This window comes from Atractosteus spatula, chromosome 18, assembly GCF_055471065.1.
Source record: "Atractosteus spatula isolate fAtrSpa1 chromosome 18, fAtrSpa1.hap1, whole genome shotgun sequence".
In the NCBI taxonomy this organism is placed as follows: domain Eukaryota; kingdom Metazoa; phylum Chordata; class Actinopteri; order Semionotiformes; family Lepisosteidae; genus Atractosteus; species Atractosteus spatula.
Genome location: NC_142723.1, coordinates 6472665 through 6739765, shown reverse-complemented (window position 1 = coordinate 6739765; position 267101 = coordinate 6472665). Strand labels below are relative to the sequence as shown.

The window sequence follows — 267101 nt, the reverse complement described above, 5'->3', positions numbered from 1 at the left end:
GGAGAAACCCACTGAAAAGTATAATACAACCTGAAATATTTTGATTAACTGAAAGCTTTTCTGACAACATTTTCTTGTCTGATGAAATCCTAATAAATTTTTTTTTTTCTCCATATGGGCCATTATGTGTTTGCAGCTAAGTATACCATAAAGTGTACAGCAACAAACTGGAAGAATACTAGGATCGAAAACGACCTGGTCTCGCTTTAGCACTGCAGGTTATGGGAACAAATATGTTGTTTTGGGGTTTGTAAATGTAACTGAATAGCAAGGACGATTTTATCTGCCCAGAGACTAATTGGTCAGAAATGCATATTCCAGTGTGACAGCGAGCTTCAAACGCACAGTAAAAACCACTGGCAAATGTTGTGAAGCAACATCCAAAAAAATATATCCCCGACTGGCCTTCTCTGTCGTTGGAATTGAATCCCATCTGAGATGTGGGGACGAGATGAAAACTCAGCGTGATCAGACGCAAGCTGGGAGACTCGGGGGAAGGAAATGACCAAGAGCTGTCAAGAGCTACAGAAAAACGAGCTGCAGTCGATTACCATAATACATCTAAATGGGTGACACATCTGTCCATCAACAGAAAGCTGCTGTCGCCTTAGGAAACCTACATAAACACAGGGAAGCCATACAAACTCCACACGGAAGGTGGCCCAAGACTTTAACCCATGGTTTCAAGAGTTGTGCAATCTGCACAAATATATTTATATATACACTGAATTATTTATTTCTTGCAAGAAAATTGTTTTATTACTAGAATGTATATTGCATAATTTATGGTAAGTTATATAACTACTGTTAGGGGCCCCGGCTAGCTCTGTTGGTAGAGCATGAGACTCATAATCTCAGGGTAGTGGGTTCGGGTCCCACGTTGGGCAGCAGGTCCTCCATGTTGGAGTTTGGGCACAAGGCTAACAACCCTGTCCTGTAAAAAACAAATGTTACGGAAACAGCAACAGGGTGTTTCTGCCCCTAAATGCCAGAAGGCAGAACGGGAAAACATCCCTATAATGCTAATAAAACCACATATATATTTTTCATTCAACACTGTATCAAGTCTCATAAGGAATACATCTGTAACTCAGCTGGTGAATTAAAGCATTGCAGTGTTTTGCAAGAATTACATATACTACATAAGTTCTACATATGATCATCTGTATTGAGTAAGAGGGCTGAGCAGCACTCTCATGTCTCCTGCAAATCAATACTGTGATTTTGGCTTTCCCTGAATTCCAGTGGGCCTGTGCAACACAGGTGGACACATTCACACGCTGACCCTTATGTGCTGGCTGGCTCAGAGTGGCACGATTCCAGGCCTAAATTAGAAGTTATCAATGCAGAGAGCAGACTTTCTAATGTGTAAGCAGGCAATTTGTGCAGGTCACATGAAATCTTGAGATCATGACCTCTGGCCCCTCCATTCCCTTGACCCCTGTGTTGTGCTGCATTAAGCTGCTGACCACAGCCTGGTCCAGATGAGCTGACTGACTGGCTGGCTTGCTTGCTTTGCACAGCCCTAACTCAGCCTGCAGGCCCTGGGCTGAGTGGAAATATGGTTTGATCAATATCTGCCTTTTTAGTTTATAGGTGCACCAATATGTACTTCATGCCTGTGTCAGTTTGATTTAGATGAGGTCAGAGGTATTACACATTTTTAAAATATTATTTAAGAATGATTCATGCATCGAGAACGATCAGAAGCTGAAATAGCCCAATTAAACCACCTACCTATACGGCAGATGACACCAGCACACTTTCCTCAGGTCCATAAACAACTCCTCACATACTGTAGCTGAGCGGTGCGGTAAAGTTCACAGGAATAGGGTCGTGTCCACTTTTAGTGTTTCATGCATTTCTTTAAATCACGTTCATTGCATTTTTTTATTGCATCCCAGATTAGTAAGCATCTAGGGGTGTCCTTGGATATCAGCTGCAAGCATTTCTTCCAATCTGTAATCAGTTTAGGACAGAACTTTTTCACCAGCTACTGGAGAGGAGAACTGCTGATTGGATTAGATTGGAGACGGTTGTTAAGTGAATAGAGATGAGGTAAGGGTCATGGTGCCAGCCCCTATTAGATTGCAAAAGCCCTCTTTCATCTCTGATGGTGGTGGTGTACAGAAGATACACCTCACTATAGTTCATATAATTATTATTCAAGGCCGTTCAAAACCCATTAATACTATTCTAGATCAGAGGTCTAGAAGCCAGGTCAAGAAGGGCCCCCGGTGCAGTTGTCCCTGTAGGTCACCACCTGTTTTTAAAGACACCTGTAAGGTTTTTATCAATCAAGCAAGTATTTTTGCAATTTGTTGAATTAGCAATTTGTTGAATTAATCTGGTCTTGATGGCCTCTGGTCTGACTGATGATGAATACTCAGATTTTAATTACCTCTAAATTATTAAATTTCACAGTTTGCCTTATTGATCACAATGGAATCAATCCATGTCTTTAGTAATTGGTGTTTTGGTGACCTTAAAAACTGTTGGTTTCGTTTGCGTTGGAGATCATGTAAGACCATGTAAACATTGCTCCTGAAATATAACGCATTTATAAATGCCATACTAATCAATCCTTAATCTAGAGGAAACACTACACATTACAAACCTGAAATTCATTTATGAGCGACAGATGTGATTATAACCAACCTCTTTTTGTAAATGTACTGCATGTTAGTAACAAAACCCTAATTATGACCTTAGTAAACCATACCTCTAACTCCATCCCTGGGGTTAGAGGCACAACATGCTATGTTTTCTAATTGTTTAGCATTAAGAATGTAAATTCGTTGTTTGTGCACAGTTATTCATGAAAACCCAATGTAAAACATAACAAGAAATGTTATGTGAAGATCAGCTGGGAATGATACAAGACTCAATGACCCAACACTGAGAAAATCAAAACTGTTAGTTTGTTATTGTTATTTTGGTCCTGTGAGCTTTCCTCATAATCAACACATGTGAAAAAATCTAGCCAACATTATTAAGGACCATTTAGCTGAAAAAATATCATGTGAAAGTTCTGAACAGGGAGTATCTCACCATAGGAGTCTCATACACAGATAATGGCCTCATACTTGGACTCTGTGATATGTTTACTATTTGAATACTTGTGTGATCTTTGGGTGGCATACTGGCCCAGGGGTTAAGTGGCGTTTTTTAAGATCCACACACGTAAAGTAAAATAAACTAGTGTGAAATAAAATTAACAATAGAAACCCACAAATGAAAAAGAAGAAAGCAGTCCTCATGTCCTGCATGATTTTAAGAAGATGACAAAATTGTCACAGTATTCTGGTGCAACAGCATGAAATAGCTGTGCCACTGGAGCCACTTTTCCACTATTTTTTTCAGCTCAGGAAATACATCAACAAATTTTATGTGCTTTTCACAGCAAGAGGTTTCTGTAAGCAGGAATATGGGAATTAAAATGCACCACACTACTTCCTCAATCGAGCTTTCAGGCAACACAGACCATGAGCAATTTGAACATATCCTCTCCAGGTATGGGTCATACTTATATAATTTGAGCTCAATAATGCAAACTTGCAATCAAACAACAGAATCTTAAGGCTAGAAAGGACTTGGCGAGGCTGCTGTTATGTATCCTACAGTATTTAAAGTTTTATGATATAGACCCCTGTTGCCCTTTAAATCCAGCAAGCGCATGGCTCATTTCATTGAGAACTATGGGATTTATTTTTTTAAGAATACAGAATAATACAATTTTATTGATTAGGGCAGCTGCACAAACTGAAAGTGCCTTACAATAGCAAAAAGCATAAATAAAATGATGGCAAAAGAAAAAAGTCCAGAACAAAGCAGAACTAAAACCTGAATAGCTTCAGTGAATAGTGAAAAAACGCAGCTCTGTAGAGTTTTTAGAAAAGCACAGTTGCACAGTCTGTGATGAGATTTAGACAATGAGTTCCACAGATGCTCTATGGGGCCTGGTTTCAGCAGAGTAAGGAGCCCTACATCATCAGTTCTCAGACTAGGACCTGGACTATGCTCATGCAATGACCATAGAGTGAGCTTGACCACTCAGTGCCATATATAGAAGAGTGCTATTGGGAGTTTGTGTAATTCACAGGGCTGGGAGATGCAAGTTGATGCTGAGCACATTGATTTAGTACACAGCATGCGGGATTCTGGATCCTCAAAGCCTGTTTAGTACCTTAGAAGATACCCCAGGAAGTAATGTCTTGCCGTAGCTGGATCTTGGTGAAATAAGCACAAAGCATTAATATTCCAGAACCAGACGGCCAGAGTAGGTGTCTCAGGTGAGCAATTTTGGCGCAGGAAGAAGAAAGATCTCGTTCTGATGTCCCCAACATGAGCTTCGGACGACAATATCAAGGTTTCGGATTGGCCTTGTTGAAGGTTTGCCTGCTGCACCATCAACAGCACTGAGGTCACAGACTTTGCAAAGCTCATCTAGGGAGCCTTTGAGAATCACCTCAGGAAACCCCTGCTCGCGGAGCCTAAGTACGTCCTGGTATGGGGTCTCTAAATCCTCATTCTGGGGTCTCCATGTGGAAATGTCCCGGGACAAAGAAGAAGGAAGGAAGGGAAGGGGGTTAAGGCTGGGAGGGTGAGGGGGGCTGAGGGGGGGGGGGGGGGGGGGTGGCTGTTTTTTTGTTGTTGTTGTTGTTCCTGTTGTTCTTCGGAACAGGAACATTCCATGAAATCCCTCTCAGCTGAAGTGGGCTTTCAGAGTGTTCCCAGTGAAGTGCCCTTTTGTGGAGCGGGACAAGAGGCCTGGAAGCCGAGATAGTGATCCTATTTAGCAGTTGAGTGGCTACATTCAGGCCCGGCCGTATTGATATGCAAAGAGGCATGCCCGGGGTCTGCAGACCGGCCTTTGTCACTGGCCATGGCTCTCACACACAATGCCATATAGACTGCGCCCATTTACACCAGCCGAATCGCGCCCGGCAGCCCTGAAAAGCCAGCTCCGCCGCCTCCCCTGCTTTGTCAAGGAGGGGCTGGCAGGCTGCGCTGAGAGGGAGCCGAGCCAGTGGATTAGACAGATCCATGTGCTACAGGAAACCCCCTCACCCCTCCTGCTAAAACCTAATTGTTGACCCCTGGAGCTCAGGTCAAGTATTGGTATTCATAGCGGCGGCTGAAGATCCTCTCCAGTGATTGTCCGACTGCAGTCAGCACTTCATCAGATCAGTGGCATTGAGGGGGATGGGGGGGCTGGGATTCAGTGGGGCTTGAGCAATGGATCAAAACAGGGAAATGAGTGAGTGTGTGTGGTGTGGGGAGGTGAGTCTCACAGATACAAAATTGACCTGATAGGAGCTCGCTGGATTAGATCACTGTGCCTCCTTGTGCTGTCCAGAAGCAAAACAGCACAAAAAGTCTTTCCTCTCTGCTGTGGTGTCAGTCCGGGTGAAGGGTTGTGCTGATAAGTCGGATGGAACTTTAAACTGCAGCTGAGACGTAAAGCACGACGCTGGAAATCCCTGCCTTTTCATTACGGTTCAGGGCGGGACGGGGACAGTATTTGTGAAAGAGCACCTTCACACGTGCTGGGCAGTTCCAGATCCGTCCCAGGGACTGACAGCTGTCCCTGCTGTTCCCAGAGAGCTGGACACCCACTCCCAGATCTGCCTCTTCTAATCTGGGAATCTCAGCTGTGGGACTGGAAGTGAAAATCAGCACTATTCCCACACCCTTTCACACCTCCGAAACACCTTTGACCCACCAAAATGTATTATATATTTGGAACAAGAAGACAGATTACTGACGAGCATCATCTCTTGCGAGTCCATAGCATGACAACAAAGTAGCTCCAGTCATTGGCTTCAGCTGCTGTAGAGCCATTATGTCAAAAATAAATGAGTCGTTCTCATTTACTCTTCATTCGCCTGCATTTCTATTTCTTGAAATCCAGCTCGTTAAAGAGTTCTCGCCGTTCTTTCAGTCGGCCCAGTTCACACGAAGATAAGGAAACATTCTGAGTTGGGGGGGAAAAAAAACAAAATCAATTTAAAATCCCGACTTTGTATGTTATGAAACTCGCTATCAGAATTCGGTCGTCACTCCCACAGACAACGTCGAGCGCAAAGCAGGGAGAAAAAGCATCTCCGCGTTATCACGGCTTCGTGTGAAATAATTAGAATGTGCTAGGAAATGCACACAAACCTGCAGCTTATTACAGAACGGATTTCTTTCTTGGCTTCAGCTTTGCGTTCTCACACCCCGCGGAGCTCGTGGTTAAAAAAGGGGGAGAGAAAAAACACACAACCCTGCAAGGAGTGGGTTTGACGAGGCTCTCCGTGCGTCTCCGCTGAGGCCAGCGGCGCGACAGACCGCACTCCTCCCTGCCCCGAGAGCCGGGGTCAACAGCTCGGCCATTCCTGCCCGTCACTCAGCCGCCACTCCACATTCGCGCGACTCTCGACGTGGGGCGTCAGAGTGAGATTAATGCTCATAGCCAGCAACGGACTCCTCACCCACGATGTCTGCGAACGTACAACACCAGGGTAAACAGGAACAATGTCATCCTCCCTGGCAACTGTTATTTTTTTTTAGTTTGCAGCTGAGGCAAATATAAGACAATTCTTCTTTGCGTCACTCAGCAGATAATCATAAGAATAATTAAAATATAAAGCATATGGCACAGATAGGCAGACAAAAAGATCCAATATGTATTGTATATGTGCTAAACTCTATGCAGAAGTGCAGGTCTGTTTTGCACATGGCGTTTAAATATGACAACAGAAGGAATGACAAATTACTACCTCTTCCGACATTTAAACAGGAAATCTAATGTGCTATATTAAAAAGGAGGGCTGGAGTGTATATAATTGAACAGGCAGGCACTGGCAACATGTGGGAAATCTGAAGCTTGTTCCTCTGCCTTCCCCATAATTACGGCGGAAGGCTGCTGGCTGCAATCTCAGCTCTGCCCAGACAGGATACATTTTCATCTGCCTCGCCGTCACGGAGCTGCGCTTACACAGCACAGGGAGCTCTTTTTGAAGGGGCCCGGGACTCTCCCGGTTCCTGTCCGCCCGTGAGGCGAGGGCAGATGTGGGAATCTTAAGCCCATGTGCTCGTGCTGGCGCAGATGTGGAGCAGCACTGTGGTCCCTGTTTTTCAAGCGCGAGGTTTCCATTCAGAGAACGAGCAGCCTGTAATTAGAAAACACGGAGGCCGACTTTTCAAAGCTTTTTCAAGGCATTCGAGCCCAATACAGCCAAAGTACAGTAAGTAAAAAAAAAAACATCTGTCATTGTTAAAAAATAAATCAGCATAATTAAAAAAAATGCATGGCATTCCTTTAAGGACTGTGTGCCAGGACCCAATAAAAAAGGATTTTGAAATGCTCTGGTCCTCACGTTGTGCTGATCTTTTAATAATCTTTGCAACACAAGAAGAAATAGTTTGAAGACAAGGCTCCATCTGAAACCACAGATATGTGTATAGCAACTCTCATTGTCTAAGGTGATTCTGTTTTGGTGACTCGCAAAGCACGTTATATAGGAGGGGCCCAATCTGTCCCCCATTGAAGTCCTTACCTGGGTGACATACCACAGCTGACCTGCACCAGCAGCCCCACAGCACGACAGATCGGGCAGGAAAATGCAAAATTGCACCATCAAAGGAATTCGAAAAGAAACGTACAGGGAAGGTTTTGCAAACTCAGAGTGCAGTTTAGACAAGACTCTGGATTCAGCACTTATGATCTTTCAAACAACATCACAGGGTCTCTAAGGATCAAGTAATCAGGGCCTTTCCAGCTGACTCCAGTATTAAATCTTCTCTGACAGAGGCGTCAGGCTTCCAGGCATAGTGACCTGAGCTGTGCAGACCCCTGTGTCTCGAATCTTGGGTTTGAATGCATTTCCACCCCCTCTGATCCAAATAGCCTTTTTAAAGTAAGTGCAGACAATGAGCCAAGCAACTTATTTTGGGGAATCTATCCTAGTTTCAATAGTGTGGCACAAATCCACACCCTGGGTGAGATGCCGGTCCAATGTAGGGCTACCTCACCACAGTCCTGGTAGTCATTTGTATAACCTGGGGAGGCCCAGAGCCAATTGAAGCACAGGTACACTGTGGCTAAGGATCTGTGCCTGTGGCTGGGAGGTTGCCGGTTCAAATCCTGCAGCTGGCAGAAGAATCCTACTCCGTTGGGCACCTGAGCAAGGCCCTTAACCCCAACTGCTCCAGGGGTGCTGTATAAATGGCTGACCCTGCACTCTGACCCCAAGCTTCTCTCTCCCTGTCTGTGTGTCTGTGTCTCATGGAGAGCAAGCTGGGGTATGCGAAAAGACGAATTCCTAGTGCAAGAAATTGTATAGGGCTAATAAAGTTACGTTATAAAAAAAAAGGTACAGAGACTCCACGGCAGAGTCCAGAGACTTAACTGTCCCAAACTATCCCGAACCCCCGCGGTGACAGAAGCAGGTACAGGCAGTCTGACTCTTTGAGGAGCCTATCCGGTCCCGATCCAGTGCCTGCCCCAGGTTCTGATTCATAAACAGGAGAAAGAGCTCTTCTGTCGGGCCCGCTGCCCTGGAATACGCAAACTGCTCATGCAAGTTTCCCCCTTGCTGGGCCTGAACAGGAGGAAGAGCAGAACCCCTCTGAGCTGAATGGAGCAGTTCGGGCTTGAGGAAGAACGTCTGTGGAGAGGAATCGGTCAAGACAGGTCAGGGGGGGGGAGGAAGACCGGGGGAGCAGACAGGAAACCCCGCAGTCCTGTTATTAGCAGCAAATGAGCCCGAACTGCGTATGGAGACGAATCCCTACACCACCGCCATCCCCAGTCGCGGCTCCCCTCCCCCCCCCTCTCCCAACCTCAGGCACAGACGAGGGGCTGGAGAACAGGCTCGAAGCAGGAGCCGTGACAGCCGAGCAGCCTTCACACTACGCTTGAGCGCTCTGCTTCCCCTCCAGCGGAGAGCGCGCTGCTACCCGCTCATTAAGCAGTCGGCCGGAGCGCGGGAGTAGGCGACGCGCGCTCGCCACCTGTACAGCACCCGGGCCGTGGACTTAATTACCTCGCTGCTGAGCTGCAGCCAGCCCGGAAGAGGGGCACCTGGATTGGGCCGGCAGAGAACAGATGTCCTTCAGGACCTCCTTGTCTCATCTTGCAGATTTCAATTGGTGATTTTCAAATTTGAAACGTTAATCCGACAAGATTGGAGTTGGGTTTTTCAGTATGGCAGACTGTGCATTGCAAGGACTGAACCAGTTATTCACAGTGCTTTGGAACAGCATCCTAAAACGACGATGATAATTCTAGGAATCTGTGACATTATACCATGGAAGCTGCCAGATGAGTGGGAGGACTTTCGTAGGATCAGAGAATTTGTTTTTCTGGGACTAGGATTGGACTGCAGAAGAGTCCATCCATTGACTTACTCTGAATCAGGGGGAGAGGGAGAGCTTCCGAGGTCTCCAGGAAGGGATTCTAGGAATTCTGGGAGATCCCAGGGCAGGAACGCCATCGTGGACAAAACCACTCTCTTCCTGCTCCCTCTCCTCTGCACGTCATCGAGTAGGATGAGAATAATTCAGCACTGTCTCTGCACTGTGGGGGTCTCATACCTTCTTCCTGGTCCTGCTGCACAGATTGCAGAAGACACAGTTCACAACAGCCAGCAAGCTGCATTTTGCACAGATATGGTTATAATTATTGCTCGAGCATGACAGAAAGAAACGTAGCGGATGTGTATATGTAAATGCAGCGCTGGAGGCCCTGGGTTCAATTGCTGAAGTGCTACAGTGCTTGTATGGTTTTCCTTATGTTTGTCTGGGTCTCTTCTGGGTGCTCCGATTTCCTCCCCCACGCCAGGGACATACTGGAAGGTTAATTGGCTTCTGGAAAACTGGCCCTGGAGTGAGTGTTTGTGTGTGTCCCTGTGTGTGCCCTGCGATGGACTGGCATCCCATCCAGGGCGTATCTTGCCGTGTACCTGTTGCTTGCCTGGGTAGGCTCCAGCTCGTTCAAGACCCTGTATCGGGTAAAGCAGTCAGATAAAGGATATATAAAGACACAATGTGACCTAAAATTCGATTTTATTTTGTCGCTTTTAAATAGAGAGAATAGGGATAGCTATCCAAGCACTGTTCTGTAGGAATAGAAACCTATGACATGCAATGTTCTGGTGCTGGTATTGATGCAGTCCAGCTCCATGTGCCTGCCAGTCCCACAGTGCCTGCTCTGCTCCTTCTGCTCGGCAGTGCTGTCAGTGGCAGCTTCCCCTCGGCCTGCGTAGCACATGCCAGGCCGGGCTAGTTTTATTGGTTTGGCCCGCCTCGGTACCAATTTTGTGGCTTGAACATGATTGAATGCTTCTACTGCCGAAACCGTGCCAGCTTCTATTTTCTTATATGGCTGCCTATGAATCGTGCCAGTCTGCAGCTTGGTTTCTCCATTTCCACTAGCTATTACTCTTCTCCATGCCACTCAGTGTTCTCCTGCTGGCAGCTGTGCCCAATCTATGCCAGATGAATAAAATTAGGACTGCCGCCCTTTGGTCTGTATTCTGTTTGTTTGTTTTTTCACTTACTGGCATTCTCCATTAACTTAAATCTTTAATCCCGATGTCTCTGTTGCTGCACCCATTACTGCTCTCTGCAAAGGCAAGACGTATGATGCAACCACACGATTAATTCGGCACAATGCCACTCGGCACTGACAAATATTTCTTTTGTTAAATAGGAGCTTTCAAACGGTTCTTTGCGGTTCCCCAAAAAACAGCCCTGAGAACTAACGAGGGCCTTCCAAAAGTCTTTTTATGAGCTAGTAAGCACATCAGCATGTTAAGCTCGATTTAATGGCTTTGTGATTGCAACCTAGCAGATCTGGTTTGTCTCTTTCCGAAACTGATTTTAGAGCCCTGTGATTCCAGCATGGACTTGGCTTATGTTGGAAGCCAGAAGGTGTTGACAGGTTATGCTAACAGCTAGTGAGAACCCTTCCTGTGACACAAGCAGCTTGTTCCTACAGGCCAGACACCTCTTCAGCAATTACTGCGTGGCTGAGATTAATGCAGCTTTAATTCTGTCACCATCTCCCTAGTATGGATTGACATTATGCCACTGCGAGTAATAGTATAGTTTGTAATCTGCACATGAGCAAGGAAAGGCAGAGCGGGGAAGCTGATCAATAGGGAACTGTAAGAACAGGTGATAAAATATTGATGTCTTGGGAGTAGGTCAGGAGGGGGTAGGGTGACTGGGAGCAGGAGATGTAAATATCTCCTGGGACATTGCTCTGAAATGACACTCACAGCAAGACACTTATTACACCAGCGTCCCCAATCAATTGGCCCCACTTGTCCGCATTTATTAAAATTTTCGCCTGTTCATAAAGTTCTGTCGCAGCAGTGCAAAGAGCAGACAGCTCGGGAGTTGGCTGTGGTCACAGGTGACCGTTTCAGTGTTTCAGAGCCCCCCCCCCCCACATATACAGTAAAAAGAGGCCTGATGAACTGCATGGCATTCTCTTCTAATAAGGTCACAGCACTACCGCATTCCCCGGTCACTGGCTGCAGCCTGCCCTGTGTCTTCATTTAATCTGAATGGCCCTGTCCACCACATCAGCCCGTATTGTGCTCGCATGACACCTGCGTCTTAGTGTTCTTTCACATGATGCGCTCAAGATCTTGAATGTCGTTCCCAGGTCTCGTGTGCTGATTGTAGATTAATCCGTCCTGGGGAACATTCCAAGTGACTTGTGTCATGGTTTAGTTTTTCAAATTGCCAACAGATTAGGGGGACACATGCTTCTAAAACCCTAGTCAGGCCTGTGTGTGTGTAGTTGCTCTGTGAAGTCCATCCTCTCCCCGGATGCCCACTGGCCCGGCAATGCCCTCTTTTAGACTGGCTGCTCATTTTATTTAGCCATGGCTGCCACGAGCCCTTTCATCCAGCCCTCCCCAACCCGCACAAAGTACACCAAAAGCGCAACTCGTATTTTTGGTTTTGTCTGCCTTCGGGGAAAGCTCAATCCCATTATCCTTTCTGAAAGGCCTCCACACTCGCGCCAACGTGTTTCCATTGGGGCCCATCAGGGTCAGCGTTGCCACATGCTGTAAGAGGGATTGTGCACGTTTCATTCCTGCAGAGCTCGGGGTTGACACAATAAAGCTGTAGAGTGGTGTCAGGCACTTGATTAAAAAATGCTCATCTTACATGAAATTGAAACTTTAACTGGAACCCTTTCACTGAAATATTGCTTACTGTTTTCAAAGGAAACAGCCTCACTATAGGCTTGAGGGCCTGTGTATGATTGTATTTCAAAGCATGGAATATCACACGTAAAACATGAGAATAAAAATAATACAACTTTGCATCTGCAGTATGTAGAGCTTTTCATCCTGAAAGCTACCAAAGCACTTTTGCAAATAAGAGAGAACCCCACTTCATCCATCGCTGAAGTGCTGTGCTCATCTGGGTGACGCGTGGTAGCTATGTTGCACCAAGATCAGGTGGAGAACTGAGGGGTTAATTCACCAGTTGAATTAAAAGGGAGATTTAGGGAGGCCAGACAGTATCTAGTCAGGACATTGGGCTACCATCCCTGCACGTTAAGGTTCATGCTGCTCGGTCAGTGGTACACTTAATGGTACAGACCGTGGTACACTTAATGACCGAGCAGCTTGAACCTTAACGTCTCATCTGTAGGACAGTACCTGCAGCACCACAATGTCCCTGATCACCATATTAGAGCATTGGTTTGGAATTTTTGATCCAGAGAGAAGATCACCACCTACTGGTGCTCCAATATCACTTACAGCAGCTGAATTGTTTTTCTTGAAGGTTTCCCATCCCAATACTGACCAAGCCCAGTCTTGCTTAGTTCCTGAGATCTGATGATATCAGGTTACAAAGAAGTGATACTGTGGGCAAGTTAAGGCCAAGGGTCCTTAAAACAGTCAGCCAGGAACCTGCACAGGTGACATTTGCCGCATTTTCAATTGAATAAACCCAGAGATACCGCAAAGCTGTGTTGTCTTTTTCAATTTCAAATGCACTTTATTGGTATCTTGTCACAAAAAAAAGACAACTGATGGTTTAAGATGCAAAATCTCACGGTTTTCTGTATCATCTTCAAGATAGGATCTTAATGTACCGACCGCAAACAGAAAGAAAAGACCCAGACAGACTTTATCGGTGAGCTTGCAGAAAAATTATCTGCGTGACCATCAGATAATGGTATTTTGTTCGGGGGCCTCTGCATTTTGAGCCACAATGTGTAATGGGAGAGAATGAAAGAGAAAAGCCTGAACTTCATGATTCCTTTAGTTTTTGTGGGTGTTTCCGTGTGTCTGCATGTATGTGTGCCCTGAACTGCAGTATATTAAATTCCTGTGCTGAAAGGAAGGCTCCTCCATTCGTTTTGCCCTCCTTGAATGATTCCCTGATCAAAGTGTCAGGACAGCAGGGGCGAGCCTGTGAACGAGGCGGCGGTCTCAGGCAGACTAAGGCCCATCTGGCGCAAGGGCCTGTCTCTCGCAGAGCAGTTCGAAGCTCGTGCCTCCACAGCCTGTCACCTCCGATGATATGGTCAGCACCAGACCTCTCCCCCCTCCAGATCCCCCCTTTCATCTCCATGGAAAATTGTAACACTGCACTGCAACAGGAGTCTGAAGAATAGCTGTAGGAACTGGGGCAATAGGAGGTGCGGGAGGAAGGGTGCTGGGAAACATGCATAGAGGGTGTGTTTGTTGAAGGAATGAGGAGGGCTGCACCTCCCCCTTTAGTGGGGGCAGAATTACACACTATTGGACCACCATCGCCAGGCTACAACGATACCAGCTGTGGTTGAATGGCTCTTCCATTTTCAACAAAGAAATCTTCGAACGAAGATTTGCTGTACAACACCGATCACTTGCTTTACCATGAATTGGAAAGGGTGTAACATTCGCTAGAAGAGATATCGGTCTGCAGTTCGGGAAGACATCACGGAAGAAAGCAGTACAGTGGAGGAGACCTGGTACTACTACAACCTGCAGAGAATCTTGGGTCCTGAATGAATGAGTTGGATAACCCAATTGGCTAGAAAAGTCAGTGCCCTGCTGGCACTGGCCCACTAAGAGAATCATCGGACGCCAGAGAATAATGCATTGTAAATTAGCTTTGTTTAGGATTATTTCTGTGTGGCGATGGAAATATACATGTAATGGTAAAAAGCTAAATAAGAAGTACACAACCAGCAATTTGCTCCTGCAACTTTAATTACATGTTTCTCTGTCCTGTATACAGTATATATTCATTTTGTTAACATGATGACAATTTGCATTGCTCGCTCTGGTACACACAGAGCTCCGTCCGCAATCTAAAACAGAAGCATGCCAGAAAATCCTACCATTGTGGCTTTTTTTTTTTCGCTTTGGTCAAATTTGCCCAAGATGTATTCAATTACAGTTCTGCGACTATCCAAGATTACCAACGATGAGAGAAAATATGCTTTTAAAGTGGGATCAGATTTTGACTTTCCCCTGGGCGTAAGGAAGGCTAATCGAAAACACACTGTTAAATCAAAAAAGGATGAGACAGTTTGAGAGGCTTGCATAAAAGAATGGCCAGATTCGTACAAAAGAGATAAAAGAGAAATTACGCTGTCAGATTCCCTGTCCAAGAAGCAATTTTGCAGGAGGAAAGACGATCCTTTCAATATACACTGAAGATTTTTTTTTTTAAAGAAAAGCTTAATTTGTGACTTACACTGTGTATGGAATGTGTTTATATCATGAATTATTTTGTTATATATATAGCAAATGCTGTAGATCAGAGGCATTTAAAATCTGATGCTAGAGGTCTGGATTCTGAGGGTTTCATAGCTAGTACTAATTCGGCTGATGCTTTTTTCTGAAGCGACACTTTTTTGCCCATTTATACAGCAAGGCGTTTTAGTGTAGAGTAAAGGGAGTGAAGTGACTTGCTCAAGACTACAAATGCAGCATTCCACCTGGGATTTGAACCAGCAGCCTTTCTGTTGTGGGTCCAGAATTCCTCTCCACGCTTCCAAACTGCTCCCCCACACGAAAAGGTAGCTGTAAGGGTGTTGTGGCAGGGCAAGGAGAAGGACAGGCTAATGGGTCATAAAAAGACAAGCAGTATGATTTGGGGATAATCTTGGGAAATTCTGATTTTGAAACCTTCCACATTACAGAGCACAGCCTCTTTAAGCGTGAAGCCAGCTTAGTGTGCATCCTTCCCAGGATCTGTCATATCCAGGCTGGTATGGCTACAAGCCATGCATAGTCATGTGAATCTCATCTCGTAATATGTTCCATGCTTTTTATTAAGCCCTAACCACCCTGCAATTAATTCCTCATGAAGGAGTGTTGACTTCAACTGCCATCTCTGCCATCTGTGCCACGACACTGGACGGAGGATGCCAACCAGGATTCACAGAGCGTGGGAGCGGGTTTAAACTGACTTCTGGTTCTGTACTGCAGGAATCAGCCGAGGGCTTGTCCTTATAAATATTTACCACATGGCTGGCCAAAGTATATCTTTGTACTGTACTCATACCTGTGGTACCACTTAAAATTGCCTTACATGGAATGCAATGGAAGACAGCTACAGAGAAGATTAGGTGTTAGTTACAGTGTATTATCATGTTAATCATAATGTGGAATACCACTTCATATGCCTCTCAGACCAGCGCTTCTTAGATGTGCCACAGAACACTACTATGCCTTCAGACCTTAACCGGTGTGTTCTCACATTTGAGAAAAATACAAAATGATCAAGGTGAATATTTTTCAGCTCTGAATTTTTTCGGTTTTGTAGAGTAACCAAAGTGTTTTGCTGCACGTTTGGTATGAACAGATATGAGGGAGAGGGCATGCTGTGAGTTTCGTCATGTGGGAGTCAACTGAGTTTTTCAAGTTTGTTGGATAAAAAGAACAAAAAACGGAGCAGGCGGTCATTAGTTCCTGCCAGGGTCGTCCAGACCGCAATTAAACATTGAAATCGTTTTGATTATAATATTTACAATAATGTGTTCAGGTCGGTGATATCTGAGTGTGTGTGGGGAGTTGGTGTGACAGACAAGTGTTACTGATGTAAGTGTTATGTAGGATGGGAAAGGTTGAGAACTACTGCCTTGGACAGAATAAAATGTCACAGTTATCACACTGAGACATTTGCATGCCTGCTTCTGTTCTTGCACCTGCTTTCTGTGTTACAGGGAGCAGGCTCAAAGGGCTCATAGCTCCCGGTATCATACACCGGCCAGTGGGAATGTCTTTCCATGCACAGTTTCTGGTTAGCTGGCCCATGCGCTGGGAGCTGTCAGTGAGAGACTGCTCTGCTGTCTGAGTGATGGGGTCAAGGGCTAGGGTGACACCTTTCTGCCAAGACATGGTGGGATTCTGACACATTTCTGTAGGGACTGGTAGCACCACTATAGGTTCATGTTCCAGGGAAACTCAAAGGATAAGCCATATTGTTGCAGCTGGGGAAAGGGTAGCTGGGTTAGAGGTTAGTTGCATGTTTGAATGCCCTATTGTGTAGGCTCTGTGCAAAGAGTATTGTTTCAGTTGTTCAAAATATACAGATGAGCAAAAGGAGAGGTACCAATAGTTAACTAAGTTAACTGTTGTATCATTAGGTCTACCATACCAGAATATGAATATTCGAGACTGGATCATTCCTAGTAAGGTCATTATTCCAGAGTTCTTGGGAATGGGTCAAAGAACAGAGCAGGGATCAAGGCAGGAGACATGCTGTACAGCTGGACAGGAAGCACAAGGGAGAGAAAAAGAAGGAAGAGGGAATGAAGAAAGACAGGAAGGAAAGAATCATCATCATCATCATCATAAGAAAACATGACTATGAGAGTTTTCCTCTTTATGCATTATATGAAATCGGGAAAGTTTTTTGGGGGTATAAAGGGTCAGAATTATTGGCTTTCTATGTCAATAGGAGACAGGACTCTGAAACTCACAGAACTGTAAATATATAATAGCAGTGGAACGTTGTGTGTTGTACGTGTTACGTATTGTAATAAATATTTGTCTGTGTTAAAAAAATCAATATCTGGTCTTTTTTCTATTATCAGCCGTGCCAGAGAATAAAGATATCACATGCCGCTTGGTTATTAAATATCCTTATTTTGTTATTTTTCAAGCAATCTGTATTATGTATGACGTGTCAAATGCTAAAACCCAAATTAAGTGGTTTCATTTCTGTTTCGGGAGAATCCGTTCAATAGGAATTATGTATAGGCTCAAAGAATGATTTCAAAATGATTTTGACCATCGGTGGCGAATTGCATCTTTCCAAACAGCATGCAAGGGAGGGCCTGGATCATCACGTTGTTAATACCAGCAGGTGTCATCTCAGCAAGCGGCCTTTCCTACCTGGGAGATGAGCCAGTTGTTTTTTCTGTGCAGTCCTGCACTTTTTGCAAAGCGGTATTTCACTATGCTGCCATTCTTATCCATGGGGAGGGGGGGGGGGGGGGAATCGGGGCGGCACTAGTGTTTCCCTTAATTGTTGACCTCTGACCTGTTTCAAATGCGCCGGGAGAGCACTGACAGCCTGCAGAGCAGCCAGCGAGCCCAGATGCTGACATGTCTGCAAGCCAGCCTGTCAAACAGAAGTGGTTCAGCCACCAAGGGCATGATCGCTTTCATCATGGGAGCCCCAGAGTTGGCAAGCCGGTAATATAAACAGAAGGAATGAGGAAGTGCTGGAGAGAAGCGCGCATTTAAAAGCCTGCACAGTACACAGTTAGGTCCTCCAGGGAAACCACAACGTACTTTATCATTTCATTGGCAGTTTGCCCTGTTTCCTACTCGGATATTTTTTGGATGGCCGATGTGTTATGACTCTGAGGGATGGAAAACATGAGCCCATTAAAATGGAGCATAATGAGCAGAGCAAAACCACAGCATAAACACTGAAGATATTTACAGAGGGACATGTTTGGTGTTTTTGTGTACTGGTTTTCTCTGGTTAAGACAGATCTGCAGATGGCTTTGTTAAGAAGGCGTTTTTTTAATCAGCGCGGAGCGTCGTTTCTGTTGGGGTTGGGCCCTCCCACTGTTGCATTTCTGAAATCCTTGGCTCCTATCTCCAAGTCAAAGAGACACCTCAACGTTGCAGGAAATACACTGAACCGTGACCACTCACATCATTAATTTGTTTGTTCTTGTCGATATCCTCGGCTCTGGGAGGTCATCTCCACATCATGAATAAATATGAAAATGCCTCCTGTCTTTTAGAGCTGATCAGTGAAATTAAGAAAAGTGCATGAAGAATTAATTCTGTCAAAACAGGTCATGAATCTTCATTTATCTCTCTGTCTATCTAGCATGCAAGAAACACACAGCTGAAAGATAAGGGTCCAACTAAATTACCTATACATGAATGATATTCATTCCCATAATTCAAAGTTTAATGTACCATGCTTATATTTCTTTCTAAACAGTTGAAGAAGGCCCTCAGCCTGGAAAGCTCTGAAACACGTGAGTTTTTGTGCTTATTTAAACCTCCCCAACATTAAAAAAATTCCTTTACTCTGTCTTTAGCAGTTCAAAGGGTAACCTATTTTCTCTCAGGTCGTGCACGCCTGTAAAAACTTGTTATTCTCCGGGAACCGATTCCACAGTAAATCCCCAAATCAAAAGTGTGAAACACAGGCACAAAAAGAACATTCCAACATCTGCGACTGGCGATTGGACACACCCAAGCTGGAGCAAAACCGCACTGAAGTCAACTGACACAATGTCCTTTGATGAAGCTCAGGATGAGCCAAAAATCCCAGGTGCTGTGTGCTTTTTAGGTGAGTGATAAAGACAGAACAGCAAAGGCAAACAGAGGTTCTGGCCAAACAGAGAGAAAGGCAGGGTGAGAACTGCATCCTGGACTCGCAGACACAAACTGCAAATTGACGCAGTTCTCTTTTCTCAAAGTCCCTTTGTGTAACGTGACACCTTGGCACATTTTCGGCACAACGTCTTTTTGTCTTCCTTCTTTGCTTTTCCTCATGGTTATCGAGCAGAGCCCACCAGGAGCGCAGTGCCGATCTGAGGAAGCCTGGGTGTCTCTCGCCCCCCCCCCCCCCCCCTCCCCCCAGACAAAACACTGTGACAGGCAGAGAGGATGGGACAAGGAGGAGAGGTGGAAGGGGGGGGGGTGAGATGAAATAAGACAGAAGAATAAGCCCTGCACAATTACCAGATTATATGAGGGCTAAATAAAGAACTTGAGAACAGTCTCAACCAGCAAAAACAAAATCATTTCCTCTCCAGCAGCAGATAGAATTCTTTACTCCTCTAGGAGTAAGACAATGATGAAAGCAGTATAAGGGAAAGAGATAAGGAATTAGGTTCATCTGATAAAGTTCATAGAGTATCCGTAACAGAGGTGCTTTGGTGATGACTGCAGATATACCTTTTTTCTGCCTCTCCTGTTGTTTGTCTTCCCTTGCTCATACAGTATTTTAGTTTTCAGGAGACGGCACACCTGGTGTCTGCCAGCCCTCATTGTGTGCTATATCAGTGCCCTTCTTGTTCATGATCTAAGAACTTCACAAAGGCTGGCCATCAGTTACTGTTTGTCTAGCTCTAATATCTCTCAATGATTCAAAATGCTCTGAATGAAGAGGTAGTTAGGGTAGCGGTACAGGCTGACAGGAGAGACAAAGCTCTGAAAGCACGTGAGGGAGGCAGGGAGAAGTCAGAGTCAGACAGAACTGCGTGGGAGCAGGCCGAGTCAGTCATGTTATCGTGTGTTTGCAGTCCCGCCACGGAGAGATCGGTGTTTGTCATTTCATAGGCAGTCTGTATACCAGCATGTTCTGTGGAGGTAAGGATCTGCCCTGACCTGATGTCTTCTAACTGATTATATCTTCTCTCCCTGTGTAAAACCGTCCCTTCAAAAGGAAAAAAATGCCTCTTAAGCCCCAGACTATCAGATTTGTACTAAGGTACCAAAACGCCTGGGGACAATGCTCAGGGAGAAGAGACAGAAATATGCTCTGGTATGCAAAGCAGGAAAAAAAGTCATAGAAGGACAAAGGCAATTGTGTAATTCCTTTTATCCGATGGGCTCTCCTGGATTAGCTCCGCTCGCCTGATGCAATTTACGGTGTCGTTAAAGATTTTATTTCCGCAACAATAGAATTTTAAAAGAATAAGACAAGGTTAATTCCACACTGAAAAGGGGACAGAAGGAACACAGTGTTTTAGCAGTTGACCCTTTTTCAGGTGTCACCTGTCGGCTGAAACATGCTTCTCTTTTTCTCCACTTTCTAGTGGGGGGAAATAACCCTTTCTCGTTTCTTTGCAGGTGAGGCACACTGACACAGCTCTCTGCTTGAACCAATAAAACTTCAATGCAGCTACTACAGTAACTAGGGTACCATCTTGGGCCGGGAAGTCCTGTCGTAACTGATGTCTGCTAAGCTAAAAATTGCACCCGCTCTCCCTCTGATCACCTCAGGAGCCAGCGTGAAAGTCAAGTCATTTAAACACAGATATACAGTAGAGTGGACCTGGTGATGTAGTCAGTAGATTGATGAAGGTATTGTCACTGGTCATATATCATGGGGTGCACCTGTACAATTTAATCACTTTCTTAAGCATATGGAGGTGGTTTGCCTCTTGAAAAAGAATTGGGTTCTGAGCTGGCCCATCCCATGGGCTATTTGTCCTTAGAAGCTTTTGACAAATGCGTCCCCTTTTCTCAAGGGCAAAAGGGGGCATTTCACAGGAAGGAATGAAGATTACTGGGAAAAAAGGGACTGATCAGCTGGGAGGCATCAAGTGAGTTTTTTTTAACGTTGCACGTAAACACATCCCCAGCTCAAGGGGGCATCTTCAGAGTGAGTAAGATTTTTTTTCTCTCAGGCCTGGTGTTCCTTTCAACCACTGACTGGCATCACTCCTTCCAGAGCTGTTGAAATACAGATGAGACTCGTGTGACATTGTTGCATCTGGTTGCTGTTACGACGACCATAAATCACATTTTAAATGGCAATACCATGGACATCCACTGCAAATATGTCGTTTCCGCAATTTTTATGATTTCCAACTAAAAAGACAATTGACCTCAATTATGTGCTTGCATTTCTTTTTTGAAGGTCGGTTCTTTGCTTTTGCGGTTTCCTCTCCCTCTTTAAGCCGGTTTTGGAAAATGAGTCTGTCTCCTCACTGCTGTGCTGGGGAGCCCACCCCATTGAGCTTCTCAGAGAAAATTAATGATTTAAAGAGGGGGTCTGGGCTAGGGAGTGTAAATAGCCGGCATTAAACAAAACCTTGTCCTGAAGTTTATCTTTGGACTTTGGAACTAAATTTAAAAAAAATAAACTCTTTCTACACTCAAGATATCAGAAGGTCTCCAAGCCCAAATCTTCCTTCTTCACTTGTGTGATTGAGTTCAATTTTTTTAAAGGCATTTCAGCCATATTTCACAGCAGAATGTTTGGCAGTACAGTACATAGCGGGCTGTGTCACTGACTCCAGTCCCCAGCCTCTAACTCTTGGAGGGCGTTTCTGTTCTTGCCAGTCCTGCCCTGCCAGTTTGTCCCTCACTGCCTGGGCCCGAACCTGGGTCTCCAGTGTCACGCAACAGGGAACTTGCCGGCTGAGTTCCCTGTTCCCCGTTCCATGAAGTCCATTGAGAAGTCTACTCACTGCATGAGTAACTTTGTAGTGTCCTCTGTAATACGCTGTTCATGCATCATCTTCTTAGCTCATCAGTGTGATGCTTCCTAAAAGCCAAGACCTGCATAACTGAACCTGACAGCTCTGAGGTGTGTGACAGGTCTCCAGGAGCCCACTGGGCAGCTCACCTAGCTTCTCAGGAAACAGGGAAACACCTGCATGTCTGCTAACTGACAGAGGATAGGTCTGGTCTTTAATCTCTATTAAGGCACTGCCCTTCCCAGGAGAGGCTGTTTTTATGAGGTGCCTGGCTTCTGGGAGTGAAGACCGTCGTGCTTTTTTAAAAAGGATTTTGTAAACCAGGCCAGGGCTATCCTTGTTTGGCAACAGAAAAAGTGCAAATATGTAACTCTCACATCTTCACAGCTGGATTGTTTTACATACAAGGACTGACAGGGGCCTATCAGATGTAGTCCTTTTGTGCCAGGGACAGGATAAAATGAGCAACTGCTTTTTTTTTCTTTTGAAAGAATATCTTTTATGGCATCAACTGTCAGACATCACATTTGGCCATGATGTTTGAATAGCATGGTTCTGGAAACCCTTAAAACAGTAACCCAATGCATTTTCTTGTGTAACAGAAATTTAAAAAATAGGCAAACATTTGCAATCCCGAGTTGTGTTTTTTTTCTTCATTTTGAACAGTGAAATGGTTTCATTGTTCTCTGAACTGGGAACATATGCTTCTGAAATGTGAAAGCTCCTGTTTCCTATATTTATGAGGTCTCAACAATAATTGAACAAGTGTGTGTGCCTTTTTTATTCAGTGCTTCAAAGGGAGAGTTTAACAAGAAAATGAGAAACTATTGTCCAGCAGACACAGAGGCACATAGTTTTAGTTCACCATTACTTTAAGTGAGACACTCAGAGTTTCCTTAAAATGTTCATTTTATACAAATGGCCAGTCAGCTCATGTAACCTGTTTATGAGTCCTTTTTTATTGCAGAATATGTTTAAAACAGAGAGCTTGTAATAGAACTGAGAGTTTCTAATAAACCAATAATGATTTTAAATAGGGCAGCACAGCCACACAGTAGCTGCATTGCAGCCTTGCAGCGCTGGAGCCCTGGGGTCAGTTCCAGATTTGTCTGTGTGGAGTTTGTGCGTTCTCCTGTGTTTCCTGCAGGTGCTCCAGTTTCCTCCCACAGTCCAAAAACATGCTGGTAAATTATTTGGCTTCTGGGAAAATTGGTCCTGGTGTGAGTGTGTGTGTCTGTGTTGTCCTGCGATGAACTGGTGTCCCATCCAGGGTGTATCCTGCCTTGCGCCCATTGCTTGTCAAAATAGGTCCCAGCTCCCCTTCTCTGAATTAGAAGAAGCGGTAAGATGAATGAATGGATGGTTTTAAATAGACAGCGTTAATTAACAAACTGCTTTCTCCAAAGTCAGGGCCAGCATGTCCGAGTGAAAGCGGTGGTGTGATGGTTCAGAAGACTCAGACAAGTGTTCTTGTCTTCTTCTCTGGACTAGAAAGCTGTGTGGAATGATCTACTGCCCTCATTCATCTGACCAGCTGCTGGAAGACAATTGGTCAGGTCACAGTGTTCAGCAGAGGGAAGAGAGCTGGAGGTGTCCCAGGCAAAGAAGTTGTGAGAGCCAGCAGCCATGTCACCCTGCAATACACATCTGGCAGCCCCACTGAAGCTCAACAGGTGGGAGCCTGGCCAGTACCTGGATGGGAGACCTCCTGGGAAAAACTAAGGTTGCTGCTGGAAAAGGTGTTAGTGGGGCCAGCAGGGGGCCCTCACCCTGCGGTCTGTGTGAGTCCTAATGCCCCAGTATATTGATGGAGACACTATACTGTAAAAAGGTGCTATCTGACATAAAACCGAGGTCCTGGCTCTCTCTGGTCATTAAAAATCCCAGGGTGTTTCTTCAAAAGAGTAGGGGTAATTTCCCTTCAGCCTTTACCAATCATGGCCTCCTAATAATCCCCATCTATGAATTGGCTCCATTACTATGTTCTCCTCCCCACTGATTGCTGGTGTGTAGTGAGTGTTCTAGTGAATGGTGGATGCTGAACACTAGTGGTGGTGGAGTCCCCATTACCTGTGAAGTGCTTTGAGTGGAGTGTCCATAAAAGCGCTATATAAGTGTAAGGAATTATTAATTATTAGTAGTAGTTCTGCAAAGAGTCTCAGAGAAAGAGACAGACTTAAGCGTGAGAAGAGTCCCAGTCTTGATTTGAAGCCAGTGAGCAGTTTAGGTGCTAAGTGTGAATAGTGATAGTCTTTGAAGATATCCAGGTTCTTTGCTTTGTTGTGTTTTGGTGGTTTTTAACTTCCCTGCACTGTAAATAAAGAGTACAGGTTCTGTATCTCCTGGCTGTGTTTGGGTGTCTTTTTTTGTCTTCCTATTTTTAAAGGACCTGCTACAGCATGCCCCGGCCAGGATGTCACAAGTTTAAGTGTCGTGCTCCTCTTTGATGTCTGTTCATTTGCTGTGCTAAATGTCTGGGAGTCTTTGTTGCTTCACCTGTAGTTTGCATGACAGCGACAATTAACATTTCATGCCTTTCATACTTGGTTTTAAACCATTTCATAGGTTTGTACCCAAGACTGCACACCCTTCAGCTTTTCTTCATAAGGGTAGATGGCAAATGTCCCTTTTTCTAAAAAACTCTTCACAGCGGTAGTCTTGACACTTCATTTTCAGTGCATTCCTTCCAACACTTGCTTTTCAATTTCAAACACAAACAGCTGTGTTTTGCTGATACATTTGCTGTGCAGTGTTTCGACCGCTGAATTATATGGGTATCCTTGCAGCTGCCTTTCAATCGGAACTATCTCTGCAGATAACATCAGTATGTCAAAAAGCAGAGCGAGCGCGTCGCAACAGAGCAGGCATTCCGACAGCCGAACAGAAGCTGTTTTTGTGTGCTGCGTTCAGGATTAATAGCTGTCTTTAAAGTGAAGGGGGAGACAGCGTGTTAATGTGGCAACATTAACCAATAATACATTTTTCACACTCTCCATCTGCTTAAATCCAATATATCAGTATCTTCGAAGGCCAAATTCTAAACTCCAGAGGTGCTCCCTACTGACGGACCTTCGGTGCACCTTGAAGAATAGCACATTCAACAAGCAGTGGTTGTCTTAACTCGTAAAGGAAGTGCGTATTCTTATTTTTTCACACACTCTTGGTTTATTTGCTTAACAATGCTTTAAGATCTGTGTCACCGGCCAAGTGACCAGGTTTGGCTCAAAAGAAAAGAAACTCCAACAAAGCAGTCTTCAAATGCAAACAAAACTGGATTTATTGCCATCAAAATAGGGATAACAGGGGAAAAAAACTTCACAGGAGTACTCTCCACACCTTTCCTTTCCTTTCCTTCCCTCCTCCATACTGAGCTCTCCCAGTCCCTTTTATAGCCCCTCCTCTTCTAATACCATCCTCTTAAAGGGACTCGCTCACATTTTCTTAACAGAGATGGGCAGTTTGCTCAAAATAAAGTTTTCAACCATCCAAAAAAAAAACGTATAAATTTTAACAGAGTCATGCAACCGTGATATATTCGCTTAAACAAAACACCTAACCTTACATCGGTTATTTATAGATGGCTCACCAGTCACCTTTCCCTTTAAGATCATTTGCGTGATACTACAAACAGGAAAGGTGGCTTGTGGCCATCTTGATCAACACAACACAATACAATACAATACTCCAAATGGGGAAAACACTGCAGTGCTTTTAGGGAAACAACAAAAAGGGTAAGTATCGTTCACACTTCATTCGTATCACATACACTCTCTCAAACATACCGGAAGGGTAGGGGGAAGTATTGGAGTATTTCACATTCAGAAAGAAAAAAATAACAAGCACAATCCATCACACACATCTTGAGAGAGAATGTGTTAAGGCACACAAGGCTTTCTGTGTTCAGTATGAACCAGTAGTTTTGATCAAGGGTTATTTGAATTTGAATATGATGGTATTTCCCGATGAAATCAAGTTACCTGTGTCCTGAATGGCTGGGACAGACATGTCAGCTGTCCCCGGGAATTATCATGTACTATTGGCATTCTATAGGCAGAGCAATTTTGAAGCTGAAGAATGAGGTGCTTTGTCCAGCTTTTTCTGCAGTGTATTAGGTAGTACAAGGGCCTCTTTCAAGCTCTTGATTAATAATTTCGTTAAAGATAAAGGTGCATTGCCAGGGTAGGGCCTTAAAACCAAAACTGAACTGAAAACAACATCTGCTGTTTAGCACGTTAATTGGGCCATCCTTAGACAACACCCCCTGGTAATGCTGCTGAGTACAGGGAAACATAATCTCAGAGAAAATGTTTAAAAACCCCATGAACCTCGACAGATCTGTACCTTAAAATGAATCTGGTCACTCGATAGAAATATTATACACTCTTGGAAGATGGAAAAACAGAACTGTTGGCTGCTGACATAATGCATTGTGTGTTAGGTTGCTCTCCATCTGACCTCTTTTTCATCAGGGTTTTATTAAAATGATTCAGGCCCATTACTCTGGGAATGCCAGCTTGTAGGGACTCAATTGGATACAGAAACCTGCTGAATTGCTTCAGTGTTCAACGTAGGCACCCAGAGGCAGGTTTCCCCCAGTGAGGGGGCATGCAGGTAAGGCGGATTGTTAACCATGCTCTGATTTAATTTAACTCCCCATCTCTGCAGAGAGTCACTGGCTTTCATTTATTCGTGCATTTGAATCGGCAGCACATATCCTGCTCCCCATCCGTCAATGAGCCCCCTGTCCCATTGACTTTTTCGCAGGGGTCAGGTATCAGCGAAGCCCATATCACAACGACCATCCCCCTCCCCCTACAATCAGCGTGCCATTCATGCAGTCAAAGTTATTACACAAGGGCATAGACACGGGCTATTCATCTTTATCTATCATTAAGGCCCCAATCATTTCTGTCCCATTAAATGATTGCTCAGAAAGATCCCAAAGATTTGCTTTCAAAGGAGACATTTCTTGACAGGATTGTGTTTGCATAATTGATGTGACTCTCCTGACCAGCTCCCTCCCTCTATATTATCTGTGGGATGTTTTTGGCTGTCAAGGTCTTGATCTGGGGTCTAAAACACTGTTCCTGCCGGGACTGGATTCTTCTAGTTTTTGTGCCACTCAAACTCTCAAATTATACAATTGATCTAATTATTTAATTAGTTGCTAAATTGCAATACTTCTAACCAGGGGGGTTTATAGACTTTTTAGACTGTGTAAACTTTTTTTATTGACTGTACCTTTAAGGAACATAATATTTTAAGCATTCAGACATGAAAGACTAAATACAATACAGATTTGATTGAAATACAGTCAGTGTTTCTACATGCTGAGTTAGGACAAAAGTATCAAGCCTGCTTCACCCATCAATGTTTATTACTCCTCATCAAGGAATCTCCCTCTCTCATGTCAATAGCTCATTGCATTTAATCTGAGAAATAATGGCTAAACACTGATATATTAAAAACAGCATTGCTACGAAATTCACATTATAAACAATATAAAACCATTGTGATAGTTGTTGAAGAACATTCACATACTAAAAATCTGAAATTACTGACTGGGACCTGACTTTAGGGAACAGTTAAAGAATTTTCTTTAAAGAGGTGACCCAAACCCCAATTTTCCAGAAATGCATTTTGAGAATGCTTCTGCAGCAGTGGTTTGAAGGTTATCAGCGAAGAAAGCATGCATTGTTAGCACAGGCCTGGTAGCCTTTGGATTACCTGTAATTCAGCCCGTGAGAATGTTAATTGCACCCTCCAAGTCTTCCTCTCATCATGTTGATTACTGTGTTCTCTGTATTCTGGCTCTTCATCATGAGCTCCTGTTTAATTTTCACGCTTTCTGACCTCCTGTAATATTCCAGCCCTTTAGGTTTCTATTCAGGTTAGATGCATCTGGGCACCACTTTGTGCAAACCGTTCTGCAGAAAATGCTGACTGTCCAGTGTGTGCCTTCCTGTGCAAGAATTATACCTTTTACTCTGTCTTTGGTCTTGAAGTACTGTCGTGATTTCTATTCACTTAGCTACAATGATGCCTGATCTAAGCTGCCTTCTTAATGCTCACTGGTTTTTATGAGAAAATAAGTCATTCCTGAAATTCTAAGGTGTACTGACCCCACTGACGGAGCAAGCAGGGGCCCTAGAGTCAGAATATGGGACAGGTGGGTCTACGAGTGTAAAAACCACAGATCTCCTGATCGGTCCAAAATGGGTAAAAACAGACAAGCTGGAGGAGTTTGGGGAGCTGTATTATGAAATAATTCCTTTTTTTTGTCTCTAACTGTTTCTTTTATTTAAAAAAAAAATGACCAATATAGACCTTTGCGCAGTATATGTATCTTGAAAATGAGATAAGCCCTCTAAAAAGCAAATCAGTGTCAAAGCAGAGCAATTTAAGAAGGAATTCCTGCTTGAATGTGATAGTAGAATTAGGAGGATTAATATGGTGAAAAAAAGAAGCTATACAGATTTGACAGACAACAACCCTCTTGTTCACCTGCCTTTCCAGTACCTGGATGGTGACACTCTGCCCTGGAGGTGTGGGTAGGCCTGTAAACAGACTCAGATTACACAGCAGAGAGCACTGCAGAGGTGATCAGATCTCAGAATCAGAGAGGCACAGAGGAGACAGGTAATTGGACCGGTAACAGATGTTAAACTGTTGGCTAAGCATGCAGTAATGTCAAGGCCAGCTTAACATCACAAGCTCTCTGATGTGGCCTTGAGGGAATCCAGTAACTACACACCCCCAAGCAGATATCTGTCACGATCGTAAACCCCTCCTCTTAAGGATGCTCCTGCCCTTCCTTGTTTAGTGTTTATCTCCTGCACCTGCCTCCGGTTCCTGCTCCCCGTGCTATAAGAGCCAGACGTTCCTGCCAATCCGGGCTCAGCTTTGGAAGATGGACGTCCTGAAGCCCGCCTACCCGCGAGTCCAGGAGCGACTCGGCGGCATCGGCTTCGATGGAGTCCTGACCTTCAGAGTCCGGGACTAAGGAGCGTCTGGTCCCGTGACCCCCCTTTTATTCCCCCGACCCTCCGCCGGATCCCACTCCGGCTTTTAACTCTGTTGGTCTTTGTCAGGATGGATCTCATGGTCTTGGACATTCCATCGTATTCGGATTTGCCTCAGACACCTTGGGATTGTTTGCCTCGGACACACCCCCCTGAACACCAGCGCACCTTGGACACGTCCCCTGTTTTCCTTCCAGCCCCTCTGCATGCCCTTTTCCTCGTGTTTTCCTCGCTCCTCCCCAGATTGTTCTGTCTGCATAGGGTCTTGAGAGAACCCTTCGTGACAATAACCTTCTCTGCACAATTACAGTGCCTTGCGAAAGTATTCGGCCCCCTTGAACTTTTCAACCTTTTGCCACATTTCAGGCTTCAAACATAAAGATATAAATTTTTTATTTTATGTGAAGAATCACCAACAAGTGGGACACAATTGTGAAGTGGAACGAAGTCTATTGGATTTTTGAAACTTTTTTAACTAATAAAAAAATGAAAAGTGGGGCGTGCAAAATTATTCGGCCCCCTTGCGTTAATACTTTGTAGAGCCACCTTTTGCTGCGATTACAGCTGCAAGTCGCTTGGGGTATGTCTCTATCAGTTTTGCACATCGAGAGACTGAAATTCTTGCCCATTCTTCCTTGCAAAACAGCTCGAGCTCAGTGAGGTTGGATGGAGAGCGTTTGTGAACAGCAGTTTTCAGCTCTTTCCACAGATTCTCGATTGGATTCAGGTCTGGACTTTGACTTGGCCATTCAAACACCTGGATACGTTTATTTGTGAACCATTCCTTTGTAGATTTTGCTGTATGTTTGGGATCATTGTCTTGTTGGAAGATAAATCTCCGTCCCAGTTTCAGGTCTTTTGCAGACTCCAACAGGTTTTCATCCAGAATGGTCCTGTATTTGGCTGCATCCATCTTCCCCTCAATTTTAACCATCTTCCCTGTCCCTGCTGAAGAAAAGCAGGCCCAAACCATGATGCTGCCACCACCATGTTTGACAGTGGGGATGGTGTGTTGAGGGTGATGAGCTGTGTTGCTTTTACGCCAAACATATCGTTTTGCATTGTGGCCAAAAAGTTCGATTTTGGTTTCATCTGACCAGAGCACCTTCTTCCACATGTTTGGGGTGTCTCCCAGGTGGCTTGTGGCAAACTTTAGACGAGACTTTTTATGGATATCTTTGAGAAATGGCTTTCTTCTTGCCACTCTTCCATAAAGGCCAGATTTGTGCAGTGTAAGACTGATTGTTGTCCTATGGACAGACTCTCCCACCTCAGCTGTAGTTCTCTGCAGTTCATCCAGAGTGATCATGGGCTTCTTGGCTGCATCTCTGATCAGTCTTCTCCTTGTCTGAGCTGAAAGTTTAGAGGGACGGCCAGGTCTTGGTAGATTTGCAGTGGTCTGATACTCCTTCCATTTCAAGATGATCGCTTGCACAGTGCTCCTTGGGATGTTTGAAGCTTGGGAAATCTTTTTGTATCCAAATCCGGCTTTAAACTTCTCCACAACAGTATTACGGACCTGCCTGGTGTGTTCCTTGGTCTTCATGATGCTCTCTGCGCTTTCAACAGAACCTTGAGACTATCACAGAGCAGGTGCATTTATACAGAGACTTGATTACACACAGGTGGATTCTATTTATCACCATCAGTCATTTAGGACAACATTGGATCATTCAGAGATCCCCGCTGAACTTCTGGAGTGAGTTTGCTGCACTGAAAGTAAAGGGGCCGAATAATTTTGCACGCCCCACTTTTCATTTTTTTATTAGTTAAAAAAGTTTCAAAAATCCAATAGATTTCGTTCCACTTCACAATTGTGTCCCACTTGTTGGTGATTCTTCACATAAAATAAAAAATTTATATCTTTATGTTTGAAGCCTGAAATGTGGCAAAAGGTTGAAAAGTTCAAGGGGGCCGAATACTTTCGCAAGGCACTGTAGGTGTGAAGGTGCGAAGAGGTGTGCTATTGAGAGCATTCCTTTTTTTAAAAGGCGGATCACATGCAGGCAGATTGCTAATTCATAGAATAACAGACTGCATCCTGGGGAGGCCATCGGGTGAAGGCTCTCACTTGCAGGTTTTGCTCTGTGTTCCAGATGTCACGGGGTCAAGCCTGGGTTGTGTCACCAGCCTACTGTGACTGGGCTTTCCCATTGGCTCAGTGTCTTCATACCCAGGGCTGGGATTGGACAGATGGGTTTCTCTCACCCCGCCCCTTGCTCCCCATTGCACAGCGACCTCTGTGACATCACAAGGTTTCTGCAGGCATTCTGTTGACATTAGTGAGAAACATGCATGTACCCTGGTTGGTGCCTAATGCCTTGAAAGCATATGCGTATCCAGTAATCTGTCGAAAGGTGACTAACTCAATGGGTGCTCACTTCAGAGGAACCTGCCTGTACTCCTTCATTCTCCTTCTATGTATGTTTTTGTTGCTAATTAGTAAATTGAGGTTTGGATACAACGAAAGCAAGCTCAAACCAATGTAAATAAGCATTGCATGCCTTTATTGTGATCTTCACAGAAGCATCATGAACTAATAATACAACGTCAAGTGTCAAAATATTTGTGCTTTGTAAATGCAAATATGTGCGTGAACAATATTGCAGCCATCAACTTTGTTCTCTACATAAGTTAAAAAAGCTCCTACAAAACACATTGCATTTACTCTCCCCTTTATTCAAAAACATTGTACTTGATTTTTTCATTGAAAAAGTCTTATTTTCAGAAACAGGGCTTTTGTCTCCCGAATTTCAATATCTTGTCTCAGCTGCGCTAGAGAAATGCACACAACAATATGCTGACTGCAAATGGACTGATACAGCAGTCGGCTCTCTGCATGCTGCCCAAGGTTAAGTTTTCACATGCGCCCATACAAAGAAAGGATTAGCAAAGCTGGGGGCCACCAAATATAGTAAGTCCCTGAGCAAAAGCAGAACCATCACAGCTCCATAAAGACTGAACAATGAGCGTAAAATAATCATTTTCACTGTCTTATACAAACTGTACTTTTCACAGGCAGAAATCCCCCAGAGGTTTCCTCATAATTAATTAGAGCTCAATAGAGGAAGCCTGCAGAGACAAATTAAATGGTCCTTACGTTTCACAAAAGCAACTTCTTATCACGCGGACCTCCCAGCAGGCTGCGCTGTTGTGTGGGGGTTTTTTTATTTCTTTTTGACATTTGCATATTTTTTGTCTGAGAGGGATGAAAAGAAGAATTGAACTTCACTCTCCTTTCAAGTTAAACCCTTCTCCACAGCTAGCAGCGAGCTGTGCAGCCGCCAATAAAGCCAATACAGGCGCCTGACCTAACACTTCATTTTTACATAACCCAATTTCCATGTGGAGAAAACAATGTTTTTGGTTTTTGGTTTTAAAAATCAGTCTCTTAAAGTGTGAACTCAGCGTCTCTGGTGATCCTGAGTGGTGTCTCTAGTATCCCAGCAAAAACCTAGAAGAATTTAGCTCGATGAGCAGTCTCTGTTTTAGACTCTGAGAGCACCAGTCCAGATGTGCTACCACAATGTCTGACTCTGCTTCTGTGCCATACAGCTTCTATCAATTGCTTTTAAATATTGGTACCTACCTAAGAAGCTTAATTTAGCTTGCCACCAGGCATATCACCCTGCAACTCACCACTGACAGCCCACTGAAGCTCAGCAGGTGTGAGGCTGGTCAGTACCTGGATGGGAGACCTCCTGGGAAAAACTAAGGTTGCTGCTGGAAGAGGTCTGTGAGGGTCCTAATGCCCCAGTATATTGATGGCGTCCTGACTCTCTGTGGTCATTATATATCCCAGGGTGTTTCTCAAAAAGAGTAGGGGTGTAACCCCGGCGTCCTGGCCAAATTTCCCATTGGCCTTTACCAATCACGGCCTCCTAATAATCTCCCTCTATGAATTGGCTTCATCAATCTGTTCTCCTCCCCACTTAGAGCTGGTGTGTGGGGAGCGTACTGGTGTATCATCCAGGTGAGGCTACATCCAGGTGAGACAGGTGAGGAGAGTCCCCATTACCTGTCAACCACTTTGACTGGAGTATCCAGAAATGTAGGAGTCCTACAGCTTGAACGGTGCATCCCAAAGTGGGTGCCCAAGCCTGGTGATGGTCTCTGATTGTGTCTGATGCCGTACCCCTGTCCTTGTTATGGGAATTTAGCAAGTGTTTTGTGCAGCGTGAAAGGAACCTCTGATTCAAGCCAAAGTCTGCTTCTCAAGGGGCAGTAAGGCAGCATGAGAGCTGGAATGTGTTTGATGTGAGACCCAGACTTGTCTTTCCCATTTCTCTTCATGGGGGCATTTAACAGAAGTCTGGGAGTAAGATGAGGTCCTGGTCTTGCCCACTTCCCCTCTCCTACCTATATCTCACCTCCTGGGCTTTCCTTTGTGCATCTCTCTTGCTCCCCTGCCACCACCCGCATAACACCCTTGCTGCAGCTCCCTGGCTCATTCCGTGAGAAAGTGAAGGAACGAGGGATTAGATCGGCCTCATCCTTATGGTCAGGCGGCTGTTCCCTCAGCTAGGAGAGCTACCCCTAATGCAAACAACCCCTAATGCACTTCGCAGGATGTGGCCGAGCTGCCGAATTACGAATTCGTGCTCCACCGGTGCCCACTCAAAATGTGTTACCATGGAGAAGTGGAGGCACATAAAAGTGAATGCTTCGAGGTGTCCAGGTGTCCTGAAATCACCTGGACACCTCGTCAAAAAATGCGATCAGTGTCCTGGGCTGTGCAGGAGACTTCTCAGATTTCACTGGCTAAGTGCAAAAACACACATTGTTACATAAGATAATATGTCTCTTTTAGACCTCAGAGTATAGCCCAGAGGATCAGCCAAGTGCCCAGCTGACTGACAGCACCTGGCTGAGGCCTGCACAGCATACCTTTTGATATCAGGTTAACCCGAGCAATTAGCTGTATCACGTTGCAGAGACAGTGCAGTTCTCTCAATGCACCTGGCCGTATCAGGTGGACGGGGAACTTGTCCCGACTGATTCATTAAATGAAAAAAAAAAAAGCTGATCAAAGAAAAGGCTGGGTCTCTTGGGGAACGCAATGCACAGGCCCAGGGCAGTGCTTCTCTCCTTTCTGAGTGGGGTAACACACGGAGCTGATTAGGGTACAGCAAACCGAGAAATAAAGCAAAGCAGGACACTCTGAGCAATTATAATCTTGTAGGTTTAGTGTATTGGAACAGTTGTGTGTCACTGCTGATTGTTTTGGGTTGTTTATGGGGGTGGGGTGGGGGGTCTTCCTTAATTCCTATCTAATAAAAGAAGACGAGTAATGGAAACAAAGCATTGTGCTCGTCACTCACACAGCTTCACAGAAAGGAGTAAATAACTGTGCGAATGAATAAAGAAAGTAAAACAAAGTCAGTGTGGAGGGCGTGATTTTATGGAGTCCTGACTTAAACAGTGTCTGATTGGGGAATCTGTCCTGATAGGTAATCTATACGGCTTTTCCCCATTCAATATTACTAAATACTGCACCAGCAACAGTGCTGCGGTGATCTGTAAAAATGACATTCTGCCTTCTGCCCTGCTCTCCAGGAGAGCACAAAATGAACTGACATTCAGCTTTGAGATGCTATATTATTAAAGGCTACTACTGCTACTATTACTGCTGCTACTACTAAGAATAAATAATCGTGGTATATTTTATTATATATGACTACACATGATTAAAGTAGTTCAAGAGGTAGCGGCGTCAGCATGCGTTGGCTGCAAAGGAACAAGTGAAGATTTATTCCACGCTGGAAAGAGAAGAAAAGAAACACAACGTTTTGACTGGGGAGCCTTCTTCGGGTGGGAAGAAGGCTCCACAGCCGAAACGTTGTGTTTCTTTTCAACGTGGAATAAACCTTTATTTGTTCCAATACATAATTATACGCAACTGATCCTTATTAAAATAATGATAAACGGATTATTATTACAAATCCAAGTATTAGTCCAAGTGATTCATTGCTTTCTTTTCAGGTTTTTTTCTTTGCATTCTGTAAAATAAAAAAATAATAAAAAGGGGACTTTTCTGGGGCGGTCATTTTAATAAATGGCTATCTGAAAGGCAGATTCATCCTCTGGTGTAGCACTGTGTACCTAGCAATTACATGTAAATGGCGATGCTCTAATCTGGGCTATTACTTGTCTCCGCGATCAATACCTGCAGTTATTACTGTCTGCTGGAGGGGAAGCTGTTCGGCTGTCAATGGGCTGTCTTTCGTCAACCTTTCGCTTTTTATTTAAAGTTTCATTTTTACCGCGGACAGCACAAATTATTGACCCCGGGAGCGACTCGAGAGAGGGTCCATATTTCATAGGCACGGTACAATTATAAGAGTTTTACCGACATAATAAATACGGGAGCCCAGGTGGCAGCCATTTCATCTGGTTTAAATGAGGTTATGAAGGAGGCCGGAGACGCCTCACTGGCACACAGAGCAGAGGGCTTCCATCACTCAGAGCCACAGGGCAGCAGCTCCACACTACAGGCATGTCCATGTAGGTCGCTGGTCGGCATTGATTTCTGCTTTAGGTGTGTAATGAGGGCAAATGGAGGAGAATAATGGTAAAGTAAACCAAGGAACTTGAAAGGTCCTTTTTCATCCTCTAAGAGCTATCGACAGCCCAGGCCATGAGCTGTACGTCTCTGGCTACGGTCATCAGTGAGCTGATCTTCTGTTCACGGGTCGTCCCAGCTGACTGAAAGCCACCAACATGGCACGGTGCTGAAGGGCAAACATGTGCAGAAACGAGTCTCGGCTACAAGAGGCTGTTCCGGGCGTATCGAACGCCAATCGTTAATCAGCAGACAATTTGTTGAGTCGGTTACCCTGAACGCAGTCGTGCTGAAAGATGCCGAGAGCACATTTTTACGAGAAATGTCCAACGTGTCTGGTGAATCAAAACTCGAAAATGAATACAGTAGTTTACATCGAGATTTGGCTGTTCAGCTGACAGCTAGGGAGGCAGAGGCCTTCTAACCAAGAGCTGAAAGCTCAGACTGTAGTGCCCCGTAAAAAAGGTTTAGTGCAGAGAAGGAATACTAGATTTAGAGTATCTTTCAGGCACGAACTTTGTCCTGCCATTATTTAACTCTTAAAAACAAGAAGAAGTATCTCAAATATTCATTCGTTCTGCCATAAGTCAGGGTCTCTGTTGATAGACTGATAACATGCTTTCAGCCTGTAATTCCACAGGCTGGCGATATTATACCGAATGACCACACGTATTTAGTGTGGTCAACCCAATACGCACTGACCTTGGCTCACTGACTGCAATCCAGCCATGGTAACTGAGATTTGCAATAAGATCATTTCAAAGAGCAAAAAGTCAGGAGAGAACAATAGAACTGTTACAAACAATAGAAGGTCACTCAGCCCTTCTGGACTGTTTGGTAGTTAGTAGCTAATTGACCAAAGGATCTCCTCCATTTTTCTCCCTGGCAGCTACCTCCCTGGTTCATTCCTCACAAGGAGGGTTATTTTATCAGCTCCTTTCAGGCGGGTTAATTCAAACATTAAAATATGATATCCTGTATCACTTCATACTGCACATCTCCAAAGACATCTCACCCAGACCTTTCATGATGTAAGCCAGTCAACTGCAGCTTTATTGAAATGTGTTATACTTAAGGTAAGGTAACATAAATCACTGGATGACACACCCGAAGAAGGCTCCACAGCCGAAACGTTGTGTTTCTTTTCTTCTCTTTTCAGCATGGAATAAACCTCTATTTACTTTATTTAGTGAGATTACTGTTTCAGATGAACAGTATGCATTACTTTTTTAGTCACTGAGTCAATTTCATTATATTGTTACTCTTAAAATTTACATGCAATTCCCTGTGCTTCATTCAGGAGAAATGCGATGTAGGAACGGTTTTCTTATTCACCGTCGCACTATTTAATAAAATTAGTGTAATCACCACGTTTAGTATATCTTTAACGGAAAACAAAATAACGAGCACTCACGCAAACAAGAGTAAAGTTGACCTATTACCAGATAGCAGATGCGATGGCTAAATATAGATATTTTTATTTTATTTTATTCTGAAATATATAATTCATCCTTCTCGAAGGGTCCAGACTGTGAGGCTGTCACGCGCATCAGTGCGCCTCGGCGCGTCAGGTCTGGACGCCATGTTGGTCAGCCCGTGTTCAATTCTTCTTGAACGACGCTTTTCTTTAATTCACTTATGAGATTTGATAAACCTAATTGGCTTTGACAGAAGTTAACGTTTTCGCCATTTCCGCGGTAAAACAGTTTCTTATATATTATTTTTATTTAAATGTTAAAATATTCCGTATCTTGTGTCTGTACATGTTGTTGTGATTATGCCAGATTTCCGAAGTCCGTCCAGCAGTAACTAGGAAAGGAAATCACACCTTCGTACCTTGAGCGCTATCATTCGGTTTAACCTATTTCCAGTAAACTAAAAGACAGAGAAAATAAACTCAAACTCTAAAGGGTTTGGAATGTCGTATTCAGCATCTAATATATACCTTAAAACAGTACTGAATTTGGTAGGCCATATAAAACCCAGTTACTGTTAAACAGTTATCTTTTTGACGGAACAGAACAGGTTATATCGGTGGTCAATTTACATAAGGGCCGGATAGCAGCTTTTGGAGAAGGTCCTGCTTATGTTAACCACCCAATGCATACCATTTTATTACCACTTACTGTACTTTATGTTCATTTATAGGTTGTGAAAAAATGTCATTTAATGCTCCACTTCAGAGCTGCATTTCCATATCAGACCTGCACCCAAGCACCACTCATCCTGTAAGTAAATTATTATTATTAGTAGTAGTAGCAGCAGGAATAGTAGTAAGAATTAGCCGTCACATTTGGTTAACTTGGTGTGTTTATTTACTGTAGCTCCTTGTTTTTTTCTCTCTCTGAAAACACATTACTTGTGCATTACAGTCCTTAATCAGGAAGCTCGGAGGTCTTAAATTCACTACCAATTTCACTGAAAAGTAGCCTAAAAGTTAAATTTCTTCTCGAATAATGAGTGTGTATTTATCAATTGAAATTGCTTGGTGCTTTGTTTTCTCAGGTTGCTTAGCTGGCCATGTTTTACCATAGTTTGTTTTTTCTTTGTTGTATAAACGTATGGTATTTATACAGTGTATCTGTCTATTAGCCCCTACTGTCTGTACAGCCATCTGAAGAAAATTAGAAGAGTGTTGTCTTGAATCCACAAGGGTGCAAATCGGATCTGCATCGTATCTGTATCTGTATTGTATTGAGTGGAGTGTCCAACGAATTGCTAGATTCTTGTTCTTGTTACATTTTGCAGTTAGTAATAACATTCCTTTTGCTGCAACTTTTTTTTAAATGTATTTGTTAACAATTTGTTTAAATGTCATTTGTAATGACATTTTTCTTGTTTTCATACAAGTCAATGATGTGAGGCACGCCAAAACATCAATATGTAATATCGTGCTGCAGATTGTTTTCTAAAATGGACTCTTAATAATAATAATAATAATAATAATAATAATAATAATAATAACATCACTTTATTAACCCTTTACAATTTCTTGCATTAGGAATTATCTTTTTGCATACCCCAGCTTGCTCTCCATGAGACACACAGATAGGGAGAGAGCCTGGAGTCAGAGTTCTTACTAAATAAATTCTATTCTTACTAAATTCTGAAGCGTTACTTAATTTTTCAGCATTAATAAAGAGCTGCTGTGGAACTACATTATAGTAGTACTCAAAAGCTAAACTTACTTTGAAACCGCAAAAGTGCAGTACTCAGCAATTGTGGCCATGTAGTATTAAATGTGGATTGTGTAAGTTTGTAAATGTTAGAAACATTATGTAAATATACTTGTGCATAAAGGTTTATGACTCACTGCAATTGTATATTTGTGTGTTTTGCAGAATGTAGAAGGAGTTGTTATTGGCAAGACCGATATCAAAGGCTTTCCAGACAGAAAAAGTTGAGTACAGTATATTTTTAGCGGTAATTAAATGAAGACTGACTCTTTAGGAATTTATTTTTTACATATAACTATTTTATTACTTGAAAAGTAAAACTTTTTAAAAACATTTTTTAAGATCCACCCATATTACAGAACAACCACATTTAATTTGAATTGACTGTTATTATGAAATTACCTCTATAAATTATATGACCAATTTTTTTATGCAACTCCACTTAAGGAGCACAAGTTTCTTTTCCTTAATGCATTTATTGGGCTGATTGTAAAGCTCTGAGTTCACACTGCCATCTAATGGTGACTTGAGATTTTTATTACTTATGCTGTGTTCCTAATATTTAAAATGATCTTAAAATAGTTTAAAATAGCATAGGTTATTTACTCTTTATGATATTTTTGTTTTATGCACTTTTGCTTCAAATACCCAGGAAGACATGAGACAGATTATGCATACTGTATGTGATAAATGGACTTAGGTTCTGTGAATATAAGCCTATATATAATCTATCTAATATATTAGATGTGTTGTAAATGATAAATGTCCAAAATACAAACATTTGTCATTTTATCACTGTGTGTTTACATCATGAAAGAAAAAATGATGGTTGTTCAGTTTCTGTTACTGTTATGTTTGTATTCAGATATTGGGTCAGAAAGACACACATTCAGGTTTACAATTAAGGATTCTCCTGACCATTTCATCAATGTTTTTTCCTGGGGAAGAGAGAATTTTATCCGTGCCTTGTCAGACAGTTTCAGAATTGGAGACTGTGGTAAGACAACGTCAGTGTATTTTAGTACTGCATGCTTTGCTTTTTTCTGTTTTGAAATGACCAATAATCACTTTAAGCCGAGTAGGCTGTCAACACTATTGAATAACCTTGAATATTTGTAGGCAGCTGGGCTGCATAATGAAAATATATTGTATTGATGTAGAAGACTTAGAGATTTTTTTTTGCTGGTGAAATTGTTTTAATTTACTTGCTATTGACAAGGTCTTCTGCCTTTATTACAGTTGTAATTGAAAACCCTTTAATAGTAACCAAAGATGTGGAGAAAGAGGAGCAATTCAACCCATCAACCCCAAGGCAAGATATAAAGTGCCCCCCGAAATATTTTTGGGACTATATTATATACAGTTTATCATTTGTAAATATATATTTTTTCTTGAAAATTAAGGCTATAAACAGTAACACAGTTTGTTGCTTGTTCCATTTTGAATTTGAACATTTACTCCTCAGTAACTAAAGATTTGAAAACTGATGGTTTAGGTAGCACGTTACCTAAAACAGTTAAGTCAGTAATTATCTCAATTAAGCTATTAAGAGCTCAGGTGAAAAAGAACATCTTACAGCTCTCCAGGAACAAGGGTGAGGAGCACTGCTTTGTAATTCCACTATATCTGACTGGGTCTTTTTCATCTATTTCACAAAAGAGATGTGAGAGCCAAGCAAACTTCAAATTTCAATACAACTTCACATGCTTCTATTTTCAGCTTCTACAAACTGTTAGTGAGTGAAAACCATTCAACTGTCAGGGTATGCTCTGACATAGAAAGAGAAACCAGGCTTCTTTCTTTATTCCATCTGCCTGTGAAGGATTCTCAAGATTTTTATCCACTGGGGGACATTATTGCCAATGGGCAGAGCCTTGATGGAAAAGTTATAAATATTCTGGCAGCAGTTCGATCGGTAAGCACCTCTGTCTAGTTTTATTAATTCACGATTCAAAGACATTAGATTTAGGGACCATTGACTGCCTTTGTCCATAAAAATGTCCAGTAGGAGTGCAGGGTGAGACCTTTCGTGAATGCTTGTAATATAGTTTATGACATTTATCCACTGCCAGGGATCTCCCAGAGGTGGTGCATATCTATCTGAGTTCAGCTGGTATTGAGAGTATTGTAGTTCATTGTAGTTCATCAGTGCATGTGATGGACAGGCAGTTATAAGGTCTGTGGCCCATTTTTCTTGTGTCAGAAGTACTCTGCTTAAAAAACTAAGAAAGGATAGCCTTCTTAAAATGTAGATGATTATGGCAATACGCATGTCTCTGATTCAGTTTCATTTTCCACAACAAGACAAAGGTCCAAGTCTTGCAGTATTACAGTTGGCTTTTCCAAATTGTAGTGTTCTGCTGGGGGAAATTAATGGAACATTCTAATTTTGCATACATTACATTAAAGTCATTACAGGAATTAACAGTGAGAATACAGATGTTTTACAGATTAAAATGAGTATGTTTTACAAAGGCCAGGAGCAATACAGAAAATAGTTTCATTCAGATTTGTTTTAGAATTAAGTGTATATGTGTTGTACATAGGTTGGAGGACCAAAGTATTTCACAACAGCAGACAGGCGCAAAGGACAGAGGTGTGAAGTAAAGCTATTTGATGAAACTGTACCTTCCTTTCCCTTGATCTGGTAAGCTGCAGGAGAAATGGTTAAAGATTCAGATCAAATAAGTTTTTAAATGCTGTTTTGAATATGTTCATGTTTTGTGATTAAATTATCTCTAATTTAGCTGGGACAATGAAGCCATTCATCTTGCTCAGACATGGATTCCGATAGAGACAGGTACAGAAATTTATAACATGAAAAAGAACGGGATGAACTCTTTTTTGAATTATTGACTTGATGTTTTTTTAATTGCAGTGCTCTTCATTGCTGATGCCCGAATTACATTTGATAGGTTTCGTCACAGTATGGCTGCAACAGTTACTTCGAAAACAATCATTACTGTCAACCCTGGTAAGAGCAGGATAAAACCAAGAAAAATATAACTAGATTCATAGGTTCAGTGTAACCACTAGTTAAATTACCTAAACTTGTCTCATTATTGCCAAAGCTATTTCAATTTACCTGGCTGTAGCCTCACTTCCAGGTGTTTCTTTTTAATTAAAACTTCATTATTTATTCTAGGAATAAAATGTTAGAGAATTGGCCCATATGTAACCTTATATAGCTAAAAACCTTCTGTTAAATGCATGAAACCTAAGCCACCCTTTTCTCTAATGCTCCTTTGAAACATACTGATAAATTGTTCTTACTTCAGGAGCCTAGAAGAAATTCTACACTGCACTGCAGGTGATATACAGTATGGGACACTTCAAAACAAGTTTCTTCACACGTATATATTCCATACTCAGTAACGCATGGAAAGAACCTTTAAGCATCGTAGAATAGTGTCAGTGACAAGCCACTGCTTAATTTACTTTGGACACACTTCCCATATGGTTCATTACTACTGTCTATCAATCTAAATAGTAATTGAAAACCAAATGGTAACCTTACAGTTCTGCTCCAGGTTTATAGAACTGCATGTTATGGAAGAGTAGATTTGAATTTCAGCTGCTAGAGCAGGATGTCAAAATTATTGGCTTGTAACTGATACATTTTTATATTTTACTTGAATGATGTATTTGAATTTTTTATGTTCATAAATGTTTTAGACACAAAAGAAGCCAATCTGCTGTTCAACTATGCCAGGGAGTTTGTTAAAACTGGAGGATTGGATGACCCAGATGACCTGGCAGCAGATGGAGTGAACTGTATGTAACATGGTATAGTAATTGCATACAGATGTTATAATTAGTTGTTATACAAAAATGTTATAAAGCTTTGCTTGACAGAAACTGATTTATTTATATTATTCATCTTAATTATTTGGCTGTTTAGTAATCTCTAAACAGCTTTCCTAAATACTGGCCTTCCTTTTTCCTTTCTTTCCATAACTCCAGTATTGCTTAGTTTACTGCTTGGGCTTAATGCATAACAATGCATCCATAATTTATCTATTTTTCAGTGGAATCTTGTTGATGTATTTACTGTGCCTCAGTCTTAATGCTTTGACATTATAGTGATCTGTAAACAGCTTTTTTATAAAGGTTTAGGGTCGGTGAATGAAATGCACTTATGATTTGTTTTATTTTCAGTGGACTCTATTGTTGATGTATTCACTGTACATCAGCTGAAACTCAGAGCCCATGAAAATCTTGATGGGCCTGACTCCATCTATGGAATCACGTATGCCTTCGTCACGACAATGAACCTTGACTCATCTTGTTCCAAATTAATACGAAACAGGTGGTGAGTTATGTTTGTAATGAATTTTCATTAAGTGCTTGCCTTTCAACAGCTATCTTCTTAAAATATAGCTGTTTAAATGTCAAAGCAAATACCTTTACAGTTATTTTTTAATTTTTCTTAGACACAATGACATGTGTGGTTTAACAAAGGATGGTGTGCTTTGTTCCAAATAGAAATCTAGTATCAGATGTCAGAAATAATGTGTTTCTAATTCAGACGTCTGATCTTTACACAAAGCCAGGGAGCAGTGCTTAATTTCAAAGCGACTATACTTTTAATAGAGTAACAGCTTCTGATCTCGCTTCTGTTAGCAAAGTAATAAAAATTCATAAGCACACAGTGTGTAATCTATTGGAACTAGGTGATGAAAATATTGTCTTCAAATTTTAGTGCAAGATGCATGTTTTTGATAAATGAAGAAACGCAGAGTTGCTCCAGCATCACATGCAGTGAGTCAGGAAATCCTCCAGAAGCCATTGCAAGCTTTGATTTGCTGGTGGATCTCACTGATCACACTGGCACTCTGAAGTCCTGCAACCTGTCTGGCACTGCAGCAGAAAAAACGCTGGGCTGCACTGTGAGTATCACGACCACTGCATATGTTTTGTTTCTAATACTTTATGTACTTTTTCACAATGCTGTTGAAAATGTACATAAATGCATTCTTGTTTTTCAACCTCCATGTGTGCCGTCACTTAATAGGCAGTATATTTTTCAAAATGTCCAGATACAAATACAGTTATTTTATCACTTTTCTTTGTATAATTGCAAGTTGTGAATAATTTTGTAAGTTTATAAGTTTCATTATGCTTGCTTGAAATGTAAATTCCATTTTATTTCAGCGATGTACATCTTTTTGAAAAATAAAAGTTAGTTTGCGTAATGCCAGCCTGGATGATTATTTAATTTGTTGACAGGCTGAAGAGTTTATTTGTCTGACAGAAGGGCAGAAGACAGCCCTGAAATGGAAATTCCTTCTGGAAAGGTGCAAAGTTTACCATAAGGTTTGAAAACATCTCTTTTATCAGATTGTTTTTACATGTATAATTCTTTCTTTCATTTCAAAAGTGTAATAGGTATTTTTCTACGTTCCAAGACAAAAATACATTTGGAAGGTTACTTTTATAGTGTTATCCCACCACATCCGTTTTGTATTTTCTAAGAACAAAGTGCTCCCTGATACATTAATTTCCGTCACTGAGTTAACCAGGTTTCAGACTACTCCAATAATGTCGATTACCTCTTAATGCCATTACTTCTAGAACCAAAGCTATGTATATATTTCTAGTATTTAGAGATTTACTTCTAAAGTTGTAAGTATATGACCTGTTGCTTTTGGTTTTCTAACTTGATTTTAATTCCCTCCTTTTACATTGAAATTTCTCTTAACTCTACTGTATGTTTCCTCCTTTCCTAAACTCCCAGCCTACCACAGTCATGGAGTTTAAGCTGTTTATTTCCAGGTGCTTCCAGCCCCCAATTCCAGAAGTGGTCTGAGGGTGAACGTGCTGTCCTGCACACTGGCTGACCCTGTGGAAACAGGACAAAGCTTTTCGAGATTAGCAATGTGAACCGAGAATACGAAACAGGCAGAACTCCAGGACGGTATTGTTAATTTTGCCTTTTTTCAAAAAAGAATACACTCTTCAAACATCCGGCCTCCATGAGCTAAATGATCAAATATTTTTATTGCTGAATTTAAACATCTGGCGTTTAAAGACTTGTTTAAGTCATTTACTGTTCATTTGAATAAAATTAGCAAAATGCGAGATAGAATATAATTTATCTTGTACATTTTCTGATCTCCTTTGGATCAGTTTTTTGGTGCACACATAATAATGTGATGCAATGTTCTTATTAATGAAATTCTTTTAAATTGTTTTTTTTTAAATGTCTTGATAGATTTTATTTTCTTTACATCACAATGTGATTATTGCAGGGTACAAAGTGAAGTAAATGTTCAAGAACTGAAAGGAAAGTAGAACCTCATAGACGCCTTTTTCAGAAAACCCGAGTAAGGTGTCTTGAATGAGTGCAGGTCCATTGTGAAATGACTGGAATTGTATTTTTTCAACTATACACACACAAATGTAATTGAAAGCATTGAGCCTGACTGATGGTTAATGGAAAATAAATGGAGAAATGTAGAGAATCTGATGTTATTTTTTGTGTAAAGAAGTAAGTCATTGCATTGTGTTTAGAATTGCTTCTCAAGTTTGTTTTCTAACAATAATCAGTTACTATAAAGCTCAGGTTGACGCTTAACCGGCTCACAACACCAAACTCAGCAGGCTGGGAAGGGGAGCTGGAGAGAAAAAAATAAATATCTGTGTTCTGTACGTTTTGTAAAACAACGAAGCTTGCATCTTTTTTGCCCTTCTGGAAACGTTCTTCTCAAAATTCCTGCAGCAGTTCCGATTCCCAGGTAATAGGAAATGATTACTACAGCGCAAGGAATATCGGAATCCATGGCTATGGTCCTCCATTCTTACGCTTCCATTTTTTTAAAATTTTGGGGAACATTTGAGCAGGCAAACAGATATTGCTGATCAATTTGGCGAGATTAAAATGTACTTTAATTTTTACAAAGGTGTTTTTAAAAATATATATCAGCTTTTTTATTCTTATTCTCCGACATCTGGCTGGAAAGTCTTTTGTGTCCTAACGGCGCGTCCCCAGCTGTCACAGCCTGTCGACTCTGAAAGTCATGCTGACGATGCCCTCGATGCCGGCCTGCACCTCGTCGTGCTCCTGCACGCTCGACACCCCCCTGGGCGTGCCGGTCAGGATCAGGTCGCCCTCCTCCAGCGTGATGACCTCGCTGATGTAGCTGATGAGGAAAGGGATGGAGAAGATCATCTGCGAGGTGCTGCCCTCCTGGCGCAGCTGGTCGTTCACCTTCAGCCACAGCCGGACGTTGCCGGGGTCCGGGAGCCTGTCCCTGGGGATGAACTCGCTGACGGGGCAGGACGTGTTGAAGGCCTTGGCCAGGGTCCAGGGCAGGCCTTTGGACTTGCACTCCTCCTGCACGTCCCGGGCCGTCATGTCCAGGCACAGCGCGTACCCAGCCACGTGTTCCATCGCGGCGTCCTGCGGGATCGCCGTGCCCCCCCTGCCGATGACCACCCCCAGCTCCACCTCATGGTGCAGGTTGGTGGAGTAGACCGGCAGCAGGATGGGGGACCCCTCCTTGACGTAGGCAGAGGGGGGCTTGAGGAACAGCACCGGCTCGGAGGGGATGGCGTTTTTCAGCTCCTTGGCGTGGTCCGCGTAATTCCTCCCGACGCAGATAATCTTCCTGCCCCATTCCCAGAATCTATTTAAATTTCTCGCGGAAGCCATGCCTTAAAAAAATGCCTTTTGAGTCCGCACCACTTGTTATAAGCGTGCGAATGTGGACGCAACTTATCCCGCTGTTCACCGATAACATACAAGCCGCACTAGACCTTTGGACAGTGCAGAAGCGCAAGGCTTGCTACGGCGTGCCAGGAGTGCCAAAACAACTCCGGACCCGGGCTACGGTCCCCCGAGTCTTTGCATTAATGACACGTTTACGGACGGGCATCATAAAACGCGTGCACTGCTGGACCTTCGACATCGGAGGGCACAGGTTAAATAATATTTATACTTGTTAATCCACGCTGGTAACCATATCATCACTTGGCTTCTACGGCATCACGCGAAGCTGCCAGCGACACACCCCCGTCTGGGATTGGCTGAGCCTGGGGGGGGTCAAAGTTGAAAAGTAATGACATGATATACTTCAAACCCCAACAGTGTTTAGTTCCTGTACGGACGCTAATATTAACACCTGCTATGTACAGGTCACTGGCGAGTGCCTGCGCTCTCGGTGTCTTAGGAGCTGCTGCGTGTAAACTTGGTACGTTTCTACACGACTCAAGCTTTTAGTATTGCCGCGACGCACCGTGAGTTCGTTTTGGCTCTGACCGAAACGTCCTGTCTGGTCGGATTTTAATGATTTAGTCTCTGTCAGCCATAGGAGGAGGTACTGCATATTACATCAGCTCCCTTGAGTTTAGATATCTCCGAATGCCGCAGAAAAAAAAGTAGTTCATGTTCAGTGTTTATTTCAGTGTACGTCAAGTTAAATGAAATACACACAGTATATAGCTTTTGTAGTTAATTTAAGCTGTGACAAGAACTACGGTTGTTTAGCAAAAATTACACACTTAACCCTCCCTATTTTTTTATAGAAATGCTGTTTCGTTTTTAAATCGTGACAAAAACTGGTACAGTTCGTTCTTATTGTGTTACATAATTTGATGCGTCATCCCCAGAAGTAAAGTTTCCTTGGAGAAGGATTTTAATCTTGTCACGCCTCGCTAAAACTAAAAACTGGACACAGTCCAGCGATAGGCATGGATGCAGTTTAAATTCATTACACCAAAGTAATGCAAACCATTTAGCAGTAAAGTCTGATTGCACGGAAGAATGAGCATAATTGAATATATGCACGAGTCGCTGGTCTTCATTTGATCCTCCCCTTTAAAATATATGGTTCTGTTTATTCTTACAGAAGCCCTAACAAAAGCGATGCCGTCATTCTTCGGCAGCATCGGCTGATAGGTTACCTACACAGCGGCCACTTGTTGCTGTCATAGTGAATAAACAGTATAAAATGTATAAATTATTTTTTTGCAACTTGGCAACGGTAAAGATGTGTTCCTATTCTTTACCTTGCAGCATGGAATGAACCTTTACAGTACAAAATGTTCTGTGCGCATGCAGTAATGCTGGTGTAAAACCTCATTCAACTTAATGTTGACGATGATGTTCTTGACAAGAAATAAGGAACAAGTAATAGGTTTATTCCATGATGAAAAGAGAAGGAAAGAAACACAACCTTCCAGCTGTGGAGCCTTCTTCGGGAGTGTCACAGCCGAAACGTTGTTTCTTTCCCCCCCCTCTTTTCAGCCTGGAAAAAACCTTTACTTGTTCATTGCAGCCTACGCATACTGACCCAGCTACCCATCTGAACTACTTCATTCTCCTTCTATGTATGCATTTGTTGCTAACTGCTCTGTCAAGAAATAGTCCTTCCCAGAATCTGGGGGGCACGCAGACTCCTTCCTTCCAAAACGAAGGGGATTTTGGGTGTAAATAAGAGGATATACTGTCCATAGATCTATGTTCATATCCAGTACAGCATAACAATAGGTATGAATCCAGGGTCAGTCCTCCTTACTTGCCCAGATAATTGGTGCAGCAGGAGGTGAAGCTCTTTCCCTCTCAGCCCTTGCCCAGGCCCGTGCAGCCTGCCTCCACTCCTCCAGACGGTCTTCGCTGGTCGTTCAAGCAGACATGAAGGTGGAGCTGCTTCCGGCACTGACCGACAATTACATGTATCTTCTCATTGACGAGGAGACCCGGGAGGCCGCCATCGTGGACCCAGTGGAGCCACAGAAGGTATCTCTGTGGGTTTCAGGGAGGAATTGGAAGAAGGCGAACCAAGAATACAAAATAGGTCCAGGGCCTTTTTTGAAAAAAAGAAAGAACACTATCCACACATCCTCCATTCGTGCACGAAATTATCGGAAACTCTTAGTGCTGAGTTGAAACCACTGGTGGGAATTTTTTGAAGACTTGTTTATCAAATATAGTTAGTAATATTTGAGAGGAAATACAAGTGAGTGAGAACCGTGCCTTAAGTCTTCAAAAAGACTGTTCATGTTCATCATGCGACTGTCTGATGTAATGTCTTCCCAAGCACTTGTTTTGTTTAGTGTGTAGTCAGATATAGAATTTCACTAGCCGCTGCATTTGGAAATCGTGCTTGCTTTCTGTGTCTTGTTTAGGTTGTGGACGCCATCAAAAAGCACAGAGTAAAGCTTACTACTGTCCTTACAACACATCATCACTGGTGAGTTTTACTTTGCTGGCAAGTGCTAGAAAGTGCTTCTGCTCAGAACGACCATGACTGAATTAAGGTCATACTGTACTTGAGGTTTCCATAGGGACCACATCCCTAGTGGTGTGTGTCCGACTGGTTTCCATAGGTATCACATCCCTAATGGTGTGTGTCTGACTGGTTTCCATAGGGACCACATCCCTAGTGATGTGTATCAGACTGGTTTCCCTAGGGACCACGCCCCAAATTGTGTGTGTATGACTGGTTTCCATAGGAACCACATCCCTAATGATGTGAATCAGACTGGTTTCCATAGGGACCACATCCCTAGTGGTGTGTGTCCGACTGGTTTCCATAGGAATCACATCCCTAATGGTGTGTGTCTGACTGGTTTCCACAGGGACAACATCCTTAGTGGTGTGTGTGTCTGACTGGTTTCCATAGGCACCACATCCCTAGTGATGTGTGTCTGACTGGTTTCCATAGGGACCACATCCCTAGTGATGTGTGTCTGACTGGTTTCCATAGGGATCATGCTGGGGGCAACGAGAAGTTGGTGAAGCTGGTTTCAGGACTGAAGGTTTATGGAGGGGATGACAGGGTGGGAGCCCTCAGCCAGAAAGTAACACACTACAACACCTTCAAGGTAAGGAGCCAGAGGAAATTTGAACTGTCTTGATGTGACACTATTTTAGTCAAAGATGGAACACATCACGTAGCAAATGGTTGGAACAAAGCCGCAGTTCAATTAGGACCTCGCTATTAGGAAACTTTCAACAATTTAAGCAAGTTGTCATTTAATGAACTGTGTTATTGTGTTCACCAAATAAGGTTTTAAAAATTATTTGACCATTTCTACTTGTCTAATTATATTTGTTCATAAATATGTCAATAATAATAATAATAATACATAAATAACAATTTTTTAAAAGTAGATCCCCACTATAGGCAAAGCTAAACTTTATTTTCCCCTTTGAATATAGGTGGGCTCTTTGAATGTGAAGTGTCTGTTCACACCTTGTCACACATCTGGGCACATCTGCTATTTTGTCACAAAAGACGGCAGCACTGAACCCCCAGCTGTTTTCACTGGTAAGGGCAGGTCATTTAGGAGACATTGGGTGCGTCTTTGTCTTTTTTTACAGAAACAGTGCAGCAAGTTCAAGTAACTCAAATGAAGCCCGTGCTATAACTATAGGATTGCTTAGCTTAATCCAGAAACTATGCTACATTGCACTCAATCTTGTTTTTGATGTGTTGATGTGTTTGTGTGTAACTTCGAAGTGCAGGGTTTTATTTTAGGGTTTAATTAATATCTTCTCAGCAATTTGGGAATAAAGTGCCACATTTTTGGGGGTCAGAATGTACTGCTTACTGTATCCTGTTGTTTTGCTTTATGAATTAAGAGGCAATTGTCTAATCTTTTTCTTCTGTACGTTCTAATCACAACTCACAATCAAGAATTACTAACTTATACAATATCTTGATGCGATTGGCATGTTAGTGCATCATGCCTTTCCCATGGAAGCAATTTGCTTCACTGCTGTGTAATAGCCACTATGTTTGATTTGATTCTATTGCTCATTTTCAGGAGACACCTTGTTTGTGGCGGGCTGTGGGAAGTTTTTTGAAGGCACTGCAGACGAAATGTACAAGGCTCTGATCGACGTGCTGGGCAGGCTGCCTCCTGAAACTGTAAGTAGAATATTTTACTGTACTGCAAAACTACAGTCACTACAGCAAAGAACTGCTCTGTTGCCTGAGCTTAAATGCATTTTGGGATTCTTACAAATCTTGGACTTCAAAACAGTTTTCAAACGAAGGTTGTTTTGTGAAGTGGGACATGTATATATCTCACTTATCCAGCATCACAGTATCACTACTTAAGCACATTATGAGAGCTGTTAATGGGGTCTGTTAATTTAGCCTCAAACAAAAGTTATACTAAGATGCCATAAAGCTGACTTGCTTTAGCAGCCCCAGTGGCTTAACGCTAAATACTGTAATAAACGACGGGAGCAACACCCACAAACAGGATAAACCAGACCAATGTCTGTTGCACATCAAAGGACGGAACCCAGCAGTTTGCATCTCCCAAATCCCTGATGGTGGCACACCAGGAATTCACTAAAATGATCAAGATGCCAAAAAGTCTTTGAAGTGGGACATGTATATATCTCACTTATCCAGCATCACAGTATCATCACAAGCACATTGTGAGAGGTGTTGCTGGGGTCTGTTAATTTAGCCTTGAACAAAAGTTACGCTAAGATGCCATAAAGTTGACTTCAGTGACTTAACGTGACTTCCCAGTGACTTAACGCTAAATACTGTAATAAACGACAGGAGCAACACCCACAAACAGGATAAAGCAGATCAATGTCTGCTGCATATCGAAGGACAGAACCTAGAGCAAGACAGAGTAGGACAAGAAGTAATTACATATCAAAGAACAGGACAAGCACTCAGATTGTGAAACAAACTTTCTTCTGACTGTACAGTATATAAGAGCTGGGAAACCCTTGCAGGTTGTCTGTTCTGCGGGGCAGACCCAGCCCGCGTTGATGTCATTATTGAGCTCAATAAAACTAAATCTGCACAAGACTGTGTCCTGCTCCTCCGATGGAGAATTTCCCACAACTTTTTGTATGAATCCATGCAAAGGAAATGAAGTCAGAAACTCTTCCCATTCTCTTTCCTACTTTCTGATTGAAGGTTCCCCCCTTGAGAGAATCTTTACTAGGCCACTGCCCTTCAGTAATACCAAACTAAAATGCTTCCTTCTTTTAAAAGCATGGCTGAAAGGGTGCCTTGTCAGTCTGAAATGAAAACGAGCATGTTTCTGCTGCTAGATTTTGTTCTCACTTGGTAAATGTGAGTTTCTGTTTCAGCGGGTTTATTGCGGACACGAATATACCATCAACAACCTTAAGTTTGCCCAACATGTGGAGCCAAAGAACGAGGCAATCAGGAAAAAACTTGCCTGGGCAAAGGTAAGTTTTTCTTTTTGCCAGTGACATTAAAGTGATTTGATGACTGATGGGGGGGAAAGATTGACTTAGTCTTAGCATGTCCTGTGAGCTCTTATCCTCAAAGCCGAGCGAGGACACACCTGCCTTTTTTCGATCTGGTTCTGAAAGTAGCCCCTTGTCCACATTTTTACAGGAGGTGTACAACAAAGGAGAACCAACCATCCCATCCACAATTGCCGAAGAATTCACGTACAATCCTTTCATGAGAGTCAGGTATGGAGAGCAGAGCTGGACTTCCAAAAAGATTCAAAATATTTTATCCTCAAGACTAAGAACATTCACTGTATGTTGTGTGTATGCTGTAGCTGCTGATGAGATATTATCATCCACTAAAACAATTTGGTGTGTTTCTCCTTGCTACTGTTATATTACTGTTTTTTCTTGATATTAATGGGGGCGGATTGGTGGTACAGTGGCTAAGGAGCTGTGCCTGTGGCTGGAAGGTTGCCAGTTCAAATCCCACAGCCAGCAGAGGAATCCTACTCTGTTGGGCCCCTGAGCAAGGCCCTTAACGCCAACTGCTCCAGGGGCGCCGTATAAATGGCTGACCCTGTGCTCTGACCCCAAGCTTCTCTCCCTGTCTGTGTGTCTCATGGAGAGCAAGCTGGGGTATGCGAAAAGACAAATTCCTAATGCAAGAAATTGTATATGGCCAGTAAAGTGAACTCTCTCTTAATAATATGTCACTGATGCACTGATCCAACTTGACTAATCCAGTGATTAAAGTGACCTGTTTTGATGCCCATTAATACAGATGGGTTTGAGGGAGTAATCTGGATACAGTGACTTGCTCCCAGGTACAGCTGTGTCCCCACCTGGGATCTCAGTTTAAACCCTCACGAATCCTCAGCCCTGATCTGTACACAACGCTGCCTCCTGCTACCACTGGCTCAGAGGCCCCTGCTGTTGCTGCCCATTTACATTTAGGACCCACATCCATCTTCTAACCACGTTATCCCATACAGGGTGGCGGGGGAGCTGGAGCCTATCCCAGCAGGTAACGTCAACAAGCCAGGATACACCTTGGACGCAGGGCGCACACAGATACAGACGCGCACACACTCACACCAAGGCCAGTTTTCCCAGAAGCCAGTTAACCTACCAGCATGTCTTTGGACTGTGGGAGATAACCAGGGCACCTGCAGGAAACCCACACAGACACATGGGGAACATACAAACTCCACACAGTTAGTTTTAGGATAACTGCCCTTCCTCGTTCACTCCCCGTGTGCGTGTTGTTTTGTTGTGCTTCAGCACCCCAGTTTTTGACCCGTTCCCCGTGCATGGTTTTAATCAACCAGGCTGCTTTTTGCATGTCTGCGGACTTTGTAAGGGCGGCATCGATCGAGCCAGATTTCTTCCTTCTTGTCCTCGCTGAGTGGCACCACCCCGAACTGATGGGGCGCCCTCGTTCGATCGCTTGTCTCTGCTGCAGGGAGAAGGCCGTGCAGGACCACGTAGGGAAATCTGATCCCATTCCCACGATGGCCAGCCTCCGGAAAGAGAAGGATGGCTTCCGCGTTCCCAAGGACTGAGTCCAGAAGAGCTGGCTCTGCTGCAGAAGCGACTTTTCCCACTACAACTCATCCTAGTGCACAGCGAGCTGTCACTAACAACCTCAGTGCTTAATACTTTCACACTGTTGAAGTACATATATATATAAATATAAATGTATCATTGCTCTGTAAATTGAATGTAAAAAAAAAAGTTCTATATTTTAATGATCTTTACAAACAAAAAGTAGCACCTTTCCTTTTCAAGGGACTCAAAACATTAAAAAGAAGAAAAAAACAGGGAAAGAGTTAAGGTCAAAATGTCCTTCTTAACGTTACGTGCAATAGTGTGGTTTTTAATTTAGCAGAAGGCTACTCGTAACAAGAGGTGTGGAGATTTTCTGATTGTATTGTTGTACCATGCAGGAGTTTTATTGATGATGACAGTAGTAAGTTTCTTTTTAAAGATAATTTAGAGGGAGCCTTTTTTTTTTGCTGTACGTTCTTGAAGTACCGCAGTGTTTCTTGCCCGCTGAAATGAAACGCAAAGTTCGCTATAAATCCAGCATGGTTTGTACTTCCAGTTCTGTAGTTTATAGGTCCCTGCTGCATGTTCGTCTTCCACCTGTTTAAGGGCACGACCAGTGCGATCAGTTTAAGTCAGCGAACATTGTGTGTCAGACATACCATACATTTCGTAACACGTTATTTGTCGTGGTGTTAAATCCAGAAGCAGTAAAAATACTTTCCATTGAATAGAAATACAAATCATGTAGAGTTAAGAGTTTAACAGTACATTAAAGTCTGTGCACGATGCTCATGTACCAGCAATAAAGCATATTGTTAAAGATAAACAGGAGCATCAGCAGTGACTGTTTCTTTTGGCAAGTTTGAAAAAAAGCTTGAACTAAATGCCGTGGTACTGAGTCCTGACTCTCTGAGGACCGGGGCATAAAATCTTGGGAGCTGCACGGGGTTCAGTGCCTCGTGATGTTCAATTCGTTGAGTTGCCACACTGTGTCACTATAGGGTGCAGCCATGGTGTGGAAAGCTTCAGTTTGGTACCAATAAACCCACTTTCAGGACACACCTTACATAAACACTGCTTCCTGTGCTGCATTCTTTTGAAAATAGCATCACATGCAGCTCCTTGTATTTTGCTATAACAAAATAAAATTAAAAAACTATTACATTGTGCACAGCAGGTACAGATACTTCCTCTTATGTACAGCTGCCAAATGTTTGCTGAATGTTTTTTTTTTTAGTTAAGAAGTCTATGATCTGAAGATCGCATGAAGTGGACTGGCATTTAAAAAAAAACAGTGGACAGAGTTGTGTGTCTTCAGTGGTGCTGCGTAGCTTTGTGCAGATGTCGATGTGCATTTGAATACTTATAGCATCTGGGTCCCGGATATGCAGTCCTGGAGCTAAAGGATGCTGTGTGTGGGTTTTCTAGATCTCTTGAAAGCAGAGCTGACAGAAGCTGTTCAACGGGTCTCATGTAGCCAGTGAACAATAATGAGCAGATTGAGTTTAAGACCTGAGTTTGAGTGAAACCCTGCAGACACACATGTCCCTGACGTGGATACACTGCTTGAGGAAGTATTCTTTTACACTAAAGTCAAAGAGCTTGTGGTAATTTTCTGAATTACTAAAGGATTTCCAGAATTTAAAGCTACAAATAAGATCTCGGAGGTCCATTTAGTAAGTCATTTATTCCAGATCACGAGCCATGAACGTTTCCAGTACATGTTCTCTCATACAGCATATTGTCAGTCGACCGTTTTCTTGACGTTAGAGTGCCAATGGATTGTGCGAAGTAGATTAATAATGCCTCGAGGGGGGGGATGGCTCTTCGGCTCGGTGGTTTGCTCTTTGGACTGGTAAGCGGATTTCAGCAGGAGGAAGTGCAGGGCGGATAGTGTTCTCGTCACGGTAAAATTCGTGTAATGTTATTTTCAAGTCGTGCTTTGAAATGTTGTCTACAGTTTCCACTGCTGCGGTGACGTGTCCTGTAAGGTTTATATTTCAAGGTCGCCTAAAGTAGCAAGGCTTATGACTTTCTGTCGAGTCATAATGACAAAGTATACCGAAGAAAACTAAAGGTGTTCGATGTTAGATTCTATTTGGGGCTCTGCTGTGCTCAAGACTGCAAATAAATGGTTATGGGGCAAAATTAGGTCATTTCACCCTCTGAAGCTTAACTGGTTGTTTATTCAGCTTTGATCATACGTTTAGAAACTGGCTTTAATAATTTTAAGTCGTTCATTAAACGCTCATTTCATTAAAAAAATATTGTTGGTACTGTTTTCTGCTCGTAAATCAACGTTTGTTCTTCGGTCACCCCACTTCATGTGAGACTGGTCAGTACAGCAGGCGAAAAACTGTACAGGACCCGGACAGGCTGAGTGCTTTTCTGCGTAAAACAAACGTAAAACATGTTTTTGAAATATCCCTTTCTTCCGTGGAACAGTTATCAGATATATATTTTTAAAGGGGTGATAATAAGATAATTGAAAAATCCTCTTTATTTGTTAATAATAAACCGTAATTCCGACTCTCAGAATTAAGAGGGGGTTGTTAGCATTGAATTGTTTGTGAGTAGAAAAAAAAACACGTATTGCGTTCGACAGTAGGACGGGCGCCAAAAGATTATTTTTCTAGACATGCGTTGTTAATTAGTAGCGGACGACGTTGCATAAGACATAAAAGAATCACACATTGCATAGTGAACTGTTGAGTCTTGCATCTGCATAGGGGTGTGTTGGCAGACAGCACTGCGGCCTTACAGCTGCTTGGCCCTGGGTTTGATTCTGGGCAGGGGGAACTCTCTGTGTAGAGTTTGTATGCAAGGCTGTCCATATGGGTTTTGTCTTAAATTATGTATCAGATCCACAGCACCACCATTGTTCAGGTCTTCATGCTCCCAGATCTAAGACAGGAGCCCTTCAGCCCTGTCAGTGATCAAGTAAGTTCCACACCTTGAAATAACAGGTACCCTCGGGTGACCTACAAGGAATAATGGATTGGAATCCGGGACCGGAGATGGAGCCTCCTGTTCTGGGATTGGATTATCCTGTTCCTTAACGTCCGCCGTGTTTTCCCTCACCAGCTGGGCTGTATGCTGGGAGAAGGATGAAGGTGAAGGTCATCTCCATCTTGGAGGACAACTACATGTACCTGGTTATTGAGGAAGAAACCAAGAGGGCAATCGCAGTGGACCCTGCTGTGCCACACCGGGTGAGCCCGAGGCCCTGTGCCACCTGGACTCAAACAGCGCTGCTTCTCCCCTTCGCTGCACAGAACCCCAAACTGTTGGGGGGGGGGGGGTGGAGCAGCCAAGGATGTCGGTACCCAGTGAGGCTTGTACCTGCAGGCCTTACAGGCCCTAGGCTTCCAGAAGCACGCTGTGTAACAGTTACAGCCACTAACAACTGATCATGAGCAGCCGGCTGTTTTAGAATATAAAACGTGTTGAAGAAAACGAAGAAGGGCTGGAGATCTGGAGGTCGGCGGGTACGGAGTCGGGACTGTGTAGTGTGGGGTGGAGAACTGCTCACTGTGATCGGGGTCCACGCGTGTTGTAGTATGTGTGTACTGATGCAGTCGTGGCGTTCGGCGGGGGCGTGTTCAGTGTGGATGAAGGGTGACGCCTTGCCTCGGCAGTCACACCTGTTCTGGTTGCCCGAGGAGGAGCCGCAGCTGTGAAGGCTCTTTAAAAGCACACTGGGCGGCCCCACGAAGGGACGAGCAGGGCCATCCCCGGAGGGGGAGGAATTGTCACCGGCAGTCCCGGAGGGGGATTGTACCTGAACGTTAGGCCGGCGTTTTTCTTCTTTTTCTTTTTGCCTGTCTCCCTACTGGGGTAGGCCGACCTTTTCCACACGTTAAGTTTTTGTTTTGTTGTGGCCTTGTGCTCCCTGCTCCCTGTTAAACAGGGTCAGTCCAGTCTGGTCTCCGCTGTGCTGGCGGTTCCTTTTTCCCAGGCTGGACCCCGATAAATAGGGTAAGTCCAGTCTGGATGTCGCGAGGCACAGCGGCACATTTCTTTTTGCCTTTGTTTTGGTTTTTTTTAACCTTTTGCTTTGTTATTTTGGGTCCCTGCTCCCTTCCGTCCCTCAGTTAGCGGCGTTGGCTTTTTACCGGTGCTCTCCGCGGCTCTGCCCACTCCCACACTACTGCACCGTGTTCCTGGGATCTCCTGAGCCCTGTGCGAAACCAGCGATAGCCTGGGAAAGGGAAGAGCTGCAGGGATCGATGAGCTCCTGTACTAGGAGCACAAGGGGAAGTAGTGGAGCCTGTGCAAGCGTAGTTTATGCCTTATTGTTCTTCCAGCTGCTGGAGATCCTGAGAAGGGAAGGTCTGTCCCTCACCGCTGTCCTCACCACACACCATCACTGGTAAGCCAGCTGGAGGGTCCATTCAGCAGGACTTTGGAGCCTTATGGGCTGGCATCCATATGCGGGACTTGTACAGAGCCAGGGCCTGAGGCCGTAGGGCAGGAGGGACAGTGGGCGTCGTTGTGCAGGAGGGGTTCTCGATCTGTGGTACACAGTCAAACACGGACGTGCCGTGTGAGAAGGGTAGATGAAGGGGGAATGCGTTGCATCCCAGTCCCACGTGTTAACTGGTGTTATTTGCTAAAGAACCACTCACACCATCCCCCATGGGCAGTTCTGTCAGAGTGTTGATGAGTGAACTGGAGATCGAGTGTCAGAGCAGTGAAAAGGGAAGCTTGAACCATTTCAGGATCTCACCTGATTGCCCACTGTGCAGGTGTAGCCGAGCCAAGAAAGTCTTGCTGATTTATGCTGTGATGAGATGTACCTATTTGGAGCGACATGGTTTGCTGTGTCCATCAGCACCAAAGGTTTTAATGTGAAATACGAGCAGGAGATCAGCTGAAAAAACGGATTAAGGTTTTGGTTCTGGGCCAGGAGAAGCCTCAGGTTCCAGAGTGCCTGTGTATTTTGCTTGGCACGAGACGCAGGGCAGCACTGTGGTCCAAGGGGAGCAGCTATTACCGAAGGGAGCCTTGCCAGAGCCTGTTGTTAACCTGCTGCTAATGCACAGTTAATGAGACAGTGCGGCCGGGAAACAGATGTTTCTATATACACAACCAGTCATTACCACCAAACATAATGATGGATGACCAAGGAGGATCAATGAGGTTTGAACCCTTAGGAATCATGTAAACAAGAGCAATACAGTAAATACTGCTGCTCTGCTTGTAATTCTTCAGTGCTTTGAAGATAGCTCTTCAAAGAGTGCAGCAAATTTGTGTTTTGGCAAAAATACATCAAGGCAATAACATACTGTTCCCCCTCTAAGCTTGAATTCTAATGATATTTAAAATGCACTGTGGAAGATGCAGTCTTTTATCTTGAAACGCAGCTTCTAACTATTCCCATGAGTCAGCACACTTAATCTGTTTCTTAACTGCATACTCCCTGTTCCTCTATGAGCCCCATGCATGCTCTTGGGTAAGTTCCACACTCATACTTTGCTCTTTGCAAAAAATATAATCTGGGTGTCAATCTGATTCTCGTAATGTCATAAATACAGGAAATACTGTAGTTATTAGGCTATTATTCATTTCCAGTGCAACTTACATTGGTGCATGGCGTGGACCTGAGCAAGGTACTTCACTATTTTACTTAGTGAAGTACCTTGCTCAAGTGTATAACAGCAGTGCTTCACCTGAAATTTGAACAGTCCCTTAATCGATAAATTAAGGGACAGTGGCCTAACCACCACTGCCCACTGCTGCCACTTCTCAGGCTAAGGCACTGCGTTGTCCGTTGTAGGTATTATAGAATTTCATGACGTTCTGTTTAATCCAGCAAGGGGAAGTTTAAGAAATTGTCTTTTGAACTGCTTTCAACACGGCTCGTGATCTGCTTGCATGAGGTCATGATCTCCGCTGTGCAGGCTCCAGCTGAGCATGAGCACGAGACGCTTAGTGTGTGCTGGAGGGCGGTCAGGGACCTGTGTGTGTGACCACGGGTGTCTGTGCTCCAGGGATCACGCCCGTGGGAATGAGGAGTTGGCAAAGGAGGTCCCGGGGCTGAAGGTGTATGGGGGTGATGATCGCATTGGGGCGCTTACTGACAAAGTCTTCCATGCACAGGACCTGAAGGTACCCACAGTACATGCATAACTGATTACGCATCTCGGCATGCAACACGCGCAGCCTGAAACCCTCTGCAGCTGTCACTAATCTTTCCAGTGGGTTTCAACAGTGACTTGAAACTTTTGTAGCTCTCAGAGTCAGGAGTCAAGACTTTTTCTCTTGGTTATTTTTTCCCACATCCCTTAGGAACACTGTTGCAGTGATAAAAAGAAGGCAAACAGGGAGATTCTGTTGTTCAGGTTCAGAGGTTCAGGGTGAAAATGATCCACTTGAATGAGTTCAGGTGCCAGTATGGTTTAAAATAACAAAAGTCTTCCCTCTCCCTGCCTCGGTTACAGTTTGGCTCCATCAACGTGAGGTGCCTTTTCACTCCCTGCCACACATCCGGACACATGTGCTACTTCGTGTGGGAGGATGACTGCGCAGATGCCCCAGCGGTTTTTACAGGTTAAAATCCTTACACTACATTCTGCTTTCTAATATTTCCTTCCAGGCGCGTTTTCATCGTTTAAAAAAAAAAAAGATGATACGGTTTCAGATAAACAGGAAAAACTACACTGGACATTTGCTAGTTTAAGATCGGGCAGTGAAAGTGTGAGGGACCATTGATGTTAAAACACTCTCTTCTGCTTCGGCTCGTTGCTCAGCAGAAACTGTTCCTCTCCGTGCGCAGCCCTTCCACGACATCTCGGAGTCCCTGGGTTTTTTTTTAACGGCCGTACTCAACTTCCATCTCCTGCTCCTGCCTCTGTACGTTGAATATCAAAGCGCGGCAGAGCTGTGTGCTCTTGTGGTTAACCCAGGTATGTCTCTTCCCTGCGTGGCAGGGGACACGCTGTTCGTGGCCGGCTGCGGCAAGTTCTTCGAGGGCACGGCCGAACAGATGCACAGGAATCTCACCGAAGTCCTGGGCTCCCTGCCGAAGGACACGGTCAGTCTCCGTCGCTGCGTCAACAGCCTCCGCCCCCTAAGCTGCATCAGTGTCGCACTCGCTGAAGGCAGCGTCACTTTGTAGGTGACCGCCCAGTCTCGGAAAAGGAATTATTCCGGCTGATGCACAGGTTTACAGGAAGTCAGCTAATATTACTGTAACCTATACCTTCAAGCCTGCAATTTTCTGTCTTCGGCTTTATAATCTGTTAATCTATAATCTGTCTATAATCGTCTGTTTATCCTGCCGTCATTTGTTTCAGTGTCGTTCAGCTTAATTAAGGTCACTCTCTGTTTTCTTGTGGCATGTGCAGAAGGTCTTCTGCGGGCATGAGTACACCATCAAGAACCTGAAGTTTGCTCTGAAGGTAGAGCCAAGGAATGAAAAGGTGAAGCAGATGCTGTCCTGGGCCAGGGTGAGGTATAGGAGACGCCGTTTGCCAACACTGACAGAATTTACAGTCTTATGTAATTGTCTTTTATTCAACCCTTTGTTTACTCAAATAAGTCAACACATTCTCATTTACACTGAGGGCCTGTAGCGCAGGGCTTGGACCTGCAGTGTAACACCTGCGATTTGAACCCACGGCCTTCCAGTTGGTTGTCGTGCACGACCTATATCAGCACAGCTTCGTGTTAGTCCCTGAGAAGATCTGAGACTGTAACCTGACTCCTTGTTCATTTAGTAGTACACTGTGTATTAATGGAATAGATATGGCTTTGTTGTAGCTTTAACCTTAATCTCAGATGTCTTCTCAGTGGTTGCTGTGTCCGAAAAGCGGATTTCACCTGCTGTTTGACGAAGGATCCCTTCTCTTGTCCTTCTTGTCTTTCCTTTCTCAGGCCCGAGATGAAGATGACAAGCCCACAGTGCCGTCCACCTTATCAGAGGAGTTTGAGTACAACCCCTTCCTGCGACTGTCGTGAGTGTCTCTTGCCAGGCAAGACCCTGGCTGCACATGGGAGGGGAGGAGATTGGCGCGCTAACTGTGACACCCACAGCTTGCACCCAGACAGCCAGAAAACCCCGCGAGGCACAGGTTGACGTCGTAAACCTTTGCTATTCAATCAGGGTCACATACAGGTAAATCGTTTTGCCTGTTTTCAGTCCTTGTGAGAACAACAGACCTGACGCACCGTCAAGCTGGAGTCGAGGTTGCTTCTTATCTGCGTCTTTGCTTTCCCAAGCGGGATTTGTGGGGGTATTGTTAGAACCAGTCTGCCAAAGAGGGGCTAATAGGCACCCCTGAACGCCACCAGGGTGGTTTATGGTCGCATTTGTCACACCCACCCATGTCCTCTTCGCAGGGAGGAGAGCGTACAGACGTTCACGGGGAAGAGGGACCCCATCGAGGTGCTGCGGGTCCTGCGCAAAGAGAAGGACAACTTCAAAAAGCCGAAGGAGCGCGCCGCCCCCCACGCCCTCCTGGCCCTGGAGTGGGGGCTGCTCCGGCCCTGAGAGCGGGGGAGCCCGTTCCCCTCCCATTCCCGATTCCCGGTCCCCTTTCTCCACAAAGGTGGGGGTTGGGCTGCAGCACTTTGGACTTTTCCCGGACTGCAAGGTGGGGAGGTGGGGGTCAGCCTGCCTCTGGCTGGGGGAGGGGGATCCTGGGACGGTGCAGCACGCAGGTAATGTTGAACAAAGAGGGGCGCAGACACCCCTCGGTTCGAGGGGCCAGTTTAAGGTTTCTGAGAAGAGGGGGAAGAGAAAAGTCCCTTCCTTTTTACACAGGTGTCTTTAAGTGAGATAAGGCCTGTTCATTTCTCTTTTGGATCATTGATTTAACCTCGAGCCTGCAGTCTCTGACCTCTGACCTCTGACCTCTGACCGGGGACATCTCAGATCAAACTGAGCTCATTGAAGATGACCGTGCATTACACCCAGTACCGCTACCATAACCTCCTGTAGATGTGGTGATAAATATTCTGAATTATTAAGCATCTCTCGCTGGGTGTTTGGCTCTCTTTTCCTGTTTTTGGATTGTCTAGTCAATTATATGTGATCTTTGTTGCCTCAGCGTTAGGTGATCATGGCGGCAGTTGTTTATTTTGTACAGGGCGAGTGCGTCGGCTGAGACTGTGGTAAGATTATTGAACGCATAGAGCTTCAGGGAGAGCTGTAAAAAATAGTCAATAATTAGTCCCTGTTCAAGTTCAGTCAGAAATTTTTCATTGCCATTTACAGTATCTGCTTGTGAAAAAAGAGATCAGAAATTGTTACCCAGAATATAATAACTTTACAGCTGTACTGAAAACGCAGCCAGAGTGGCTATTAAAGTTATATGCAGGATAAATGCTCTGTTATGTCAGATCTGAGAGTACTGTACATCCTCAGGCTGGAATACTGGTTAGTCATATGTCGGACATGCTTCATTACTCAGTAATCAGTCCTGAGTTCACACAATAGAATGAGGACTGTATGGTGTAGCAGTATTAATGTTTAGCCAGTTTGTGCTTCATGTGGTTTAAATGGGCTGGATGCAGATTTATGGATGCCTTGTTTCTAGAGTCAAGTCCACAGTTTGTTTTCCAACTTGGGAAGGTGGTAGTACTATGGTGGTAATGCAGAAAGCTTTCCCAGTCAGCACATAGCAGTTTAAAATATCCCACTTGGGTTTGTATAGTACGTGCATGTATCTTGATATTTATTTTTTATTACTGTTCTTGTATAATTGATGTGCTGTGCATGCTAATAATTTACAGACCTTGTTGTATTTGGGTTTTACCTAGGTACTGTACAAACACGACCACCTCTTCCTAATTAGAACAGTACAGCCATCTGACTGAGATCAACCTTAAGTAACAGGTATAATGTCAAATAATATGCATTGTACGGGATTAGTTTGTCTTCACGAATCATTATATTCAGATTTAAAATGAAATTCTGGGATGTCACATAGAACAATTTATAATGTTGCTTTTGTTAAAGCTCAGCGATATAATAAAAAATATAAATGCATAACATGGCAAGTATTTTCTGAATTATTCTGCTGCAGCTGGGGTATTGATTACACTCAATCTTTGATGATTTCTTCAACATTTTCAGAAGGTTGGGTCCAAGAAACTCATTTAGAGTTCGCTAAAAGAAACTTTTAATTTAGATGATACATTGTATAACAGGAATCATCACATTACAAAAAACAGTGCGTAGTTGGTATATATCAGCCTCCTTAAATTTCATAATGAATTTAAAACCTATTGTCTGTTATTTTTTGTGCACTTTTTTTTGGACTTGCATTAAAATGTTTGTCTATGAAAAGCATTCTATTTGCCTGATCTTCAGAATGGATGTATTAGTCATGAGGTTCTAAGCAAGCTGTTAAAGAATCCATAATTGGTTGCCTATAGTGCAGAACATCACATCTTTTGGCCACAGGAGGAAGTTGTGCTTGCACAGTCAGGGCCATGAACCACCACTGACCATTTTCTGTACCTGTAAATATCAATTTAAAAAAACTGTATATTGCACAACAAATACATTTTTGTACATGCCATTCTTGTTTGTCTTTTTTATTTAATAGAGTCCGGACTCGTTATTTTCAGAAGCTGTGTAATCTCTCCCATTTGTTTCCTTAATGCACAAATATAGTAGCTATAGTTCATATAGTATCATGTACAAACCCTAAAGATATAAATACAATTTAATGCAAGTTTAATGTCCGTAGAAAATGTGTATAAATTAGACAGTCATCACAATATTGGTTAGACATAAAATCAGGCCAGCAAGTCTTATTTTTGATTTTATCACAAACACGCAAGAAAAAGGCATACCACTTAATAACTTGTCACAAATCACTTGAATATGGTTTATACTAAATGCATATCCAAGGTTTCCCAGCATATTTCAATATAAAACAGACCCATTCTGAGAAGCAGACAGTCATCATACACGATCTGCTTCCAACTTTTAGCAGCAGAAACGGGGAACTATTTGACAGGGAAATCAGATTTTGACGTGTTCCTGTTTGGAAAAAGGTAACCTCTTCGTTTCAGGCTCCTATCCCCTGGGTCCGGTTAGGGGCAATGAAAGTCCCGTCCCGGTCTGGGGCAGAGACACAGACTCGGACAGTCACAAAGACGGCGGACGACAGGCGTCCACGCTGCTGTCCTTGGCGTCAGGCTCAACCACAGGAAGAGCACTTCCTGCAGCTTCCTGCCTGTCCTCTCCAAAGTGCTGCCCTTCTGATCCCCTTTCATCACCACTTGATGGCGAGGCTGTTACTCATCTTCTCAACAGCGTGGTACTGTGTGTGCAGCAGCGCCCGGGCCCTCTCCGAGCCCTCGCTCTGCAGCCAGCCGCGATAGAGCTCAGCCACGCGCCCGTCTGCCTCCGGAATGAGGGGGCGCTCGGCCTGGTACAGCTCCTCCACCCGTTGCAGCAGTTCCTTATTGGTTTGGTCCGGCGAGGGCCGCACCTGGCCGCCCCCGTTCAGACACCCTGTTGGGGCACACGGCACAGGGAAGGCGTGTTATAGGACACCAGAGACTACAGCTGCGTCTCGGGTCCTTCTTCGATATTTCAGGTGCTTTTCGTGGGAGAGGATTAGAGGGAGTCAATTCAGGTGGTTACCACATAACTTTCTATTATATTACAAAGAAGAGGAGGCCATTCACTCAACCTAATGGAGTTTATAACGACAGTTCGGAAGGGATGACAACAACCAAGTACTATCAGACTCAGCCGTCGGTAATTAGCAATCGCTCATGACATCCATTCCTCTCCCAAAATGCTATAAATACCTACGAGATCCCTATCTCTCTTGCTTGTCTCTTGCATCCCACCTCCACCTCTGCAGTTGCCCCTTGGCCACCCTGCATGGGGGTCCTGCCCTCCTCATCCTCTGGCCAGGAGGTCAGCCCTCAGCCAAGCAGGGTTAAGCCACAAGTTCGCTCCATAATTCACAAGTCATAATTTCATGACGCTTTAATCCTGGGTGTTGTCATTGCTAGTGAAACCTGTTTCATATTTAGTAGTGAATTAATCCAGGGATCTCATCCAGCCGTTTCCTGAAGTAAACTATGATTTCAGGTTCAGCCACTAGCTGGGTAGCGTGTTCCACACTCCCACAACTCTCCGCATAAAGAAGTGCCTCCTGTTGTCAGTTTTAAAAGTGAAGCACGGCGATAAGGATCTATATAACCTGACCACCTGCTGGATTAGCAATGAGCACTCCGCCCAGGCCGACGCCCCCCTCCTGCAAGCTCCTAACCTGAAGGGCAGGCCATGACTTCCACGAAGTGGTAGGGAGACTTCCCGCGCTTGAGCTTCTGCACCAGGTTCTGGATGTTACGGAAGCCGTAGGCGAGGGCGAAGCGGAGCAGCACGGCACCATCCCTCTCCAGGGTCACCTCCTGGAAATCCCTGTTCCTGCCAGGCCGGGGGACAGAGACAAGAGGTCAGGCTGCAGCTCGAAAGCGCTGTGCACCAGGAGGGCAAGCTGACTACTGAATATGTCTGCGCTTGAATACAGCAGGCAGAGGGGTTAATCGCGAGTACATTCACCCTGCCCTCCAATGCAGTGAGTGCTACCCATTCTTCTGCCTTTGGCAATTTAGGTGATGCACTAAAAAGATGCATGCTTGTAATGCCTTCTTTTACAGTCCTCCTAAGGCGTCTTCAACAGAAAACACAAAAGACATTGATCAACAAGATTTTCTCGTTCTACGGCTTCTGATCGAAGTCGCGGACACCGACAGATCACCAGGCCTTACTTCAGGGTCTTGTACGTGAGCTCTTTCACCTCCTCTCCGAAGAGCTCGCGGGCAGCGTGAGTGAAGACGTGCTGCAGGTACCCCCCCGAGCCTCCCCCGGCGTGACGGAGCAGCTCCTCTCCAGACGCGCTGCTGAACCTGCACAGGCGGAGAGAGAAAACAACACCGTATGCAAGGTGTGCGTACAGAACCTTTATCCTGCACTGGCACCTCGGACTTGAGTCCCTCCTTGAGTCTCTCCCGAGGTCCAGAAGAAAGTTGGTCAAGGGAGGAAAGGGGAAAGGGGAAATACTGGCTGCCGACAGTGGTGAAAGGTCAGCATGTGGGACAGACAGAACGGGCAGTGGGGATGAGGGCCAGCGGCAGAGGCTCACAGCGCTTTCCAAATGACAGCTGCTCCAGCTGGCAGGCGTGCCGAACTCTGCCTGGAGCCCCGCCTTCACTGCACTTGACTGCATCCTATCCGGTGAAATATGCTTAAGAAGAACACACCTAATCAGAGCTTCATTTTTTTTCCCCCCTGGAGAAACTCTGACCAATTACAGGCAGGAATGTGTTGAAAAGGAAAAGCTGACTCCCCTGCAACTTTCAGCCTGGGCTGTTAGCTGTTCAGTTCGAGCAAGACCAACACTGATGGTATAAAGTCATCAGAGAACAATAAAATAAGATTAGGTCTGCAATACAGTAACTAGAGCTTTATGATGTCTGCCCAAATAATTACCTTCCTCACAGTATATAAGATCAGATCACTTTATTGGCCAAATACAATTTCTTGCATTAGGAATTTGTCTTTTCGCAGACCCCAGCTTGCTCTCCATGAGACACAGACAGGGAGAGAGAAGCTTGGGGTCAGAGCACAGGGTCAGTCATTTAACCCCTGGAGCAGTTGGGGTTAAGGGCCTTGCTCAGGGGCCCAACAGAGTAGGATTCCTCTGCCGGCCGTGGGAAACAAACCAGCAACCTTCCAGCCACAGGCACAGATTCTTAGCCACAGAGCCACCGCACCACCCCACCATAAAAGCAATATTATGCAAACTAAAGAGAAGTCATCTGAAGAGCTACTGACAAATAAGTTAGCATTCTGCTAAATCTGGATTCCCCATTCCAGAGGGTGAGTTCAAGGTACAGCAAAATGTAAAAACCGTGCCGGTGCTGCGATACTCACATGGTGTCCAGAGGCGCCGGATCCACGTCACCCAGGGAGACGCCCTCCTTCTCCAGCATCTTCAGCACCTCGCCTGCGTGGGGAGGTCAGAGCAAGGGAGGTCAGTCCCGGCCGCGGCCGTTCGCCCCGAGCAGCCCCCGTCCCCACCGATCACAGCCGCTGTGTGAGGGACAGCGACGGGCGCCCAGCTCCACGGGCACACTGCGGTACTGCCCACTGGGCTGTCCACTGCCAATCTGCTCTTGGGGGGGGGGACTGCGTGACTGAAGCTACAGCTTTAGATTTGATCGTTCAGCAGGACGTAAAGGAGACCGCTGATCTGTCAGCTGTTGATAAACCATCCTTCCCCAGTTCCTCTTTTTACATGTTTTTATACTGAAGCCCTGTTACAGAGATGTAGAACACAGCTCCTTTAAACTAGAATAGTTTAGCCAGCAGCTATATCACACTGCACCTCACCACTACGAGTGCCTCCTGCTGGCCCCACTAACACCTCTTCCAGCAGCAACCTTAGTTTTTCCCCAGGAGCTCTCCCATCCAGGTACTGACCAGGCTCCCACCTGCTGAGCTTCAGTGGGGGCTGCCAGTTGTGAGTTGCAGGGTGATATGGCTGCTGGCCATATGAATGCATGGGCACACCAACAGGGGTGTGATTAAGAAAGATCACGCCTAAGGATTTGGCTCTTTTACCATTCGGGACCTACCTGAGGTGATGACACAGTCCACTTCCCTGGTCTCCGACCTGCTGATGTAGAAATCCGGTCTGGAGGCCTCCAGCTTCTTGTCATAGCACGGCATTACCGTCACATGGTAGATCTGCTCTGGGCTCAGGCCCTGCGGAGAGAGGGGGGGGGCCCCCCGAGATCACACAGCGCACAGCACGAGCAGCGACTTGGCCATCACGTGCCTGCACCCACTTTCTCACTGCTTACGTCTTGGGCATTTGTATGAACTTATATTGTAATATTGTCACTTTGATTCAATTTCAGGCAATTAAAAGAGAATTTCCCGTAAAACCCATTTTTAGCGGAACACTGGCCATCCCGATGAAAACATACAAAACTGAAAAAGCCCAATACAGTATATTAAAACTGAAACAGTGGCAAAGAAATGAACAGCTCTTGAAATAAAGTTCATAAATAAGCAATAAAATATGCATAACTAATCTTTAAGTGTGTTGAACAGCACAGGCAAATTTGTGAAGTACTTTCCACTACAAAGCCACTGCACTTTTTGAAGAGAAGGCATCCTAAATCGCCGATATTTCATTTCACAGTTTCACTGCACTGTTTTTCTTTTTCACGGGGGACTGAGATGGGTGCATTTGCACGACTGGGTGTTTCACAAACAACCCCTCAACGCGCGTGCAGGAGCGTGCAGGCGCAGTGTTGTGGTCAGGCGATGGGAGCCTCCGTGGCCCCTGCACGCTACCTGCTGGCTGGCGAAGTAGTCCTTGACCAAGGAGCCCATAACCTGCTGCGGCGAGCGGGTCGTGCTGATGTAGGGGATGACGAAGTCGCCATGCGTCTTCTCCGCATAACAGATCCAGCCTGCAAAAGTCCAGGCCCAGCACAGAAATGAAAGCTCTGTAAAATCAATTGAATCTGGCATTTGTCAGAGCAGAGGGCGTTGGTAGTATCCCAGTGTGGGGCTGAAGGGAGGGCTTGGCCCTGGTGTTTCAGATCGGCGCTTTCAAACACTAATAGTTTCAGCCCTTTTCGGGCACTGAAGTGATCAGACCGCACGGTCAAGCCGAACTGCTTGCTGCCAGCAGAGCAGGTGGGTACCTGGACAGGCGGAGGTCAGCATGGGCAGGGCGGTCCTGTCCTGCTCCTGGCGGGAGAAGCGCTCCACAAATTCCTTCTGGCTCTCCAGCAGGCTGAAGGTCCTGCTGAAGGAGGTGTCGAACACGTGATGCACACCTGCAGCAACAGCACCCAGGACAGACATGCAGAGAGTGTGTCAAGATACCATGCAGCTTTCCCCAGCTTTAAGCGATACTCAAACACTGTTTTTAGACGGCATGGCCAACATGCTGAACGGTCTTATTGTCTATCTGTTTAATTCAATGCAATTCAACTTTATTTGTCATTAAACTTACACAGGTGCATAGTATAATGAAAAGTGTTTCTCCTTAGTCTCTCAGGTGCAGTAAATACAGACAAGACAATAGACAGTAAATACAATAACAATATAAACAACAAGTATGGTACCAGGTATGACAGTATCCATACCTGTTAAGAACTGTGCAAAAGTACACAAACAGTGCTAAATAATACAGCGTTATCAAATAGTGCAACTCAATCAAGTGCAGTTTTATGTCCAAGTTCGGAGTTATGGTGTATGTAGTGGTGTGGGAGTACAGTCGCTGTGTGGTTACAGGAAGAAGTGAGGAGAGATCATAGTTTGGTGGGTGGGAGTTGGGGGGGTCACCAGCTTGATGGCTCTGGAGAAGAAGGTATTTCGGAGGCTTGTTGTCTTGTTTTATCTGCCATTATTACACAATGTGTACCAAAATCACATGCCTTCAGCCCTGGTGCTATTAATAAAGGCACAGGCATACTGATATGCCAGGGAGCACAGATCAGATTAACCATAACTAATCCAACTGAAAAAAAGAAAAATGACTTTTATGATCTCTTGATGCCATTTGCTGGATGCTCATCCACACTGATGAGCACAACCCTGTGGCCTGCTGGCCTCTCCGCTTGCTCACCCAGGTTTTTGAAGAAAGACGTCAGCCTCCTCGCCGTCTCCGAGCTGCTCAGGTTGAAGTGGGCAGCCAGGGACGCCCTGGACTGGGGCGACACGGAGACCACCACCACCTTCTGCGGAGCACCCATCCGCTGCAAGACAGAGATCATGTCAGACCTCCTTACGGGTCCCATTCCGGACAGCACAGTTCTGCTGGGCCCAGAATATCATCCACCCCAGCTTAGACTGGAACCCCTTCACATGCTGGGGGAGCAGATCCCTCAGATAATCAGCAACTTTCGAACGAATTAGACAGGCACTGCGAATGACTTGCAGCGGATCAGATGCTGGTGTAAACTGTATCTCAGAAAGCAAGAGTCCTAGAAATCCATTTCCTTTGGAAAAACACAGACCTCCCTCTCTAACATGAAATATTTTTAGTCTTTTTTTCTGTTCTTGAAAACTGAAAAGTGATGCACTCATTCTGAATATGAATGACTGAATTTGTTGTACGATTTTATTGTAAGCACAGCAGTTCAGCGCTGTGCATGTCTTTTAAAGGAGTAAATCTGCGGTCAGGTGAGAACACAAAACAAGCTGGTTAACTGGCACTCCAGACCTCCTGCAGAACCTACACAGCGCCAAGCTGGACCCAGAAATACCGCCCACGGTCACCACGGCTTTGCAAGGTGGTGAAAAAATGGAACATTCAGAAATAAATTATTTTTTGAATTACTAACTACTGCATGTACTTTGAGTCTTACGGTTTTCATTACAGTCTTGTAAAAGTCAAGAACCTCTGTCTTGTCTCTTAAGCCCTCCCATCTCTGCAGCTGTGTGGCAGGTGAGTGGGGCATCTTCTCCAAGATGGCTGTGTGCTCCTGCTTCCTTATCCCTCTATTAAAGGCCTTTGGCAGCCATTCTGTAAAATATGTAGCTCTCAGACCCTCTGTTCTACTCAAAATCTAGTCTCACAACCAGAGGAAAGTAAGAAAAAGTACAAACGAGAGGAGGCCTTTCAGCCCATCTTGTTAATAGCAGATCCCAGAAATCTGCTGTTTCTTGAAAGGCACCATGGTATCCACTTCAACAACACGGTAGCCGATTCCATACTCCCACTACTCTTTGTGTAAAGACGTGCCTCCTGTTCTCATTTTAAATGCAATTCCCTGAAATTTTCCTTTTGTGCCCACTGATTCATTTGTTACTGCATGGCACGGGTGTGGGCGTGCGCGCTGCGGGGAACCTTGTTGTGCTCCAGGGCCCTGTACAGCTCCTCGTGGCTCTGCTGCGTGATCAGGACGCTCTCCGCGGACGTGATGCAGCCACTGCAGGCCAGGCAGTCATTCAGCGTGATCTTCGCTTTCTCCAGCTTCTGCAGCCCACCATCCTGCCCAGAAACACACACACACACACAGACGGGCAGCGTTACGGTATGGGCAACCCAGGTAACCCAGGCAACCCAGGTTAACCGGGTTACCCAGGCAACCCAGACTACCCAGGCTACCCAGGCTACCCACGGCCCGGCCACACAAGCCCTCAGGCAGCTCAGGCTGGCTGACACCATAATTCCTTAAAAGATCACTACTTAAAACAAAGAGAAGATGCATTTCTGTTAATTTCTCAGGGTCAGTCAAACTCCCCAACGACGGCAGCTTTCATTATCGCCTTCGCAGCCCAACATCAAATCTCTAAACCTCCTCTCATAATGAGCAGGATTACTGTGGCATCAACACAGCCCCATCGCCAGACTAATTAATTCACTTACTGCTTGGAAGAGTGAAAGTAAAGAACCTCTTGAACTTGCAGGATTATCACTCGCCAACTGACACACAGCTGTCATACGTGAAATTGGTCTTCCTTTAAAATTGGTCTCCTCACCTGGTTAACCTGAAAGTAGCTCCCATCGTCTTCGATTTTAATTTTGGCCACCGACTTCCCCCGTTTCTTCTCAACCTTCACCGGCTTAACGCACTCCTGAGGTATTCACAAACAGAGGCAAGGCCAGAGCTCAGAAAAAACTCAACAACCAGGAAAAGCCTGCAGCCATATCACTCTGCAACTCACCACTAGCAGCCCACTGGGAGCTCAGCAGGTGGGAGCCTGGTCAGTACCTGGATGGGAGACCTCCTGGGAAAAACTAAGGTTGCTGCTGGAAGAGGTGTTAGTGGGACCAGCAGGGGGCGCTCACCCTCTGGTCCATGTGGGTCCTAATGCCCCAGTATAGTGACAGGGACACTATACTGTAAAAAGGCACCGTCCTTCGGATGAGACGTAAAACTGAGGTCCTGACTCTCTGTGGTCATTAAAAATCTCCCATGGCCCTTACCAATCATGGCCTCCTAATAATCCCCATCTATGAACTGGCCTCAATACTCTGCTCTCCTCCTCACTGATAGCTGATGTGTGGTGAGTGTACTGGCGCACTATGGCTGCCGTCGCATCATCCAGGTGGGGACTGCACACTGGTGGTGGTGATGGAGGGGAGTCCCCATTACCTGTAAAGCGCTTTGAGTGGAGTGTCCAGAAAAGCGCTATATAAGTGTAGGCAATTATTAATGATTATTATTATTATTGAGGGGGGGAGCTGTGCCCACGAAGGCTGGCTTCAAAGGTGCGAGTAAGGACACACACCTGTCACGCCTGAAGACAGCTGAAACATTCCTGTTCCTCTTCTTCCTGCGTCTCAGTGTGGAATTAGCCCTGACTTGTTGGTTTAGAAGCTAGAGCCAGGGAGCAAAGGCTTGGATTGAGTGAGAGAGAGTAAGGGAATATAACTGCCTGATATCCACGGCGTTACCTCACACTCTGCACATCTCCGAGAGGGAGGTGCCCTCTGCCCAGGACCTCCTGCCCTGCTCTGGACTTTTTCAGGCCCTTTCCCCCCAGTCAGGAAGAGGGAGCAGTGGTCCAGCCTGAGGCAGGTGGGTCCTGAGATCTCCTCTGCCGCCAGACTCTGGAGGATGTGCGGCTATCCCTCTCACAGGCAGAGTACAGGGTCAGTCCTGCACAGTGTAACTCTTCGGCAGCACAGAGATAGCTAGTTATCTCTGGGCAGCACACAAGAAGTGTCTTATCACTAGACTCCAGGCTTTTGGGGCAGTTAAGCCCTGTGAACGGGAGCTCAGACAAAGCTTGTCCACTACATGTGAAATATGTGAGGCAACTGCAGAAAAAAAAAACACTCCCAACACACGAAAGGGTGTAAGAAGTTAGCTACACTGCTGCCAACATATTCTGGAAGACAAGCGCTTTATGCTTAGAGCAGAGGAGGGAGATGAATTTCAGCGGAAAGCTGTCTGGTTTAATCTTTCTTGGCAAGGTGATACTATACAACACGGGTTTGAAAGTCTCAGTCCTAGGAGTCCAGATGCCAAAGGTGTTTCTGCGACTCCTTAGTTATAAACAGCTCTGTACTAGAAAGAAGTGATTGATCTCTGCATTTAAAGGATCTCACAATATATACAACACCCAGCAGCCCACAACTCACCACTGGCACTCAACCTGCAGCCTGTGTGGGTCCTAATGACCCAGTACAGTGATGGTGTAAAACCCAAGCTCCTGACTCTGTGGTTAGTAAAAATCCCAGGGCATTTTTTCCAAACAGTGAAGGAGTGTTAACCCCAGTGTCCTGGCCAAATTTCCTCCTGACTTGACTTCATCACTCTGTTCTCCTCCCCACTGAGAGCTGGTGTGTGGGTAGCGGACTGGTGCATCATCCAGGTGGGGCTGCACACTGGTGGTGGTGGAGGGGAGTCCCCATTACCTGTAAAGCGCTTTGAGTGGAGTGTCCAGAAAAGCGCTAGAAAACTGAACTGGCCCAAAGTAACAGTTATTTCACACTGGAGTTAAACAGCCCTGCTACATTAGCTAAGATGACACAAGAAAGAAAAGTGATACTGCTCTTGACGTGTCTTATTTAAAAACAGTACTATCACATCACACCATGTCCTCGAAAGCGACTTTGCTTTCATTAACTCGAGAGGTTTAACACGGAAATTACGTTGTGTAATCCGAGATGCCAGCATGAATAGGAAAACTATTTTCACAAGTGAGACACAGCGGTTTGAACTGATGCGTCGAAAGCTCGACAGTGGCACAATCCTGCTAACGTCGATATATAATATGAAGTTTGGGAACAGTTCTCGAGTTAAACAGGTTAGAAAACACATAGTGGTCCATTCACATTCATACCAGGGAACGTGTTCTGATTGCCTGGAAAAAAATATTTAACCTCAACAATTTCACTATTGCGGTCTATGTTCCTGTAAAAAAACGGCGAGAACTGATTTCCTTCCTCCCAATTAAAAAAACTGTCTGAATACAAAAACAGACTTGATTCCGACAACCCAAATTTGAAAAACTTTCTCTTACCTGAGACGGAGTAATAAAATCGTCCAGATCTGTCAGCTGCAAAACTCCACTAAAATGCGAAGCCATCTTCCTGCCACGCTGCCGTGCGTTGGTTTGTTATTTTGTAACTTGGAAACACGATACGTCCTGTACGTTTCGTGCCGTACTGTCGCAAAATTAACACTTGTACCTCGGACGTCCTTCAGAGGTCGCAGTTTCTTTGGCGTCAAGGTAAAGCGGTTCAAGTAGATTAGTCCCTAAAACGGCTGACTATACAAAATATTATTACGCACAGCTCAGTTTAGAGCGAAATTCGCAGAAACTCTGTACATTATATATATTACATCACTAGAAACGCCTTTAAACAGTTCAAGTTTTCAAAAGCAGGGGAGCAGTTCCATTCGAAAAACATTACAAAAACACTGGGGTTTTAAGGATCCAACATTATATTATTACTGTAGAATAAAATTGAAACTGAAAATACTTCTATGTAGCCTACGCCCAGCAGGACTGCAGAGGCAGGGTGACATTCTCTTTTGTCTATTTGTGTTCATCTTTCATTTTAACGCAAACAAAAAACAAATCGTTATAACATACAATATCAATGTTCGCATAATTGACCAACCAAAACACAACGGAGCACAGCGGGTACTTATCTGTTGTCGTTCGCGAACCGAGGAACATAATTGGACAATCATTTTGTCTTTTGATCTTTAATATTGAACCATAATGGAACATACAGTGTCAAACTCAAAATAAATCAGAGCTGAGGACTTCACCTGGTTACCTTGTGCCCCTCTTACGGTCAAAACAGTCAAGTTACACAATGGAACAGAAAAAAAGAGACTAAAAATATTCTAAACATAAACCAGTTTATTTCACAGTTATTAATTAGAACTCAGTGATTTTCAGGCCCACAGAATAAATGCCTTTGAGTATCATGCCCCTGTTCCAGACTTTTAAACAGTTTTCTAAGTGTGCTACACAAAACATAAATTCTCATCACTATTAGGTTTTATTTTCGGTTACCAGATCCATGTTACATTTCATAATCAGAAGGAGTAGCTCTATTTTACAGTAAGAAAAAACCCTGAGCTGAAGTAAGAGAGAGAATGATAATGAGAGATTCCTTTTCTGAGGAAGCTGAGAACAGAAGAGACCCGTGCTTTCAATGTTTTTTTCCCCTAGAGAACATAATATTTACTTTTTTAACAATATCAACTTTTCTAAAAGCAAAGGAATACAGCAGTGATTGTAAACTGCAAGGAGAACAATATTCGTTGAAGTGCTCAGGAATATTGGATTGTATGCACCCCCAACCCACTGATTTCCTTGCACCAGGAGGCTGTAATACAAGGAAACAAACAGAAAATATCCAGGGTTACAGCCCCCTCTCCTCTAGTGAGCTGCTGGGGTTTATAAATCAGGTAAAAGTGCAGAGGAATGGAGCCCCCCTCAGTCCCAGAGGGTTAGTTAATTGGCCCTTCTGATCCGAGTTTAGATCTTATGACAGAGGCTCTGGTTTCAACAACAAAACTCTAGGGTTGTCTTCAATACGTACATTTTGTTCTTAATAAAAAAGAAGTGATCTTTTAAGCACTCTGTGCCCTCTGCCCCTCTCATTCTGTGTCATGAAGTGCCACTGGGGGCACGTGCACACAGGCAGGAGGGCAGAGTCTCCTTCACCGCTCTCCAGCGCCCCCTGTCCCTCTCAGATGCTGGCCAATGGAACAGGAGCACATGGTCCAGCCAGAACAGTGCGTCTCTACGGCCCGTGACCCCCACCCACCCACCACCACCACCACGTCCGGTTCCGGGAACGTCCTGCCGCCCTCAGAGGGGTTTTTGGCCGCCTCTGCTCTTGATGACCTGCTCGAAGTCAGTGGCCAGCTCCCTCAGCTTGTCCATGTGCTCGTTGACGTTCTCCTCCATCCACTCCTCCACGGTGTCGGCGAAGTAGATGGCTTCCATCTGGGTGCGGAAGTTCTGCAGGTAGTCCTCCCACTCCTCGAGCAACCTGCGCCACAAGCACAGAGCCCCCCCTGAGCCACGGGCACGTCTCCCCCACTGTACCACCCAGACCCCTCCCGAGACCACACAGCCACAGATCAGAGCTACATTTGCAAATAACAATGAGACTACAGTGCACCTGCATTAAAGAGACACTGCAACGCAGTTTTTATATTTCAGGGTTAGAAAAAGTCGGCACTGAGGGGTGAGAGAACCACTGACAATCAGGTTAAACAGCTCAACCTCAAATCACCAGACCATCAGGTCTTTCCAAATTGAAAATGTACAGGTGACATACTGTATACGACCTGCTACTGTAGATTGGGCCACTCTTGTTTCCTTGCTGTAACCCTCTTGTAAGACTGCTGAGCAGTTCTCAGGTCACAGTAATAGCTGTGCATTAGTTATCCTTGCTGCTCTAACCGGCCAGTCTTGAGACTTCCTTGACTTACTTGTTCATTTTGTCTTTGAAAAACTCCAAGTTCCGAGGATTCCCAAACTTGTACTTTCTGTGGTAGCGGGAGAACCAGCCTTTCAAGTGCCTGTTGGAGAATCAATGAGAGCATTCAATTGAAATGAATTTATTTAAAGCGTTTTAAACCGATGAGTTTAACAGCAGACTTCTGGATGTACAAAATCCATCAGAAAAACAAAATAATCTGTTATTTTACAGCAAGTTTCTTTAAAAAAAAACAAGGTTCAATGTTTGTCTGTCTTAATTCTATCCAATGCTTCAGCTCTTCAATGACAACAGGGGAAATATCCCAAGTAAAATTATTATGCTGGGATCATGACTACTGACTTCCTTACTATAAGATCTTACACAGAGGAAGTCAAGGTGCGTTTATCACTCTCATCACCAGGAGCTGAGCTCTGAGCTCCAGAGGACTGTTTTCAAACTAAAACTGAAACAGCAGCTCACTGGTTGTCAAACTGTTGGTGGATCTGGCTCCTCAGGTTCTCTCTGATGTGCAGGACCATCTGGTACACTTCATAGCCCGGGAACGCCCCACCCCCTTCGCTGCAAATAAAAAAAAACATTTTTAGTGTTTTTTTGTTATGAACCACCTGATTTCAACTCTCCATTCCTGAATTTTCAAACTGCAGCCACAGACCCTGCAACCTTACGGGCAGGATGAGGAAGTTCAGACACTTTCAGGCCACTCGTCCTTTAACAGACCACACACACCGGAGGGTACTGGAGGGTCAGTGTGTGCGAGAGGCCACAAGGGGGCGCTGTGTGTAATCCCACCCCAGCCTAGGCAGAGCTCAGCCAAATCGTGTGCCACCGCATGGGGGATCCTGGTCACAATCAGCTGGACTCGAACCCATGACACGTAGTTTACAGAGCTCAACCTCCGCTCGGACCAGTGCCATTAATGATTGTGTCACTGAGGAGCCTGGACGGTGTTCATTTTGAAGGGTACAGAGAGGACTCCGATTCTCCTTTGGGTGCGGTTTGCCTAGGACAATCATAGGCTGCCCCAGTCTTGACAAAATCAAATCAGGCTCGCGTGTGGTTTTTTTTGGTGCTGCAGCACATTCACATACAGTGATGGCAGAAAGCAGAGGTACTGCACCTGGAATTCTGGCCATCTGCCATGTCACCCAGAGCTCAGAGACAATCTGAAGTCTTGCGTGCTCTGACACCAACAGCACAAGACCTCAGGAAGAGGGGTACATGACCTCAGATGTGGATCAGTTTAATCCTCCTGCACAGGCCTCAAATGCTGTTTTCAATGTCTGTAATTCAACAAAACAGGCTCGACTGTTTGTTTGTCTTCGACGAGCGGCCTTGAGGAACTCTTATCACACGATCCGTGCAAAGACAAAACAATTTGCTGTCCAAAAAGTTCCCGTTCGTTTTTTCTACAGCTCTTCATAATCTGAGCGCACAATACCATAGACACACTGCCATGTCAGCCTCATTGGTATGGACTCCACCTTCCCACAGCAACTGGTTCTCTCTGAAGAGCTCAGGAGCAGTCTGACACACCTGGCGGCAGTAAGATGGAGCAGAAATCTCCTTACCAGAGACTCTTCTCCAGGTTGATGTTCTTGCAGCCCAGCATGTGCAGAACTTGCTTCTTCGCCTCCTCATTAAACCCACCTGGAACACACAAGGCACACAGTTGGGGGGGAGGGGGGGGGGGCAGATTAAAGGCAGATTTCAACAGCAGATGCACACATTTAACTAAAAGACAGTGTAGAAACTACCAACAGTGAGAGAAATAGTATCCAGGAGTGGTCACAGAATGGTAACAAGCCATAATGTCTTAATATTGTAATTATTAACAATTCTGAAGTGGTCTGGACTTTGTATTAAGTGCCCTTCTTAGGATCTCAAAACCCAATAAAATCTGATGGTACATATTTCAGCAGCACAGCTGGCAACCCGGCTGCATGTATTCTGCATTAGATATTTCCTCTGGTAAACACTACACAACAAATTCAGTAAACTGGCGTCACTCCCAGAATCCCCCTCTCTCCCCCAGGCTGACCGTGTGCCAGGCTCTGAAGACACACTGCCAGGGATGGGATTCCAACGGGAAAGAGCTCACACAGCACGGTGAAGTGGTCGTACCTGTAACACACAGCAAAGGCAGCTCAGCGTCTTCAAATCAGGCCAGTGTTTATCTTCTGCTTATTAAAAAAAACAGAAATTCCTCTTAAGAGGGCCTGCAGTCTCCCAAGAAATGTAATAAGTCTCACATAGGTCAGTGTTTACCATGTGGGTGTTACAGAGGACATGATCACTGCCCACAATTAATTTTCTTTTCTGATTCTAACTGGGTAACAGGACTGGAGGCCCATTAAGGCGTAAAATCACAGGAATGCAACAAGTTAGTTTTGATTTTATTGCACATCACCAATCCCTAAAGGAAAGGTTCTTCAGTAAAGTATGCACCTGTATAAATTAGTGCAAATGTGAGGCACATTGGATAAATTCATGAACAGATAAATTAATCGTGGAACAAAAAATTACATTCACCTCAACCACACTAGTACCTGAAAAGGTTGAACTTTGTACCGTTAATTTTCAAGGTCTGGCTCAAATGAGCTTGATTCCAGTCACATGCTTTTGGTTCTGGAACAATACACCATATTTGCTGGTATATAAGACACATTCTCACACCTCAAAAAGGCTTTATAATATCACCCTGCATCTCATATCCCAGAGTTATAGGGTGAGGTATGCTGAGTGTATGAATCCATAATCAGTAGTAAAGGTTACCCTGGTCAGACCACCAGGAATAAACTCTTATATTCTATTTAAAAATCATTTTTGTGTGTACAAAAGTAATAATAAAGATGAAAGATGCGTGGAGGACTTTTCTATATTTGAAGACAAGTAAAACTTTTATATTGTTTTCCATGCTGGTAGGAACATACACATAGCGTATCTTCACTTCATGAAACACTGATGTTTTCTCTTATAATGTAAGTGTGAAATGTGGTAATGACCATATACACTTTTCTTTTCCGTCACTGTAGTATTAAATATATAAAGTACTATATATTCACCAAAATATTTCTAACACTTTCTATAATCGTGGTGCGTCTTATACACTAGTAGGTATTATACACCAGCAAATACGGTATCTTGTAAGGACCTGTCAAACATGTCCAGCAAGTGTCCCACAGTCCCTGGCACCCAGCTCCACAGCCACACCCCTCCATACCGCTGCCAGCCTGTCAGCGCGATGCCCTGGAAGTGGATGGACGGGTACTTGGGCATGACAGCCATGACCTTCAGCCATGACAGGTGGTTCTTCATGTGTTGGGTCAGGGGGGTCCAGTCCTGTGCCACCCCTGATGCGCCTTTGAATGCACTGGCAAACCACACACCCTCGAACCCTGCTGCCTGGTAGTTAGAGATGAACTTTTCTGAAAAAGACGCACAGGTGTGATTCGATTGGCTTTAACTACCCTTCACACTTACATGCACGTTTTCAACATGTTAATGAAGTGCAGAGTTTACACTTTATTAAAATTGCTGTTACTGGCGAAGTCTGAAGGTTTTTTCCCCCCTGTTCTTTATAAGTGGTGGACACTCTCTGTACAGGAAGTACACTAGCAAACTGCAGGTCAGCAGTCAGTCTGCAAGGTCAGACGTCAATGCCTTACGCTTCAACTTCTTACCAATCTGGTTTATCTGCAAATCTGCACCGTAATCCCAGATCATTGGAGAGACAAAGCTGGTCAGACTGGATGCTGGGAAAACAGGAAGCTCAGAATGAATCTCTTACAATAAGAATAACAATCACATCTGTAACTCAGAGCTAACACTACACATACACAGCCCCCAGAACTTCAGAGTGTCCGGTATTTGCATTGTATTTCCTTGCTGCTGATGTGCTTGTACAGAATCGGCTGACACAGGTGTACCAGGCTTCTCCTTGAAGAAGATAAATCAGCAGATAAAGAGGAATCTACACAAACATACCCGCAGTATAAATAGCGTGAGAGAATCAGTTTCAGGTTTCACTAACGCAGCCCATCTCTCTCTCAAGTTCACCTGGTCCGTACTATTGCCCATTAAGTGCAAGCAGCAGGTCACCTCCCTGTGAAATATTCCGAAAACCTGGAGAACCCTAAGGGGAAACCAGGATCAGAGCTGCAGAGGACCTTTGAGAGTGTCCGCACTGATGTGTCTCATCATGTCGTCCCACATGAGCAGCCGGAGGCCGGGGCGTCTCTCCGTAGCGAAGTGCACGATCTCCCTCACATGGTTCAGGAACATCCTTCCCATATCCCCGTTGTTGCTGTTCAGCCAGTTTTTGGAGTCCAATCCTTGTCCCAGACCAAAGACCTGTCAAGTCCAAGACGGATTTTATAGTTCAAAAAAACTAGGTGGAAGAGCACCTGCCATCCCAAGCTGCAATGGCCAAGAGCTGATCAAGTCAGTGTTTTAAACTGACTGTTCACACTTATCCCAATTCACCACAGTAACCCCAGCCACACAGATCAGCCCAAGCCCAAGTTCAGACAGTGCTGCAACATCACGCCAGGAATCCAAACTACATTAAGTAGTGGTAGCGGTGGCACTGTGGCTCAGGATCTGCGCCTGTGACCAGATGGTTGCCGGTTCAAATCCCGCGGCCGTCAGAGGAATCCTACTCCGTTGGGCCCCTGAGCAAGGCCCTTAACCCCAACTGCTCCAGGGGCGCTGTACAATGGCTGACCCAGCGCTCTGACCCCAAGCTTCTCTCCCCGTCTGTGTGTCTCAAGGAGAGCAAGCTGGGGTATGCGAAAAGACGAATTCCTAACGCAAGAAATTGTATATGGCTAATAAAGTGATCTTATCTCTTATTAAGCCAATGCCCTAGACCAGACTGTTAGGTAATGGGAGGTGGCACTGTAAGAAAACCACCATCTTGGCTCCACACCACGCAGCCTAAGTTGAGCCAAGATGGTGGCTTTCTCACAAGGCCTCCTCTCAGTCCCTCACACAAACCCGATCCATACACTTTATATCACAGCACAACATTGAGAGGAGCCTGGAATCCACCCTCCCAGTTTTCCCATTACCTGTAATGAAGTGGTTTTTAATCAACAACGGTCTCTGTCTAATGCACATAGATTTTAACGAAAGAGAACAAGAATCGAAGCTGCAGATCACATGTACTCTACGCGTCCTGGATTATTCTCTTTGGGTTGGCCCGATCCCCTAACCCACCTCATCAGCACCGATGTGCAGCCACCGCAGCCCGGGATGCCGGTCCAGAACCTGCGACAGCATGGCCCGCACCAGCGGCTGCGAGCCAGGGGCGTGGGGGTTCAAGCTGTTGGGGAACCCTGGCACCTCCCTCAGGTTCGAGAACTTCTCGTGCTTCAGAGCAAACTGTGCAGACAAGATCAGAGACACTTCTGAAGCAGGACCACAGCTCGCTTGAACCTGGGGAGAAGCAGTTTGCATCTCCCAAATCTCTGATGGTGGCACACCAGGAACTCACTAAAATGATCAAGATGCCAAAAAATATCTCACTTATCCAGCATCACAGTATCATCACAAGCACATTGTGAGAGGTGTTGCTGGGGTCTGTTAATTTAGCCTTGAACAAAAGTTACGCTAAGATGCCATAAAGTTGACTTCAGTGACTTAACGTGACTTCCCAGTGACTTAACGCTACATAATAAAAGACAGGAACAACACCCACAAACAGGATAAAGCAGATCAATGTCTGCTGCATATCGAAGGACAGAACCTAGAGCAAGACAGAACAGGACAATATGTAATTACATATCAAAGAACGGGACAAGCACTCAGATTGTGAAACAAACTTCTTTCTGACTGTATATAAGAGCTGGGAAACCCTTGCAGTTTGTCTGTTCTGTGGGGCAGACCCAGCGCGCATTGTGTGCTTATTTAGCTCAATAAAACTAAATCTGCACAAAACTGTGTCCTGCTCCCCTGATGATGAATATCCCACAACAGTCTTCATATACACTGCATTCAATTCACTGCTATCAGATTCCTGGGTAGGAATATGGTTTTATGTTCCTGCATGTGATTTATGTGTTATTTGCATGCCTGAGCTTTAAACACAAGCTCTAGAAAATGGTTGTCCAACAGCCTAACTCTGCAGTCTGTCCCACTACTGGATTTTGACACAACTCAGGGCGTTTTCTTCACTCAATCACATGTATTTAGAGCTGCACTGGGACAGAAAGTGGGGTAGTTCAGATGCCCCGTTTTAGAGATGTGTCCTATCGCATGACTCTCTGGGTCAATGTATCTCCCTCACCTCCAGGTGTCCAAACACTTGAACCAGGGGGATGATCTCCAGCTTACTTAGCTCTGCCAGGTGCCTGATCTTCTGAATGTCCTCCACACTACAGCAATGAGAGAACAACAGGATAGTTACCCAGTGGGAACACTTGAGCTTCCTGTGACAGAAGAAGCTACACAGAGAAATATAGAAGTAAATCCATGGGCCACTCTCTCAAGGACAGCTCTCTGATTTGCAAAGCTAAAAGCATCATTTTAACATGCAGCTGATCCAAAGAGTTCTCAATGCATGGAGCAAGCTGATGGGAACCATGAGCATCATGCAACTCTAAAGCCCAGTGAAATGAATTAGAAATCGAAAGATGTTTTGCAGATAATTGAGACTGAACATGTTCTTGGCAGTGAGTTGTGTGCAGTTTCCTCTACCCAGCAGCACTCACCTGTAGGCATGGGGCGATCTGAGGATCTGAAGGTCACCCTCATACGGAAACATATCCTCATATTCCAACAAAATCCCATTGGCCCCAAGAGAAGACAGCAATGGGAACACCTGGGAGAAAACACGACAATGAGGCTATAACCAAATGTGGTTTCAAGCTCTAAGGAGCAGTCCAACGCTGACGGAACACTTGAACAAGATCTGCTCCCAGCAGGGCTGTAGGGCTGTTTGTGCATCACAGTCTCCTTCTGCTGAAATGCTTTCCTGCATTTCTTTTTTTGATGCAATGCTTGCAAAAGCTTTCCTATACAGCTACAGTTGGGAATAATAACCAGGCTTGACCATTTTACAGCTATAAAGCCATATGTGGCTCTTTGTGTTAAGTGAGTCTGAATGCAGCCACAGTACCGTAAACTCTTCATTAAGAAGACTTACTCTAACCCAAAGCATTGAGGTCACCATACACCCCTCTAGCCCTGCTCACCTGCTCCAAATATGTGAGTTTAGGAGCAGCACCTTTGAGATCAAGGTGCACAACCCTCAGTGGAGTCTGGTTAATGTCCTGCCGAGGGGTGACTTTGGCTGTTTTCGGGGAGTCCTGTGCCTCTCCTTCCTGAGACTTCTGAGGCTCCTGTGGCTGGGACGTCTGCCGACGGGCCCACACCAGAGCCTCCTTCTTCTGCGGAGTCTGCTTCTCGTTCAAGACTCCCTCTCCCCCAGTCTCTCTGTGCCCCCAGAACGCAGCAGGGCCAGGCACAGGCAGCTTAGAGCTTGAACACAAACACACAACAAGAGAGCGACAGAGCAGAGAGAGAGCTGTGGTCAGGAGATGGGCTGATTGTTGTGGCCATCTGCATCTGTATTACAATTAAGTCGCTTTAGTGAAATATTGTCTTGGCAAACTGATTGTTTTCCTTTCACATTCCAAAACACGAGGAAACCCATGCGAACACAGGAAGAACATGCAAACTCCACATACAGTACAGTAGATATCACCCCAGGAATTGAACCCAGGGCCCCAGAGCTGGGAGGCAGCAATGCTAATCACTGGCCCACTGAGCTGCCTCAGGTTACACTAGTACCCAGGAATTCCAATTGAGGCACTAAACTAAGATGAAGAAGAACAAGAAAAACAAGACCAAGAATGTTCACACAAAGCCAAAAAAAACACTTGAGCAGGCAGCACGCAGAAAGGGAAAAAACATGACTGTTCTTTTCCTGCTGCAGACCTCTTGATCCAATGGTACCATAGGGCTTTTGTTTCACGTGTAAATAGAATAGATATGATAACATGCAACTAAAATAAAATACAAAATTCATCAACAAAACACACAGCTCACACTGCTTTCTTACTTTACACAAAATCAGATGCAACCTGTAACGCCCACTGAAGCGATTACATAAAGAATGCAGACAGTGTTAGAGCCCGTTTTTGCTCTACAGATCATTCTTTATGAAAAGGACCTCTCTATGATTAACAGTACCATACCAACACTGCCCAGAAAATACCCCAGACTAGTAGTTCATGAACCACTGGACTTCGAAACTGCCACTGGCTGTAAACTTAAGATGCAAATCCTACATCTCCTGACCGACTTTTACATTAGGCTGCAGCTTTAGCACAGTACTAGTGACATTTAGCAAACTGGAACTTCTAGATTATGTTTATGGGATAAAGAAATGAGTGATGCCAATTGAAGAAGTGAAAGTTAGAACAAATGTTAAGCGCGTCACACAAACATATTGGGACTTTCTTGTTGGATGCCTGGTCATTCCCATTGGGAATGTAATATTCAAGGACAGGAGTGGACTAATACCCACAGAGCAGCTCTGCCTCCCTGCTGTTTAACACCCCACACCAGGCTGCCCTGTCTGTCTCTCAAAGGAATCACACTTACTTGGACCTCAGGAGGAACCTGATGGCAGTCAGGACCACGACAGACAGCACCACCAGTCTCAAGACTGCCGGCTTCCTCATGACGTGGGTGTTCATTTCTGAAGCTCAGTGCTAAAACAGAGACAACAAGGACAACGCATTAACAGCACGGTGCTCTATCAGAAGAGAGAGGCAAAGAAGAGATCGATTGAGCCATTCTTCCTCACTACAAAAATTGTCTAAATTCGACAGAGGAGGGATGGGCAATTCTGGTCCAGCCCAGCCTGTGTGTCTGCAGGGTTTCATTCTGACTCATCTCTTCACAAGCTCATTGTTGGCTATGGGACCAGGTGAACAGCTTCTCCCAGCTGTTTCTCAGTGCGGCTGCTTTGAATTTCAATTAGAATTAGAAAACCTGTAGGCACACTGACCCTCCAGGGCTAGGACTGTTCACCCCTGCTATGGATTTCCAAAAAGCACAGTAAATCATCACCCAGGCGCTTACCTACAGACTCTCCATCAAGCAAAGTGCTCCTAATAAGTAAATATACTTGAGTAAATATGCCTTGGTAAAGCACTGATAAGTTCTTAACAGAGACAGGCACTGGCTGCTGTTGTGCACTGAATTCTGGATGACATAAGTCCTGTACGCCCAGGACATACCGTATCGACAAGAGGAGAATTCCATAAGACCAAGTAAAGGTTTAGGCAAAACCTTGTTAAATGTTTAGCAACTTGTGAATGATAGGACTTCAGCTGTGTTGCAACATAAAAACCTCTTTGAAATTTACTCTTAATAGTCCCCGAAGGACAAAAAGTTATTTGCAGTCATTAATCGCTATCAAAGGCTTAGTGGAAAGTTAAATGAAGGCGCTCAAAATGGGCTGAAGAAATGATTTTCTCCGGCAGAATACCCAAATTACAACGGACAGTTGCGATGCAAATCTTGAGACTTTACAATAGTCTCTACAGGCAACCACTGCTCCTTGAAAAAACAGAGGGCAAAGGTTAAGCACAACCTGTAGCTACATAAATATCTGCTTTAACGTCATAAAAAATCACGGCGTGTAGAAAACTACTATAACAATGGTGTTGTGAGTTTAAGTAATATTCTGTGGTGCAGATTTAGTGTACACAAACGTTGTTTTCCAACCACCCTGTGTGCCAACAACACTCCCACTGGTAACTGCAGCGCTACAGGTACCGTGATTTGGTTTACCATTAAAATAACATTAAAATAAAACCCCGACCCTTCCTTCCTTAACCACGGTAAAACTATCCCTCCACAAATGAATAACGATGGAGGATCTGATCAAATTCACGTACCGAAATTGTTTTTTGTTTTTGTTTTACTAAACGCAGTGGAGCTTTAGAAATATATATATAATGTGCAGCACACATCGTATTCAGTAGTCGATGAACGCTGCTCGGTTGCTATTTAGCGCAGTAAGAAAACAGGCCCCTTGCAATAATAAAACAAGAGAAAAACGCACCTGCTGCATGTTAGGCTACTGTCATCTAACACACCAGGCTGATTCACTAAATTACACCTTCCTTCCTTCGCTCTGGATAATAATTGTATAGCACGAAGTTCAGCACGGTACGTACCTTACCTAAGCGATACAGGCGATCTTACCGTCACCCCTCTGCGTGCTGCGGTGAAACTTAACAAAAAAAACGATTCTAATCGCAAATGATTTTCAGAAATAAATGCACAATGTCAGGAAGTAACATACATTGTTAAAAAAAAAGCGTTTTCTCGTTTCGTTACTTCCGTATGTTTCGTTATCAGTAGTTAGGCTCAGAGTCAGTGTGATTGCTATGTCGCTGATTATACATTTCCCCACGGTGCGCTGTCACAATTGCTGACTGCGCGCAGCATTACACAGTATTAGTAAAAACTAGTAAGGCATATTATTTTGATGTTGGCTCGTTTTTAAACTACGATTAACCCTCGTTCCACCGAGGAACGAACTCAGGTTGAGGATCCCAAAAATAGTTAACCGTCAAGTCCAAAAACGGAAATGACAAATAAATATATTAAGGTCAGATTTTTTTTTTACCATTTCTTTCACAAAATAATTTCCCTCTGGTCGTAGGCAAAATCAATTGTTAACAAAATACAGAACATTTGAAACAGATCTTTTCAACCGAAATACATTTTTATAAAATTTCCCTGCAAGTAAAAAATAGTATACTGTGGTTTTGATTTCAATTGCTTTATCCGTTTTATATATGTATTTATTTGTCTACATTAGCCATCCCTTAGAGCGTATTTAGAATACTTAGTATATGGATCATAGTGGTCGGAACTTACAGTCTGAATCCTTGTTGCAGTGGGGAACATTACAAAGAGAGGAATTCAAAACAACGGGGGTTGGTGTTAAGTGATTTGTGCTTTACAAAATAAATATCTATATTACTAGTGTTATTTGGGAGTCGGCACATCTGTGTAAGTGTTATATACTTTTAATTCTACAAAGTTTTAAATTGTTTTAGTTCTTTCAAGTATTTTAAAGCATCGTAATTGTGTATCGTAGACTGTACGCTACTGCTACTGCATTTGTTTATAGAGTAGGTTGATCTTTCATAAATGTTTTGCGTATAAATAAATCAGATTATTTTTTATAACGATTATTATTTTATTAGGAATAGGCTACTAACAAAAATAAGATTTGTACTGATCCATGAAGGGTGAAGAGCTCCGGTCTTATTGGAACATGAATGTAAACCAAGGTACCGTCGGCAGCGACCCGGTTATCCTGGCCACAGCCGGCTACGACCACACGGTGCGGTTCTGGCAGGCCCACAGCGGCATCTGTACACGCACCGTCCAGCACCAGGACTCGGTATCCTTCAGTAGGCACCGGATGGGGCAGCTTGTAACGTCTCCTATACAAGCTGAATGTCTTGAGTAGAATTGAGCACAGTGTTAAGGCCAGTACTTCACACTGCGGCTAATGCCCAGTCTCTGATCAAAGACGGAAGATAAATTACGACATACCAGATTAGATAAAATCTCTTAGTTTTATTTTTAATGTTGTATCTGGCTACGATTTGGCTTGAGCACCTTATCAGATATTTCTGAACACTCATGCCATCTAACAGTGGCAGTGAGTAACTTGGTAGCTCCAGGGTCTTGAGTGCCAATCCCTTTCTGTCTGTGTGGAGTTTGCATGGTCCCATGTCTTTGTGGGTTTATGTGTGGTGCTCCTATTAACTCCTCTGGCAGTACACAGAATTTTCAAGTTACTCAGAGTCTCCATGTTTTCCTCATGTGCATATGTGAATGTGACACACTGGCGTCCTGCCGACAGTGCCCTGTGCCTGTAGGTGTAGGCACACTGCGGTCCTCTGAGGATAAAGCACTCATTGAAAACGCATGTGTGAATGGATGGACAGCACAGTCCACTTCTGTACAGCTGGTCATCAACAGTAATGTGCCGTTGATGGCGTCGAACTAATCAATCCACAGGTAGTGATCATGTGCAAAATGTGCTCTGCTTAATGATTAGTAGGGCACAGGGGGCTGCCTAATTATTTTTGTTCCGGTTCCTGAACCTGGCTGCTCAGCAGGTGAATGCCCTGGAGGTGACTCCTGAACGCAGCATGATTGCTGCAGCAGGTGAGTATCTTACCCTCTTGTGTCTAATCAATACCAGAACCCCAGTCTGCAGTTTTCTGCAGGACCCCTGATGGCCAGGTTTCACAGTGTGGCAGGAAAGACTGTTCCGAGCTCTTTATTCAATAAAGTATCTCTTTTCATTCCTGCTACCATTTCTACCCCCGAAACCTCATTCCATTATTGAGCCTAATGAAGTCCCGTGGGCAAAGTTGTCGATATCATCAACTCTCCTCCATGATTATGACACGTCTCCTGTGTCTGTCCACTTTTGTGAACACAGATGTGCCTTATTCCAGAGTTTTTGAATTTTATAAGACAATTTCATCTGACGAAAAAGAAACTCTTTGTATTTGCCGGTGAAAAACAAAATAAGCAGGATTTTTGTAGTACCCGCACAAAGGGTATCGTTGTTTCAGCTAGCAGGAAGAAGTGCACTCTGTCTCAAGAGCACACAGGGAAAACAGTCTCATCCCATTGTGTATTGGGGAGATGGACTGATAATGGGGAAATGCTGTAGAACAATATTACATCATTTAGGAGGAATCTTGGCAAGTGAAGTACAAGAGGACACTTAGACAATCTTGCAAAGTCTGTATCACAGAAGACATAGAAGGGGTATATATTGAGTCCATGAGGAATAGAAAATGACTGAGAAGAGAATACCATTCGTAAAACACAATCTCTTCTCAAAAACACAGTAGTGATCAATATCCCAGAGAGCAGCGCCTTCCTGAAGGAGGCAGTGCGTTTTGTGTTGTACTGTGGGGCAGTCCTGTGGTTCATTATTGAACGGTGGATCTCCCAGTAAACTAGATAGGCCACACAGCCTCATCTTATTTGTAACCTGGCGTATGTTCTTGTCCCAGTCTGCACTGGCTTACCTGCGCTGCTCTGTGGGTCTGTGTCTTCACAATCGCCTCTGCTTGGCAGGCTACCAGCACATTCGCATGTATGACCTGAACTCCAATAACCCAAACCCCGTGATTAACTACGATGGTGTCAGTAAGAACATCACCTCTGTGGGCTTCCATGAAGATGGGCGCTGGATGTACACAGGGGGTGAGGACTGCATGGCACGCATCTGGGACTTAAGGTAGGTGTGGGACCATGTGGGACTTAATGCTTGGGGAGGTTTGTCCAGCCCCTAACTGCAGTGTATATAGACTGTGATAAAGAATTCAAACAGTTTTTATTGAGACCCTTCGCCCTACTACAGCAGGCTTTTATTTCGTCTGGTGCTGTGAAACATCGCACTTAGGCTGGGGCAAGTTCCCATTGAATTCATCATTAATGCGTTTACATTAAAGTGCAGAACGTTTTTTCACTCAGTGCTGATTTTTTTCTGTCCCCTTAGACAATTTCCTTTATCGGAAAGATATTTTAAAAACTTTACCAGGAATCAGAGTTTTTTATGTCAGTATATCAAATTAATAGGTTTTGTGCAATGCACATCTGTGCATCCTTTTTTTTAAATGTGTTTCGTTAGGTCACGTAACCTGCAGTGCCAAAGAATTTTCCAGGTCAATGCTCCAATTAACTGTGTCTGCCTGCACCCTAATCAGGTAAGTAACCCACCTTTGCTGTGCTAGGCCATCGTCACTGGAATACACAGTCACTGGAACTAGAGAACAGATAAAGACTCCCATTGCACATCAGTTTGATCCATTCCAGGTTTTACCAGCTACCACCTCATGTATTGAAGGCAACACAAGGTGATGACTATTTCAGTAAAATGTACACCAGTGCAGTGGGAGGTTTTAACAGGATTAAATGCACTAAATTCCTGGTTCCTGAGAGTTTTGCTGGTTTCTAAGGACCCTGTATTGGGGCACAATTAGCAGAGGAGTGTGTGTGTGCATCTTTGAACTTCAATACTCCATATTGGAAATCCCATTTTATGATGGTTTTTGAGTGCAAAGCAGTTACTTAAGGGTCTGAAATGACAAGGAAGCAGAAAAATAAAAATAAAACCAGTGATAAATATGTGGAATATTTTTTACGTAGATGTGTAGCAGGAATCCAAGGTACTGCCATGTCAGCCAGTCTGAACTTCCTGTGTTCCCTTATGAACACTAGAGGGCGCCGTTGGGTTAAATGTTGTCATCTCGTGGGCTTACAGGCCGAACTCATAGTTGGGGACCAGAGCGGAGTGATCCACATCTGGGATCTGAAAACGGACCAAAACGAGCAGCTTATCCCGGAGCCCGAAGTGTCGGTCAACTCCGTCCACATCGATCCCGATGCCAGCTACATGGCAGCAGTCAACAGCTCGGTGAGCGCCCTGGCCAGCTCCGCCCGCGCGGCTGAGTGATCTCCAGAGCAGGGGGCTCTGTCGGGACACCTGCCGTTCCACTCTCCGCAGACAGGCTGTCTTGGTCTCCCTGGAGCAGTCGGTTACCTGGAGTCACACCTCCGTAGTCTGGTCTTTGTGCCTTGAGTAAATTATGCAATATGAGAAATAGCGGGTTGCATGGTGGTGCAGTGGTTAGTGTTGCTGCCTCGCAGCACTGGGGTCCTGGGTAGAATTCTGGACCTGGAGTTTGTATGTTCTCCCCATGTTCATGTGCGTTTCCTCCAGGTGCTCCAGTTTCCTCCCAAAGATATGCTGGCAGGTGAACTGGCCATAATGCTTACCAGTGGGAAGGGGAAAGAAAAGTGAGCAACCAGGATGATTGCTATCCTTAGCAATACTTCCAGCCTTCCTGAGAACAGCTGTACAAATATCCCCAACAGCTGTACTCCAGTAATGGACTGGGCCGACCTGATCACCCCCTGTAATGCCTTTATGACAGCAAGCTGCTGTCAGACCTTGTCTTTTCTCCCACTTTAGCTCTGCATGGCTGCTGTTTTGTTTCGTGTGTCCAGTCAGCCGTTCTTTGTGAATCTCCCTCTTTTCCCCCAGGGAAACTGCTATGTGTGGAACCTGACAGGGGGCATTGGAGAGGAAGCAACACAGCTCATTCCCAAGACCAAGATCCCAGCCCACAAGCGCTACTCCCTGCGGTGCAAGTTCAGCCCTGACTCCACGTGAGTCACCCGGGGGTGCCCGGTCCGAGACGCCCTGCCCCGTGTGTGTGGGAACCAGCCTAGCTCTGCCTGTGGGCAAAGACCTGGGGTTTTGATGAGGACGTTAAAGTCACATTAACTTTGATGCGTCCGAATAAACACATGAAATTGGGTATCTTTGTAGAGGGTGCAAGTATAAAAGTGTAATGATAATGAGATGAGTATTTCCTTATGATTCATGGCATCAGGGAAAACTAAGTCCTTGCTGGTGTCAAAAAAGTGATGCCTTTGGCAGAGCTACAATAGACAGGAGTCAGACGTTTCATGCACATTGCTGACAGGTGAGGGAACTCTAATAGAGCAGTGTGAGTGCCCGTGATGTAATGTGTGTCCATTGCGCTGTGATCCCCAGGCTGCTAGCCACCTGCTCTGCAGACCAGACCTGTAAGATCTGGAGGACCTCCAACTTCTCTCTGATGACAGAGCTCAGCATCAAGAGCAACAACCCTGGAGAGACATCCCGGGGCTGGATGTGGGACTGCGCCTTCTCTGGAGACTCCCAGTACATTGTCACAGGTGAGACGCGCAGTATTCCAATGTCCCCACTGCGCAGCACACAGATCACTATAGCTGTTCTTGCACCAGCAAGGCATTGCCTGTGGATTGTGTTCGTAAACAGTGTCACACTGAAGTTGTATTACCTCTCGGTGGTCATAAACTTGCTCCGTCTGATGTTAGTTTAGTGCATACTGAGGTATTCTAAAATGATTCCTTCAGGTGGCCTTTTCTATAGATGTGGTTGTGTTTATGATGACTTTTTACCAAGATAGTGAAAAGGTCTATTACTATCAGATCATTTTCACATCTTTTTAAATATGTTCAGACCAGCTGTACATATTTTAAATATTAAATAAATTTAATATTTGAATTAAATAATATTCTTGATCACCCTGAGCAAACTTTATCCAAGATGACAGATGTACAGTGTTTGATGTCTCCAATAATATATACTGATGGAAAAAAGAAACGCAACAACTCCTGCTCCACACTCTGGCCCTCCTGTCTGCGAAACAGGCTGAAGAGTGACTCATCCGTGAAGAGGACCTGATGCCACTGCTGGCGAGTCCATCGCAGCCTCTGTCTGGCCCAAGCCAGTCTGGTGTGATGTCTAGGAGGTGTGAGCAGAGGGCCTCTGACAGGTCGCCCTGCTCTAAGGCCAGCAGTCATGAGCCTCACTGTCCTGTCACTGATGCGGGCATTGTGTCTGCCGGCAGTTTCAGCAGCAGTACGGGTGGCAGATCTGAAACGATCTCTCAGATGGACCAGTCTGATGTGTCGGACCTGCTCTGGTGTGATCACCTGAGGGCGACCGGGTCTTGGACGGTCATCTGTCCTGCCGGTCTGCTGAAACCTTCTCTGCAGTCGGGACTCAGTGGAGCAGCTTACTCCATAGTGTCTGGCAACGCTGGCACATGACATGCCTGCCTGCAGCATGCCAATGGCCCTCTCCCTTGCTTCTGGTGACATTCGAGGCATTATGGAATGCACAGAAAACTGACTAAGTGTGGCCTTTTTCTTGCAGTGACCTAAGCTTTGAATTCAGGCCTTTTTAAAGGTGACCTGACCAGGCATTGTTCCACCTGGACCCCATTGGGTAAAAGTGCACATTACGAGCTGTCGTGTGATTGGCAAGTTGCAGTGCCTCGCTGCACAACCTGTATTGCTGGTCCGAGGGCTTAAAACAAATTGACAACTTTTTGTGAAAGTACTATTCTATATAACTATAGTATGTTGTGTTTCTTTTTTCCATCAGCGTATTTATGTATAGAGAGGGTTCTTTACTATCCCCAATGGGGCAATTTGTTTAACAGCAGCAGTGTTGGTGTACAGACAGACATGACAACAACAACAACAAAAATATACATACATATTTGCATAGAAAATCAAGTGTTAAGTAAGGATATGGCTACAGGTATGAATGAGAAGTTAAATCTATTGGTTTTGGAGCTGGGGAGTCGGTGTCTGCGTTCTGACAGGAGTAACTGGAAATCATTAAACAAGGGCTTTAGGAGTCTTTGTCTGTGACTTGACTAGCTGACTAGTTGACCTGTCTGTGGTTGTCCTGCAGCCTCCTCGGATAACCTGGCACGGCTGTGGTGTGTGGAGACGGGGGAGATCAAGCGGGAGTACAGCGGGCACCAGAAAGCAGTGGTGTGCCTGGCGTTCAATGACAGTGTGCTGGGCTGAAGATAGATCCATCCATTCAGACCAGTCTTGGCAGAGAGGGTTGGCCCAAGCATGCGTATGAGCGTGTGCAGTGCAGAACCGGGTCTTCAGAACAGAAGATCTTATTCAAAATTGTTGTGGTAGGAGGGTGACTCCTCTTGTAAAATAGACCTGGGTATCTGATTCCCTCTTCATTCCAGCGGAGGTTGATACAGAATTGCACCCCCACCTCTGAACCAGTGACCCTCCATTGCGGCCCGTACTCTTAACCATTGAGCCTGCATTGCACCTCCCAACTCCGAACCAGTGAGACTGCATTGCGCCTCCCTACTCTGGACCAGTGAGACTGCATTGCACCTCCCTACTCTGGACCAGTGAGACTGCATTGCGCCTCCCTACTCTGGACCAGTGAGACTGCATTGCACCTCCCTACTCTGGACCAGTGAGACTGCATTGCGCCTCCCAACTCTGAACCAGCGAGCCTGCACTTGTGATCAGCAGCTGTTTGCAGGAAGAACAGAAGAGTAACATTAGATACTATAATTTGTTTAGCCTTAATCGAAAGGTAATTGTCATTTTACTGTAACATTTTACTGGATTGTCCAATACAATGCCATACATCTCTGATGATAGCTCCGTATCAGTATTTCACATTAGAGATATGTCAGTTTATAGTCAGCTAGTGTGCATTGGTTGCATTGGTGAATCCTTTAATGATGATCTTTCTTTCAAAATGTATTTATTCCACATATTTGTGACAAAGATGGCAATTTAAACTGAGAATTACTACAGGGTTACTTTATTTCCTGAAAAATACTAAAAATAATTTGTCCCTTTCTTTAAATGAATGTTGTTTTCACCAAACTATTGAAACATGTTGACCTGTAATAATTCAATTAATGAAATATAGAACAAGTGTCTTTGAATAATTGGTCTCTTACTCTGCTGTCTGTGCACTCTTCAAAACACCCAGACAGACACCGAAGTGGTGTCTAACATGAAGGTGTTTTATTGACACCCAGGACAAGGAATGCGTGCAGTACCACACAATACAGCTCGTGTTCATCATATATGCATATACCCAGGCAGGCAATAAAAAAGCTACAACATAAATTGTTTTCAAAAGCCGCAAGGTACATCGCGCATATGCTGTCGGCGCTGTGCACTTTGTTTCTGAAAATAATTTATGTACAGTGCCACAGCGCTGTGCTTGACAAGTCCCCATCTTCTTTTTAAATGTAGATTGTCGTCTGTGTGTGAGCTGAAAGGCTGTTAGTGCAGTACTCCCAAACCAAAGCCCCACTGCCTCTGCTTTTTGTCCCTGCTGAGCCATCAGTTATGTATCCTTTATTTGAAGGAATAATTTGCATCATTTTCAGTTACTCAAAAGTTGCCAATTTGAAGATTTAAATAAAATTGCTTAGGAAATGTAGTAGTTAGCTAGAGGCTTCTAGTAGTATTTATCTATTGAAATTATTTATTGGCTCTGATTAATGAGATTATTAGTTCAACATGGGTCTTAATATTTAAGTGTCCAGAAAAGGGCTAGAAAACTGAACTGGCCCAAAGTAACAGTTATTTCACACTGGAGTTAAACAGCCATGCTACATTAGCTAAGATGACACAAGAAAGAAAAGTGATACTGCTCTTGACGCGTCTTATTTAAAAACAGTACTATCACATCACACCATGTCCTCGAAAGCGACTTTGCTTTCATTAACTCGAGAGGTTTAACACGGAAATTATGTTGTGTAATCCGAGATGCCAGCAGGAATAGGAAAACTATTTTCACAAGTGAGACACAGCGGTTTGAACTGATGCGTTGAAAGCCTAACAGTCGCACAATCAGTTTTCCCAAAGCAAATAGAAATAATAACATTAACATGAAACAAAATAAAAATAAAATCTACAGACATTTACAACAAAGATGTATCATAAAATATTTACATATATTGTAAACATATGGGGCATTACTGGGAGACAGACTCACTGTTCCTCAGACTGTGACGGGAGATCACATACTGGGCTGCCAGTTCAACTGAGTTCCCTCCTCCCTCTCCCAGAATGTTTCTCTAATCCCAGTATCTGTCACAGTGCAGTAGGAAGTGCACCTCTGTCTCTATTTCTCCCTGCTGGCAGTGGGAGCACAGCCTGTCCTCTCTGGGCAGCCAGGTCTGCCTGTGTCACCCAGTTTCTATGGCCAGATTGTGATCACTGAGCCTGTACTTTGTCAGGGTCTGTTTCTTTTTGCTTTCTTATCTTGTTCAAATATCCGGCTAGTGTGTATTGTCTGTTTAGGGTTCTGTGGCATTCCAGTTTATGTTTGTGTGTGTGTGTCCCAGTGTGTGAGATATTGCTGTTTGAGCTGTGCTGTGATGTGGTTGAATCTGAGTTGTGGTGCTCTAGCAGTGCTGTCCTGATGCTGGTTAGTGTCAGTGTGGCTCAAGGCAGTGAGCCTCAGGACCAGCTGGCTCAGGGAGCTCTGTTTTGGGCTCAGCTCTGGGCTCAGCAGTGCTTTGTGGTGGTAGGAATTTTGGAGTTTTTTAGGTGTAGTCAATACTTCAATACTCTTTTCTGTATGTTGATCAATAGTGGGTACTGGCCAAATTCGGCCCTGCACCTGTTGTTTAGTGTTTTTCTCTGCACATGGAGGATGTTTCTACAGATCTCCATGTGCAGAGTTTCTGTGTTTTGTTTATCCCATTGAGTGTAATCCTGGTCTATCAGCTCCCAGGTCTAACAATACTGCTCCAGCAGTGCCAGGTTCTGCTGCAGCCCCTGTTCTGTGGGCGACAGCACAACCAGGTCATCTGCATAGAGCAGGAACTTGATTTCTGTGTCATGTAGTGTGAAACCGTTCCAACATTCCTGCTAATTCTTTGATATAGATATTGAACAGTGTTGGACTTAGGCTGCAGCCCTGTCTCAACCCATGACCTTGGGTGAAGAATTTGGTCCTTTTGTTTCCAATTTTCACTGCACAGTTGCTCTCTGAATACATTGATTTATGTCATACACTTTGCCCCTTATGCCACTTTGGAGTAGATTATAAAACAATCTTTCATGCCAAATAGAGTCAAATGCTTTTTTGAAATCGACAGAAGCAGGCAAAAACTTTTCCTTTGTCTTTTTGGTGGACGTGTTTGTCTATCAGTGTGTGTAGGATGCACATGTGATCAGATGGGTGGTGATCTGGTACGAAGCCAATCTGACTCTTGCTCAGCACATTGTGTTCGGTAAGGAAGGCCAGTATCCGTGTATTCAGGATACTGCAGAATACTTTCCCCAGGTTACTGTTCACACAGATGCCCCGGTAGTTGTTGGGACCGAGTCTATCTCCACTCTTATAGGTGGGCGTGATCAGTCCTTGGTTCCAGGCCTCGGGGAAATATCTGGCTGTCATGATGAGATTGAGGAGTTCGAGCAGGGCTTGTTGCAACTTTGAGCTGCTGTGTCTCAGCATTTCTCTCTGCTGGTGCGCGGCCGCAGGGGGTGCTGTGCTGGGTGTTAATAAATAAAGCGCTGTTTTTCAGTCAACAAGTCACTGTGTCCGTCCTCGCCGATCCCGAAAATACTACAATATATATATTATTACATCACTAGAAACACCTTTAAACAATTCAAGGGTTCAAAAGGTGGACAGTCCCATTCGAAAAACATTACAAAACCACTGTGGTTTTAAGGATGCAACTTCATACTGTAGCACTTTCAGGTTCACGGAGGTATGCACCCTCCACCCCTGGGGCTCGAACCCAGGCCTCCGGCGTCACATTTAACAGGGAACTAGCCGGCTGAGCTAAAGGGGGATCTTCCCTGCTATTCACAGGGAAGGGCGGTGACGTCACCGCGCTGGCAAGAGGGCTCGCACAACCTGTAACGTCGGCCGTATGCATTAAAATATTATTACTGCATAATTGAAACTGAAAATACTTTTATGTAGCCTACGCCCAGCAGGACGGCAGAGGCAGGGTGACATTCTGTTTTGTCTATTTGTGTTCATCTTTCATTTTAACGCAAACAAAAAACAAATCATATAACATATCAATGTTTGCATAATTGACCAACCAAAACACAACGGAGCACAGCGGGTACTTATCTGTTGTCGTTCGCGAAGCGAGGAGCATAATTGGACAATCATTTTGTCTTTTGATCTTTAATATTGAACCATAATGGAACATACAGTGTCAAACTCAAAATAAATCAGAGCTGAGGACTTAACCTGGTTACCTTGTGCCCCTCTTACGGTCAAAACAGTCAAGTTACACAATGGAACAGAAAAAAAGAGACTCAAAATATTCTAACCATAAACCAGTTTATTTCACAGTTATTAATTAGAACTCAGTGATTTTCAGGCCCACAGAATAAATGCCTTTGAGTATCATGCCCCTGTTCCAGACTTTTAAACAGTTTTCTAAGTGTGCTACACAAAACATAAATTCTTATCACTATTAGATCCATGTTAAATTTCAAAATCAGAAGGAGTAGCTCTATTTTACAGTAAGAAAAAACCCTGAGCTGAAGTAAGAGAGATAATGAAAGTACTTTTCTGAGGAAACTGAGAACAGAAGACACCTGTGCTTTAAATGTTGTTTTTCTCCCCCAGAGAACTAACAATTAACTTTTTTAACAATATAAACTTTTCTAAAAGCAAAGGAATACAGCAGTGATTGTAAACTGCATGGAGAACAATATTCGTTGAAGTGCTCAGGAATATTGGATTGTATGCACCCCCAACCCATTGATTTCCTTGCACCAGGAGGCTGTAATACAAGGAAACAAACAGAAAATATCCAGGGTTACAGCCCCCTCTCCTCTAGTGAGCTGCTGGGGTTTATAAATCAGGTAAAAGTGCAGTGAGGAATGGAGCCCCCCTCAGTCACATAGGGTTAGTTAATTGGCCCTTCTGATCCGAGTTTAGATCTTAAGACGGAGGCTCTGGTTTCAAACACGAAACTCTAGGGTTGTCTTCAATATCTGCATTTTGTTCTTCATTTAAAAAAAATGAAGTGATCTTTTAAACACTCTGTGCCCTCTGCCCCTCTCATTCTGTGTCATGAAGTGCCACTGGGGGCACGTGCACACAGGCAGGAGGGCAGAGTCTCCTCCACCGCTCTCCAGCGCCCCCTGTCCCTCTCAGATGCTGGCCAATGGAACAGGAACACAGTCTAGCCCAGTGGTTCTCAAACTGTGGTACGCGTACCTGCAGTGGTACGCGGAGTGCCGCCAGGTGGTACGCCAAATGACCCTGGAACTGTGTTGTGTGCGCTGAAAAAACTACGATACAGCGCGCACTAATACTTCAGTGGACACAAGAGATACTCTGTAATTCTATACCACTCTATAGGAATGCGTGGTACCAATTGACCAATTGTATTTAAAAAAAGCTACTGTATCTCCAGCAAATAGGGAGGTAAGAGAATGTGCGTGATTTTGGAACAATGCCAACACTGTAAACACAGGAATGCATAGAAATACGTGCTACGAACGCTGGTAATCTTGTGAGCACACGAAAGCGTGATAGATAACAGAAAAATATTTAGGAACTGTTCTAAGTTAATTTGAGAAAAATACACCGAGCGTCCCTGTGTTTCGCTCCCATGCGCATGAAATAAAAATTTAAATACAGAAATAAAAACGGAAACGCAGAAAATTGCAAACTTGCGGATTGCTAAAGCAGGTAAGCCACACTATTCGGTGTGAAGAAAAAGCTGCTAAACAGCTCGACCTGCTGCCCCCCCGAAAGACACAGTCACTCATAGAATTATTGAAATGAAGTATTATATCGAAAGTACGCTGACAGAGCGCGTTAAGATGAGCAGATGTTTTTCACTGCAATTAGATGAGTCTGTAGTCGATTTGGCCAATTTGCTCGTTTACGTTAGACACGAGTTTGAGGGTACGTCCCGTGAGGACTTTCTGTTCTGTAAGCTGCTACCAACAGGAACTACAGGAGAGCACATATTTCAGCTTCTGAATGAATTCATCGAAGAGAATGGCATCGACTGGATAAAATGTGTCGGAGTTTGTACAGACGGTGCTAGAGCAATGACAAGCCGACATAACGGTGTAGTTGCACGAATTAGAGAGGTTGCTCCAGAAATGAATGGATGCATTGCAACATCCACCGCGAGACCTTTGCCTTCAAGAAAATGCCTGACGATTTAAAATCTGTTAGACTCTGTTGTGAACTGTATCAAGGCTCGAAAAATGACTTCACATCTACTTTGCTCGACTAAACAGGCTCACCCCTCTGACTGAAATGGTGCTTTTTTATTATTTATTTGTTGTTGTTACTGTTTTTTTTTCTGTAAAACACCTTGAGAAGCCACCTTTAAACGCGCTATGAAATTTATTATTATAATATTTATTATATGTATGTGTGAGTGTGTGTGCACTCGCGCTCATGTTGGTCATTGAGAATTTCTGGGGTTCCTATGAGATGATGACTTGTAGGTGGTACTTGGATGCTTTGGTTGGATTAGGGGTGGTACTTGGTCCAAAAAGTTTGAGAACCACTGCTAGCCACAAACAGTGCGTCTCTACTGCACCACAACCCTCCACCACCCACCACCACCCCCACGTCTGGTTCCAGGAACGTCCAGCTGCCCTCAGTGGGGTCTTTGGCCGCCTCTGCTCTTGATGACCTGCTCGAAATTGGCGGCCAGCTCCCTCAGCTTGTCCATGTGCTCGTTGACGTTCTCCTCCATCCACTCCTCCACGGTGTCGGCGAAGTAGATGGCCTCCATCTGGGTGCGGAAGTTCTGCAGGTAGTCCTCCCACTCCTTGATCAACCTGCGCCACAAGCACAGAGCCCCCCTGAGCCACGGGCACGTCTCCCCCACTGTACCACCCAGACCCCTCCCGAGACCACACAGCCACAGATCAGAGCTCCATTTGCAAATAACAATGAGACTACAGTGCACCTGCATTAAAGAGACACAGCAACGCAGTTTTTATATTTCAGGGTTAGAAAGAGTCGGCACTGAGGGGTGAGAGAACCACTGACAATCAGGTTAAACAGCTCCACCTCAAATCACCAGACACTTGGAACACTATCAGTTTGACCACTGAAGCATGTGATGTGTGCAATTAAGCAGAAGATTTATAAGTACATTATTATTTGCAATGAAAATAACTGTCCTTGGCCATGCTCAAGGACCACAGCTTCACTCCTGAGTGAAGGAAATCAATTTTCTAAATTGATCACAACACACGTTTGCCAGGTCTTTCCAAAATGAAAATGTACAGGTGACATACTGTATACGACCTGCTACTGTAGATTGGGCCACTCTTGTTTCCCTGCTGTAACCCTCTTGTAAGACTGCTGAGCAGTTCTCAGGTCACAGTAATAGCTGTGCATTAGTTATCCTTGCTGCTCTAACTGGCCAGTCTTGAGACTTCCTTGACTTACTTGACCATTTTGTCTTTGAAAAAGTCCAAGTTCCGAGGATTCCCAAATTTGTTCTTTCTGTGGTAGTGGGAGAAACAGCCCTTCACGTATCTGTTGGAGAATCAATGAAAGCATTCAACTGAAATGAATTCATTTAAAGAGTTTTAAACCGATGAGTTTAACAGTGGATGTACAAAATCCATCAGAAAAACATTCCAAAATAATCTGTTATTTTAAAGCAGGTTTCTTTAAAAAAAAAACAGGTTCAGCATTTATTTGTCTTAATTCTATCCAATGCTTCAGCTTTTCAATTACAAAAGGGGAAATATCCCAAGTAAAATTGTTATGCTGGGATCATGACTACTGACTTCCTTACTATAAGATCTTACGCAGAGGAAGTCAAGGTGCGATTATCACTCTCATCACCAGGAGCTGAGCTCTGAGCTCCAGAGGACTGTTTTCAAACTAAAAAATAACACAGCAGCTCACTGGTTGTCAAACAGTTGTTGGATCTGGCTCCTCAGGTTCTCTCTGATGTGCAGGACCATCTGGTACACTTCATAGCCCGGGAACGCCCCACCCCCTTCGCTGCAAATAAAAAAAAAACATTTTTAGTGTTTTTTGTTACGAACCACCTGATTTCAACTCTCCATTCCTGCATTTTCAAACTGCAGCCACAGATCCTGCAACCTTACGGGCAGGATGAGGAAGTTCAGACACTTTCAGGCCACTCGTCCTTTAACAGACCACACACACCGGAGGGTACTGGAGGGTCAGTGTGTGCGAGAGGCCACAAGGGGGCGCTGTGTGTAATCCCACCCCAGTCTAGGCAGAGCTCAGCCAAATCGTGTGCCACCGCATGGGGGATCCTGGTCACAATCAGCTGGACTCGAACCCATGACACGTAGTTTACAGAGCTCAACCTCCGTTCGGACCAGTGTCTTTAATGATTGTGTCACTGAGGAGCCTGGACGGTGTTCATTTTGAAGGGTACAGAGAGGACTCCGATTCTCCTTTGGGTGCGGTTTGCCTAGGACAATCATAGGCTGCCCCAGTCTTGACAAAATCAAATCAGGCTCGCGTGTGGTTTTTTTTGGTGCTGCAGCACATTCACATACAGTGATGGCAGAAAGCAGAGGTACTGCACCTGGAATTCTGGCTATCTGCCATGTCAGGAGTCACCCAGAGCTCAGAGACAATCTGAAGTCTTGCGTGCTCTGACACCAACAGCACAAGACCTCAGGAAGAGGGGTACATGACCTCAGATGTGGATCAGTTTAATCCTCCTGCACAGGCCTCAAATGCTGTTTTCAATATCAGTAATTCAACAAAACAGGCTCGACTGTTTGTTTGTCTTCGAGGAGCGGCCTTGAGGAACTCTTATCACAAGATCCATGCAAAGACAAAACAATTTGCTGTCCAAAAAGTTTCCCATTCGTTTTTTCTACAGCTCTTCGTAATCTGAGCGCACAATACCATAGACACACTGCCACGTCAGCCTCATTGGTATGGACTCCACCTTCCCACAGCAACTGGTTCTCTCTGAAGAGCTCAGGTGCAGTCTGACACACCTGGCGGCAGTAAGATGGAGCAGGCCGGACATCTCCTTACCAGAGACTCTTTTCCAGGTTGATGTTCTTGCAGCCCAGCATGTGCAGAACTTCCTTCTTCGCCTCCTCATTAAACCCGCCTGGAACACACAAGGCACACAGTTGGGGGGGAGGGGGGGGGGCAGATTAAAGGCAGATTTCAACAGCAGATGTACACATTTAACTAAAAGACAGTGTAGAAACTACCAACAGTGAGAGAAATAGTATCCAGGACTGGTCACAGAATGGTAACAAGCCATAATGTCTTAATATTGTAATTATTAACAATTCTGAAGTGGTCTGGACTTTGTATTAAGTGCCCTTCTTAGGATCTCAAAACCCAATAAAATCTGATGGTACATATTTCAGCACCACAGCTGGCAACCCGGCTGCAGGTATTCTGCATTAGATATTTCCTCTGGTAAACACTACACAACAAATTCAGTAAACTGGCATCACTCCCAGAATCCCCCTCTCTCCCCCAGGCTGACCGTGTGCCAGGCTCTGAAGACACACTGCCAGGGATGGGATGCCAACGGGAAAGAGCTCACACAGCGCGGTGAAGTGGTCGTACCTGTAACACACAGCAAAGGCAGCTCAGCGTCTTCAAATCAGGCCAGTGTTTATGCTTTTTAAAAAAACAGAAACTCCTCTTAAGAGGGCCTGCAGTCTCCCAAGAAATGTAATAAGTCTCACGTAGGTCAGTGTTTACCATGTGGGTGTTACAGAGGACATGATCACTGCCCACAATTAATTTTCTTTTCTGATTCTAACTGGGTAACAGGACTGGAGACCCATTAAGGCGTAAAATCACAGGAATGCAACAAGTTAGTTTTGATTTTATTGCACATCACCAATCCCTAAAGCAAAGGTTCTTCAGTAACATATGCACCTGTATAAATTAGTGCAAATGTGAGGCACATTGGATAAATTCATGAACAGATAAATTAATCGTGGAACAAAAAATTACATTCACTACACTAGTACCTGAAAAAGTTGGACTTTGTACCGTTAATTTTCAAGGTGTGGCTCAAATGAGCTTGATTCCAGTCACATGCTTTTGGTTCTGGAACAATACACCATATTTGCTGGTATATAAGACACACTCTCACACCTCAAAAAGGCTTTATAATATCACCCTGCATCTCATATCCCAGAGTTATAGGGTGAGGTATGCTGAGTGTATGAATCCATAATCAGTAGTAAAGGTTACCCTGGTCAGACCACCAGGAATAAACTCTCATATTCTATTTAAAAATCATTTTTGTGTGTACAAAAGTAATAATAAAGATTAAAGATGCGTGGAGGACTTTTCTATATTTGAAGACAAGTAAAACTTTTATATTGTTTTCCATGCTGGTAGGAACATACACATAGCGTATCTTCACTTCATGAAACACTGATGTTTTCTCTTATAATGTAAGTGTGAAATGTGGTAATGACCATATACACTTTTCTTTTCCGTCACTGTAGTATTAAATATATAAAGTACTATATATTCACCAAAATATTTCTAACACTTTCTATAATCGTGGTGCGTCTTATACACTAGTAGGTATTATACACCAGCAAATACGGTATCTTGTAAGGACCTGTCAAACATGTCCAGCAAGTGTCCCACAGTCCCTGGCACCCAGCTCCACAGCCACACCCCTCCCATACCGCTGCCAGCCTGTCAGCACGATGCCCTGGAAGTGGATGGACGGGTACTTGGGCATGACAGCCATGACCTTCAGCCATGACAGGTGGTTCTTCATGTGATGGGTCAGGGGGGTCCAGTCCTGTGCCACCCCTGATGCGCCTTTGAATGCGCTGGCAAACCACACACCCTGGAACCCTGCTGCTTGGTACTTAGAGATAAAGTTTTCTGAAAAAGAGATCAGGTGTGATTCAATTGACTTCAACTACCCTTCACACTGATCACTCAAGTTGATTCATATAAGTACTTAGGTGTACACATAGACAGTAACCTGTGCTGCACTACTCATGTTGAGAGTGTTTGCTGCAAAGTTAAGCAGCGCTTATATTTCCTGTGAAGACTAAGAGTGTTTGGGTTTTGACAGGAAGTAGTGCTGCTCTTTTACCATGCTGTAATCAAGAGGATTATCAGATAGGGTATTACAGTGTGGTTTGGTAATCTATCACTTCATTTAAAATCGCAAATTACCCGCCTCACCCAGACAGCTTTGAAGGTCATGGGAGTGAAACAGCACCCCTCCCTGCAGTCAATCTTTGAAAAATCCATAATCAGACAGGCAGGAAAAATTATATCAGGTACTTCCCACGTCCTCAACTCTGAATATCAACTTCTTCCTTCTCGCAAATGTTTTAGGGTTCCCAAATGCAAATCAAACACATACAAACATTCCTTTGTTCCACTATCCATTAAAGCTGTCAATGCAAATGTCAGGGATAAACACAATGTTGACTTTTACAACCCATTTTGTGATATGTTATAATGTTATAATGTTGTTATGTGTTGTACATGTGCAATAGAATGATGTGCAATGTTTTTCTTCTTTTTTTTGTTTGCATTCTATTTAAATTTACAGGAGTGCCATGTGTTCATAAAAAGATTCCCTCAGGGGAAAATAAAATCAAGTTTTATTCTGCCCAGCCATCTACATTGGAGAAACAGGACGGAGACTCGGAGACCGCTTCAGAGAACATGTCAGGGCTGTGAAGATTAAAGATCTCTCCAAGCCCATCGTCCCTCATTTCACCTCTGACGGCCACGACCACTCTAATCTCTCCGTCTGAGTTCTCAAAGACGGTTTTCCGAACTCATACATCAGAAAGACTACCGAAACCAAACTTACAGTATACTGCAGCTAGGATCACACCTTCCCCCTTCTCTTAACGACAGACTACTTTTCTTCTAAATTCTCTCTATTCATTGTAGGTTTCATTTCACACCTCTCTTCACACCTCTTTCTGTCCCCTGCGCCCGCCCCTCGCTCCTCCTCTCTCCCAGCCTTTGTTCTCCTGCTACAACATTACCTTTGCCTACTGCACTTTTTCTTTCTCACACCTGAAGAAGGCTCCACGGCCGAAACGTTGTGTTTTCTCTCTTCTCTTTTGAGCATGGTATAAACCTTTCCTTGTTCCTTTGCAGCCTACGCATGCTGACGCAGCTCCCCGCCTGAACTACTTATATATCTTATTCTATCTAGCTTACATTCACGTTTTCAACGTGTTCATACAGTGCAGAGTTTAAACTTGATAAAAATGACATCTGTAAAGGAATAGGAGGTGGTTAGAAAGCCTGGTCTTGGAACGGATCGCTGTGAAGAGACTGGTTTAGTGTGTCACCCTCACCCACCCTCACACCTGAAGAAGGCTTCACAGCCAAAACATTGTGTTTTGTCTCTTCTCTTTTCAGCATGGAATAAACCTATTACCTGTTCCTTTGCAGACTACACATGCTGACGCAGCTACCCACCTGACCTACTTCAGCCTACCTCTGCTGCGACCCACTATGCCTCCCTCTAAATCTTTTTCTTGATCTCTTCGGCGTTCCTTCTCTTCCTCCCTGGGTAACTTGCTCCCCTCTCTCACTAAACCGGCATTCCGTCTCTTCACAGCGATCTGTTCGAAGACCAGGCTTTCTAACCACCGATTCCTTTACAGATGTCGACTTCATAAAAATTGCTGTTACTGGCGAAGTCTGAAGGTTTTTTCCCCCCTGTTCTTTATAAGTGGTGGACACTCTCTGTACAGGAAGTACACTAGCAAACTGCAGGTCAGCAGTCAGTCTGCAAGGTCAGACGTCAATGCCTTACGCTTCAACTTCTTACCAATCTGGTTTACCGGCACATCCGCACTGTAATCCCAGATCATTGGAGAGACAAAGCTGGTCAGACTGGATGCTGGGAAAACAGGAAGCTCAGAATGAATCTCTTACAATAAGAATAACAATCACATCTGTAACTCAGAGCTAACACTACACATACACAGCCCCCAGAACTTCAGAGTGTCCGGTATTTGCATTGTATTTCCTTGCTGCTGATGTGCTTGTACAGAATCGGCTGACACAGGTGTACCAGGCTTCTCCTTGAAGAAGATAAATCAGCAGATAAAGAGGAATCTACACAACCATAACCGCAGTATAAAGAGCGTGAGAGAATCAGTTTCAGGTTTCACTAACACAGCCCATCTCTCTCTCAAGTTCACCTGGTCCGTACTATTGCCCATTAAGTGCAAGCAGCAGGTCACCTCCCTGTGAAATATTCCGAAAACCTGGAGAACCCTAAGGGGAAACCAGGATCAGAGCTGCAGAGGACCTTTGAGAGCGTCCACACTGATGTGTCTCATCATGTCGTCCCACATGAGCAGCCGGAGGCCGGGGCGTCTCTCCGTAGCGAAGTGCACGATCTCCCTCACATGGTTCAGGAACATCCTTCCCATATCCCCGTTGTTGCTCTTCAGCCAGTTTTTGGAGTCCGATCCTTGTCCCAGACCAAAGACCTGTCAAGTCCAAGATGGATTTTATCGTTCAAAAAAAACTAGGTGGAAGAGCACCTGCCATCCCAAGCTGCAATGGCCAAGAGCTGATCAAGTCAGTGTTTTAAACTGACTGTTCACACTTATCCCAATTCACCACAGTAACCCCAGCCACACAGATCAGCCCAAGCCCAAGTTCAGACAGTGCTGCAACACCACGCCAGGAATCCAAACTACATTAGGCCAATGTCCCAGACCAGATTGTTAGGTAATGGGAGGTGGCACTGTGAGAAAGCCGCCATCTTGGCTCCAAGCCACACCACGCAGCCTAAGTTGAGCCAAAATGGTGGCTTTCTCACAAGGCCTCCTCTCAGTCCCTCACACAGACCCGATCTATACACTTTATATCGCAGTACAACATTCCCAGGAGCTTGGGATCCACCCTCCCAGTTTTCCCATTACCTGTAATGAAATGGCTTTTAATCATCTCTAACGCACATAGATTTTAACGAAAGAGAACAAGAATCGAAGCTGCAGATCACAAGTACTCTACGCGTCCTGGATTATTCTCTTTGGGTTGGCCCGTTTCCCCTAACCCACCTCATCAGCACCGATGTGCAGCCACCGCAGCCCGGGGTGCCGGTCCAGAACCTGCGACAGCATGGCCCGCACCAGCGGCTGCGAGCCAGGGGCGTGGGGGTTCAAGCTGTTGGGGAGCCCTGGCACCTCTCTCAGGTTCGAGAACTTCTCGTGCTTCAGAACAAACTGTGCAGACAAGATCAGAGACACTTCTGAAGCAGGACCACAGCTCGCTTGAACCTGGGGAGAAGCAGTTTGCATCTCCCAAATCCCTGATGGTGGCACACCAGGAATTCACTAAAATGATCAACATGCCAAAAAGTCTTCATATACACTGCATTCAGTTCAGTGTGATCAGATTCCTGGGTAGGAATATGGTTTTATGTTCCTGCATGTGATTTTATGTGTTATTTGCATGCCTGAGCTTTAAACACAAGCTCTAGAAAATGGTTGTCCAACAGCCTAGCTCTGCAGTCTGTCCCACTACTGGATTTTGACACAACTCAGGGCGTTTTCTTCACTCAATCACATGTGTTTAGAGCTGCACTGGGACAGAAAGTGGGGTAGTTCAGATGCCCTGTTTTAGAGATGTGTCCTATCGCATGACTCTCTGGGTCAATGTATCTCCCTCACCTCCAGGTGTCCAAACACTTGAACCAGGGGGATGATCTCCAGCTTACTGAGCTCTGCCAGGTGCCTGATCTTCTGAATGTCCTCCACACTACAGCAATGAGAGAACAACAGGACAGTTACACTGTGGGAACACTTGAGCTTCCTGTGACAGAAGAAGCTACACAGAGAAATATAGAAGTAACTCCATGGGCCACTCTCTCAAGTGCAGCTCTCTGATTTGCAAAGCTAAAAGCCTCATTTTAACATGCAGCTGATCCAAAGAGTTCTCAATGCATGGAGCAAGCTGATGGGAACCATGAGCATCATGCAACTCTAAAGCCCAGTGAAATGAATTAGAAATCGAAAGATGTTTTGCAGATGATTGACATTAAACATGTTCTTAGCAGTGAGTTGTGTGCAGCTTCCTCTACCCAGCAGCACTCACCTATAGGCATTGGGCGATCTGAGGATCTGAAGGTCACCCTCATACGGAAACATATCCTCATATTCCAGCAAAATCCCATTGGCCCCAAGAGAAGACAGCAATGGGAACACCTGAGAGAAAACACGACAATAAGGCTATAACCAAATGTGGTTTCAAGCTCTAAGAAGCAGTCCAACACAGCAGGTACACTTGAACAAGATCTGCTCCCAGCAGGGCTGTAGGTGCATCACTGTCTCCTTCTGCTGAATTGCTTTCCTGCATTTCTTTCTTTCCTGCAATGCGTTTTTAGCCAGCTATACAGCTACAGTTGGGAATAATAACCAGGCTTGACCATTTTACAGCTATAAAGCCATATGTGGCTCTTTTGTTTTAAGTGAGTCTGAATGCAGCCACAATACCGTAAACTCATTAAGAGGACTCACTCTAACCAGCAACAGCCATATCACTCTGCAACTCACAACTGGCACCTCACTGAAGCTCAGCAGCTGTGAGCCTGGTCAGTACCTGGATGGGAGATCTCCAGGGAAAAACTAAGGTTGCTGCTGGAAGAGGTGTGAGTGGGGCCAGCAGGCTTTCTCGAAAAGAGTAGGGGTGTAACCCCGGCATCCTGGCCAAATTTCCCACTGGCCTTTACCAGTCATGGCCTCCTAATAATCCCCATCTATGAACTGACTTCATTACTCTGCTCTCCTCCCCACTGGTAGCTGGTGTGTGGTGAGCGTTCTGGCGCACTATGGCTGCCGTCGCATCATCCAGGTGGGGGCTGCACATTAGTGATGGTGGAGGGGAGTCCCCATTACCCGTAAAAGTGCTTTGAGTGGAATGTTCAGAAAAGCGCCACATAAGTGTAAGCAATTATTGTTAATTATAACCCAAAGCATTGAGGTCACCATACACCCCTCTAGCCCCACTCACCTGCTCCAAATATGTGAGTTTAGGAGCAGCACCTTTGAGATCAAAGTGCACAACCCTCAGTGGAGTCTGGTTAATGTCCTGCCGAGGGGTGACTTTGGCTGTTTTCGGGGAGTCCTGTGCCTCTACTTTCTGAGACTTCTGAGGCTCCTGTGGCGGGGACGTCTGCTGATGGGTCCACACCAGAGCCTCCTTCTTCTGCGGAGTCTGCTTCTCGTTCAAGACTCCCCCTCCCTCAGTCTCTCTGTGCCCCCAGAACGCAGCAGGGCCAGGCACAGGCAGCTTAGAGCTTGAACACAAACACACAACAAGAGAGCGACAGAGCAGAGAGAGAGCTCTGGTCAGGAGATGGGCTGATTGTTGTGGCCATCTGCATCTGTATTACAATTAAGCCGCTTTAGTGAAATATTGTCTTGGCAAACTGATGTGTTTTGGAATGTGAAAGGAAAACAGAGGAAACCCATGCGAACACAGGAAGAACACGCAAGCTCCACACAGATATCACCCCAGGAATTGAACCCAGGGCCCCAGAGCTGCAAGGCAGTGGGGGGAATTAACTAAAAGTTTTCACTAAAAAGTTTGTATCATATCTTCTTAACCATGTATCTTTTAACTTATATTTTACTAAATCCGTCCCAGGATGTCAGGTCTCAAAAGATAACATAGCCACATGGGGTCTTTACGCATAGCTGGCATAGTTCTCAGGGAAATGACCAGTGACCTCTCCTGGAACAAATGGTCTATTCAGCAGAAGGGGCTGCTTGTCACGCAAGCTGGCAGTAACGAAAATATATGTACTGGTCAGCTTTCTAGAATGACCATACTGTATACAGATGCAGCCATTCAAAATGCGCGGGCGATACCGCATTATTTTCCGGTACACTGTACGTAGTCTACCGCAAGTTACCGTTAAATACCGCAAGTTACCGGTAAATACCGCTAGCAAAATAATAGTATCCGGAATTTCCGCAAGGTGGAGCTAATAAAGCTCAACCTCTCATGTTTGAGCTGTAGCCATCAAAGTCTTTAACGAAGATATTACTAAAAGTATTAATAATAAATGACCTTGGACAAGCTGTAAACTCAAAGTATTGCCCTGGTCCACATTCTTTTTTTCATTGACCGTCTTTGTAAAAGTAACACCACAGCATTTCGCAATCACGCATTTTTTTCCCCAATCATGCAAAGTACAGTAATTTTTGAGAATCGATTCAGCATGCCTTACACATGCTCATAAAAGAGATTGATTTAGGAACATAAACATATTACCGTATGCAAACTGTACTGTATACAGTATGTATATGTATATTTAATGTCTTAACTGTGCCCGTTTAAGTATTGAATATTTATATGGAATTTTACAACTGAAGGGAAATCTTACTGCCTGAGCATAAAAAGAATAGGAGCATACTGCAACGCGTGTGAAGGCCATAAACGATATTAATTTTGGAACATAAACATACAGTATATGGCTGGTCTCGGTACTTTAAAGAAAACATACACGAAACATGGTTTCATTATGACCAGAATCGGTCTTGAGATATTTTTAACTTGATTTACAGTATTTGAGAGGTATGTCTTGACACCGATACTACGTAAGTACTGCTCACGTACAGTACTGTATATGTTTCTAGGTTTATATTATGCATTTCATACGGTCAAATTACTTTTGAGCAACTGATAAGAAGCGCGAAACGGTATGCCCAGGGCGTTTTAGTTTCGTTTTGTGCGGCGACTGCTTTAAGTTAAAGTTTAAAGTTTAACTATATCGCCGTGGATTGATTAGAGATATCAAGTACATACAAGTCATTTTTTAAATGTTGTAGTTTGTCTTGTAAAAATGTTACGAGAACATCATCTGTCAACAATTACACAGGTTCTGTTTCCATATTGCGGATTTTGGTTACGTAATAGTATTTTCTAATTTAACGTTGTGAATATATGATTTGGGCAAACAGAGCCGCAAAGAAGTACATTATGGGTTGTTGTTTTTTTTTGCAGTTTTATCTAGAACAAGCGATGCTTAAACCTTTGTCTGATTCTTGTGAAACTATCCACACGACAGTTACCCACAGTAGGAGTTGACTTCAGTGATGTCACTGATGCGATGTTTCCAAAAATCCATCCTCTGTAAAACGTCTTCTCTAGTTGTCCTGTCTTCTCTAGTTGTTTCTGTATGAACCAGCTTAGAGGGCTAAAGACAGCTTGTGTTTAAATTGAGTGTAAGGTAATTTATGCTTCTAAAGTCATGGTCAGCATTTATTATTGTACTGTGCTGTAAACTTGTTCTGTGCCTAGTCACATTATTTTATAGCGTTTTTATAGCGTTATCAAATCTGGTGGCGCTGTGTGTTAGTTTCCTGACTCCCATGTCACATGGTCTGTGATTGAATCCCATGGAACTACTGTACAGTATCACTTTATTTTTTAACAAACATTTCTTTGAAAAAATGAAACGTTTCACTTGGTCAGAGATTTAAAAAAACCTCACTCGCACCAAACAAATGTATATTTCTAAATATCACAACATGATCGAATTTAAGTCTTTTTAATAACAATGAATAGTCACCTATGCGTTACAAAATAAACATTTATATTGATTTGAATCGCGTTTTGATTTAAATCGTAAACGCGTGTTTAAATATATGTGTTTAAAGGCGATATACTGTATAAAGGCGCTGATTCTTATGGAGTGTGTTCCGCCGGGGATTCAAAAAATTTATTTTTTTTAATCGCGTATCTAAGGAAAATTGCAGTATAACTTTGTTAATGCACAAACAGTGGCATGTTACATTATAATTTGGGTGTCTCCCCTTGCCAGAAAGCTCTAAATTGCATTTTGAGTGCGGTTTTTGACTTTTTCTAAATTGCAACCCATAAATAAAGCTGATAAAGCTTAGACTAACTGTATTCTAAACTGTATTACAACGTAAATTGCAAAAATGCACTTGGAATCTGTCCAAGCCCTCCTACGAAAATTATTTAAACTGCGACACTGATCATTCATCTCTAAATAAACTTTATTTTATATAGCGTTTTAGGCGAATAGGTCATGAGATTGCTCATAAACCTAATCGCTTTTTCTACATAAACACAGCGTGATTGCTCTCTGAAAATGCTTTTCCTTTATATTTAGGCTCAGATTTCAACTATAGATCGCATTATTATAAACTTTCTTGGAAAAATGTATTTTATGTAAACCATGTTTGCTATTAATTCATTTAGGGCTAAAATACGTTCATTGTCTTCCAATCGAGTCGAGTTGACATTAGAAGCTTGCCACTCCCGGACTGTTACACCAACGCATTAGCATGTTAAAGCGACTTAATTGAGGTGCCCAGCTACCAGTTAACACTACTTCCTACTTTAAAAATACTTGTGAAACCGGTTTAATTCGTCACAGCCAGCACTCCTGCAGAGAGGGGGTTGTACTCATAAAGTAGAAGCAGGCGAGATTTCCAGCGAAAGATAACTCCCCCCCTCAAAAACCCAGTAAGCAGCGAGGCTTTATGTTGAAAATTGAGGTGGATTTTGTTTATGATAAAGAGGAGAAACTGGGATGGGAGGAGGGTTTGGTTTTGCATAAGGGGCGGGATTATGATAATTGCAGGAATTTGCGAGAGTATAATGGTTTGATATATTTGATTTTGTATTGTGGTCGTTATCTATGTTTTTGGTTGGTATTATGTTTATATGGTTGTTTTTGTTGGTTGGTTGTTATTATGGTTATTAATAATACGATCTTTAGTTGAAATCTGAGCCTAAATAAAAAGAAAAAGCAAGTGATTAGGTTTATGAGCAATCTAATTACTTATTCGTTTAAAACGCTATATAAAATAAAGTTTATTATTAATTTGCTGGACAGAGCGGTGAACATTATTATGCATAAGACAAAGATAACGATCCTGATCAGTTTAGAAATCTGTGTACGCTGTAAGGTTTTTACTTCTTAAACTTTTAAAATACACGTTTCGAATAGAAAGAAATCCTCTTCCTGGTACAGTCGCATGAAGAGACAGGCGAAACAGCCCTACACAGCCCTGTCGCAGTACACGAATATAATCATATCGTTATTAAATTCTTTAGATACGCGATTCCATATTATATTAGCAGAAAAGCGTAAACTACCACTTTTTCACACGCTATTTCACATGTTAGTTAAATTTAATTTATTTATATATTATATATTTATATTTATATCTCTGACCAAGGGAAACGTCTCATTTTTTCAAAGAAATGTTTGTTCACAACGGCGACTGTCAGAAGATAGGACACAGCGGCTCAGGCACCCGCTGAATGGAAAAGGGGCACTTTAATGTTCTGTATGGCTAATACTAAAGCCAATACTAATATTCAATACTTTAATATCCTTTTCTGTATGTTTAACAATAGTGGGTACTGGCCTAATTCGTCCCTGCTCCCGTTGTTAGGTGTTAATGTGTTGTTAAGTGTGAATTTGTAGCTGTTTCCCTGGGGTCTGGGTTTTTTTCTGGAAAACCATAACTGGTCTTGTCCAGATTGACTGTCGGCGCCCAGGTCTGACAGTGCTGCTCCAGCAGTGCCAGGTTCTGGCGCAGCCTCTGTTCTGTGGGCGACAGCGGGACCAGGTCGTCTGCACAGAGCAGGAACTCGATTTCCATAATTAATGCAGATCAGTAAATCAAGGGACAAAACAATTATTGCGCCCGGGTCCTCAATGGGCTTTGACGTGCTAATGCGTTGGTTTAACAGTCCGGGTGTGGCAAGCCTCTAATGTCTCCCGACTTTGAAAACCAAGTAATAACTTAACTATATGTGCAAACGTTTCATATGTTGCTGTTGTGGATGCCTGTGGAGTGTATCTTATTTGCCGCGCGCCCTCCCCCCCTCTTTCCCTCAATTCAATTCAATTCAAGGTGTTGTATTAGCATGGCAGATGGGTTCAATCAGTGTTGGGTATTTACTTTGCTTTGAGATTCCACTTTTAAAGGTGATATATAAATTTTTGACTAAAATAAATTGATATCTTTGTCTTCTAAGCTCTCTGTGTACAGTGGAGCCTCCTGTCCAGCCAGCACATGTCCACAGACATTCACAACAGCGACATATCATAAAACGTTTGCACATATAGTGTGCAAAAATGCACTTTATTTACTAAAAATAAGACAGAGATACTGTATCAATTTATGTTGCATTAGCCTGATTATGATTAAAAAAACACATATAATTAAACACGCGTTTGCGATTTAAATCAAAACACGATTTAATGTCCATAATATCGCTATTCTATTTTTTCGAAGAAATGTTTGTTAAAAGAAAAGTCCAGCACCAGCTGGATTTGAACACACAACCTGCAAGTTGTTAATCAGGCACGTAGACCAGTAGGCTACAAGACAACTCGCATGACAGGGAGGCGAAACAGCCCTACACAGCCCTGTCGCAGTACACGAATATAATCATATCGTTATTAAATTCTTTAGATACGCGATACCATATTATATTAGCGGAAAAGCTTAAAACTACCACTTTTTCACACGCTATTTCACATGCTAGTTAAATACTTCGATGCTTGAAATGTTTAGGGAGAAATGGAATACCGGTGTGTATTTTTCCTTTAAAGTACCGATTCCTGGAATCTGACTGGCTGACACCCTTCTGAAGTGGTTCCATGAAATCTGGTATACGGAAAAGAAAGCATTGATAAAAAAAGCCTGGATTCTCATGTATCTCATACAAGTATCTTTTAATACAGTCTTTGCTGTGCTCTTGAGGATCCTTGTGATGTTTTGAGCTCTAGTTGAATGAGAAGTGTCGCATTTTAAATCATTTTCGTAGTTAGAAATTATGAAACGCCCTGTTAAAAGCAAGGGAGTTTTTATGCCCGTTGAAGTAAAACAAAATGCCTGACAAAGTATGGCTTGGACAGATTCCAAGTGCTTGTACAAATGTGCTAAAGAAATTATACTTTGAGTATACAGCTTGTCCAAAGTCATTCATTATTAATACTATTAGTAATATCTTCGGTAAAGGCTTTGATGCATAAATATTTCTGATAAAGGTAGGTTGTGTACTTTTGTCCAGCTGAGCAATCTTGCTTTCATAAAATATATACGCGATTCAATATTATATTCCCTTTTAATCAAATTCTAAAAGTATGCCTGTTGACTCCGGTATCTCTTTAGTTAAAGACTTCGATGCTTAAAATGTTTAGGGAGAAATGGAATACTGGTGTGTATTTTTTCTTTAAAGTACCAAGACCAGCCATATACTGTATGTTTATGTTCCAAAATTAATATCGTTTATGGCCTTCACACGCGTTACAGTATGCTCCTATTCTTTTTATGCTCAGCTACTAAGATTTCCTTTCAGTGGTAAAATTCAATATCTACAATGGGCACAGCAAAGACGTTTACTGTAAGTCTTTCTACGACAGACCAACGGACCACGAGTGCCCCTGTCGGTCAACCAATCACGTACTGCGGTGCCTCGCGTCATCTTGCGTCACAATGCGCGACGCCACCTGCAGTACGTGTCTGTAACGCGCACTTTGAATGGCTGCATCTGTATAGCCACAATGCAAACAGAGGGTAATTTGGGAGTGTATCCTGTATTGTTTGTCCACTATATAAAAGAGCACAGCAAACGTTGTTTTTTAAGTCTTGTGCCACAAGCAAGACTTCCATATGCATATGAAATAAAGACTACTTTCAACACACAAAAGCTCAGCTGATGTCGTTTTTTCTGGCACAACAACAATGCTAATCACTGGCCCACTGAGCTGCCTCAGGTTACACTAGTATCTAGAAATTCCAATTGAGGGACTAAACTGAGATTAAGGAACTACTATTACCGAAAAAGATGAGCACGAATGTTGACACAAAACCATCCGAGACCTCTGCTTCTGTGGCTTGACTTGTAGCCGCAACAACTGACTCTGTTATCAAAGCTGGGGGTCAACAGCAGCTTTGAGCCCCAACAGAAACACAAGGGGGGGAATCAAAGCCTTATGATTCAACAACAGCTGGCCCCTCCACAGCCACTGGAGCTCAAGACGATGCACAAAGGTAAAAGACAACAGGAGCAAAATACGCAAACATTTACACACCAAAACAAAACACGCGAGCTGGCAGCACGCAGAAAGGGAAAAATGTGACTGTTCTTGTCCTGCTGCAGACGTCATGATCCAACGGTAGCATAGGGCTACGTACACAAGGTTTTGTATCAAGTGTAAATAGAATAGATATGATAGCATGCAACTAAAATAAAATACAAATTCATCATCAAAACACACAGCTCACACTGCTTTCTTACTTTACACAAAATCAGATGCAACCTATAACGTCCACTGAAGCGATTACATAATCGCTTGTGTTAGAGCCCGTTTTTGCTCTACAGATCATTCTTTACGAAAAGGACCTCTCTATGATTGACAGTACCATACCAACACTGCCCAGAAAATGCCCCAGACTAGTAGTTCATGAACCACTGGACTTCGAAACTGCCACTGGCTGTAAACTTAAGATGCAAATCCTACATCTCCTGACCGACTTTTACATTAGGCTGCAGCTTTAGCACAGTACTAGTGACATTTAGCAAACTGGAACTTCTAGATTATGTTCATGGGATAAAGAAATAAGAGTGAACTCCAGGGAAGAAGTGAAAATTAGATCAAATGTTAAGCGCGTCACACAAACATATTGGGACTTTCTTGTTGGATGCCTGGTCATTCCCATTGGGAATGTTATATTCAAGGACAGGAGTGGACTAATACCCACAGAGCAGCTCTGCCTCCCTGCTGTTTAACACCCCACACCAGGCTGCCCTGTCTGTCTCTCAAAGGAATCCCACTTACTTGGACCTCAGGAGGAAACCGATGGCACTCAGGACCACGACAGACAGCACCACCAGTCTCAAGACTGCCGGCTTCATCAAGAAGTGGATGTTCATTTCTGAAGCTCAGTGCTAAAACAGAGACAACAAGGACAACGCATTAACAGCACGGTGCTCTATCAGAAGAGAGAGGCAAAGAAGAGACCAATTAAACAAGTCTTCCTCGTTACGACAAATATCTGAATTCGACAGAGGAGGGATGGGCAATTCTGGTCCAGCCCAGCCTGTGTGTCTGCAGGGTTTCATTCTGACTCATCTCTTCACAAGCTCATTATTGGCTTTGGGACCAGTTGAACAGCTTCTGAATTTCAATTAGAATTAGAAAACCTGTAGGCACACTGACCCTCCAGGACTAGGATTGCTCAAACCTCCAGCTAGAACTGTTCACCCCTGCTATGAAGTTCCGAAAAGCACAGTAAATTATCACCCAGGCACTTACCTACAGACACTTCATCAAGCAAAATACTCCTAATAAGTTAATATACTTCAGTAAATATGCCTTGGTAAAGCACTGATAAGCTCTTAACAGGAGCAGACATTGACTGCTAGTGTGCACTGAATTCTGGAGGACGCAAGTCCTGTACGCCCAGGACATACCGTATCGACAAGAGGTGGATTCCATAAGATCAAGTAAAACCTTGTTAAATGTTTAGCAACTTGTGAATGATAGGACTTCAGCTCCGTTGCAACATAAAAACCTCTTTGAAATTTACTATTAATAGTCCCCGAAGGACAAAAAGTTATTTGCAGTCATTAATCGCTATCAAAGGCTTAGTGGAAAGTTAAATGAAGGCGCTCAAAATGGGCTGAAGAAATGATTTTCTCCGGCAGAATACCCAAATTACAACGGACAGTTGCGATGCAAATCTTGAGACTTTACAGTAGTCTCTACAGGCAACCACTGCTCCTTGAAAAAACAGAGGGCAAAGGTTAAGCACAACCTGTCGCTACATAAATATCTGCTTTAACGTCATAAAAAAATCACGGCGTGTAGAAACCTACTATAATAATTCCCACCTTCATCCACTTTATGTGTCAACAACACTCCCACGGGTATCTGGAGCACTTCGTGTAATTTGGTTTGCCGTTATCCTTACTGCGATTTTGATCATTAAAATAAAACCCCGACTCTTCCTTCCTTAACCACGGTAAAACTATCCCTCCACAAATGGATAACAATGCAGGATCTGATCAAATTCACGTACCGAAATATTTTTTTCGTTTTACTTAACGCAGAGGTGCTTTAGAAACATACTGTATTTATATATATTTAGTATTTAGTAGCTGATTAACGCTGCTCGGTTGCTATTTAGAGCAGTAAGAAAACAGGCTCCTTGAAAGAGAAAAACCCACCTGCTGCATGTTAGTCTAGCGCCATCTAATACACCAGGATGATTCACTAAATTACACCTTCCTTCGCTCTGGATAATAATTGTATAGCAGGAAGTTCAGCACGGTACGCACCTTACCTGAGCGATACAGGCGATCTTACCGTCACCCCTCTGCGTGCTGCGGTGAAACTTAACAAAAAACAACAACAATTCTAATCGCAAATGATTCAGAAATCAATGCAAATAATGCAATAAATGTCAAGAAGTAACGTAAAAAGCGCGTTCCCGTTTCGTTATTTCCGTACAGTATGTTTCGTGATCAGGCTCAGAGTGTCACGCCCAGTACACCTAGAGGGTGCTCCACGCTCTTTCTGTTCCCAGTTCCCTGTGATTATTCATGTCTTTCTGGTGTGTCTTGTTGGGTAGCCTATTTATTTCCTGCTTCTGCGCTGCTCCTCGCTCAGCGTTGATGTTCGGTTGCCCTGAGATCCGCCTAGCACCTGGTCACGCCTGTCCTTGGCCTGAGGGCATCGGTTTCTATACGGCTTCTCCTGAACGGCTGAGCCCGGGCTAACCCCCGTCTCGCCGCTACGCGTAGGGGTCTTTATCGCTCTCCTGCCAGTCCACAGTTCATCACTCCGGGCTTTTATGACAGAATGCTGAGCCTACTTTAGACCCCGGAAGTGTGGTTTTTTTTCATGTTTGTTTCCTGGCTTTTGGATTTTTTTTTTCCGTTACGCCCGGTTCTAGGCTTCCGTGCTCCCTCCTCTTCTCCATCTGTTGTGGGTTATTTCTTTTACGTGTTGTTTGTTTTCCCTGTTCCATCAGGGTTTATACTCCTTGCGTATTTTGCCTTTGTCCCAGGCTCCCACGCCCCCTGCTGCTGTCACTGTCCCAGATAGTGGCTGAGAGGAGAATGGTGTCCAAACTAGAGGCCATCATGGACAACATCTCCCATCCCCTCTATGACAGGCTTGTAGAAATGAAGAGCACGTTCAGCAACGAAGAGACTGATTCATCCCCGGTGCGACAGGGAGCGCTGCAGGAGGTCATTCTTGCCTTCTGCCATAAGACTGTAGAACGCATCCTCCTTGCGTCTGGCCAGAGGCAACATTGACAGGGACCTGTTTCTGGACTGAACTGTAAACTGCTACATCTGTTTTTCTTTTTCCCATTTACAACCGTTTTTGTGCAATATATGCCAGGGACCCGTGCAATACATTTATATAATATATCTATATTTACATCTGTATTTATTTCATATGTGCAATATGATTTTTCTGTGTACTGTTCTGTTCTAGTTTGTTCTCTGTGTGTCCTGGACTGTGAGTAACTCTTTTAGTGCACCCCTCCCTGTACTGATTGTATTGTAGTAGTATTAATAATATTATTATTGTATCATTTGTTACACTGTCTGTGTTGTCTGTGTTAAGCTGCTATTGCACTGCAATTTCCCTCACGTGATCAATAAAGTATCTATCTAGGTGAAGGCAGACTGCGGTCCTCTGAGGATAAAGCACTCATTGAAAACGCATGTGTGAATGGATGGACAGCACAGTCCACTTCTGTACAGCTGGTCATCAACAGTAATGTGCCGTTGATGACGTTGAACTAATCAATCCACAGGTAGTGATCATGTGCCAAATGTGCTCTGCTTAATGATTAGTAGGGCACAGGGGGCTGCCTAATTATTTTTGTTCCGGTTCCTGAACCTGGCTGCTCAGCAAGTGAATGCCCTGGAGGTGACTCCTGAACGCAGCATGATTGCTGCAGCAGGTGAGTATCTTACCCTCTTGTGTCTAATCAATACCAGAACCCCACTCTGATGGCCAGGTTCCACAGTGTGGCAGGAAAGACTGTTCCCAGCTGTTTATGCAATAAAGTATCTCTTTTCATTCCTGCTACCATTTCTACCCCTGAAACCTCATTCCACTATTGAGCCTAATGAAGTCCCATGGGGAAAGTTGTCGATATCATCAACTCTCCTCCATGCTTATGACAGATGTCTCCTGTGTCTGTCCACTTTTGTGAACACAGACGTGCCTAATTCCTGAGTTTTTGAATTTTATAAGACCAATAGTTCTCAAACTTTTTGGTTCAAGTACCACCCCTGATCAAACCAAAGCATCCAAGTACCACCTACAAGTCATCTTCTCATAGGAACCCCAGAAGTTCTCAATGACCAACATGAGCGTGTGTGCACGCACACACTCACATACACATATAATACATATTAGAATAATAAACTTTATTTGTTATAGCTCTTTTATAGGGGGCTTCTCAAAGCGCTTTACAGAAAAAAAACAGGAACAACAACAATTAAAAATAAAAAAGAAAAAAGCACTATTTCAGTGAGAGGGGTGAGCCTGTTTAGTCGAGCAAAGCAGATGTGAAGTCATTTTTCGAGCCTTGATACAGTTCACGATAGAGTCTAACAGATTTTAAATCGTCAGGCATTTTCTTGACAGCAAAGGTCTCGCGGTGGATGTTGCAACGCAATGCAATTTCTGGAGCAACCCCTCTAATTCGTGCAACTACACCGCTGTGGCGGCTTGTCATTGCTCTAGCACCGTCTGTACAAACTCCGACGCATTTTATCGAGTCGATGCCATTCTCTTCGATAAATTCATTCAGAAGCTGAAATATGTGCTCTCCTGTAGTTCCTGTTGGTAGCGGCTTACAGAACAGAAAGTCCTCACGGGACGTACCCTCAAACTCGTGTCTAACGTTAACGAGTGAATTGGCCAAATCGACGACATTTACAGACTCATCTAATTGCAGTGAAAAGCACCTGCTCATCTTAACGCACTCCATCAGCGTACTTTTGATACCATCCTCCATTTCAATAATTCTATAAGTGACTGTGAGGGGGCAGCACTTATTTAACACTTATAAAGCTGTTTAGCAGCTTTTTCTCCACACATAATACGTGTCAGCTCTTTTGCCAGCGGTAAATAAGGTTCTTCAAAAATAGTGTGGGGCTTACCTGCTTTAGCAATCCGCAAGCTTGTATTTTTCTCCGTTGCCGTTTCGGGAGTCCGTCTCATGCGCATGGGAGCGAAACACAGAGACGCCCGGTGTATTTTTCTCAAATTAACCTAGAACAGTTCTTAAATATTTTTTTCTGTTATCTATCACGCTTTCCTGCGCTCAAACTATTGCCAGCATTCATAGCACACATTTCTATGCATTCCTGTGCTCACAACATTGGCGTTGTTCCAAAATCGCAAAACCGCACATTCTCCTACCCTATTTGCTGGAGATAACTTTTTAGAAATACAATTGGTCACTTTCGTTTGTAGCACGCATTTCTATGATAAGCAGGGTTTTTGTAGTACACACAAAAGTATCGTTGTTTCAGCTAGCAGAAAGGAGTGCACTCTGTCTCAAGAGCACACAGGGAAAACAGTCTCATCCCATTGTGTTTTGGGGAGATGGACTTATAATGGGGAAATGCTGTAGAACAACATTACATCATTTAGGAGGAATCTTGGCAAGTGAAGTACAAGAGGACACTTAGACAATCTTGCAAAGTCTGTATCACAGAAGACATAGAAGGGGTATATATTGAGTCCATGAGGAATAGAAAATGACTGAGAAGAGAATACCATTCGTAAAACACAATCTCTTCTCAAAAACACAGTAGTGATCAATATCCCAGAGAGCAGCGCCTTCCTGAAGGAGGCAGTGCGTTTTGTGTTGTACTGTGGGGCAGTCCTGTGGTTCATTATTGAACGGTGGATCTCCCAGTAAACTAGATGGGCCACACAGCCTCACCTTATTTGTAACCTGGCGTATGTTCTTGTCCCAGTCTGCACTGGCTTATCTGCGCTGCTCTGTGGGTCTGTGTCTTCACAATCGCCTCTGCTTGGCAGGCTACCAGCACATCTGCATGTATGACCTGAACTCCAATAACCCAAACCCCGTGATTAACTATGATGGTGTCAGTAAGAACATCACCTCTGTGGGCTTCCATGAAGATGGGCGCTGGATGTACACAGGGGGTGAGGACTGCATGGCACGCATCTGGGACTTAAGGTAGGTGTGGGACCATGTGGGACTTAATGCTTGGGGAGGTTTGTCCAGCCCCTAACTGCAGTGTACAGATGCAGCCATTCAAAATGCGTGGTACAAACCCGCGGTACGTTAATCTACCCACAAGCCACTGTGGGGCACCGTAGGGCACCGCAGTAAGTGATTGGCTGGCCAAAATGACCGACAGGGGCACTCGTGGTGCATTGGTTGGTAGTGAAAAGATTTAATCATTTAATGTCTTTACTGTGCACATTTTAATCCGCTTAGTTTTGAATATTTATATGGAATTTTACCACTAAAGGGAAATTTTAGTAGCTGAGCATAAAAAGAAGAGGAGCATAACGCATCTGAAGGTCATAAACGATATTAATTTAGGAACATAAACATTACTGTATGTACGTAAACTGTACTGTGTATGGCTGGTCTTGGTAGTTTAAAGAAAAAAAACACACCAGTCTTCCATTTCTCCCTAAACATTTTAAGCATGAAAGTTTTATGAAACGGTACCCACATATGCGATTGCTGTATAGAATGAATTTCAATTTAACAAAATTATTTAACGCGAAAATTAAGCTGTTTACATCTTCCGCCTGAGAACAGTCACCCATTGCTACCCAACGCAGAAACACAGCCACTAACTAGCAAAGAGAGGACATTAGCTAGCCAATATGATAAAGAAATAAATGATTATTTTGTTTATTTCTTTTGCATATTTATTTGAACATTTCCATCGATTGTACAAGCACTTGGAAACTGTCCAATCCTTAGTTCATCAAGCATTTTGTTTTACGCTGCGGGCATTCTCCCGGTCTGGCGCCGGTCTGTGTCTTCTAGGATATAATGCCAGCGAACTCTTGTTTTTATGTCCACTATAACAGACAATCTACTTTGCTTTTAACCGAGCGTCTAACCCCTCTGAATGGAGAAAAAAGACGTGCTGGTTTCCGATGACATACAAGTGGAAAGCTTACAGATTTTAATCGTCTTTTTTCTGAACCAGGGAAAATCTGATCATGTTTCTCTATAACAATAATAAAAAACTTTATTTTACATATCACCTTTAAAAGTGGCATCTCAAAGCAATACAGTAGATGTAAACCACAGATTACAAAGTAAATACCCAGACAAACGCAAACGCGTTTTTAATAAAATGCTTTTATTCATTCAGCAGAGAGAGAGCGTAAAACCTGGGCGTAACAGCTGTTCCTTTTTCTGATCACTCGCTCTCTGGATAAACGTCTCACCTGTCCTGTTCTTTGTTTTCCTAATTTGCTGATTATGCCTTCTGCGATCCACTCCTGCCCTCACACCTAAAGAAGACTATTTTAAATTTCTTTGCGCGGTCCATTGTGCAATTAACCCTTGTATGTGCTGTCCTTAAGGTGATATCACATAAAGGTGATATGTAAAATAATGTTTTTTATTATTGTTATAGAGAAACATGATCAGATTTTCCCCGGTTCAGAAAAAAAGATCTAAAGTATACTAGTTTGTCACTAGTATACTTTTAATACAGTCTTTGCTGTGCTCTAGAGGATCCTTGTGATATTTCGAGCTCTGGTTGAATGATAAGTGTTGCAGTTTAAATATTTTTCGTAGTTGGAAATTATGAAACACTCTGTTAAAAGCAAGGGAGTTTTTGTGTCCGTTACAGTAAAAGAAAATGCCTGACAGAGTAGGGCTTGGACAGATTCCAAGTGCATTTTTGCAATTTACGTTGCATTGTGCTGCTGTAATACAGTTTTAAATAATTAAAACTCTAAACGGTATCAGCTTTATTTATGGGTTGCAATTTAAAAAAAGTCAAAAACCACACTCAAAACGCAATTTAGAGCTTTCTGGCAAGAGGAGACACCCAAATTAATCATGTAACATGCCACTGTTTGTGCATGAACAAGGTTATACTGCTATTTCCTTAGATACGCGATTAAAAAAAAAATTTTTTTTGAATCCCCGGCGGAACACATTCCATAAGAATCAGCGCTTTTATATATCGCCTTTAAAGGTGGCTTCTCAAAACGCTTTACAGGATAAAAACAACAATAACAGCAACAACAACAATATTGTATTTCATTGCACTTTGACAGATCGTCCTTAAATCAATTGTTGACTTTTCTCTCTTTACTACTGAACTTGTTTGGATTGACTGAGCTCCGCTCTGTACCACACAATGATCCCCCCAGAGTCTCTTCCCCGGGTGATTTGGGTTTTTTTGACAGAGGGTAAAAAACTCTCTCTCTCGCTTGCCCTCCCCCCCCTGTGTATTGTCTGTTTTTTTTGTGCTGTCCTTTGACAAAACAAGGCTCGCCAGATAATGTGAATCGAAACCTGTTTTTCTAGCTTTTAAAGTCGTGCGATGTGTAAGCAGGAACACATCATTATATCTTACATATGAAAAATACATAATATAGCTCCCAAACAAACGCAAACGTGTTTTTAATAAGATGCTTTTATTCACTCATAATCCGACAATTTCAGGAAGACTAAGGGAGGACTAAGGGAATTGTCATCTGTTGTTGAAGCTCTGTGAGCTCAGTGACTTTGAGACCACTTGTTATCCCAGGTTGTTTGAATCGCCACAATTCAAATAGAGAAAAAAGAGCTGACTGACAAGATTTAAGATGTGGCTGTTAATGTTGGATTAAAAAAACCACTTTGCCCGACGTTTGTTGCATTGCTTGAAAAATAACTTTATTTCGAGAGACTGGATAAGTAATTCAAGTGTTTTTTTAACTTCCTGAAAAACAACTAATAATTTAACTATATGTGCAAACGTTTTATGATATGTCGCTGTTGTGAATGTCTGTGGACATGTGCTGGCTGGACAGGAGGCTCTAGTGTACACAGAGAGGGGCGGGAGGGGGGGACAAGCCGATACATACTCTTAGAGTTTGATTAATAGGGAATATAATATAAAAATATAGTACTAAAAATAAGATACACTCTACAGACATTCACAACAGCGACTGTCAGAAGATAGGACACAGTGGCTCAGACACCCGCCGAATGGAAAGGGGCACTTTAATGTTCTGTATGGCTAATACTAAAGCCAATACTTTAATATTCTTTTCTGTATGTTTAACAATAGTGGGTACTGGCCTAATTCGGCCCTGCTCCCGTTGTTACACTGTAATGTGTTGTTGTTAAGTGTGAATTTGTACCTGTTTCCCTGAGGTCTGGCTTTTTTTTCTGGAAAACCATAACTCTGGTCTTGTCCAGATTGACTGTCAGCGCCCAGGTCTGACAGTGCTGCTCCAGCAGTGCCAGGTTCTGCCGCAGCCTCTGTTCTGTGGGCGACAGCAGGACCAGGTCGTCTGCAAGGAGCAGGAACTCGATTTCTGTAATTAATGCAGATCAGTAAATCAAGATTCTGTGATAAAGAATTCAAACTTCAGTTTTCATCGAGACCCTTCACCCTACTACAGCAGGCTTTTATTTCGTCTGGTGCTGTGAAACATCGCACTGTAGGCTGGGGCAAGTTCCCATTGAATTCATCATTAATGCAGTTAGATTAAGGTGCATAACGTTTTTCACTCTTTTTAAATTAATTGCCAGGAATCAAAGTTTTTATGTCAATATATCAAATGAATAGGTTTTTCCTACTTCTGTATACACAGAAAAGCCGCGCATTTCGTATGTGCAATGCACATCTGTGCATCCTTTTTTTTTTTAAATGTGTGTTTCATTAGGTCACGTAACGTGAAGAATTTTCCAGGTCAATGCTCCAATTAACTGTGTCTGCCTGCACCCTAATCAGGTAAGTAACCCTGGCCATTAAGGCCATTGTCACTGGAATACACAGTCACTGGAACTAGAGAACAGATAAAGACTCCCATTGCACATCAGTTTGATCCATTCCAGGGTTTACCAGCTACCACCTCATGTACTGAAGGCAACACAAGGTGATGACTATTTCAGTAAAATGTACACCAGTGCAGTGGGAGGTTTTAACAGGATTAAATGCACTAAATTCCTGGTTCCTGGGAGTTTTGCTGGTTTCTAAGGACCCTATATTGGGGCACAATTAGCAGAGGAGTGTGTGTGTGCATCTTTGAACTTCAATACTCCATATTGGAAATCCCATTTTATGATGGTTTTTGAGTGCAAAGCAGTTACTTAAGAGTCTGAAACGACAAGGAAGCAGAAAAATAAAAATAAAAAGGTAAAACTAGTGATAAATATGTGGAATATTTTTTACATAGATGTGTAACAGGAATCCAGGCTACTGCAGTGTAGTGGCTAGAAGCCCATGTCAGCCAGTCTGAACTTCCTGTGTTCCCTTATGAACACTAGAGAGCGCCGTTGGGTTAAATGTTGTCATCTCGTGGGCTTACAGGCCGAACTCATAGTTGGGGACCAGAGCGGAGTGATCCACATCTGGGATCTGAAAACGGACCAAAACAAGCAGCTTATCCCGGAGCCCGAAGTGTCGGTCAACTCCGTCCACATCGATTCTGATGCCAGCTACATGGCAGCAGTCAACAGCTCGGTGAGCGCCCTGGCCAGCTCTGCCCGCCCGGCTGTGTGATCTCCAGAGCAGTCGGGACACCTGCCGTTCCACTCTCCGCAGACAGGCTGTCTTGGTCTCCCTGGAGCAGTCGGTTACCTGGAGTCACACCTCCATAGTCTGGTCTTTGTGCCTTGAGTAAATTATGCAATAAGAGAAATAGCGGGCTGCATGGTGGTGCAGTGGTTAGTGTTGCTGCCTCGCAGCACTGGGGTCCTGGGTAGAATTCTGGACCTGGAGTTCGTATGTTCTCCCCATGTTCATGTGCGTTTCCTCCAGGTGCTCCAGTTTCCTCCCAAAGATATGCTGGCAGGTGAACTGGCCATAATGCTTACCAGTGGGAAGGGGAAAGAAAAGTGAGCAACCAGGATGATTGCTATCCTTAGCAATACTTCCAGCCTTCCTGAGAACAGCTGTACAAATATCCCCAACAGAGGGGAGCTGTACTCCAGTAATGGACTGGGCCGACCTGATCACCCCCTGTAATGCCTTTATGACAGCAAGCTGCTGTCAGACCTTGTCTTTTCTCCCACTTTAGCTCTGCATGGCTGCTGTTTTGTTTCGTGTGTCCAGTCAGCCGTTCTTTGTGAATCTCCCTCTTTTCCCCCAGGGAAACTGCTATGTGTGGAACCTGACGGGGGGCATCGGAGAGGAAGCAACACAGCTCATTCCCAAGACCAAGATCCCGGCCCACAAGCGCTACTCCCTGCGGTGCAAGTTCAGCCCTGACTCCACGTGAGTCACCCGGGGGTGCCCGGTCCGAGACGCCCTGCCCCGTGTGTGTGGGAACCAGCCTAGCTCTGCCTGTGGGCAAAGACCTGTGGTTTTGTTGAGGACATTGAAGTCTCAACTTTGATGCGTCCGAATAAACACATGAAATTAGGTATCTTTGTAGAGGGTGCAAGTATAAAAGTGTAATGATAATGAGATGAGTGTTTCCTAATAATTCATGGCATCAGGGAAAACTAAGTGCTTGCTGGTGTCAAAAAAGTGATGCCTTTGGCAGAGCTACAATAGACAGGAGTCAGACGTTTCATGCACATTGCTGACAGGTGAGGGAACTCTAATAGAGCAGTGTGAGTGCCCGTGATGTAATGTGTGTCCATTGCGCTGTGATCCCCAGGCTGCTAGCCACCTGCTCTGCAGACCAGACCTGTAAGATCTGGAGGACCTCCAACTTCTCTCTGATGACAGAGCTCAGCATCAAGAGCAACAACCCTGGAGAGACATCCCGGGCCTGGATGTGGGACTGCGCCTTCTCTGGAGACTCCCAGTACATTGTCACAGGTGAGACGCGCAGTATTCCACTGTCCCCACTGCGCAGCACACAGATCACTATAGCTGTTCTTGCACCAGCAAGGCATTGCCTGTGGATTGTGTTCGTAAACAGTGTCACACTGAAGTTGTATTACCTCTCGGTGGTCATAAACTTGCTCCGTCTGATGTTAGTTTAGTGCATACTGAGGTATTCTAAAATGATTCCTTCAGGTGGCCTTTTCTATAGATGTGGTTGTGTTTATGATGACTTTTTACCAAGATAGTGAAAAGGTCTATTACTATCAGATCATTTTGACATCTTTTAAATTATATTCTTGATTGCCCTGAGCAAACTTTATCCAAGATGACAGATATACAGTGTCTCCAATAATATATACTGATGGAAAAAAGAAACGCAACACCTCCTGCTCCACACTCTGGCCCTCCTGTCTGCGAAACAGGCAGACTCATCCGTGAAGATTGACTCATCTGTGAAGAGGACCTGATGCCACTGCTGAGTCCATCACAGCCTCTGTCTGGCCCAAGCCAGTCTGGTGTGACGTCTAGGAGGTGTGAGCAGAAGGCTTCTGACAGGTCGCCCTGCTCTAAGGCCAGCAGTCATGAGCCTCACTGTCCTGTCACTGATGCGGGCATTGTGTCTGCCGGCAGTTTCAGCAGCAGTACGGGTGACAGATCTGAAACGATCTCTCAGGTGGACCAGTCTGATGTGTCGGTCCTGCTCTGGTTTGGTCACTCAAGGGTCATCTCAAGGATCTTGGACGGTCATCTGTCCTGCCGGTCTGCTGAAACCTTCTCTGCAGTCGGGACACAGTGGAGCAGCTTACTCCATAGTGTCTGGCAACGCTGGCACATGACATGCCTGCCTGCAGCATGCCAATAGCCTTCTCCCTTGCTTCTGGTGACATTCGAGGCATTATGGAATGCACAGAAAACTGACTAAGTGTGGCCTTTTTCTTGCAGTGACCTAAGCTTTGAATTAAGGCCTTTTTAATAGTGACCTGATCAATCATTGTTCCAACTGGACCACCTTGGGTAAAAGTGCACCTAATGAGCTTTCGTGTGATTGGCAAGTTGCAGTGCCTCACTGCACAACCTGTATTGCTGGTCAGAGGGCTTAAAACAAATTGACCACTTTTGTTGAAAGTACATAAGCTATAACTATAGTATGTTGTGTTTCTTTTTTCCATCAGCGTATTTATATATATAGAGAGTTCTTTACTATCCCCAATGGGGCAATTTGTTTAACAGCAGCAGTGTTGGTGTACAGACAGACAGAAAAAACATGACAACAACAACAACAACAACAAAAATATACATACATATTTGCATAGAAAATCAAGTGTTAAGTAAGGATATGGCTACAGGTATGAATGAGAAGTTAAATCTATTGGTTTTGGAGCTGGGGAGTCGGTGTCTGCGTTCTGACAGGAGTAACTGGAAATCATTAAACAAGGGCTTTAGGAGTCTTTGTCTGTGACTTGACTAGCTGACTAGTTGACCTGTCTGTGGTTGTCCTGCAGCCTCCTCGGATAACCTGGCACGGCTGTGGTGTGTGGAGACGGGGGAGATCAAGCGGGAGTACAGCGGGCACCAGAAAGCAGTGGTGTGCCTGGCGTTCAATGACAGTGTGCTGGGCTGAAGATAGATCCATCCATTCAGACCAGTCTTGGCAGAGAGGGTTGGCCCAAGCATGCGTATGAGCATGTGCAGTGCAGAACCGGGTCTTCAGAACAGAAGATCTTATTCAAAATTGTTGTGGTAGGAGGGTGACTCCTCTTGTAAAATAGACCTGGGTATCTGATTCCCTCTTCATTCCAGCGGAGGTTGATACAGAATTGCACCCCCACCTCTGAACCAGTGACCCTCCATTGCGGCCCGTACTCTTAACCATTGAGCCTGCATTGCACCTCCCAACTCTGAGCCAGTGAGACTGCATTGCACCTCCCTACTCTGGACCAGTGAGACTGCATTGCGCCTCCCTACTCTGAACCAGTGAGACTGCATTGCGCCTCCCTACTCTGGACCAGTGAGACTGCATTGCGCCTCCCAACTCTTAAGCAGTGAGCCCGAATTGCACCTCCCAACTCTGGACCAGTGAGACCGCATTGCGCCCCAACTCTTAACCAGTGAGCCCGAATTGCACCTCCCAACTCTGGACAAGTGAGACCGCATTGCACCCCAACTCTGGACCAGTGAGCCCGAATTGCACCTCCCAACTCTGGACCAGTGAGACTGCATTGCGCCTCCCAACTCTTAATCAGTGAGACTGCATTGTACCTCCCAACTCTGAACCAATGAGACTGCATTGCGCCTCCCAACTCTGAACCAGAGAGCCTGCACTTGTGATCAGCAGCTGTTTGCAGGAAGAACAGATGAGTAACATTAGATAATATAACTTGTTTAGCCTTAATCGAAAGGTAATTGTCATTTTATCAGTATTTCACATTAGAGATGTCAGTTTATAGTCAGCTAGTGTGCATTGGTTGATGTGGAATGGAATTGGTGAATCCTTTAATTGATGATCTTCCTTTCAAAATGTATTTATTCCATATATTTGTGACAAAGATGGCAATTTAAACTGAGAATTACTACAGGGTTACTTTACTTCCTGAAAAATACAAAACATTATTACCTTTATGTCCGTTTCTATAAATGGATGTTGTTTTCACCAAACTATTGAAACATGTTGACCTGTAATAATTCAATGAATGAATATATAACAAGTGTCTTTGAATAATTGGTCTCTTACTCTGCTGTCTGTGCACTCTTCAAAACACCCTGACAGACACTGAAGTGGTGTCTAACATGAAGGTGTTTTATTGACACCCAGGACAAGAAACGCATGCAGTACCACACAATACAGCTCGTGTTCATCATATATGCATGTACCCAGGCAGGCAATAAAAAAGCTACAACATAAATTGTTTTCAAAAGCCGCAAGGTACATCGCGCATATGGTGTCGGCGCTGTGCACTTTGTTTCTGAAAATAATTTATGTACAGTGCCACAGCGCTGTGCTTGACAAGTCCCATCTACATTCTTTTTAAATGTAGATTGTCGTCTGTGTGTGAGCTGAAAGGCTGTTAGTGCAGTACTCCCAAACCAAAGCCCCACTGCCTGCTGCTTTTTGTCCCTGCTGAGCCATCAGTTATGTATCCTTTATTTGAAGGAATAATTAGCATCATTTTCAGTTACTCAAAAGTTGCCAATTTGAAGATTTAAATAAAATTGCTTAGGAAATGTAGTAGTTAGCTAGAGGCTTCTAGTAGTATTTATCTATTAAAATGATTTATTGGCTCTGATTAATGAGATTATTAGTTCAACATGGGTCTTAATATTTAAGTAACCGAGAACTCCACTGAAATAAAAACAACAGACAGTAGGGTCACTAGGACTAGGAGTAGTCAGAGAGCTTTTTGTGTCTTGTCTTTGCGAAGTATGATAGGCTGTGTTAGGCAGTTTCTACTTTTAAAGCTCCTGAAATGACAGGATCAACAAGAAGCTTGAGATCACCTGCAGGGAGTATTAAAGTAGATTCCTGAGCACCTGATGTTCCACCTTTGGGTGGTGCTCTGTGCTCTGTAGGGTCAAGGGCCTTTAACCTGGCCCCTCTCTCCAGTTACTGCTGCAGCTTTACAGGAATCTGCTTCCAGGAATATAAGTGTAAAGAAAATGGGCACAATTTGGGCGAGATATGCATTCGTCTTGTTTATTACAATCTTTTTCCATAGTTTATAAGATCTGACTTTAACCGTGACATCCCATGAAAATAAAACAGAAAGCATAACAGTTTCACGCAGCCAGTGGATGTACAGTACTTGACCTTTTGATAATGCACTCCAATAGATCATATCAGGTTAATAAGCATAGGTCAGCCAAGCCTCCCGGGTATATGCGTGTTATTTTGGCAAAAAAGGAAAAGAAATCATGTGACGGTCCACTGCAGGATTTTTGAAAGGCGGGTGTTTATTTTACAGCCACCGAGTGGTCATGTGGGCATTCGACCACATGAAATAGTTCCATTTTCTTTCTCATCCTCACCGAGGGGAGAAGGGTCTGCCAGCCTAACCAGCTCGGGTTCCCCCAGGGTTCAGCGAGCGCGTCTGGCAGTCCGCAGTGAGGAGGAGAGCCTTGGTCCCAGGCTGCAGTGGTATGGACTCAGTCCCTGCTCACTCAGGCAGGTAGTAGAAGCACACAGAGACGCAGACGTTACTGGGAAAGCATATATCGATGCAGAAGTAAATTAACCTTTGTTTTCCTGGGCCTGTGAACAGACAAAGGGAAAGGCATCACTCACACTTCCTCAGACTGGATCTAGGCCAGAAGGCAGTCCCATCTTTCATCCCAGAGTAACTTCAGCCTACAGGACAAAGTTGTCCTTGTTATTTAGAAGATCACCTCAGAGGACACGCCAGAAAAGGTCACAATGCTCCACTGCTGTATAATGTTTCTGCCTTGAAAGGGCAGTCAGAAAGATAAAGGATGATAAAATGTTTCTAGTTCTATTTACCTTTCTGCCTGTGTGTTTGTATTCATCTTTTGGTGGGTAGGGATCTGAGCCCAGGATTGCGGGTTCAAGACTGATACTGTAACTTTAAATTACCCCGGTTGCTCCATTTAATTCAGCTTTTTAACTAGGTTACTGCACTCAAGGGTGTGTTTAATCTGTGCTGTGATCTCCAGTGTCGCGTCTGGCTGGAGTCTCGTACTCTGGGGTCGTGTAATGCTATGAGGCTTGAGAAGGACACTGACCCAGGCTGGCTGTGTTTCCACATGGCAGTGACCTGTGGTCTATGGATGTTTCGGGAATGGCAAAGGGGTGAATGAGCTGGAAAAAGACGGAAATGTTGGCTTTTTCATCGAGGGAGGTTTGGGATCAGTGGGCGAACAGCTGGCCTATCTTCTCACCATCAGCTCGGCGAGCCCAGTAGATGGGGCCGTGCTGGCAGAGGGCTTGGAGGGGCTCCTCCAATGTCATGGCATCTACTCCGGAGCCCCCCAGGACCCCCAGAAACTCCATCTGCCAGCGGGTCTTGTTGCCTGGGAGCCAGAAGTGGTTGACCTGAGGAAGAGACAGAAGAGAGCCACGGTGCTCAGACACTGGGGGTCGGGAGGCCTGAAACTGGAAATACGACGTCTGTTTGAGAAGGAAACGAGCTGCCAGTTTTTACCAGCCTAAAAAAAAGAAAATGTAAATGAATAAGAAGCAGTTCCCCAGAGGTGCTTGTCAGATGTCTTTAGATAAAAAAACAGTTTGTTCAGTCTATAAAGAAACATGCAGCGCGATCACTGAGCTGTCAATCTGAATTTGAGCGCACTTCAGGTTTTTTTACACCAAGTGGATTATTTCTGTTGGACATTCAGTTCCATTTAATCAGGTGTCTAGTCACGGTGGCTCTCGCAATATAGAGTGGTATATGTTGTTGGTGTTATACCGGACTGTAGTATAACTGGACCAATTATAAAACTAGAAAACAAGATGGAAATAAATGTCTTGTGATTAATAAGGGTCAGTGGAGGCTGCTGTTGATCTGGAAACTATCAGAGTTTCTTTGGGAGGGATGTGAATGGATGGGCTCCAGGCTGTGTTAAGAGGAGTGCCTGGAGAGGGACGAAGAAGCGAGCTCTGATAAAGTGAACCTCCCCAGTGAGTAACTGGCCTGTCCCCAGGGCTCAGCCGACGCAGCGCAGTGTCACAATCGCTCCCACCTCATTCAACCCAGCACCCAATTCACCCTAACTGGGCAATTACTCTTGTCCTGTCGCACTGCACAGAAGGTCCTTTCACATCAGTCACCCCTGAACTGTTAGGCCTGCCACAAGATCCCCCAAGCAGCTGGTTTGCCCGAATTAAAGGAGAGGAGCTGGCCGATTTTAGCTCGTCTCCATTTTTGTGCTGCACAAGCCCAGTGGGTCCCACTCCTGGTCTTGGGGTGACCTCCCCCTTGTCTTTCAGTTTCTGTTCTACTCCAGTTCTTCACCAGTGGGTAATAGACCTCACCCGCCTCTGTCAGAGAAATCTTCAAAATCGTGTCTAGCTCGTCTAGTAGTGGGTTGGTATTTGTCATTACAGGTTTCAAGCTGTACCAAATTCCGACACTCAGAACTGGGGTCATAGGTCACTCTGTGTCTCCTAAAATGCCACCAGACTGACCTCTGCAAAAGGAAATACAGTAAAGCACTTTGTGGGCACGTCTGACACATTGCCAGTCCCACCTGTGATTGTCCGTCTCAAACTGACTGCCTCTTGAGATCAGTTTAGTGAGAATTCACAAGGAATGAAAATATTTACTGACTGGACATGGTGAGATTAGTCGCAACCTGCTTGGCTCTGGGCTGACCTCCTGGCCAGAAGATGAGGAGGCTGAGACTGCCCTTAGAGTGAGGAGAGACCAAGGGGCAGCTGCAGAGGGGGTGGAGGAGAGATTGTTCTGTCTGACAGTTACTGCTTTCTGGAAATAGTGCCAGGAATGACTCTGAGCTGAAGTGAAAGAGAACTGGGCTGCTGTCATCTTCCTGGATCTTTCTTTGTGAAACTCCATTCAAGAGAGCAAACTCTTAAGCACAAGGAGAGCACATACTGCTTCTGTGTGCTCAAGCTGCTGTAAACCACACGCTTGAAGTGGAGTAGTTATGTGACTAAGGAGATGGTAGTGCTGTTGTTTTTTCTTACAGATTTTCACACAAGCAGAAACATAAAGATTAGAGGTCTCTTCTCCAGTAAATGGAATGGAAAAGCACCTTAAAAAAATATTTTATGAAAGAAAGCCAAACAAATATCAGCAAGAGAGCATTAATTGCGCAAGTTAAATTATTTAGCTCTTCTCCTGAAATTCCACTCCATTAACCGCAGTGCAGCAGTGTGAACAGAATGGTCTCTTACATCTCAGAGTTGCACGGTTTTTTTTCTTTTTAGCAGGGACTGCCGATAAAGTCAACAGAGTCTCCATTGTGTGTGTGACGTGCTGTAATGAGATCCCGGAGGGAGATGGCAGTGGGATCGGGTGTACTGTACAGACCAGGCTTAGCGAAGTGCTCTTTCAGTGTCCTGCTCTAGCATGCTGTCTGCCGCTCTGTGCTTTGGGCCAGGAGACTTGAAGAATTAGCTTCTGCTTAATGGAGGGGCGGAGGGTGGGGCTTAGGTCTGCCTTCCACTTACAGGTAACCTATAAGGAATCTGCAGAAATTCTATTGATAGTGCTGTGACTATAGACCACACACACTGCTTTCTACTAAAGGGCTCTTGAGTGCTGAAGTCTGCCCTCTGTGAAGCAGACTGGAATGTCAACATGGGCAGAGCCCAGGTGGCAGAGCGGTGGCTCTGTGGCTCAGGATCTGCACCTGTGGCTGGAAGGTTGCCGGTTCAAATCCTGCGGCCGGCAGAGGAATCCTACTCCGTTGGGCCCCTGAGCAAGGCCCTTAACCCCAGCTGCTCCAGGGGTGCTGTATAAATGGCTGCCCTGTGCTCTGACCCCACCAGCTTGTAGTCTGATCCTGTCAGATCTCAGCAGTCAGCACCACCAGTGTACTGACCCCTTATTTGACCTGATAATAGGTTTGATCTGACCTCATCAATTTGTGCTTAGTTTCTAAACATGTAGCATTTGAACTATTGGGCTTCATAAGTAACTTAAGATAAAGACAAATAAAATCAAAGGTACAACCAAACCTCTCGTTGGTCCTGTTAAGGATTCATTTAAGTAAAGAGCTCGGCTGCAATGTGGGTGTCTCAGAACCAGGACTGGAGACCTCTGCTATGAGGCATACCAGTTTGCTGCTGTAAGTGATGTTGACCAGTAGGGGGCGCTCTTCCCCCTGGAACACAGTTAAAAAAACAGCAGTCCTGTATGGCCACCCTGCTGTAGGAGGCCCTGTCCCTGAGACAAGCTGTCCAACTGAAGTCAAACCCAGGACCAAAATGTGTTAAATAAGCCCCCCTCCACACACCTCCTGGTACCTTATATTTTGATAGGTCGATTTCTTTGATACGAGTTGCGATCTTGCCAACATACCTTGTGTTGGGACATGTTGAGGAGGGTGTGTACGTTTTCAAAATCGGACGTCTCCATTTTTTGCAGGAAGCAGGCATCCCGGCTCTCTGGCTTGTAACATATTAAACCCTGAACAGAAACCAAAAAAAAAAAGATTCCCGAGAAACTTTTCCCGTGAAAAATGCCCCATCCCCAATCTGGTATTCGACTTGCTTTATCTAAGTGTCTCACTTCAATGGACTGGAAAGTTCCCTATCAGTGCCAGAGCAGCTGGGCCGGTTTCCATGGAGATAAGTGAACAGAGAGCATGTGACCCCCCCTCCCCATTGCAGGACAGGAGGCCAGTCCATAATGGGGACACAGGAATGGTGGTCCCCACTCACACAAGTGGGGGGACTGGAGTACTGGGCTAAGGACCCTCACAGCAGCAGTGTCTGCAGCGAGGACTAACCCACAACCCCCCAGTCTTGATCCCAGAGACTCACTGGTATAAAGGGTCTTGATGACACTATTTTTAAAGAAAGGCCTCTTTGTGGACAACTGGAAATCTTTCCAAGATTTAGAAGTATCCTAACTGGATTTTTTTTTTGGGGGGGGGGGGGGGGGGGCTTTAACTTGAAAAAAAAATCCCCCATCATAGTACAGGAGTAGGGAGAAAGCCTCACATTTTTCATGTCGAACAGCACAGCGGAGGTGAGGTTAGTGTGCGATGTCACGTAGTAGGTCACCACCTCATGGCACCGGTCCACGAGGGCGGAGTGGTTGAGCAGGGCGCCACTCTGCTCCTCCAGAGTCACCCTCACCACCTGCAACACAGACTGCGACACGGGAGACGCCCGGAGACGGTTGCCTTTTTCTGCCTCTCTCCGGCCGCCGTCGTAGCCATCAAAGCCGACAGAGGTGATTTAGGGTTTTGTGCGAATTCCACGTTCTTAAATATTTGGCGTTCCGCAGAATTTGGCCGGGGCATGAAAACTTGTGAGGATGCATCGCGGTACCCAAGCAGGCTACACGCTTCTTCCGAAAAAACGACAACACCCCGGACACCATCTCCACTGTTATCACTCTTAAACCCGCACGCCGATTTCTATAACGAACAGTGCCTGCAAGACACTTAAATATACCTAGACACCTAAGCAGACACCTAAATACAGCGCACGTCCAAACGTTTTTGTTGTGCTATTAAAACTGTTTTAGTTGTCATATTTATTTATTAATCACCGTACTATTTTTGCACTGTTCCCCCAATTACTTTTGTCCTGTTGTATTCTTTTCTCTGTTTGCGTATTTGCACAGTTTTGATTACACTGTTATGTTATTGTCATTGTGTTACTGTCTATTGTCTTATTTTCTGTTCTATTTATATACTGCACCTGAGAGACTAATGAGAAACACTTTTCACTATCCTAGGCACCTGTGTAAGTATAATGACAAATAAAGTTGAATTGAATTTAATAACTTCGGAAACGTGAAAGCATTTCAGGATTGTTCTGAAAGGCCGTAGAGACGTGGAGCTAACCCCCCCCCCCCCCCCCCATACACACACACACACAAGTTCAAGCAGGTGCACAGTTAAGTGCGTGAGATTAAAACTCAATAGGTTTTCGCTTTTTTTGTGCAAGAGAACCGGGAGAAGGTTGTTCTTACCTGCGGGTGGTTCCTTTTGACTCCGAGCAGCGCCATAGCGCTGACGACTATGGCCAGCAGGAGCAGGACGACACCCACAGAGCCCCACAGCGTCCTGTGAGGAAAAGGTGACTGCAGAGCTGGGCTCCTGTCCTGTTTGGGGGGGGGTGACAGAGGAAATTTACTGTAGTCCCAATTTGTGCCGTAAAGTTAGTGCTCCGACCTGGGGCCGTTCGCCCTCAGATGCGGTCAACTTGAGACTACATCCACCCGCGTTTCGCCTCTGCCTCCCAGCAGTTCCCAGTCCGGCAGTTTCTGGGGGGGCGGTGTCCAAAGAGCGGCTTACCCCGGGCACAGCGCTGGGACGCCGGGCGCGTCTTTTCAGCAAGACGCGGCTCACATCACCGAAGCAGTTCGTCTTTTCAGATTCGAAAAATCCCAACGCCCTTTTCCTTCGCACAGAAAGTATTTTGCTGATGTAGACTAAGTCGATCAAATCTAAACGCGAAGAGTGAGGATAGACCAGACGCACAGGTAATGCGTAGAAAGAGCCACAAGTGACCTGTCCAGATCGGCAAATCACGAGCGCTCATACAATGACAAAGATTTCGTAGAGAAGAAAAACGGTTTCAGACTTTCCAATGACAGAAATGCTGTTAGAAGTTACATATGAAGAGCGGCATATAATGCCTCTAGAAATGTAATTAACAAACGCATGTGAACACATCTGTACTTAAAATAGTTCATAAATGAAACGTCGCTGAAATGGTCAAAATATCCTGGAACTTCAGCATAAAGCATTTCTGTTTCGGAAAGACTTCTGTGTCTTTTGTGGTTTCTCACCGAGCACTGGGTGTCTCGGGGGCCGGCCGCCGACCTGCTCCAGCAGCCCTTCATCCCGGGTCCCGCTACGGCGCTCCACTGCGACCGCCTGAGCGAGAACAGCCGCGCACCTGGCCGGCTATAGAGCCGAGGCGCGTCACCCTGGCCGCGGCCCGCGCACACGTGATCGCCCAGGGACCGGACCCAGGTCCAGCATCCCAGACAAAGGACAAAGAGGGCGAGAAGGAAGTCCGGGAGCGGACGGGGGCTGTCAACGGGGAGAGTGAGATAAGAGAGGGGGGGGGGGGGCGGCTGGCGCTTTTCTGCCAGCCGGCGACGGACCAAGGTGACTCAAAGGAAATGCACGGTATCGTACAGGCAGTGTATTGTAAACGAGCCAAACAAATTAAATGAGCACCAAGCTCCCCTGTTGCACTGTAACCCCAAAACAGGCGGGGAAAAAAAACAGCGTTTTTAAATTTAGTTTACCGAATAACGGTCCCTCCAATAAATAACGTACTAAAACCAATGAAAAAGTTTTCCAGTGTTTTTTTTTTATTGCATAGACTCTAAACAGGAGTGAATTGTTTAACACAAAAGGATATTTATGACATGACCCGACATACAGTTAAGTATTACTGCTGCTTTGTCCATTGAGTCACAGGCATAGCTTGTTTTGGTTTTATAGCATGACAAGACAGATGATTATTGCACTTTGGACCACTAGCTATTTCACAGTGGTCTGTAAAACCTCTGTTGCCCGAGTCTTCCTTTGCATAATATATTACTCTATTCTAACGCCTTTTGGTCCCTTTGTTCCACATGTACAGTGGCCGTGGTTTCTGCTCAACATGATTTACAGTACTCTACAGTAGTCACACAGTGATCATCAACAGGTGTGTGTTTAACAGATGTTGTACAGACCGTGGACATTAAAGTAATGGGAATTAGTGCAGGGGCTTGAACCGAAACAGTGTAAAATTTTAAGTTACAGATTCTTTTTGGCAATACAGGCATAGCTGTATCCTATTAGAGGTTTTCTTAGTTGGAAAACGTCTCAAAAGTGCTTTAGTATGACCAAAGATTCAACCTGGGAACTTCTGCAGCAAGGTACTGGAGGGTCAGTGCGTTTCTAATGGTTTTCAGTCAATCAGGGCTCTTAAAGAGCCGAATCAGGTCATTATTGGCTTACCTGGGCTAATCTAACAGTATCTTCCAGCTCTTCAGGTGCTGCTGTCCAAAGACAGAAAGCCTGCAGATATGCTCTCCCGCCTCCTAATGCATCAAAATTGCTGGATTTCAGCCTCTTATGGAAGAAAGGGACCAGCAGGTGTCACTACACCCTTCTGGAAGTTGTAAACCAATGTCCCAGCACAATAAGCGACACTGTGCTGCACTACTATAGGTGCTGCCCTTTGGATAAGGCAACCCAAGGCTCCAGTCTGCTGTGGAGTGGGGCTGCTGGAGTTTACTAATCGCACATTAGTGGAGTGCTGCACTTCCGTATTGGACAAAGTGGGTCCCCTCCTATTTGTAAAGTGCTGTGGGATCCTTTGGGAACAAAAGTGCTGTCTAAATATAATTCAAATGAATCAAAATGCACGTGTATGTGAAAACTGACCAACTAGCCTACAGTAACTCACACGCCAGCTGATTTTTTAACTTTACAGTGCTAGACATGGTCCAATTCTCACATCGGAATGATCAGTTTTAACACCCTGTCTGAACACTTTGTAATTTTCAAGTTGCAGTGTGAAAGGAATCCAGTGAAATGAACTCCAACAGCAAATAGAATCGCTGATGCCCATTTGCAGGACTGCGAGAGAGAAATTAAGTTTCTCCTTGGCACATGCCATATAAACAAGTTTGTTTTTAACATTGCTCATAAGGAATGACTGGATTTTTTAAGCAGTACTGTGAACCTGGGATAAGAAATAAAAGAAAAGAGTACTTAGACGTTTTGTTTAGGCACAAATCTCCATTTGGAGCATTTAATGTAGACCAGATTGAATGGAGTAGCTTGTGCAAATTATTAACATTCATAAAGCAAAAAATGACCACAAATTGTTAGAGAAGAAAAACATTTTTGACTTTCAATTGACAAAAATGCTCCCAAAACATTTCCAATTGCCACGGCACTGTCACTTTTTTTATTGGAAGCAAAATAAATTTCTCCATTTGTTCACTGGTCCTCCAGTCCGTACAGTGGCTCCTTCAGAAATCCTTCTCATTTTCAGCGTCAGCTGTTTATCAAGAAAAGTACTGAGCAGCTATTGATGTACTGAGCACCATTCATTAACAGTAGGTACTGTTTGTTAAGATATTATCTAAAGAAACTGAATCAATAAACCATATAATAAATTAATAAAAGCATTATTTCTTATTTAAGAGGATCCTTTTACATTTTCTCTAAATCATGTGAATCAGAAAACTGTAACCTAGGAATTTATGCTAATTGTATACTGCAGCTACCATGATTAAATAATAAATTACCCTGTTACAGTAATAATAAGTAAACAATCCCTATGTTTTTTTTCACTACTAGACAGCTATATATCCACACATGTATAACAGAGGCTGAATCACTTTAAGCTGCTTTTCCAGCAATGAACAGAAATCATATTGGCTACCACACACACACACACTTGCGCACACACCTACTAAACCAAGGATTGTCAATTTAGACAGATGGATTACAGGGCTTTGAGAGTTTAATTAATCAATTAATTAATTAATTAATTAATTAATTAATCTGCAGCACCTGGGTTAATTCAGTAATCAAGGATAAATTCAGTACTTGTCAGGCAGTTCAAAGTTCAGTACTGGCAGGGAATCGAAGAGCCCAGATTTGTTCTGGGTGCCAGAAACATTACAGTAACACAAGCATTAAAACGTCAAGCACAACTATGCAACACGTACCACAATGTTCTTTCTCATATAAAGAACAAAAAGTAATGCAAACTCATGAGTCCACATACCTTGTATTTAATAGCTTGCTTTCAGTGAGCTAAATTATTAAATTGATACAGTGGTGCTTTTTGTTTCAATTGGAGATTTCTTCATGTGTCAAATTGTATGAAACCTGAGTAGAACAGGCTGGCCAAACCTTCCTGAATACAGGTCTTTGTTGTGATTTTGGGGCCATTCCCAAATGAACAACATTGTTATAGCATGTCTTTCAAGGAGAACCAGAGAATGAGTACAGGAGAGCACAAAATACAGAATTGAACCTGCTTCTGTAAATACGTGGAATTTAGAGACATGGAAATGAACCTTCTATTGTAGATGTACAGATGTTATCTGAGTCATACAACATCAGCTTCACTGGAATGATAAGTAAAGGTCAACGTTAATGGATTGTTAGTTCAGAAGGGTTCAAGCCAATAAGAGTCAAGGTGATTTTTGAATGACACTTGTACTGTCTGTTAATTTAAAAAAATTATCAATACAGAAGCAGCCAGGTGTTGCGTTTCAGTATTACGAGCAAGGCAGAGGATAAAACGTATTTTATGACAAAAAGAACTAAATTAAATGAGTCCGAACACCTGCAATCAAGTAAAATGCCTTTATTAAGGCACAGACTCCAAAGCCATTATATTTCATTTTTTCAAAACCTGGTCTGTTTCGGCAGTTTGATTGTGTGCGTAAGTGTCATGGTCATTTGCAATTACAATAGCACATGCCGACAAGCAACTGGCTAACGTTTCCATTACAACACAGTTTCTGGTGTTTGGGATAAAGATTTCTGAGAGGGGATCACTGCCAGTGCTATAATTCAATATTTCAATATGTAATGGAAATGTATTATATTAATGTAGATTACTTATTTAACTTAAACTGCTACAGCTTTTGTGCCAGCCCAAAAAACCACTTCAATTTAACAGTGAAATAATACTATTGCAAAAACAGGACCAGTGAGCACGATCACCTCAGTGTCTGCCTGGTCTGTTCTCCCCCACATCCCAGTAACACTGATGAAGTCAGTGCATCTCTGTGCTCTGGTAGAAATCCATGCATAACAGCTAAATCTGACCAACCCTTGAAATGTTGGGAGGAAGCTCTTTTGTTACTCATCTGTGTTGTTACACAGTTGCCTTGGTAGTGACAAAAACTCAGAAAGATGGTGCATTCTCTTGAACGGGTTACATGCTGGAGCTACATCTGTTATTAGCGTTTCCGCAGCCTGACGCAATAAAGCTCTAAGCCTCAGTCTTAAGACTAAGTTAAAACCAAATATCACTTCAAAAGAAACTTTCTGCATGCACCTGAGGCTGATTTTCCATTTCTAGCATCTATGTTTTGAACTATTTTCACACCTTTAAGAAGGAACGCAGGGCATTTTACTAGCTATCCTGTCTCTGTTCCTTTGAATTATCAAAGCCGCAAATTTGGCTTACTGAACTTTACTATATTGTACTGCAATATGTACTTCAACAACATATTTTTTATGTTAAATAAAGCCAGATGTTGGAACACGAAGTACTGTTTTGTTAGCCTATGGCCAAGGATGGGGGTTAAAATTTTTGAAGATTTTAGGAACCTAAGGGGTTAATATGTCATGGAAACAGAGCCCCACTGTGTCTTGGTGCAGAAGATAAAGAGCTGATCAAATACTGACTCTTTATTGAAGACATTCGCTCTTCTCTTCCTCTAGGGGCCAATTTAAAGGAACTGCCAAAAGAGAACGTACCCTCAGCAGATCAGTCACATCATCAAACAGTTCAAATTAAATAACTCTGCTGCTCCGGAAAGGTGCGTGATCCGACACATGGCACTCTGTCTCTCTCTCCTCTCCAGTGGGGCAAGGGCTTATGGTCTATCCCTGCAGCGCTGGGAGGAGCTCGGAGACGCTCTCTACATAGTAGTCGGGCACCAACCCTGAGCGCGTGGGGCAGCCGCTCTCCTGGTGAGCCTGGGCCTCTTCCAGCCTGGAGACCCCCGTGAGGGTCAGCAGGGTCTTCAGGCCGCACCTGGTGCCCAGCAGGATGTCCGTGTCCAGGCGGTCGCCCACCATGAGGGTCCGGGCAGGGTCCAGGCCGTACTCGCTGGCCACGCACTCGAACATGAAGGGGCTGGGCTTCCCCACCACCTGGGCCTGGCGCTGCGCCGCCGTCTCCACCGCCCGCAGGAGGCAGCCCGTCCCTGCAGGGAGAGAGGGGGGCACAACGCCCACAGGTCAGCAGGGCGGCGCAGCAGCTGGACTGCGTGGACCCGCGCCGTGGGCACACGCATTAATACAACATTAATGTATGACTACCAGACTCAGAGACTTTCAAACTATTAAACTCCCAGCCTCTCTCGCCTACGGTCTGAACCTCACAGCGCCTTCTTTCTTACCAAAAACTCAAACACGCATTGAAATCTACCTCTACCTTACATGTCAAAAAGCTCACTCCCCATAATTTCTATCCTTTTATCTCATCCTGTTGACGCATGTTTTTGCACATCTGATGTTGTTTTGCACATTACCTGTTACCTTTTTGTTGTTTTGCACATTGCCTGTTGTTGTTTTTGCACACTGCCTGTTGTCTTTGTCTTTCTTTTATTATACAATTGTATTGTTGTTGTTGTTTTTTTGTACCACTTATCGTCTGAGAGCTAGCTAAATAGCATTTCGTTATACCATATACCTGTATATGAGTATAATGACAATAAACTTGAACTTGAAAAACAGCTGGCAGTAAAGCCTTTAGTTACAGGGCCCCTAGCTTATGGAACAGTCTCCCACCCCATGTTCGGGATGCCGAGTCAATCTCAGTATTCAAATCCAGACTGAAGACCTCTTACTTCAGCCAACCCTACTCACACCTTATAACATAGCCTGCTGCAACCATGGCTGCTGGTGCTGCTGTACATGCCGTTGTCTGTCTCTATGTTGGCTCACCAGGTAGATACATCTGTTCTGACCAGACTATCCTATTCTCCTCCCCAGGCTGAGCACCATCTGAGTTGGATGCTGCATCACTGCCATGGATCCAAGAGGGACATCTAGCTATCGTTTAGGAGGCTTTTGCTGGTCTACAGAGAGTACTGACATACAGAAGGTATGATTGATGGATTAATACCCTCATTCATTTATTTCCTTTTTTTAATTGTATAATGTAAGCATGCTCAAAGGGGTTGGGCAGCCAGTTGAACTTGGACCCCTAGAGGTTTCGTTTTTCTCCTTACTGAGGAGTTTTTTAAAATAACTGAAAATAATCAAATGCATAAGTATTCACCCCCCTTGCTTTGACACACCCAAATGACCTCTTGAAGTGAGCAACTCTCTTCTCCGAGTCACAGAATTACTTGGCTGGAGTCCACCTGTGTGCAGTTGAGTGTTTTTCACATGCTTTCAGAATAAATACCATGTCCGGGAGCTTCACCACTTAGTGCAATTCCAAGGAAACACTATACCCTGAAGACCAAGGAACATTCCAAGCAGATCCCAGACAAGGTTCTTAAAAAACACCTTTCCATGGGCACTGTATATAGTGCCTTTGAAAGTGGTTTCTCAAAGCGCTTCACAGGAAAGAAAAACACAATGAGAGGAGACAGCAGGATTACACAATTACGGTTAGGGTGTGGAAAAGAGTAGGAAAGCACGAGTAAAAAATGAGAGGAAAAAGGGAATAAAAACAGGAAAGCGGAAGATCGGCGAGAGGAGACGCGCACGGACACGCCGGCGTCCCCCCCCTCAACAGGAGACGAAGCAATTAAGAGGAGCAGGGACCCCACGGACGGCCCAGCGGATGCGGCGAGGGGCGTTGTGAGTCCTCATTAGCACGCAGAAGTCAAAGAGGGGGGAAAGACGTGTCAGCAGTTGTGCACGTTTGTCACCAGGATCAGCAGAATGCTGCTTTCATGCACAATGGCAATGGATTAGGTGGGGAAATGGGTTATCGGAATAACTCCTTCTTGTGTCACATCAAGGTTCAGGTCTTTCCAAAATCGGGACCACGAATTTAGCCATTTTCTACCAGTTTAAGCGGTAATTTCCTACCAGTTAAATCAGTAAATTTACCAAGCAGATCTGTTATGAATTCCCGTTTCCTAACTTCACATAAAAAAAAAACTCATGGGCAAATTAAAAACGTCTTTTTTTTTTTAGGAGCAGTAAATTAAAAATCGAGCAAATCAAATGAGTTCAATTAAACAACTGAAGGTCCAGACCCTGCACACAGCCGCGTCACTGTACCTTTGACTCTCTGAAATAATTCAAAGTACGCAGACACAAATGGGATCAATAAAACGTCAGGGAGGCGTTTTCTACAAAAGTTTGAAAATGCTTTGCGTGTCCCTCCTGTAGTATATATGTTGTATAGCATTTAACAGGCATCTGGAAATCCTCACGCCGTCGCTACAGCAGGTGACGCCGGATTGCAACGCGCAGAAGAGCGCCGCCGGTATGACGTCACTACCGCGCTGATGGTGCCAGAACAAGGCAGGACAGTTGCGAAACGCTTGCGCGTCACCATCTTCACCTATTACAAAAAAGTTCAGCCATCAAAATGCATGTATAAAACCCATGTACACACCTGGCACAGCCTTGCCACCTTCCAGCGGTAGCCTGGTATCAGTGTTAGTGCCTACGAATAAGCAGTCCGAGTTGCTGAGGTAGTGAAGCGCTCTGTTGAGCTTCATGTAGCTGAAATGCTCATCGAAGCCGACGAGCACGGCCCTGACTTCGGGATCCAAGGGCACACTCGCCCAGTCGCTCTGCCCACCCGAGATGGGGTCGGGGCCAACCCCCACATTCTGGATCCCTACGTTTTCCAGCTCCTGCGCCATGGCCTTGCTGCCAATGAGGTAGACTTTGCCGGCCAGCTTCAAGATGTGCTTCAGGTACACCGCCGAGCAGTACGCCGTGCCGAACACGTCCTCCTGCTGCGCGTCGAAGCCCAGCCGGCTCAGCTTCTCCGCGTACATCGCCCTGGTTTTGGTGCTGTTGTTGGTCACAAAAAACACCCGCTTCCCGTTCTTCTTCAACGAATTGACGACGGTCGGGGCGCCGGCGATGGCCTGGTCCCCCCGCCAGATCACCCCGTCGCAGTCGAACAGGACGTTATCCACCGAGCCCAGGAGCTGCTGTAGCAAGGGGCCGCTGAGTCGGTTGCATTTAGACGCCATTGAACCAGCAAATGCGCAAATTAGAGGGAGACACTGTGATGTTCTGTGCCCCAAAGCCTTACTGTCACGTCGGCTCTTTCTTTCGTAGTCTGTGTTCCTGGAAACAAATTTAAAGTGAAATGTCCCGTTGGCAGATGTGCCGATATCTAACAGATTCCGTTATGTTCAGCTTCCCAAAGCCCCGGTATCTCGCCGGCTCCGTGGCAGCCTTTTTTTCCTGGAAATGAGCTGAACTGAAATGAAACTGGAAGCCGACACAGGTCTGAGGGGGGAAATGAGTCTTCAATGTCGCAGGATTACTCACTCACAGACAGTACATGGGATTTCAAAGCCGACCTCCTCATTGCTCAATTTACAATGTAGCTGACCGGCCTTAAAGAAACAGTACTCTTATTTTTTTTTTAAACTTCAGGCTATGAACACCTCAGCGCAGACGCATTAAGAAAAAAAAAACAGCCTTCACGATAGATGTATTTTCCAATTTACAAGAATTAAAATACTTAGCAAGCTTTGTATCCAACCGCTCTTTTCAATGCGACTTTGTAAGTAAACGTATGGACAACGTGAACTACTCAACACCCAGATGAAGCGTGATCACATTTTAGAAAAAAAACTCTGCAAACCAATATTTCTATAACCACTAGCTTTACTATGTAGGCTACAATAAAATTATTTTCAGGGAAATATCTTATTGTGAATACTGTGATTTGAGCGGTTTTAAGAATTTCTCAGATGTCGCAGTCAGTTGGGGAGAACATTGCAGTGGGCTGCGCAAAGTTATCACATTTTTTTAACGCATTTATATTTTCAGTTGTGTGTCTTCTATTTAAAATCCCTATTTTCCAACCCCAATTTCTCTGGGTACTAGCAGGAAAAACATTTCGGCGAAAAACGATGTTAATCGCTGTAAATCAGAGTGGGTAGAGAGCACCTGGTGCGGCGTAAATTCACGTCTTCCGTTGTGCAACAGAACCAAAGCAACAAGTGCCACACAATTAGCTAAATATAACGTTTCCAGTGGTCCGGGTTTTAAGCAACTGCTATCGATCTTGTGCATGTACTGATCTGAGCCCTCCCTTCCCGTGCCCCTTTGTTGTTATGACGACGAGGTCGTAAATCCGCCATGTTTTTCCCGGTCGCGGCGTTGCGACAGAGACGGAGAGCCCAGACGACATGAATGTACAAAATAATAATACGGCAGAAACAGTGAGCGAGCAAACGGTAGCCGGCAACATCATCGCCATCCACACCACACTCGGGGACGAAGGTAAACACTTACCCCTTTCTCTTTTGCACATCCACCACGTTTGAGAGGCGCGGAAAACATGCTTATAAAAACAGGCCACGGCACAGGCCTGACCTGATGTCTTGTCTGTAGACCTTGTTGAACAGAAGGGACGATTGGTTGTAGGATTAGAAACTGCTGTAGCAGTTAATTATTTATGTAAAACGTGCAATAATAGGAAAAAATGCATGGATTGTGGACAACTATTTTGCAAGATTTAAACCGTGGAGGAATATTGGACTTGTTTAGGATCGTTTTAATCACATCCGTTTTGTAACAAGTTATATAGGTGATCGCTGTGTGGACCGATTTGCCGCGGTCTGGTGCTCGTCCCTCTCAGAATTATTTTCGTTTTAACTCGAGTTTTACAATCTCCACAGCCGCGCGTGTCTGTGACCTCCTTTCCACCGTAGTATTTAATGTTTCGCCACAGGTTTGGTGTAGGGGGCGGCGCCTTGGCGATTTCCATCAGGAAACGGTAACGAAAGAGACAGGGAAAACGCATTTACGGCGCGATTGTTTTTATTGGTTATCGGCGGAATTCCACCTAAACGAGTATAAATGCCTACATCAAAAGCTGTTCAGTTATATGGAAACAGTGCCTCCCACGCCGATGAAAAGCATATTGCAAAAAAAAAAGCCATTGTCTTAATGAAGACTCGATCGATGCATGACTTTCATACAGACGCATCGGCGGTGCTGTGAGAGAACGGTGCCTTGCTGACGCTGAAACTGCTGTTCTTGCAAAAGCTCAGCCCTGGCTTGAATGATGCCGGGAGGCCGCTGTACTATCAGTGTCGCAGTGGCTCGCTCTGGGCAGAGCATGTATTTCGTGCTCTGTGGTGTTGATCCGGCTCAAATGAGGTGCAGAGCATTGCGCCACACGCTATAGGGGATGGAGATCCAGATAGAGTTTTATTCTGTTCGTTTTTCTTGGCCTCCGCATTCAAACAGACTTGAAGGAGGATGTGAAAACAGTGATCTCAAACGCAGCACCAACACTGACCACGTAGTTAAGAAAGCCCAGCAGAGGACGTTTTTTTCTTACGCAACTCAAAAAACACAGAAGTGAACCGGCGACGTCTCTTTCAGTTCTACACGGCCATGATCCAAAGTGTCCTGACAACCTCTACCCCAGTCTGGTATGGGAGCTTGGATAACTACTCCAGAGGCAAACTGGAAAGGATTGTGTCCAAAGCTGCAAAAAGTGTTGGCTTTGATCTCCTTTCCATTTCATCTCTCTATTCAAGCCGTACCTCCAGTCGTGCCACGAAAATCATCTCAGACCCCTCTTCTTCTTTCCCACTGCTGTACGTACTCTGAAGTCATGCTGAACTCTGAATTCCATTGTATAATCTTGCTGCTGCATGGGAAGTTGTTTACACACTGTATGTAGGCGACAATGTTTGTCTTCTGTCCTATTTAGATTTGTACTGTATGTTGTATGTCTCATCTGCGTTGATTGCTGTACCGAAAGCAAATTCCACCAACTATCGTTGTGTGGCAATAAAGAATAATCTAATCATCTAATCTAGAGTTTATTTAACTACTTGGGGACTGTCCTGAACTCCAGGCTTAACTTTGAAGCCAATACTGACCTTATCTTCAGGAAAGGTCAGCAGCTCCTTTTTTTCTTAGGGAAGCTGAAGTATTTTAAGGTCAGTGATTCTTTTTTGGGTTTTGTTCCACCTGTCCTTCCTTGACTCTGTTCTAACCTTTACCCTGATCTACTGGTTTGGCAGCCTGAATCTGAGAGGCAAGAACAAGCTGGGCAGCCTGGTGAAAGTATGTCAGAAGGGCACTGGGGGTGATCTCCCAGCCCTCTCCTCCATCTGTCATTCACGTGCTTTGCGTAAAACAAAATCCATCTGCGATGATCCCTCACACCCCTTGTTTAATTATTTCCAGTTACTCCCATCAGAATGCAGACGCCGACTCCCCAATACCAAAACCAACAGATCCGTCCTTCAGATGAGACGTTAAACCGAGGTCCTGACTCTCTGTGGTCATTAAAAATCCCAGGGCGTTTCTCGAAAAGAGTAGGGGTGTAACCCCGGCATCCTGGCCAAATTTCCCATTGGCCCTTACCAATCATGGCCTCCTAATAATCCCCGTCTATGAATTGGCTTCATTACTCTGCTCTCCTCCCCACTGAGAGCTGGTGTGTGGGAAGCGTTCTGGCGCACTATGGCTGCCGTCGCATCATCCAGGTGGGGCTGCACACTGGTGGTGGTGGAGGGGAATCCCCGTTACCTGTAAAGCGCTTTGAGTGGAGTGTCCAGAAAAGCGCTATATAACTGTAAGCAATTATTATTATTATTATTATTATTATTATTATTATTATTAGATCTAAGTTCTCATTCATACCTGTAGCCATATCCTTACTTAACTTTTGACCTTCAGTGTAAATATGTATGTATATTGTTTTTTTTCTCCATTTGTCTATACACCAACACTGCTGCTGTAAAACAACTTGCCCCCCCTGGGGATAATAAAGACACCCCCCCTCTCTCTGACTGAATCGAGGGTTTGGCTCGGCTGTTGCTTCATGGGTCGGACAGAGCTGGTTTCAGCCTCACTGGCTGTGCAGCTGGTTCCCAGCCTGGAGGAGCGCCGCTGTTTCCGAGGAATGGCCTGAACGGTGTGGGGGTGGGTTTGTCATGGCGCGGCCTGTGTCCCACTGGTGGTGGTTTGTGCTGCATTGCAGATGAGGACGTACACAAGTGTGGGCGCTGCCAGGTGGAGTTCACCAGCCTGGAGGCCTTCATCCAGCACAAGCTGCAGAACAGCTGCCAGAGGAGCCAAGAGGGGCTGCCCACCCAGGCACCCAGCAAGATCGTGCAGGAGCACAGCCCCGAGGTACATTCCCTGATCTCCTGCCCCTGCACCAGGAGTAATGGAGGGCAGCCAAGCCCCTTAAAGAGCGAAGGGTTTATTTCTTGATTTCGTTCCCAGAGAGCTGCAGATTGTTTCATTGTACCACCTGCTGGCTACGAGTGAACACGTCAAACCATGTGTCCCAGTTTAAAAACCTGTGGTGGTTTAAAGGTATCTAGAAAAACCTGCAGCCCTTGAGGGCTGGGGATACCTGCTGCTGATGGGTAAAAGAAGAAAACTTCACACAGCTTGCTTGTCCCATAAACACTGGTAAATAATTACTGCATAGTGGAAACTTTGTGATGGTAAAGACTGGTCTCTCTTACGTCTCTGGGTGCAGACCTGATCATTTGTGTTGGTATTGGGTTTTTTAAAATATGTGTTTCAAAGGCATGTGGAGTTGAACTTTGCGTGTGACAGGATTAGAGCTGCCAAATACCCTTTTTTTTCTGCATGGCAGTGTCGTTGCAGACCAGCAGTTTGAAATGAAAGCAGACGTAGTCAGTTCTCGTTATTACTTAGCGTGGGTATAATAACGCGCATCTGTCTTGCCATCTGGTGTCTGGATTTGTGTGAACTGGTATTGAAAAGGCTTTTAAAGGTCAAAGATGAAGTGTAATGAACGAGAGCACTTAGGCAGCCTAGTGCATCTGGGTTAGAACAGGCTTGATCCGAGATATTTTAAGGATTGGGTGCCGCAGTTTTAAAATCAGTGCTTTCACAATCCTTAAAAGATCTTTTTTTGTCATTTTTCTAGCAGGTTGTGTTATCTGATGGAGTAGCTGTTACAGCAATAGTAGTCGATGATGGTGCTATTTCTTCAGAAGAGGTGGAGAGGCCCAGAAACACAGGTATTGTTTTTTTAAAATTAACAAGTTTAAGTGGTGTAAATTGGGTTCTTCAAGGTGGTGGAGACCGTCAGATGTTGCACCTGCGTTTGGTGTGGTATTTAATGTTTAAACTTCCGCTACAGATGTCACTGTGTTAAGGAAGCTTCTCTCTTGTACACAGCGCAGAGCTCTTGGCTGAACTGTGTGATGTCTGTTTGCAGATGAGGCAGGAGCAAGGGTGTTACACTCTGGAGGGCATCCCAGGCGAGCTATCACAGGAAGGGACTGCAGTCTCTCTCAGGGGTCAGGCGCCAACCAGAGTAGGGGGCTAGAAGTCTCCAAGAACACCTACCGGGTCAATGAAGAAGGGCGCTTGATCTGTCCCCTGTGTGAGAAGACCTTTAAAACAGTGCGTTCTGTATTGAACATTTTCTTCCATGAAGTACACATCCACGTGCTTCACGTGGACAAATTGATTATAAACATCTTTGTTTTTAAGCGTATTAGAATACTATCTCTTGCTAAACACGCACGAACGTAGGAAGGCCGGGTGCTTTGTGACTCATCTTTTGTTAGAACTGTTAAGGAGCTGGTTGCTTGCTAGTAAGCTGAAAATGGTTATTAGGGTTTGCGCATAAGAATACATGTGAGAAAACTCTGCAGCAGGGGGACTACATTGGGATATGTTGTGTTTTCAGACAAACATCCTGAGGACTCATCTCACCACCCACAGCGACAAGAAGAGCTTTCAGTGCAATCTTTGTGGGAATGCCTTCAGGACTAAGGGCTCACTGATTCGCCACAATCGGCGGCACACAGGTGAGGTGGAGAGAATTCCGCTGCTACTGAGCCCTCCTTGCCCCAGTTCTGTCCAAACAACTGGACTGTTATTAGTATGGAGAAAAACACTAGAAGCAGTGCATGCTATATATCTCGTGGTTTACCTCCCTGGCTGTCTCGTGTCTCTTGGCTTTGCAGATGAGCGTCCCTACAGGTGTAATCTGTGTGGGCTGAGCTTCAGGGAGTCGGGGGCTCTGACCAGGCACTTGAAGTCCATCACTCCCTGTACCGAGAAGATCCGGTTCAGCCAGTGTAAGGAGATCCTGGTCAATAAGGACGGTGTACAGAAAGGTAGGTGTCAGCAGGCTGCTTCAAGTTTAAGTTCAAGTTAGCTTCAAGTCTCCATTCTTAACATTTTGCTACACATTTCCTGGCTCTACATACCAGACTTTTCCTAATTACAGTTTTAATGGTGTGCTTCCGTGTAAGGATGAGGTGGGTACCCCCCCTATATGTAAAAGTATTTTGGAATTATAAATATGAGGCATTACTATTAATCCTAGTCAAAGTAGTGTGTCCAGGGGTGTAACCCCGGCGTCCTGGCCAAATTTCCCATGCCTCCTACTAATCCCCCTCTATGAATTGGCTACATTACTCTGTTCTCCTCCCCCACTCCGACGGCAGGCGGAGCGACGTGCCTGTTGGAGTATTTCCCGGTCGCAGTTAATGGCAACGTCAGCTCAAAGATTTGGTTCAAACCACCAAATGGAGACGGGCGTGCCGACAAGCGGACCCTGCTGATGTGGGATTAACCCTAGGAAAGAAAGAGTCAAAGTAGTGTGTCCAAGACACATGTGAAACTACTAAGGACATTTATTGCATAAGCACTTGTAAAAGGTAGCGGTCCTGAACACCATTGTAGTTGTGTCTCTGCCAAGGTTCATTCATATTTTTAAGGACTGTTGGGAATGTATAGTGCAGGGCTTTTATATTTTGCCACTAGCACGGGCACTGTGTGATTTCATTACTTAAGGTTGACTTACAGCTAATGCTTTCCTGTGTGTGATTTTCATAGCATGTTGAGTGGCACCATATGTCTTTGATATTGCTCAAGATCCTGGGAAAGTGGTGACTTCAATCAGAACTTGATCACACTTGCGATTGGACAAGAATAAGAACAATAGCCACTGATCCCTGAATAAACTAGATGCTCATCGTATTCCAGCCACGGGCTCCTGTATTTCTGTGAGTGAGTGTGACGTGTCGTGGTGATCTGATAACAGAACTGGCGACTGACTCCTGTCCCCCTGCTGTGCCTGTGGTGAACTTGGCGACCAGTTCTGAAGAGGAGATTGTTCACGAAGTCCACGTGCAGATGGAGGTAGACAGTGCTGAGCACGACCAGCAGGTGTGGTTTTGCCCTTTTTGTTTGTATCTCATTGGATTTGTTTAAAATAGTTTACTGTATGTCTGGATTCTCCTCCAGTGCTTCAGGACATATTTATTACACGCACCATTAAGCAGTGTGTAAGATCCCAAGTTGTTTCCAATGCATGTAGATAAGGGAGGTGTCTGTTAGAGTTGGTTAACTTATGTGTACAGATTATGTAAATGTGCCTCAGTACAACTGCCTGCTGTATATGGTGAAATTAAAGGGAGCCCTGTCTTAAGGATGAATAGGTAAATAGAAAAGCAAGTCAGTGTTTTGTATTGTAAGTTTTTGTGTTTTGGTTATACATGTACGGTGTTCTAGCGTACAATCCCAAAGGTCCAAGCACAAATCCCTGTTTATAAAGACAGATCCTCCGTCTTGCCGAACAGAAGCCGGTGGTTCATAGACGCTTACCCACAAGTCTTCACCCATTCTCTCATGCACCGTGCCCCCCCCCCCCCAGCAGGCAGACCCCGCCGCCGTGTCAGAGCCCAAGGCCGCGCCGCAGACGGAGGGGGATAATCTGATCAGCCAAGCTATCCTCAACTCCGGCATTGCGCTGGATGGCGAGAGGGGGGAAGGCGAGGGCCGGCCCCCTGAGCTGTCCCTGCCCGCTCACGACAGGATGGAGGACATCCAGGTCACGGAAGAGTGCGTGGAGGCGGATTCCGAGGACGCGTCGGTGAGCAGGAAGGGAAAACTGCTTAAGCAGCAAATCCCGGTTTTCAGTAGTGTACAGCGTCTTCAGTGCAGTGGGATTGACAGGATTGTACTGATGAGGTAACTGAGCACAGCGGAATGCAGAAAAATGGTTCCCTTCCTGAACCTTTCTTTTCCCAGGATGGGTCACTGTGACTAAACTGGAGATGCAAAGAAATATGATGATTATTTTTTTTAAGAGACTCGTATTCCATTTCATGTGGTTTGCATTTTTTTGTTTATTGGCCCATACTAGACTCTAAACACTGACTGAGTAGCGCCACTGGTTTCTTTGAGATGCTGTCGGCAGTAAAAAAAGAAACCCCCTTGTGGGAATTTTCAACATTTGTTTTACCTTCAGATACATGTTTTCCTACTTTTTCCACAGCAAACTAAAATATTGTATGTGTACTGAATAAAAAAAAATATTTTTAGGAGCCTTCGGAGAAAGAGAGTGAGGAGAAAGGACATAGATGCCCTCATTGCAAGCGGGTCTTCAAAGCCCCAAACTACCTACGAATACATGTGAAAGGTCATTTGGGTGAGTTCACAGTGCTTGTGGTTTTTTTTTTAAACTGCTATTAAAAATCCCTCACCTTCACCCCCCAGAAGAGTCATCTGAAACAACTTGACAGCTTCTGTTCACACATCAGCGGACCTGCTGTAAAAAGAGGCTGACATCACAGGTTGGCTGATTTTAAATAAACTGCCATCTCACCCCTCCGAATGTTCAGGAGTATTTCTAGGAATGTGGGACATCTATGGCCAGCAGCCATATCACTCTGCAACTCACCACTGGCAGCCCACTGAAGCTCAGCAGGTGTGAGCCTGGTCAGTATCTGGATGGGAGACCTCCTGGGAAAAACTAAGGTTGCTGCTGGAAGAGGTGTTAGTGGGGCCAGCAGGGGGCGCTCACCCTGCGGTCCATGTGGGTCCTAATGCCCCAGTATAGTGACGGGGACACTACTGTAAACAAGCGCCGTCCTTTGGATGAGACGTAAAACCGAGGTCCTGACTCTCTGTGCTCATTAAAAATCGTTTCTCGAAAAGAGTAGGGGTGTAACCCCGGTGTCCTGGCCAAATTTCCCACTGGCCCTTGCCAATCATGGCCTCCTAATAATCCCCATCTATGAATTGGCTTCATTACTCTGCTCTCCTCCCCACTGATAGCTGATGTGTGGTGAGCGTTCTGGCGCACTATGGCTGCCGTCACATCATCCAGGTGGGGCTGCACATTGGTGGTGGTGGAGGGGAGTCCCCATTACCTGTAAAGGGAGTCCCCATTACCTGTAAAGCGCTTTGAGTGGAGTGTCCAGAAAAGCGCTATATAAGTGTGAGCAATCATTAATAATTATATTATTATTATATGATAATATTATTATTATCTTCAGTTTTCTATGTGCTTACACACGGGTACTGTAGAAAACTGCCTTACATCCAACTAGAATGTGCCCTGCTTGCACACTGAGACAGGGTAAGTGACATGGCTGCTGTCCTTACAGGATGTAAGCCCTTCAAATGCGTGGAGTGTCCCAAGGAGTTCCTCACGGGGTATCTGCTCAAGAAACACATGGAGGCGCACCTCAGTGAGCGCCGGTTCAAGTGTGGGGAGTGTGGGAAGCTGTACAAGACCATCGGCCACGTCCGGGAGCACATGAGAGCTCATTCCGACGAGCGTCCCTACCGCTGCAACAAGTGTGACAAAGGCTACAAGACCAAGGTGAGCCAGCACTGACATCCTGACGGCTCTAGAGGTGCTCACCACAGCTCTGCCAGGACTTAGGGAATCAACATTACCGCCGGTATCGCTCTAGAGATATCGGCTTTTGCATTACATTGTGTGCCATTTTATGTCAGTATTACGGCCCTTCATTGCATTCATTTAAGTGGTCAAGAGGTTTTTCCGGTAGTTCAGTGCATGCTTCTCATTAAAGACTGGTGGTCTTGTCAAGTAATCGAAAAGAACTTGACTGCACAGTCAGAGAACAAGAAATCTGAAATTGTTTTGGAAGCGTAGGAGGTTTCCGCCCACAGTCTGAAGGCAGACTGGTAGATTAACTGGCTTCTGGGAAAACTGGCCCTCAGTGTGAGTAGGTGTGTCTGTTTGTGCCCTACGATGGACTGGCATCCTGTCCAGGGTGTATCCCGCCTTGCGCTTCTTGCTGGCTGGGATAGACTCCCCAGCCACCCCAAACTGGATGAAGCAGTTAGAAAATGAATGAATGAATGAATGGATGGATGGATGTAGTGTAAGAGTTATGCTTTCACTTGACTTCCCCTCCCCCTCCTGGTACCAGAATGCTTTGCAGGTGCACCAGCGCACACACGGGGAGGAGAAGCCATACGTGTGCCAATTCTGCTTGCGTGGGTTCCGGGAGAAGGGCTCACTGGTGCGGCACATCCGCCACCACACCGGAGAGAAGCCGTTCAAGTGCTACAAGTGTGGTCGAGGGTTTGCGGAGCATGGCACACTGAACAGGCATCTGCGGGCCAAAGGTAAGCCAGGGCTAATGCCAGCGGTGAGCAAGTGTTATCCGGCAGATTATTATATTTATTAATCGTTTATTGCTATTAATAGAAATTAATGGAATAGCTCCACATGTGTAAGCTATGTAAAGGTGGCTTAGTAAGACCTGTTATGCAGTGGATCTCCTCTCTCATGTCACTATCAAAGTAGTGAGATTAAAATGGAGTTGTACTGTTATTTACTGAAGTATGGTGAAAAGGTAGTAGCTGTATTGGTCAGCTGGTTATGGGATGGATATGAAATCAAGCAGAACACACACTCCAGAATCAGAGATGGAAAAGGTGAACCTGCAAGATGTATTGCTGATGGCTCATTGATCCTGGTGATGTTTCGGTGTGCAAGTCAATATATTCCGTGGGTTTTACCGGTGACTGTCTCACAGGGGGCTGTTTCGGAGGATTGAAGGAGTCTGAGCAAACTGAGGCGTCAGAGGAGCAACCCTCTGCTGATAACGTGGCTGCTACTATCATATCAGAAGACCCTCATGCAGTGCTGGTGGAGTTCTCTTCCGTGGTGGCAGATACCCAGGAGTACATCATTGAGGTAAAAGCCACCACTCCAGTTGGCATGCATGTGCCACATCTTCTCTCATACCTGGGCCCCAGGCTGGTCCTATCGAACCTGGGAAGAAGCCCTGATAAGGGTAGGAAAAGCATGGCCGTTGAATTCCATTCCATTTTGGGTACATGCACTGGAACTCATTGCTGGAAATATTATCAGCCCACTAGGTCATTTAAATTGCTTTTCTATGTACAATTAATTTTGCATGAGCTACTGTAGAGGTACAGCAGATAGTGTTTATTGTTTTGTTCACCTATGATCACCCTGGGATCTGGTATCAAAGGAGAGTCTTACTCTTGACGGCCTAAAAGTACTAAACTTTCTTAGCCTTGAACAGAGCCGACAAGGAACCTGATCGTGGGTGTTTCAGATCTTCAAAGGCACTGACACCACTGGATTTACTGGATTTCTTGAGCATCAGCACTAAAACACAAACCACATGACAGAAGTGGAAACTACAGCTTAAAAGTACATTCAAAAACAAAGACCAAAGGTACAGTTCTTCACACTGAGGGTTATGGCCAGAAGGCATTAGCTATGCAAACATTTTGATAAAGCAGCTACTCTGCTTCTTTAGAGGTACATCTGGATGAGACTGTCTGATCAGTTAGCTACTAAAATATAAACCATCTAGTTATTTTGAATGGCCTTCTTTTCATTTGTATTTTTCATGGGCTTCTCAGAGGTCTGATAATGTTTTTCGTTTTGAAGGCACCCTCTGAAACGGCAGGAACAGGGGGAGAAGTGGCCCTTATACAGGATGACAGAGGCGAGGTCAGTTGATGTTCAGAACTGTTTTCGTCCTAATCTGAAAATGCACACCCTTTTCCATTGCCTTTGAATGTTTTAACAAACCCATTTTGATTAACAGATGAGCCTTCAGATGAAAGTTAATTATCTGTAATTAGATGGGTTTTTTTTGCATTTATTACTAACAAGTGAAAATGTGCATTATCACTTTTTACTGAGGATATTTCTTTGCTGTTTTGTAACGTGTAGCTTTTGCTCCCAGACAGGGATCAGTTTTAACACTGTTTTGGTTGTTGCAGAGAATTGGAATGGCATTAGTTCAGCTGTGCAGTCACTGACGATGCTGATATCATCCATATTTGCAGGTGGGGAGCCACATCATGAAGGTGGTACAGCAGATAGTGAACCAGTCCCACTCTGGACACCAGATCATTGTGCAGAATGTCACTATGGATGAGGGTGCTGCGCTTTCCACAGATTGTGGCGACACCATCACCATAGCAACACCCGAGAGCCTAACGGAGCAAGTTGCCATGACGCTGGCCTCTGCTATCAGCGATGGCGCGATACTCGCAGCCGAGGGCTCTCTGGAGGCCAGGGACGGAACAGTCACTATGGTAGCATCCCGGGACATTGAGGTGATGGAGCAGGCAGAGGAGTTTGTCATCACCTCCCCTGAGGAAGTGGAGATACAGACGGTCATTGTGCAGGACTGAACATGACTCTCCACTGCTTTTTCCATTGTGCAGACCCACAGGCTGGTGGCTTCGCGAAACGTTTTGAGAGGAGGAGAAAATGAAAGCAAGTCCTTAATGCTGCTGCTGAAAAGGTTTTTTTAGTATTTGGAGTGAGTTGCACAATTGTAGAACAATAACTTATCTCAAATACTCTGAACTGATATTTTTGTCAACACGCAATGAGAATTTTCTGTTGCGCAGTACTGACACAGTAGGTCACAAGTTTTACTATTATTGCTGTTAGCATCTTCAAATTATGTTCAATGAACAGTCATCCACCCATGCGCCTTGAGTTTAAGTAACTTTAGTGATGTATGTTCCTTCCATCTATATTTTAAAGACAATCGTTCTTACAAACACTCTGAGCCCAGCCTTTTTCCACTACCTTCATATTTTATTAGCCTTGAACTGTGAGCAGTGGTATTGTCCTTCCTCAGTGCCAGAGACACTGAAAGGGGCAGTGGCCTTCCCCCAGAACACCTCAGCCTTACTCTGAAGGAAGGCTCCCAATGTGGAGAGCATGAAGACGTTCAGAAATAAGCATGGGATCACCGCAGACTTTTATTCTTTAAGCAGAGATCAGTGAACTGTAGCCAAAAGAGGGCACAGCTTTTTAATAAAATACTTATACCATATGTCCAAACTTAAAAGATCACGAACTGGAAATGGAAATGTTTCCTTGTAATGCAATTTTTAGTATTGCATTTGGAACTATACTTAGACACAAACTGTTTTAGTCTAATCAAATATAGCACAGGGTTTCTAACTAGTTTTCATTACAGGAGTCAAACAGTCCTCATTATTGTAACGTATCTCAGAAATAGGTTCTGTACAGGACTATATTTCCTTCAGAGGAACTTGCCAGAGGTTAAGAGAGCACATTATTCAATATTAACAGGTGGGTTAAACAGGCTCAGCTCAAGAGAGGGGGCAAAAGAAAGGGGTAACAATGGAAAATGATGTCAGTTCTGATTTTTCAAAAGTAATATAATTTTCCAAAAACAAAATCTATTTTCTATATTGGCTTTGGTTTGAAGCATTTTCTCCTACACTTCATGAAAAGAGATTGAAATGCAAAACAAGTTTCTTTCAGTATCCTTTGTTTTTCATATTGGAGAAAAGTGATATTGTGAAGCACTTATGTTTATCGGTTAAATATATACGTGAACTATGACTCTTGTTCTCTTGGAACACCTCACACGACAATGTTTTTTGCCTTTAGATAGTTGAAAAGCTAATCATAATGCATTATTAAAGTCCTTTGCCACTTTTAAAGGGGAGATTTTGGGGATAAATCATAGAGAAACTTGGATTCTATGCAGACCTATCTAACTGACAGAGCCAAGCTCAGGTGCCGTCAGGTTTTCTGAATTCACAGGCTGAGGCTAACCGTGATCACCTTGCCTGTGGCTGTGTTATTACCAGGTGGCCACTTCCTTAGCGGCAGACTTCCTTGGTTTACATATTTAATGTGGTCTGAGGTTTCGCAAGGTGAAGTAACACCTGTTCCCACAGTGAGCCCTCAGGAGTATTACATCCTGGAGTGGCAGTATGGACAAACAGGAGAATGTCAAGGTCGTGCAGTGCTTTCTCAATGTATTCACACTCTTTAAGCTGTTCCTGCTCAATTTTCATGTAAGTGTCTCAGCATTATTGAATGTCCAATTAGAGGTATTTTGATTAGACAATACGCCACTCATTGAGGGCACAGAGATATTTTGCTTAAGGACAAGTTTAGAATTGCAGCACTCTAGTTATGAACCACATTCATATACAGTCCATGTTGCTATTGCCACTATATAAGGGTATATATTATACACCTCCTTCTCCCCTTTGTAAAAAGCAGTCTAAATATTAGTAAGTTTGTTAAACAATGCTGTCACATCAGAATCAAGATGCCCTACTGAATTCTGCATGTTAATGAGTTGATAAACATTTGAAACAGTTTTTAAAGTTTTATTTAGCTGAATCCCAAACAAGCAGTTACAGGTTCTGAGAAGTGGGGAACAGGTAGGGGGAAAGTTTGTGTTTTTCCAGTCTTCAGCTTCCATCCAGAACAATAAAAAAACTATTTTTGACCTAACTGACAATTTTGTCTCGCAAGCAGGGGGAAAAATAATCCCAAACGCATTTATCACTGAGAAATTCCCACCCACCCAGACTATGCGATGCGGTAGTATAGTCACAATAAAAAAAAAACGCAACACTAAAATTACAACCTTATTCCCACCTGCCTTGTCCCTATACACTCATCTCATTCATTCATGGACAATGTCCTAAATTTGTGGGGCTCCTGAACCACTCAGCAGTTCACGTCTTGAGGACCTGCGCGCGTGTTGACTGCCGCAAGGGTTAGACCAGCAGGAATTTCCAAATGTTGTTGATCAGCGTAATTTCCAAATTAAAAAGTGAATTTTGCTGCAAGCAGAAAGTCATTTTCTTAGCAAGGAAACCCCACAGGTGAATGGGAAATGTGTTGGATCACTCAGGATTGTGCCCAGCTGCCCTGCTCAGCGGTGTGCCGCAGTGGCGTCTATGTGTGCTTCTTGGGGCTGTGGCTCAGGGGTTGAAGGATTTCTCTCAGGTTGCCGAAGATGCCCCTGCTGTAGAAGCCGCGCTGCGCGGCGTGCGAGTGTCCCCGCGAGACCGCGGGCCTGCAGTGGCGGCAGCCTCGGCCCTTCCGCTTGTACCATTCGTTGGAGGTCTGGTTAACGAGGGCCAGGTACAGGTGGAACGCCGCGTAGCCCGCCAGCAGCGCGAAGACGGCGACCAGGAAGCCCAGCATGAAGACGATCCGGGGAAACGTCAGGAAGAGGTGCTGAGGAGACAAGGGCGAGAGCTGCAGCGAGCGCGCTGGCAGATGCGAGGTCACGAGGAGGAGGAATCGCTTGCCGGGAGGGTGAGAGCGTGTTCGCCGATTTGGTTGTTCAGTTCGGTGATATGAGCTTAGGTTCTCAAACTGACATGGGTGTGGAAGCAATTATTTCAATTTCAGGCCTTAGTGTCCATGTTTTTTCTCAAATTAAGATTGTTTTTTACCCCCCCACCACCCCCATCTTCCCAAGGCGGGCAACGTTTCAGAACACTGGTAAGTCCTCCTGTTTTTTTGTCCTTAAGAGCACATGTTGCTCCAAGATGAAAACATTGGTAGTTATGACATGACCTAAAATGACAAATTCAGCTAAGACCACGTCCTGCGATTCTGGAATAAACCTTATTGTAAAGAGTTAGGGTTGGGGGGCAGATGCCGACTTTCAAAACAATTCCACCTCTGCAGCACTTAACTGCAGGAACACAATGTGAAAGCTGTTTTTTTTCATTAATAATAACTGCTTACACTTATATAGAACTTTTTCTGGACACTCCACTCAACGCGCTTTACAGGCAATGGGGATCTCCTCCACCCCCACCAGTGTGTAGGCCCACCTGGATGAGGAGATGACAGCCATAATGCACATCAGCTATCAGTGGGGAGGAGAGCAGAGTAATGAAGCCAGTTTGGAGATGGGGATTATTAGGAGGCCATGATTTGTAAGGGCAAATGGGAAATTTGGCCAGGACGCCGGGGTTACACCCCTACTCTTTTCGAGAAACGCCCTGGGATTTTTAACGACCACAGAGAGTCAGGACCTCAGTTTTACGTCTCATCCGAAGGACAGCGCCTGTTTACAGTATAGTGTCCCCGTCACTATACTGGGGCATTAGGACCCACATGGACCGCAGGGTGAGCGCCCCCTGCTGGCCTCACTAACACCTCCTCCAGCAGCAACCTTAGTTTTTCCCAGGAGGTCTCCCATCCAGGTACTGACCAGGCTCACACCTGCTGAGCTTCCAGTGGGTGGCCAGTGGTGAGCTGCAGTGCGATATGGCTGCAGGCTTCTTTTGTGGTACAGGCGGCGCGGGGTGTTGCTCGGACTCACCTGCACGATGAAAAAGAGCCCAGCTGGCTGCCGCTGCCCCTGCTGGTCGATGTAAGACGCGTGCAGGAGGTTGGAGCGCAGCACGGCGTGGAACAGCATGCCCGCGGTGAGCACGGCCATGTCCCCCGCCATGACGCACACGCACAGGAGATACAGCAGGAAGTGCCTGGTGTTCTGGCCCCCGATGCAGTTGTTCACCCACACGCAGTGGTGGTCAAATCGCTGCACGCACCGGTTGCACACGCCTGTCCGAACAGACAAAGGCAAAATAAAACAAAAACGAGTGCCAGTTTTGCAAAATCACTTGCTCGTTAATGCCATCCAGTATCGATTCTCGAGATAGCTTGGCACGACAAATGCCACTTTTGCAAATCACTTGCTCCGCCCAGCAGGGGCGGAGCGGTGGTACTGGGGCTTAGGATCTGGCTAAGAATCTGCGCCCGTGGCTGGAAAAAAACAAACTTATTTTCTGATTGATATTTTAATAACCTTTTGTTTGTCATGCCAGATTGTTTCTGGGTCATCATGTTTTAGTGGTTCTAGCCACATCACTGGGATTTTAAACCAGCTCAAGTTGAGAAGACCTTCATCGTCTGTAAGCTGCATTCCCCCCCCCCCCCCTTCTTCTCGGCAGTTAATCTCGATGAGCAGTAGGAGGTCAGAATTGCAGAAGTAAAAAAGTGACAGATCAGAGGAACAGTCTGCGTGCGATCCTGACAGTAGCTGCAGTCTGCGTGCTTCCTTAAGTTTTTAGTATATAGGAGCGGAGCGGTGGCTCTGTGGCTAAGGATCTGCGCCTGTGGCTGGAAGGTTGCCAGTTCAAATCCTGTGGCCGGCAGAGGAATCCTACTCTGTTGGGCCCCTGAGCAAGGCCCTTAACCCCAACTGCTCCAGGGGCGCTGTATAAATGGCTGACCCTGCGCTCTGACCCCAAGCTTCTCTTTCCCCATCTGTGTGCCTGAGTGTCTCATAGAGAGCAAGCTGGGGTACGCGAAAAAAAACAAATTCCTAATGCAAGAAATTGTATATGGCCAATAAAATGATCTTATCAGTGCCATCCAGTATCAATTCTCAAGAGCACACAGGCTATAGTTTGCCATGATGTGACACGACTCCCATTGGGCATGCAGTTAGAGGCCCTCCATGGTTTTCAGACTCATCGTTCACAATCATTTGAAGCAGTGAGGCTTTGCAGGAGCTAGCTTGTGGCCCATTCTAATCTACAGGGACCTGCTGCTGCTCCTGCTGGGGAACTGTTGTAGCTGGCCGTGACATAAATGATTGTTGGATGGCTTCTCAACACAGCCTGCGCCGCGTTCCTGCCGTCCCGTTTTCTGATCCCCCTCAGTCCCTTTCGTAGGGTAGGCCGCACGAGCCCAGCTGGACTTACGGCAGTGCTTGGATCGGGCTGGCTTTACAAAGCAGCAGGTGGGGCACAGGACGCCCGGCTGAAACAGCACCCCGTCGTACCGGTAGACCTGCACCAGGGAGGCGTGGTTCCTCTCCGTCACCACACCTGCAGCAGGAAGATCACAGGCTGTGGATGTCTACTCCATTTCTGGAAGCGTATTACTCTTCGATTTTATACACAAGCGCCGTTCCTAGTTACTCGGGAAAATGCTGTGTTTTTTTGGCCCAAGATCATGCAGAGACACCAGGGCTGTGTCCAGAGGTGTCATTTGGACACGTTGACACATGGCTGCACCAGGCTGTTTCACAACCAGCTGGGGTGTTAGCCCGGTGTTCTGGACAACCTTCCCATTGGTCTTTACCAATCATGGCCTCCTGATAACCACATCTCTGAACTGGCTTCATCACTCTGTTCTCCTCTCCACTGAGAGCTGGTGTGTGGGGAGTGTACTGGTGCACTCTGGCTGCCGTCACGTCATCCGGGTGGGGGCTGCACACTGGTGGTGGTGGAGGGGATCCCCATTACCTGTAAAGCACTTTGAGTGGAGTGTCCAGGAAAGCGCTATATAAGTGTAAGCAATTAATAATAATTATTATTATTTCATCTCTCTATTCAAGCCGTACCCCCAACCGTGCTAAGAAAATCATCTCAGACCCCTCTCGTCCAGCTCATAATCTCTTTCAGCTTCTCCCTTCTGGGACATGTTTCAAATCCTTCCTCTCAAGGATTGCCAATTCAACCTCTTGAGTGGAGTGTCCAGAAGAGCGCTATATAAGTAAGGAATTATTGATAATTATTTTTAAATGGAGAATATAGACCCTTGGGCCACAGTTAGCCTACCTGGGTCTCGAACGCAGCACTGGTAGTAGAAATAAGACTTCAGAGCCAGCAGTACATAGGGCACGCACAGACTGGGCAGGCCCATGTCCATCTCCCTGCAGAAGCCGAACACCTCATAGGTGAATTCCCCGTACACTGCGCCTTCCAGCAGCAGGTGCAGAGCCACAAGCAGGCTGTTCCTGAAGCGAGAGAGCACAACAAGCAACTGAGACACCCGCTGACCTGACCGCTGCGGACGTAGATGATCTTTCCATCCAGGCCTGGTCTTGCGCAGTGCCGATCCCAGAATCACAGATTCGGTTTCCTCTGTGGAGGAAAGGGACCCTCTTGTTCTGCTGTTGCCATGACACCGGGACTCTACTTACCGCTGATGGAACAGCCTGTGCAGGGCCCTATGGGAAATGCTCCGCACACCTTCCGGAATCCAGGGAGAGACGGCCTGTCAATCACACACAGACGGAAATGGCCATTACCCGCAGGTGATGTTTAAAGGGGAACTCAGTCTCAGTTTCTCAGACTGGCTTAAATCCCAATGACAAAATAAATTCGTTGACAGTATAGAGAAAAAAAAATTCGGATAAAGCACAAAAACAAACTTGGTGAAAGTACTGTTAGTCTCCATGTTGTCGCGAGTTTGTGAGAATTGTGATGTGAAGCGGCCCTTCCTGCTCACTAGTCACTGTACTGACTAATGTAAGGCAAGGTACGAGCAAAACACGTACAGGTTGTGCAGCAGACATTTCACGCAGAAATGTTCCAACCTGATTTGCATGCAGAGTTAACAGGTAAGTTCCATTTTATCAGCAAAACCGATAGAAATTTTGCTCGATTTCCTGACGGATATAAAGAAGTATTCACAAGCCTGCTTGTTTACACTGTAATAGGGCCGCTTCACGTCACAGACGTTCTGCAGTTCTCGATCTGAATTGCAGAATATGGCGCTGCGCATACCTGGAAATGTTGTGTATTTTGAGATGTAAATTGGAGGTTTTACCTTTATTGTGCTTTGAAACGCACCCATCAATGCCGATTCTTTCGAACCCCGAAACATAAAAATAGTGGCTGGCTGTACTTAAGCATGTCTTAAAGTAGCCCAAACAATTACAGTTTATTTAATTTACCGTTCCTTAACAACTTGTGCCTTTTTAGTCGTGAATTAAAAAACAACAACCAAGCTCTAAAATGAAACGTAAGCTTAGACTTTTCCTTTAACTTTTTTTAACAAGAATTTTTTTGCGACTCCACCACGGGGGTGGCTTAAACGCAGCACCGGCACAAATTCCGAATTTTTCAAGCAAGAAGAAAAACAGGAAGACGGAGCTCGGTCCTGAATAAAAACAAGCCTTAACATCTCCCGTTATTATGAGGTTCATAATATAAATTAGCTCATAACTGTGTCCTATTAAAACCTCTATGGCAACGCAGCACTTCAATGGGCGTTGTTAAGCCTCTCTGAGGGATAAACACTTGTGTAGAGGGAGAGATCTATCTGACTGGCGTTGTGTGAGTCGCTGAGCAGCAGGTAAGTTAAAATACACATCTGCTTATTAAATATTACGTTTTCTGCTGTTTATGTCCTTAGACAACAACTTCACAGTTCCTCAACCTACTTCCGAAATGTCACTTTTTACCTCTTAACGTGATTGAAATATGTTTGGGAAAACCTGAACTTAATTCACTTCTGTTTTTTTTTTGTATAACGGGGCATCAGACAATGTTAAACAGGCTATGCGTATTTCCAAAACGAATACGCAACTAAAGAGTCCAGATTTCTAGAACTCCAAACCCCTTGTTTGTGTTGCAAAAGTGCTGAGACATCATGTTAGCTCACACGTTTCCACGCGTCATTACTAATTATATGTAATAACTATTTTCACCACTGTCACAAACCACTTTGAAACGTGGGCGTGCGATGGAAGGGGTTTCGGACAGGAACAAATAAACTGAGCAGGTGTATTTGCGACGAATTGTGGCCGATTCCTGCAAGTTCTGTTTCTTGGTGTAGCTCATTAGAAGAAGGAATCACACCGCACAAGGTACGGTCTGACACAGCAGGGTCTCCACCTATGATCCCTGTGAAAGTAGCAAACATACGGACACTGACCTCCTTCAGAGAAGATAATGCCCTCCCGAAAGGACTCTGCTCTTGGCCGGAGTACTTGCACACCAGGACAATACAGGTCACCACGAACACCACATACACGGCAAAGAGCGAGAGAAAATCCATCTGGCAGCCTGCAGAAATGAAGCAAAGACGCAACTTTATTTCCCCCAGAAAGAACCCCCACCGATTTTTGTGGTCATTTTCTAAATCGCAAGAATATTTTCGATAATATCGCTTGAACGTAGCACAACCGTATACTTATGACGGTTACTAGTCGATCCATTTTTCGTTTTGCAAAACAGTTTATTAGCCGATATGTGAACAGGTATTGGCAAAACTCCACTTTTAGCTGCAACCAGTTAAGAGAGCGTCGGGGGTCACTCGTTATCCTTACCGGAATTCTTCGTCTCTCACAGAGCAGCACATCGCTCATGACGTTTCCTGGCAGAAGTTCACAGGCTCGCCATGAGTTGTTGTTCAATGGGTTCGATTCTGTTTCCTGCTTCCTGGATCCCCGGCGCGTGTCCGAGCAGCCAATCAGCTGTCCGCGCGAGCGGCGATTGGTGCCTCGCGTCAGCCTTGCCTTTAGGCCATAGGCTGTACCACGGCTTGCTCTGTTTTAGAGCAAAATTCACATTGCCTACCTATCCCAGAGCGTCTGTGTGTGGTCTGTCAATTACAATGTGATCATACCATTTAAAAAAAAATACCTTCTTACCAAAGTCTTACCATTTCAACCAGTTTTGAGTGACTTCGTCCCCAGCTTTAGTGTTTCAGTCTAACGCGTTACACTGTGATGCAGAAAATAATAATAATAATAATAATTCCTGGTGTTAGTAAGTTAGAGCTACTAAGAACAATGTGGCCGGCGGACTCCTCTGGCTCTTAATAATAATAATAATTGCTTACACTTTTATAGCGCTTTTCTGGACACTCCACTCAAAGCGCTTTACAGATAATGGGGACTCCCCTCCACCACCACCAGTGTGTAGCCCCCTCCTGGATGATGTGAAGGCAGCCATAGTGCACCAGAACGCTCCCCACACACCAGCTATCAGTGGGGAGGAGAACAGAGTGATGAAGCCAGTTCAGAGATGGGGATTATTAGGAGGCCATGATTGGTAAGGGCCAATGGGAAATTTGGCCAGGACGCCAGGGTTACACCCCTACTCTTTTTGAAGGACAGCGCCGGTTTACAGTATAGTGTCCCTGTTACTATACTGAGGCATTAGGATCCACACAGACTGCGGGGTGAGCGCCCCCTACTGGCCCCACTAACACCTCTTCCAGCAGCAACCTTAGTTTTTCCCAGGAGGTCTCTCATCCAGGTACTGACCAGGCTCACACCTGCTGAGCTGCAGTGGGTTGCCAGCTGGGAGTTAACTGAGAACTTTTAAACATCACAGAAATAAAAACTCAGGAAACCTCAACTGAGAACTGAGCTTGAAAACGCACCCACCTTAAGGTGTGGCCACTCACCTAAGGAAATTAGCAACTTCAGTGTCTCCTGAGAAATGGGTTAGTTCTGGTTGTAGGACCATACTGAAGATGCATCACTGATAATAGTGGCCCATAAAGAGAGTTTTTAATTTACCACAATTAAGCATAACACTATAATTATATTCTGTGAATCTTTTAAATGCATATTTAATCTTCTGTACAGCCTCACAGGGGTCCTACCTAAACCTATCAACGCAATACAAAGTCTCCTTTGTGTTTTCACAAATAAGAAAGTTTCACAGGAAACTTTTCTGCCTGCTCTTCCAAGGCTGGAGGTTCCTGCCTGCCTCCTCCACGGTCTATCGGGTTACACAGCCCGGATAGAATTAGCTCGGGGAACTCGGACAGCTGGCGTCGGGTTATGCCGGAGCACCGCGGAGGAGCTCCGATGTGTTTCTGGTTGATCTTCGTCTCCCTCTTGGACAGCGACGGAACAGCAGTGCTGGTCATCGTTTACAAGGGTAAGAAACAAAGGGCCGGCCTTAAAACCACTTTCTCCGTCGTCGTTTTGTTTTGGGAGGTGGGGCTTCTCTACGGACAAACAGTGAATGAGACCTGAGGGGGGCAGATGAAACAGGAGCCCTGCCACACTTCTGAAGAAGCCTTCTTCTGTCTTCGTCCTGGGGAAACGTGTTGTTCCTAGATTTCGGCATCAGCACAGCTGTTTGGCTTGTAGAGAACTAAATTCTCCTTAAGACACGATGGATGGATTAATACCCTCATTCGTTTATTTCCTCTTTTTTTTAATTGTATAATGTTAGCATGCCCGAAGGAGTTGGGCAGCCAGTTGACCTTGGACCCCTAGAGGGTATTTTTTTCTCCTTACTGAGGAGTTTTTGGTTCCTCTCCTCTGTTGTCTTCTGGTCTCTTCTGTTCTGTATTCACTACATGTAGGGTCACTTGCAGTGTTAAGCGCCTTGGGGCATCCTTGTTGTGAAAGGCGCTATATAAAAAAATTAATTGAATTGAATTAATGCACAGGAACGCAGGTTGAATAGACAAACCTCTTGGGTGTCGTAAAAGCAAAAGATCTGAGTAAAGATAGTGCCACCTTTTTTGTATGCTTGCAGTTCAACTTTTTTTTCTGAAGGCAGAAAGATTACAGTGTAGCCAAGTGAAGCATTAGTGAAATATGACATGGTGAAATAGCTGCCCTTTAAAATCAGTTCTATTTTATTATTACATATGAGCATGTTGTGATCTTTCACGTACATTGTATCTCTGCAATATGGGTCTATGTCATAAACATCCCACATCACTTTAAAATCCCATACTATTTCCTGCGGTGTACTGATCTGTTGTTGCATTCTGTTATCACCAAATAATGTATCACCCACTGCTGACCTGCTTTAATTGCAAACTGCACTCTTTTCTTCCAAGAGTGTGTGTTCTAGTGCAACTGTTCTCCATTTGGTTTAGGAACACTTATATCATCCGGGTTCTGGAGCTGAGCTTGCAGATCGCCATGTGAATAGGCACATATGGACAGCAGTCAATAGGGCCAGCTGGTCTGTAAGCAGATGAAGGTATAGGAATGTTTAGCACAGGCACTGAAGGTTTGAAGTAGAGAGTATTGATGTGTGTTTATATGCTTTAGAAAATGGGCAGCATTGCTGTCCATTTTCAGCCTCTGTCCAGGCCACTGAGCAGAACTGGCTTAGTGTGAGATGATCTGCAGGACAGACTTCAGAAAATGTTCCTGTATGTCAGGCTGCCTCCTCACACTCCAGAGGACTGGATGGAGAATGGATTCTCCTGAGGCTGGAATTCCCTACAATCCCGAAAGCCCCACAATAACCCAGTGCTTCCCTGATGTCTCTTGTCCCCCAGAGTGGCAAGGATTCAACTTTGGGACGAACTTGGACGTGGAGTGTAAAATCACTCAAGGGCACAGAATCTTTGGCAACGTGGAGCTTTTCTTTCCAGCAGAGAAATTAGATACTCCAGGCATTTATTCAGATACTCATTTTGGATGCTGCAGCGCGGTCACAGGCCTCATTGAGAGTACTGATTTACTAACTTTGCAATTTCCTTTTTCTTCATTAAGACAATCTCTATGTTAAGAGCACTGGTTTTGTTAGGCTTTTGTGGAACTATAGAAACTCGTACTTGAATTTGAACTTTGGGATCAAAAGCAGAAGAGAGACAGATCCCCTCCTGACAGGACAGAGCATGTTTGGGGTGTAAAGTTCGTCAGGAGCTAAACCCAGAAACTGGAGATGGGGGTCAGTGGCATTACCTACCAAGCCCTTGTCCTTCTGTATATACTGTAATGTGCGAATGTTCAGTCAGTGGTCTGTATGGCAGAGCGGAGCGGTGGCACTGTGGCTAAGGATCTGCGCCTGTGGCTGGAAGGTTGCTGGTTCAAATCCTGTGGCAGCAGAGGAATCCTACTCCGTTGAGCCCCTGAGCAAGGCTCTTAACCCCAACTGCTCCAGGGGCGCTGTACAATGGCTGACCCTGTGCTCTGACCCCAAGCTTTTCTCCATGTCTGTGTCTCATGGAGAGCAAGCTGGGGTATGCGAAAAGATGAATTCCTAATGCAAGAAATTGTATATGGCCAATAAAGTGATCTTATCTTATCTACTGCAGATGTATGTCAGGGGTACGCGGAAATATCTACTTTTCTCCACCAGGAGGCAGTGTTTACATCTGAACACAATTAGCTCTGAATCCATACATTTAAAGATGGTTTTAAATACATATTCTTAATTTATTTTTTCTGTGAAAGAAGGTGTCTTCTTTTGCCAGCATCTTTTCTCGTTTGGAGCTTAAAAATACTTGCACGCAGTCCTCTGTGATTCATGACAAAGTGCTGCACACGCACGTGAGCTGATTGAATGAATGAATACCTTGACTAAAATGCCATTTTGGGGGGGCATTTTGCTTTGCATAGACATAAATCCAGTGATCCGATGCTTCCCAGCCGCTGTGCTGTGTCTGGGCCGGCCTGTTTGAGTCTGGTGTAAGTTGAGAATTGTAGCCAGCAGCAGTAGCTGTTTGGAGACTCGGAGCAGTGCTGAATTATTTAGGGGCCTCTGTGCAGCACACACTAGATGCTGTCTCTGCCACACCCCTGCTGTCCACACACTTGCTTGCTGGTGCTGCAGCTGATGATGTTGCTTGTTTACGTGTTGTTGGTGTGTGTGTTATGGTGGCTAGCCATGTCCTTTGCGGGCGATGTCTTTGCTCGATAACAGACCCAGCCACTTTAGGGAGGCAGATCTCACAAACATTGTTCCTTTCTGCGAATCCAGGATTCCAGCTCCACTCCTAGGGCTGAAGATGAAAAGCAAACACATTCCCAGTCGTGTTACAAAGAAAAGCGCAGTAAAGCCCATCCAAGATTTGAGGCCCTTGTGTTCAGGGTATCGAGGAGGGAACAGATTGCTCAGCGATGTAATTTGTACCAGGTTCTTAAGGGAGGAGTTTTTCAGTCCTGCAAGTCTGCAGTTTTTTTTAAGGTTTGCAAATGAGCAGTTCTTGGACTATTCCAGGGTTTTAAAATGGTCAGAAATCTGTGGGATAAGTTGCCACCTTGTGTGGTGCCCTGACAGTGTGATGGACTATCCTGGCTCTTCTTCTTAGGCCTTGGCTCTGTGTCCACAGTCGCCGACTGTACACCTGACCGAATGAGGTCCCAGACTGCTCTAGCATCAGCTGTACCCCTAGCTGACCAGACATCTGTCAGCTAGAAAATGGGTCACGATCCCCCTGTTTACACTAGGTAATAAACTCTATTACCAGAGAGAGGTGAAGATTACTCTAGAGCCCCACCACACAGCCATTGAAAACTGTGACCTCCTTTTCACTGTGAGACTTGTTCTACCCTCTGTGGGATCATGGGTGTTCCGGGCCCTTGTAACTCCCTTGTAACCTGGCTCGAAAGATATTTTAATATACTGGATATATAAAAAGAACTCTTTTTTTTTAAAACATTGCACGTTCTCTATTAAATGCATTTATTAACCTCACTCACTCGAAAGCAAAGGTGCTGAAGGAACTTTTCTTTCAAGGCCAATAAGGAACTATTCGTTCAGTTCAGGAGAGTGATTAATCAAAGCGATTAAGCACCTGGAGACACCACGGCCCGCCGGGAGCAGATCTGACAGCTCCGCCGGGCTTTTCACTGGGGGCAGTTTTCCTGACAACGTGGATGTGAAGCATGACCCTGCAGTGCAGGCGTCTTCCCCCAACACTAGAGGGCGCCACTTCCTGCCTGACCTTAAGGAGAGGCACCTGTTTCCTTCTCTAATCCAGCTTATCCAGGCCCAAGGCATTAATTCGCTTTGAGGTCCAGCCCCCCCCCCCCCCCCCCCCGTCTGTGGCTGTTGCTCACGCAGACACTGCAATAAGCAGGAGAAGGCCACCTTCGTCCTTCACTGGTTTGCCACGCTGTTTTCTGGGCCAGCTTCGGAAGAGAGAGAGCGAGAGGAGACAGAGAGCAAGAGGGAGCGGAGGTATTTATAGAAAAATGGGGCCTCACAGTACCCTTTCTTGTGAAAGAATTATTAAAGAGCCCAGCGATGTGTCCTACTTTTATGATTAGAACTCGGCAAGCAGGCAGGACTGGCCAAATCCACCAGAGATGCAGCATCGACAGAGTGACAAGACTTTCACACCCTTCTCCTCCTCTTTACGGATTTTTTTTGCAGCTTGGCCTTGAAGATGTTCAGCAAGGCTGCATTTCACTGTGACTCTTTAGCTTCCCAGCTTTTCCTTCTCCCAGCAACTTGTGCCTGAAGGGCAGAGGGCCTGGAGGTGTCTTTCGCTCACTGTGGGCTAGCCAGGAGAGAGTTGGGGTGGGGCGGGGGGTGGGTGGTGTGTGTGTGTGTGCTGGACTGTGCCTTGATTTCTCACCTCCCGGGCCGCAGCGTGACACGAGACCAGATCCCGACACAGAATGAAGAAGTTTCTGAAAAATCGGAAGGGCAGGTACTCCCTGCGACAGAGCAAGTCCGGCTCTCGCTGTGCATCCAAAGACTTCTGTAAGTGTCTCTCTCTAAATTTCACTACTCCGCTCAGGAAGGTGGAAAGCTCCTAATCTGCTTGCCTGGGTTTCTAAAGCAATCAGCAGTGGAAAAGGCAGTGTTTTCAGGACGGTAATTCCTTTTCTGATGGCTCAGTTATATCCAGATTGCCTTGAGCTGATGTCATAGAATTGAGCCGTTTCTGTAATGCTGTGTAAGTTGTAAAAGTATCTGGCTTTTGCCCGGGAGGCTTGCATTGATTTCTGTGTTGCATATTTTTATTCATCATCCGAGCGCCGTGTTATTTGTATTTCGGGTTCTGATTCATGTCTCTGCTTTGTATCCGTGACCTTCAGGCGGGCCAGTATTTCAAGTTGCTGTTTTTACAGCATCAGGTGCCCTGTTTCCTGATTGCAACTTCTTTAAAGCCTCTTTATGCACGGAATGTTGGTGAACTAGAGCAAAGGCAGTGGAATACAGTGTCTCGTCTCTTTGCTCGGGCACAGAATACAGCAGACGGCTGTAAAAACAGTTCCATGGGTCATTGTCCACACTATCTGGAGATAACAGTTTGAACTATAGAACTATTGTGGGCCTTGATGCACAGCTAATTTTGCATGCTTGATATACAACAGCAGGATTCTGCTTTACAGATGGGCGGGTTTTAGATTAAGACCTGTTTGTCTGGTTGGGTCCTACTGTATCGCTGAATGGGAATAAACCGCTGACTGCAGGTAGCATCATTATCACAAGGCTTTGGAGCTGGAACACTTTTTTTTTTGTGGGATGTAAGTTTTCAGGACTATACTGAACAGCACATCAGCGCACATGCAAAGTTAGCTGCTAAGATTTAGGCTGCTGCAGTTGTAGACTGTCTCATTTTCCGAGGCAGCAAATGACATCGCTGCAGGAATGAGGCTGTTGAGCCCGAGGCGTCAAGCCAGACCACCATGGAGCAGAGCAGACTGGGGGGGGGCTGACTATCAGCAACCTGTCCCCGAAAAAGAGGCAGCCGCAAGTGAAAAAAGGAAAGAAAGACAAGGGAGAGGAGGAGAGCGAGAGAGAGGCAGCTCTCTTACAGCGAAGGACACAAACTCACATGACCTGAAATGAGAGCTCCCCAGGGAAATCTCTGAGATATCTGAACACTTCGTTCCCTGACTCAATCCCGTTGTCTAGCTGCACTACAAAAAGAAAAGATGTTTTAGCGATTCCTGCATTCTTGCTTTACCTTCTCCAGCTGGATAGCTCTTCTTCCTTTGAATATTTTCAAATGCCTGTACTTTGACTTCTCTGCGTTTTACCAGGCTTCACCTTGGAACACAGTGCAGCGTTTTCAGGGATCGGCGCAAGGCGGGTGCCGTGTGGTGATGTGCTTCCTGTGTTTCCCCCCTTGCTCCGCAGTCCTGACGATGCCGGCCTCCAACCAGGGCTGGCCGGAGGAGTTCGGTTTCCGACTGGGGGGCAACGGGCCGAGCTACATCCTGTCCGTGGAGGAGGGGAGCAGCGCTCACGTGGCCGGCCTGCAAGCGGGGGACCAGGTGCTGGAGATCGAGGGCCAGAACGTGTCCTCACTGGGCACGCAGGCGCTCGTCGCCCTGGCGCAGAAGCAGAAGAATGTGCCGCCCAGCATCGGTGTGGTGTCCCGCATTCAACAGGTCAGGCCATCCCTCCTCCCTCTCATGAGCATCTAACAGTGCTACGACATCCCCCGTTTTTGAACACATTGATTAGATAGATAAGACTTTATTGATCCCATAGGGAAATCGATGTGTTACAGCAGGCCAGCCCAAGACAAGCGAAAACAGACATCGGAATAGACGAAAAGTTATACAAAATAAATAAAAATAAATACATAGGTGTGTGCAAAATATGATGATCATAGTCACTGTAAAAACAGTAAAATACGTGCAAAACGTGGATAGGTTTATACAGATTGAGTGTCCAAAAAGTTAAATAGTGCAACATGCTGTCCATTGACGAGCAGATGAAGGGCTAACAGTCCTAGCCTAGGGCAGCGTTATACACCCTGACAGCCGCCGGGAGGAAAGACCTGCGGAAATCATTAGGTGTGAGGAAGAGGGAATTCTTGCAGTACAATAGTAGCCCAGGCTTGGAGGTTGAGTTCACGTGTTAAATCTACAAGATGCGACAAGAATGACACTGATTCAGAAAGGGACCTCTTTTGTCATTTCCTACAATCATTGAAATGATTGATCTGGCACGTTATGATTTCTTCCAATCAGGAATCCTGCTCTGTGGTTGTGGCTCTCTCTGAGTGAAGAATGTGTGTGTGTGTATACCACAGATGGACATCGCCCCTGGTCCTGATGGCCGTTTTGGCTTCACGATCGTGGGAGACTGCCCCCTGCTGGTGGAGGACTGCCTCCCTAACTCGCCGGCGGGGAGGAGCGGGCTTCGGGCGGGGGACTACGTGCTGGAAGTGAACGGGATCCCGGTGAAGCAGCACGAGATGGCGGCGGCCATGATCAAGACGTCCCAGGGGCGCACGCTGCGTCTGGGCGTGCTCTGCCTGGGCCGCCGGCAGAAGCGAGCCAGCAGCAGTCTCAGGGACTCCCAGCAGGGCGGCGACAGTGTGCGGCAGGACCGCAAGCACAAAGCCCTGGAGTTCAACAGGAAGGTGAGCGTTGCTACCCCCCAGAGGGGCTGCAAAGAGGTGTAACAGCTGTGTATAGCATTGGTGCATTTTGGGCCTTTCTGATCTGTTTCAGTGATTTATGTGTCCAGTCAAAGTTTCAGATGATACAAAAATCATGGGGGTGGCAAAAGCAATAGCAACAAAGGAATGATATAATTAAGTACTTGGCTATAAAATTAGGGAGGAACAATTTAATTGTTCATTAATGAATACCAAGTGAGTACAAATGAGTCATAAAGGCAGAAGGAACATCTACTATATATTACGCAAGGATCTGCAGGAAGATTCATTAAAAAGATCTGGGTGGAAGTGTGGCATTTATATCCAGGGGAGTTAATGCTTAAGCTACAGTGCAACCTAATTTAAAATATGAGGTTTTGGCCTCTATACTACAAAAAGCATGGTATAACCTTAACAAAATTCAAAGAAGAGCAGCAAGAGCCCTGACATCAGGGGATTGTCAAAGCTAAATCTCTTCAGTGCAGAAGATTGGGAGTTCATTTGAACCTACTGCAGTACTGATATGAAATCTTAATTGGTACAGATGGGACCAATCCAGGGTACTTATTTTATACTCACTAGTGAAACAAAGAGACACCGATAGTAAAGCGAACAGGAAATACCCCTTTACACTAAGAGCTGTGGGTGTGTGGAACAGGCAGTGTCCACTGCCTCCTTGCGGTCGGTGCCTCACGAGCGTGGCCCTGTGTGTGCAGATCGAGGAGGTGCTGGGAGACCAGCCGGAGGTGAAGGAGAAGCTGTTTGCGGTGCTGAAGCAGTACGCCGCCGAGAGGAAGGTGGAGTGTCTGGCCACCGCCCTCCCCAGCATCCTGACAGAGGAGACGCATCACCAGCTCATCGACAACATCAGGTACCTGCATCCACTTCTCTGGTTGCGGTCTGATTCCTCCCACCTCTCTGCCCTTTGACCCCATCACACCGGGGTCTGGGGTGCCTCAGGAGCTGGCTGCCGTTTTTGTGCAGAAACAGTTACACCGGGCCCGTGGGTGGGGGAAGAAAGGGCATGGCGAATTAATTATTTTCGGAGTCTGTTCAGAGGAAACGATTCTGGAGTTTGTTGGATGAGTGGATGGTAATAATGTAATTATGGAAAGAGAAGGAGGAATGGCAGATGACTGAGACGCACAGGTGAAACAGGCAGGAGAGGTGCGTAGGAGGGGTCAGACGGGCCTGAGGTGGAGTCAGGAAGGGTTGATGGGTGATTAACAGTGGGAGTGTCTGAAAACTGGAACTGGAGGATTGTAAACTGGGAAAAGACCACAATTAGTTGGAACCGAGAGCACACGCGTATTAGTGACGCAATGTCTGAACCCTGAGGAATGGTTCCTCAGGGCTTAAATAGTGTGTGAGATTCCCTAACGAGGCTGATAATCCTGGCCTGATCTCGTTAGGGATGGCCTTGACGCACTCCTTCCACGTGTGGAACGCGCCGTGGAATTGGATGGGGTTGATGCAGGAGCATTGGAGCTCGTCAGGGCATCACAGAAACAGTCCTTTACAGACAGCAAGGGGTCAATCTCCGTTTTATCCATAGCAAGGACAACACTACACTCTCTCGCATTTCCCAGAGCTGGTCCTTGTGTAATACGACCCACTCCACTCAGGCCAGCCCAGAAGCCTCTGCTCAAGCTGACATCCCACTCCATTCCCTGATGTGAAGAAATGTGTCCGTGCTCACTAATTTCTGCCACTTGAGATGAATGCCTTCTAAATGCAAACTGATCCTTTTAACTGAAAGGGGGGCTTTGCAGCTCCTTAATGTATTCAGGAGGGCTGGAGAGGCAAAACTCGTTTAAGTCGTGTACAGTCAATGTAAATGTGTTGCTGCTCATCCTGTGAACAGATGTGTGAACAATGTTCTTTAAAGATGATTGGCCATGCACATGTTCAGGATAACCACAAAAGTTAGATGTTAATGGGGAAATTTAAATTATATTTTAATGCAAAGCAGGCAGTGTGATTTTCCCAATTATGTAGGTCATATAAACATGGCAATGTTTGTGGCCCAGACATAGTGTGGTTAGCGTTGTTGCACCACAATTTGGTTTTGTATTAGAGTACCTTATGTGTGGAGTTTGCATGTTCGTCTCAGGTCTTTATAGGCCTGTTCCAGTTTCCTCTAAGTTTTGTAAAGACATGTTAGCTGGGTTAATTAGTGTTTCTAAAATGACTCTCTCTACATTTCACGTGTGTGTGGCGATGTAAAGTCCGGCCTAGTGCCCTAAGACTCTGGGATAGACCCCAGCTTTTTATGATCCTTACCGGGAATAAGCTGCATTCTGAACATGACAGGAAACATTAATGCTAGTTTTATCTACAGTATGAGTAGCAGAAATGATAGATCAATGAGAGTGTGTAACTACTTGGTTTAGATCACAGTGCATGCTGAGCACTAACTCAAAGCTCATTGTGCTCAGATATTAAATTGCGGTCAGACTGAATGTTAAACCTGTGAAGGTCTGCAGTGGCTAATGAATTGCAGTGTGTCGGCTTGCCCATTTTCTTACATAACCCCGGCTTTCATGAGCTTTATCTCTGCTTGTCTATACAAAAACTCTCCATTTCCTCTCTGTGGTTTACTCAACAGTTCATTTATTTCTCTGCTCCTTCACTGCCCTAATGCTGCTCCTGTTATATTCTGTTGCAAATGACAAAGAAGTGGGCTGAGCACATTTTTCAGGAGGATGTGATTCGGTGGTGATTGACTTTTTTTCTAAGCAGCAGAATGGAATGGAAAAAAACAGACAGACACAGACAGACCAATTGGAGGAAAAGGGATCACAGTTCCATGCACTATCCAGACATTTTTGGTTAAAAGACATATATATATATACAGTTTTATACACAACTACTCTATAGTTCTAACCAAACGTTTCACAACAGTGCATGAAACACCTACAGTATATATCTATGTGCACATAAGTGTTTATACTTTTAACCACAGGTGATATGTATATAAACATCTATGTAATGCACAAACACTATAAACAGATGGCGATAGCATCTGGGGATCCAATTTGTCATAACGATCTGATATGATTTTCAGATATGGTTGGGAAATTGCCTTGCCAAGTCTGGGAGTGATAAAATTACTTGAAACCGTTGATGTCATCGGTATTGGCGTCCTCTGTAAAGAGACATGGGCGAGCAGTTTAGCTGCAGGCGGTCTGATTTTCCCTGGTTTCTAAAGCGTTGACTAATGGGGAAGGATGGTATGCCCACTCTGTAATGTCACAGGGACACTGGAGTCAGATCTGCTGATGTAGAACAAGGAGGTGCAAGGCTAGATCTCATTACTCATGGGCACTCCCGCTGTCGAAACAGCAAAAAGGAAAAGAATCTGACCATGGAAATATAAATGATCTTAGTTTTAGAAATAGCAAAAAATAATACACTGAAACTGGTCTTAAACATTCAATAACCCTTTGTCCTAGTTTTGGATAATCAAGACAAGGGAGCACAGGAAATCCTGTATCTCCACAATTGCCACCTCTTGGCTTCTCCAAAGAAGAAATTCCCTTTTCTATATTCTAAATTATATGGCACTTGCTGTTTCCTGTTTGCTCTGTACAGCAGCTCCAATCGCTACTTCAAGGGGAGAAGCAGGGGTTAGTAAAGGAGAGGAAAGTAGCACCCCGAACCGCGCGGGGAACCCCAGTGGTCCGTTTGGGTTGGTGACTCAGCAGCCTCTGGGGTGGGAAGACATGAACACCCCTGACTCACGGAGAGCCGCATGAGAGGTGCTGCCTCACGACTGGGAGCTGGGCCCTCAGGGGTAGGGAAGGAAGAGGAAGACTCCCCTGGCTCGCTGGGAGTCGCCCGAGAGGCGCTGCCTCACGACTGGGAGCGAACCCCTCAAGGGGGAAGAGAAAGAACCCCCGACTGGGCCAGGCCCTCAGGGGTCCGAGGGGAGGAGAATTAGCGAGTTAGAGCTACCGAGAACAATGTGGCCGGGGGCCCCTCTGGCTCTGCTGGGAGAACCTCCCCAGCAGGGGTCAAGGAGGCGCTGCCATCCTGAGGTCGGGGCAGTGAGCTTCACTGACCCCCCAGAGGGAGCCGGGGTGCCAAAGCAACACGACAGAAAGAGGAGGAGGAGGGGGGGATTCAAAACTTTGAATTGTGTGTGTGTGTTAGCGAGGTTAGTGTTTAAATAGGAAAGAGAAAACTGACTGATAGAGGAAAAGGAGGAGCTTCTCCCCTCGAACCTTCGCCTGTCGGTTTCCATTTCACCAGCTGAAGTGCTCATTGAAGGTAACTCTCAGAGTCTGGAGCAACCTATTCGGAACAGCTCGTCGGTTTCGCCAGCTCGCTTTGCCTGACCTCACCAGATCTTACCCTGCGGCTGGGGAATCGTGCCGAGCGAAGGGCGGGACTTCAGCGGGCAGTGGATTGTGCCTCCTGCTGTTTCGTGTCGTTTCCCCCGCGATACTGCTCTTCTATCGGGGCGAATGGTCATAATCCTCTGAAATATGTTTATCCCGCAATAAAGGCAACTGCTCCTCTGCTGCAGCAGCTGTGCGCTCTTGATGTAGACTGGGGTCTCTGCCAGATGCAAGGTAGATGTTGCTGGTGTAGTTCCCATGAAGCTGCCTGGTGGCCCAGGGGTTTTGGCACTGCAGTAATGACCTGCCCTACACTACTCTAAAGCGAAGCAGGGGTCCGAAACCAGGGTGAATTCCCCTGGGGCAGGGTCACCTCATTTAGGAGAATCACATTCTTCGGATTCTCACAGGGAAATCACTGAACTGGCTGCACCTGGAGACTTTAGCTCCCTATAGAAGCAGTCCCTGGGACAGTCTTTTCACGGACCCTCACAGTTCGGTTAGACAGCGAGTATTCGAACAGACAGTTCCGAGATCAAGGTGTTGTTAAGCACTGCAAGTCAGAGGGGACTTACAGCAGGATAAAACTGGTAGCAACCTCGGTCGTTTTCCAGGCTGGGACGCCGGTAAGTAAGAAGACGGTTGTTGAGCGCACCTGGTCAACCGGAATCGACCGAGAGAGGCTCTTGCAACTGCTATTTAGGGGAGATACGGTTACAGTTGAAGTGGAGACCCCTTCACTATCAAAAAGTGGGGATCTATCACATACTGGTGAGGGCGGAGCAGTGGCACTGTGGCTAAGGATCTGCGCCTGGGGCTGGAAGGTTGATCCTACTCTGTTGGGCCCCTGAGCAAGGCCCTTAACCCCAACTGCTACAGGGGCGCCGTATAAATGGCTGACCTGCGCTCTTGACCCCAAGCTTCTCTCCCTGTCTGTGTGTCTCATGGAGAGCAAGCTGGGGTATGTGAAGAGACGAATTCCTAATGCAAGAACTTGTATATGGCCAATAAAGTGATCTGATCTTATCTTATCTGGGCTCAATGGCTGGCCCAGACTACCTGTCAAAAGTAGTTCAAGTAGGTAGCTGTGTCAGCAAGCGTAGGCTGCAAAGGAACAAGTAAAGGTTTATTCCATGCTGAAAAGAGAAGAAGAGAAACAACGTTTCGGCTGTGGAGCCTTCTTCGCGTGTCCCCAAAAAGTGTTTCTTTTCTTCTCCTTTCAGCACATAATAAACTTTGACCCGTCCCAAGGGCCTTAAAGCCCTCTTTTCTATCCTCCCTAGTGGTGAAACCAGGGAGAGGAAAGAAAGGCTCTGCATCGATCCAGCCAACAGCAGATTGGGACCACAGGCTTTTTGTGCAAACATACCTTAACCCAAACCCTAATCAATGAGCTGTCAGGAGAATGGGGAATTTGTCGCATTTGTTGCTGGAGAAACAGGCAGAGCTCTGAGGAGTTACCATTTTGCTTTCCTTTCTCATGTTACTCCTTTTTTTTGGTGAGCACCCCAAGGAGGTATAGGGTTGTGTTTGTGCTGCAAAACTCATTATCAACTGTGAATGGCAAGGGACAGCTCTCCTGCATGAGTCATCTCTCCTGGTACATGTGGAGTGCATGCTCACTTAGTGTGAGAGCACAGTGAGTGGCCTAGCTCTTAAAGTGTCCAGTCCTGACTGATCCCTGCCAAAAGGTTGGTATAAGAGAGCTATATGTCCTTTTGTACATGCTGTGGGTACACAGCATTGCCATTTTAATAGATAAGCTGTTGTACGGTTGTAGGTTGTAGGGACACTGCCAAATTACTTCTGTGATTTTGTGAGTCCTTCTGTCTGTGGAAGAAGAACTCGGAGACATCTCCCTGATTCACCAGCTTTGCCAATGCCCAGCTGGGACAGACTAATCAGATAATTACCGTCCTTAAATTGTTCTTTATTTTTAATCCTCCTGCTTCAATATCTTTTCCCTGTGTTTGCTGAGCTGATTAAAAGCTAAGAGGATCAACTACAAGTTTCACATTCTAGGTTTGTGCTAAAGTATTATAGAAAATATTCCACTGTTCGTCCTTGACAGTGTATTGTCACATTGGCATTTTCTCTCTTTTAAAGGAAATAAAAAGGCTGTTTATACTCTGTTTAAAGGAGGAAGATTTTGTAGGCACTTCTCCACTGTTTATCGAAAGATTTCTTTGTTTCATTTTAATTTTAGTTTTTAATTGAAGATTAGAGGGAAATTTGAAGGATTTATAAAAGCTCAACAGAGGATCAAAGTTATTAGAACAGAAATGGAGATTAATGCAGTGGTTCCTGTCTATGCAGATGGGTTTCTGTGTAATGTGGGTTTCAGCTGGGGTCTGGATAATTATTATGATAATGATCAGAATGTGACAGCGAGAGAATGGTTGTCACTCTCGCGCAAGAAACTCTTTCCTTGCAAATAAGCTTCACAAATGACGAACACTAAGTGTCAATACACTGGTGTAGGCAGAAGTTTGGGAGGTGTGAGAGGTGTTGAAGTGATTCTTAACCTTTGCTTGATACGTTTGTTGGTTGTAAATTATTGTCTGTCTCCCAGAACGTACAGTTATGTGAAACACATTCTCAGTCTCCAGGTGCCTGAGGACATCTTTGTTTCAGACATCTGGATTAGAGGTGTTTTTCAGGGTTAGTTACCACTAATCTCAAGCCTGCAGCTCTGCTTGCCCAGGACACTGGGGATGCTTCTTGGATTAGGAGTTCCTGGGAGTTGGAGTTCCTTCTACTAATTTAATGCCAGGGTCTGCTAGTCAAGCAGTGAGCAAGAGGCTGGTGATGGGTCTATTGTTATAAGATGGAGTTCAAGTCTGGAATACAACCTTCTGAGGGTTGAAATCCGTCCAATGAGACCCCACTCATTTTCTTAAGAGAAAGAGCAATAGCCTCTACAAACAGATGCATTTGTGCTTATTTAACAACCTTTTCAAAAGCAGCAAAAGCTATTCTAGGGAAAATGAACTTTTCCTGCTTGTTTTCCAGTTTGCAATTGGTTCTCTGCTAATTTTGGCCTTTCTGTGAGTCTTAAATTTAGGACTGTGTGAGCGTTGCCTATTGCCCAGGCACCTGCTGCATTCCCTCTGTGAAAAGTGTTTTTTGGGATCAGACGGCACTGTGCGAAGAAGACGGCAGCTCCTAGTCACCTCCCACTGTGTTTCTGGTGTCCCTGTGAACACGTTTGGGCTGGCAAAGTGCTCAGCTCATGTGGGCAGGAGATTTGCGACAGCAAAGACGTGCGGGAGAAAGTGAGGCCGAGTGGGAGTGGGAGAGGTCGTGATGGAGTCAGAAGACAGATGTGTAGGAGAGGAGGTGATGGGAAAACAGCGGTCAGCAAGTGTGGGTGGGAGAGTGAGAGTGTGCAGTAAGCATGCCTAGGAGAGCCAGGGCGACGGAGACAAATTTGAGGAAATAATGTCATGGCTGAGAGGGTGATTCCAGTCCGTTGCTGACTCTCTTGGGGACTAGAGTCTGGCAGCCAGCAGCCATATCACCCTGCAACTCACCACTGGCCACCCACTGGGAGCTCAGCAGGTGTGAGCCTGGTCAGTACCTGGATGGGAGACCTCCTGGGGAAAAACTAAGGTTTCTGCTGGAAGAGGTGTTAGTGGGGCCAGCAGGGGGCACTCACCCTGTGGTCCATGTGGGTCCTAATGCCCCAGTATAGTGATGGGGACACTATACTGTAAAAAGGCGCCGTCCTTCAGATGAGACGTAAAACCGAGTTCCTGACTCTCTGTGGTCATTAAAAATCCCAGGGCGTTTCTTGAAAAGAGTAGGGGTGTAACCCTGGTGTCCTGGCCAAATTTCCCATTGGCCTTTACCACTTATGGTCTCCTAATAATCCCCATCTCTGAATTGGCTTCATTACTCCGTTCTCCTCCCCACTCATAGCTGGTGTGTGGTGAGTGTTCTGGTGTACTATAACTGCTGTCGCATCATCCAGGTGGGGCTGCACACTGGTGGTGGAGGGGATCCCCATTACCAGTAAAGTGCTTCAAGTGGAGTGTCCAGAAAAGCGCTATATATGTGTATGCAATTAATTAATTATTATTAGTCTTTGCCACACATTGCTCAAAAAGACGGCACAGCCCAGACAGCAGAGCCACACCAATCAGGGCTAAGTTGAGGCTGCAATTCTGCAACACCTTCTGAGCACCCAGAGAGTTTGGATTATACTCAGAATAAAGCATGAAACGAATTAGAGGATACAAATGGAAATTGTGTGGAAGTGCACTTGAAACTGAGAACAGATGGCCCTTCTTTACACAAAGGCTTAAGGGAGTGTGCTACCCAGTCATGCTGTTGAATAAAAATAATAATAATAATAATTGCCTACACTTATATAGCACTTTTCTGGACACTCCACTCAAAGCGCTTTACAGGTAATGAGGACTCCCCTCCACCACCACCAATGTGCAGCCCCACCTGGATGATACAACAGCAGCCATAGTGCGCCAGAACGCTCCCCACACACCAGCTCTCAGTGGGGAGGAGAGCAGAGTAATGAAGCCAGTTCAGAGATGGGGATTATTAGGAGGCCATGATTGGTAAGGGCCAGTGGGAAATTTGTCCAGAACACTGGGGTTACACCCCTACTCTTTTCAAGAAACACCCTGGGATTTTTAATGACCACAGAGAGTCAGGACCTCGGTTTTACGTCTCATTCGAAGTTTTTCCCAGGAGGTCTCCCATCCAGGTACTGACCAGGCTCCCACCTGCTGAGTTTCAATGGGCTGCCAGTGGTGAGTTGCAGAGTGATATGGCTCAATACCCTGGTTTCCCTCAAAAAGTAGCTGGATGAAATCCTTGGGTCAATTAATTACCTTAATTAACTACCAAACAGGCTAGATGGGCCAAACAGCCTCTCGTTTGTAACCTTTCTAATGTTCTTATGACAAAACCATAATTTCTTGTTTTTTATTTAAAAAAACAAGAATAAGGGAGTAAGCTGATATTATATAACGAGAAATCCAACTTGCTTCACTTATCATTGCTGTATACAGGGAAGCATGCTCTATATTCTATTTTCTGCTCTTAATCCTTTCTTGACAAAAATTGCCGCACTTTAAAAAGGCAAAGGCAGATGTTTCTTCTTAGATGAGCATTAAAAAAAAAAAAGTGATTTTCGCCCAGGATGAATTACAATGGCGCTGCACTAGTAACTGGCCTGAATGACTTTCCTATATATCCGGTATATAGGTCATCAAAGCAAAAGCACGATATGTAATCTTCGCACTTTCTTGCAGTCACTGTAAAGAAGCAGTGTACTTCAGCACCCTCACACTTTACAGCTGCTCATTCAGACATGAAACCACAGCTTAACGGGCCCATTATCCTCTGTTATACTCAGATAAGCTTAAGAAAAGTGACAATTAACTTATGTATAGACTTGGAAGTCATTTTCTGGTGAAACTGAACTGGCTTGTTTTTTTCTTTGCCCTACTTATATCTCTGGAACCAGTGTTATCATCTTCACCTTTTGCTTCTTGATTGACACCTTGGTGGCATTTAAAGACAGATTTTGTATAACCTGTGGTAGACGGGGACATTAAAAACTGTGCAGACGTTCACATGCCAGTGTGAAGGTATGCCTTAAGGACATCTGGATGGGAGGTGTGTGTGTTTTAAAAGGCCATGGTTTCAAAATGCTTTACTCCCTGGAATGGTCTTGATAATTAAGCTGTGCAATTGATCATTATCTCTGACATCTAAGAATCTGCAAGAAGTCATCTCCAGCCCTGATAATCTCTGAAGACCCTATTCCGTTTTCAACGTGGGCTTAAGTGGAGTATCTACTGGTACGATGTCAATTACAGTACCTGCATCAGATTTCGGATAATACAGGTTGGCCCATCCTTGGATGGGGAGGCAGATAACTGTGTAATGACCCGACAGGCACAGCAGAAAATGTTGGTTGTACAAATATTTATAAAATATTTTGACATATATATTCAACACATAATTTGAATGCAAGTCCTTCCAAAAGAAAGCGTATTTTCTCATTTGCAGACGTACCTTGATTCTTTGCATAGAAGCAGTTCTGGCTCCTCTCCTTTCCTTTCATAATGGACTTAATTATAATAATTAATGATTGCTTACACTTATATAGGCCTTTTCTGGACACTCCACTCAAAGAGCTTTACAGGTAATGGGGATCCCCTCCACCACCACCAGTGTGCAGCCCCACCTGGATGATGCGACGGCAGCCATAGTGCGCCAGAACGCTCCCCACGCACCAGCTATCAGTGTGGAGGAGAGCAGAGTAATGAAGCCAATTCAGAGATGGGGATTATTAGGAGGCCATGATTGGTAAAAGTGGGTGTGATTGGTAAAAGCCAATGGGAAATTTGGCCAGGACACCAGGGTTACACCCCTACTCTTTTCAAGAATCGCCCTGGGATTTTTAATGACCACAGAGAGTCAGGACCTCGGTTTTACATCTCATCCGAAGGACGGCGCCTGTTTACAGTATAGTGTCCCCGTCACTATACTGGGGCATTAGGACCCACATGGACCGCAGGGTGAGTGCCCCCTGCTGGCCCCACTAACATCTCTTCCAGCAGCAACCTTAGTTTTCCCCAGGAGGTCTCCCATCCAGGTACTGACCAGGCTCACACCCACTTAGCTTCAGTGGGTTGCCAGTTGTGAGTTGCAGGGGGATATGGCTGCTGGCCGCAGGAGAGCATTACAAACAAGGTTTCTAGCCCATGCCAGCTTGTCAATTGAGTAAACTGCTGAGACCTTTTGGTGGTATGTAGAGTGATCATGCTCACTGGGCTGGGCTTAAGGGCCTTGGCTGATGTGTAATTATGCACAGAGTTTTAAATTCTGTTCATGGGAGGGGAGAGGAAAACGGTAGGGCTGAAATTTTCTCACATCGTGCTGCTGCCAGGTTTCTGTCTGCTGAGTGGCCTAATTTTCTCTCCTACAAGCACAGGGAATGGAATTAGGGGAGTCTAATTTAAAGTGACACAGAAAACAGGCAATGCTTTTTTTTTTTAATTGGGTTTCAGCTGTTTGGCTGTTGTCTCCCAACAGAACCAAGTGCCTCAGTGGAGACCCCCCCCCCTCCGGATGACTGATGATTCCAGGCATGGAAATGAAGGAAAATGAATCTACGGAATAAACACCCCAGTTTCTGTTGGGAATAGCGGGGTCAAAGAGAACTGGGAGTAGATCGGGGGGGTCTCCAGTTTAAGAAACTGGCCAGCTTACATTTCTTTCATGGTAGTAGCTCTAAAAGACCTTAAGGTGTCACAGTGCCCATGTGTGGTGCCAAAGTCAGCATCGATTTTTGTTTGAGAAAAGACCACAGACAGCATAGGAGGTAGTTTCATGGTTTCCCCTGCAGATGGAAAAACTGATTTATCGCTCCCCTGCTGCGTTTGGCTCTCTGATTACATCAGGAATCAACAGCAGCAGACTTGTCTTGCAAGCGTATATTTCCTGATTGACATGGGCTCAGTCTCATCACTGCTCTGGTAGAGAGCGGATTACGGTATGCTCATCTGCCATTCATTTCTGGGGTTGTTTTTTTTAATAATACACTGTACTGATAATAAAAAAAGCCTCTTTTGACTGTTTTATTGCAGATAAAAGTACTCCAAAAACATTTGATAGCTTGAGCAGAACAGTAGGCCTAAGTTGTCTTTTATTGCTAAATAGGAAAATCCGACCATTAGGAAGAAATATATATTTAAATTTTCTTTGCAACTGTGCCAGGCTTGCCTACCTGTGTGCATTAATTCTATAATTGACAGAAGCCGTACTCATGTTGCCTGTGACTTGGGGAATTCGTTCTCACACTGGATTAAGTATCTCAAATCCTGCTCCTGAAGGCTCCTGATACAAGAGGTTTGGAAAGGAATTGGTCAGCTCTCAAGGAGCCGAAGAACATGGAAAGGAAATGAGGAAATTGTTTGGTAGTTGGTAACTAATTGACCTGCGAATCTCATCCAAATGCTTCTTGAAAGAAGCCAGGCTGTTAGCTCCAATGACCAGAGTGTCCTTGTATTGCAGTCCCTGTCTTTAGTAATGGGTTGATTTAGGGTGACTGGCAAAATTGGGGACCCCAAGACCAGGGCTACCCCAGATCACACACGCAGGCTCTGATCTGTGGCAGCCCAAACGGGCGCCGTCATACTGGATTATCGCTGATAGCATTTGTTGGTCTTTTGAAATTGCAAGCAAGTCTTTTCGGTAGGACAGATTAATCTCGGCCACATTCGTGACTGGCAGCTTAAGAGATGTGATGCTCAGCTGGTCAATAATAGCTTCATTTCTCTGTTGTTGTTGTTTTTTTTTTAAATCTCCAGACACCAGAGCCAGCGGTCCCAGGCTGTTGTGCAGGGGTGTCTCTCTCTGTCTGTGAGAGGCTGCAGTGAGCTTCCAGCTGGGCCCGTTAGGGGTAGGAGCCACATAGTCCTCTATCAGGCCTCACTGGAGAGATATTAAAGAGAGGCACGTGCCGATTCACCGGTCTGTCTGTGTGCTAGAGGCTGCACTCATTCACAGTGGCCTGGACTCGAAAACAAGTCAACCATCAGAGGACTGGTATTTTGTGGGCAAATAATGACCACCTGCACTGCCAGTCAAGTTAAAACAATTTTCTCGCGATATTTATCAATTTTAAAAGATGGATTCAAACTGATCCAGGTTCCACTGAAATCGCCGATCCATGGCTAAGCGAATCCGATTTTTGTTGCAGTTTCGTTTTCCTTCGGTCCCCCAAAAATGTCATCCTTCTCCTTCTGTATACGGGGCCTCGCACGTCGTTAGCCCGCTGGTCTCAGGTTGCCCCAAAGTGCTTAAATCCGATCACGGCCCGACGCTCGCTGCCAGGGCCGTCTCCACAGCCGGCCTGATGTGGCTGCAGCTCGTTTGCACCAGGCTGTGGTAAAAAAAACAACAAAAAACACACTTCCTGAGCCTCGGCGATCTGTGTGCCATCTTCACATTTTTTTATTAAAGACACATAGATTTCCTGAAGGCCGTGTGGTATGTTCAGGTCTTTGCTTTGAACGGTAGGTCTGGTAAAATATAATAAGAAATGCATACACACAGTACACTCACACTAGATTTGCTATTTTTGGCTCTGATGGATTTCCTCCTGTTTATCCCGCTCTGAGCTTCTGCAGGTTTTAATGTGCTGGCATTTTTTTTCTCTGTGGCAGTTTGTAGTCGGGGGGCTATCGGGACTCTGTTCCTTTCCAGACTCCACACTGCGCTGGGAGGCTTTCCTCCCTTCCCTGCAAATGCATGCTTGTCCGTACATGCATATGCACGTAGCTCTGCGTTGGATATTCTAATTTTTTTCTTCTGGCCTTGGAGGAGGAGATGCTGTAAAAACCAGAGATGAGCTGCCTTGGGTGAGTGTCGGACAGTGTGGTTAGATTGCTGCTGTTGTCTCAGAGTGCGTGAAGGACAGCGAAGTTTTAACCCTGTAACTGGGCTCCTGCAGTCCTGCGTATCCCCCAGGAAGACCGTGGAGGTTTTAAGAAAACTCGCTTGCAGACTTGGGTTAACACGCAGGCTCTCTCTCATTGCACTTGGTTTATAGGAAGAAAATTGCTCTGATCCGCAGTCCTCTGTCTTGTGATGATTTATGGCTTTTGTCAGTAGTGCACAGCACATTTCTGTGGAAGTGGGAATATGCTACAGTAGCTCTTTCTTCATCACCGCGGTAGAGGGTTTTATTAGTAACGGTATCTGTGATCTGTGAGTTTTGACTTGTTTGCAGACAGCTCTCGGAAGCTCGCATGCCGAATGTGTCTTTAATGACCTGCAAATGATCTTCTCTGCGGTGTCTGTGACTAGAATTTGTCCTTCTCCGGATTTTAATGCTTGATCTCTCCCGACGTATCCCTCATGCCCTGCAATGTTGCAGTGTGAAATTTAAAAGACGCTGTTTAATAATTAGATACAATAGATTTGGTCAAATACAGTACGAAATATGTGTACACACAAACAGCACTCTCCCTAGATCTGCAATTTCCATGTGGTTTTTCCATTTTTGAGCAATAGTTTGTTTTCTATATTCATTCTTGTGCTTGTACAGTATATATTCATCTCCCATTTGATGTTGTTATGGTATGCAGTGTAGACTACTGATTTTTTGAACACTTCTATATCTTCAGACACTGTAGGATTTTTACAGATGCTTTAGTATTTTTTATATTCTTCTTATCAGTCCTTGCTGTGGTAACTTGTTAACCTGCGGCAACACTGTTACTCACTTGGTTTAGTGTTGGGTGTGGATCTGAGCTGGATGGAGGAAGTCTTGCAAGGCTGACAGGGGATGGCACGGTGTTGTTTTACAAATGCTCCTTGTAAGAGGTAAATCCACAGATGTTCTCGAATAGAAACATGTTAAGAGGCTGGAGCCTTCATAGAAATCTGATTCAGAACATAAGTAAACCCGTGATTTTTCAGTGGTTTGGTTCTGCAGATCTCTGACTTTTGTTAACTTTATCTACCGACTCCCTGATGTTGGAAAGACTCCCCAACATGGGAGAGGGGCGTTTTGTATTGCCGATAGCGGCGGGGTTGATGCTGGGTAAAAAAGAATGTTTGAATGGATATCCCCTGGATAAGAGATACAAAAGTGCCCGATTTGATTGCCATGAAAAAAGAAACAAAATCGCACACGTGCTGTTTGGAGAGAAACTTGACGAAGATGTGAGTGTCCGTGCTTTTGATTAAAGAGTCGAGCTTTTTCCTGCTCAGGGCTTTATATGAATCCGACTTAGATAGATAGATAAGACTTTATTAATCCCTTAGGGAAATTGATGTGTTACAGCAGTCCAGCCCAAGACCAGCAAAAACAGACATCAGATTCGTTATAAAACAAAAGACAACAAAATAAATATAAAATAAATAAATAAAAAATAAATACATAGGTGTGCGCAAAATGTGATGATCATTGTCACTGTAAAATGTGCAAAATGTGCATAGGTTTATACAGACTAAGTGTCCAAAAAGTACAATGGAGCAAACATGCTGTCCATAGACGAGCAGATGAAGGGCTAACAGTCCTAGCCTAGGACAGCGTTATACACCCTGACAGCCGCCGGGAGGAAAGACCTGCGGAAACGTTCGCTTGAACACCGTAGCTGGACCAGTCTGCTGCTAAAAGTGCTCCGCTGCCCAGTAACGGTCCCATGAAGCGGATGAGAGGCGTTGTTCATGATAATCATCTCCTCCAGACAGGCACAGTTCCATTGTCTCTCAAAGTGGATACAGGGATGTAATAAAGACACACTTAAGAAAGAGGGTATTTATGTGTCCCTGGTTTGTTTGTTTTTGTATTCTTTGCATTTTTTTAAAACACTATTACGATGCTAGCAAACAATGTACTTTTTTAGTTCAAGCAAACTCTATTGTTTTTCCGATTAAAGCTCTATTATTATTCTTTGTACAGCGTGTCTGTAGATCACAGTGATGTTTATCTACATTGTGTCTTTTGTGATACTTTGTGTCAAGGTACTTTACGATGAGACAACAAAACAATACAGACGGGTATAGACGGGTGCACACAAATTAATACAACAAATCTTGGAGTCTCAGTGTGTGTGACTGGGTTTGACTCAGCCTTGCAAGGTGTAACAAAGGCTGGGAAAACATTCCACTGGTTTTCTGATTTTGTAGTGATTTATTGCTAATTTTGGCACCGTAATTGCTGTCTAGGCAGATGTCGATGGTTTAATTACCATGGCAATGTCAAACAGACCTCTAACTCTTCTGGGAGTAAAACTCCAGCATGTTTCAACAGAAAGCAGCACTTTTAAAAGTTCCAGGGCCTTCATCATTAAAGGAGGTCAAGTTATACAGTGGTTATGTCCAGTGATCCAGTGATCTGTGATACTGTGCCTTACTTATCCCACACTAATGAAGGGAAGAAAAGCATATTGGACAATTAGCTTCAATGACCAAAGTATAGGAACGGTGAATGAGGACGGATGAGGGGAAGGGAGGATGGACAGGGGGATGTGAGGATGATGATAAATGGGAGGATGGCGGTGTGGGAAGATGGACAGATGGGTGTGCTTCCTCCTGCTTCGTCTGTTTAGAAATCCACAGCTCTGAAACGGTTCGCCGTGATTGTATGACCATTTAATCCCGAGAAATGAAATAACCTTTTCGAACTCTAACCTCTCGTATTTTTGCCTATGTTTAATACTAACATTCCTCCTACAGATTATATAGGAATTAGAGGTAAACCTCAGAGATAATCTATCCACACACGTCGGACAAGCAGCAGGACTGCAGCAGGCAGCGGTTTGAGGGATGTGGTATACTTCCTGTGTTCATCTCCTCGCCCTGTTCACAATGCCACACCCCTTCCGCATGTGTCCACTGCCCCCGCCAGTGCTAATCAGGGCCATCCTCACATGGTGCAATGCCGCTGCCATCTTCAAAGCTGGTAGGCGATTCTAGGCTATATTGTTACTGTCATGGGAGGCACTGACAATACAGTGGACCGGTCTTTATTTGACTGGTCTGGTTCCTATGGATGAGTGCTTTTATGTCCTCAATAGCAACAACAAATAATATTACTGTGAACAAGCCCAGGGGAAATCAAGCCCTCATGTGCTGCTGAGGACTGTGAAAGTGTGTGTGTGTGCGTGCTTAAATGGCTGCAAAACATTGGCATTATATTTCTACCAGCTACCAAATCTTCTGTTTTCTGTTCTCGTGCATAACTGCATTGACAAGAAAATGCATACCTGGAGTTAGCACTGCGCCAATATGTCACTGTGGAGTTACTTTTTGATGGCGTGTTTTTTCTCACAGATGCCCCTTTGTGTGAGAGGAATCATCTTTTTGTAGGCGCGGCTGTGACAGGGGTGTGCCGGAAACGTTTGACAGGCAGCGAGAGATCAGCCGCACTTTCTCCTGTACTAACAAACCCCTGGCTGGAGGTGTGGCGATACTTGTTTCCACTCTGCCTTTGCTTAACACCGCAATCTGTGTGGCGAGATGTTAATTATGCTAACGATCTCGGCTGTTGTGGCTTCATTAATTCCTGCTGTAATGTGCCGTAAGACACTGTACAAGGATATATTAGGGGTTTTTTTCCATTCCCCTTCTCTTGCATTGCACTGGCATCTTTATCAGCTTGCACTGATTAAATGTGTTATACCGTTAATTAAGCTTAATTTAATTTAATAGGGGCTTTCAATTCTGGGTGCTTGATATGTCAATGGATAACCCAATAGGTCTCTGGAGCCTTGCTAATGCCTCGCGTATCAACTTTTACTCCCGTGGAATGAGTTGTAAAAACATAAGAGCTGTTATACTGTAGGTTCTCATCCGACTGTGTCTGAAATGAAGCTTAGGTATCGGCTTCAACAGCATGGCTGTGTAGCTTGTTTCAGGTTCCCCATTGTCTGTGTGCATGACCATATAAAACTGAACTTGAATCATATCGGCAATGCTCTTGTAACACAATAGTAAGCTATTAAATGTGCAGTTTTCTGGGATTTTGTTTTGGCTTTCGATAGCTTCCAGTTGAGCACAAACTTAAAATCCCTTGCATTCCAATTCTAGGAGCTTGCAAGTGTAGGGTCAGTGGATATCCTGGTCTTCAATTAACCTGTTCTGTAATTTCCATCTTCCTTGGTTCCTGCTTGGTTGGCTCACCTCTTAATGGAACAAAAAGCATTGTTTGAGCAGCACAGCTGTGTCCCAGTGCCAAGCTGTCAACAAATTACTTCTGTGGGACCAACGATTTCTCTGCAGCAATATTGTCTTTGAGAGGCTGAATGACAGACGTCAGTGTTCCATGTGAGACGCTGGGACTTAATCAGCTTTGCTCTCTTCATCTTCCTCTTATTCCAGAGAAGGGTGTGAACTACGAGGCAAGAATAGCGGTTAAATCATGGGGAGAAAAAAAGCTAAGTTTAATAACTGGCATCGTGCCATTCTTGAAATTTCACTTGTGCTTTGAGTGAAATAGTTTTACAAAAAAGATGTTTTTAAACATCTTTTATTTAATGATCCTTTCTTCTATGGAATGCAGATATTGAACCTGTGATCTTCGCACTGCTTCGCTTGCTCTTTTAAGTTAGAGCTCCCACTTACAGTAAATAATTATTTGGTGTGACTCACTGTGTATTAAGTACGATAGTGATACTTCAGAGCATTTCAGCCTTTTCTTGTCAAAAACGGCTTTGAAAGGCTGATATTGCACATACTGTATAATGGGAAAATGAACCCTGGAAAACACAGAGTAAAGTGTATTAAAACACTTTGAATTCATAATGAGGCATAGGAAGGGTGTGTTAAAGTAGGACTTTTTTGCCAATTGTGGGAAACCATTGCAAAACAAAATAATTACACAGTGTTCGTAAACACAGAAATACCTTGGCAATTTGCAATGGTACTTTTAGACAGGGGTCTTAGATAACTGATGTGCATGTCGTAGTTTGCAACATGTCCAGAGATGATTGACTCAGTGGGTGGGCAGATGACAGGGGTCACTGCTCTCGGTCGAGATGGAAAAGACACGACTGGCCATTCCAAATTGAGCCTAAATCTTTCGAAAGTACCGTTTTCAAAGCGTTCATTTGAAATAATTACCATTTTAGCAGCACAGCACTGCTTGATCCTGGGCTGGATTGATCAGATTGCTGTCTGCTGGATACACACAAACGCTCTGAATGACAGCAGGAGAGAGAATAATAAGGGAAATTAAGGGAGCAGGATTAAATGGTATTTAGAGCTTTTTCCTGTTTATCTCCCAGAACGGCTTTCCTCTCACTATCCGAAACCCCGGGAATCTCAATCACATTTGCTTGAAGTACATTAACCTTCCATAACCCTGTGGTTTGATAGCGACCCTACAGCCTGGCCCTGTCAGCCTCTGAGAAGACTCGGATGGTACAGTTTAAACACCCGACTAGGTGCTCTCTGGCTGCTCTCTGCTGTGCAGCATGACTGGGGTGAAGGGGCCCCAGTTTCATTACTAGCTGGGTGAACCAAGTCCGGATGGCGCCCGGGCTGGGCAGCATCTGAGTTGGATGCTTCATCACTGCCATGGATCCAAGAGAGACATCGTGGATATAGCTATCATTTAGGAGGAATTTGCTGGTCTACAGAGAGTACTGACATATTGAAGACATGATGGATGGATGGATCATTTATTTCCTTTTTTTAATTGTATAATGCCAGCATGCCCAAAGGGGTTGGGCAGCCAGTTGACCTTGGACCCCTAGAGGGTATTTTTTTCTCCTTACTGAGGAGTTTTTGGTTCCTCTCCTCTGTTGTCTTCTGGTCTTCTGTTCTGTTTTCACAACATGTATGGTTACTTGCGTTGTTAAGCGCCTTGAGGTTTTGGCCTCATGTCAGTCTCCTCTGACTCCCACAAAATAAAGTCATTCAGTCATAAGCAGACCTACAGGCCTGAGGCGCCCAACGTGCTGGTGCGGTTCTGACGGCTCTTTGTTTTGAGGAGGAGACAAAGAACCAGGCAGGGCTGTTTGATAGAGAAGCGAAGTCAGGCATCGGGGTTTCCTTGCCCTTTAGGCAGGGAGCACTATTGACTTTGACACGTGGATCAGGGCAGCTGGACAGCATGTAGTATTTGACTCATTTGTGCGTTCATGCATTCCAATCTCAGCTCTATGCAGTCCGTGGTCAAGGTGAAGAGCTGAGCTCTTTTAGGTAAAAGGCCCAGACTTAGAATATTCAAGTAATAATTAATAATTCCTTAAATTTATATAGCACTTTTCTGGACACTCCACTCAAAGCACTTTACAGGTAATGGGGACTCCCCTCCACCACCACCAGTGTGCAGCCCCACCTGGATGCTCACCACACACCAGCTCTCAGTGGGGAGGAGAACAGAGTAATGAAGCCAATTCAGAGATGGGGATTATTAGGAGGCCATGATTGGGAAAGGCCAGGGGGAAATTTGGCCAGGAATCCAGGGTTGCACCCCTACTCTTTTCAAGAAATGCCCTGGGATTTATAATGACCACAGAGAGTCAGAACCTCGGTTTTACGTCTCATCCAAAGGACAGCACCTTTTTGCAGTATAGTGTCCCCATCACTATACTGGGGCATTAGGACCCACATAGACCGCAGGGTGAGCACCCCCTGCTGGCCCCACTAACACCTCTTCCAGCAACAACCTTAGTTTTTCCCAGGACGTCTCCCATCCAGGTACTGACCAGGCTCCCACCTGCTGAGCTTCAGTGGGCTGCCAGTTGGGAGTTGTAGGGTGATATGGCTGCTGGCTTGTTTGAAGTGTTCCTCTGCACAAGAAAAGCCTGTCTCTCTTTTTAAGGCAAAGGTTTTTGGATTTTAACTGGATGACAGGAATGTGTGAGTCTGAAAGGGATTGTCCTGCAGCGTGACTCCTATATATGCTCTAAGAATATCGTACCAACAGCTGGTGGAACCAGAGAACCACAGAACTCTTGAACCTCAGTGAAATGCTTGCTGAGTAGACACATGTCTTTCTTTCATCCGAGTGAACTGAGGGGCTCTTCAGTGTGGGCTTCTGTCAGGGCGGCTGGTGTGTGGAAAACGCAAGGAGTTCAGCGTGACGCTGAGTCGTGGGTGACGTGAAGAGCAATTAATTAGCGTTTCGCACTCGTGTGTCGCCGTGCCTGCTGCGTTAACACAGCTAAACTTAGCTCCTCCATTCCACCCCCAGCCATCTCCCTGACCCCCCTGAACCTGAATACGTTCCAGACCATCTGCTAATCCCAATGGAGACATCTTCGTGCCCAAATGTCAGTGATTTACCAAAAAACAACAACATTGATTTCGATTTGGGATTTTGTTTAAAAAACCAAAGTCCGATTTCCATTGAATTTTTGCATTTCTTGGGATAAGAGAGTAAGAACACTAATTTTCCACGCTGTGAGCAAAGAATTTAGGTGCCCCAGCTCCGCTGCTCTACTTAGGTCAGCTCAGACATCTCCATCCTTGTCCTCAGACAGTCAGGTCAGCAGAAGGTTTGGTGCTGCAGGATCTGAGCAGGTACAGTAGGGGGGATGGGCCAAATTTGCTTCTGTGCATCCTCCAGGAGAGTGTTTACTGACTTGTGTATATCTCTCTAGATCAGCACCACTGGCTGGGACCAGAGGGTTTCGAGTCAGCCCTGTTTTTAGACTTTCTAATCCCTGTTCCTTTTCCCTGCACTGGGAGCATTATCATTGAAAACATTTAATAATCCTGGGGCCACAAAACCGATCACCTCCGTTTTCCTGGTTTTAGGAAGCTCTGTGATTATCCTCTTTAAATTCATCCTGACAGCTCTGATTGTGGAGCGTGGCTGTGCTGCTCTTCATATACCGTACAGTTTAAAATGTGGGCCATTTCCAGCCTCCTTCAGGCAACGGCCCACTCGTTTTTAACCTTGTTTTTTCGGTCTTGAAAAAAGATCTCCGTTTCTCAATGGGCGCTTCTCACCCTCGGAAAGGGTGACGTTCCCATCGCGCAGAGCAAAAATGTCGTTTCGAGATAGAAGCTTCGGGCTCTCCGGCCTTTCGAAGTTTTTAAGTGCAAAACGAAAAAAAAAAACCACCTGCCAAGTGCAGTGTTCAACCCAAGGGCTGGTCGGACAGGCTGTGATCTGAAAGAATAGTTGAGCTTCATGCATGGCTTTGAACAATATCCTAATTCGTTTGCTCAAAAGGTTATTTCAGGGAACACTGAGAGCATTTTGACATTTCTATGCCTACATGTGGGCTTGTATATGTGTTGATTTACAGTCCGTATGTACAGTATATACACATCACACTGTATTTAACAGGTGTGACTGCTTTTAGCGCTTTCTCCTAAGTAGGCAATTTCACTTTGTATACCATCTCCAGGCACGTTCAGGGAACTGTGATCTGCCATCAATCAGTCGGTCTTTCTCATTTTGAAATGAATTTAGCGTTTTGCTCGTCTGTAATTCATCACGGTGTCGCTGCTGTGGTTTCTTTGCCCTGTTTGGATTTCTTGAATCTTGGCGACATGGCGCTGTCAGGCGAGAGAGCACCTGTCCTTGCGTACCTGTCAGTCCCACTGGGTCCTCGTTCACCTAAGCGGGCTGTTTCGGACCCCTCCTGCGGAAGAACCGGGCTGCCATTCAAGGGCTGTCTCATTACCAGCCAGGCAGCGGGGGAGCAAACTTGCAGCTTCTTGCCTTTGCAATTCAGGCGGGACTGAGAGCTGCTGCTCTCCTCTTCGTCTTTCTCTCTCGCTCGCTCGCTCTCTCTCTCTCTTTCCCTGTCCGACTCTCCGAGGCGCCGCAGCCTGCGTTTCGTGTGTCGGGCACCTGTGACAGTCCGGACCCGGCCAGGTGGGCTCCCGGGCTGAACCTGGGGGCCACTGTGCCACCCCCCCCCCCACGCCACGCCACTCCATGCGCAGAAGAAGACAAGGAGGAGGCGAAACGAAGAGATAGAAGTCGTGAAGGCTGGAGACCGCAAGAGGAAAGGAAGCCAGAAAAGAGAAAAAAAAGAATTTAACAATTAAAAGGGAGAGACCTTCAAAGACGCCATGAAAGAGAGGGACAAGAGGCAGGGCAGGAATAATGTTGCCATGAAGAAGCAGTCCTAGCCCTCCGACTTACTCTCTGCGGAGGGCTGGCCAACACCGCGTCCCCTCTCGGTGGTGCGGTCTTCGTCGGCTGCGGGCGAAACTGTCCGTCCCCTGGACCTCCAGCTACACTGTGCTCCGGGAATTCCAATGGGGAAGGACAAGAACTTCTCTCGGCACTTTCGGTAGGACCGAACTTTCATTCAGACTTTATTTGTGCTCCCGGCCACAGTATCTTCCAGCCTTATTTGTTCATTTGAAAACTAGAAGGGAATACCTTGTGATTTGTTTTAAGGGCTCGTGTCGGCTCTAGGGCAAGGAAGGGTAACAATGGTCCAGAGTGTGCTGATTTTATTTCACGTTTCCTTCTCACCGTTGGGGTGTTTTGTGAATGCTTGCTTGCAGGGAGAAGTGCCTGTATAGTCTTCGAGTCTTTTGTTTCGAGAAATAACGGGGGGGGGGGGTCACAGCCGTGTGTGCTGAAATCGTGAGGATGATCTTGTCAAGAACCCAGGAAAGAAAGGTCTTTGCTACCTGTCCCAGGTGGAGGTGTCTCGTGTGTCAGAGGAGGCAGGAAAGTAAGTGAGCTCCAGCAGGGTTGAGCTCCTGAAGTTCTTTAGTGTCGTTTTAGCATGGTTCAAGGGGGCCTGTGGGCAGATTTCTAAATGGAAAGTTTGTCTGTGGATGTGGTGTGAACCTTTTCTTTCTTCTCCCTGGTGGTCCATCGGCCTCTCTGTCCATCTCTGTGCAGAGTTGTTTCCATTAACTTAAACTCCCCGAAGAAACTTTTCCCCCCTTCGAAAGTTTGCTCATCTAATGCACAACAAGCCGGATAATAATATTGCAGGAGAATCATACGGGGCATTTGGTGTTGTTGTTGTATCACAGAGTAAAGATTATTGAGTGAGCAATACACACATCCCAAATATTGTGTCTCGGTACAAATATAACATAAATATAATATAATGATTGATGTGAAAGAGGAGTACGGGTAGCAATGGGATATCAAAAGTGAAATTGAGTTCACAAGAATTCAGCTGGCTGACAAAAAAACACTTATTTTCTGATTGATATTTTAATAACCTTTTGTTTGTCATGCCAGATTGTTTCTGGGTCATCATGTTTTTAATGGTTCTAGCCACATCACTGGGATTTTAAACCAGCTCAGAGGAAGTTGAGAAGACCTTCATCGTCTGTAAGCTGCATTCCCCCCCCCCCCTTCTTCTCGGCAGTTAATCTCGATGAGCAGTAGGAGGTCAGAATTGCAGAAGTAAAAAAGTGACAGATCAGAGGAACAGTCTGCGTGCGATCCTGACAGTAGCTGCAGTCTGCGTGCTTCCTTTAGTTTTTAGTATATAGGAGTGGAGCGGTGGCTCTGTGGCTAAGAATCTGTGCCTGTGGCTGGAAGGTTGCCAGTTCATATCCTGTGGCCAGCAGAGGAATCCTACTCCTTTGGGCCCCTGAGCAAGGCCCCTAACCCCAGCTGCTCCAGGGGTGCCCTATAAATGGCTGACCCTGTGTGCTCTGACCCTGAGCTTCTCTCCTTGTCTGTGTGTCTCATGGAGAGCAAGCTGGGGTATGTGAAAAGACAAATTTCTAATGCAAGAAATTGTATATGGCTAATAAAGTGATCTTATCTTAGTATTTGGACCCATCGGACTTCAGTTTTCTTTGTGCTCTCTTTCTGGATGTACTGTAGGTTCACGTTACTGAGGTCTGTTCCATAGGAATTGCTGGTAGCAGGTATTGCGTTTAAACGATGTGCTCCATGGGTTTTCCTAGTGTTATACTAGGGCTGATTTAATGCAGATTTAATCAGTCGTGTACATTTTTCCAGATTTCATACAGTTATCTGATGCTTGTCTAACAGTTTAAGTTATGGCTTACCTTACCCCTTCATAATTTCCCAGGATCTATCTTTGCTGCTCTCACTTTAACATGGTGCTCTATGCTACACTTTTCTTGTAAGTGCAGAAACTGGGTTATTTTCTGACCTCACATTTAGAAACCTAGATCTGTTTTGTTGTTTTTTTTAAACTTGCCTTTGCCTTTTATTTAGGTCTCAGGATATGCATCAATCTGTGTTGAAATAGACACAAGAAAATATGCCCCTAGAACCCTCTGTTGTATGTTTATTGGAAGGCAGACAGTACGTAACAGTTGCCAAAGTAAATCTGAGGATTTTTTTGTATCATCCCTTCTGTCTGCTGAAGCTTTCCTGTATTTTTCTTTTGCCTGCATTTACTGCTTTGGAATGTTCATGATGTGTTACATACAGTATTGTATCTGTTTTGAACGTACAGATGGTAATTCACATTGAGACAGACAGACAGGGAGAGAAGCTTGGGGTCAGGGCACAGGGTCAGCCATTTATACAACACCCCTGGAGCAGTTGGGGTTAAGGGCCTTGCTCAGGGGCCCAACGGAGTAAGATTCCTCTGCCAGCTGCAGGATATGAACCAGCAACCTCCCAGCCACAGGTGCAGACCCTTAGCCACCATGCCACCATATCGGTAACAAATTCGGGTTCCAGAGCTTGTGCCCTCGCTGCTCCTGGCCCAGTACATCCTTCACTGCATGGACTCAAACCCGGGTCTCCGGCGTCGCTCAACAGGGGTATTGCCGGCTGTGCTAAAGAAGTCCTTCATGTAGCACAACACTGCTTTTTATACAGGAATTGTTGTATATCAATAACTTTAGATGGTAATGCTATAAATGGCACTCTCTGGTGTTACATGCAAGAAGAGCAGAGAACTGAGCAGAAGTGAAAGACATTGGGCATGACTCAGATAATGCATCTCTGCCAGGACAGTTCCAGTCACACTATGGTCTGATATGACAGGACGAGTGCAGGATTCAGTATGATGAATACCTTTGGACTTGTTTTTTGATGCTGAAGTTAGGTTCTTCTCCTATAACCCTTGTTGAGCACGGTGCCAAAGTGAATGTGTTCTGTTGTAATTAGGTCTTGCAGGAAATTGGAAGTACACTTTATTAAGGTCTTCTTCCTGTATTTGAGATCTGTCACTCTCTTCTCTTCTGAAAGCTTTGTCCTTGATCTCCCCCCACAAGTTTATTTTTAGCGCACTTATGATCTCCTTCTAATTAAGGTCACCTCTGAAACTTAATGAGTTTTAAACACAGGGATCGTTTAATTTAGTGTCTTCCCCATTATAAAATAAGTTTAAACTTCTTTTTTCCCCAGGGGACCGCGGCCTGTCAGAGATGCCGATGTTCCCCTTTGTGGGTGACGTGATCAGGGAGGAGTAGGAATCTGAGAGTGTCCACTGATTCCTGATCACCGGGCACTACCAATTTGCTGAACCAAGCAGTGGTTTAGAGAAGGCAGGAATCATCTTGGAATGGCTCTGCCTGCTTTCTGAGTTGGTGTTTGTTGGGGTTCACAGGTTAGTAGAAAGTGACAGGATAAGGTTAATCAGCTACAGGCAGTTTCCCTCCCCTCTGTGTTTTGGGACGTTTCGGCCCCTTGTTTTGAGTTCCTCCTGGATCTTCAGATATGACTGGCTAATCTGTGCTGTCAGGACAAGAGTCAGCTCACTGCTGAGCAGTAATGTGGTCACGTTGACGTTGTATGGTGTTCATTGCTCAGTGCATGGTGTTCATTGCTCTGTGCGTGGTGTTCATTATTCTCTGCATGGTGTTCATTGCTCAGTACATGGCGTTCATTACTTTCTGCATGGTGTTCATTACTCAGTACACAGTGATCATTACTCAGTACACAGTGTTTATTACTTTCTGCATGGTGTTCATTACTCAGGACACGGTGATCATTACTCAGTACATGGTGTTCATTACTCAGTACATGGTGTTCATTGCCCATTATGTGCTGCTTCCATGGAAGGTTTATGAAAAGCCACTGGCATTGGACAATATTACTAAAGTACTACTTCTCAAGCTATCCTTAAAGAACTTCATCAACTGTTAGAAGGAAATCCCACATGCCAAATATTACACAACTGAAGAGATGCTTACAGAAACTTGACCTTCTCAGGCACCGTGGTGATGATCACCCTTACGAAGATTTTCCAGAGAAAGCCTGCAAGGTATTTCCATAGTTTTCCCACATTTTTCCCATTGCCTGTGCTGTGCGTTCATCTTGCTTTGCCCCTTATTTCCCGCATTTTATATCTGGCTTAACCACACCACGGATTTTATCGTGGTATCGTCGTACCCTGCTCTAATTCGGATCCACATGAGATCACTGTACATGGCGGTAAAGAAATACTATTTTTCAAAAGTATATGAGAAGAGTTTGAGATATCCTATAAGACAGGGTGCATAGAAGAGAGCTGGACACCCCATTAAGAAAGGGACATCTTGGAAGGCTTCTTGTTATTTTGTAGAATCTGAATAGTAGGGTACTGTATAATGCCCTAGAAAAGCAGACTATTTCTGTGTGTGACGAGGGCTGTGCTAATTTCTTCAGGGCCGACCTTGTGGAACTGTGAGTTTGAGAAGTGTTACCAGCAGCTCTGGCCTGGTTTACAGCACTGCTCCAGAATACACTGGTGGAGACGGGGGCAGGCTGGCACAGCACTCTTCAAGTCATTCACTGCAAGCTAGCGTAGCACAGTGCTCTTGTTTCATCTGAGGCTGCCAATACAATTCCGATAACCCTCAATCTGAAGGCAGATGTCTCATTACATTTACCAGCAGATGTAATTTACCAGTTCCAGCAAGTTCTGTCCTTCTGTTTTTCCCGTGTGTGACTTAAAGAAGAGAGAAATCATTCTCATTTGTAGGGAAACTATACACGACACCTTTCTGTTGCTTTAGTGATGTGTCCAGCAGCTGAAGCATAGGAAAGCTGGTGGCAAACGCACTACCTTGAGAGGGCATCAGCACAGGTAGTGTGTTTATCGCTAACCAGTGTGATTGGCCTGAGGGAGTGAGCCCTGTGACCTCTCCAGGCCCTGTGACCTTTGACCCCTCCAAGCCCTGTTGGCCTGTGATATGGCAGTGTGCAGGGTGGCCGGCGTTTGTTTTTACGGTGTGTTAGTGGGTGAAGAAGAGAATCCGTTCAGAGAATCTGTTCAGTAGACCTGCGAGGGATTGTTAGTGAGCGAAGGAAAGGCATGATTAGTGCCTGCCATCGTTTCAGGTTAACCTCTAGCCGGATGTGGCTGTTTTTCTGTTCTGTCTATATAAACAAATACATTAACCCTTCCTGTACCAGATACAGAAACACAGATTTACAGTGATAAGCACGATACTAGCTCTGGCCTGGTTTACAGCACTGCTCCAGAATACACTGGTGGAGACGGGGGCAGGCTGGCACAGCACTCTTCAAGTCATTCACTGCAAGCTAGCGTAGCACAGTGCTCTTGTTTCATCTGAGGCTGCCAATACAATTCCGATAACCCTCAATCTGAAGGCAGATGTCTCATTACATTTACCAGCAGATGTAATTTACCAGTTCCAGCAAGTTCTGTCCTTCTGTTTTTCCCGTGTGTGACTTAAAGAAGAGAGAAATCATTCTCATTTGTAGGGAAACTATACACGACACCTTTCTGTTGCTTTAGTGATGTGTCCAGCAGCTGAAGCATAGGAAAGCTGGTGGCAAACGCACTACCTTGAGAGGGCATCAGCACAGGTAGTGTGTTTATCGCTAACCAGTGTGATTGGCCTGAGGGAGTGAGCCCTGTGACCTCTCCAGGCCCTGTGACCTTTGACCCCTCCAAGCCCTGTTGGCCTGTGATATGGCAGTGTGCAGGGTGGCCGGCGTTTGTTTTTACGGTGTGTTAGTGGGTGAAGAAGAGAATCCGTTCAGAGAATCTGTTCAGTAGACCTGCGAGGGATTGTTAGTGAGCGAAGGAAAGGCATGATTAGTGCCTGCCATCGTTTCAGGTTAACCTCTAGCCGGATGTGGCTGTTTTTCTGTTCTGTCTATATAAACAAATACATTAACCCTTCCTGTACCAGATACAGAAACACAGATTTACAGTGATAAGCACGATACTAGCTTCTTAATAGTGTTAATGTAATTCAGTGAATTCCGTAATTGATTATAACTTAAAATTTAGTTAAATACTGCTTATAACAAAATCGCTACTAATGTTTTCTTTATCCGCATAGTACGGTATATTCTAGAAACTAGGTTTTTAAATGATCTGTTTCCAGTTGCCTGCCTGCCTGCAGTGGTGGCCGCAGTGCCTCCTGGTGGTGGGTGGTAAAACATGTAGTCCAGGCGAATTTCCAAACCAGTTTGTTTTACAATCGCTTGCATTTTAACAATCCGTAAAAACTTTGTTTTCATAGTATAATAGTAAAAATCCACAGAGTCTTATTAGCTTATTTAGAACGGTCCAACTCGTTCTGTTTCTATGCCCTGTTAATCTGTTCTCAGCACTCATGGACTTAATTACAGGCCAAGCTTCTCATTGCTAATACCATTGGGTCATCAACACTCTACTTTAATTCCGGCCTTCTGCTTTGTCCAAGTCTAACAGGAGACACGGATGTTGCTTATGCAGTCAGGAGGCATTCTGGGCTTCTTTACATTTTCCTCTCTCAGATGAAGCTGTCTCTCCAACCCATCGTGGGGCACTTCTGCTGTGTTTGTCAATTTCCGTGTGTGTGTGCTGGGGGTCTCTCTATGTGTGTGTGCCAGGGGTCTCACCATGTGTGTGTGTGTATCTATTTATTTATGCAGTGCTGGCCTGCTGCAGTAGTTTGTCACTGTCTTAGTCCTTGGTTGAGTTCTGCCCAAGGAACGCAGGCGTCTCTTCCTAATAATATCCTTCCCACCCACCTATCGGCTGCTATCCTCCTGTCAGGACCTGAAAAACCACCCATGAGTCTCTTTGACAGTCGCCAACCCCTGTAAATAGTCTCAAGACATTCCTTGTCCCAGTTACCAATGCAAACCTAGGCCGTGCTATATGCCTAATACTGTATGTAGACCAGCTCTGTGCTCTGACCCCAAAGGGGTGGAGATTCGTTTTGCAATTGACACGATTTATAAAGGAATATCAAATTAAGAACATGAATCTGCCTCCCACAGTTGGATTTTATGCTGTTGGTTTCTATGGAGACCAAAGTGATCAAAGCACAGTTTTCAAAGCTGTCTCTCCAACTCATCATGGGGCACTTCTGCTGTGTTTGTCAATTTCCATGTGTGTGTGTGCCAGGGGGTCTCACCATGTGTGTGTGTGTGCCGGGGGTCTTACCATGTGTGTGTGTGTGCTGGGGTCTCACCATGTGTATGTGTGCCGGGGATCTCACCATGTGTGTGTGTGTGTGCTGGGGTCTCACCATGTGTGTGTGTGCTGGGGGTCTCACTATGTGTGTGTGTGTGTGCCGGGGGTCTCACCGTGTGTGTGTGTGTGTGTGTGTGTGTGTGTGTGTGTGTGTGTGTGTGTGTGTGCTGGGGTCTCACCATGTGTGTGTGTGTGTGTGTGTGTGCTGGGGTCTCATTATGTGTGTGTGTGCCGGGGGTCTCACCATGTGTGTGTGTGCCAGAGGTCTTAGCATGTGTGTGTGTCAGTGATCTCACCTTGTGTGTGTGTGTGTGTGTGTGTGCGCTGGGGTCTCACCGTGTGTGTGTGTGCTGGGGTCTCATTATGTGTGTGTGTGCCGGGGGTCTCACCATGTGTGTGTGTGCCAGAGGTCTTAGCACGTGTGTGTGTGTGTCAGTGATCTCACCGTGTGTGCGTGTGCGTGTGCGCGTGCTGGGGTCTCATTATATGTGTGTGCCAGGGGTCTCATCGTGCGTGTGCGTGTGCGCGTGCGTGTGCGCATGCCAGGGCTCTTATCCTGTGGGGCAGAGGGTCAAGTGTACCAGCATGCGTTGTTTTCACATGACACGTTGGCAATGTTCAGAAACCTTGCATTTTGAATACTTCTGGTTGTGAGTCTACTGCATGGGGAAAAAGGGAGAATTTTTGCCCATTGTACATTACTGGAAATAATTACTGTTTCTATTTTAGCAGTAGAATAATGCTGTTTTTTCAGTGTCAGTGAGTTCTATTGATGTGCATTACTAATTGTTCATCACTAATTGTTAATGAGGGTTTTCACAGAATGAACTGTTCTACGGGCAGTGGAACAAATCGTTTTCATTGGAATGGGTAGAGTTGGGGTTGGTACGTACATACTGAGTTTGCACAGTGCCAAACTACAGAGATACAACTGATGTATAGGCTATTACACTGACCAGAGGGCCTTGTCATTCTGTGTTGGGTCACTTTGCACCATTCCCCATTGTGCTGCATTACAGTCTACTGAACCCACAAGTGATGACGTGATCTCTTTACTCTTTCACTTCAAGACATTGGTATTCTCACGCACTGCCTGGGCTGGGCTGGGACTACAGTTGCTCTTTGGGACTATGCTGTTCCTGAAGAAAAAACAATCTTTTTTTGCCGAGAAGTTTTGTATCCCTAATACGATTTGTGCATACCCACCTGATCTGGAACAGCCAGTTGTGTGTTTTTCAACAGATCGACTCTGAGTTACACTTCTGGAGACCTCCCACGGGGGAGGGAGAGGAAGTGGATGGAGAATCCTCTGACCCCGCCCACCTTCGAGACACTCCCATTTTAACACGTCTCAGGAAGCCCCTCCCCTGCAGGACGATCAGCTCTGATTGGAGGAGAGGCGCCGCATGCCTACAGTCACCCAGGAAGGTGCCAGGGTTGCTGTGTAATTCCCGTGCTAATTCCACCCTGGCATCTCAGCCACTTGTGTGCCATCTCTTGGGGAATCCCTAGGTCACATGACCTAGGCTCAAACCCACAATCACAGAGCTCATCCTGGGCTTGCCCTTTACTGGTTGAGCTACTCGTTAGGTCCTTGTCTTCCATTTTTCTAGATCTGTGCCACAGTGGTGCCATGCGCTGTGATAGTGCTGTCACTTCACAGCTTCGGGACCTAGGTTCAAATCTGTCTCTGTCTGGAAGTTGCCTGTTCTACTGTCATCAATGTAGGTTTTCTCCTGATTACTCAGGTTTCCTCGCACAGTCCAAAGACGGTTGACATGACATGTTGTCCAGGTTGGCGTCTTAAATCGGGCCTCCATCCCGACTTGCTCCTATAGTCCCACCTTGTGCCCTCTGCCTGCCAGGTTAGGATCTGTCTCGGCACTCATCTGATAGAGGGGTTACTGAAAACGGAAGGATGAAACCAAGAGTTATCATATTGGAAGACTGAGAGGTTAGTGTCAGTCACAACCCACGCGCTTGTGCTGACAGACCCAGACACGGCAGGTTTTCAGTCATTGAGCCCCATCAAGAAAACTGTCGGTCCCAGCTGCCCGCCACAGCGCAGACACGGGAGGCAGCAGAAGGTTTTTATTTTGAGCTCAGGGTGCCGAACGGAACCGTCTCCCGGCTGGCATGCACTGTGGTGCTTTAATGCAAGGGTTGTCATGGTTACCAGGTTTTCTTTAACAGACGCCACAGGATTCGGCGGAGAGCGCCACAGCCTCTCAGTAAGCGAGGGGCTCACTCTGTGCGCTTCCTGGGAGATGGGGTGGGGGGTCCGTGGGCGTTCTGCGGTTTATTTTCAGCCACAGTCCCGGCCACGCTGCTATAAAAATAGCTTCCTCTTGTCTGGCCTCGCAGCCTCTTTGAAAGGGCCTGCTGAACAGATCCTGCACCAGAAGGGTTACACACACGTAGGACGAACCTGTCCTGTGCATTGGGGGCGGAACGGCAGCTCGCAGATGATCAGCAGACACTGCAGCAGTAGTGACCTGGAGGTCCACTGTCCTGCAGGTCTTACTGTTTATCTTGTCGGTCGTTAAAGGTTTGAGAAAAACAGCCAGTTGATTGGGAAATTAGTGAGGGAACCTGACTCCACTGGGTTTTTTGAGGAAAGGGCTGGGTTTAAGCTTCCAGTAGCGAAACGAAGCAAAATTGCTCCTCTGCCACCTCTCTCTTGGCAGGGACCGCAGTGGTTCTCGAAGGTCTTTCACCCCCATGCTGACCAGTTATGCTGGTGGTGTCCAGCTCCAGTCTTCCAGGAGACGTTTAGTTGACGTTTTTCCTTCCCAAGTCTTTAGCAACTGAGGCGTGAAAGAGAGGTCAAAAGCAGGCTGGATTCTGGAGTTCCCCAGCCTCCAGCAGGTTTTGCTTTTCGTCCCAAGTCTTCCCTGTAGCTCGAGCTCTTCCTTTGCATACGCGTCTTATGTTTTAATGAACTTTTTTGGCCGTGATTTAATTAAGAAAACGTGCCGTTGGTGCTCCAGCTTCTCTGATCTTCTTGCCAGTGTTAGTCTGTCTGATCCACACATTACTGTGCTAATGCACATTGATGAGTACATGGAAGGAAAGAATCTGTTGGAATCTGGGATCATTGAGGAAAAGATTTCCATGCTGTTTTTTTTTCCCCATCTTCAGGCTAGGTTAGGGGTTTTCTAGAGAAAATAAGGTGCAACATCTACCTAGCAGATGCAGTAGTAGTGTGAGTAGGCAGTCCCATGCCTCAAATAGTATTCTTTAAGTTAAGTCAGACTCGGATGGTGGTGTTGGAGGGCGCTCCCAACATGCTTCATGAAAGCAGCACATCAGGAACAAAAGCTTGCCTGAGATTCATTTATTGCAAGTATTACCACCAGCTTACCGAAACATTCTGAGGTCACTGAAATGTTAAGTCATTTTTTTAAAGAGGTAGTGTGTAGTTCATCAAAGTGATGCTGCTGTTACCATATTCCGATGTGTTTCAACAGATCAGAGGCCTGTAGTGGCAGTTGAGTGGGCTGGCTGGCGTGTCTAAGGGGGATAGGCATGAAGAGCTTTGTGATGGCTCTTTAAGCACTTGTTTTTAACACCAGCAGTGCGGATCACGCTCTTCAGGAGAGCAATCCCGAAGCTTTGACGATTCCAACACCACAAAAGTGGAAAGTCAACCTGCTGGCTGCTGAATGAAGCACGATGTCTGACAGGTTGATGACTCTCGGCTCTGGCCAAGCGATCAATTCACTGCGTGTTTCAGATGAATTACTTGGCTCTGTGAATCACATTTTGTAAGAGTCAGAGATGCCTAAAATACTGAGGTACAGTATCATACCTAGAGGCTGAGTGGGAGAACACTGTTAACTTGTTTTTACTGCAAACCCTAGATTGACAGGTAACTATTATAATGTTTAACATATAACTAACGGATATTATAACATACTGCATATTCAGATCATGAAATGTACAGAGACTCTATGCAGTATGTTCCTCTATTAGTGAAGCTGTACAACTACTGAGGATTTGTGTCTTCCCTGATAAATGACCTAAGGGCACTTACATTTAAAGAACAATTGGTTTCAGTGAACACAATTTCTTTTTTAAAATTCTTGTCAAGATTTAGAAATGGGTCACAGAAAGGGGGTCTCTATTCTTGCTTCTGGAGGGCCAGGCAGGCGTGTCTAAAGGGTTTCAGTCCAATGACCTCAAACAGCTCATTGTTGGCTAGACTGGACCAGTTTCACAGCATCTCCCAGCTCTTCAGAAAACCTGCAGGACTCACCAGGACCAGGATTGGGGACGCCAGCTGCAGAATGAAGCAGAGAATAATATCGGAGGGTTTGTCCCATTATTGGAAGATGTCTCATTAGGACTCATGGCGATCCAAAATGTTGTCTTTGTACTGGTAAAGTTGTGAACCTGGGGAGAGTGTGCATTTTGCATTATGTAACATTGCTGCTTAAATTTATGGAAAGATAAGACCTTTAGAATAATTATAAGAAAGTAGGTGTCTGTTCTTGAATATACTGTCCCCCCCTTAGGTCAGAGAATTATCAGGGACCATGCATGCCTTCCACAACTGTAAGAACTTCCTAATAAAGGAAGATCACATTGAAATGCCATTTTACTTAGACATCATTGTCCTCACATATTACAGAAGCGGAGATAGTTATCTGCTCAGGGATGGAGAGCTAACCAAGGGCTTACAGTAAAGACGAATGAACAGGTTTGTAGTATTTCCAGCACTTTGAACCACCCTGCTTATTACTAGAGATCAGTAGCTGATTTAGATGGATTAGCCTTCAGTTAAAATTAACTTCCACCCTTTTCTTGGAGGCATATATATATAAAACAGCAGAAAATGCTTCCTGTCCTATACGACATGGATGTGGAGTGTGCGTTTCAGCTCTCATTGAAAAGAAACAGCCATTTTTCTCGGAAAATAAGAACAAGAGAGCAAAGAAACAACAAAATCCAACGTCTGTTTTTTCCCCCGTGGAATTTGTGTTTTGTTCTTCCATCCAATCCTGTCGTTATGGGAAAGTTTATTTTATTTATTTCTGGGAAGAAGTCTATCCAGGAAGCACAGGGCACAGCACTCTGGGCAGGACACCAGCCCTTTGCAAAGGACACAAGTGTACAAGTGCACAGGGGATGATTTAGAGATAGCACTTTAACTGAAGCAGAGTGTTAGAACATGCAATCTCCACACAGACATTCCCCTGGGCCGAAATCAATATAAAAGCTGTGCCACAGAGCTGCTCTGTTCTCTTCCTTTTAGAATAAATATACATCCAGATGGAGAAGTACAGTAATGCAATATCTTGTGGCTTCATTCAATCACCATTGATCATTCCCTCTGCACAGACTACAGTGGGTTCTGCTTATCAGGTCAGTGCTAATTCAGCTCATTTCAGAGGGCTCTGCCTCCAATTTCAAATTTCACCAGACGCAGAGAAATGTTAGGCTTCCTTTGGTTCTCTAATCCAAAAATCAAAGAGGAAGCACTGAATATTAACAAGATGTCAAAAGCTGAAGGCAAAGATGCAGATGAATGACTTTGACATCCTTCTGAAATAAGGATGAATTTTCACACACCAGTGAAATCGTATATACTTAAAACCAATCGTGTTATATACGAGCACTTGCAATATGTATATATGAATATGAATTCATATATATTTAAAACAAGAATAATATTGAGCTTTGCTCCCTAGCAAATAATAAATGAATACTGTCACATGGGGAAAGGACTACTGTAGCACAGCACCTAATACTCTTGGTATCCTTTTGTTTCAAAGCAAATTGTCCAGATTTCTGTTGTAAGATCCTCCAGTGAAAATCTTTGTTGAGTTCCCTACTGGTTAACCAATAGTTAATGCATTTTATAGTACGCTTTGGTGTTGAGATGAGAATTTAGCGAAGTAAGGTTTGTGCACAGCAGTTTGGTCAAAGAAACGATATGTCAAATCTGTCTTCTACAGGCTGGGCTATAGAATAGTTGGTTTGATTCCAACTGTAGTTAAATTAAAGACTAATTTCGGTGTTATGAGGCAGCTGGGCAGACCTGTTTAACGGTGCAATTTCCACCTCTTTCCTAAGGCATGAAACAATTTCCCCCTGCATGTCTTTCGGGGTGGCGAGCGCCTCTGGCTCGCTGCTGTGTGTTATCGTTGGTGCTATACTTTGCTGAGGTTTCCCTGGGGTTGAAAGGTGGAATAACAACACAAGCACTGCATCAAAGAAGAAAACTCTGACAAAACTGTCACTTTACTTTGTTTTCGAGCCTTCTATGCTGTGAGAAAAAGGTGGGTTTGCTTTTGGATGGCTGCCTTTACTCTGTACTGTATATAGCGAGCTGTTTGCTGCAGAGAGTGAGAGAGAGAAAGAGGGGGAGAGAGACGGAGGCTGTGGAGGTGGCACAGTAATAATATGATCTAACACCTGTATTGTCTCTGCGCTCTGGCATTTCACACCTAGCCCAAGCCCTGGTACAGTATATCAGGCAGACACAGCTCCCTGTGTGTCAACTTCCCACCAGGACACCAGCTATCGCTTAAGGCAACCTTCAATTCCTGAGGGACCAATTCTGTGTTTTCTCTCTCTTTTAACTCCTCTGGTATTTTCTCCTGGGATTACAGAGCAAAGCAGGAGGGAAAAAAAAGATCTCATCCTTTTCATTCACTTCTGATGTGCTCAGCGATTCCTCTGTCTGTTCGGGATCAAGGGGATGCTGTTGTTTTTCTCTGTGCGCGGCGCAGCCAGATCGGTTTTTACTGCAACGAGTTAAATGTGGCTGATTCGCCTTGCTCTGCTGTATACTCGGGATGAGTTCAGCCGCGAAGCTCTAGCACAGAACGTTCTGGTCCTGCTGGAAAGAAATCCTTCTGCTTCGGGAAGGGTGTTCTTGTTTTGCAAAGCAGTTTCAGGACTGCTGTCGCTGCTGGGCGGTAGTCTTTTGCCACCGCTGTTTAAGTTATTTGGATTTTGTCCTGTGGGATTTCTTTGGAAGTTTTCTACGTGCGTTGTGTCCTGACACAGGGAGATGGGGTTAACTGCAGCGGGTATTATCCAGTAATCTCTGGGCTGGGCTGGGGTTCCTTGAGGGGGTAAAACCGAAAGTGGCCCCCGTCCCAGTTTCACCCCCACTCTCCTGACTCCGGCGCCCGCTGATGCCCAGTCTCGCTCCGCCATGTTTGTCAGGATCTTCATCCCCAAGAAGCACCGGCAGCGCTTCGACGAGGTGGTGTCCCAGAGCCTGATCAGCCGGCTGCGCCGGGGGAAGAGCCTGACGGAGACCGCCCAGGGCCGCCTGCGCCGCAGCCGCAGTGAGGACCACCACGAGAGGCTGCTGGTGTCCACCCGGGCCAGCTCCGTGCCGCGGGCCGGGGAGGACAGCTCGGCGCCCAGGGGCCTGAGGAAGAGCACCTCCCTGGTTGCCGGGCACTCCGGCGCCGGCGGCAACCGTAGGTAAGGACCCGCCGACATCCAGGATTGGCCGACGGGCCAGGGGGCGTGGCCATTGCTCTTGTCTGAGTCCTGCTTCATTAATATGCTTCCATTACATTCTTAACTGAGTAAGGAATGATTTCATTCATTATTTGGAATGTTTTTCTTTTTCATTTTCAACTGTCCACTTTTGGGTTTTTTTATTCTGAAGGTATTACACCTCTGTAGCTGCATTGCTGTTTAACATCTAGATAAACTGTTAATTGTGCACGGTTAAATGATGATGATTTCAATTGCTTAATTGCAAAGAGGATTGATAACTCGGAAACTCGGAAACTCGGAGTTTAGTGTGACGTCCCTCTTGTAGAGTGTGGGGTGTCAGAACATCGACACTTCTGAGGGATATAAGGAAATCTCATTTCCGAGTCAGAAACTGTTTGAGGGCTTATAAAAATGTAATATACTGTATATATTGTACATATTTAGTCTTAAAATAGTGAGGAAGGAGATTTGGAGCTTTCAAAAACATTAGAAATTGGCACAAGATGGTTTTGCTTTATTGTGGTTCTTTTGAAGATCAGCAGTCCTGTGAAGAGTGTCCTGCACAGAGTTTACCCCACTGAGGACTGAACGCCCATCACGTTAACAGTTTGCAAAATCCGTGGTGCTTATCCTGTAAAAGGACTTGCAAACTTGAAATCAGGCAGAGTGATGTGTATGTTGCTCCAATCGTATCGCATGTGCACTGCGCAGTTTGTGAGTTAGTTAGCCTTTGCACAGCTGGTGAGCATAGCTTGATCCCTAAAGCTCTGCAATCAGAAAACTGATGTTTGTGCTCCAGCACCATGGACGTCCAAATTACTTGTGTCAATACAGGGACTGCAGGCAAAACGCCTTAAGGGAATCATGAGTCTTGTTAATGATCTCTAGCTGACTGGCGGGGACTGAGAGTCTGTCACTGTATTTTGCTATTGCAGGGTGAATTGCCTTTTTTTAAAATGCCGTGGCATTTTCCGGTGACTGGTTATTGATAAGTGCTTGATAAGTTCACCGTGCAGTGCTGTGAGTGACTTCAGATTCTTTACTGTAAATTGTCCTGAATGCCAAAGGCAACACAGATGTTAAGATCTTAAACTACAGTGCCCGCCCAAAAAGCCTTCAGAGATCATTTTAAAGAGCTAATTAACCCTGTTTCATTCACTCTTCAAAGACATTTTCCCATTGCAAACAGAAATCACGCGAACGCCAGCTTAGGGAAAGTGGTGTTTAATTACCTGAAACCTGTTATCGCACTCAGGTTGTTAAAAAAAACAGCTAAATCTCACTAGTGAGGAGATCACTCCAGGGTGCAGCTCCATTAGCACACAGCTGGAGGTAGAGCTTTGGGGAAATTTCACAGTTTCTTCCTTTTCTCAGTGTTTATCTGTTTCAGCACGCTGCACAGTAAAACAGCCAGGCTTTTTTTGAGTCTTTCTTTTCGTCCTCACTTTTCCTCGGCCTTGTGGAAAAGAAAACAAACCGAAACGCAGGAAAAGGATTTAAAGCCTTCCCCTTTTGTACTACTTACATAACAGGAATCAGGTGGTGTTGTCCCTGGAAGTTGCCACGGCAACTGCACAACTGACACTTTTCCTTTAATGAGGAAGATGCCAGAGGATCACCCAGAGAAAACAGTGGGTTAATCCTAAACAAAAACAACTTGGACAAACAGGCCGATATATTGCACTGTCTGTCCTCCACCTATGCTCATATTGTGGAAAACTGCATGTTCTTTTTTTATCCACAACTTCAGAGACAGGCAGCGAATGAGGTATTCAGAAACGGCTGAAAATACCTTGGGCTGTTCTGAAAAATCTTCACAATTAGACAACGTCGTTTGGCGCATGGTGGTGCACAATCTATCGCCTCCAAGGACAGTCTGTTAAGATTCACTTCTACAGAAATGAGAGGATGCTGGATTCTGGGGCTTTGTTTTAAGGCACCAGGCATCCCAGAATTCACTGTGGAAGGGGTCAAAGTGCAGTGTGAGAGCAAGAGGGTGAAGAAAGAGCTTCCTCCCAACAGCAGCCATATTGATGAAGCCCCCTCAAATATTGCCAAAACAGAAGTGATCACAGCCTCTTGGTGCCATGCATGTTGTGTGATAAAGTCATATTCCCAACAGCTGTGCAGTATTGTGATTTATGTATGCTGCTGGTTAGATCAGCGTGACAAAGCCCTCTGTCCTTTTTTGGGCTGCATAATGTGTGAGCTAGTCTTTCAGCTCTGATCTGTGTACTGTGTGGCTACAGTACATGTCCACGTTCACTCCCTTGAACATTAGAAAGTCTACAGAAACCTCTAATTTCACTCTCAGCATCACGTAATTACTACCTGGTGACAGGATCTAGACAATTCTAATTGTAATATCTCCACTGCACTCTGTTTCTTCAGTTCAGATCTGGAAAATACATAATGATAGGTGTTAAAAGAACGGGTCGCGCTCCTGTTTTCTCAAATTGATTTGTGTGTTAGTCATGTAATAGAGCCACAGCCACAATCTAGTTACATGCTGTGGACCATCTCCAATCTCTTCTTTTTCCATTGCAGGACAGTGCGTGTGTACAAAGGGAATAAGAGTTTCGGATTCACTCTGCGTGGTCATGCCCCAGTGTGGATCGACTCGGTCATTCCAGGTAAGATACGGTTCTGGGACGGACACAGCATGGGGTTCTGTATCATTTATCAGGGTCTACGTAAGCACAAAAGGCTTGAGCAAGTTAGCAGTGAGCGTTTGACTGCAAAGGGACAAGCAGAGGTTTAATTCCAGGCTGAAAAGCAGAAAGAAGAAACGTGATGTTTCAGCTGTTGAGGAAGACCAACCTGGAGAAGACTCGGCAGCCGAAACGTCGTGTTTCTTCTTTTTACTTTTCAATGTGGAAGTAGCCCGTAACAGACATCTTGTCTTGCAGAGCAAAGGGATTCACCTGTGCAGAATCATGGAAACAAAGCCTGAGTTTTACTGTACATCTCAAATCATCTTGAACAGAGAACTTCCTGAATCCTTCTGTCTTGAACTACATATTGTATATATATATGTTGTCATGGAATTTTATCAAAGGAGAGCCAGGAGAGGTGTTCTCATTCACTCAGTAAGGTCTTTATTCATATTGCAATATGGGAAAAAGCCATCACTGGTCTGTGCAGAGAAGTGAAAGCTGATTCAAAAGCAAGCAGGGAGAGCCCCTTGTTTTATATCTTTTTTTAAGCTGATGCAGCACTTCAAGGACAGGCGAAGCAGTAATTTTCCATTCCTTATAGGTTTTTGCTTTAAGCAGAGAAGAGCAGTTACTCAAATAGTTTCTCATACTCCCTTCTGCAAGCAGCAGAGATAAACGTTATTAAAACATCCCGTGCCCTTGATGAGCTGGGTGCTATCACACTTTGCTCTAAGTATCCAGCTGCTTCTGCAGCACAGCAAACAACATTTTTAGGATAAAACACTTTTTCTCGGTAACTTTCCATTGCAATGTGATATACAGTGCATGCATCTACATGTACTGTATATAATACAGTAAATGATATACACTATATATATCATGGTGTGTAGTACATACTATGCAACACTCTGATCAGTATCTATTCATTCAACAGAAAATTAAAGTGTGAGCTTACTCCTAACTGCTTACATTTGGTAAAAACAAGTAGAAGAGCAGCAAAGGGGCTATTCAGATCCGTCTGTGGCGCCCCTGGTTACCTAATCCGGTTATTCCAAAAAGCACGTTTTGAAACTTAAATTTTCAAACGTCTGGGTTTCGGAATTCAGCCTGCCTGTGGGGGAAGAGAATGACTGCAGATCTTTTTTTCACTCTGCATAAGCCCTGCAGTGTAGGGCTCCTGTGTGGCACAGCAATCAGGGTTCTGGGCTCTGAACTGGAAGATTCAGTGGGGTCGAATCCCAAGTGAGACACTGCCTGTTGTACCCTTGAGCAAGGTTCTCGACCTGAGCTCTTTTACCCAGATAAATGGGGCCAATGGGGTTTAAGTTGGATAAAGCTGTCAGTCAAATGAATTAGTAAGTACTACAGTGATGCTTGGGTTGCTATGTTATAATGTAGGTGTGAAACGTAGTTCAGGACCCTATGCAGACGGTATAGACCAGAAGTAAGTGGAGAAGGACAACAGGGCAAACACGATGAGGAATCAGGATGGGATGACAGACAGGGGGGCGTGACGAAGGTGATCCGGTGCTCGGGGGGGAGCGTGGCGCAGGCAAACAAGTCCAAACAGTCCAAAGAGGAATCCGGGGCACAGTCCAGGGTCCAGGAACCGGGAGAGCCATCAGAGACAGACGGGGTTTAAATCCGGAACGGGATCCGGAACAGGAACAGGGAGTTAAAACCAGGATGACGAGGCCAGGCGCTCTGGACGGTCAGGACACCGTGATGAAGCCTGTGCCGTCAGGTCTCTCCTGGACCCGCTGGCAGGCAGGCTTCCTGGCGTCCATCTCCCAGTGCTGAGCCAGGAAGAGCGAGAGCGCCAGGCTTGAATAATGACAGACAAAACAGGGGGCAGCTGCACGTAATCAACTAAAATACCAAAGGACTGGAGCGCCCTTAAGAGGAGGAGACAGCCTTTGTTTTGTGAAATGAAAAAAAAGCTATTTCAGGGGTGTCACTGTATCCAAAGCAAAGGGGCAAGGAAGACTGGATATCTGTCTGAATATCTGCAGCTTTCTTACTAGAGGAATGTTTTTACTTCCCTCTGAGAGTGAGCACGTACCTTTGAAATCTGCGCCGAACACAAAATTCTTACAATACTGACTGCTTGTCATCCCATGCTGCTCTGTGACTGTGTAGAGGAGTAACCTGAAAGGGAAACTTCCCAAAAAAATCCCTACGGGACCACACTGTTTCAAGCTGTATTATATATAATTATTGGTAATTCAGTAAACAAATGACAAATTGCAACAGCGTGCTACTTTCACCAGGGTGGGGGGGTCTCTTGCTGAGCTGTCCCACTTCTTGTCGAGTTACTGTCCCATGTCCTTGTTCAGGAGGAGCTGTGTGCACCCTGTCACTCTGCAGGAGGAGCTGTGTGCATCCTGTCTCTCTGCAGGGGGCGCTGTGTGCACTGTGTGCACCCACCCTGTCTCTCTGCAGGGGGTGCTGTGTGTACCCTTTCTCTCTGCAGGGGTTGCTGTGTGTACCCTTTCTCTCTGCAGGGGGCGCTGTGTGCACCCTGTCTCTCTGCAGGGGGTGCTGTGTGCACCTTGTCTCTCTGCAGGGGGTGCTGTGTGTACCCTGTCTCTCTGCAGGGGGCGCTGTGTGCACCCTGTCTCTCTGCAGGGTGTGCTGTGTGTACCCTTTCTCTCTGCAGGGGGTGCTGTGTGCACCCTGTCTCTCTGCAGGGGGTGCTGTGTGTACCCTGTCTCTCTGCAGGGGGTGCTGTGTGCACCCTGTCCCTCTGCAGGGGTTGCTGTGTGCACCATGTCTCTCTGTGTGCACTGTGCACGTTAGTGCCGCTGTGCAGCATTGCTCTGTGTCCGGTCTCTCATGACTCAGGGGGCTGGAGAGGGGAAGTGGGAGGAGAGAAGCTCCCAGGAAACTGCAGCACAGCCATGGGAGTGCAACACTCCAGGAAACAGATGAGCTCATGAGACCCGGAATGTCAAGAAGAGCAGCATACGGGAGTGTGTCATGTATGCAGATTGGAAACGAAGTATCGGCTTGACTCACGCGGCCCACCCTCTTCCTAGAGCCTGCCTTCCTCCTGTTCTGATCTGCTCATGGAAGAAAAGAAGCACAGCAGATTTTCCATTCGACCTGCAAGCTTCCTGTTCTTTCCGATGTCATGTTTTCTAAACTTCCCCCGTCTCTATTTTCACTAGGGAGCCCAGCAGAGAAGTCCGGCCTCAAGCCTGGAGACCGCATACTGTTTCTCAATGGCCTGGACATGAGGTCAGAATGCGTTACCAGGCTGTTCCACTATAATTACCCATTGCAGTCATCGTTACACAGTCTCAGAGTGCCCACAGGTAGTCTCATCTTGGCAAGGCAGTAAGCCTGCTGGGTCAAGCTTGAGAAAAGCTTTCAATTAGAGGAGGGCACCGGGATGGGATGGTGTGGTCAGGTCCCGATCGGAGTAATTCTTACGCCTGGATTATGGTTTTAGATTTAGGGTAGTGTAGGAGGGACTGGTTAAAAATGGCTGGGATTGTGGTTTACTGTTTTGAAGTATCACTTCCAAATAACACAGGCTTGAGTACAATCATGAATATTTTCTACTTCTAGGGAAGAGAGCAGTGAAGTACAGAAAATGTGAGAAGGAGGCATATTGCATTTATACATGCTGTACAAGTCCAATGAGTCAGTGTTGTCAGAGCTGAATCACCAGGAGACATTCACGCAGATCAACTCACTTCATGCTGGAAGTAAAGCCAGAAATTGTCACTATTATATAAATTTACAAAAAGATTAAAAAAGGGTTACAGCTTGTTCTTAGAAGGCAACTGCAACATGTGCTGAGATTGTTCAGCAGCTGTAAGCAGTACGAGTGAAATGTGGGTTTCCCATTCTACAGATTATTCTCGCAGCATCAAAAGCTGGCCCTATTAAATTGAACCTTTTTTAGCCTTAATTGTTAATTGCTTCTGTGTGCAACGCAGATGTGATTGCAGACTGCAGAAAGAGCATGCTTTAAATCTGTGACCTAGGACTATGGGTTTTTCTGCTTACAGCTTGTAGGAGCAGGTAGAAAGAAGGTGAGATCTGTCACTGTGTATCCAATGGGGCTGCTGGTTTCAAGTTGCAGATACATATTCATGAAAGAGCTTAAGGTTGGGTCAGTGACTGCTGTCTGTGTCTGCTTCCCAGGAGCTGCTCCCATGAGAAAGTGGTATCCATGCTGCAGGGCAGTGGTGCCATGCCCACACTGGTGGTAGAAGACGGGCCCACAAACTTCACACTGGGTGAGGCAGAGCCCTCCGTAAGGCTGTAACCCTGCAGAGTGCAAGCCTAGCATCGGGGTCCTTGCAAATCTACACGCAGGAAAAAGTTGTTTTTTTACTGTAAATCCCATCATGTATTTTCAACCAGGACTATTTGTCACAATGGGATTTTTGAGCCAATAAACAGAAGATCTACATTGATTTGGCCAATGGCGACTGCTTGAAAAAGCTTTCGATGAGCTCTTGAGCACATCATTGCCAACAAGAGTTATCAAACAGCAAGAGTTATCAAACACTTCCCTTGCTCGTATTCCAATACGTATACCCTGCATAGCTTTATTTGCCATGTAGTAATCTTCAAACATTTTCAACGACACATTACAGCTCCTACACATAATTGGAAAGTCGCTGGATAAGGCAGAACCTGTCTTCACCCTCTCTCTCTGACTGTCAGTTCGGTGCTGGTTTATTTGACTGTCTGTGTGCTTATGCTTGTGCCCGGCGCTGTCGACGGGGCTGTCTGCGTGCCTGCCTGCTCAGAGCCGGAGCCGGACAGCTCCCCGCCCCGCTCTCGCTCGCCGGTGCTGAGCTCCTTGCAGTGGGTGGCTGAGATCCTCCCGCCCAGCATCAAGGTGCACGGCCGCACCTTCAGCCAGCAGCTGGAGCATCTGCTCACCCACCAGGAGCGCTACACTATCTGCAAGGCCCTGGAGACCTTCTTCCAGCACAGGTACGGCTCAGACATCGGCACTGGCTTTGCAATCGAGAAGGAACCTTGTATCCTAATAGGCTCTCAACAGCTGTCTTTAGTACATTTCTACCTTCAGAGATCTGGCTGATCTCGAACACGTAGCTCCTCATCCAATCACAGCGCTATAGGAAACAGAACTGTCTTCCAGCTTCTCATTCCACCTTTTAACTCCCAACCTGTCCTAGAAAAGTGTTCATTCTAAGATATCTACTGTACATTTCTACTGTTAAAGCAAGAAAAAGTGCATTACGCTTCAATAATGTGTGAGACCTTGCTGTTCTCCCGTCTTTCGGGTGAGACGTTAAACCGAGGTCCTGACTCTCAGTGGTCATTAAGATCCCCAGGCATTTTTCAATAAGCGTAGGGAGTTATCCCGGTGTCCGGGCCAAATTCCCCACCTCGGCCTTGACCGTGGCCTCCAAATTGTCCCCATGTATGATCGGCTTGCTCTTGAATTGCGATGGACTGGTGTCCCATCCAGGGTGTACCCTGCCTTGTGCTCGTTGCTTGCCGGGTAGGCTCCGGCTTCCCGCTACACTGTATGGTATAAAGCGGTTTGGTAAATGACATGACATGACCTTGCTGTTCTCTAGAGGTCTGTGTAGAGTCACTTCAATCCCCCTCAGTTGTCTCTGTGCCCCCCTCCTTCATCCTGTGTCCAGGAATGTGGACACTCTGATCGTGGACGTGTTCCCAGTACTGGACACTCCAGCCAAGCAGGTGATCTGGCAGTTCATCTACCAGCTGTTGACCTATGAGGAGCAGGAGCACTGCCAGCACAAGATCGCCCGCTTCCTGGGGTACAAGACCATCGCAGGTACGAGAGGGGCTGGTGGGACGCACTGAGAGAATGTGCGTGGGCTTGCGTCCGTCTCCCCCTCGGCCTCCGCGCATGTGTCGGCGACAATGCAGAGGCGCGTTTTCTGGCCGCACGGGAGTGATCCTGACAGCCCTGTCTGTGTGCCGCGTCCCCAGTGCCGGCGGCGGCGGTGGCGGCGGCGGCGGCGGAGCCCGAGCCGGCCCCCGACACTCACCGGCGCAGCAGCTCAATGAGAGTCACCTCCAACACCTACCGCAGCAGTGTCCGCGGGAGGAGCTCCGACGACTGCATCCGAGGTACAGTCCAGCCGCGCTGCCGCCGTAGCGCACTGCGCCAGTGCAGGTGCTCCTTCTGACCAGCAGGTGGCAGCAGTGAGCGAGCAGGCAGGACTCTCAACTGGTGCAGTCAGTCAGATAACTGGGATGAAACCACAGCCACCACATGGGCTTTGATTGGCAACTCCGTCATTTACCAAACACTGATGCTGCTACTACTGCTTTTACTCACTACCAGAAATACCATAGGAGGTCCTCAATCCTGTCCTGAACAGCCCTTTGCAAGTAAAGTGTCCCGTTCTCGTTTTCAGTCAAAGGTTCACTGTGTCGCCTGGGGATCTGCATTGCAGCAAATACCTTGCCTTATGTAAGCCGTTCTGTGACCCACAAGCTGAGCTGTACGGCAGTGTGCCGAGTCTGTGTTAAGAGATCACACATTATCCCGGACAGCAAACACGGATAGTCCTGTAATCCCTCTTCGGGGAATTAGGAAGTGGCATTGTGAGAAGAAGAGGGGGGGGGGACTGGGATAGCGACCAGGTGAGCCTGGATAGAGTGGCTCCTCTGTTGTTCTCCAGTTTAACATGGCTCTGTGCTGAAATGGTATCCATGCCAGAGTCAGAGCAAGCTCTCTGTTAGCATGCAGAGTGGGATCCTCTGGTAAGGTAAAAAAAAAAAACATTCCTTGCTGTCATCTGATACATTTTTATTACCAATGAGGGATTATTCCTTTCCTTTTAGTTGGTACATCATTTACCGTTATTTCTCCTTTCTCCCTCTTCATTTGGACCATCGCCAATGAGATCTGCTGATCCTTGCCTTTGGATTGTGCTCTGTCGGGTTCAGCCGTCGTTTTATACGCTGGTTGGACTGGGAGGAGTGATCTGCATCTTGCAGGCAGCTGACATCCTGTCTTATCACTGTTGCAAAGCATGCTGGGAGCTCCCCCCAGAAACCGCTGGCAACAAATGGCCAACTTGTAAAACCTTTTAATTGGGAACTCCAGCAACGGCTGGATAACGGTATAGCCCAGACTGAGGTTCACCTTGTCATTTGGTTCTTTTGTTCAACTTCATAGTAAAAAAAAACATTTTCTGATCACACTCTGTTCAGGTTGAAGGAAAATGAGATGTGGTGATGTGGTGAAGGATGGCCAACTGGGAAAGAAAATATCCCTATCCTAGGGCTGTGTCTTATACTACAGTGAAGAAATTGAGGCTTTTTTGATCATTCTGAAAGCTTTGAAAAGGATATTGACATTATTGAGGTTGTAATTAGAGAACTCAATGAGAAAAATAGGTCATTGCCTTAGGCCTTGTCAATAACTCTTATCTCTGGAGAAGGATGTGTTTCCACTGCATGCATTTTCAAGCAAACAAGTGAGCAGAAATGGAGAAAATTATATAAATCATAGTTATGCAGTCTGAGGGTGTTCGGATGGTCCGTCAAACAAAATATTTTCAACGTTTTGGGCTCAGTTTGAGAATTTCAGTGTATGCGCGTGTTTGTTGGGATTTGTTTCTGCTTAAGGAAGGAAGTAACAGTATGTGAGCTGGATCCACAGTGAGAGTGGAAGTCTGTGAGGTCGCCTCTTTCCACTGTCGCATTAGCATAGTCAGGGGTGTAAGGGCTGAAGGCTGAATCCAGCCTGCAGATTTTCAATCAGAGAGCATTCTCTTCAGGGAAGAATCACTGTCTGTCCTTCCACTTTAGGACAGAGATCAAACACGAAAGCAATGGCCCTGCTGAGCTCGTGCGTCTGTCTCTGCTTCAGGAGAGAGGAGCTGTCTGGTCACCCTGAGGCTTGCTGACAGGCGGGCTCAGAAACATGGCCCTCATTAACCGCAGGGCCCTGGCAGTAGGCTGGGCTGAACAAGGAACCTATTAGTCACACCTGGTCCAACTGTGCAGCACGGCTCGCTCACATTACAGGACAGGGGAGACCGTAGCAGCTGCTCTAACCTTTCTGTGCAGTGAAGAACACTGAATATCCATATCCAGTGTCTAACATCAGGAAATGGAAATGTCACGCTGTTCTGATAATTATTAATTTAAGCAGGACTATAAGTCATTGAGACAGCTGGTTTTAAAAGGATAATCTAACACCAAAGTGTATCTGGTGTCCTTCCAGCACACAGTTTTCACAGCAGTTGTTACCACCTTGTAACTTGATCTTATCAGATGTCAGAAGACTATATTGGACAATACTGGGCACGGTCAGTGCTGTAATGGGATGTTTCTAAAGAACAATTCCTCTTGCTGCTCTAAATGGTATTGCTGGACCAGCAGGTGGCACTGTTCCCTCTGGACTAGGATTTCCAAATGACTGCCCGTGTATGGTAATAATAATAATTGCTTACACTTATATAGCGCTTTTCTGGACACTCCACTCAAAGCGCTTTACAGGTAATTGGGACTCCCCTCCACCACCACCAGTGTGCAGCCCCACCTGGATGATGCGACGGCAGCCATAGTGCGCCAGAATGCTCCCCACACACCAGCTATCAGTGGGGAGGAGAACAGAGTAATGAAGCCAATTCATAGATAACTGGGGACACTGTGCTGAAAGAGGTGTCTGAAATATTAAGCCTAGGTTCAATCTGGCCTCCCTAAAGCTCCGGCTCAATTCATTTGGTTTAGTAACTTCTGACTTCTCCACCTGCCACACATCACATGGGTGGTCACTACACGCCAGTGGTGGGTGAGTGGGTCACCTCCTATGTGTGAAGCATGTTTTTTTGGGATCTTTTTCGGATTAAGAGTGGGATGCAAATCATTTAATTTTGAAATCATTTCCCATTGAAAGAGTGTAACATTGGGACATAAAGGACTGAATATTCAGAGACATGAAACAGCTATAAAATAAAAAGCTCTAATCCCCTGGTTCTCTATTCCTTAATTATGGCCCCATACTGGTTTATTCTTTTCTTTAATATTCGTTTTTCTTATCTTGCAACCACATACTATAAGTGCACGTGAAGAAAGATGCCATTCAGCAATTCTGTAGATTTAATATTCATATATTCAATTTGATCCAATAGTATATTCAATATTCACTACAGTTTGTCAAGGAAAACAAAATCAATGGAAAAGGTCTCAGTTAAAACTGTGGTCCATTCTAAGAAAAGCTCGGTTGTGATTTGTATGGCAACGAGTGGGAAGGTTTTCTGTAAACTGGTGTATGATGTTATGATGTGGCTGTGTCTCACTTCTGCATTCCAGGGGCTCACAGTGACCCAGGGGACGGAATGAGACTCACCCCAGGAGAGAGACAATCTGGAGATGGAACGTCCCTTCCAGAGACCCCAAATCTCAAAAACGTGAGTATTCTGAAATCAAGGAGCGAGGAACTTGCAGTTGGTCTTCAAATGGTGAATATTGTGCACTGGTGACCTGAACACTAATAGAAATTTGAGAAATCTCTCCTCACAGATATGCTGAGCGTCATGTTCCAGATCTCCAACACCAACATGCTGAATATTATTGTTATAAATTAATAATAGAAATTATTAGAGTAATGAAATAGTGGTAAAACGTAGCCTATGATGGCTTAGACTCTCTGCTTTGTGTGCTTAATTTTGGACTGTAGTCCTTTAGGATCCTGGGTCTGAAAACCGACTTAACCCTTGAACTCTCTCTGCCATGTGTCTCCACATTTCTCTTTGAGAAGATGTCTGCTGTGTACGCAGAGTTAGAGAGCACTTACTCTACAAAGGGCCTCAAACCCCTGCCCAATCGCCTGTCCCCAGGGCCGGACAACCTGGCTGAAACCAGCCCAGCACTGCAGCACTCGTCCTCTGCACAGCCCAGCACAGGTACAGGCACAGCGCCGACGTTTTCACCACCCACGGGTGTCAGATCTGATTTTGGAAAGAAATTATGCATTGCACTACAGCAGGATCTACTGCGCTGTAGTAATGGCCTACATTGCATTGTACGGAGCCTGTGAGTCTGCTGTAGTTCAATTCAGCATAGCACTGTGGAGGACTCTATATTCCCAAGTGGAATACTCAGCTAAAGTAGGAAGCTGGGAGACATCTGTAGAAGGTAGCCATTTTGGCTCTTCTGGGAAACAGCGGAGAGACTGAGCCAAAATGGCTGCTTTCTACAGACGTTTCCCAGGAACACCTCAGCAGCACATTCCACGAGAGAATTTGGACTCATAAGCTCCCTCACAGAGCTACGTGAATTGCATTATAGAAGATTGTGCAGTATTGAACCATCTTGATTATTACACTGATTGGTATTGTATTCGCTTTTGCTGCAGGGAGCCGAAAATCGGGACTGTCTCTGTCCTGGAAGGAACCTTTGCCAAGCCCCCAGTGTCGCTGCTACCCCCACACCATCCCATCCCCTGGCAGCGCTGAGTCCAACCCCTACATCAGCCTGGACAGCCCCCCCCCCTCGCCCCAGCCCCCTGACTACCCTCCCAGCCCGCCCTCCCGGCGCAAGAAGCTCTTCACCTTCTCCCGGCCCCCCCGCAGCCGAGACACGGACAAGTTCCTGGACGCCCTGAGCGAGCAGCTGGGCCACCGCGTCACCATCGTGGACGACTTCCTGTCCACCGAGAATGACTACGAGGAGGTCAGTGCGGACACGCACGCAAGCTCACCTTCCACAGAGACTGCTGGGCAGTGTGAGATCCTGTGTGTGGGCATTTCCTTATCCAGTTCCAGTCCAGGCTTGTGTGATCGGTGTCATTAGCTTATAACAACTGGACCTGGCGTCTTTTGCCTGAATCCAAGCTTGACAGCAGAATTAAAGGACACAGGGACGAACAGAACTGTACTCTATAAATGCCATGGGTGTGGACAGATTACTCTCAGTGACACAAAAATAACAGTTAACGTTAACTTCAAATACAACAGTTCAAGTCGGTAGCTGCGTCAGCATGCGTAGGCTGCAAAGGAACAAGTAATAGGTTTATTCCGTGCTGAATAGAGAAGAAAGGAAACACAACATTTCACAACATCTGGAGCCTTCTTCAGGTGTGAGAAAGACAGAGAAGTCAGCAGAAATTATATAGCATAGGAGAACAAAATGCTGTTTTAAAATAAACGAGCATTAAAACGGATAGGTTACCTCAAAAGTAATACAAATAGAAGCCCTGTCCTTCCCCCAGAAGCTACAGGTCTCTTTGGAAGTCGTTAGGATTGCTTTCATTGGGTAAGACAACACAATCTTCTTCTTCTAAGCAGGATCCTTACAATTAACCTCCAAAATAGTACTTATCCAACTGGGTCTTGTATATTCTCAGTACCAGCTGTGCTTCCAAAAAAAGAGGAACTTCCAGGAAATTAGTGTGACAAACATCTTTTATAAGAAGTGAAAGGTGACCAAGAGGTAAGAGGTAAAAGGCCAATAAGTGGGGATTTAGCAGCAGCATGGGGAAAGAGAAGAAGCAATGAAGATATGAGATCATGGAGATGAATGAGAGTTGAGAACTCTGGGGTAAGATTGACCGAAGACAATGACGCTGTTCTCTGCGTTTCAGATGAGCTTTCAGGACGAGCAGGAAGTCGGGTTCCTGCCCCATGAGCTGAGCAGCGCCAGTGAGTACCACAGCAGCAGCGAGGACGGCAGCTCCCTCACCTACTCCTCCGGCTCCGAACACATCCCGCCACCCCCGCAGAGCCCCCCACCGCCGCCACCCATACAGTTCAACGACCCCCTGCCCGTCACCCTCACCCCTGACATCAACAGGAGCCACATGCACCTCCCACACCACCCCCCGCCACCCCCGCCCCCACCCCCGCGAGCCAACCTGCCCTCACGGTTCTCCGTGCACAAGGCGCACCCTCCCAGCCAGGATGTGCAGAATCACCAGCCGCACCAGAGTCCTCATCAGCTTCACCAGAGTCCTCATCAGCTTCACCAGAGTCCTCATCAGCCTCATCAGAGTCCTCATCGGTCTCATCAGAGCCACCACCAGCTACAGCAGAGCACTCATCAAGCTCATCAGAGTCCTCATCAGAGCCATCACCAGCTTCAGCAGAGCACTCATCAAGCTCACCAGAGCCCTCACCAGCTTCACCAGAGCCCTCACCAGCTTCACCAGAGCCCTCATCAGCCTCACCAGAGCTCTCATCAGCCCCACCAAATTCATCAGGCCCCTCAGACTCACCAGCCTCACCAAACTCACCAGACCCCAGAGCCCAGCCAACCTCACCAAGCCCATCCTGCACACCAGCCCCATCATCCTGCTGCTCCCCCCCACCACCCCGGCCAGTCTCACAAAGTGCCCCCGCCTCCTCCACCTCCACCACCTCCCCCACCCTGTGTGCCTCCTCCTCTGCCCCGGCCCATGCACCACCGCTCGGACTCCAGCCACATGAGTGTGAAGCGTCTGCGCTGGGAGCAGGTGGAGAACTTTGAAGGCACCATCTGGGGCCAGGTGGGTACAGCACAGCGCCTCAGAACGGGACATTAGCAAGGTGATGTGAAACGCCGAAACGCTGACACTGCCTGTAATTTTTTTCTATCAAAATAAACTTTATTTCACAAAAAAACATCTCCCAGTAAGTACACACTAACAAAATATTAAACTTACATTAATCAAAAACTTTCTGAACCGAGTGATTGTTCATTATCAGTAAGAGCTGATAATGATGTTGGGGCTGGATTTGCACATTGAAAGAGTCCCATTCAAGGCCTACCCATTGGCTCTTGTCCGTGCCATTTTCCTGTGCCAGCTCTGAAACTGCGGTCGTCCAGTCCTCCGCAGGAGCTCAGGGAACAGGTTTTTCTCTTTATTCCCACAGGCCCACAATCCCTTCCAGCACTCCCTTGCTGTGGAGAAGCCCCATTTGGCGACGTCGCGCTTCATCCTCCCTCTGAGATCCGCAAGGATCCTCTCCTCCAGCTCCCTCGCTCCCCACTCTGTGTTGTGCTGGATAACAAGTGTTCCTCGCAGTTCACAGTCCTTGTTTTGTTAGGGACACCAGTAGCCCCAGCAAGTACTGTGTCCCCTTGTCCAGTCAGGTCGGTGCCAGCCGCAGCAGGATGCACTGGTGGCTGAGCACCACTCCCGCTCCCAGGAGGTGCATAATGTTGTCTATTCTGCCCCACACTGCTTTGGCAAAGGGACAGCTCCAGAACGCATGCTCCTGTGTCTCCTTGACGAAGCACGTGCTCTGAGATTCCTGGTGAGAGAGTGTCTGTAGAGGACCAGCCTCTGGTATGACACTGCCTGTATACTGATCTCACAAGGTCTGTGGTTTTGCAGTTTTGGAGCATTGCAGGGAATACCTTACACTGGTAGCACTAAGCGTATGCTGTCTTGTACTGGTACATAGGGAAATAAATAGTGATAGGTTGGTGCATTTCTGCTTTGGTGTCAAACACACCTTTTGCGATGGCTGAGTTGATCATTAACACTCTCTTTAAAACAAGACTTGAAATGTGATTAAATGAGAAAGAATGCGTGTCAAATTGTCTTTGCGGACCAAATTTGCATTCAATTTAATTTGCATCCCGAGAGATGTAAAGATGGTGGTCTGGAGTCAGATTTGACTGGCAGTGCAACCTTGAGATTTCTGCCCGAAGCTTTGGTGGGAATAGTTATGCCCAGCTGATCAGCGTTGGCTCTGAAGGGACAAAAAAAGCAGGGGACGTCTGTTGCACATGCCAACCCAAATGCCCGACGTACGTTTGAAGGAGGCATGGGCTTGGCACCCTGAGCCAAGACTTTTGCTCTTAGCTGGCATGCTGACCAGTCTTGTGCACTTGTGTCCTGCAGCTTGGAGAGGACTCTGATTACGACAAGCTGAGTGACATGGTGAAGTATCTGGACCTTGAGCTGCACTTCGGAACGCAGAAGAACACAAGTAAGGCAGATGTGTACATGAGCATTATTGTTCTCATCTCCATGGCAACATGCCCCCAGTGCGTGAGCATTATTGTCCACATCTCCATGACAACACACCCTAATTCATATAGTTAGGATGCCTCCTGCTGCCTTCTAGCTGGGACTGCAACTTGGCCAACTTTTGAAGTCCAGCAGCAGAATGTATAGCTTTTGATTAATAGGACTAAAGAGGTCCTGTATTAATAGAAGATTAGCTGGAAGGAGTGTTCTGACCTAGTTTGTGATTTGCTCCATTTTTCTTTTCCTTTACCAGATTGTGTATTTTAGATTCTGAAGAAACGATCATTGGGATCATTTTAAAACTCCTGTCTATGGATGTCATCTTTGTAGGCAAAAGGGATTGCCTTTAGAAGCAAAAACTCGATTTGACCTCTTTTGAAAAAGCAAAACAAATCCTTATCTGCAAGTACAAACATATCACGAGCTCCCTTCGCTTCAGAACATTCCTCGAAGTTGTTCTGGTTCAATTTTTCAATCTTTAAAAATCTAAGAGCCACCCAAAGCTGCTCCAGTCCCAAAGTGTCTTCCCGGTATGTGTGGGTGGTGTAGTACAGGGCTGTGTCTTGTTCTGTGCTCTGTGCGTGTCCTCATACCTGCCGAGCCTGACTTGTTCGTCTTGTGTTCTTCCAGCGCAGCGCCACCTGCACCCTGTCCCTCAGGAGACCTTTGAATTCCTCAATTCAAGGCCTCCCGGACACGCCGCCCCCGGCTCCACCTGGCACTTCACCTCCGCTCATCTTCTCCATCACAGTTTCTTTTGTCTGCTGTGTGGCTGACAGTGCCGGGAGGACGGGTCCTTACACTGGGATTAAATCTTTCAGTTTCTATTCCAGATCCCACCCTCCTGCCCGAGTCCTTTAAAAAGAAGGACGTGGTCGAGATTCTCTCTCGCAAAAAGGCCTACAACACGTGTGAGTATGGATGGCAGATCCCGAGGGAATGACCCTAGGGTTCCCCTGAGCCGCTACTGGGCTGAGTCCTGTCTAAGTCTGCTGCCTTAGCCTGCAAGAGGGTTCACACCTCTTCTGAAAGCCTTACCTATTCACCCAGGGACTGAATGCAGCTGAAAAGTTTTTAACTTTCACTTGGATTTAACATCCTTATTGAACGTTCCATAGTTTCTATGCTTCTTGCATTGAAACACGTTTTTTGATTTTGCATTTGGAGTTTTAGCAGTGTCTCCACCGTGCTTTAGAGACAGGCGAGCGCGGGGTTTTGCGGTACCGGCTGCTGCTGTGTTAGTGGCCGTCGCTGAGCGGCGCACTTATTGCTGCCCCTCCCAGCCATCCTGATCGCCCACCTGAAGCTGTCCCCTGCTGAGCTGCGCCAGGTCCTGATGACCATGAGCAACGAGCGCCTGGAGCCCTCCCACATCAAGCAGCTCCTGCTCTACGCCCCCGACGAGGAGGAGGTCAAGCAGTTCCAGCAGTACAGCCAGGACCCCGCCAAGCTCAGCGAACCCGACCAGTTCGTCCTGCAGGTAGGGTGTGGTGGGAGAGGTCTGGCGTGGTGAGTCACCTGCAGTGTAACGCCAGGCCAGACGAAGTCACTGTATCTCTAGCGGTGTGTCTGTCTCAGTTTCACAGGGTATAATAATAATTAATAACTAATAATTGCTTAAACTTATATAGCACATTTTCTGGGCACTCCACTCAAAGTGCTTGACAGGTAATGAGGATCCCCTCCACCACCACCAGTGTGCAGCCCCACCTGAATGATGCAACGGCAGCCATAGTGTGCCCAAACGCTCACCCCACATCAGCTAACAGTGAGGAGGAGAGCAGAGTAATGAAGCCAGTTCATAGATGGGGATTATTAGGAGGCCATGACTACCAATGGGAAATTTGGCCAGGACGCCGGGGTTACACCCCTACTCTTTTCAAGAAATACCCTGGGATTTTTAATGACCACAGAGAGTCAGGACCTCGGTTTTACAACTCATCCGAAGGATGGCGTCTTTTTACAGTATAGTGTCCCCGTCACTATACTGGGGCATTAGGACCCACATGGACCACAGGGTGAGCGCCTCCTGCTGGCCCCACTAACACCTCCTCCAGCAGCAACCTTCGTTTTTCCCAGGAGATCTCCTATCCAGGTACTGACCAGGCTCCCACCTGCTGAGCTTTAGCGGCCTGCCGGTGGTGAGTTGCAGGGTGATATGCCTGCTGGCCTTATGTGGCTGTCACGCTCTGCAGCAAAGCTGTGCCGTGTCTCCAGCACTGTGCCTGAGCACCCCTCTGTCTGCGTGCGGCTCTAGATGCTGTCCGTGCCTGAGTACAAGACCAGGCTGCGGAGCCTGCACTTCAAGACCACCCTTCAGGAGAAGACGGAGGAGATGAAAGCCGGGTACGAATGCATCTACAAGGCCTCCCTGGAGCTCAAGAGCAGCAAGAAACTGGCCAAGATCCTGGAGGTACGGCACTCCGCAACATTGCTGCAGCTCTGCACCTGAGCGATCATCAGTACAGCAACTGAATAACTTGTGTGTCGACGCTCCTGCGACATGTTAATAGCGGTTGCAGACCCGATGGCTCATGGCGGGCTTGTTGCCCAGCTTTGTGCAAAGCTTTTGCAATGCTGCTGCAAGAAATTATGCTGCAAGAGCACCAATGGGGGTTGTTTGTAGCTCTCACAGCTGTAAACTAAGTGATATTCAGCCCAGCAGTCAGTGTGTGGCTGATTCATGCCAGTAAGGGAAATAAATCAGGAGGAAAAACATTTTCATCAGCTTTTTCAATACTTGATGTCAAAATCTGTCCATGTGAAACCTGAACAGTATACAGACAGCATAGATTCACTGCACGTCCTGCATCCTTGAATGGTGAATGACAGTATACTGAATACATTCTGATCTAGTAAACACTCACTTTTTGCAGCTGTACAGATTTGACATGCTCCATAGCACCATAAAGCGCAAAACACAGCCATAATCTTTGATGACAAAAGCAGGCATTGTTTTTTTTAAAGGCTGCTCGTTTTAGAAAATACCACGTGCAGCCAAACGCATTGCAGAAGGCAAGGAGTGAGCTGCACCCTGCTGCCACAAGGAGAATATGTGAACACTACACTCACGTTGCACCATAATGTGTTCTCTTCACATGAACACTGTTGCTTGATGAAGTCTCTGAGCTGCCTCGCTCTCCTGTATCTTTCTGCAGTTTGTGCTGGCGATGGGGAATTATCTGAACAACGGCCAGCCCAAGACTGGTAAAACCACTGGGTTTAAAATCAACTTTCTCACTGAGGTAGGCTGCGCAGTTACGGGCAATGGCGTGGGTGGATGTGTGAACTCTGCAGATGTGATGCAATGCTGTCATTCATCCTAAAAACATGAAGTGCTTCATTAAGCCTCACACAAACTATAGTGAGGACAATGGAAGGAATCCTGATTAAATGGGATCGCCCTGTATTTAGATATTGCAGCTGACAGTGGACAGCCTACAGATTCAGAACTGAAGGATGTTCAAGGCAAATCAAATATCAGCCATACAGATACACGCATGAAATAAATGTTCCTTGCCAGGCCTTTTTTGTCCAATTTATTGACTATAAAGAACGTAGATGGTATCCTATAATAGCTAAATAATGTTAAGTGGCAATATTGAGACAGCAAGGTGCCATAACAGATAACTAGCACCTTATAGCTCCTCTGGCCCAGGATTCAGTTTCAGTCTTAGACGTCTGCTTGTGTGGAGTTTAGAGTCTTTCCCCTGTGTCTCTGTGGATTATTGCTCAGTGCTGCACTTTTCTCCCACTTCCCAAAGACATGGAGGTTAGAAAACTCTTCACTCAGGTCAGGTGTGGTTCAGCAGAGTCCTTTATTCATGCACCTGGAGAGGGTACAGCATTAGCATTAAAAGATCAAATAATGTGCCTGCAATTATCCTTTCAGACTGTTGCCAGGTAGAAAAGGCATGTTAGAAAAGACAAATAGTTACTATCTTGTGCACTTAAAAAAGGTCAATGCTAAAATTCTCCCTCAGTCTGATAGGCTGTAAACTGTGTATGACAGACTGGTTTCCCGTCCCAGGAAAGAGCAGTCATGTGCCCTGCACTTCTGAGTTGGGCTCCGGCTTGCTCCAGGATTAATGGATTCTGATGATGGCTGGGCGTTATTAAGCTTGACCCATTTTTGGTCTCGGAGGTTTGCAGAGGGGTGTGTGTTCTCTCAGCCATTCGAAGATTCCAGATCACGCTGTTTTTTTCGGAAGGCAGTCCAAGGGACTCTTGCGTGCTGCTCCCTCATGATTCTTCTCACCCGCTGGCCGCTGTCTCCCTGCCCTCCAGCTCAGCACCACGAAAACGGTGGACGGGAAGTCCACGTTCCTTCACATCCTTGCCAAGTCGCTGGGCCAGCACTTCCCGGAGCTTCTGGGCTTTGCCAAGGACCTCCCCACAGTGTCCCTCGCTGCCAAAGGTGGGCCCACTCTCTGTCTGCAGGCAGGGCTGAAAAGCTGTTCATTGCTGAAAATGTCTTAAAGAAACAACTCCTGAAAAAGTTCAGTTCCACTAAATTTAAATGTATTTGGTTTGTTGTGGTGGGAGCCATTGTCACACAAGGTGCTATAATGCATACATGCAATTTGTAATTTTCCTCCTCTGTCCAAAACCCAAGATAAAAGACGATTTGAGACCAAGTGTGATACTCCAGTACAGTATCAGTAGGTCACTTGAGAGAGGATCATTATTCAAAAGGGAAACTGCTGTGAATACTTGGCCAATTGAGTTTTCTAATTTAGTTTTACCTTCATCCTTCTGTGTATGATGTCTTGGCGTGTGAAAGGGTTAATGATACGTGCTGTGTGCTACACACTGTTAACAGAAAAATGTCTGAAAACCCGGTGAATACTGAAGCTAAGGTAGGGCTGAAAACATCTTAGAATGCTCGAGTAGTGACACAGACTGGTGAATCATTAAAAACACAATTTACCATACTGTAGCATGTCAGTGGAAAATTACCCAGAGTGGGTGACTACTGAGCTGTTCAGTTTGTGGTGAAGTTGTTCAGCACATTGATCCATGCTAATTCAGGGTCTGGTGTCCAGTGTTTAACTATCTACCAGGGAAGGAAAAGTGCGCATCAGCCTCTTTCTCCTGAACACGTCGTTATTCAGCCCTGAAAATGAGCTTACCCAGCCTCCAACAAAACCCTGTTTTGAAATAAGCATGTGGTCAGATGCTTACTGCTTTTTTGGGTTGCCTGTTTTTTCATACCCGAGTAGATCTTTGATAATGAAACAACACATGCTGAGGGTAAAAGCAAAAAAAGGAATTTTTTAGTGTACAGTGTTCTACTTCTGTGCCAAGTTTCTGAAAAGCAGATTATTTAATCTACAGTCTACAGTATGTGCATGAAGACGAAGTACATCTTTGTATCCATGCTGTACTCCTGCTCCCTTCCTTCTGTAGTCAATCAAAGGACGATCACAACTGACCTTAATGACCTACACGCAACCATACAGGACATCCGGATAGCCTGCCAGAAGATGCCTGCTACTGCTGAGGACAGGTTTGCAGCTGTGATGAGTGTATCCTTTATGCCACTGATCAGCGCCACAAAAGATTAAATCACTGTGATACCTGTGATGAGAGCATAAGACGGTTTACAAATGAGAGGAGGTCATTCAGCCCTCTGAGCCTGTTTGAGAGTTAGTAATTGATCTGACAATCTCCTCCAGCCACTGGGTTCAATAGTTTGGCTGGGTAGCTTGGTTCACAGTCCCACAGACATCTGGGTAAAGAAGTGCCTCCTGCTCTCGGATTTAAGTGCACTTCCATGTAGTTCCCACTTGTGGTTCATGTCTCAGTGCTCATCCTGAAGAAGAACCATGGGGGTTGACTTTATCAGTGTCTTTGCTGGATTTCTTTTCTGAGTGAGATGAAAGGTGGGCAGATGTGACTTCTCCAGTCCAGAGCACTGTCCCGGCCCTGTGCTCACTGTCCTGGCCCTGCGCTTACTGTACTGGCCCTGCGCTCACTGTCCCAGCCCTGCGCTCACTGTCCAGGCCCTGCGCTCACTGTCCCGGCCCTGCGCTTACTGTCCCGGCCCTGCGCTCACTGTACTGGCCCTGCGCTCACTGTACTGGCCCTGCGCTCACTGTCCCGGCCCTGCGCTCACTGTACTGGCCCTGTGCTCACTGTCCCGGCCCTGCGCTCACTGTACTGGCCCTGCGCTCACTGTCCCGGCCCTCCGCTCACTGTCCCGGCCCTGCGCTCACTGTACTGGCCCTGCGCTCACTGTACTGGCCCTGCGCTCACTGTCCCAGCCCTGCACTCACTGTACCGGCCCTGCGCTCAGTGTCCTGGCCCTGTGCTCACTGTACCAGCCCTGCACTCAGTGTCCTAGTCCTGCGCTCACTGTCCCGGCCCTGCACTCAATGTACTGGCCCTGTGCTCACTGTCCCGGCCCTGTGCTCACTGTCCCGGCCTTGTGCTCACTGTCCCAGCTCTGTGCTCATTATCCCAGCAACCCGCCCCCTCACGCAGCTGAGCCCATTGTCTTTTCCTCAGGACAGGGAGGGGGAGACTCCTGTAGGTGGACTCCTCCACTGCGACTTCGGTCCCAGATGTCGCAGATGGTGAGCACAGGGCAAGGGTTATGTTTCACTCCTTGACCAGTGGTGCCAAGGGGTTTCTGGAAAACACACACCCCGCAGTCCAGTCACTAGAGTCCCTGCAGCAGCGGGCGATGGATGAGTTCACCAAGGTGGCGTCCTTCTTCGGCGAAGACAGCAAGGCCACCACCACTGAGGCCTTCTTCGGCATCTTCGCCGAGTTCATCTCCAAGTTCGAGGTGAGCTGGTACACGCAGCAGCTCTGTGCAGGGAATCCCTCTCGTTGGCTGTTTTGGTTTTCTTTAAACATTCACTTTCTTAAGCGTGGAAATGGATCTAGCTATGAATGCACTTGGAATACAGTACATGAAAGAATTCAAACAAACAAAAAACAATATAGAGAAAGATAGCACCTTGGTTATACTGTGGATAGTTGGAAAATGGCATCAATTCATCTGTTGCAGGATACAACCTTATCCCACTGCATGAGAGAAAAATATTTTTTAATAACAACAGGGGCCTACTGAGGGGTTCAACAGGTAAAGGCGTTTGAGTGAGTTCAGACTGAGCCCTATCATCACGGGTTCGAGCCTGGGTCTGGTCACTAGTGGGCAATGTCTGTGAGTCACCAAGCCTTGGTGCTCAGTTGTTTATGTTATTAGTCTGCCTGGGCTCCATAGTGACCTAGTTGCCTGAGCAACACAGTGACCCCTTTGGCCTTATTGGGCAGTTGCAGTCATGAGGAGCTGTCAGGGAGGGGGGGCATGCCTCTCCTCCAATCAGAGCCGACCCTTTCCCCGTGTGCGACCACAGGGTCCTTAGCTGCCAGCTGAGACGTGAAAAGCACACGACTAGCTTTCCCATGTTGTTGGGCACAACGGAAATAATTGGTGATTCTAATACTTTTTTTAAAAAAGATAGAGTAGAGGAAATCTTTTAAAGACTGTTAAATCATTAGTCAGTGAATCATAGAAGTGACAGGATAATGGTCATAAAATCACGTCAATGGCTCCTCAATGGAGTGGAACTTTAAAGAGTAACTCTGTTGTTCAAGTTAGCAAGCCAGTGGGGAGAGGAGTCTGTTAACGAGTCACGGAGAGGGCAGCGGGGTGTAACAGGATGTGCACGTGTGTCGTTCTTGATTTCAGAGAGCTTTCAGCGAGACGCAGGCGACCGAGAACCCGAGAAGTCCACGTGTGGCTTCCCCGTTGGCCTGGTGAGGGGGAGGGGGCACCTCTGCCACTCATCCACACATGGTGCCAAAAGGAGTGCAGGCTGTTAAGAGAAAGCCACAAAGGAACTTGTTTTTTTGCCCTGAAGCAAAAACAAAAAAAGACTGCAGAAATGCGAAAAAATGGAAATCTTGGAACCAGCTTGCCAATTTACAAAAAAGGATATTTACAAGATACAGTATACATGTTTTATATTTAATTCTGTGTTGGCAAGTAGGTTACTTAGCAGGAAGTGTACATAAGCTGTCATTGCTACTGCAGAAGTGTTTATACAACGCGTTGGGCAACATTCACCCTCCTGGGACAAATCTTAAAGGTAATGCTTTGCTTTTGAGCTGTAGAATTGAACACGCTAACAATAACCACAGACCACTTCATGTGTACCCAGCCATTCCTGTCTTACATCCGACTTAAGTTTCGATTTACAGCGTTTTCCCAAGTAAATCTCCAATTCCTGCAGTGCGCTAGTCTTTTATTGTAAATACTGTGTATATACTCCTGTCACTGTATTTTTCAACTTGACTAAACTATAATATTTTGTGCATACAGGATTAATCCAAAGGCTAAAAACTATATCCACTAGCTGGTAGAATACTGTCAAGAAAACGTCACCAGAATCTCCTTTTCCAGTGAAAGTGAGCATTGTTTCAAAGCAAAGCAGATGAGCTCTACTATTTTTCTGTCTTTGAAATTATACAAGTGGGGCGCTTTGTACAAATCTGGGCTGAGAGCCTGTAAGTAGACTTCATTACTAATCCGACACTTTACAAACTGCACATACCGTCAGATTCCTGTAAATCATCGCAAAGGCGATGAAATCAAAATACCCATTCTCACTTTGTGAAAGGGCTGTTTTTTTGTGTGGGATTTGTGAGTGTTCGCTCACAGTTCCCACCCTTTCATGCCAGTCTGCTGAAGGTAATGTGCAATTGATTTATTCAGAGATTAAACTAAGAACAAGGATCAAACTCCTTACCCGGTCCTGAACTACGTACAACCTCCCACGTGTATAGTTTAGATATTTTAAAATAATCCACTTACCTGTACAGTCCAAGGAAATCTTTTAGTCTCTCTTAGTCTATAATTTCTGTGAAAATAGCTAAAAGAAAATCTTGTCAACTGCTACACTGGTTGACAAGTTTTATTAATGCTCTTAGTAAATGTAAATCAGTAAAGGCACTTCTAATGATCTGAGTGAGGAAACGGACAGCCAGGCTATGGCACTGTATGTGATGTACTGTATATGATTTTGGGACTTGTTTCTTTGACTGGTTGAACCTGTCCTCATTCACTTTGCCACGTGAATCATGAGGGTAATGTTCAGCTGTCTGATGTGCTGTGTCTTCCCCACTTCCTGTGGGGAGACTTGGGTAAAAAGAAATGGTTGTCCATAGCCGAATGAGAAGGAGACCACCTATCTTGAATGATGATGCACTGAGCTGGCTGACAGATAAGTATTTAACAGAAATGACCAACTTTTCCTCATGCTGTGTAGTTTTTAGCTCCTCAATTTGTGTAATGTCCCTCGCTTCCTAACATCAGGCATCTGTTTCTGTGCAATCAATTAATTTTTTTTTGATACGTTTATATCTTTGGTTGCCAGTACATTTTCAGTCCTCTGTGCTTCCTCTTAAAGGCTCGTTTTCACAGAATAGGAGAAAGGGCTGTCCCGATGCCCCCCCCACCCCAGGTGGACTGGGGTCACAGCTTGTCCGGAGCGGTGGGAGGGGGTGTGGTGGCCGCCCGCTCACACTGCAGAGAGGAAACGAGACGCTATGGTGTGCAAACCAGGCTGTGGTCATTTCTGAAACTGAGTGCAGATTCATCTGTCCACATACATTGTGCTTCAGGGGCAATCCTCAATCCTGATGACCAACAGGATGATAAACAACTCACTCTTGTAACTGACATTTGTGATTCAGAAGGCGTACATAACAAAATATGCCGTGTATTGTCCTGTATGTGTCAATGTTTATTCTCAAACATCTTTGGCAGTCTTACTTAGCTGTTGGTAATTAGAGGCATAAAGGGCATCAAAAGTATTCCATGAAGACAATACTGTTTGTTGTTTCTTTGGTTTTGAAAAGGTGTTCTTACAGATTTTTTTGTGTGGTTTACCTAGGACAAAAGTACTCTGAGAAAGACTTTGATATTCGAGGTCTATTATTATTATGATTTCTCTGGCCCTCTAGTGATTCTCTCAGTTCTCTGTTGGCCGTAGGACATAATGTCATTTAATTAAGGATTACAGGTTCATTCTGATCAACAGAGTGTACATAGCAGTCATTTCTGTTGAACGCATTTCTAAAAAGTTCGTTTAAATTACATTTTGTATGATTGTTCAGCTTGTTGGCAGAATCTGACTGACAACGATGAAGTAAGCTTGAGGTATCATCACTCCTTTAGACAGACTAACTTCTGAACTTCAGCTTGTTGAAATCGGTCTGGATATTTGGTATATATGTTCTGTCAGAGACATTGGTTTATAATGCTCTTCACAAAGAGACATTAAAACCACGGTATTCAGACTTGCAAATGACAACTGCTGTATTTGGCACCCTTCCTCGGTTTCGGGTGATTATAGAATCATATTGATAATATCCAGAAAATCCTAAATAAACCATTAGAGATGAACTGCAGAACTGTTTTTCTGTGTTAAAAAAAACACAGAACTAGGCTCCGATGGGAAATGACCTAGAATGTTCTAATCTAATACAATCTAATGTATTAGAATCCTAATACATTTCCATTCTGAATAGAATTATATTATAGCGTTTGCACCACACTTCAGTATACTTGCTGTGCAGATCTGGCATCAAGCCTCAGCAGACTGGCCGCTATGTTTCCATAGATGTTTTTTAGGGAACCTTAGTGACATGACCCATTCTCACCTAAATCCCAGTGTTGACAACATTATTATTCAGAATTACTTCGGTATTCCCGTGACATTTCCGTGCCAGGACCAAAATACAAGCCCATTTCATTCCGCTGTTAGAGAGCTTCGCCATTTTTTGCTACTACTAATCGCTACTAATGCAGAAGCATTAGAGGGCAAGAGAACATCAGTTCACATTGCTGTTGCCACATACAGTACGCAGTATTAGAACTATAAAGTATTTATTAGCGACATAAAATGTGCTTGCATGTATAACACATTAGGCATGTAGAGTATTATTATTAATATTATTACAGCCAGTAATATAATTTCTTCCTTGAATTATGTTTAATTCTGCAATTATTTGTTTTTTTTATTTATTTCTGTCTTCCCTCCTTTTAGTTAAGCAGAATTCCTGTTTTTACTGTATAAAGCTCAGTATTGACTTGTGTGTTACAGTAGGTGTGGGTCTTGGAACGGCTTATGGCTACGCCGAAGAGTCGCAGTTTTGTATTGTGTACAGCGATGTCGACAGCAAACGCTGGCCAATAAAAACCTATATGACGCGTAAACGTTCTCCGGCGCCCCTGTGTCGTTCTCATACAGAGTGCACAACCCCTCACACAATTTACACCAGCGCTTGACAAGTCGTCATCCTTGTTAGAGAGAAGCCACAAAAACCATGGTCCTGTCTGCTGCCCGTTTTCCGCACAGGGGACTCAGGCCGGGTGACAAGCCCATCCTCCCAAACGGAAGAACTGGAAGGCGGTGCTGGGTGATGTTCACTTCTGAAGAAAATGTCAACATTGAAACCAGCGCCAGACTGCACGGCTAGTTTATGGTTGGGGGGGGGCAGTTTATTTTAACCAGCTTTATAAACCACACCGGGGATTACCAAAACAAGCTGGACGTCTCTTTATTAAATCGATAACCAGACAAAAAAAACAACAGCCGACACACAGTCCAGTATTGCGCTCAGCTTGGAAGAGCTCACCGAATTTGTGACCTTTAAACCAAAGCGAGTTGTCCGTAAAAGATGTGTTTTTGAGAGTCCCACAGAAATAACTTTGATGGACGTGCAGTTCTCAGGTTTTTCACGGTATCTAAATATTGAAATAGGCTTAGAGGTTGATCAGTAAAAGGGTATGAGAAACAAAATCTTTGCTAAATTCGTATTACGTACTGGATTAGCCCATTCTGAAACCCATTTGAGTTGCTCGCTTCTGTGTGTAGCGAATAAACTTTTTTTTTTTACTGTGTACAGACTCACTGTCACCACATATCTGGGGCTACAGCGAGTAAAAAACAGCTGCAGAATTATTGAATATTTTAGCATGAATGGCACCTGCAGTAGACAAAAGATGCAGGTACTGCAGAGAAGGAAAAGCTACCCTTCCCCGGTATCCTTGACACAGAGGCCAATCAAACATAGGGAAGACCTCGCCGGGAAAATAAAATCGCATTACTACCACCCTCCTTTTCACCTAAAGGAGGGCCGTCGGAGCAACCTGCGTGTACAGTAAGAGCAATTAACCTCCCGGCCAGCTGACGGAAAGCTGTATAGGATCGGCCTGGCTGATAGCGAGGAGCCGCGGAGACGCAGTCAAGTCCAGCCGGGCCGCGGAGGGAGAGAGGCAGGCCGGCCGTCGGTCCCTCTGCCGCAGACGCTCAACCTCAGCTCAGTCAGATGGAGAAGGCAGGTAATCCGGTTGGAAACAGGTGGAAAATAATACAGCCTGAGTCGTAGCAGGGGTTGGCCCAATGTACTGTAGCAGGGTTGCAATAGAGGCAAGGTTATAGTGGTATGGTATAACCTGAAACCCTTATAATTTACAACGGTGTATTAACTTGGGAGGTCTGGCAAACTCGGTTTACTGAATGGAATCAACAAAAATACGATAGAAACCTAACTAAAATAACGATAAACGCCGACTTTTCCACGTGGGAGCCATTTTGCGCATCCCCGATGAATATCTCGATTCCGACCCATAAATCGCTCATTCTCACCGAGAATTACAGTAGGTCATTCACACACACACACGCTTCAGTGCCTAATGACTGCGCGTCTGGAGCTGAGGCTGACTTCTCATTACGAAAGATTGCTACACTTCAGATGGGGTGTAAATCGATAACGGAGTGTCACCTGGTGGAGTTTGGACCAAACTCCTTAGAGGGCTAAAGTTCAGTCGCTGGCGGACTGGCAGGCGAGATGAACTAGGGATTTAAATGGGCGAGAAGGAAGGGGGGAACGCGAAAAAGACAGGGACGATATTACAACACACAAACACACAGGTTCAGGGCTGTCAAACACACCATCCGCGAAGACCCTGACGCAGTCACACGCCAATGACACGGTAAGTCCCGAAACGCATTTGCTTTTGATTCCATTGCAAGTACAGTTTTTACCTTTCCACTTTAAAGTTGCTTGAGCCTTGTCCCCAGATCGCAGGAAAAAAAAAAAGTTTATTAGTTATTCCAGTCCCCTCGGTGTGGGCCTCCTGACCAGCAGAACGCCAGACCGTTGCGCTGACAGGTGATTTCTGCACTGGTCGGGAAGGGAGGTTTTGCATAACCTTACAGTCATACATAAAGGAAGAGCGTGAAAGTGCAAATCATTTTCACACAAAAAAACAAGTCTGTGTCAGGATTTTATTGAGATGCAGAGACTGCATAAATAATTGCCGGGTGAGGTCTACAAGGACCGTTCTAGAAAGACGATGCTCTGGGGAAATGAATTGGGTTAATACTGTACTTCTTGGTGTTGCCCTTTGCCTTTTCGCAAAGGCGGCAGTGAGCTTGCGTATTCTGAATATTACGTCGGTAATCGGACAGCCCACTTACAGCACAGTATCGCTCCTGGGAACCTTCCAGAGCCGAGCAAGTGGCTTCACTGGGATGCTTCTCTGCAGTTTGGGCAGGATATGGCGACACTGCTCCGTGGGGTTTGTGTGACAGGTGCACACCCACTGTGTAACAATGTGTTACTGTGTTACAAGCACTCTGGGAGACAGGACAGATCCATGAAATGCTACTTCCTTTCAGTGGGAAACACAGGCAGTCCGAAGGAATCCTGTAGGGTGTGTTGACACGATGGGAGAGATGGGGGTCCCTGCACACCTTGCCCGTGGAGTGGAAAAGAAGTGGGGTGTATGTGTATTGGGGTACAGGGGGGTTTGCGAGGCTTATCCTGATGTGCTCCTCTGTGTTATGTTCCAGACCCAGGCTAACCTCAGCCTGACCTTTGACAGCATGGACCCAACGCCGGTATCCCACGTATCCACGCCCGGATCTCCGGGCTCTTCCCGGCCAGAATCCCTGGCTATCGCTGACATCGTGGTGCTGGTCCTGTATTTCCTGTTTGTCTTGGCTGTGGGGCTCTGGGTAATACACAGTTGTCATTGCTTAATCGGAGGCTGCTCACTTCTAAGTATTTTGTTTGATCATTTTTAATCCGTGATGTTTAAATGTAAACTCCTTATTTTTAATACATGAATTCCGTAAACTCTAAGGGGGGCAGAGGTCAGGGTTCTGGAAGGTTGCGGGTTCGAATCCCAGGTGAGACAGTGCTGTTGTACACGTGAGCGAGATACTGCACCTGAATGGCTCCAGTAAAATACATAGCTGTGTAAACAGGTACAAATTTAACTTCCTTTGGATAAAACCATCAGCCACATAAATTAGTGGTAAGTACTGCAGTGATGCCTGGGTTGCTCTAATGTAGATCAAAGCTTTGTTTGTGTAAAGGGAAGATAATTGTTTCAGTGGTGTCACTGTACTTAAGGCAAAGAGGCAATTGTATACCTATCCTTGACTGATTCCTGCTGCTTAGCCCGTCTTTATAAATAGATACAAATGGAAGTTGCTTTAGATAAAAGCATCACCCAAATATATAAGCAATGAGTGTGGGTTAAAGGTTATTGTCTAATTTAACTCAAACGATACTGATCACATCCTCGGTGTAGGAGTTTTTGAAGTCTTTGTTGATGGCCAATGTACTAAATGATTTCCTCCTTCAATTCGATTGGCGCAGCCGTTTCTCTCCTCCTGATCTGCTGCCCGGTGGGGCTGGGGGGGTGCAGAATGGCCGCTGCTTGTCAGAGGAAGGCTGGACGTGCTGGGTTTGTGCGCTTGGGGATGTGGATTTAGTGGACCTGACTCTTGTCTCTCTCCCGTCTAGTCCATGTGGAAGACGAAGAGAAGCACAGTGGACGGGTACTTCCTAGCTGGGAAGAGCATGGTGTGGTGGCCGGTGAGTATGGAGGACGTCACGGATCATGATCGCAGCGATTGTTCAATTCAAGTTGAAGTATCGTACATATTATACTCTCTCCCTCTCTTGATGTTTAGGAGCTATTTGTAGTTCATTGTCGGTGAGTTCAGCACCGCACGTACAGGTATGAACTGCTATGTCCTCATGAGAAAGGTTGCACAGAAAAACAATACCCCAGACTTTCTTTTATTTAAACTGCACCTGGAACGGCTAGGAGATGTGGGGCTCATTTGCTTATGCAGTTTGGATAAAACACAGTTGAGGATATTCTGAGCATGCTGGCCGGCTCTCTTATGGAGTGGTGATGTCTTTGTGCTCTGCATGAACTGGTGTAACTGGGATCGGAGCACTGCCTCGCCTTCTCGCCTCCCAGGCTCCGAGGGCAGATCTCTGTCAGCTTTTTCCGCCTCTTTGCCCCGGCAGGTGGGAGCGTCTCTCTTTGCCAGTAACGTGGGGAGTGGGCATTTCGTAGGACTGGCGGGATCGGGGGCCGCCTCTGGCATCGCCGTCACCGCGTACGAATGGAACGTAAGATATCCGTTCTTTTTTTCAAATGGAAAAAAAAACCACCCTTCATTCTTGTGTTTCTGTTTTTGGCCCACTGCCCGGGTGGGACTTTTTAGTCTCTCAGAGATGGGGAAGGGCACAGGAACCATGTGTATTTGTGCTTTTCAGATCTTAGGGCTTGGAGGAGTCCTGCGTCAGGTGTGCCCTGCACTGTCTAACCTCCTCTTGTTCTGGTTTTCCCCACAGGGCATGTTTATCGTCCTGCTGCTGGCCTGGTTTTTTCTGCCCATCTACATCGCTTCTGGGGTGAGACTGCAGACTGGGGGCTACACTGTGGTTTGTGCTGCCCAGCTGCAGTCCAATCTCATTGCCAAAACACCCCACAGCTGACAATCCCTGGGTGTCTGGACCCACAATGTCTTCTAGTCTGCGTGCTTTGGAGCACCTATCTCTAAAAAAAATAAAGGGCGGAGCGGTGGCTCTGTGGCTAAGGAGCTGTGCCTGTGGCTGGAAGGTTGCTAGTTCAAATCCCGCAGCCGGCAGAGGAATCCTACTCCGTTGGGCCCCTGAGCAAGGCCCTTAGCCCCAGCTGCTCCAGGGGCGCCATATAAATGGCTGACCCTGCGCTCTGACCCCAAGCTTCTCTCCCTATCTGTGTGTCTCATGGAGAGCAAGCTGGAGTATGCGAAAAGACAAATTCCCAATGCAAGAAATTGTATATGGCCAATAAAGTGATCTCTCTATCATCCCTTAATGGAAACCTTGATGTAAACCAATAATTGGCTGATTAGATTTCATTGCGGACAATTTAAGACCTGGAAATGTGTAACTTTTTAATGTCAGCTGAAGCTTTTTGTTATATCGGTGTTAAGTTAATGGAGAGCTCACCAGCAATGCCAGGCCAATGATACTGGTGTTCCTAGTAATAAGGAACGATGAACTGGACCAGGTGAATAGGTCATCGTAATTTACTGTGCTTGATTAGTTAAGAGCTTATTAGATTAAGTAGTCCTTAAGAAAAGGAGATTTCCGCCACTGATATAGGTGCATCAGAATCCCATATACAACACATCACACAGACACAATGGCAGAGAACTCCTCCTTTATTATCGCTGGGCCATTTTGAAATGTGGATACTGATCCCAGTGCTGTGAATCAGAAAAGTGCCTGTATTTGTTCTTGCTCACTTGCTGGTGCATCACTGTTACTATCCCTTCTGTTGTTTTTTCTTATCTCGCGCCCAGGTGACGACCATGCCCGAGTATTTGCAAAAGAGGTTTGGAGGGAAAAGGATCCAGTTGTTCATTGCTATTTTGTATTTGTTCATTTACATCTTTACCAAAATATCGGTGAGTGGGGAGAAAAAGACAGGCCTTACGTTTGAAAAGGATGAAAAGGGTCAAACTCAGACCTGTTTTTTGACAGCTCGTCAGGGCAGAGCTCATCCTCGATCCTGTAGCACTAAGGAACTAATCTGACATATTAGTGATTTTACAGTAGTTTCCCAAATAATTAATGGCCCAGCCACTGTTTTTATTTTACTATATTTAAGCAGCATTTTTTTGCACATCATGAACTGTAGGAGGTCTCATAAAAAAGGTACTGTATATCCTAGGTTTGTGATGTAATGTGAGTAAGTTAATTCACTATTCTGCCATCCTTAGAAGAGACTTGAAAAGAGGGTCTGCAGAAACACAGCTGTGTTCCCCATTCTGTTGCTCTCATGCTGTGGCCCAAAGCCCATCATATTTTATAGGTCTTTTTCAGTGATTAGCTTCTTAATCCAATTATTGGAGTTTTTAATGAAGGTTTGTGAGGGATGACAACAAACCAAGTTCAATCAGACTCGGGTGTCAGTAATTAGCAATCGCTCCTGACATTATTTCCTCTTCTAAAGCACTGTAAGTACTGTACGTGATCCACTTCTCTCCCTTACATACGTCTTTGGCATGCCACCTCCACCCCATCTCCCCCTCTGCAGCTGCCCCTTGGTCACTCCTCCCTCAGCATGGGGGTGCCAGCCTCCTCATCCTCTGGCCAGGAGGTCAGCCCTCTGCCAAGCGGTTTAAAGCCAATTTTAAGCTGAATTGTGACCGAACGTGCCCAGATACTTTCAGTACACTTAATTCTGGGGTGTTATTCCTAGTGAAAGTGAGAATGTGGATGTGACTCTGAGTTGAGTGACGCTCTACTTTAATATTTTGCCCGTGTGTCCCGGGTGTCTTCCAGGTGGACATGTATGCAGGAGCTGTGTTCATCCAGCAGGCCTTGCAGTGGGACCTGTACCTGGCTGTGGTCGTGCTCCTGGTCATCACTGCCTTGTACACTATAGCAGGTAGAGGGTCACCACAGCCACCCATAAAAAGTCCATAAAACTGTTTCGTGTCACCTGGGGAAGGACAACAAGCACAACACAAAAATTTACTTTAAAATTGGATGTGAAACCACAGTCCTCACAGGCAGGGTCTGCTGTACACTCTCACTTCCTTAAGTTGATCAATCTCTTGACGTTCTAAAGGGTAATTTAGAGGCAATTCTTCAGTTCCATGCACTTGATTCAGCTAAAAGTACAAATATCATCAGCCCTACACAGTTTTTTCTTGTGTCCAGCACCTGCATAAATTAACTTTTTTAATTACTTTTTGTTTGTATTTAGCGGTTGAGGCTTGAGCAAATCTATCGTTCCTGCAAGACCAGGACTCTGTAGGGCTGGCTGCTGCTACAATATGAGGAGTATGAGGCTGGGAAACGTGGTGATGTTTCCCCTAAATGCACTCAGCAGAACAGCTGGGTAACAGGTCATACAAGAGCCTGAAGAAGCTCTATCAGCATGTCTGGTCCCGGTGCAGTCACTGTGTTTCTGTGGTTGCAGGTGGCCTGGCTGCGGTGATCTACACAGATGCTCTTCAGACTGTCATCATGCTGATCGGCGCCCTGATCCTCATGGGCTTCAGTAAGTGTGTCCTGTGCCCTGGCGGCCCCTCCTGACTGACCTCCCCAGCCCTTCTCCCCTGCTTCCCACTTCCACTAAAACGAGCACAAGGTTGATACGAAGGGCTGTGTGCAGGCCTGTTTTGTAAATCTAAATGTATCTATAGTCTTTGTTTTTAAGAGCTGCATAAGGACTGTTTAAATCTCACTATGTAAGGTTCATTCCCTAACAGAATAGCATGAGGTCAGCCATTGAGGTGATATACTGTAATAATAATTGCTTACACTTATATAGCGCTTTTCTGGACACTCCACTCAAAAACACTTTACAGTTAATGGAGACTCCCCTCCTCCACCACCAGTGTGCAGCCCCACCTGGATGACAGCAGCCAGAGTGCACCAGTACTCTCCCCACACACCAGCTATCAGTGGGGAGGAGAACAGAGTGATGAAGCCCATTTATAGATGGGGATTATTTGGAGGTCATGATTGGTAAGGGCCAAGGGGAAATTTGGCCAGGACACTGGGGTTACACCCCTACTCTTTTCAAGAAATGCCCTGGGATTTTTATTGGCCACAGAGAGTCAGGACCTCAGTTTTACATCTCATCCAAAGGACGGCACCTTTTTTAACAGTATAGTGTCCCTGTCACTATAGTGGGGCATTAGGAACCATTAACACCTCTTCCAGCAGCAGCCTTAGTTTTTCTCAGGAGGTCTCCCATCCAGGTACTGGCCAGGCTCACACCTGCTGAGCTTCAGTGGGCTGCCAGTGGTGATATGGCTGCTGGCTAACATAGCATGCTCCTGGCTTCTGGAGTAACTGCTTTATAAAAACACTCTGTCCCCTCGAACCCAGATTCTGAAGGTCTCTGCTGCTGCCTGACTGTGTCTCTGCAGGCTTTTCGGCAGTGGGGGGCTGGGAGGAGCTGCACAACAAGTACTGGGAGGCCATTCCTGAGATCCGAGACCCCAACACCACCTGCGGCCTGCCCAGACCAGATGCCTTCCACCTTTTCCGTGACCCCGTGACCTCTGACCTGCCCTGGCCGGGTATCCTGGTGGGGATGACCATTCCATCCATATGGTATTGGTGCACTGACCAGGTGACTAGCCCCACTTTCCATGACAGTCGTACTCTGTATTAACCAATTGCCTGTATTGCCCGGGCCACTCACTTACTTTGGCCTCCTGACCCTTCCTTGATGATGATTTTCATCTAGAGAGCCAATGGCGAGATGACGAGGAATCTGTCAGTATCTGCTTCTTGCTTTGTGCTGGCTGGTCATTCATTATAATGTGTGTGGCTTCTGTAAGAAGTAGAGTAGCTTTAGGTTAAGTTGCATAAATAAGAGTGTAGTGGATATTCTATTAAGGATCATTTGCTATAAAATGAGGTTCTGCAGAATGTTAATAAATCATCTATACGGGGCTCTGAGCTCAGGCCTGAGGCTTTGCATGGACAAAGACACGTGCCTTTTCTGTGTCTTTCTGAATGCAGGTAATCGTTCAGAGGTCTCTGGCAGCCAAGAACCTGCTTCACGCCAAGGGTGGCTCCCTGTTCGCCTCGTACCTGAAAGTGCTGCCGTTTTTCATGATGGTGCTTCCTGGAATGATCAGCCGAATACTCTTCCCAGGTGAGGACTTTCCCTGGCAGGTGCAATCATAACCTTCTGTTAAAGGGGAACGGCAGTCCCAATTTCCTAGACCGGTTATTAAATCTCAGGAACAACATTAACTCATTCACCGTATATAAAAAAAAAATAACACACTTTGAATGAAGCACAGAATCGTGAACTTTGTGAAAGTTCTGTGAGTTGCCATGTTGTCGCAGACTTGCATTCGAGTTCCCACGAATTGCGAGGCGAAGCGGCCCTTCCTGCTCACTAGTCACTGTAATGACTAATGTAATCCGAACTACCAGCAAATAAGTACAGGTTGTGTAGCAGACACTTAACAGCAGAAATGTTCCAACGTTAACTCTGCATGCAGACCGCATGTAAGTAATACTGTATTTGCGGGCAAATCGAAATCGAAAATAATATTTTTATTGGATTAAAAGAGATGTATTCATAAGTTTGCTTGTTTACAGTGCCATAAGGCCTCAACAAGTCACAAGACGTTTTGTTGTCTCATTTTGAACCGTCCAATATGGTTCTGCACATACCTGGAGATTTTGTCTAGTTTGTGATGTAAATTGGAGGTTTTACAGGTCACTGTGTCCATTTTTCTTTAATTGTGGTTTGAAATGCACTCACCGATGCTCGTTCTTTCTAACCCCAAAATATAAAATAGCGTTGAAGTTCCCCTTTAAACCTGTGACAAGCTCCAGCCTGTGTGTCTCAGCGTACAGAGTTTTGGACTGTTTCACCAGGGGGTGGAAGGAGGAAACAGTAAGGAAAAAAATGTATCAAGGGTTTGAAGGAGCAGAAAAGACTCCTTAGAAATTGAAGACCTACTTGCTAGAATGGGTAGATTTGCTTTTTTTAGTTCGATGTCCATTTTCATGGCGATTCGTGTTGGGTGCCGTGCTTTGCAGATGAAGTGGCCTGCGGAGACCCAGTTGTATGCAAAGCCGTCTGTGGAAATCCTGTGGGGTGCTCCGACATAGCGTACCCCAAACTGGTGATGGAGCTTTTGCCTACAGGTACGGCCGCAGCCAACAGCAGAGGCTGGACTAGCCTTGTAGACGTGTCTTGTAGAGCCTCTCGTCATTGGTCTCTAAAGATGCAACCTGCTAAGATCTTCTTTCATGTAAGGGTCATTTCTCTGTTTTGCACTATACATTTCAAATACTCTACAGGACCCAAAAATCGCAGGTAATGGTGCGTAACGTTATGGATTCAGGCTGTTTCTGTCAGTTAGTTCAGGTTGTCATTAAGTCATGTCCTTAGGGTTCCACAGCTGGGGAAGAGTTTTAGGCCAGTGTAGAATCTCAGCGTATGGAGTTGGCCTTAGATTGAAGAAAGGGGATAAACTGGTGACGTTAAGTGAGTATGAATTCAAATCTGAACTGAAAATCAGGAGATTTCGTATCCCATAAGGCTCAAGGCTGAGGAGTAGGGGTTTAGCTGCTGAAGTCTGTGTGAAATAAAAGAAAAAAATTAGTTGCTCTCTAACATCAGCGCAGGCGGGCGTTACACCTCAGAGAATAATTGACTCATCTGGAGCGTTTTACTGAAGAGTCGTATGGACCCTAAGCTGTGGCGAAAAGCCCAAACAGGCATTGTAAACGACTCTGTCGATGTGAGATGTTGTCTAATCAGTCATCTGAGTTAATGACTTCCCCTGGTGGGGTGGAGACTCGGTGACATTGCCGATGACCTTGTCTGTCCTGTCAGCCACAGAGCCGATGATGAGGAGGAGGGTTTTGTTTCTCATGTTGGCTTTCCGCAGGCCTGCGCGGGCTGATGATGGCCGTGATGATTGCGGCCCTCATGTCCTCCCTCACCTCCATCTTCAACAGCTCCAGCACCATCTTCACCATCGACCTGTGGAGACACTTTCGCCCCTGGGCGACCGAGTGGGAGCTCATGATCGTAGGCAGGTAACGGGGCTGGGTGGAGGTGGGTGGGTGCAGTTTTTGGAGGATCTGGTCACTACAGGTGGTTTTACACATCAATGGGTTGAGCAGTGCAGAGCGAGCAACTGTGAAAAGGTCTTCATCCTTGAATGGACAAGCACGTTGAAAGTGTGCCACTTCCTTCTCCTGCTTCAAGCCCCTCCTGGCTCAGGTCTGGTTTCGAAATCCACCTTTAACAACCACTTGAACGAGATGGATGCAGCGGCCTCTTCTTAGCTGTACCCTTGCTTGTGTTCTTGTTTGTGTGGAAGAGGGCTCACTGCTCGTTTCTCCGCAGAGACAAAGAGACACTTCCTGCTGTACACACAGAGGTATAATCACATGGCCTTCCTGCGTAGCTGTTTTGAGATCACTGGCCCAGTGCTAGTTTCAGCAGGAAGTTGCAGGTTTTTTGTCCAAGTCTGGGGTTGGTGATATTCCTACAGCAGCTGCCACTTCTGTATATGTCTCTCTGTACTGTTCATGTTGTTTGTAACATTGTCAGTATCCACTGTCTGTGTAGGGGCATCTCTTATGTACTGCATGCGTTTTTCTACACATGCAAGGTGTGTGTGTGCTACTGCCAGCGGCATCCAGTGCGTAGAAGTGTCTCTCTTGCTGTGCAAGGGTACAGTCGTGGTGTCTGGGTGTGTGTGCGGAGGTATCTTTACTGTGCCACGGGCATCTCTTGTGCAGGGTTTTTGTGCTGGTGCTGGTAGCGGTGTCCGTGTTATGGATCCCCCTGGTCCAGGCCAGCCAGGGAGGGCAGCTCTTCATCTACATCCAGTCCATCAGCTCCTACCTGCAGCCCCCCGTCGCCATCGTTTTCATGGCCGGCTGTTTCTGGAAGAGGAGCAGCGAGCAGGTACACGAATGTCCCGGCTCCGTGCTCGGGTGGAGAGAAACGGGGACGAGGGGAGGATTCTTGAGGGTTTCGGAAAAGCGCAGCGGTTCAAGTAGAAGCTGAAGGTTATGGGGTAAATCTTCAAAGGACAGCCTATCTCAAACCCCTGATGCAGGCTGACGTTCTTCTGTCCTCCCCTCCCCCCCTTGCGCTCTGTCTCACGACTCAGGGTGCGTTCTGGGGCCTAGTGCTCGGGCTGCTGGCCGGCTGCGTGCGGATGGCCCTGGACTTCGTGTTCCCGGCGCCACAGTGCCACGAGCCGGATGAGCGGCCCGGTATCGTCAAGTACGTCCACTACCTGTACTTCTCCATCATCCTGTCCCTGTTCACGCTGGCCGTGGTTGTGATCATCAGCCTGGCCACGGAGAAACCGCAGAGGGAACAGGTAAGTGACCAGTGCCTGGGACTTCTTTAGATTGCTTTGAAATCTACTTTAAACTGTGCAGTCACAGGCCTAGGAGAACAGGGCTAGGCTTTTTGTTCACCCATTAGAAAAGGATGCCTTTTTTTGAGTTCCCAAGGGACAATTAAAAATGAAAACCGGAGAGGCATTTCCGACCTTCTGACCTTCTGTCTTTCGTCCTTTGTGCTGACAGATCAGCCGTCTCACCTGGTTCACGAGGTTGGACCGAGCGGATCCGTCCAGAGTGGAAATCGCCGTTCTGCCCGCTGATGGCGGGACTGCAGTGCCGGAGAAGGAGGCAGAGAGAGCCGAGAATGGAGGCGCGCCCAACCCGCGGAAGGGTGAGCTGCCTGGCGGGGTGTGGGGGCTGGCGGAGGCAAAAACGTCTGAGCTGAGGGATGAGGCTGTTGAATTCTGGGTAGAGGAATTCCTGTTTAGAGCATTGTGAATTTGAGTTGACTTATTGTGCAAGGAAGTCTTGTTAAATCCTTTTGAACCACAGAGAATCGCTTGTACATGCATCTGGCAACTATATTTAGGGAAAATTGCTAACAGTGCTAACAGCAGACTAGCACTGTAGCTACTCATGGAGTACTGCTACAGTATATGATAAATTGGCAAGTACCTTGTTATTCTAAATCCTGTGTTTCTAAGAAGTGCTACCTTTGGGGATTTAACGCCCAACAATCCAGGATAGCACACTGTGAAGGGGAGTTGTCAGGAAGCCGCAGGAATAACAGGAGCTTCCCAGGAAACCTGACCAACCTGTCCTTTCCCAAGCAGAATCCAGCTCGAGCCAGGCCAGCGAGGAAGGAGGCTCCCGCCTCAAGTCCGTCTTTCTCTGGGTGTGCGGGATGGAACGCAAAAAGGAAGGGGGCGGTCCTGCCTCGCCCCCGCCCGACATCGCTGTCTGCTCCCTGGCCGAGGACCCCTGCCTGAGACACGTGGTCAACGCCAACCTCCTCGTCTGCATGTGCGCTGCCGTTTTCTTGTTTGCGTACTTCGCCTAGCGGACGGCACAATGAAGACGGCACACCAAAAAAATAAAACCCCAGGAGCAGGAGGCCCTCGCTCCCCAGCACTTCCAGAGTAACGAGACCTATCGCGATGGTGGCGCACTCGGCCTCTGTTGAGACCATCAGAATAAAACCCAGTGCCTTAGCCCCTAAAGGGGTTGCAGTTTGAAGCCTCTGCCCCAGCCTGATGAAAAGCAGGCAGTGTAGCTCAACGCCGATGCACACTGTCCAGTCCCAGCAAGCCTTTCAATTGTCTTTGTGCATTGGGGCCTTGGAAGACTGTGACCTCAGGTGCAGGACATCAGCTAACATTCACTTTGGTAAAGATGGTAGAGGGACCGTTGTAAGAAGTAAAGAATGAGCTGAGCCTGGTCTCTAGAGGAAACCCCATCTATCTTATTACTGCAGATTCTTCTAAGAGACCAGCAGCAAAGGCGTCGGCCCATTCCATTCATTCATTCAAATTTAGTCCGTGAAAATGATGATGAAAACGTTCAACAGCCAGTTTCTCATTTTAGTTAAAGATGAAATTCTCACAAAAGATATAATCCACAATGCCAATGATGAAGACTAAATTGCTTGAAATTTTTGAGTGAATAAAGAATAAACCAGATGACCCGTCTGCCACACTCATACAGTAATGTATTTAATCAGGTGAAGTTCATTTGCACATTTACTTTGAGAAAGAGAGCACACTGCATGTAAGGGGTACAAGTCCAGGGCTGGGGCTGTAGGGGGGCTGGGCGGTACCTGGGGGTTCCCATCATGTGAGAACTGCAGATATGGAGACTATTTCTCTTCTTCCATTTTGTTTCCTAATTGCCCCTTCTTTTCAGATGAGAAGTAGTAAAGGTTTATTCCATGCTAAAAGAGACGAAAGGAAACAGTTTTGGCTGTGGAGCCTTCTTGGGGTGTACACTTCTCTTTTCAGCACAGAATAAACCCTTACTTGTTCCTTTGCAGCCTATGCAGGCTGAGGCAGCTCCCTACTTGAACTTATGTCCAGATCATCTTTTACACTCCTCACGTCATGAATTGTTACATTCTTAATTGATTGGTACCCACCAACAATGACATGCATACATTGTGTGAATTAGATTATGATAAAAACTAAAAGCACCTCACTTTTTTTTTTTTTTTGTTTACAAAAAGAGGCACTGAGACGCACACAATGCATTTAGTACTCCCTGCCTTCAGCTGGAAAAGAAAGATCTTGATTCTGGCAGCACTTGATCGAGGACAAGCAATCCAGGAAAAGCTACATTACGGAAGGTAAAGAACGAAACTACAACTACAAAAAAAAATAGAATTCCAAGATCCTAAAAGACGAGGAGAGATACTTTTTTTTGCTTTAGGGGCATTTAAACAAATATCTCCAAGGAGTTACTCTCAGAGTAGCACGACCTATAGCTCACTCAGCTGAACCTCCGACTCTTCTACCTCTCCACCCCCTGTGAGCCGGGTTCGAGTCCCGCATATTTCTGCAGTTATTTTTCCTCTCGCGCTCAGCGCACCCTCTTGTGATCGGGGCTTACACCCACCTCTTCAAGGCGCTGATTGGATACTGAACCCCGCCCCTAACACCCAGTCACGCCCCCTAGTTACCATGGTAACTAGAAGCGTTCTCAGGAGCGTGGAGCGTCATCCTTCCCATACCGAGGGGCGAGTGTCCTCAGGCCCGCAGAGATCGGGGACAGAGGCTGTAGGCTAGGCCGCAGTCCCCTGACCGGGACAACGCCAGTGCCCGGAGGCTGTAGCGCTGCGAGCCCCGTGGTGGGACCGTTTAAAGGGGGGGGACCCGCTTCACGGTTCTCTACACCCCAGTACCCCCCACACCCAAACCCTGTTAGACTAATCAATCCAATTAACACATTCACAGCAGTTTATTACAGCATAAGGAAATAAAGCATAAAAACCAATTACAATATACACCGGTGTTATTGCACTGATATCCAGAGTCTCATCTCCGTCCCCGGTGTCTTAATTAGCTACCTTCGTCGTCCTTTTCGCGCTCAGCAGGACTCAGGTTATAAATACGGGGCGGTTCTGGCCTCCTGGCCTGTGCAGGCTGTGGTCCCGGCTGATAGCGATACCTCGCTGCTCTCCTGGTACAAACGCTTTGCTCTGTTGCTGGGGGGGAAAAAAAAACGCATTAATTTTTCTTACAGGTTTTGCTGAAACCAGAAACATTTGCTTAAAATGTTATCGTATAAAAACTCTACAGCGGGACAGGAGCAAGGTAACCGATTTCTCCCTCTCCTCGCACCGGGGGTTTCAGTTTTCGTACCGGGTCTCGCACAGCTGGGTGCAGTCCGTTACGAGTCCCACCCATTTCAAGCTAAGCAGAGCGGTCGGTGCGACTTCCCGCAAACTGTTTCGAGAGAAGGAAAACCCAGCTGGATCTACATCTTCACAGCGAGATACAAGTTAAACGGAACCACAGGATTTCAAAATCCGCCATCCCGGTGAAAGTGGTTCACTCCTGAGCCGCGCTTTCCTGACCGGGACTCCTGGCTTCTAGGAAGAAGAGACTCCGACTCACCTGTGAATCCGCCGCGGAGATCCAGTCACTCGGTACACGAGTGGGTCTGCGATCAGGTCTCCAGGCCACGCCGTGAAGGATAAAAAAAAGCTGCTGTTTAAAGCCTAGAGACTCACCAATATACAGTAGAAGGCTGGAATACAAACCAAAAAGTGTATCGTCTAATTAAAGCTATAAAATACGAAATTAGCAACGTAAAAAATTTGTAGGCACTATTTTAATCCACGTTTCTCTTCGCAGAGTCGAAGCACAAAACTTAGCCCGTCTAGTAGCTCCAACGGTCTCGAAATTGTTACCATTAAACCCCATTTTATTACATTTTCCACCCGCCCCGAGAAAAAGTGACAAACTTCGCCCGGAATCCCGCAATTCCTGTGAAACGGTTAATTTTAAAAACGTTTTTGCTTCCAAACTCGCTATTTAAAAGCGAAGATAGGTCCCAGAACTGCTATAAATGAGCGAATTGAAGTCTAATTGCAGACCGACCGCACCTGCCTTCTCAATCACACTCGGCCAATAGGGGCAGCGGATCCCGGAGCTGCTCGTCTCTGCTGTTAAACAGCGGCGTTTTCAAACAGCCAGTCCGCACAAATCCCACTGCAGTCGAGACAATTGAGATTCCAAACATCTAACAGGGACAATTAAGTTCAAAGTTAAAGGTTTTTAATCGGAGCTACTTAGCTTGCCACAACCAGCTCTTTATATAATGCAGATCCTGCTAATTATCAATTTAACAGCGCTGGGTGCCTCTACTGTACACTGTAATGCAGTGAATTGGAGAGGCTGCGAGTAGTTCTGATTCCAGTATCAAGATCCCACCTTCACACTGCGATACCCTGAGACAGGGAACACACTGACTTCACGCTGCCAGCTCCGTAAAGTTGTCCCCCCCCTATAAGCGGCACAAATGATGAACCGCGTTTGTTAGTGCTGTGTTTGTGCTACTTTCGTTTCCGAAATATACCGCCTAATTTCTTCGGGGGCGTGACGTCACTGCGCCACCCTACAGCGGCTCGGGAGAACCGAACCGGTCTGATTCGTTTGTATTATTGAAAGTAGCTTCCCAGCTGCTCTTGTTCCCGATATATAGCGCCTCCCCCCCCCGAGTAATCACGTGACCGTGTACGGCGACTTTGACCGCTAGTAACCCCGTCCGGAAAGTTCAAGCACTCCGTTACTTGAACTTCAACTTGAAGAAAGTCTGCAGTTTTGTTTTTCTGTTTGCCCGAGGACCGACAGTTGATTTTGCATTTCATACCAGTATTTTCTGTGCGTTTGTGTGAACAGGAAAAAGGTTTGATTCCAATATCATACCACGATCACAAGAGTCACGGGTTTAACATTAAAAAGCGAACATTAGCAAACAATTGCATGTTCTTAAAAAAGGCTTTAGCTCACACGTTTTAATACTTCGAAGCTGTGTCAATATATTTTTTTTTAATCTGAAGACGTAATCAGTTTCTTACTGTGTCCGTTTGAACATGCAAATCGAGGCATGTTTAAAAATTCAACCCGTCATTCGAGACACCTATTTAAAAATACTAGAATTAGTTACTTCCTGTATTACAAGACCACTGTTGTACCATTTTATGCAAAGCATGTTCGGAAAAGTTGAAAAGAACCAGGACATTGTGTTATACGTTGACCTAGGCAGTTCATAAAACATCTGCGAAATAACATTGGAAACTCTTACTGTCTCATACATGTAGACCTCGGAAATATTTGAAAATATTTATATTTTCACATAAAATAATTGAACGTGTATCTAAGTTGTTTTAAAAAGCCCCATCATTATCCATGTCTTTATATTGATGAAGTAATCTCATTGAAACTTTGAACATTAACCAAATGTTTTCAATTCAATTATATTCAAAATACTTTCTTCATCCCCAGGGATTCAGATCATAGTAAAAGGTTAGACATTAGCGTCAATGTTGCGCCAGTGTTTCTCTATTCCTGTCTTTTAAATTTGGATCAGAGAGTAAGAATTATACTGCCCGTGTTTGATAGTCAATCTCACCTGTACTTACAGTAAATCACTCATTGACAGTGGTTCCCCAGCGCTTTTCACTGTACATCCTGTGTACACAGTGTATTACACTAAATAGATTTATGATTACTTTCTAAATTCATCCAAATGAATTAGCATCTCTCTCTTAGGGATGACAGTTATGAGTTAATACAAAACTCCTAAATACCTGTCGCACACTGCTTCCACTAGTTCAGTGCCAGCAGTCTGATATTCACAGACAACATTTTTACCACCTGCACTCTTGACACTTGACTACAGAACCTTTCTCATCTTATAGTGTATTAAATAACAGCATCTCTAATAAGGAGCGACGTGATGCTCCATTGATAGCAAAACTAGTTGTTACATCCTTATCACTCTTCTGTTTTCTATGCACACATGAGTTCACATTCTATTTACATGCATTGCTTTTGATCGACACATTTTTAATATGAAGGATTAAACTTCAATGTGGCACCTTGACAAACGTCGACGGAAATAAATCATGTCGGCACACCTACTGGTATAAAGGAACTAAAGGGATACTCTGCCCAGACACCAGCCGGGGTCTAAAGCCTTAATTAATGTCATTGTTCATGCATTTTTAAATAAGTTGTCTTCAGAATTATTTCAGACGTTTCGTTTTAAAAAAAAATCAACATTTTTACCTCACAGACTTCGCGTCTGACAAATGACATACGTGTTCCTCCAACTCTGCTACAAAATTCTGTTATTTTATTTTTCACTGTCACTCGAAAAGTTAAACAATCGCAAAAACGGTTTCAGTAACGCATTACCACGGCTTCTCTTTAGCCTTAATGCTTGAAAAGCGAGCAAACAGCGAGCCCGTCTTTGAACTGTGACTTGGCTTTAGACTGAATAAGAGAGTTAGGTGCCCGGTGTGGTGTGTGGCCGGCCTGGTGGCTCCGCGGGCTGAACTATCGGGCACTTGTAAAGTTCAGAAAGCAGATTGACTCCCCCGGAGTCTCTGGAGTTGAAGTCGAGCCCCGAGCCTCCCCGTCAGTCTGAGATCTAACCCCCGGGTGTAGCTCTCGTGCTGTCGGGGTGAGTTTGTGGAGGTGGCTGTTCTCTACCACGCCGGCCGTTTTGGGGGGTTCCATTTTCGGGGCCCTCCAAAACAGGGACAAATGGGGGGTTTAAGTCCTTTATAAATGCATAGTTCGGAATTCAATTCTAAAAAGCAGCCCCTTATACCACTGTGACACCTTCAGGACAGGTGTGGCACTAGCAGTGAACGAGAGGTGAAGTCCTAACTAGGGGCGACAGGGGTCTCTCTCCAGCACATTTCTCTTGATTCTAGAGATCAACCGGCCGCAAGCTGAACGTTCCCGACGAACAGCCAGGGCGATGTCACTGTATTCGGTTGTCTGAAAGTCCTCAGCCGTTATATACATTATATACGATTTGGTGAGTTAAGGCTTTTTTTATCTTCAGTACCGTCAGTGTTGAGCCCTTGTAACAGAGTGCACAGCTGTCATTCAGGAGCCGGGCCCGCCTCCAGGGTGACCTTCCTCAGCGGACACGCCCCGTCCACCTGTTCCACAGGTGCGCCCGGCAAGATGGCGGCGGGGCGAGTTTCTGCGGCTTGAGGTGCGTTTGCGTTTTATTTCTAGTTTTCTTATTTTACATGCAAAAAAATCAAATCTCACCTTTAGTAAAGCTAGACAAAACTGTATTGCTGTTGCTACTTTTGTTCAGTTTAATTTGCGTTTAGGAAGCCGAAATAAGTCTTCTGTCCGTTGGAGCGTGCTCTCGACGTTTTAAAAGTCTGTATTTAGTGTTCTTATACTATCTTTCATTTAAGTATGTTTTTTTTTAAGATATGGTATCTCTTGGTCAGTTTCCTTAAACGATAAAAGGCTGTAGTTTAGCTTCAAACATTTGCTTTATAAAGCCAGAAGCTGTGTAAATCCCGCTTTTGGGATTCGGGCTATAAAAACCCTTTCCGCTCCGAAATGATAAAATATTGTTAACATGATAATTACCAGGGTGTTTTCCAAGGTAAGTTCTATTCCTACCTTCCGCTATACTATTTATATTTGTGTAACTCGACAAGACAAAACGTATTTCCCTGGATTTTAACACCAGAACGGGTTTATACCAAGTATATAACTGATTTTCCTGTCGTTGTGCTTTTGTTGAATAGAAAAAGAAAACTAAAGCGCTTGTTCTTTTGTTCCTCTCTTGAATCCATTGGGTAAAGATGGACGATACAAATTTTAACTTTGGTTTTCAAAGCAGGGAGTTAAATCGTAAATAATACACTCTGTAAATGGTAGTTGCTCTTAAATTCGAATTTGTATGTGGCTGATCGTGTTTATTAAACATTGGAGTGGGGGGTCAGGGATGTATCTGTGAATTCTCGTGAAATTACCCGTTGGTATCTTATTGAATTTGAGCGTGTTTGTATATTTCTTTATTCAGGCAGCTTATTTAAAAAGTAAAAAGATTCGATTCTGCAAGCTCGGTATCTTGTTAATTTGATCCTTTTTCTTTTGCCCTCAGTTGCAACTTTTATCAATTGCCTTTGTTTCTCTTTAATTTGTGTTTTAGGACGCCGAAAAGAGTCTCCCGTCCGTTGGAGCGTGCTCTCGAAGTTTTAAAAGTCTGGATTCAGCGTTCTTATACCACCTTTCATGTAAGTTTTTTAAAACATATGGTATCTCTAACTCTGTTTCCTTTAACGAAAAAAAAGGCTGTAATTTATCTTCAAACATTTGCTGTATGAAGTCAGTAGCTGTGTAATCTCTGCTTTTCGGATTCGGGCTATAATAACACTTACCGCTAAGAAATGATCAAATGTTGTAAAGATGAAATTGACTAATTCGTAAGTTTTTCTTTATTTCTCCAGGGGACAAAAGGATTTCAAGAACGGACGTCCACTTATGAAAGTGTTTCTTTCCAAGGTAAGTTCAATTGCTACTGTACCTTCCGCTACATTATTTGTGTAACTCGATAAAACAACACGTATTTCCTAGCATTTTAACACAAGAACAGTTTTATACTAACTCGATAACTGATTTTCGTTTAATTGTGATTTTGTGGAGTATACTCTAAGGCGCTGGTTCTTTTTTATATGATATTTTCATTCATCTTTTGAATTCATTGGGTAAAGACGGATAATACCAACACATTTTATCGATGGTTTTCAAAGCAGAGTTTATTCGAATAGTATACACGCTTTGTTACCTGGTCTTGTATTTACAAGTAGCATTGAATTTCTATGTGACCTAAAGTATTTTCTAAATATTGGAGTAGTGGTGATTTCCCATGGCTTATTGTTCAATTTGAGTATTTCTTTATTTAGGCAACTTATTTAAGAAGTTAAGACTTCGGAACTTCAAGTGAATCGTTTCTACAAGTCCGATATCCTGTAAACTTGATCCTTTTTCTTTTGCCTTCAGTTCTGCGGTTCCTGACGACATCTCTGCGCTCCGACGATCTCCGGCAAGTTCTTCTCGACAATGTGTGCTTTTTCTTACATTTGATTTTTGATACCAGTGGCTTGATCTGTAATGTCCCGATTCAGTGCTGTATTTTATTTTTGATCTGCATGTTTTCTGTTGACTGCTGCTAATGTATTTGCTGTGAATTCTGCAATAAAAACTCTCATTTCATTGTCTGCATTGTCCTGTGTTTTCGAAGGTGCGAAGGGTTGTCTTGCTGTGTGCGCCACGCACCGCACTACTTTGATTTGGAAAAGTGCGAAGGGTCCCTAGGAGGGAGCGGGGGTATAGCCCTGGGGGGAGGAGAACTGAGAATAGCTCTAGCCAAGCCCCCTCACTCCCTGCAAGAGGGGAAGGCAGGCTGGAGATGGCCTCGGCCCGAGAGAGAGGAGGCACCCAGGGCGGACTCAGCCTATCAGTCACAGCTTGCAACTGACAGCTTTCTAAGTCCACACCCCAGGAGACCTGCCTCTCTGCAGGGACCAAAGCCACCACCAGCCTGCCTTCCCCTCCCGCCGGGAGTGAGGGGGCTTGGCTAGAGCTGCGGTCAATCAGCCAGCCCCCGCCTACCCCTCTCCAATGAGGGGGGGTGGGCGAGGCTCGGCTTGATTGCTACCACACCCTGAAAAAAAACCCTGAAAAGTTTTTTGGCGGGAAAATCTGGACACGCTTAAAAAGGGGGTAGCCTTTGACCTTTTCAAGTCAAAAAGCGATAGGGTGTCCCCTTGCGGCCACAAACTGTTAGCAAAATCTCTCCGCCAAAAAACTCACCAACATCGGGGTTTTTCAGGGCCAAGGGGGTACAGAACTCTGCACAAGAAACATAAGAACAAAATCAAGGTTCAATCAACAATTTATTGAGCGAAAATTGCATACAAAACAAAGCATTACAATACGTCGGATGCACAAGCTTCCAAGTGAAAATTAACATGCATTTCAATTACAGTGTCAAAGCACGGCAACATTAACGATAAATACTGTTACAAGTCAACAGAGTAAGAAAACATTTGCAAGCAGCTACATGTTAAAACAGAAACATACAGCACGTTACTGTTTCTCCGAGGTATCAGTCGAGGCAGCGACCGGAATGAAGACGAACTTCGTTGCAATTCCTGTAAAACAACAGAAATCAGTATTAACTTTCGGTTACAAACAGGATCTCGAAATTATCCCAGTTAGATCGAGCTTCTGTATTGACTGATACAGTTCAAAAAGATTTCCAGTTGGAACAAAGCGCTCAGCCTGGTGTAACAGAAAACGTTCCTGTTTAACAGGGTATTGAAGCGATTACATTTAAAGGTTACAAGTGTGAATACCGAAGACACAACACAACTACAGTGTATCGATTAGAGACTAGCACATTCTGTTTTCTGAAACAACTTATTTAACACACAATCAATCTATAGTTTTATAGGTTACGTTGTCTTAATTGTTGCGATGCAATTTGGAAGCTAAAACGGGTTCTAATGAATCTGTATTATGGGCATTAAAAAAGCGACAGTGATCGCAGTTTTAGCTGAAAATGATTGCTATAAACAGCAGGCCTACAGTGTTGTCGGGTCAACACCATTTCTACCCTGGAGAAATCCAGTATCGCCTAGTTTGAGTCTTCTTCCAAAAACTGTAGTGTACTTCAATGCGATACGCGTGAACGAATAAAAAGTTTTATACTTACACAGATAATTTCAGCAGCTGAACCAAGCCCGTCCTGCCCGAAGACACCAAACTGGAAACACAAGAACACAAGTATTTAGACGGTTATTTAAAGATAATTGAAACCAAGGTTTCTTAGTAGCAAACGGCGTTTTCACCAGGGCAGACAGCGCAAAATATATCTTACTGAGATCCTTGTAAAGAAATGAATACAATGTTTGTACTTACGTTTAAATTCCCATTATTTAGTGCGAATCTTGTCCTTCCCGAAGACACTAAACTGAAAACACCAGAAAGTCGAATTTACAATTTAAAGCCCATTAAGAAGTATTAGTTGCAAGCGAAAATGTTACCACGAATAGAAGAGCATAATCACACAACAAACTCTGGGAAATAACGAAAAACTTTACAAAGCTACTTTTCAAAATACTTCCCAAACGTAGGTTTGGATGAATGCACACGCTTAAGTTTGTGAACAAAGGCGCATTAAATGTTATTTAGCTCCCAACAAAATTACGCGTTTTACCCTTTTCTCGTGTAAGGTTTAGACTACATAATTACATGAGTTAAATTTTATCTACATCCAAATAAAAGAAAATTAAAAACAATCATAAACGCCGCGGAACAAACTCACTCGGCTCCCCTCTCTCCAGCAGAACCTGGCGCACAGGTGCGCGGGGCGTGGCCTGCGAGTGATGTCATTCGAGTGGGCGTGGCCACAGTCTGACGGTGCAGGCAGCTTTTTTTCTTGGCTCCACCTGAAAACCTGTTAAAGAAATCGAGCATGTTTACAAAAGCTCCCATGAGTTACAAGTTTCAAAATCCCTTTTCCCATGGTCATCTGAGTAATCACAGTTCGTGCATTTAATCCTGAGTGTTTGAGAGCCACAGGAATGTGAATGAAAGGATTTAGAAACATGCAGGCGAGCTGTGAGCTCTAAAGTTCTTTGCAGGACACTTACTGTTCTACAACCTGATCTATCTTAACTCTGCACCAAGAAGTCAGATTTTTCATGTGTGAACGTTTATCATACATTTAATTTACTACATTTGTACTTCTAACTGGTCATGCAGCTGATGTGTTCATGTAGTAAGTTACAAGAACATGAGAAAGTTCAAATGAGAGGACAGTATTTGATCCATGTAACCCTTTTGGTTACTGATATCAGTTTGATTGGGTAATCTCATGCAGCCGTTGCTCGAAAGAAAACAGGCTGTCGATTTAAAAAAAATCTCTGGGTCGCCTGTGCCATTCTCCCACAACTCTTTGTGTAAAGAACTTTTAAATACAGTTCCCCGTGACATCCTTTCACGTTTCCCTTGGGTCATGTCAAAGTTGTAAATACTGTTTTACTTGCAATTTTTTAAACTGGTTAACTGCAGCAACTACTTAACTCATTAGCATAACAGTAGTGCACTTTACTGAGGTACGTGTTATATTCCAACAACCTCAAAATTCTCAGCCTCAGAGTAACCCTCACCAGTGCTTTTGAAGAGTCAGAGCCTACCTGGCTGGAGATGAACCATTTCCTAAGAAGGTC

General features: G+C 45.2%; 15 protein-coding genes and 2 long non-coding RNA genes across 35 annotated transcripts; 9 read left to right on the top strand and 8 right to left on the bottom strand.

The window, feature by feature from the left end:
* Positions 1-37390: 37390 nt before the first annotated feature.
* Positions 37391-44290, top strand: meiob (meiosis specific with OB-fold). The gene is made up of 13 exons (XM_088936865.1): positions 37391-37459; positions 38573-38630; positions 39273-39404; positions 39647-39719; positions 40127-40322; positions 40954-41054; positions 41155-41207; positions 41286-41381; positions 42083-42181; positions 42566-42719; positions 43110-43296; positions 43637-43723; positions 44183-44290. The coding sequence occupies exons 1-13, from the start codon at positions 37391-37393 to the stop codon at positions 44288-44290; spliced, it is 1413 nt and encodes a 470-aa protein (XP_088792991.1).
* Positions 44291-44392: 102 nt separating this feature from the next.
* Positions 44393-46421, bottom strand: fahd1 (FAH domain containing oxaloacetate decarboxylase 1). Its single transcript, XM_088936322.1, has one exon. It carries the CDS (start codon positions 46059-46061, stop codon positions 45402-45404), a length of 660 nt encoding a protein of 219 aa, XP_088792448.1. The 5' UTR covers positions 46062-46421; the 3' UTR covers positions 44393-45401.
* A 51-nt stretch (positions 46422-46472) lies between these two features.
* On the top strand, positions 46473-53967 carry LOC148818495 (hydroxyacylglutathione hydrolase, mitochondrial-like). The gene is made up of 9 exons (XM_088936321.1): positions 46473-46599; positions 47974-48146; positions 48536-48600; positions 49117-49234; positions 49572-49680; positions 50180-50283; positions 51480-51581; positions 51754-51833; positions 53056-53967. Exons 1-9 carry the CDS (start codon positions 46473-46475, stop codon positions 53153-53155), a joined length of 978 nt encoding a protein of 325 aa, XP_088792447.1. The 3' UTR covers positions 53156-53967.
* Positions 53968-54986: 1019 nt separating this feature from the next.
* Positions 54987-63134, top strand: LOC148818494 (hydroxyacylglutathione hydrolase-like protein). 6 transcript variants are annotated; one of them, XM_088936316.1, is made up of 9 exons: positions 54987-55048; positions 56226-56353; positions 57449-57513; positions 59135-59252; positions 59585-59693; positions 60074-60177; positions 60491-60597; positions 61020-61099; positions 61485-63134. In XM_088936316.1, the coding sequence occupies exons 2-9, from the start codon at positions 56249-56251 to the stop codon at positions 61916-61918; spliced, it is 1122 nt and encodes a 373-aa protein (XP_088792442.1). In that variant the 5' UTR covers positions 54987-55048; positions 56226-56248; the 3' UTR covers positions 61919-63134. The 6 variants fall into 6 exon arrangements, with proteins under 6 accessions (XP_088792442.1, XP_088792444.1, XP_088792445.1 ...); XM_088936318.1 differs by having other exon boundaries at positions 54990-55048; positions 60491-60592; XM_088936319.1 differs by having other exon boundaries at positions 55036-56081; positions 60491-60592.
* Positions 63135-63250: 116 nt separating this feature from the next.
* Positions 63251-74187, bottom strand: ciao3 (cytosolic iron-sulfur assembly component 3). Its single transcript, XM_088936324.1, has 11 exons — positions 74122-74187; positions 71629-71724; positions 70994-71137; positions 69770-69899; positions 68841-68975; positions 68485-68603; positions 67758-67887; positions 67054-67126; positions 65889-66026; positions 65387-65544; positions 63251-64614 (listed from the first exon to the last, which is right to left on the bottom strand). The coding sequence occupies exons 1-11, from the start codon at positions 74185-74187 to the stop codon at positions 64373-64375; spliced, it is 1431 nt and encodes a 476-aa protein (XP_088792450.1). The 3' UTR covers positions 63251-64372.
* Positions 74188-74955: 768 nt separating this feature from the next.
* On the bottom strand, positions 74956-87016 carry LOC148818492 (hexosaminidase D-like). Of its 3 annotated transcripts, none has more exons than XM_088936359.1 (14): positions 86767-87016; positions 85181-85290; positions 83767-84052; positions 83284-83393; positions 82860-82947; positions 81791-81955; positions 80740-80923; positions 80254-80325; positions 79794-79998; positions 78612-78694; positions 78142-78220; positions 77033-77131; positions 76563-76652; positions 74956-76117 (listed from the first exon to the last, which is right to left on the bottom strand). In XM_088936359.1, the coding sequence occupies exons 2-14, from the start codon at positions 85273-85275 to the stop codon at positions 75934-75936; spliced, it is 1740 nt and encodes a 579-aa protein (XP_088792485.1). In that variant the 5' UTR covers positions 85276-85290; positions 86767-87016; the 3' UTR covers positions 74956-75933. The 3 variants fall into 3 exon arrangements, with proteins under 3 accessions (XP_088792485.1, XP_088792484.1, XP_088792486.1); XM_088936358.1 differs by having other exon boundaries at positions 86772-86970; XM_088936360.1 differs by lacking the exon at positions 86767-87016 and adding an exon at positions 86652-86682.
* Positions 87017-87480: 464 nt separating this feature from the next.
* Positions 87481-94941, top strand: LOC148818491 (target of rapamycin complex subunit lst8). Its single transcript, XM_088936460.1, has 9 exons — positions 87481-87610; positions 87852-88007; positions 88732-88783; positions 89714-89876; positions 90270-90345; positions 90903-91055; positions 91686-91810; positions 92202-92365; positions 93918-94941. Exons 2-9 carry the CDS (start codon positions 87879-87881, stop codon positions 94034-94036), a joined length of 981 nt encoding a protein of 326 aa, XP_088792586.1. The 5' UTR covers positions 87481-87610; positions 87852-87878; the 3' UTR covers positions 94037-94941.
* A 3375-nt stretch (positions 94942-98316) lies between these two features.
* On the bottom strand, positions 98317-122190 carry LOC148818490 (hexosaminidase D-like). Of its 6 annotated transcripts, XM_088936353.1 has the most exons (15): positions 119491-119954; positions 119324-119374; positions 117817-117926; positions 109989-110274; positions 109074-109183; positions 108650-108737; positions 108038-108202; positions 107278-107461; positions 106792-106863; positions 104657-104861; positions 103486-103568; positions 103017-103095; positions 101895-101993; positions 101427-101516; positions 98317-100807 (listed from the first exon to the last, which is right to left on the bottom strand). In XM_088936353.1, the coding sequence occupies exons 3-15, from the start codon at positions 117909-117911 to the stop codon at positions 100624-100626; spliced, it is 1740 nt and encodes a 579-aa protein (XP_088792479.1). In that variant the 5' UTR covers positions 117912-117926; positions 119324-119374; positions 119491-119954; the 3' UTR covers positions 98317-100623. The 6 variants fall into 6 exon arrangements, with proteins under 6 accessions (XP_088792479.1, XP_088792483.1, XP_088792478.1 ...); XM_088936357.1 differs by lacking the exons at positions 119324-119374; positions 119491-119954 and adding an exon at positions 122172-122190; XM_088936352.1 differs by having other exon boundaries at positions 119319-119954.
* On the top strand, positions 120168-130685 carry LOC148818489 (target of rapamycin complex subunit lst8-like). The gene is made up of 8 exons (XM_088936864.1): positions 120168-120209; positions 120910-120961; positions 123061-123223; positions 126926-126977; positions 127557-127709; positions 128338-128462; positions 128851-129014; positions 130526-130685. The coding sequence occupies exons 1-8, from the start codon at positions 120168-120170 to the stop codon at positions 130642-130644; spliced, it is 870 nt and encodes a 289-aa protein (XP_088792990.1). The 3' UTR covers positions 130645-130685.
* A 2091-nt stretch (positions 130686-132776) lies between these two features.
* On the bottom strand, positions 132777-141124 carry bricd5 (BRICHOS domain containing 5). Its single transcript, XM_088936863.1, has 9 exons — positions 141088-141124; positions 139606-139712; positions 139466-139553; positions 138969-139120; positions 138644-138775; positions 137662-137814; positions 137018-137125; positions 133914-134067; positions 132777-133269 (listed from the first exon to the last, which is right to left on the bottom strand). Exons 1-9 carry the CDS (start codon positions 141122-141124, stop codon positions 133175-133177), a joined length of 1026 nt encoding a protein of 341 aa, XP_088792989.1. The 3' UTR covers positions 132777-133174.
* A 278-nt stretch (positions 141125-141402) lies between these two features.
* pgp (phosphoglycolate phosphatase) lies at positions 141403-147796 on the bottom strand. Its single transcript, XM_088936736.1, has 2 exons — positions 146965-147796; positions 141403-144586 (listed from the first exon to the last, which is right to left on the bottom strand). Exons 1-2 carry the CDS (start codon positions 147554-147556, stop codon positions 144261-144263), a joined length of 918 nt encoding a protein of 305 aa, XP_088792862.1. The 5' UTR covers positions 147557-147796; the 3' UTR covers positions 141403-144260.
* Positions 147797-148673: 877 nt separating this feature from the next.
* e4f1 (E4F transcription factor 1) lies at positions 148674-162117 on the top strand. Of its 6 annotated transcripts, none has more exons than XM_088936417.1 (14): positions 148674-148823; positions 151549-151700; positions 152476-152569; positions 152770-152957; positions 153247-153367; positions 153527-153679; positions 154612-154736; positions 155227-155442; positions 155895-156000; positions 156962-157179; positions 157757-157955; positions 158369-158529; positions 159259-159321; positions 159663-162117. In XM_088936417.1, the coding sequence occupies exons 1-14, from the start codon at positions 148730-148732 to the stop codon at positions 160011-160013; spliced, it is 2241 nt and encodes a 746-aa protein (XP_088792543.1). In that variant the 5' UTR covers positions 148674-148729; the 3' UTR covers positions 160014-162117. The 6 variants fall into 6 exon arrangements, with proteins under 6 accessions (XP_088792543.1, XP_088792542.1, XP_088792539.1 ...); XM_088936416.1 differs by having other exon boundaries at positions 155224-155442; XM_088936415.1 differs by lacking the exon at positions 148674-148823 and adding an exon at positions 149867-150151.
* On the bottom strand, positions 161976-168814 carry zdhhc4 (zDHHC palmitoyltransferase 4). Of its 2 annotated transcripts, none has more exons than XM_088936418.1 (7): positions 168704-168814; positions 168310-168440; positions 166571-166644; positions 166206-166384; positions 165345-165470; positions 163955-164199; positions 161976-162852 (listed from the first exon to the last, which is right to left on the bottom strand). In XM_088936418.1, the coding sequence occupies exons 2-7, from the start codon at positions 168430-168432 to the stop codon at positions 162568-162570; spliced, it is 1032 nt and encodes a 343-aa protein (XP_088792544.1). In that variant the 5' UTR covers positions 168433-168440; positions 168704-168814; the 3' UTR covers positions 161976-162567. The 2 variants fall into 2 exon arrangements, with proteins under 2 accessions (XP_088792544.1, XP_088792545.1); XM_088936419.1 differs by having other exon boundaries at positions 166206-166378.
* Positions 168815-170170: 1356 nt separating this feature from the next.
* On the top strand, positions 170171-242869 carry grid2ipb (glutamate receptor, ionotropic, delta 2 (Grid2) interacting protein, b). Its single transcript, XM_088936411.1, has 24 exons — positions 170171-170270; positions 176184-176437; positions 177088-177420; positions 178155-178309; positions 214748-215014; positions 217583-217668; positions 220863-220932; positions 221848-221942; positions 222462-222651; positions 223335-223489; positions 223648-223788; positions 226990-227087; positions 227438-227582; positions 228035-228351; positions 229262-230161; positions 231506-231593; positions 232456-232545; positions 232918-233114; positions 233892-234047; positions 234793-234879; positions 235922-236051; positions 237044-237162; positions 238263-238427; positions 239337-242869. Exons 1-24 carry the CDS (start codon positions 170171-170173, stop codon positions 239406-239408), a joined length of 4410 nt encoding a protein of 1469 aa, XP_088792537.1. The 3' UTR covers positions 239409-242869.
* Positions 242870-244542: 1673 nt separating this feature from the next.
* Positions 244543-256500, top strand: slc5a11 (solute carrier family 5 member 11). The gene is made up of 16 exons (XM_088936601.1): positions 244543-244649; positions 245512-245676; positions 246473-246544; positions 246989-247093; positions 247319-247378; positions 248317-248421; positions 249302-249407; positions 249945-250025; positions 250903-251108; positions 251504-251639; positions 252542-252649; positions 253399-253549; positions 254261-254429; positions 254638-254853; positions 255065-255212; positions 255655-256500. Exons 2-16 carry the CDS (start codon positions 245545-245547, stop codon positions 255879-255881), a joined length of 2022 nt encoding a protein of 673 aa, XP_088792727.1. The 5' UTR covers positions 244543-244649; positions 245512-245544; the 3' UTR covers positions 255882-256500.
* Positions 256501-262012: 5512 nt separating this feature from the next.
* Positions 262013-264067, top strand: LOC148818482 (uncharacterized). Its single transcript, XR_016094388.1, has 4 exons — positions 262013-262051; positions 263015-263099; positions 263313-263367; positions 263866-264067. It is a non-coding gene; the product is annotated as an uncharacterized LOC148818482 (long non-coding RNA).
* A 576-nt stretch (positions 264068-264643) lies between these two features.
* Positions 264644-266055, bottom strand: LOC148818481 (uncharacterized). The gene is made up of 4 exons (XR_016094387.1): positions 265789-266055; positions 265583-265633; positions 264949-265019; positions 264644-264717 (listed from the first exon to the last, which is right to left on the bottom strand). It is a non-coding gene; the product is annotated as an uncharacterized LOC148818481 (long non-coding RNA).
* Between the last annotated feature and the right edge of the window lie 1046 nt (positions 266056-267101).

What these genes read in the sequence shown, in the direction of transcription:
- ciao3 (XM_088936324.1), bottom strand. Translation starts at nt 74,187, where the DNA reads ATGGCTTCGCATTTTAGTGGAGTTTTGCAGCTGACAGATCTGGACGAT. An exon ending in GTCTTTCTTCAAAAACCTGG is followed by an intron (nt 68,976 to 69,769) that starts GTGAGCAAGCGG and finishes CTGTTGCTGCAG; the next exon opens with GTGTGCATCACGTGTTCGAC. An exon ending in AGTCATGGCCTGCCCTTCAG is followed by an intron (nt 64,615 to 65,386) that starts GTTAGGAGCTTG and finishes GTGCCCCAACAG; the next exon opens with GGTGTCTGAACGGGGGCGGC.
- LOC148818494 (XM_088936316.1), top strand. Translation starts at nt 56,249, where the DNA reads ATGAAGGTGAAGGTCATCTCCATCTTGGAGGACAACTACATGTACCTG. An exon ending in CTGTCCTGGGCCAGGGTGAG is followed by an intron (nt 60,598 to 61,019) that starts GTATAGGAGACG and finishes TTCCTTTCTCAG; the next exon opens with GCCCGAGATGAAGATGACAA. An exon ending in AACCCCTTCCTGCGACTGTC is followed by an intron (nt 61,100 to 61,484) that starts GTGAGTGTCTCT and finishes TCCTCTTCGCAG; the next exon opens with GGAGGAGAGCGTACAGACGT.
- meiob (XM_088936865.1), top strand. Translation starts at nt 37,391, where the DNA reads ATGTCATTTAATGCTCCACTTCAGAGCTGCATTTCCATATCAGACCTG. An exon ending in TTCAACCCATCAACCCCAAG is followed by an intron (nt 39,720 to 40,126) that starts GCAAGATATAAA and finishes TTCTATTTTCAG; the next exon opens with CTTCTACAAACTGTTAGTGA. An exon ending in TTCTGGCAGCAGTTCGATCG is followed by an intron (nt 40,323 to 40,953) that starts GTAAGCACCTCT and finishes TGTTGTACATAG; the next exon opens with GTTGGAGGACCAAAGTATTT.
- LOC148818492 (XM_088936359.1), bottom strand. Translation starts at nt 85,275, where the DNA reads ATGAACACCCACGTCATGAGGAAGCCGGCAGTCTTGAGACTGGTGGTG. An exon ending in CAGTGCGGACACTCTCAAAG is followed by an intron (nt 80,326 to 80,739) that starts GTCCTCTGCAGC and finishes CTGTTTTCCCAG; the next exon opens with CATCCAGTCTGACCAGCTTT. An exon ending in GCGCTGACAGGCTGGCAGCG is followed by an intron (nt 78,695 to 79,793) that starts GTATGGAGGGGT and finishes TGTGTGTTACAG; the next exon opens with GTACGACCACTTCACCGTGC.
- LOC148818490 (XM_088936357.1), bottom strand. Translation starts at nt 117,911, where the DNA reads ATGAACATCCACTTCTTGATGAAGCCGGCAGTCTTGAGACTGGTGGTG. An exon ending in AAGTGTTTGGACACCTGGAG is followed by an intron (nt 108,203 to 108,649) that starts GTGAGGGAGATA and finishes TTGTCTGCACAG; the next exon opens with TTTGTTCTGAAGCACGAGAA. An exon ending in AACCTGGAAAAGAGTCTCTG is followed by an intron (nt 101,994 to 103,016) that starts GTAAGGAGATGT and finishes TTTTATTTGCAG; the next exon opens with CGAAGGGGGTGGGGCGTTCC.
- grid2ipb (XM_088936411.1), top strand. Translation starts at nt 170,171, where the DNA reads ATGCCGGAGCACCGCGGAGGAGCTCCGATGTGTTTCTGGTTGATCTTC. An exon ending in TGGTGTCCCGCATTCAACAG is followed by an intron (nt 176,438 to 177,087) that starts GTCAGGCCATCC and finishes TGTATACCACAG; the next exon opens with ATGGACATCGCCCCTGGTCC. An exon ending in AACTGGCCAAGATCCTGGAG is followed by an intron (nt 234,048 to 234,792) that starts GTACGGCACTCC and finishes ATCTTTCTGCAG; the next exon opens with TTTGTGCTGGCGATGGGGAA.
- bricd5 (XM_088936863.1), bottom strand. Translation starts at nt 141,124, where the DNA reads ATGTCTAGCACTGTAAAGTTAAAAAATCAGCTGGCGT. An exon ending in GTGCGCGGGCCGCGGCCAGG is followed by an intron (nt 139,554 to 139,605) that starts GTGACGCGCCTC and finishes GTTCTCGCTCAG; the next exon opens with GCGGTCGCAGTGGAGCGCCG. An exon ending in TGCTGTTCGACATGAAAAAT is followed by an intron (nt 137,126 to 137,661) that starts GTGAGGCTTTCT and finishes GTTTCTGTTCAG; the next exon opens with GGTTTAATATGTTACAAGCC.
- LOC148818495 (XM_088936321.1), top strand. Translation starts at nt 46,473, where the DNA reads ATGATATACTTCAAACCCCAACAGTGTTTAGTTCCTGTACGGACGCTA. An exon ending in GCAGGCTGCCTCCTGAAACT is followed by an intron (nt 50,284 to 51,479) that starts GTAAGTAGAATA and finishes TTTCTGTTTCAG; the next exon opens with CGGGTTTATTGCGGACACGA. An exon ending in AATCCTTTCATGAGAGTCAG is followed by an intron (nt 51,834 to 53,055) that starts GTATGGAGAGCA and finishes TCTCTGCTGCAG; the next exon opens with GGAGAAGGCCGTGCAGGACC.
- pgp (XM_088936736.1), bottom strand. Translation starts at nt 147,556, where the DNA reads ATGGCGTCTAAATGCAACCGACTCAGCGGCCCCTTGCTACAGCAGCTC. An exon ending in AGGTGGCAAGGCTGTGCCAG is followed by an intron (nt 144,587 to 146,964) that starts GTGTGTACATGG and finishes CTCTCCCTGCAG; the next exon opens with GGACGGGCTGCCTCCTGCGG.
- LOC148818489 (XM_088936864.1), top strand. Translation starts at nt 120,168, where the DNA reads ATGAAGAGCACGTTCAGCAACGAAGAGACTGATTCATCCCCG. An exon ending in AAGAGACTGATTCATCCCCG is followed by an intron (nt 120,210 to 120,909) that starts GTGCGACAGGGA and finishes CTGGCTGCTCAG; the next exon opens with CAAGTGAATGCCCTGGAGGT. An exon ending in TCTGCCTGCACCCTAATCAG is followed by an intron (nt 126,978 to 127,556) that starts GTAAGTAACCCT and finishes GTGGGCTTACAG; the next exon opens with GCCGAACTCATAGTTGGGGA.
- LOC148818491 (XM_088936460.1), top strand. Translation starts at nt 87,879, where the DNA reads ATGAATGTAAACCAAGGTACCGTCGGCAGCGACCCGGTTATCCTGGCC. An exon ending in GCACGCATCTGGGACTTAAG is followed by an intron (nt 89,877 to 90,269) that starts GTAGGTGTGGGA and finishes GTGTTTCGTTAG; the next exon opens with GTCACGTAACCTGCAGTGCC. An exon ending in TCTGCCTGCACCCTAATCAG is followed by an intron (nt 90,346 to 90,902) that starts GTAAGTAACCCA and finishes GTGGGCTTACAG; the next exon opens with GCCGAACTCATAGTTGGGGA.
- slc5a11 (XM_088936601.1), top strand. Translation starts at nt 245,545, where the DNA reads ATGGACCCAACGCCGGTATCCCACGTATCCACGCCCGGATCTCCGGGC. An exon ending in TCACCGCGTACGAATGGAAC is followed by an intron (nt 247,094 to 247,318) that starts GTAAGATATCCG and finishes TTTTCCCCACAG; the next exon opens with GGCATGTTTATCGTCCTGCT. An exon ending in CCTGATCCTCATGGGCTTCA is followed by an intron (nt 250,026 to 250,902) that starts GTAAGTGTGTCC and finishes GTGTCTCTGCAG; the next exon opens with GCTTTTCGGCAGTGGGGGGC.
- fahd1 (XM_088936322.1), bottom strand. Translation starts at nt 46,061, where the DNA reads ATGGCTTCCGCGAGAAATTTAAATAGATTCTGGGAATGGGGCAGGAAG.
- zdhhc4 (XM_088936418.1), bottom strand. Translation starts at nt 168,432, where the DNA reads ATGGATTTTCTCTCGCTCTTTGCCGTGTATGTGGTGTTCGTGGTGACC. An exon ending in CATTATCTTCTCTGAAGGAG is followed by an intron (nt 166,645 to 168,309) that starts GTCAGTGTCCGT and finishes TGTGATTGACAG; the next exon opens with GCCGTCTCTCCCTGGATTCC. An exon ending in AGCCCGATCCAAGCACTGCC is followed by an intron (nt 164,200 to 165,344) that starts GTAAGTCCAGCT and finishes CTGTTCGGACAG; the next exon opens with GCGTGTGCAACCGGTGCGTG.
- e4f1 (XM_088936412.1), top strand. Translation starts at nt 148,730, where the DNA reads ATGAATGTACAAAATAATAATACGGCAGAAACAGTGAGCGAGCAAACG. An exon ending in GGAGAGGCCCAGAAACACAG is followed by an intron (nt 152,570 to 152,769) that starts GTATTGTTTTTT and finishes GTCTGTTTGCAG; the next exon opens with ATGAGGCAGGAGCAAGGGTG. An exon ending in GTGAGAAGACCTTTAAAACA is followed by an intron (nt 152,958 to 153,246) that starts GTGCGTTCTGTA and finishes TTGTGTTTTCAG; the next exon opens with ACAAACATCCTGAGGACTCA.